Source organism: Chiloscyllium punctatum, chromosome 46 (assembly GCF_047496795.1).
Source record: "Chiloscyllium punctatum isolate Juve2018m chromosome 46, sChiPun1.3, whole genome shotgun sequence".
NCBI lineage: Eukaryota > Metazoa > Chordata > Chondrichthyes > Orectolobiformes > Hemiscylliidae > Chiloscyllium > Chiloscyllium punctatum.
The window spans coordinates 48,740,409-49,004,334 of record NC_092784.1 but is presented as its reverse complement, the minus strand read 5'-3'; the positions used below and the strand labels follow the sequence as shown (position 1 = coordinate 49,004,334).

At 43.4% G+C, this 263,926-nt stretch overlaps 3 protein-coding genes across 7 annotated transcripts; all 3 read left to right on the top strand.

The window, feature by feature from the left end:
* The first annotated feature begins 30,957 nt into the window (after positions 1-30,957).
* On the top strand, positions 30,958-118,390 carry LOC140468017 (adhesion G protein-coupled receptor E3-like). 2 transcript variants are annotated; one of them, XM_072564166.1, is made up of 17 exons: positions 30,958-31,094; positions 38,670-38,711; positions 46,909-46,983; positions 48,902-48,961; positions 50,913-51,050; positions 55,856-55,947; positions 59,013-59,184; positions 61,344-61,460; positions 67,908-68,107; positions 72,032-72,202; positions 76,135-76,344; positions 91,785-92,020; positions 104,083-104,149; positions 105,513-105,604; positions 112,889-113,057; positions 113,973-114,065; positions 118,206-118,390. In XM_072564166.1, exons 1-17 carry the CDS (start codon positions 31,073-31,075, stop codon positions 118,236-118,238), a joined length of 1,989 nt encoding a protein of 662 aa, XP_072420267.1. In that variant the 5' UTR covers positions 30,958-31,072; the 3' UTR covers positions 118,239-118,390. The 2 variants fall into 2 exon arrangements, with proteins under 2 accessions (XP_072420267.1, XP_072420266.1); XM_072564165.1 differs by lacking the exon at positions 118,206-118,390 and having other exon boundaries at positions 113,973-115,130.
* Positions 118,391-141,380: 22,990 nt separating this feature from the next.
* LOC140468016 (adhesion G protein-coupled receptor E3-like) lies at positions 141,381-189,443 on the top strand. Of its 3 annotated transcripts, XM_072564162.1 has the most exons (19): positions 141,381-142,383; positions 142,887-142,973; positions 148,020-148,076; positions 150,452-150,595; positions 151,660-151,809; positions 153,378-153,500; positions 156,275-156,363; positions 160,648-160,758; positions 162,611-162,788; positions 166,129-166,251; positions 166,975-167,156; positions 170,190-170,348; positions 172,044-172,250; positions 175,484-175,719; positions 177,504-177,570; positions 178,866-178,957; positions 182,343-182,511; positions 184,088-184,189; positions 187,788-189,443. In XM_072564162.1, the coding sequence occupies exons 2-19, from the start codon at positions 142,907-142,909 to the stop codon at positions 187,809-187,811; spliced, it is 2,280 nt and encodes a 759-aa protein (XP_072420263.1). In that variant the 5' UTR covers positions 141,381-142,383; positions 142,887-142,906; the 3' UTR covers positions 187,812-189,443. The 3 variants fall into 3 exon arrangements, with proteins under 3 accessions (XP_072420263.1, XP_072420264.1, XP_072420265.1); XM_072564163.1 differs by lacking the exon at positions 184,088-184,189; XM_072564164.1 differs by lacking the exons at positions 142,887-142,973; positions 148,020-148,076.
* A 100-nt stretch (positions 189,444-189,543) lies between these two features.
* On the top strand, positions 189,544-261,199 carry LOC140468014 (adhesion G protein-coupled receptor E3-like). Of its 2 annotated transcripts, XM_072564160.1 has the most exons (19): positions 189,544-189,669; positions 203,153-203,245; positions 204,908-205,063; positions 206,323-206,490; positions 210,673-210,828; positions 213,347-214,504; positions 217,880-217,983; positions 218,611-218,709; positions 220,511-220,688; positions 222,226-222,339; positions 224,097-224,290; positions 226,421-226,588; positions 229,886-230,092; positions 241,036-241,268; positions 244,011-244,077; positions 244,917-245,008; positions 246,545-246,713; positions 247,964-248,062; positions 260,527-261,199. In XM_072564160.1, exons 1-19 carry the CDS (start codon positions 189,639-189,641, stop codon positions 260,536-260,538), a joined length of 3,498 nt encoding a protein of 1,165 aa, XP_072420261.1. In that variant the 5' UTR covers positions 189,544-189,638; the 3' UTR covers positions 260,539-261,199. The 2 variants fall into 2 exon arrangements, with proteins under 2 accessions (XP_072420261.1, XP_072420262.1); XM_072564161.1 differs by lacking the exon at positions 213,347-214,504.
* Positions 261,200-263,926: the final 2,727 nt, after the last annotated feature.

The window sequence follows — 263,926 nt, the reverse complement described above, 5'->3', positions numbered from 1 at the left end:
CAGACAGGATGTGTCAAAGCGTGGTTAGGCCAGTTAGCTTCTCAGCCTGTGAATAGTTCTGATCTGCTCCACACAGCAAGACTGGGAGAGTTTCCTGGTTAGACAGGACTGTCTGCAAGTTCTGGGGAGCCCGCAAATCCCCAGAACACATTAAATGACAGGATGATTGGAGAGATCAGCACACACTCTAAATGGTGCACTTAACCATCTGTGAAACCCTTTAGAATGCTCTGGAGTCATGAAAGGTGCTATATAAATGCAATATCCACCACTTACAATTAATATATAAAGATTTGTTATTCACATCACCATGTGAGCCATCACACACTTTCACACACTGTAAGCCAACATGTCATTTACTCCTGTATCACGGTAAATCAGCTTGAATCTTGTAGCCATACTTTTATTTAAAATCTCTACAGTGCGGAAGCAGGCCATTCAGCCTATACCAACCCTCCGAACAGGACCCACCAAGACCCACCTCCCTTACCCTCTAACCCTGCACATACCATGGCTAATCCACCTAGCCTGCATATCCTGGACACTACAGGTAATTCAATCACAGCCAGTCCACCTAATCTATGCTCCTCGGATACTGCCTGAACTGCTTGTGCTCTTCCAGCACCACTAATCCAGAATCTGGTTTCCAGCATCTGCAGTCATTGTTTTTACCCTGTGAGAGGAAACCACAGCGCATGCACGCTGACACGGGAGAATGTGCAAACTCCACACAGACAGTCCCTGAGGCTGGAACTGAATCCAGTTCGCTGGTGCTGAAAGGCAGCGGTGCTAACCGCTGAGCCACACAACTCCATTTCTTTCCTGTACATGCATCAATGAACATATTCGTTTCCAGACTGAGAAACTGTATCAGGGAAGGCAAGCCAAACATATCTGCAAAGTAATTTCAGAAACACTGCATTGGAGGGACTGCTCCCCACCCCCCCACCCCAAATATTCTATGAGTTGAATAATCAGTGGGGGTCAGAGAGAACATCCCCAGATATCTGCTTGTGTTTCTTTCAGCAGAAACTTGAAGAGATCTCAAGAGGTTGATGGCATTGAGTAGTACACTGGTGAAATTTAAAATAAAACTGTTTAAAGGGACTATACAGCTCATTGTTGAGGGGTTTAACGGGGTCAGCGCTGGGAGAATATTCCTCTCATGAGAAAGTCAAAGACCAAAGGATGCAGTCTCAGAATTAAGGGGCTCCGCACTGTAGAGATTTTAAATAAAAGTATGGCTACAAATGACATGTTGGCTTACAGTGTGTTAAGATTGGGATGAGGAGGAATTTCTTCTCTCAGTGGGTTCTAAGTCTTTGGAATTCCTGGGTGGGCAGAGTCCTTGTGTATATTTAAGGCTGAGATAGAGAGATTCTGGATCAGTCAGGGAATCACGAGCCACAGGGCCGTGGACATGAGGTTAGGATCAGCCAGTTGAATGGTGGAGCAGGCTCAAGGGGTTGAACAACCTCCTCCTGCTCCTATTTCTAAAAATATTGTCTTAAAAATATCTGGCACCCAAAACAACAGTCAGCAGCACAGAAGATTTATAAAGAAGAGGCATTGTAAATGACCTGATGTTGGAGCAGTCCTGTGAGCCGAAATCATGACAAGAGATGGATTGAGAGCAACCCTGATTTGTGGGACTTCTAAGCAACCAGCATCATTGTAAATGTGTTGCTTACTTCAGTCAGAATGGACGGCCATGTTAAGTTCAACTGTGTGCAACTCATTGTGTGCCATTGATATTTGGTCAACACCTTCAGATGCAAAAAGGGTTATCTTTTACATTCCACAGAGTACAAACCTGTCCGCTCCATGTGGGCAATTTTAATATTCAGTGAAGTTAGCAGTTCACTTATTTTAGCGCAGTTAATCTATAAAAAGTGTTCTTCCTCAATTTGCGTGACAAACTGAATATGCATCATGATCCCAGTTCTCTGATCAGTTGGAGGGAGGAATCAAATGATCAGCAGGAGGGAGGAATCAAATGATCAGCAACTGAACTTACAGTTTAGTAGAAAATGTGAGTTTTCGGGGAGCAGGTAATGTAATCAGTCGACCTCGCAGTTCCCAAAATCTTTTGGGAAGAGATCCCCTCCTCGGTGCAACTTGTGACAGTGGAGATATGAGGGTAGCTGCAAATTCATTCCGTGTATTGCATACTGTGCAATAAGAATATCAGTCTGAGAGTCACATGATAGGTGCCTGTGATGTGATCATAATCTGTCCAACATAAGACTGGAAGTCAGCTGTGATGCAAAATTGCTTGTGAGTTGATACCGTGCTTGTTATGTAAAGGCAAATGAAAATTTTTTTTTGTCCAGTTTTAAGGTTTAATGAAGATAATTGTCGACAGATATTTTGGATATGAGATGCAGAGTTCCCATCATCAAAAGCAACTGCATCCAGCTTCTGTTGCACAGTCATACAGCGGTCTAGGGCACATAAAAATGTCTTTCAGCCCATCAAGTCTGCTCCAGTCAAAAGCAACAACCTATCTGTTCTCATCCCATTTCCCAGCACTTGGCCCATAGCTGGTGGGCGGCACGGTGGCTAGCACTGCTGCCTCACAGTGCCAGAGATCCGGTTTCATTTCCCGCCTCAGGGACTGTCTGTGTGGAGTTTGCACATTCTCCTCGTGTCTGTGTGGGTTTCCTCTGGGTGCTCCGGTTTCCTCCCACAGTCCAAAAATGTGCAGGTTAGGGTTGATTGGCCATGCTAAATTGCCCGTAGTGTTAGGTGAAGGGGTAAATGTAGAGGAATGGGTCTGGGTGGGTTGCGTTTCGGCGGGTCGGTGTGGACTTGTTAGGCCGAAGGGCCTGTTTCCACAATGTAAGTAATCTAAATTTAAAAAAAACTCTTTCAATGTGATGGGGATCTCTGCCTCTCCTACCCTGACAGGCAGTGAGTTCCAGATTCCCACCACCCTCTGGGTGAAAAACATTCCTCACATCTCCTCTGTGTCTCCTGCCCAATCCCTTAAACATATGCCCACTGCTCATTGATCCATTCCACAATAGGATAAATTTCTTCCTGTCTGCCCTACCTATGCCCCTCATAATCTCATACATCTCAGTCATGTCCCCTCTCAATTTCCTCTGCACCATAGAAAACAGCACCAGTCCGTCCAATCTCTCTTCATCACTGAAATGCTCCAGCTCAGGCAACATCCTGTTCTAACATCATACTGAGCTTTCCATTCTGTGATACTCCAATCAAAGTGCTTCTTACAACGTTTTAAAACTGCATTTTGTTTAAATGGATGCTGATGAACGATTTCAGATATGGCTACCAAGTAGGGGCAATTGACATTTACAAATTCAACGCGGACTGTCATTGATTGCTTCAGACTAACTTAGACCAGACTGGTGGATCACTTTTAAACAACATCAAGAGAAGAACTCTTGACAGCATGGTGGCTCAGTGGTTAGCACTGCTGCCTCATAGCACAAGGGAGCTGGGTTTGATTCCATTCTCGAGCCACTATCCGTGTGGAGTTTGCACATTCTCCCCGTGTCTGCGTGGGTTTCCTCTGGGAACTCTGGTTCTTCCCACAGTCAAAGATATGCAGGTTGGGTGAATTGGCAATGCTAAATTGCCCACTGTGTTCATGAATATGGAGGTTAGATGCATTAGTCGGGGTAAATGTGGAGTAATAGGGCAGGGGAATGGGTCTGGGTGGGATGTTTTTCAGATAGTCGGTGTGGACTTGTTGGGCCAAATGATCTGTTTCCATACTGCAGGGATTTTATGAATCATGAAATGGCGTGGGCTGGATATTTGAAATAAAAATGGAAGGATGGGGAGAAACTCAGATCTTCTAGCTCCGGATAACAATCTGAACTTCTTCAGTCTAGTCTCATTACTGAAGTTCCTCATCCCTGAAACCAATCACGTCTGCCCTCTCCCACATGTTCATATCACTCCTATAAAGTGGCTCTCGGTACTGTGCAGAGATGTGGGCTGACAAATGTCTAATACAAGATCAACATTACCTCCTTGCTCTTGTATCTATGACCCTATTAATAAAACGGAGAACAATGTATGTGACACAACATTCCAATATAAATATACTTACTTGCCTCATCTTCAGTCTCTCTCTCACTTTGTATAGTAGAGTCAGTACAGTTGGTCAGCTATGTTTGTGTAATATGCAGGAACATTAGTAAGGAAAGAAACCAGATGAATTTTGTGTGTGTGAATGCACAACCATGCAAATAATTCATCTTGTAAAAATACTTCAATTATCCAAATGATAAGAACCTATTTCTGGTATATGTTACTTGGGCGACCATGTAGTAAACCTGAATACCATCAGCTGGGAATCCTTCCCCAGAAATTACAAGAAGCTGACTTAGTTGTCACTATGTCACAATGTGAGCTGGCTAAGGCTTAGGTAATTTACATGTGACAATGAGGTGGCTCATCTCCAACCCAGACTTGCAAAGGTACAAGCACTCGTACAGTTTCTCAGCCTCAACGCAAAATGTGAAATGATGAGATTTTTAGGTGTGTGGGGAGGTTTTGAGTTGATCATGATCTTCAATGTTGTTGGTCCCTTGCTTACTGCAGAAAAAAGCAAAAGCAAAAGAAAATACCATGGAGTTTTTGAGAAACTAAAAGTTTTTTAGAACATAAAGACTAGGAACAGGAGTAGGCCATTCGGCCCCTCAAGCCTACTCTGCCATTTAATTCTGATCGTAGCTCATCTCACCTTGCCTCAATTCCTGCTTTCCTGCTCAGTCTTCATCACCCTTCAATAAGACCATAAGACACAGAATCAGAATTAGGCAATTTAGCCCATTGAGTCTGCTCCACCATTCAATCATGGCCGATATGTTTCTCTTCTCCATTCTCCTGCCTTCTCCCTGTAACCTTTGATCCCCTTTCCCATGAAGAAGCTATCCGAATTAAAGACACTTAGTGGCCTGGCCTCCGCAGCCCTCTGCAGCGATGAGTTTCACAGAGTCACCACCCCCTCGGCTGAAGAAATTCCTCCTGATCTCAGTTCTAAAGGGTTGTCCCTTCACCCTCAGCCTGTGCCCTTGGATCCTAGTCTCTCCAATTAGTGAAAACATCTTCTCCACATCCACTGTCTCAATTTCTCAGTGTTTTCTTAAGTTTCAAACAGAGCCACCTCCTCCTTTAAACTCCAGTGAGTATAGATTCAGAGTCCTTAACTGTTTGTCACATGACAAGCCCTCCAGCCTCAGAATCATTCTTAAAAAACTCCTCTGGACCTCCCCAGTGCCTCAGACAGAACCCAAAACTGCTCACAATATTTAAATACAGTCTGTCCAGAGCCTTATACAGCCTCAGCAATACATCCCCGCTCTTGGTTTCTAACCCTCTTAAATGAATACTCACATTGTATTTGGAACTAACCTCCAACTGAACCTGCAAGTTAACCTGAAGAGAATCTAGAACCAGGACTCCAAATCCTGATTTACTTCAGATTTCCACAGCCTTCCCCATTTAGAAAATAGTCTATGCCTCTGTTCCTACTTCCAAAATGTACAACCCCACACTTTGCCAAACTGTATTCCATGTATCTGCCCACCCTCCTAGCCTGTCCAGTTTCTTCAGCAACCACCAACCAACACCACCCCCCACCCCCTTCTTCAACACTTACTGTCCCTCCCACTTTGTGTCATCTGCAAACTCCGCACCAATGGCCTCAGTTACTTTGTCCAGGTTGGTAATGTATAATATGAAGAGTTGTGGTCCCAATACTCAAACCCTGCAGAAATCCACAAGTCACTGGCTGAAAACCCATTTCTCTCTACTCTCTGCCTTCTACCAGTCAGCCAATCCTCTACTGATGTCAGTATTTTGCTCTTATGTTATTTAGCAGCTCCGTGTGTGTCACCTTGTCAAAGGCCTCTGGAAGTCCAAATCAGGTCCATTGTCTCTCATTTGTCTAACTTGCTTGGTACTTTCTCAAAAACTTCTAACAGATTTGTCAGGCATGACCTCCCCTTGATGAAGCCATGCTGACTCAGCCCTATTTTACAATGCACTTCCAAGTACTCCACAATCTCGTCCTTAATAATGGACTCTAAAAATCTTGCCAACTTCCAAGTTCAGACTAACTGACCTATAGTTTCTTCTGCCTTCCTCCCTCCCTTATTAAACAAGGGTGTTAACATTAGCCATATTGCAGTCCTGTGGCATCCTTCCTGACTCCCCTCCCGATTCCTGAAAGATCACCACCAACGCTCTACAATCTCCTCAGCTATCTCCTTCAGAACTCTTGGTGTTGACCATTGAAATGAATGATTTATCCATCTTCAGATCTTACAGCTTCTCCAACACCTTCTCTATCGTGGTGGCCACGACAGTCATTTCTGCCCCCTGACTCTCTCAAAGTTCTGGTTTGCGACTGGTGTCTTCCAAGACTGATGCAAAGTATCTATTTAGTTCCACCATCATTTCTTTGTTCCCCATTACTACTTCTCCAACCTCATTTTCCAGCGGTTCAATGTCCACTCTTGCCTCTGTCTTATCTTTTAGATATCGAAAAGAAACCTGTGATCTTCTTTCATATCACTAGCTAGCTTACTCTTATATGATGAAAACAGGCCCTTTGGTCCAACAAATCCACACCAACCCTCCAAAGAGTAACCCACCTAGACCCATTCCCCTACCTGATATTTACCCCTGACTAATGCACCGAGCACTATGGGCAATTTAGCACGGCCAATTCACCTAACCTGCACATCTCTGGATTGTGGGAAGAAACCCACACAGACCCAGGGAGAATGTGCAAACTCCACACACCCAAGGCAGAAATTGAACCTGGGTCCCTGGTACTGTGAGTCAGCAGTGCTAACTACTGAGCCACCATGCCACCCAGTGGCATATTTCATCTTCTCCCCTCTTATTGTTTTTTTAGTTACTCTGCTGGTTTTTAAAGGCTTCCCAATAAACTTCACTAGATTATAGACTTTTTTATGCACACCCCAACCTCCTTTGTCAACTGCAATTACCACTTCTTCCCCTTACTATGTTCCTTCTTCCTTGGGTGCAATTTCTGCTGTGTCTCCAAAATCACCTATAGAAACTCCTACTGTTGCTACTCCACTGTCTTCCCTGCTAAGCTCCCTTCCATTCAATTCTGGCCAGTTCCTCCCTCATGTCTTTGTAATTATGTTTGCTCAGTTGTAATACTGTTACATCTGATTCCAGCTCCTCCCTTTCAAACTGCAGGGTAGAATTCTATCATTTTATCAACAAGGTAAAAACAATGACTGCAGATGCTGAAAACCAAATACTGGATTAGTGGTGCTGGAAGAGCACAGCAGTTCAGGCAGCATCCAACGAGCAGCGAAATCGACGTTTCGGGCAAAAGCCCTTCATCAGGAAAGAAGGGCTTCTGCCCGAAACGTCGATTTCGCTGCTCGTTGGATGCTGCCTGAACTGCTGTGCTCTTCCAGCACCACTAATCCAGTATTCTATCATTTTATGGTCACTGTTCCTTCGTGGTTCCTTCATCTTCTGCTCCCAATCCAGAATTGTCTGTTCCCTCGAAAGGTGTACCACAAGCTTCTCCGAATTAAACATTTGTAGACATTCCAGAAATTCCTTTTCTTGAGATCAGCTCCCAACCTGATTTTCCCAGTCCACTTGCATAATGAAGACCCACACGATGATTATAATGGCATTTTCTTACATGCCTTTTCTATCTCCTGATTTATTTTCCTTCTCACACCCTTCCTACTGCTCGGAGATTTGAATCACATTCCCATTTTGTCTCTTTTGCAGTTCCTTAACCTCTTTTGCTGTTCCATGCAGATTCTATGTCTTCTGACTTTATATCACTTCTTGCTATTGATTTAATTTCATTTCTTACTAACAAGGTAACCCTAGCCTGTTATGGACCAGACCAAACCTCCTCCAAATATATTAAGAACATAGCCTTGATCCTAACTTTTTCTTATTTTGATGGCAAGTGCATGGTGTTGTATTCTGGATACAATTCAATTAGTTAGATTTCCTGATCTGAAGCAAGACACACTTTATTCATACACTATCAGCTGCTTCTATTGTTCCAACTTTTTAATAAAAGCCAAGGCCTCATAAACTGTTTACATTATTGGCTCGGAGTAGACCGCTCAATACCTCTGTCTCAATCTTTCTTCATTCAAAAAGAACAGGACAAAATGCACCTCTTCAAGCCATTAGTATTGTCACAAGCCATACCTCCATCTGCCAATGCTTTTGATAGGACGCGATTCCTTGGATATTTAGATCCTGGTCCTGATTCCCTTGAAGCCACGTCTCGGTGATACCCACAATATCATACCTGCCATTTCTATCTGCGCTCTAATCTCATTTACCTTGGTTTGTATACTATGTGGATTTAAGTGAAACACCCTCAGTCCTGTATTGCTCACTCCCGTCTTATAGCTATTCCCCAACTGCTTGCCTGAAGTAAGATCCCTGACACTTCCCATACTCCATGTCCTATGACTTTTTCTACTAAGCCCTTTCCCCCTATAACCTGAGAAAGTCTATAGTCTTAAAACATTTCCTTAAACATTTAGACTCAATGTAATACTAAATTATACAACACATTTGCTGCACACTAGAAAATAAACAGGACAGGCAGGGAGGCGCAGGCCATAAAAGGGGGAACCTAGGATGTGGAGAAGATAAAAACATCTGTTCTCACCAAATGATAACAGGATGCTTTAAAGCAATTAAGAACATGGGTGGCATGGTGGTTAGCACTGCTGCCTCACAGCGCCAGAAACCCGGGTTCAATTCCCGCCTCAGGCGACTGACTGTGTGGAGTTTGCACATTCTCCCAGTGTGTGCGTGGTTTTCCTCCGGGTGCTCCAGTTTCCTCCCACAGTCCAAAAATGTGCAGGTCAGGTGAATTGGCCACGCTAAATTGCCAGTAGTGTTAGGTGTAGGGGAATGGGTCTGGGTGGGTTGCGCTTCGGCGGGTCGGTGTGGACTTGTTGGGCAGAAGGGCCTGTTTCCACACTGTAAGTAATCTAAAAACATTTGCCTTAACATCAATGAATCTGTGTAAACAGGACACAGAGTGATAACATTCATGGCTGTTCACTTGTGAAATTAATGACAGTGTTTGATTCTAACCTCGAAACTGGGTATCATCTTGTAAGTATGTCAAAAGCCTTTTAATTAAGTTAGGTCCTTTCAACTATAACGGATTCTTCTTATCCTTGCAAGCTAGGCAGATGCAGAAGGACAAACATTTTTCTGTTACAATCCCTGACCAGAGAGTTCAAAGGGACACTAGAGACAGAGTGAGAGAGAGAGAGAACGAGAGAGACAGAGAGAGAGTGAGAGACCATTTTAGCTGTGAGATTGCCAAAGCCAGTAGAAAATTAACTCTTTGCGCTTACTTGCTACAGATTGAATGTTTTGAATTAAACTGCATTTTGGGCGCTTATCATGATTTTGAGTAGACCTCGCTGATTATGGAATGCAAACTGTGTAAAAGGTAATATTGATGAAGCTTTAACTCACTTGCTGTACTTACAGATCATGACTGTCAATTCTAACTACTCAGATCTTATGTCTTATTGAATTACAACTTTGAAAAGAAAACATGGTTAATTCGAGACAAATGAATCATTTAAAATTCAATCTTACAGTAACATTTCAGCCTCAGGTACAGAATGATTCTATGCTTAAGATAAAAAAAGGAGTCTGCTCAGAGCTAAACAATTATTCTGAACCTAACATTGAAGAGATTCTGACACTCTGTCAAGAAGCCATTTTATGGTTAAAGTTTGCCCTCCTTGCTAAGAAACCATTTTGTAAAACAATGGTGTCTCACATGCAAGCTGTGCAAGGTTACCTCTCCCACTTAATTTAGACTGGTACTTCTTTATGTTAGGAACTTATCTTGCCTAACTTAGCCAGATAAATAAAAATCTGTCCTGCTGGATGACTAAGGGCCTGTATGAGTGATCAGTTAAGCACACACAGACCTGCCAATTAACTTCTCTCCCTTACAAATTATTGCCTTTCCACTGCTGTCTGTCTAATTAAGAACATGCAGTGCTTTTGTAAACTTTTGTAGAAAGGAAGCCTGTTTGTGACAGAAGAGTGGAGTAGACTGCGAGGGCTCTTTAAGGAAGAGCTTGTACCCTACTCTCCTAAGGTTTTAGGACCTTCGCTAGTCTGGCTCATAGGTATCAGTGTTATATTGTAACAGTGATGCTATTGGTAAATAAAGGGGAAGACTAAAATTAAACAAAACTGTCTGCAAGAGATTTTTATTCCAGACTACCAAAGAGTATGAACTCCAGGATGAACCAAGAGAGGCTTACAGGTCTGAGGCCACAAGGAATTCCCTGGACAATCTCAAATCTGTACTTTAACAACTCTTTCCATAATTTTCCATGCAGTTAAAAGCGGGCCTGCACCCAATATTTAGTTTAAAGGCTTTTAAACTTCTATTTAAATTCATTTAGAGTCCCAGCAACCACCGCTTGCTGGGGCAATGAATTCCACAGATTCATGACTCTTTGGGAAAAGTAATTTCTTCTCATCTCTGTTTTGAATCTGTTGCTCCTTACCTTAAAACAGTGACATCTTGTTCTACATTCCTCGACGAGAGGAAACATCTTCTCCATGGTTACACTGTCAATCCCTTTTCGCACCGGAACACAGGAATCAGAAGAGGGAGTAGGCAATTCAGCCCTTCGAGCTCAATCTGCGATTTCAAGGCTGACCTTATCCTAGTCTCCTCTCCACTCTCCTGCTTGTTCCCTGTAGCCTTTTATTTTGCTTAACGTCAGAAACATATTGATTTTTTTTCCTGAATCTGTTGATCGATTCTGCCTCCACTGTACTCTGGGGCATTGAGTTTCACAGTTTCACAACCCTCTGAGAGCAGTAATTTCTCCTCGGCTCGGTTTTGAACCAACCTCATGTCACTCAATATCTATGACCTCTTGTTTGAGACTGATCCACAAGGGGGGACATAGCATCCCAGAGTCATACAGCACGGAATCAGACCCTTGAGACTAACTTGTCCACATTGATTAGACATCCCAATCTGACTCAGTCTCATTTTGCCAGCATTTGGCCCATATCCCTCTAAACCCATTCATACACCCATCCAGATGCCTTTTAAAACTTGGCTGTTTGTGCTACGTTCCCCTGAGAATCCATCACATCCTACATTTTCCAAAACAGCATACCTGTTTGAAATGGGTATATCCACAAAAGACTCCTGCTCCAGTTGCCTACCTCTCTTACCCTTCCTGGAGTTAACCCATCTATGTGACTGTATCTGAGACTTTCTCCCCTTTCTATAACTGCCATCCATCACATACTGTTGCTGTTGCAAATTCCTCATCGCTTCTATTTGTCTCTCCAACCGATCCACTTGGTCTGATAAGATTCACATCCAACAGCATTTATAGCAGATATAATCCGCAGTAACCCTTAAACTCTGTTTAAACTCCCACATCTGACAAGAAGTACATATCACTGTAAAGGCCATTTTTGCTCCTTCATAATCTACAGACCCAGAAAATAACACTGTCTTATTCCTCCACAAACACTGCCCCAGGTTAAATTAATAGCTATGGCTATGGCTTATATTTTAAGTTTAATCAAGAGACTTATCTCCAAAAACATATAGTCAAGAAAGAATCCACTGTACCACTACTGCAGCCTTTCTCTTGGACAGACTTAAAACAACAATTAACTTATCTGATTTTGTGCTGTGAACTTCGCCCAACAGTTCTGTCCACATTGGAACCAACGACATTGGAAGGGAAAAGGTTGAGACTCTGAAGGGAGATTACAGAGAGTTAGGTAGAAATTTAAAAAGTTCCTCAAGGGTCGTACGACTAGTGAGGGCAGAAATAGGAGGATGGAGCAGATGAATGCATGGCTGAGGAGCTGGTATATGGGAGAAGGATTTTTGGACCATTGGAATCTCTTTTGGGGTAGAAGTGATCGGTACAAGAAGGACGGATTGCACCTAAATTGGAAGGGGACTAATATACTGGCAGGGAAATTTGCTAGAACTGTTTGGGAGGATTTAAACTAGTAAGGTGGGGGTGGGACCCAGGGAGATAGAGATGAAAGAGATCGATCTGAGATGGGTACAGCTGAGAATAGAAGTGAGTCAAACAGTCAAGGCAGGCAGGAGCAAGGTAGGACTAATAAATTAAACTGCATTTATTTCAATGCAAGGGGCCTAACAGGGAAGGCAGATGAACTCAGGGCATGGTTAGGAACATGGGACTGGGATATCATAGCAATATGGAAACATGGCTCAGGGATGGGCAGGACTGGCAGCGGAATGTTCCAGGATACAAATGCTACAGGAAGGATAGAAAGGGAGGCAAAAGAGGAGGGGGAGTGACATTTTTGATAAGGGATAGCATTACAGCTGTGCGAAGGGAGGATATTCCTGGAAATACATCGAAGGAAGTTATTTGGGTGGAACTGAGAAATAAGAAAGGGATGATCACCTGATTGGGATTGTATTATAGACCCCCCAATAGTCAGAGGGAAATTGAGAAACAAACTTGTAAGGAGATCTCAGCTATCTGTAAGAATAATAGAGTAGTTATGGTAGGGGATTTTAACTTTCAAAATATTGACTGGGACTGCCATAGTGTTAAAGGTTTAGATGAAGAGGAATTTCTCAAGTGTGTACAAGACAATTTTCTGATTCAGTATGTGGATATACTTACTAGAGAAGGTGCAAAACTTGACCTACTCTTGGGAAATAAGGCAGGGCAGGTGACTGAGGTGTCAGTGGGGGAGCACTTTGAGGCCAGTGACCATAATTCCATTCGTTTTAAAATAGTGATGGAAAAGGATAGACCAGATCTAAAAGTTGAAGGTCTAAATTGGAGAAAGGCCAATTTTGACGGTATTAGGCAAGAACTTTCAAAAGCTGATTGGAGGCAGATGTTTGCAGGTAAAGGGACGGCTGGAAAATGGGAAGCCTTCAGAAATGAGATAGCAAGAATCCAGAGAAAGTATATTCCTGTCAGGCTAAAAGGGAAGGCTGGTAGCTACAGGGAATGCTGGATGACTGAAGAAATTGAGAGTTTGGTTAAGAAAAAGAAGGAAGCATATATCAGGTACAGACAGGATAAATCGAGTGAATTCTTAGAAGAGTATAAAGAAAGTAGGAGTATACTTAAGAAGGAAATCAGGAGGGCAAAATGAGGACATGAGATAGCTTTGGCAAATAGAATAAGGAGAATCCAGAGGGGTTTTACAAATATATTAAGGACAAAAGGGTAACTAGGGAGAGAATAGGGCCCCTCAAAGATCAGCAAAGCAGCCTTTGTGTGGAGCCACAGAAAATGGGGGAGATACTAAATGAATATTTTGCATCAGTATTTACTGTGGAAAAGGATATGGAAGATATAGACTGTAAGGAAATAGATGGTGACATCTTGCAAAATGTCCAGATTACAGAGGAGGTAGTGCTGGATGTCTTGAAATGGTTAAAGATGGATAAATCCCCAGGACCTGATCAGGTGTACCCGAGAACTCTGTGGGAAGCTAGAGAAGTGATTGCTGGGCCTCTTGCTGAGATATTTGATAGTCACAGGTGAGGTGCCGGAAGACTGGAGGTTGGCAAACGTGGTGCCACTGTTTAAGAATGGTGGTAAGGACAAGCCACGGAACTATAGACCAGTGAGCCTGACCTCGGTGATGGGCAAGTTGTTGGAGGGAATCCTGAGGGACAGGATGTACATGTATTTGGAAAGGCAAGGACTGATTCTGGATAGCCAACATGGCTTTGTGCGTGGGAAATCATAGCTGAAAATGTGTTGCTGGAAAAGCGCAGCAGGTCAGGCAGCATCCAAGGAACAGGAGAATCGACGTTCCGGGCATCAGCCCTTCTTCAAGAATGAGGAAAGTATGTCCAGCAGGCTAGGGAGGAGGGACTTGGGGGAGGGGCGTTGGGAATGCGATAGGTGGAGGGAGGTCAAGGTGAGGGTGATAGGCCAGAGTGGGGTGGGGGCGGAGAGGTCAGGAAGAAGATTGCAGGTTAGGAAGGCAGTGCTGAGTTAGAAGGATTTGACTGAGACAAGGTGGGGGGAGGGGAAATGAGGAAACTGGAGAAATCTGAGTTCATCCCTTGTGGTTGGAGGGTTCCCAGGTGGTCCTCACTTTCTCCGCGTGGGAAATCATGTCTCACAAACTTGACTGAGTTTTTTGATGAAATAACAAAGAAGCTTGAATGAGGGCAGAGCAGTAGATGTGATCTATACGGACTTCAGTAAGGTGTTCGACAAGGTTCCCCATGGGAGACTGATTAGCAAGGTTAGATCTCATGGAATACAGGGAGAGCTAGCAACTTGGATACAGAACTGGCTCAATAGTAGAAGACAGAGGGTGGTAGCGGAGGGTTGTTTTTTAGACTGGAGGCCTGTGACCAGTAGAGTGCCACAAGGATCGGTGCTGGGCCCTCTACTTTTTGTCATTTACATAAATGATTTGGATGCGAGCATAAGAGTTACAGTTAGTAAGTTTGCAGATGACACCAAAATTGGAGGTGTAGTGGACAGCGAAGAGGGTTACCTTAGATTCCAACAGGATCTGGACCAGATGGGCCAGTGGGCTGACGAGTGACAGATGGAGTTTAATTCAGATAAATGCGAGGTGCTGCATTTTGCAAAAGCAAATCTTAGCATGACTTATACACTTAATGGTAAGGTCCTAGGGAGTGTTGCTGAACAAAGGGACCTTGGAGTGCAGGTTCATAGCTCCTTGAAAGTAGAGTCGCAGGTAGATAGGATAGTGAAGAAGGCGTTTGGTATGCTTTCCTTTCTTGGTCAGAGTATTGAGTACAGGAGTTGGGAGGTTATTTTTCGGCTGTACAGGACATTGGTTAGGCCACTGTCGGAATATTGTGTGCAATTCTGGTTTCCTTCCTATCGGAAAGATGTCGCGAAACTTGAAAGGGTCCAGAAAAGATTTACAAGGATGTTGCCAGGGTTGGCGGATCTGAGCTACAGGGAGAGGCTGAACAGGCTGGGGCAGTTTTCCCTGGAACGTCGGAGGCTGAGGTTTACAAAATAGACCTTATAGAGGTTTACAAAATTTTGAGGGGCATGGATAGGATAAATAGGCAAAGTCTTTTCCCTGGGATCAGGGAGTCCAGAACTAGAGGGCATAGGTTGAGGGTGAGGGGGGAAAGATATCAAAGAGACCTAAGGGGCAACTTTTTCACGCAGAGGGTGGTACATGTATGGAATGAGCTGCTAGAGGAAGTGGTGGAGGCTGGTACAATTGCAACATTTAAAAGGCATTTGGATGGGTATATGAATCGGAAGGGTTTGGAGGGATATGGGCTGGGTGCTGGCAGGTGGGACTAGATTGGGTTGGGATATCTGGTCAGCATGGACGGGTTGGACCGAAAGGTCTGTTTCCATGCTGTACATCTCTATGACTCTAAATGTTGTAATTGTACCAGCCTCCACCACTTCCTCTGGCAGCTCGTTCCTTATACACAGCACCCTCTGCATGAATATGTTGCCTCACAGATCCTTTTTAAATCTTTTCCTTTTCACCTTAAACCTATGCCCTCTAGTTTTGGACCCCCCTACCCTAGGGATAAAAAACTTTGGTTATTCGCCCTATCCATGCTCCTTATGATTTTATAAACCTCTATAAGGTCACCCTTCAGCCTCCGATGTCCCAGGGAAAACAGCCCCACCCGAGTCAGCTTCTCACTATCGCTCAAAACCTTCAAACCTGTCAAATTCCTTGCAAATCTTTTCTGAACCTTCTCAGGTTAAACAACATTGGTTCCATCAAAGGGCGACCATAACTGTACACATTATTTTCGAAGTGACCTCACTAATGTCCTGTACAGCCGCAACATGATGCCCCAACTCCTGTACTGAATGCTGTGACCAATGAAGGCAAGTGTACCGAACACCTGCTTCAACACTCTGTCTTTCCACCTGTGATTCAACTTTCAAAGAAGTATGCACCAAATTCCAAGTCTCTATGTTCAGCAACATTCCCTCGGGCTCTACCATTAACTGTATAAGTCCTGCCCTGATTTGCCTGACCAAAATACAACACCTTACATTTATCTAAATTAAACTCCATCTGTCACTCCATTTGGCCAATCTGATGAAGGTCCCATTGTACTCTGAGATATGAGCTTCACTGTGCACTACATCAGCTCTTTTGGTGTCATCTGCAATCCTACTAACCATACCTCCTATATGACAAAAAGTAGTGGACCCAGTACCAATCCTTATGGTATTAGGCTTCCAGTCTAAAAAACAATCCACTACCAGCACCTTCTGTTTTCTACTTTCAAGGCAATTTTGTATCCAAATGGCTAACTCCCCTTGGATCCCATGGGATCGAACCTTACTAACCAGTCTACCCATGCAGAACCTTGTCCGATGGTCCACTGGGATTGTAACAATATTTAAATGAATTTTGTTTCCCATCGAAACTGTTGCATATACAAACACCATAAAGGACTCCTTCTCACACACTTAAATGGTAACCAAATTGCCAGCTTGGGATTATTTAATAACAGGCATCATTTAACACCTGAAAACCCACAAAATCTATTTTATCATTATTTCATAAACTATGTAGCATATTAATAAAATCATTGCAATCATGAAGAGATTACAGTTTTATTAATTTGACCGCTTGATCCAGTTTACTTTGAGATCATGTGAAAGAACAGGCAGTGGATAGTTCAAATTATGGTTATGTGAACAACATATAGATATAACAAACCTCTAAATTTGTATTTATAGAGTCATAGAGTTGTATAGCACAGAAATAGACTCTTCAGTCCAATTCGTCCATGCCATCCAGATATCCTAAATTAATCTAGTCCCGTTTGCCGACACTTGGCCTATAACCCTTTAAACCCTTCCGATTCATATACCCATCCAGATGCATTTTAAATGTTGTAGTTGAATCAGCCTCCACCACTTCCCTGGCAGTTCATTCAATACATGCACCATCCTCGATGTGAAAACGTTGTCTCTTAAATCCCTTTTCAATCTTTCCCCTCCCACCTTAAACGTACGTCATCTAGTTTTGGACTCCCCTACCCTGAGAATTTCCCTGCAACTCAAACCCTCCAATCCTGGCAACATCCTTGGAATCTTTACTTATGTTCATTACAATAATTCCAATGAAAGGTTACAGCCAAAACATTTACCCTTGTTTCTTTATCCATAGAAACCTGCTGAGTACTTGCAGCATTAAGTTTCATTTATTACTTTTACCTGTCAAGGTGGGCAGAAATAATATATTTACAGATTCCTGATGAAGGGCTCCTGCCCGAAACGTCGATTTTCCTGTTCCTCGGATGCTGCCTGACGTGCTGTGCATTTCCAGCACTACTCTAATCTTGACCCTAATCTCCAGCATCTGCAGTACTCACTTTCACCATATTTACCCATCTGTTTGTTTGTTAACAAACTACCTCAAAATCTATTTGACAGATTTCAATAAAACCTGGTACACAATTACTACAAAGCCCAAGGAAAATCTGATCAGCACTTCCAGATCCTAAACTTTTCTAAAGGATCCTTTGGAAAATATGACAAATTGACTGGGGAATGTTGCGAAACACAGAGACCTTGGAGTGCAGGTTCATAGTTCCTTCATAGTGGAGTCACAGGTAGATAGGATAGTGAAGAAGGTATGCTTTCCTTTATTGGTCAGAGCATTGTGTATAGGAGTTGCGAGGTCATGTTGCGCTGTACAGGACATTGGTTAGGCCACTTTTGGAATACTGCATTCAGTTCTGGTGTCCCTATTAGAGCAAAGATGTTATTAAACTTGAAAGGATTCAGAAAAGATTTACAAGGATGTTGCCAGGGTTGGAGGATTTGAACTACAGGGAGAGGTTCAAGAGGCTGGGGCTGTTTTCCCTGGAGCGTTAGAGATTGAGGGATGACCTTATAGAGGTTTACAAAATCCCAGCGTAAGGGAGCCCAAACTTAGAGAATATAAGTTTAGGGTGAGAGGGGAAAGACTTAAAAGGGATCTAAGGGACAACATTTTCACACAGAGGGTGGTATATGTATGGAATGAGCTGCCAGAGGTGGTGGTGGAGGCTGGTATGATTACATCATTTAAAAGACAAGGCTACATGAATAGGAAGCGTTTAGAGGGCTATGGGCCAAATGCTGGCAACTGGGACAAGATTAATTTAGGATATCTGGTCGGCATGGGTGAGTTGGATCGAAGAGTTTCTTTCTGTGCTGTACATTTCTATGATTCTGTGACTGTATCACATTTTACTTTTAGAATATTATGGGCTGTCTCAGCTGCTGTGGTGCAATTTGCCAAAACATAATCAGAGTTTTCCAGATGAGAGTTGGGCTGAACCCATCACAATGAGATTGAAGCTCTTAAAAAAGTTTTCTTTTAATTTCCGTGTTGTAGTTACGGGTTAGCTCAGCCAGCTTGACAGCTGGTTTGTGATGCAAACATAAAAGAGTTCATTTCCCACACCGGCTGAGATCAACAAGAAAATCCACCATCTCAACCTCACACCTTGCCTGAGGCATTGTGACCCTCAGGTTAAACTCACCACCAGTTGTCTGTCTTCAATGAAAGCTCAGCCCTCTGGGACTATGGAAACTTTACCTAATACTAGAGTCTCAATCAGGTACAGGAAAGGCTTAGAGGAACAGTAATATGAGAGTATTGTGTTAACAGTATAGTGGAGCTATGCCCAGAGTGACTTCAATTTATTATACCAAATAGTCACACATTGTATTACCATTTCAATTTGTTGACTTTGTGCATTTCCACAGCACTGTGCAGAATAATGCTGCTTATTCATAACTTTATCAATTTGGAGAAAGCAAGCCTACTGCTGATATGCAAAAAAGAACAAGGTGCAGGAGAAACTTTCCATGTACATCATATCAATTCCCTTTAGCATTTTATGTACCTCAATTAGACTCCCCCCTCATTCCTCTGAACTCTAGAGAGTACAAGCCCAAAATATTCAACAGCTCCTCGTACAACAGCCTTTTCATTCCTGGAATCAAATTGGTAAACCTCCTCTGAACTGCTTCCAGTGCCACCACATCCTTCCTCAAGTAAGGAGACAGGATCTAAACACAATATTCCAGATGCTGTCTCACCAACGCCTTATACAATTGTAACTGTACGTTTTCACTTTTACAATCCAGTCCGTTTGCAATAAATGCCAGGATTCCATTTGCCTTTCTTATTACATGCTGTATCTGCATGCACACTTTCTGCAATTCATGCACAAAGTTGAGTGTCATGTTTGTTCAGTGGTTAGCACTGCGGCCTCACAGCACAAGGGACCCAACCTTGGGCAAATGTCTGTGTGGAGTTTGCACATTCTCCCCGTGTCTGTGTGACTCCAGTTGCCACCCACAGTCCAAAGAAGTGCAAGTTAGGTGGATTGGCAATGCTAAATTGCCCATAGTGTCCAGGAATGTGTAGGCTAGGTGGGTTAGCCATGGAAATGCAGGGATATAGGATAGAGGAGTGGGTCTAGGTGGGATGGTCTTCAGAGGGTCAGTGTGGACTTGATGCCTGAATGGTCTGCTTCCATACTGTCGGGATTCTACAATTCTAACTGGAGATGCCCAGGTCCCTTTGCACTGACGCAGTTTGAATTTGCTTCCCATTTAACTAATAATTTGCCCTCTTGTTCAATCTTCTAAACTCCAGTGAGAATAGACCCAAACTGTTCAAACTCTCTTCACAAGATAGACCAATAATCTCTGGAATGAACTGAGTAAACCACGACTGTACTGCCTTCAATGCAACTACATCCCTCCTTATGTGATGGGACCAAAACTGTTTGCAATACTCTCTGTGCTCCCTTATGTCTTGGACAATACTTCCCTACTTATATCTTAATAAATGATCCCGTACCAGCAGCTCCAGACTTTAGCCAAGCATTTAAAACTATAATTGACTCCTTGAAGTGGGACCACTACTATTACAGAAGGATGAATGAAAATCAATTGGCATTTCCCCAAAAAAGCTGAACGGACATCATCACTGATATTCCAAAAGAGATAAAGAAACATTAGATTTCTTACTGGCTTTGAAATGATTAGATTAGATTACTTACGGTGTGGAAACAGGCCCTTCGGCCCAACAAGTCCACACTGACCTGCCAAAGCACAATCCATTCAGACCCATTCCCCTATACCTAACACTATGGGCAATTTAGCATGGCCAATTCACCTAACCTGCACATTTTTAGACTTGTGGGTGGAAACCAGAGCAAACCCACGCAGACACGGGGAGAATGTGAAACTCCACACAGTCAGTCGCCTGAGGCAGGAATTGAACCCAGGTTTTTGGCACTGTGAGGCAGCAGTGCTAACCAATGTGACACCGTGCCACCCACTGACTGTCTGAACTTACATACAGAGGGACCACTTTTTATTCCAATCACAATGTTCTGACTTTTGTTTTTGGTTTGATTTATTATTGTCACATGCACCTAGTTACAGTGAAAAGTTTTGTTTTGCGTGCAGTACAGGCATATCATACCAGAAGCAGAAGAGTCGATGTTTTAAGCATAAGCCCTTCATCATCCCTGTTGAAGAGCTTATGCTTGAAACGTTGACTCTCCTGCTCCTCAGATGCTGCCTGACCAGCTGTGCTTTTCCAGCACCACAATCTTTGACTCTGATCTCCAGCATCTGCAGTCCTCACTTTATCCAAGCAGATCATACCATACAAGGTACATTAGGATAATAGAAGAGAAGGAGGAATATCAAACTATGGCTGCAGAGAAGGTGCACAAAGAGCGAGCTCAACATTTAAGTTGAAAATTTGAGGGCTCCATTCAGAATTTTAATAACAGCAGGGCAGAAGCTGTTCTTGAATCTGTTGATATGTGTTTTTCAGCTTTTGTATCTTCTGCCTGACAAAATAAGGTACCAAGAGATTATAACCAGGGTGGGAGATGTCTTTGATGATGTTGGTTGCCTTCCTGAGTCAGGGAGAAGTGTAGATGGAGTCAATGGTTGGAAGGTTGGGTTGTGTGATGGACTGGGCTGTATTCACAACTCTCTGTAGTTTTGCACAGTCATTGGCAGGGCAGGTGCCATACCAAGCTGTGATGTATCTGGATTAGAATGCTTTCTGTGGTGCATCTATTAAAACTGGTAAGAGACGTTAGGAGCATGCCAAGTTTCCTTAGCCTGCTGAGGTAGTAAAGGCATTGTTGTGCTTTCTTGACTGTCAATCTGGGTGGTCCAGGACAGATTGTTGGTGATCGTCATTTCTACAAACTTGTTACATTCGACCCTCTCCACCTCAGCTTCATTGATGTAGAGAGGGGCATGTCCTCCACCTTGTTTTGTGAAGTCAAGGTCTTTTGTTTTGCTAACGTTGAGGGAGAGATTGATATATTTACACGATGCCAACAAGCACTTTATTTCTTTCCTGTATTCCATCTTGTCATTGTTTGAAACCCAGCCTACAGTGGTGTCGTCAGTGAACATGTAGATGGAGTTAGGATGAAATTTGGGCGCACAGTCTTGAGTGTACAGGGAGTACAGTAAGGAGCTGAATACACAGCCTTATGTGGTATCAGCATTGACCTCTGTGGAGAAACTCAAAACTGAGAGTGCACATTTATGCAATTGGAATTTGTTTCTCCAGGCATCTAATCTAAAAATAATCTCCTTTCAAATTATGTCACCTGTTTTTAAATCATGTACAGTTGGGGGAAGATTGACATTTTAGTGCCAGTTTTGCTCAGTGAGTATCACTCTCACCTTGGGATCCACAAAGTCGGGGGTTCAAGTTTCACTGCAGGGCTTGAGTGAATCACTGTTGCGAAGGGAGAGGTGCTGTCTCTCAGATGCAATGTTACTCTGAGTTCCTGACTCTCAGACATATCTGATGTTATTTTGGCTGAAGAGCTTACATGGCCAAAGAGCTGTCTTCTATCCCTAGAATCAAACTAGTGAACTTCCTCTGAACTGTTTCTAGTGCCACCACTGCCTTCCTCAAGTAAGGAAACTGGAACTGAACACAATATTCCAGATGCTGTCTCACTAATGCCTTATATAATTGCAACACACAGCTTTAGTTTTACAATCCAGTCCTTTAGCAATAAACTTTATTTATTTTTCTTATTGTATGCTATACTTGCATACCCACATTGAACTTTCAACTAACATCAGACAAAAATGAATCAGGCTATCCGATCGTGATCACAAATTTAGCCACATACTCAAACTTGTTTAGTTTGTGAAGCAGGCACAAGTAAAGTTGAAGCACTTCTCAGCCTAAGTGTGGATTTGTAGATGTTTTCTGCACACTCCTTGACTTGCTGAGGGGCCAGCTCTTGCTACACCTCAAACAGCAACACGTCCTGCAACAGAAACAGCTCAGGCAAGTACTAAATGCCAGATATAGATCATCCGTGAGACACTAAACACGAGCACTCCCCGACACAGTTGTCTCACAACCCTTACAGCCACCATCCCAACATCTATCTTCCTTTCACCAGCCTTCTTCCAGCCCAACCTTCAGGATCTTGACTACACTAGAAGTGAGGATTGCAGATGCTGGAGATCAGAGTCAAGAGTGTGGTGCTGGAAAATCACAGCAGGTCAGGCAGCATCCTCTCAATCCATGTCAATAAACAATTTCATGGCCAAGATGGTCAGATTCTTAGGAGTGATGATAACCAACAATATGTCCTGGTCCACCCACATTAATGCAACAGTCAAGAAAGCACAACAACACCTCAGGAGGCCAAGGAAATTCAGCAAGTCCAAAAGAACTCACTACTTTTTACAGATGCGCCATAGAAAGCATTCTATCTGGAGGCGTCATGGCTTGGGATGGTAACTGCTCTGCCCAGGACCATAAGAAAGTATATGGAGTTGTGAACATAGCCCAGTCCATCATGGCAGCCACCCTCCCATCCACCGACTCCATCTATATTTCCCACTGCCTTGGGAAGGCAGCCAGCATTATCAAAGACCCCTCCCACCCCACTTATAATCACTTCCAACGTCTTCTGACAGTTGGAATATACAAAAGCTTAAAGACACACCAACAGGTTTGAGACTATTGGTTCTTCCCTGTTTTTATTAGACTTCTGAATGGACCTCTCAAATTTCAAATCTAATGCTGATGTCATTTTTGTGCACTTTCTTTTCAGCATAACTGTGTAGTCCTTGCTCTGTTCTATCACGCTCTGATGTTGTATAGTATAATCTGCCTGTACTTCACACAAAACAAAACCTTTCACTGTACCGAGGTACATGTGACAATAATAAATGAAGTCAAATCAACTTGTCCACTCATGCAGTTCCAAACATTGTGAAGACATAACAGGCATGACTTGTGAAGCATCTTCATATAATTGCTTCATACCTGCCTATTTCTCTCCAGCAACCACCCAATATAGCGCAGATATTCTCAGTGAAACAAGGATCCAGGCCAGGACACAACAAACAAATTTGTGAATATTAAACCCTATTCTTGACTGTTAAAAAAAAATCACAATCAAATTCCTGGAGCTCTTTTCCAATTGAACTTTTGAGAAATATGGGGCAGGAGAGGGTAAAAAAGTCCCTTGATCTATTAAAATAAGCCATGTTTGCATCTGTTTCATAAACTTTAATATCCTGCCCAATAAAAGTCTACAAATCTCAGTTTTTAAATTTTCCATCGGCTCTGAACCTTAATAGCTTTCGTTATAGACTTATCCAGCCATACAACACATGAACAGACCCTTCAGTCCAATTTGTCCATGCTGATCAGGTTTCCCAAACTAAACCAAGTCCCATTTGCCTGCGTTTGGCCCACATCCCTCTAAACCTTTCCTATTCATGTACCTGTGCAAAGGTCTTTTAAATGTTGTAACTGTACCTGCATCTACCACTTCCTTTGGCAATTCATTCCATTTACGTATCACCCTCTGCGTGAAAATGTTATCCCTCGGGTCACTTTTAAATCTTTTCCCTCTCACCTTAAACCAAAGCCCTCCAGTTTGGAACTTGGATTCCAGATTTCGTGTCTTGAAGAGATGTCAGACTTACGGACTCTAGATGTGTTGCATATCTTCAGATCAATTTGTTTGCTGCTGGAAGATTTGTTTTATAACCTAACATGTGTTTTGCTGTTGTTAAGTAAATCAGCCACAGAGTTCATCAACAGACGAAGTCACTGAACCTAAAATGTTAACTCTGTTTCTCTCTCCACAAATGCTGCTAGATTGTTGCGTTTCTCTAGCAATTTTTGTTTTTATTTCAAATCTCCAGTGCTCACAGTATGTTGCTGTTATTTGAGTCTTAGCTCAGTCACCCATTGAAATTTCTATAGTGAAGGGATTACGAGTCAAGTCTAGGCAAGGCGGTCCTTAGAAGTGGGTCTTAGAATCCTCAACATTGTTGCTATTATCTTCCCCAGAATGGAACATAGTATTCCAAATCATATCTAACCAGAAATTACTTTATCATAACTCCCACAATTCTGCTGTGGACATAGATGCTTCAGGCAGGATAGAGAGGGAAGTTAAAGGGGTGGAGGAGTTGCGTTATGGGTCAGAGAGGATATCACAACTGTGATGAATGAGCACACTATGGAGGACTTGAACGTTGAGGCAATATGGGCAGAGTTCAAAAATAGGAATGTCGGGCTGTACTACAGGCCTCCCAACAGCGAGGGTGAGATACAGGTACAAATATGTAAACAGGTTATGGAAAGATATAGGAGCAACACGGTGGTGGTTTAAGGAGATGTTAATCTTCCCAACATTGACTGGGATTCACGTAGTATTAGAGGTCCAAATGGAGCAGAACTTTGTAAGGGTATCCAGAAACGTTTTCTAGAGCAGCATATAAATAGTCTAACTTGGGAAGGGGCCACACTGGACCTGGTGTTGGGAAAGGAGCCAGGTCAGGTGGTTGAAGTTTCAGTAGAGGATTACTTTGGGAATAGTGATCACAATTCCTTAAGTTTTAAAATATTCATAGTCAAAGAGGGTGGTCCTAAAGGAAGAGTGCTAAATTAGGGTAAGATCAACTATAGCAAACTTCAGCAGGAGCTGGGAAATGTGGATTGGGAGCAGCTGTTTGAATCCACATTAGGTATGTGGGAGGCTTTTAAAGAGAGGTTCATTAGAGTGCAGGACAGACAGATAGAAATGGCAAGATTAGGGAACCATAGATGACAGGTGAAATTGAGAGACTAGCTAAGGGGAAAAAGGAAGCATACATAAGGTCTAGGCAACTGACAAAGCTTTGGAAATATATTGGAAAAGTAGGTTCAATCTGAAATGAGAAATTAAGAGAGTTAAAAGGGGTCATGCAACATCTTGCACAAATAGGGTTAAGGAAAATCACAAAGACTTTTATTTGTATATAAGGAGCAAGAGGGTAACTGGAGAAAGGGTTCGCCCACTCAAAGACAAAGGAGGAAATTTATGCATGGAGTCAGATAAAATGGGTGAGATTCTTAATGAGTACTTTATATCAGCATTCACCAAGGAGATGGACATGACGGATGTTAAGGTTAGGGATACATGTTTGATTACTCTAGGTCCAATCGACATAAGGAGGGATGAAGTGGTGGGTATGTTAAAAAGCATTAAGGTGGACAGGTCTCTGGCTCTGGGTGGGATCTACCCCAGATTACTGAGGGAAGTGAGACGAAATAGCTGGGGCCTTAATAGATATGTTTGTTGCATCCTTGAACATGGGTGAGGTCCTATAGAACTGTAGAATTGCTAATGTTGTAGGTAGCAGAAAGGTAGCAGGGATAATCCAGGTAATTATATACCGGTAAGTCTGGTGTCAGTGGCAGGGATGCTGCTGGAGAAGATACTGAGGAATAGGATCGATTCCCATTGGGAAGAAAATAGGTTTATCAGCAATAGGTAATGTGGTTTTGTGAAAGGAAGGCCATGTCTTACCAACTTAATAAAATTCTTTGAGGAAGTGACAAAGTTGATTGATGAGGGAAGGGCTGTAGATGTCATATACATGGAGTTCAGTAAGGCGTTTGATAAAGGTTCCCCATGATAGGCTGATGGAGAAAGTGAAGTTGCATGGGGTCCATGGTGTACTACCTAGATGGATAGAGAACTGGGTGGGCAACAAGAGACAGCAAGTAGTAGTGGGAGTTTCTCAAAATGAAGAATTGTGATCAGTGGTGTTCCATTGGGATCCAAGTTGGGACCACTGTAGTCTGTGACATACATAAATAATTTGGAGGAAGGTATAGGATGTCTGATTAGCAAGTTTGCAGATGACACTAAGATTGGTGGAGTATCATTGTGAAAGGGACTGTCAGAGAATGCAACAGAATATAAATAGATTGGAGAGTTGGGCAGAGAAATGGCAGATGGAGTTCAATCCAGGCAAATGTAAGGTGATGCATTTTCAAAGATAGAATTTAAGAGCGAACTATATGGTAGCCGGAAAAGCCCTGGGGAAAATTGATGCACAGAAAGATCTGGGTGTTCAGGTCCATTGTACCCTGAAGGTGGCAACGCGGATCAATAAAGTGGCCAAGAAGGCATACAACATGCTTTCTTTCATCGGACAGGGTATTGAGTACAAGAGTTGACAGGTCATGTTACAGTTGTATAGGACTTTTGTTCAGCCACATTTTGCAATACTGCGTGCAGTTGTGATCGGCCACATTACCAAAAGGATGTGGATGCTTTGGTGAGGGTGGACAGGAGGATCACCAGGATGTTGCCTGGTATGGAGGACACTAGCTATGAAGAGAAGTTGAGTAGATGAGGATTATTTTCAATAGAAAGATGGAGGTTGAGGGGGGACCTGATTGAGGTCTACAACATTATGACAGGTATAGACAGGGTGGATAGCAAGCAGCGTTTTTGCAGAGTGGGGGACTCAATTACTAGGGGTCATGAGGTCAAGGTGAGTGTGGAAAAGTTTAAGGGAGATATGTGTGGAAAGTTCTTTACACAGAGGATAGTGAGTGCTTGGAACTCGTTGCCAGCAGAGGTGGTAGAGGCAGGCACAATAGCATCATTTACGATGCATCTAGACAGATATGTGAACGGGCAGGGAGCAGAGTGATACAGATTCTTGGAAAATAGGTGACAGGTTTAGACAGAGGATATAGATCAGCACAGACTTGGATGGCTGAAGGGCCTGTTCCTGTGCTGTAACTTTCTTTGTTATTCAGCCCTACAGAGACAAACATTCCATTTGCCTTTAAAATAAGTTTTTGTTCTTCCTGTTCACTTCCTTTAGATGATTTCTTTGCCTAAACCTCACTGGTCATCCTTAGTTTCTAGCGTCTCACCACCTATAAAATGCCCTCAAGTATGTCTTTAATTCAAAGTGGGTGACAACTTTTACTATCCACAATGAATTCCACATCTTCTCTAGACTTAAGACTGAAGAAAGGAAGCAGATGTAAATAAAAGTTTTTTTTAACCATCGTTGCTAGTGCTGATTCACTGGAAAAGCTGTTTGATTGCAGCATTTAAAAGGCATCTGGATGGATACATGAATGGGAAGGATTGAGGGGGATATGGGCCAAATGCTGGCAAATGGATCTGGATTAATTCAGGATATCTGGTCGGCATGGACGAGTTGGACTGAAGGGTCTGTTTCCATACTGTACATCTCTATGACATGCTCGGATTTCCTCCACCTTGTAAAAGATAAAATTGAATGCATTCCCAGCATCTTCCTACCAGTGCCCAACACATCATTAAAGAGAAAGAAATTCATCCCCTACTTGGATCTTTTAGTAATCATCTTAAATCTACGTCCTCGAACTACAACTCTTACCAGGGGTTCCTGCATCAAAATCCTTCAGAACTCTGATTATAACTCCCTGTAATCTTGTTTACCTTAAAGAGAACAATTCCCACTTTACTAATCTCACCATGTCATTGTGTTCTGCCAGCCCTGCCCTAATTCTGAAAGGCTCCTCTGCACACTAAGGTCTTTACATCATCCTAGTCTGTAGTGCTCAGTGTTAGACCACGATACTGCAGCTAATGCCTAATGTGACAATACTGTGGCTTTAAGGGGTGCATTTAGTCCTGTATTTTTCATGAAGAAAGGTTTTAAGACAGTGGTAGACATCTGTCTATTTGCATCCAATAAAGTAAATGGCTAGTGAGGCCTTGGAGCTGTTTTAAAATGTTGGAACAATAGAAGCAGTTTAAACGAGTGGGATCAATTCAGAACCAGGAGTTTTAGTTTTAATTTTTCAGTAGGAGTTGTTGGAGTCTTGAAGCTGGGTTTGGAAGCTACAGTACATCTCTTCCTGCTTTCTCAGCGATTTTTTCTTGTTGATTTTCCTCCTGGACTGGAGAATTACCCATGAGACAATCTATTTTACTGAATTTGCCTTTGCCAAGGATGTGTTTGTTTTTTTTCTGTATTGCTACAGTTACTGTTCAGTAATTAAATAACATATTCTGTTCACTTTTCCAGAAGAGTTGTTATTCCAATTTCTTCATTCTTTTGTTAAAATTTTAATTATTGTGTATGAATAAAGTATGTTTTGCTTCAAATCTGATACTTTGACAATCAAATTGCATCCAGAATCAATGTTTTGCAATTGCCTTTAAAATAAGAAAAAGTTAGGATCCAGGCTGTCTTCTTAATATATTTTGAGATGGTTTATGAAGAGGGTTTTGAGTAATTTATGAAGAGCTAGTCAATTTCCTGGCTGAATCACAAAATTGTTACCATGCAGAAGGTGGTTGTTTGGTCCATCTAATCTGTACCATGTGTCCAGATGGCTCACGATAATCCATTTTGTCCCACCAACATGCCTCTTTTCCTTCTAGGCCTCCTCTCCATATCTGCGTCCGTTCTTCTTCTTCCAATAATCTCCAATTTCCTTTTTCAATGTCTCATTTTAACCTGCCTCCACTACAGTCTCAGGCAGAGCATTCCATACCCCAGCCACTCGCTGCTCATAGGATCACTACAGTGTGGAAAGAGGCCATTCAGCCCATCAGGTCTGCACCGATGCTCTGAACAGCATCACTCAGACCCACTCCTACCTCATCCCTGCAACTCTGCAGGGTTTTTACTATAGCTAACGCACCTCAACTACACATCCCTGGACACAATGGGAAATATTTAGCATAGCCGACCCATCTAATTTACACATCCCTACACATGAAGGCGCAATATGTAACATGGACAACCCACCAAAACTGTACATTTTTGGACTGTGGATTGAAAACCTTTCTTGCCACTTCCCTTTTGCTAACTACTTCTCATTCTCAATCCTTTCCTGAGTGGGAACAGTTAGCTTGGATGATTGGTTTCTGATGCAAAATAATGTAAATTCAATTCCTGCCCTGACTGAGGTTCCCATGAAGGGGCTCTCTTTCTCAATCTCTCCCTTTGCCGGAGCTATACTGACCCTCAGGTTAAACCACCATGTCAGCTGTCTCTCTCTAATGGGAGAATGGTAACTTTATTCTTAAGTTGCACTTCTCCATATTGAATTCAATTTGTCTGTACCTGGCCATGTCACTCCTAACCTGTTTGCTCAATTGCCAAGTTTTATATCAAGCGCAAGCTTTGAAATAATGGCACTTGCAATAAAAGCCAAGTGGCAAATATCAAAAAGAGCAGTGTTCCTAATGTCAACCCTGTGGGGCCACTTTTGTATAAGACTGCAAGGGCTTGAAATGGTTAATGCGAAGCAGTGCACTGCCCACTATGATAATGACACCTGTATTCAGGAAACCGTGGTACAGTAAGAGCGGTGAGAGAGTTGCGATTTACTATAAAAGGAGTAGATACCTGAAACTGAAAAACAGTTTACACAACCATCATTGATTGTTGTAAAGACTCATCTGATTCACGAAAGCTATTTAATGAAGAAAGCATGCTGTTCTTATCCAGTCTATGAGACTCCAGACCCACAATAAAGCCTCTGAGTTGCTCTCTGAAACAGCCTGACCAAGCCATTCAAAGGTAATGAGTCCCACATTTCATGAAGGAATAGATTTTTAAAAGTCTGACCTGGGGAACAACTTGAAGGAGCATCAGATTGACCTAACTTGTACCTAACAAGCAGCTGCCTGAACTGCTGTGCTCTTCCAGCACCACTAATCCAGTATTTGGTTTTCAGCATCTGCAGTCATTGTTTTTACCTAACTTGTACCTAGTTGCTAATATCAAATTAAAGACATGTTGTTTAAGGTAACAGCCTTTCTTGTTATAGTACCAGGTGGTTTTCCTTTCCCACACTGGACCAAAGAAGCTTGAGTCGGAGTGAAGATGGTGGCTGCAAACATACATTGCACACCCCAATGAGGACCCACTTTACAACAAACACCACTGTGTATTTCCCTTCAGTCTATAAAACAATGGTTCACCACTACTCTCTATCTCTTCCTGTGTCTTGGCCAGGCCCATACTCAAGGTGCCATTACCTCAGCAATCCCATGGACGTGCACTTTGCTCACAAATTGTACACGTGTCACTTTATCAAATGGCTTTTGCACAATTGGGTCAGGGGATGCAAGCATCACAGAGCTTTCAATCTCTATCTCTAGCTGCCTTTGGGATGATGGTAAACTGTCTTCTTGCACCACCATAGTCCATTTCTAAATGCTGCATTGGATACACAATTCTCATAGTTGTACATTTGGGCTACATCATAAGTGGGACTTGGATTTCCAAATTGAAAATCTCAATGTTAGACTCCTTCCAGAATGCTGGTCTCCATTTTTATCTATCATGCCACACCCACTCTTTTTCCATTGAGCATCGATATCTAAGTTCAATGAGCCTCTTAAACTACACGTTCTAACTCTAACCCTGACCATCCACTGCCCACTGAGTCAACACTTCACGAAAAACACCACGGATTCCCTGGTTCTTAAACATCTGCCGCTTTCCTAGCTGAGTTCTCCATTTCTGCAGCAAAATGCAAATGAGTGCAGAAATAAAATCCAAGCAAAGAAGTTTCATTTTGACCAGGACTCTCAGTAAGTCATGAGTGAATAAATATACAGCATTGCAGTCTCTCGGCGAAGGCAGAACACATGCGAACAAATCACAGGCTGAGACATTGAAAAGGACAAAAGTACTTCAGTAGAATGTGTTGGGTTAACTTTCTGGGTAAGTCATTAATATGAATGGGTAAGTCGTGTAAACCACTGACGAATATACCTGATGTAATTGCTTGATATACAGTTCTGATGTAAAATATTCCCAAAACACAATCTTTTCTAAGTTCCTGCTATAGATCTGCAACATTATTTTCTCTTCCAAAACTATTGATAGCCTTTTTTTAAAGTGTGGAAACAGGCCAACAAGTCCACACCAACCCTCCGAAAAGTAACCCAATCAGACCCATCCACCTACCCTATTGCTCTACATTTACCCCTAACTAATGCACCTAACCTACACATCCATGAACACTGTGGACATTTTAGCAAGCCAATTCACCTAACCTGCACATCTTTGGATTGTGGGAGGAAACCAGAGCACCTGGAGGAAACCCACACAGACACAGGGAGAATGTACAAACTCCACACAGACAGTCACCCGATGCAGGTATCAAACCTGGTGCTGTTAGGCAGCAATGCTAACCACTGAGCCACCATGATGCCTATTTTGGGACAGAATATTCTCAAGAAAAAAGTTGTGTGTCTATTCTAGTCTCTGTCATTAGGTCTCCTACAGCTTTTATTCCAGTGTGAATTTGGTTTCTGTTAACTGAGCTTTGTATTTGGCAGAATCAGAGAAACAATACAGTGCAGAAATAGACCATTTGACCCACTGTAGCATCCTAGCATTTTTAAAAATTGCATCTGTATGAATCCTTCTGATATTATCTGGCTTCACTGCACTCCACTGTGATCCTGTCCAATGCGTCTTGATGGGTGCACTAATTCCATTGCTGCTGAATCAAACTGAAAGTGCCATTCAGTAGTGTTTGCAGTAAACCTTCTTTGCTATTTTCATTGCTTTCCTTGGTTTATCTGTGTAATGGATCACCTCTACATCTGCATCAAAACAATGCATACCAATCACACATAACCTTCCCCAGAGGCATCATTCTGGCACAGATACAGTGTCATATGTCATATGCTTTCAATAATTCTATTTCTCTTTAAATGATAGCCAAGTTCTATACCCAGGAGGATGGCCTCAACCATGATTTTGGGTTCATGTCGTGTTACTTGTAACCACACCATACCGTTCTGTATTTGCAAAAACCTCCTTATTGTTCTGTTTTGACCCCATCACCTTGATAACTTGTTATTATCTCTCTACCTTAGCTTGGACAGGTTTGGATTATTTGTCACTTTGCTTAGACCCTTGTCATGCGACTCTTACACCTTACATGTTATTCCATCCATTTGGTTTGTCTCTAGTATTACTCTATTTTTGATTTTTTTTATATAGGTATCTCTCTACCTTAATTAATCTGATCACAGGTCATCCCTTGACTTGTTGTTCAGCTGATGATACTTTGCTCATACCGTCTGACACTCTTGATCGCCTATAAAGACTTCGTATTCAGTCTGTTGATGCTCTATTTGTACCATCTGTTGACACACTTAATTACTTGGATTATCTTGCAATTATCTCTCTGCCTATATATTCTGTGCCTGTTGGCTTCCCTGCACTTCACCTGATGAAGGAGCAGCGGTCCAAAAGCTTGTGATTTCAAATAAACCTGTTAGACAATAACCTGGTCTCGTGTGACTTCTGAGTTTGCCCACCCCCAGTCCAACACCTCCACATCATGGGTATAAGAACGTTGTTTACATTCGCCCTTTCAAAAGACTTTGATAGAGTAGAGGGGGACTGACTGGGGGGAGGAGGATGGGGTGGGCGGACTTGGTCCAGTAACCTGAAGACATAGGCCTAAAATCTTTGAAAAAAAGTAGCTATGCTGGGAATTAGGAGGGTTTTGTTTAACACAGTGAAATACGCTATGTGTGAAATGAGGCAGAATTAATGATAACTTCCAAAGGGGAATGGAATAGCCACTTGGAAAGGGGACAAAGCACAAGGTTTTGGGGGATGAGTGGGGCTAATTGGAGAACCCAAGGACACAATGGACTGAATGGCCTGCTTCTGTGCTGCTGGATGCATGAACAATGCCCATTTGAAAGGGAAGGTGAGACTTCAGCGTTCTATCAAAAAAATGTGCCGTGCAAGCCTATGCCCCTGAGAATCTTCAACTCTTTACGATTGCACTGCTGGCAGATGAGCCCTGTCTGGGTAGTGGACCAAGTCACAGATTCACAGTGGAGGTCACTCGGCCTATCAAATCGATGCTTGACGGAGCCTGAAATTGCTGTTGAAAGCTCCATGGGAGAGTGAGGTTTGAACCAACTACTCTTTCAATCAGGTATGACAGTGCTAGAGATAGATAAGAGAGGCTGCAGAAATAAAGGTGAATTCATTGAATAGACTAAGAGCTGTTGACCAGGGCATTGGACACTGTTCCAAAGATCTTCATTAACGAGAGGGTGTGAAGAATCTGAAGTGTAAATTTTCCAGTTCTGAGTTTGAGTACAGGACAGTGTAACCAATAGCAATGTATCCTTGAAATTCAGACTGATAGAGTCATAGAGATGTACAGTATAGAAACAGATGCTTCAGTGCAATTTGTCCATGCCGACCAAATATCCTGAATTAATCCAGATCCATTTGCCAGCATTTGGCCCATATCCCCCTCAACCCTTCCCATTCATATATCCATCCAGATGCCTTTTAAATGTTGCAATTAAAGAGGCTGGGAGAGTCCATCCATTGTTTAGCAGAAACAATATTCATGTTCATGGGGAAAGGGGCTGTCACAGGAACCCAACAGCTAAAACACTGGCCAGCAAAGATACAGAGGCACAGCTCTTCCAGATCCCTGATGGTTGCACTTCAGAATACCCCGAACAAAATGCTCAAATTTCTGACAAGCCATTCCCACAATCCTAGGATCCTCCAAATAGTTCTATAATTCTAAATTAGAGTTGAAAATTTAAACAGCTTTGGCCTACTCACTTGATGGGTCTAACTCTGCATAACGTCACTCACAGCTCACCCCCAACTCTCTGATTCCCTCCTGACTCTCACAATTCTTCCACCCCCCCACCACTCCCCCTGTAATTGCAACTCCCAAACCCCTTGTTAGCCCTGACTCCCTGCGCCACCCCAACCCCTCCAGTATGGGTTTCCTCCAGATGCTCCAGTTTCCTCCGACAGTCCATGTGCAGGTTGATTAGCTATGCTAAATTGCCCATAGTGTCCAGAACATGCAGGTTAGGCAGATTAGCCACAGGAAATGCTAGGTTACAGCTAGGAAATAAGCGGGGAGAGGGTGGCGGAAGCAGATGGACCTAGGGAACATGTTCTTCGGAGGGTTGGTGCAAACTCGATGGGCCAAATGGCCTCTTTCTGCTCTGGATTCAGAAAGGAAAAAAAATCAAAACTTGCAAATGGCACATAACAGCCCAGCCTGTAGGAATTCTATGATTCTAACCACCCTGACCTCCCAACCTAGCAAATCTCCCCCTGCCCCATAATTACTTTCTGACTACCTGACTCCTCACTAACCAGCTAACTGCTGCCCTCAACTAACCGCATTAGTCCACTCGCCATCCAGAAAGCTTTTAATGAGAAAATGACACCTGGAAATGAAAGCACTGGCTGTATTTGAGTTCCAATTTTTAAGTACTCAAAAGACAGACTGGGTGAGGTTGACTGTGTGCCATTTGTAAGTTTTAATGTTGTTTTGCTTCTGGGTTCCTTGCCACCCTCCCACCGCCCCTTTCCTGCTTAGTTTTACCCTTCGCACTTTTCCCCATTCATGGTGGCACAGGGCCTCACAGCACTAGGAACTGGGTTTGATTCCACCATCGGGTGACTGTCTGTGTTGAATTTGCACATTCTCCCTATATCTGCATGGGTTACCTCTCACAATCCAAAGATGTACAGGTTAGGTAGATTGGCAATGCTAAATTATCCATAGTGCCCAGTTATATGCAGGCTAGGCGAGTGAGCCAAGGGAAATGCAGGGTTACAGGGAGAGGATAGCGGATGGATCTGGGGAGGGCATACTCTTTGGACTTGATGGGCCAAATGTTCTGCTTCCACACTGTACAGATTCAATGATTCTATGACTCACCTCGCCCAGACCCATCCTTCAACACCCTCTAAAGCTGTTTGAATTTTCCAATGGTTTTCGGTGTTGGTCACGAATTAGAGCTCCCAGAAAGCACCAAGTCCTGCTGTGAAAGGAGGGGCTTAGCTTGTCTTCGACTGACAATCTAGCAGCAAGTGGAAACAATTCCATTCAATTACTCTCTGCATTTCCCAAGACACAGTCATCAGGAGTCCCAGCCAGAAATATCCAACTTGGCACAAAGCTGTCGGAGAGGAAAAGGAGCAAGCCGAAGGCCATCATGAATTCCCTGAAGATCTGGGCCATAATTCACACATGGCTGAGGCAATGATGATGAACAAAATCTTGCCAGACAGGAAGAGGCCATTCAGCCAATTGTGCTAGTGCCGGTTCCACACAAGAACTGCCTACTCAAATCTGCTCCATGTGCTTTATCCCTGTCAGACTGTAATGTTAATTTTTTGCAATTTCAAGTTTACGTCCAATTCTGCTGTTCTTCAAACTGCTTTCTCCTCGGACCATTCCAATGGACTTTGAAATTCTACCTCGAGGATCCTTAAGTACGACATTTATCATTCCTTACACGTTAGCAGACAATTAAAGAAAAAACCTGTTCTTGGCCAGGCGCTGCGATACACTGTTCCATTAAACAACTTTTGATGATTTCAACAAATTTGTCTTCCATGTTGCCCTAACCCATCTAAGGATACAGGTTAGGCCATTTAGGATTGAGATCAGGAGAAATGTCTTCACCCAGACGCTGTGGAATTCTCTGCCACAGAATACAACTGAAGCCAAAACATTCTTGAATGTTTTCAAGAAGGAGATCAATATAATTCTTTGGGCGAAAGGGATCAAAGGATATGGGGAGAAAGCGGGATCAAAGTACAGAGTTAAAGTAAGTGGGGGTGCCTGTTTTCCGCTGAGGTCAGAAGTCACACAACACTGGGTTATAGCCTAATAGGATTATTTAAAATCACATGATTTTGCAGCAACGTTCCCTCATCAGGTGAAATTAAATGACTGTATAAAATGGTGGAGCAGGATCAAACAGGCCTACTCCTGTGTTTCAATGATTTGTGCAGCGGCCCAGATCATCCACGTATGAGGTAAATCTTTATTTAGTGCTTCCTTCTTCTTGTTAAAAAAATAGGAGAAGTTAGGAGGTTACTTTGTGACATTGACCTGCTACAGTAAGGTCTCACATCTGGGGTTTGAAGGAATTCTCCAGTATTTGTGTCAAAGTTGCTGATTGTGCATATCTACTGTTTAAGTTCTTTTTTTCCCTGCTTCCACCATTCTTAATTTAGATCCACTTGCTATGTAAGCCAATAGGTTGACTTTTGAGAAGTGAAACAAGCAAAACTTTATGACATCCAGACTTGGCAGTGGGTTTTGAGGTCATGGTATCTTTGCCAAGTTATCAGCAGGAAACATCTGTCCAAGGGTTGAATGACAATGTATTTCTTTAAGACTGAGCTACAACCTCTCTTGGCATCTCAGACAGCCACAGTTTCCGTTTCCCTGACTGTCAGGATGGCAGATTAGTTACACCACTGACAGCCTCTCCAATATCAAGACAAATCTATTCCAATTATCCAAACTGATCCCATTGGCAATCCATTGGTCAATATCAGCCATGATGTGGAGGTACCTGTGTCGGACTGGGTAGACAAGGTCAGAAATGAGACAACACCAGGTTGTCCAATAGGTTTATATGAAATTGCAAGTTTTCAGAGCACTGCTCCTTCATCAGGTGACTTCCAACTTGGTCAATGTCGATCTTTCAGATTCAGAGACTCAGAGTGTTCATCCACAGTGCAAAATAAAAACAAAATGAAAGGTTTTTTCATTCAGGGACATCACTGGAAAGGCTATCGTTTATTGCTCATTCCCTAATTATTCTTGAACTGAGTGGTTTGCTCGGTCATTTCAGAGGATGTGGGTCTGGACTCACTTTTAGCTCAGACCAGGTTAGGAAGGCAGATTCCTTTCCTAAACGATAATCATAACCTAGATGGGTTTTTAAACAACAATTGATAATAAATTTATGGTTACCGTCACTAGGACTAGTTGTAAGTACCATATCTATCAACTGAATTTAAATTTTACTAATTGCTATAGTAGCTGTAGCGATTGTAATGAGTTTAGCCAGGCGAATTTAGAATATGAGTTTCCTGATTGGGGCTGTGAATCTGGTCCAGTCAAGGAGCCCTGGCTGAGAGATGTAAACAGGAGTTAAAAATAAGCACTACCGCAGTTAGGTGGTAGTGTGGGGGTCAAAAAAAAGAAAATGAAAAAAAAACAAGAGTGTCAGGGGGTCTAAAAACTAGGGGTGACTCTGTTCACACTAGAGCTGGATCAGTGTCAAGGACTCTCCATGTGCAAATAAAGGGCGACCAGGTGACGGGATACCACCCTCTTAGAATTATTTCAGTTGGAATCCAACCCTTGGACTCCAACCCATGACCAAGGAGCATTAGCTGAAAATGTGTAGCTGGAAAAGCGCAGCAAGTCAGGCAGCATCCAAGGAGCAGGAGAATCGACGTTTCGGGCATGAGCCCTTCTTCAGGAATCCTGAAGGGCTCATGCCCGAAATGTTGATTCTCCTGCTCCTTCTGCTACCCTTTCGAATAGTATCCAGTGATGGAACCAGTCACAATCACTGTTGTCTGAAGAACAATCTATCTACAGAGCCATACAGTTATAAAGATGTACAGCACGGAAAAAGACCCTTCGGTCCAACTCATCCATGCCTACCAGATTTCCTAAATTAATCTAGTCCAGTTTGCCAGCATTTGGCCCATATCGCTCCAAACCCATCCAGGTACCTATTAAATGTTGTAACTGTACCAGCCTCCACCACTTCCTCTGGCAGTTTATTCCATACATGCACCATCCTCTGTGTGAAAAAGTTGCCCCTTAGGTCCCTCTCACCCTAAACCTATGCCCTCCAGTTTTGAACTCCCCCACCCCAGGGAAAAGACCTTGTCTATTTACTCTACCCATGCTCCTCATGATTTTACAAACCTCAATACGTCACCCCTCAGCCTCCAATGCTTCACGGAAAATAGCCCCAGCCCACTCAGCCTCTCCCTATATCTCAAACCCTCCAGCCCTGGCAACATCCTTCTAAGTCTTTTCTGCTCCCTTTCAAGTTTCACAACATCTTTTCTATTGCTGGAAGTATTCCTAAAGTAGCCAATCCAATGCTCAGTACAGCCACAACATGATTTCCCAACTCTTATACTCAATGCACTGACCAATAATGGCAAGTGTGCCAAATGCTTTCTTCAATATCTTATCTGCCTGTAATTCCACTTTTACTGAACCTGCAGCCTAAGGTCTCTTAGTTCAACAATGCTCCCCAGGACGCTGGGTGCTTAGCCACAGCACTGAATTATGATTAGTACTTCTACACTAGTGTCGCAGAGTCTCAATGCAATTTTGTTGCTATGTGTTGCATCATTGCTGTTCTCTCAACTGAGTATTGTCTGGATGCTTTCTCCTATGAGTTACGCCTTAGAGGTTTAATAGATGTCTGTGATCTTTTGCAGTGTTTGTTTGGATCCAGTATGCTGTACGCCCTGCAAGCAGTGGTGAGTTAAAGTACTGAGACTGGGAGCTTTGAGCCTAGTGAGCGGTGGGAAATAACCAAGTGGAAAGTAACATGCCAAGAGGCTCCAATTCTGGTCACTTGTAATGTTTGACTTCAATACTCTGCTGAAAGCGATTACCTGTCTGTAACTCTCCTAAACCGGTGGGCTTCCAAATCACCTCAGGGTATTGTTTGGCATTAACTTTAACACATTCTGTGAAAGCATGCAGCCATTTCAAACGGTTGCAGGAATCTATAAAAAAAAGCCAATGTGACAGTCAGAGTCACATTGCGAATTGTTTAAAGGCCTACTGTCAGTTCAGTGTGCAAGAATCTTGCCTGGGTTTTAGAAGGTTGGAGACTTCAGATAGCAAAGCATAAATGTGGCTGACTCTGCTATGCAGTGCTGCCTTTTCAGAATACTGTGAAAATCCTTTTTTGGCTCAGTTTTGAAACTTGCCTTCATCGATTAGTCCTTTGAGTATAGTAGTTCGGACATTATGTTGACATCGTACAGGACGGCGGTGAGGCCACTGCTGGAGTACTGTGTACAGTTCTGGTCACTCTCCCAAAAAAAGGATAGATTAGATTAGATTAGATTCCCTAGTGTGGAAACAGGCCCTTCAGCCCAACCAGTCCATACCGACCCTCCGAAGAGTAACCCACTCAGACCCATTTCCCTCTGACTAATGCACCTAACACTATGGGCAATTTAGCATGGCCAATTTACCTGACTTGCACATCTTTGGACTGTGGAGGGAAACCAGGGCACCTGGAGGAAAGCCACACAGACATGGGGAGAATGTGTAAACTCCACACAGACAGTCACCCGAGGCTTGAATCGAACCTGGGATCCTGGTGCTCTGAGGTAGCAGTGCCAACCACTGAGCTACCATGCCACCCAATATTAAACTGGTGAGGGTTCAGAAGAGATTTACCAGGATGTTGCTGGCTACGGAAGATTTGAGTTATAAAGAATGGCTGGACAGGCCGGGACTTGTTTCACTGGAGCATGGTTGAGAGGTGATTTTACAGAACTTTGCAAAATAATGAGAAGTATGGATAGTTAATGGTAATTGTCGTCTCCGTAGGATGGAGGAGTTCAATACTTAGGGGAAAATTTTTAAGGTGAGAGGAGAAAGATTTACAAAAGACATGACAGGCGATTTTTTTATACAGAGAGTGGTTCGTGTCTAGAACGAACTTTCAGAGGAAGTGGTGAATGAGGGTATGATTGCATTGTTTAAAAGACATTTGGATAAGTACATGAAGAGAGTGGTATGGGCCAGGAGCATGCAGGTGGGACTAGTTTAGTTCGGAATTATGTTCAGCTTTGATTCACTGAGTCATACAGCATGGAAACAGACCATTCGGTCCAATGACTGTAAGAGCAAGGCTGTGTTTATATGGTAGCTATGGCCAGCATTTAGCCCTCGTGCTGGAACAGTCACTGTAATGTTTCCTTCAGTTCTGATGTATCTCTCTGTGCAGCAGTCAGCTGTCATGTTATTTAGATTAGATTAGATTACTTAGTGTGGAAACAGGCCCTTTGGCCCAACAAGTCCACACTGACCCTCCGAAGGGCAACCCATTCAGATCCATTCCCCTACATTTACCCCTTCGCCTAACATTACAGGAAATTTAGCATGGCCAATTCATCTAACCTGCACATTTTTGGACTGTGGGAGGAAACCGGAGCACCCGGAGGAAACCCACACAGATACAGGAAGAGTGTGCAACTTCCACACAGACAGTTATCTGAGGCAGGAATTGAACCCGGGTCTCTGGCGTGGTGAGGCAGCAGTGCTAATCACTGTGCCACCCTCTGAGCTAGGAGATTCAGGTTCAAATCCTACCTGCTTCAGCGGGGTTGTAATGTGTCTGAATGGGTTGATTAAAAATATACAGAGACATTGAGTACGATGCATAACAGGGGAAAGGTTATATGGTGAGGTAGTGGTAAAAACACTAGTTGTACATGAAAGCACTTGCGGATATGAAGAAAAACATAGAAACATTGAACATTCTGAATGAGAAGGTTGTATTGTCATCCCGTTTCCCCCCTCTCAGTCAAAGCAAAACGCCAAGAGACCTCGCATAATTTTACCTCCTTCATCTTTATTCCAGGCCCTGGAAGGAGAAAGAATGATTGCCCAAGCACACATGGGCACGAGTTCTCGATCTTCTCTGGAATAGCAGTTTCTCTAAGAATTACATAGTCATTTTATAGGGAGGAACATCCAAACATCCAAAAAATACATAAAATGTCTCTTACATTGGAAGAGGGACCGTACCTTAAATGCCAGAAACATCGACTCTCCTGCTCCTCAGATGCTGCTTAACCTGCTGTGTTTTTCCAGCACCACACTCTCGATTCTAATCTCCAGCATCTGCAGTCCTCACTTTCACCTGCCTTAAATGCACTTGCTAAGCTGGAAGAGAACCTTGATCTTGAGAAAGTATGAAACCATAGCTCCCGTGATCTGTAAGGGAATGACCAACAGTGTTGATTGAGTGCACTTCCCATTCTATACTGGTTCCGCAGGGAATGCTTTTTTATGCAGATAAATGACTTGGGTACTCAGTTCCATGTTAATTTATTCCCCAATTCAGCAAATTTGAAAACTAAACCAAAGAAGTGCTGATGCTGGAAATCAGAAACAAAATCAGAAATTGCTGGAGAAATTCAGAAAGCAGAGTTAAAATTTTGGATCCAGTGACCCTTCCTCAGAACAAGGTGTGACAGCGAGGAAGGTACCAGTCAATTGGTACCTTCAATGGGTGGCACGGTGGCACAGTGCTGCCTCACAGTGCCAGAGACCCGGGTTCAATTCCCGCCTCAGGCGACTGACTGTGTGGAGTTTGCACGTTCTCCCCGTGTCTGCGTGGGTTTCCTCCGGGTGCTCCGGTTTCCTCCCACAGTCCAAAGATGTGCAGGTCAGGTGAATTGGCCATGCTAAATTGCCCCTAGTGTTAGGTAAGGGATAGATGTAGGGGTATGGGTGGGTTGCGCTTCGGCGGGGCGGTGTGGACTTGTTGGACCGAAGGGCCTGTTTCCACACTGTAAGTAATCTAATCTAATCTAATCAATTGTGTCAGGCGATAGGTAACTGAGCACTGTGAGCAGACAAGTGATGGAATTCATTGTGCATAATTCCAACGTGATGCAGTGATAGAAGGGAGAGGAAGAGGCAGTATTCATATTAGAATTAGCTTTATTGTCACATGTACCCACATGACTGCAGTGAAAGGTTTACAAATCACCACTTACAACTCCATCTTAGACACCTACTTAGCTTGGCACAGCCTTTTCAGTACAAATTCTTCAGGAAAACAATTAGAAAAGTAAAGAAACAAAAGTCCAGCAATAAATTAGAAGAATAGAAAATTAAGAGTTCACAATAACAATCCTTTCAGCCCAGACCCCACTGGGTTTCACCTCGAGGCTGGGAGTCGGAGTCAGCTTTCAACCCAGACATCGCCGTTGCCACCCGAGTACGGGATGTAAAGAGAAGTAGAAAAGAACGAAAAGAGGGAGGTAGGAAGGAAGCAAAGAAATGGACAGAGCAGTTAACGTCCAGCTCAGAAACCCTACCTTGCCGCCATCTTGGATACACAGCTCCACGCAATGCAAAGGGAGAAAGGAATTTGAGAGATCGCTTGCATTGATCTTGGAAGGTGGCAACAAATCAGAAAATTGTTACAGTGCAGAATGAAGCCATTTAGCCCACTACGTTTGCACTGGTTTTTCAAACGAGGATCATTACCGAAAGCGAACCCAGCCTTATCCCCTGGTAACCCTTGCGCACGACTCCATCCATCTAACCATCCCATCCACTCAAGTAGCTCGGTTGAACCTGCCCCTGCCCCATCTGACCCAACATACTCTCAGAATGGAAATGACATTTCTCCCATAACCCTTGCATTTTCTGTACATCACTTTAAATCGATGCTCCCTCACTTCTGTTCTTATTGCAAATGGCAAGAGTTCTTTTTCCCAAACTACTGCATCCAACCCACTTAAAATTTTGAAAACATTTCTTGGCCTCCTTCTCTTCACGGAGAACAATCCCAATTTCTTCAATCTAACCTCACCCCTGGAACCATTCAGATTTAGACCTGTAGATTTGGATTTACCGCCACGTTACGGGCGCCATCTTGGAAGACGCAAACACACAAAAATTTACCGCAATCTTTTCTCTTCTCATCCTCCCCTCTGCCTCCGTTTGCCGCTTGACATCGACCAGAGTCTCTGTGAGGGGCTCCGGGTTCGGGGGGGGCGGGAGGTGGAACCTCCACTTCCCCACCACTTCCTACAGCCACAATGTCTGCGCTGGAGCCACGGGCCTGGTCACGTGCCTCCTGCTTCCCCCCCCCTTCCTCGGGTTCTGCCGTTGTGTCCGAGTTCCAGATTCTTCCACCGCCAACGGCGAAGCTCACGCGGCCTCACGTCCCCACGCGCGCAAAGCAAAAATGGCGGCGAGAGCACACCGCTCGTGCGGCTGGAGCCGCGGGCCTGGTCACGTGCCTCCTGCTCCCCTCTCCCCCCCCCCCCCACCCTGTGTTGCGCCGGTGAAGCTCACACCACCTCAGTCCCACAGCTGGAGCTGCTCGTGGCCTGGTCCCAAGCGCGCAAACCGGCAACGCCCGTTGCTGCACGTGCTCGGGACGTTGGGCCATTCTCGCTGAAGACGCCGAGAAAGACTATGAAAGTTTGGGGGGGGGTGGGGGAAGAAGAGCAGAAGTGAAAAAAAATAAGCAGGGACTATGGTCGTTCGCCATGCCGCTACTCCACCGCCATCTTTTTGAAGATTTTCTTGTCAAGGAGCGAAGTTTGAGGAATGCCGAGAGGACAGTTAGCGAAGCATACAGAACCCAGCGCTTTACGAAGAGAGATATCGAGTCACCAAGCTTTAACTGAAATCTCTGAGGTAAAAACAATGACTGCAGATGCTGGAAAGCAAATACTGGATTAGTGGTGCTGGAAGAGCACAGCAGTTCAGGCAGCATCCAACGACGCTTCGGGCAAAAGCCCTTCATCATGGTACCCATCATTTTACAGCAATGGGCTGCGATCTGTGGGTTAATCTGATGCTAAAGTCCAGGGTGTGACAATGGTGCAATGACAGTGTTGCTGGGCTAGTAATTCTGAAAAACATCACTTCGAAACCCACCCTACCAGTGGAGTTTAGTTTCATTTAAATAAATGATGAGACTGGAACATAGTCTCAGGAGTAACAACCACGAAACCATCACCGTTCTTATTTATTTATTCATTGATGGGGCGAGGGCATTGTTAGCCAGGCCAGCATTTATTGCCCAGAGAGTAGTTAAGTATCAACCTCCTCGCTGTGGGTCTGGAGTCACATGTAGGCCAGACCAGGTAAGGATGGCAGATTCCTTCCTGAAGGGTATTACTGAACCAGCTGGACTTTTCCCTGACAATCAGCATATGGTGATCAGCAATTTCAGATTTGTATTGGATTCAAATTCTACCACCTGTTGCGGAAGGATTCAAACCCAGATCCCCAGAATATTACCAGGGTCTCTGGGTTAATGATCAAGGGTGTGTTGCTGGAAAAGCACAGCAGGTCAGGCAGCATCCGAGCGTGCTCGGGACGCTGGGCCATTCTCGCTGAAGACGCCGAGAAAGACTATGAAACGAAGAGAGATATCGAGTCACAAAGCTTTAACTGAAATCTCGCCCAGCCATGATTTGAGCATTGTGACTCGCCTGGCTGCCATATCTTTTTTTAGCAACAGTGAGAAAATCTTTGGCAAAGTGGCTTGAGGGGCGAAGAGATGTAACCGCGAGGTGAGACTGCAGAAAGCAGGGCCTCGTTCTCCACGGTGCGAGGGAGTCTGAAAGGAGCTTTGGTACAGGCTTGCAGTCATCTGAAAGGTTGAGACAAGATCAACAAAAGCAAGCTATTCCAATGTGACAATCGTACGACTGATCCTTCAACTCGCATTTAGAGATTTGGGAAGGCGAGAGAGAATGTGCGGAATGGTTTTACAATGTGTGACAATGACCTGGTAATCATTGCCCAAGGATGTGGTGGAGAGAAAGGCAACCAATGATTTCCACAAAACAAGGCACTTGAAACTTAGAAGGACTAAGGGAAAAGCCACCTGCTTGAGTCCTGGAAAGGTTTGGACCTTGATGCTCCTGGCAACTCTTAGCCAAGCTTATAGTGCAGCTAGAGGCCATTCAGCCCACCAAGTATGCACTAACCCTCTGAAGAGCATCCCACCCTGACGTAGCTCCCCCACTCTATTCTGCATTTCCCGTGGCTAATCCACCTAGCCTGCACATCCCTGGGCACAATGGGTAATTTAACCTGGCCGATCCACTGAACTTTTGGACTGTGAGAGGAAACTGGAGCACCCAGAGGAAACCCACACAGGCACGTGAAGAATGTGCAAACTCCACACCAACCTGAGGTTGGAATTGAACCCGGGCCCCTGGTGCTGTGAGGCAGCAGGGCTGCCATAACATGGGAAGTATTTTGGGTCATGGCTGATTTATTAACTGCAGTTAACCAAATCATAAAAATTAGTAATAACTGGCTTTCGGCAGTGCGATCATGATGCAACATGTTTGACACCAGTTTTTAAGCTGAATTCCGAAGCTGAATTTACTCTGCACCCAAAGTGAGTATTAGACCATAAATAGGACAATTTCACAAATAATTGGAAAGAGACTCGAGGGCTTAGGTGTCTAGATATTTAAAATGACAGAAAATAATCAAGAAAGCTAATGGAATGCTGATCCTACTTGAAGTACAGTGAGCAGATCTGGACACCACACTTTTGTGAGAATAGACTGACCTTGGAGGGAGTACATTGTATGTTTACAAGAATGATACTTGGACTTAGTTATCAGGAGAAATTATTCAAGTAGGGCCTGTATTCAAGATTTTAGATGTTTTAGGGGTAATTTCCTAAACGTCTTCAAGATATAAACAAGAAAAGACAGGATACATAAAATTATTTCCACTAGTTAGAGACTTTAGAACTTGGGACAAAGTTTGAGAGCTGGAACATAGAACGTTAACATAGCTTAGTAGAGGCTCTTTGGCCCTTGATGTTGTTTCTACTTCTGAAAATAATCTGCCCATCTAACTTACACCGTCCCATTATTATCCATATGTATGTCCAATGCCCCTTTTAAATGCTCTTAATGTCTACTGTTGCAGGAATGGTCTAACTCTGCTACTCTGAGTAAAGAAATGACCCTAATATCTATCCTAAATCTATCACCCCTCAATTTAAAGCTATATCCCCTTGTGTTGGCGTTGACCATCCGAGGAAAAAGGCTCTCGCTGTCTACCCTATCTAACCCACTGATTATCTTATACAGCTCGATTAAGTCACCTCTTAATTTTCTTCTCTCCAACAAAGCAGCCTTAGTTCCCTTAGCCTTTCCTTGTAAGATATCCCTTCCATACCAACCTAGTGAATCTCCTCTGAAACCTTTCCAAAGCTTCCACATCCTTCCGATAAAGCGATGACCAGAACTGCATGTAATACTCCAGATGCGGCCTTACTAGTGTCTTGTACAGCTGAAGCATGACCTCGTGGCTCCAAAACTCAATATCCCTAGCAATAAACGCCAACACACCATATGCCTTCTTTACAACCCTATCAACCTGGGTGGCAACTTCAGGGATTTATGCACCTGGACACAGACAATCTGTCCATCTACACTGCCAAGAATTTTACCATTAGCCCAGTACTAACCCCTTGTTATAGAGAAACAACTAGTGATGATGCTTTAAGCTGAGGGTCACCACACCTCAAGCAAGATGTTTGGAAGCACTTTGAGACACAAAGGGTGGGAAAGGTATGGACCTCTCTTCTACAAACAGCAGTGGATGCTGGATCAGTTGTTAGTTTTATATCTGAGATTGATACATTTTATGTTAAGCAAAGGTATTAAGGGAAATGGGCCAAATCCCAGACATGGAGTTATATGCAGATATGTGGAGTTGCCATAGATCAGCCTTGATCTAATTGAATAGCAGAACAGATTTGAGGGGCTGAATGACCTGATCATAAAACAGCATGACAAGATACAAGATCTCTCTTTACAAATTAATATTGTCCATCATCACTTTTCATTTCCCCTCATTTTTCCATATTAATCCTTATTTTTAATCCATATTCACTTTACCTTTCCCATGGCATTTATCCAGAGCATGTTCTTTTAGATCTGGATGAAAATATAATGAATTATCAAGCCTCATCTGGTTCTGCTGACAGTTTCTCCGGTAAGACATCTATTCTTCTATTTATTGAATAACTCCTTCAATGTTTGCTCGACAATTGTCATTATTTATAAAGAACATGAAGTCTTTTAACTCTATTGCTTAGAAACCCAAATACACTTATTTGTCTGAAGAAAGAGATCTGATTATTCCTGTTATGTCTTCCAAAATGAATAACCTCACTTTTCTGCATTAAATATCCACAACTCTGCCTACCTTAATGTCATCTGCAAATTTAATAACCCATCCTTCTATGCCCAAATTCAGATCATTTATAAAAATGATGAACTGCAGTGGCATCAATCACCACCCTCTTCTTTCAGCTAGTCAATTTCTGATCCTAACCCTAAATCATCTTCAATCCCGAAACTCCGTATTTTGTGAAATAGCCTACTGTGGAACCTTGTCAAGTGCCTTACTGAAGTCCATATAGACCACATCAATCACTTTACGTTCATCCATCTGTTTTGTCATCTTCTCAAATAACTCAATAAGGTTAGTGAGACATGACCTACCCTTCACAAAACAGTGCTGACTGTTTCAAATCAAGTTCTTCCTTTCTAGATGATTATAAATCCTATCTCTTATAACCTTTTCAAACACCTTACCCATAACAAAAGTAAGGCTCGCTGGCCTATAATTACCAGGGTTGTCCCTACCTAAACAAGGGAACAACATTTTCTAACCTCCACTCCTCTGGCACTACTCTTGTCAACAAATGACATAAAGATGGAAGCCAAAGGCTCTGCAGTCCCCCATCTGGCTTCCCAGAGAATCAGAGGATAAATCCTATCTGGCCCAGGGGTCTTATCTATTTTCAGATCTTCCAAAATTGCTAAAACCTCCTCTTTGTCAACCTCAATCTTATTGTAGCCTGGATCTCCGTATTCTCGTAAAAAGCTGAAATATTGAAACATTAGAATACTGAAGAAAAGTATTCATTAAGCGCTTCCACTATGTCCTTACATTCCACGTACAACTTTCCACTAGTATCTTTGTGCCTTGCTGCCCATGCCTCTTAATCTTACACATCTCAGTGAGGTCCTCATATACCTTTGCTGCCCCTAATGAAAAGAGCCCCAATTGATTTTTCAATCTTCCCTCTACTCGAATAGCCCTGACCCCTTGTTATAGAGAAACAACCAGTGATGATGCTTTAAGCTGAGGGACACCACACCTCAAGCAAGATGTTTGGAAGCACTTTGAGACACAAAGGGTGGGAAAGGTATGGACCTCTCTTCCACAAACAGCTGTGGATGCTGGATTAGTTGTTAATTTTATATCTGAGATTAATACATTTTTTGTTAAGCAAAGGTATTAAGGGAAATGGGCCAAATCCCATACATGGAGTTATATGCGGATATGTGGAGTTGCCATAGATCAGCCTTTATCTCATTTGAATAGCAGAACAGATTTGAGGGGCTGAATGGCCTGATCATAACGAGCATGACGAGATACAAGATTAGATTAGATTACTTACAGTGTGGAAACAGGCCCTTCAGCCCAACAAGTCCACACCGCCCCGTAGAAGCACAACCCACCCATACCACTGCATTTACCCCTTACCTAACACTACAGGCAATTTTGCATGGCCAATTTACCTGACCTGCACATCTTTGGATTGTGGAAGGAAACCAGAGCACCCAGAGGAAACCCACACAGACACGGGGAGAACATGCAAACTCCACGCAGTCAGTCGCCTGAGGCGGGAATTGAACCCGGGTCTCTGGCGCTGTGAGACAGCAGTGCTAACCACTGTGCCACCGTGCCGCCCACCAATCTCTTTACAAATCTCTCTTTACAAATAAATATTGTCCATCAACACTTTTCATTTCCCCTCCTTTTTCCATATTAATCCTTATTTTTAATCCATATTCACTTTACCTTTCCCATGGCATTTATCCTGAGTATGTTCTTTTAGACCTGGATGAAAATATAATGGATTATCAAGCTTCATCTGGTTCTGGTGACAGTTTCTCCGGTAAGACATCTATTCTTCTATTTATTTAATAACTCCTTCAATGTTTGCTCGACAATTGTCATTATTTATAAAGAACATGAAGTCTTTTAACTCTATTGCTTAGAAACCCAAATACACTTATTTGTCTGAAGAAAGAGACCTGATTATTTCCTCAGTTCAGGGTTAATGGATCAGCCTGAGAGTAGGAGGTAGAAATTCACTTAGACTTATAGACATTTATAGCACAGAAGGAGGTTATTCAGCTCACTGTGGCCACAACAGCGAACAAAGATCTGATGACACTAATCTCATTTTCCATCGCTTAGTCCTGGAGGCTTCAGCAATACTAGTAAATAGCTAAATACTCGTTAAATATTACAGTGGTTACTAACTCCACCGCCCAGTTCCAGACTCACTTGCTTAAAAAAAAATTCTCAACTCTTTGGCTTCCATTTCTTATGCCTCCTGGATACTGACCCCACAATTAATGGATAAAGTGCCTTGCTGCGTGTACTTGTCATAATCTTACACATCTCAATAAGGTCCTCACTCTACCTTTGCTGCTCCTAATGAAAAGAGCCCCAACTGATTTCCCTCTACCCGAATATGCCCACTCCCTTGTTAGAGAGAGACAACCAGTGATGCTTTAAGCTGAGTGTTGCCACACCTCAAGCAAGATCGAGAAGGAGCATCTTTCATGGTCACCCCAGCTTGTAGTGGGAATGGAACCCACGCTTTTGGTGTCACTCCATATTACAACCCACCTACCTAGCTAAGTGACTGCCAGATAAAGTAACCCCATCGTTTCTATAATTTATGTTCTACCCTTCCTCAGCCAAGTTTCCTCTTGGCTTTGAGGTGTTTGAGAGCCCCTGATTATCTTTCAGCTCAATAGTTTGAAAGAGGAGAGATGGCCTTTACGCTGAATGAGTCAACCAGAAGTCCAACCTGACCAAAATGTCCATCCACACTTACCCCATTTCCCTGCGCTTGGCCCATATCCTTCTAAACCTTTCCTATTCATGTATTTGTCTAAATGCTTTTTAAATATTATTAACGTATCTACCTCAACCACCTTCACTCAGGGCTGATCTGCTGCTCAGGGCCATTTGTATCTATCATTGTTAAATGTCCCTTGAGACCTTTAACAAACAACAATCAATGAACCGCAGCCTTTCAATCTCCCATTGCCCTAATCTGCAGCCAGATAGGGTTGAAAATTCCAGATTCCTCACTGGAAAGAAATGCTCCCTTGATTTTCCTACTAAATGGTCTTTATTAGGTCAACCCATTTGGTAAAGGATGAAACCACTCTTTCATACGCTTTGTGCTCTTTAGTCCATTCACAAAACACATCACTTCATACATGTGGTTCCTTCCCAGTGACCCAGCAGTCACTCTTTCAGTGCTCTGGGTACCTAAGTAGGCCATTTGACTCTCTGTATGTTAATCATATAATTCAAGGCTAGCTTTTATTTTCTCTTTTTATTCTTTGTTTCCACATGATTAAGGGCCAGGCTTTCTCTGAACACAAAGACCAGTCAGTCCAAGAGCAGGACCTTTTTCACTCATCACTGTGCAGGAATGAAAGAATTATCTCTGGGTTGGTTTGTGGCTTCTCTCAGCCAGTGTCTGAAATTTTGAGTTCACATTCACATCCCACTACAGAGATCCGAAGCAGAAAATCTCAGATGACACTGGGCTGCTGAAAGTATAGCGTGCTGCCAGGGGTGTCATCTTAACCACCCTCAGGGATGTGCTTATGTTATTGTGGAATTTTAAGGAAGAGCAAACGGGTTGCCTGTGATCTTGTGACCAACACGGATCATTTGACCAATAACACAAGACACAGTTTCACACCGATAGTGTAAAAAGGAAACCTTTAACTTTGCAGAATGCGCAAAGCAGTTAATTTCAAACAAACAATAGACTTTGGACTTGCTTTTTTTTGATCATTTCACCTTTATTACAGACGATGCAGATTTGGCTTCCACGTGCGGTCTTCATGCACAATATTTCCGAGGAAACAGAGGTTATTACTGTATGTGTGAGGAAGGGTATGTCTCGACTTCAGGAGAGCTCATCTTTCAAAGTTCGACAGAGTGCAGAAGTAAGGGCATTTTTATAGTTGAGAATTCTTGGTGATGGGCCATGGCCTTTTATAAAAAATTCTTGTAAGTATAAGGATAGGAAAAGAACACAGTAATATTTTGCTTTCCTAGCTCGCAATATTGGAGGGAGTGCAGCATTACTTCATCATTTATGGAGTCCTACAGCACAGAGACACGCCCTTTGGTCCAGACTGGTCCAAGCCGGCCACTAACCCCATTTCCCTGTACTTGGCCCATATCCTTCTAAACCTTTCCTATTCATGTAAATGCCTTTAAAATGTTGTTAACATACTCATCTCAGCCCCTTCCACTTCCGCTCAGGGCTGATCTGCTGCTCAGGTCCTTCTTTGTCTATCATTGTTATCTGCCCCTTGAGACCTCTAACAAACAACAATCTATGAACCGCAGCCTTTGAATCTCCCATTGCCCTTTTCTGCAGCCAGGTAGGGTGGAAAATCCCAGCTTCCTCATTTGAAAGAAATGCTCCCTTGATTTTCTGACTAAATGGTCTTTATTAGGTCAATCCATTTGGTTTCTGTGCTCTTTCGCTCATTCACAAAGCACATCTGGTTCCTTCCCAGAAACCTAGTGACCCAGTAGTCACTCTTTATAAGTCCTCTGGGTACTTAAGGAGGCCACCTTACTCTCTATATTTCAATCGTGGAAATCAAGTACCACTAAAAGGCTAGCTTTTATTTTATCTTTTTAATCATTGTTTCCCCTTCGGTAGGAGTAGGTTTCTTCACCACTACCCATCAAAAGGTGGGAGGTGGTGGTGTAGATTACTGGTTTAACAGTCCACAATTCCAGACTAATGTCCTTGGAGGTAAGAGTTTGATCCAACCAAATTTCATTCAGTATTTAAAAAAACTGAACTCATGATAACCACTTCTAATTGTGGTAAAACCTATCTGGTTCATAATGACTTTGACTAATTCTTATAGATACACCACGGAAAGCATCCTAAGTGGATGCATCACGGAATGGTATGGCAACTGCTTTGCTCAAAACTGCAAGAATTACACAGCGCAGACCATCACACAAACCAGTCTTCCTTCTATTGACTTTGTCTACACTTCCCACTGCCTGAGGAAAGCAACCAGCATAATCAACAACCCTTCCCACCCCAGTTGTATTCTCAGAGAGAGTGAGGACTGCAGATGCTGGAGATCAGAGCTGAAAATGTGTTGCTGTAAAAGCGCAGCAGGTCAGGCAGCATCCAAGGAACAGGAGAATCGATGTTTCGGCATAATCCTGAAGAAGGGCTCATGCCCAAAATGTCGATTCTTCTGCTCCTTGGATGCTGCCTGACCTGCTGCGCTTTTCCAGCAACACATTTTCAGCCCAGTTATATTCTCATCTACCCTCTTCCATCTGGCAGAAGATACAAAAGTTTGAAAATACATACAAATAAATTTAAGAACAGCTTCTTCCCCATTGTTATCAGACTTATGAATGGACCTCTCATATAATAGTTGATCTTCCTCTCCACCTTCTCTGTAGCTGTAACACTATATTCTGCATTGTTATATTGCCCTGATGTGCTCATGCCAGATAGAATTTGTCTGGTTAGCACGCGAAACAATACTTGTCACTATCTTGGTACAGGTGACAATAATCATTCAATGTGTTTTAGGAAAGGAAATCTTTACCCACTCTGGCCTACATGTGACTCTCGACCCACAACGATGTCAGAGTCATACAGCACAGAAACAAGCCCTTTGGCGCAACTCAATGCAAACCGAGTTTCCTAAACTGAACTACTCCCATTTGGCCCATATCCCTCTAAACGTTTCTTAGTCATATATCCACTCAAGTGTCTTTAAATTTAATTCTACCCGCTCTGACCATTTCTTCTGGCAGCTCTTTTCATATACTTGTCACCCTCTGTGTCAAAGCATTGCCCCATAGGTCCCTTTCAAATCTTTCCCCCCTCATCTTAAACCTAAGCCCTCTAGTTTTGAACTCCCCTAACCTGGAGAAAAACAGCCTTGGCTGTTCACTTTATCTGTGACCTTCATGATTTTATAAACCTCCATAAAGTCACCCCTCAGCCTCTTATGCTCCGTGGAGAAAAAAATCACAGCCTATCCATCCTTTCCTTGTAAAGAAGCCTTCAAATCTCAGTAACACCTCTTGTAAATCTTTTTGGCACCCATTCCAGTTCAATAACATCCTTTCTACGGCAAGGTGACCAGAAATGTATGCTACTCCAAATCCAGTCTTACTAATGTCTTGTACAGCCATAACATGATGTCCCAATTCCTGTACTCCATGTAATGTAGCACAGAAACAGATTCTTTGGTCCCACCAGTCCACGCCAAACATAATTCCAAACTAAACTAGTCCCACCTGCTTACTCAGTGCTCTGACCGATGAAGGCAAATACGCCAAAGACCTTCTTCAGCACTCTACCTAACTAACTTATGTGGTTGAATCTTAACTGACCTCTGGGCAATAAATGTTGACCTAATCCAGTGATGCCCAGATCTGTGAATAAATGAAAAAAATCTGTACATCATTTTTAATTCCTTTAACAGTTTGACATTCAACTTTGAAAACTCAAAGAAATGTATGTCCACTTACTTCAAACTGTTCCCATAACTAAACAATCTGGAAGGACAATGTTATTCCAGATCTGACTGACAGGAAGATTTTGGTCCACCGGAGAAACAAAATGGCAGAATTTGATGTAGAGATGGTCATCCCACTCCCAATTGGGCACATTCACCCCACAGCCATCCCGGAGCCATTGAGCTGACTTGAGGTGGGACTTGCATCTCAGTCTCCAGGTCAGAGACTAGGAATTCTGAAACGAGTAACTCACCTCCTGACTCCCCAAAGCCTGTCCACCATCTACAAGGAACAAGTCAGGAGTGGGATGGAATACTCTCCACTTGCCTGGATGGGTGCAGCCCTAATAAAACTCAAGAAGCTTGACACTCTCCAAGAAAAAGCAACCTGCTTGATTGGCATCACATCCACTCCCTCCTCCACTGATGCTCAGGAACAGCAATGTGTACTATCTACAAGATCCACTGCAGAAATTCACAGAGGCTCCTTAGACATCACCTTCCAAATGTATGACCACTTCCATCAAAAAGGACAAAGGCAGCAGATACATTGGAACACCACTGCCTTCAATTTGTTCTCAAAGCCACTCATTATCCTGACTTGGAAATTATATCACTGTTCCTTTAGTGGTCACAATCCTGAAATTCCCTCCATAATGGTGTTGTGGGTCTACCTGCAGAAAGCGGAGTACATCGGTTCAATAGGGGAGATCACCCTCACCTTCTCAAAGGGCACTTATGGATTGCAACGAAAACTGGCCCAATTTACTTAAATCCCATGAGTGAATTAAAGAGAAAATCTACGAGGAGATGCCAGCCAGTTGAATGGGGTTGGTGGCCAGCCCCGAAGATCTTAGGATCCAGTGAATTCAGGATTTTCCGAGACTTTGGCTGCCCTGGTGGATTGAAGGTGATGGGTGTAAGGGTGTGGAATGTACGTCAGTGTAGGGGGATAACATGAGAATGGTAGGACTAGCATGGGAGTGGCCTCCATTGGGCGCACAATGGTCCAGACTGCAGGCAACCCCAAAAGCCGCCACACTGGATCACTCCCACAATGCATCACTTCCCTTGGAGGCCAGGGTGCCACCAATTGGCTGTTTGAGAACCCTGATTGTGCACCATGGTGATGTTACTAATTTTATACACCTAGGTGAAAGTGGGGACTGCAGATGCTGGAGATCAGAGTCAAGAGTGTGTTGCTGGAAAAGCACAGGAGGTCAGCCAGCATCTGAGGATCAGGAGAATTGACATTTTGGACATAAGCCTTTCATCAGGAACACACAACACTAAATTCATGCACCGCCCATCTAACAAAGCCTTCTTCCTGTTTAGAAAAAATGTCCTCCATAGAGTGGGAATATGTTGCTGGAAAAGCACAGCAGGTCAGGCAGCATCCAAGGAATAGGAGAATCGACTTTTCGGGCTTATGCCCGAAACGTCGATTCTCCTGTTCCTTGGATGCTGCCTGACCTGCGCTTTTCCAGCAACACATTTTCAGCTCTGATCTCCAGCATCTGCAGTCCTCACTTTCTCTTCCATAGAGTGGGCAAAGGGTAAAATGTAGCTCATTGTTTGGCATTGAACGCTGTCATCAAATTGATGGTTTGCAGCCCTAGAATTAGTGGGCATAACCTTTAAGGAAATATCTTTCAGATGAGATGTTAAACTGAGCCTCTGTCAGCCTTCAGAGTAAGGTGTAAAAGGCTGCATGGTCCCATTTCAAGGAAACTCTTCCTGGCATTTTGGTCAAAGCTAACCCTCTCAGCTAAACCTCATTTAAACCAGATTACCTACCTAGCATCCTGTCTGAAGGACCATGGGAATCTCCACATTGACCAAGTTTTAAATGTTGTACATCACAATTTGAATATTGATAAATCAAACAATCCAGTTGATCCTCAATGAAAATAGAAAATGCTGGAAGCACTACCACATGTAGTGTGAGGGTAATTAAGAAGAACAAAAGAAACAAAAAGAACAAAAAAAAGGAAGTGCTGGAAAACCTCAGCACATCTGGCAGCATCTGTGGAGAGAGAAATATATTTAACATTTGGAATTGAAATGAATCTTCTTTCAAGCTTCAAACGTTTCAGTTGAAGAGCTGTACTGGATTACCTCTTCACAGATGCTGTCAAACCTGTTGAGCTTCTCCAGCACTCTGTTTTGATTTCAGATTTCTGTCATCCACAGTATTTTCTTTTAATCAATTGCTCCTTGTTTATCTTCAGGTAATGTTTCAAAAGTCTTAGAGGAAACTAGAAACCTGAGTATGTTTATTCTTCAACTGCACCAACAAGATTTGCAGAAATTCTCTGTAATGGTGAGTTATTGAAATCTTCCCAAGTTCACATACTCCAGACTACTCAACATTGATAGGTGACTGGCAAGTCCGGGAGGCCTTAGAGATGGCAAGTAAAGCAGAATGAATTCTTCTGTGGCTCAGTAGGTGAGCTGGGTGTTGCTGGTTAGAGGATTGTGGGCTCATATTCAGGGACTTAAGCATGTGATGCTCACTGATGTTCCCCATGCTGTACTGAGGGAACACTGCTCTGACATTTTGATGACCTGTTAAGCCAATGTTGTATTGATGAGATGGGTTGAATAGCCTCCTTCAGTCTTGGGCTGGGATCCTATGGGTGCAGGAGTATTGGTGCTGGAGTTGTGCTTGGGTAGACTTTTACACCTGAAAAGGCCATCCAGTAAAATTTGGAAAAACCCTTGAGATCTGGTGACCTTCGTGATCACCCCTTTCCTTCCTTCGGAAGCGAACACTTCCCCCAAACTTCAACCCCCAAATCTCTATATAGGCCCTGTCTAAGTGGCCTCAGTGGCCGCCATACTTACTTGGATTCTTACTCCATTGCAGTCCGAGCACAGGCCATGGCTCCTGGTGCCGCTGTTGACACTGAAGAGCTGCAGGATCGTCCAATCAGCAAGTCACTCGAAGGGGAACAACTTCATCCCTTAAAAGGGACAGGAGTGCTGACTGTGAGCAGTTAATTGCCAGTAAAATTTTTAAGATCAGAAATCTCACAATCGGTCAAGTCAGGCCTTGCCCTAGCCTATGGAACACGTCCTGTTAAATCCCAGCCTTTCTTTCAAGCCATCCCCTCAAGCTAATGTGAAAAACTGGAAGGACTGAGTACTCCAGTCAATGTTTTAGACCTTTACTAGAAGCAGATTAATTGATAGCTATTTGTGGCATTGTACTGTGGACATATTCCCCAATTTTGCAATATCGATTGAACTTGAAATATGTTTAGTTGGCTGCAATTTGAGATGCCCTGGAGATATGCAGAACAGTGTAGAATTTTTTTTCCCCATCTCAAAACTCAGTTTTTTTTTAAAAGTTTGGCGTGTGGTTTAGTTCATGCAGAAGATCCAAGTTGCCACAGTGAGGTACAAGTTTCCCTGGAGCTGTGGATGGTGAAGTGGTAGGCTTGATATCTTTCCTATCACACGGCTGATGAAGAGTACCTCCCACTCTTGGCACCTGCTGTTGATCTGTGTCTAAAGCAAGTTGATGGTCCACTTGTTTGGCCACATTATAAAAGCACTTTCCTTGATCATCAAGCCCTGAAGTGGGATTCCAACCCAGAGCTGGAAATGGTGACATGCTGCTGAAGTTCTCTGTCCTATGCTCATCAGGACACATGCAAGAATGACAAATTTAGGAAGGGAGCAACAATTTATTTTACATGAGAAACAAATACTGATTGACTACTGTGAGCCATCTTGCCAACCAAAGAATTGCATGGAGAACATACTGAGGGTGTTTCTCCCATTCAGTTGAGACCATCATTAAACTTACCTGACACACGATAAAGTGATGGTTCTGCACATCTCTTGGAAGATGTACAGTTCACCTTGAGAAAACTGTGGCCTTTCTTTCAGTCATTGCTGCTAACTTCATCATCACTGAGTTGTCAATGTTTGATTGTCCAAGACAAATGGAATGGTGGAAGTCAGAAATTGCTGGGAAACTCAGCAGGTCTGGCAGCATCTCTGGAGAGAAAGTGGAGTCAATATTTCAGGTCTGTTGACTCCTCATTAAGAACTGGAGTCAATGACAATGGAGATCCAACCTAGAAAAAGCGAAAAACAGTTGGGCAGACAAAGGACTGGGTAAAGATCAACCTGGGAGACAGAATATCTGCTTGTGGGGTCCATTAATGGCTGACAATAGGTTGTGTGTGGTAGCAGCTCATATGATGACAGGGCCTGGTTTGTAAGGGTTGGGATAAGGACATGAGAGAAGATGCTCAGTCCCTAAAGTTATTGAACTCTATATAGAGTCCAGAGGGCTGCACAGTCCTCAAGTGGAAATTGAGGTGCTATTCTTCCAGTTTGTGCTAAGCTTCACTGAAGCAAGCCTGAGAGAGATGTCAGTCAGGGAACACTGCGATGAAAATCACCTTAGACAATCATTTGAACCCTAAGCACCTTCCCTCTGAACATAGTGCAAATGGGTGATTGGAAATGCAGTGTAGCTAGAATCTGTTTCATGGATTGGCATCCAGAAGATATGGGCATTGTGCTTTTGCTCTTCAAACTAACACTGACTCCACCCAACCGAGGCATTGTCCCAGCCACTAATGAGGTAAGTTGATGCACTAATAAGGCATTTTAACAAGCTATAATGCTCTTTAACTGGCAACTGCATAGTGAGAAATTCACTCCCAAAGTCAGGATGGGCTTCCCTAGATTTCTTATTTGATTCCACCATGCATTTCAGCATATGCCACATTACTCAGATCCCGAAAGGATTCTATGACCTAGTGGATTAACAGTGGTGATAATAACAGAGACCTGGGCAATGTACTGGGGTCATGGGTTTGAATCCCACCACAGCAGATGATGGATTTGAATTCCATAAAAAGGTATGTGGAATTAAGCTTCTAATGTTGACCACGATTCCATCATCAATTGCTGGAAAAACCCATCTGGTTCACTCATGCCATCTCGAGAAGGACACTGCCATCCTTACCTGGTCTGGTTCACATGTGACTCCACACCCACAGCAATGTGGTTAATTCTTAACTGTCCTATGGGTAACTAGGGATGGGCAATAAATGCTGGCCTAGCCAGCAATGCCCTCACCCTGTGAATAAAGCTTTAAAAAGCTGCAGGTATTGATAAATAGTTTTAATCCAATTGCTGGGATCCAACAATTTGTTTGACTGCTTGAACAGAGGCTATTTGTTCATAGTTTTTACTTGCTGATAAATGTAGCCTTCTTGGAGGATTGACCACTTTCTTCCAGAAATAATTTGCACAAACATAGTGTTACTGTTCAGAGGGGCGGGGGAGCTCCACTGTCAATGTTGTTTCTTTAATCAATGGATTTTCAGCTCTCTTGTTAAACAAGTGCATTCTCATCCACAGGAAATTACTAATCTCACAGAGAGAATCATCAGCAAGCTGCAGTGGGAGAGCTTGGAGGCTGACACCAAACACAATCTAGCCTCGAAGCTGCTGCAGACTGTGTCCAGTTCAATGATGGCTGCTGCCTTGAGCACACCTAATGGGACATTGACAGTATCAGCCGAATCTTTGGGTAAATTGCAAATGAATTTTTAATCAGGTCTGATTGCAACAGTGCAGTACACTGCCGCTTCTCTCACAAGAAGGAAGCTTAGACCCAGGATAGGATACCTGAGCTGTCTCCAACACTCAGTGAGATCGTGGTTGTTTTGAGTCTCATGGAACGAGGGTGTCGAGTGGACAGTTAGGAGTCAACCACATGGCTATGGCTCTGCAGTCACATGTAGGCCAGACCAGATGAGGATTAGAGACAAAACTGAAGATGGTGGATTGTAAGGTAGACAGGAGGCGATGGCCTATGGTATTTTTGCTGTTAATCCAGAGACACAGGTAATGTTCTGCGGACCTAGGTTTGAATCCTGCCACAGCTGATTGTGGAATTTGAATTCAACAAAATCTGGAATTAAGAGTTTAATAATGAATATGAATTAATTGATTGTTGCAAAAACGCATCTGGATCACTGTCCTTAAGGGAAGGAAACTGCCATCCTTATCTGATCTGGCATACATGTGACTCCAGACTCAGGAGTGTAGTTGACTCAGTTGCCCTCTGGACAATTAGGGATGCGTAATAAATGCTGGCCTAGACAGCAATATGTTCATTCCATGAATGAATAAAACAAAAAAAAAACAAGCAGGAGGCTAGAAGAACACAGCAAGCCAGCTAAGGATGGCAGCTTCCCCAACCCCCCCCCCCCCCCCCCCCCCCCCCCCACCCACCCACCTTAATGAACATTAGTGAACCAGATAGGTTTTTCCAACAATTGACCTTGCATTCAAGGTCATCATTGGATTCTTAATTACAGATTTTTTAAAAATTGAATTTAAATATACTATCTTCCACGGTGGGATTCAAACCAGGTCCCCAGAACATGACCTGGGTCTCGACATTAACAGTCCAGTGATAATGCTGCTAGGCCGTCACCTCCTGAGCTCCAGCCACTGGCTCAATGTTCTTAATCTAACCCTAGCCCAAGCCCTCTAGTGTTTGAAATAATTAATGAAGGATTTGTTAGCTTTTTCATTCTCCCACCCTTAGCAATGGATAGTTATAGCAACAAATTGAGGTGTTTTCCTCTGGCTCAGTCATCACTCTTGCTCTTGTTTTATGCATCATCATGCTCTGAGATCAACTGTGGCTCAGGATGTAGCAGTCTACCTCTTTGTCCAAAGATTCAGTCCCTGCCCCTGAGCACTGAATGTAGTATATCACTTCTAGTGCAGTACTAAGAAGGTCTCAGACCATCCAGGGTACTGTCTTCCAGGTGGGTGACTAATCTAAAACCACCTCTTCCCTCTAAAGATGCTAGTTCTCATTGTGATTTATACATGTATAGTCATACAGCATGGAAACAGAACCTTCAGTCCAAGCCACCCATAATTACAAATTAAACTAGACCCATTTGAGTGTACTTAGCCCCTACCCTGCCAAACATATATTCATGGAGTTTTCATAATATCTTCAAAACACTAACTGTACCCACATCCACCACTTCATCTGGAAGTTCATGCCACACACAAACCACTAAAATATTGCCCTGTGTCTTTTTAAAATCTTTCTCCTCCCACCTTACAAACGTATCCACGTCTTGAAAGCCTGCAGTCGAGAGAAAACATCTGCCATTCATCTTATCTATATCCCTTATGATTTTATAAACCTCTAAGGTCATCCCTCAGCCTCGTTAAACCGCAATCACCATTCTCACTACCAGGTGAAAAAAGGTATTCGTCACTTGACTTGTTGGGGGCCAGTGGAAGTCAGATGTAGTTACATCACATTCTCATGACCCTTATCTTCAGTTTCAGTGTCTGTGTCCAGCTATTGAGTTATGACAGGGGTGCAAGATGGTGGGCAAATTCATGTTTCCCTCCCTCTGCTTAAAATAAAATCCAGCCTCTTGTTTGCAGGAACCTGCACATTTCCAGCGCCATTTCCTTTCCTACAGCATAACTCCATTTCATAGGCTTGCAAAGGACACCTTAGTAAGAGTGTAATGCTGATATGAGGTTGGTTGAGAAGGCTCAATTAGCCTACACTCTGGGGGAAAAAAAAGGTTGAAGATAAGTCGGATTCAAACACCTTCACTCTTTTCCCTGAGATAAATTTGGATTTGCTGTTTAATCCAAGTTAACTTTTAAACAGATAAATCACTTTATAGTTTATATTTTCAGGTCTCAAGATACATATTCACCGTGGAGACATTTCAGCAAATGAAAAGCTGAGGTTAAATGTGAGGGGCAACAACATGGAACTTGACTGGAGAACAGCAATTGGACAAAATAATTCAGGTAAAACAGGCGAGCTTTACAACTTTCATTTATGCAGAAATGTACTAACCATATAAAAGTATAGTGGCTACAGTAGCAGGGTCAGAGACTAGGAATCCTGCAGTGATTAATTCACTTAAATCCCCAAAACCTTTCCCCAAGGCATAAGTCAGGAGTGTGATGAAATATTTCCCACTTGCCTAAATGAATACAGCTCTAACAACATCCAGACCAAACTTGATTGGGAGTTTGTGCAATTTTCAACATTCATTCCCTTTCCTATCAAATTAGAGGTAGCAGTGTGTACCATCTACAAGACATGTTGCTGCAACTCACCAAGACTCCTGATAGCACATTCAAAACCATCAACTTCATGTCTTGACAGACAGGAACAGAAGTTACAGGGGAACACCACTTCCTGCAATTTCCCTTTTCAAACCACTCACCATCCTGACTGGGAAATATTACTATGCCTTCAGTCTCATTGGGTCAAAATCCTAGAACTCCCTCCCTCATAGCACTGCGGTAGTTCAAGGTGGCAGCTCACCACCACCTTTACAGGGCACCTAGGGACTGAATAAATGTTAGCCAGGCAGCAGTACCAACATCCCATAAAAGAATGGGGAAAAGTACAGTCTATTTAATAAAGGCTTATAGAATAGTCAGCCAAGACTCCATGGCAGAACAGGTATAGGACAGCTGAAAAGTGCTAAGTAATATTTCTTTCCATATTCTCTTTATTTTTTCATTTCTCACAGAGTTCAAGCAAGGAATGGGGTTAAAGAAAATGTAGGAGGGGAAGTAGGACTAATTTGTATCAGATTAATCCATTCTCCTGCCTTGCCTTTGCTGAAGCAGATTGTTAACTGTAGTTTGAGCCAATAAAATTCTCAATCTCCAATTTGTGCGCCATATGCTTAAAGCAGGTTGGTATACTGCTTGTGAGGCTCACTCAAGTTTAGACAGTGGGGTCTAGGCCATACATTGAACCATAGTAGCACATGTAATTAAGATATTTTTCTTTATCAATCTGTTTTTAAAAAAAAACTTTCCTGTTCATGGAAACAGGACCTCTGGAGCAGCTCAATTTGAATTAAGGTCTCATGGCTCCAAGGTGGGTCATTACCACTGTCCCACATGAGCCCCCACAGTAATGCAATTAACCCTATTCCATTTGGTAACATTTATTACTGACCAATGCTTCCACGATCACAGACTTTCCCTTCTGTTCTTCCCCACCTTTCCACCCTGACTCAGGGCTCACTATAATTATGTCACTGTATTGGTAAGTGGGTCCTTTCAAGATTGTGTGGGATATGAGACAAGCTGTCAGTCCCCACATATGTGCTGCTCTTGACTAGCTGGAGTGTTGAATTGAAACATTTCAGGCCTGGCCCCAAACTGAATCATTGTGTTTTTGTCAATGAGCAGAAGAGGTGTTTGGCCCTTTGAACCTGCTCTGCCTTTCATTGTGATCATGGCTGATTGTCCAACTTTGCCTAATCCTGCTTTTTCCTATAACCTTTGAAAAGGTCACGAGGCTGTGTGCCTCCACTATAATTCATTTGTTTCTTTTAATAAGCTTTCAGCTTGGTTTTCTGAAATAATTGCAGAGGCTAGTGCCCCATCACCACGTTAGCTTTTATAAACTTGTGCACAGTTTGCTTGAAGGCAGTCCTCAACCAAGATTCTAATCTCTTAATTAGATATTCTTTTCCCTCCAATGCAATATGCTAGCTGTGGCCAGCCAGCTTGAAGACAGTCCTCAACTGAAGTGATTCTAATCTCTTCCTGTTTAGACAGTACAATATTAAAAGTAACTGAACAGCTGTATACAACAACTTAGGGGAAGGGGCAGCAAACCTGACCCCCAAACCCCACTGATAACCAGTTCAGGGAAAGACAAACCTCAAATTCCACTTAGTATCAAAAGGTAGCAGTTACAAATACATACAAGTCAGTCCAATCAAATAACCGGATATAATCCAGACCCCCACCCAATCCCTCCCACTTCCACTCAAAAGGCAGCTTGCCCCTACATCCTTTCTGCTCTTTGTCTGCCCCATGCCCTTTCTGGCCGTCTGCCCTGACATTCAGGCCACCTCCAGGACAGCCTTCTGGCTTCCTTAACAGCCCTTCCAGTCACCTTGAAGGCCTGGCACCTGCCTGGGGTGATAGCACTGAGGACAGCCTACCTGCTTTCAGTCTGCCCCTGCATACCCTGTCTCACCTACCCTGGCATAGCATCTAGGGCATGAACTGTCTTAACACCTTCAGGCCACCTCTAGGCCAACCTATCCAGATTACCCCTTTGAAAAGCTGTTCAGAGAACCCTACCCACCTTCTGGCTCAGGGTGACAGCCTTCAGGCTGTGAGCCTCAGCTCACAGTAAGACCTAGAGATACAAGACAGTGCAGGTGATAACCCAATGACCACAACAGAATCAAACAAATCCCTTCTGGTACATTGAAACATATCCACATGCAGTTCTCCAAAATGCAGAGACCATTCCTAGGAATGCAGAATCCATTCCAGTATGCAGAGTGCATTGTTAGAGTCCACTCCTGAAGGCAGGAAATGCACATTTCTTAGCACAAATGCAGTCTCCATAGAGGTGTGGTCTATCCACATAACCAAGCTTACAATGAACTACACTCCTGTGAGTAGAGGTTAACTCACAGGAGAAGGTCTACTCCCATAGGCAGGGTCCATTCCTGGATGCAGTAAATGCTTACCCCCCCAGCACACAGTCTTTACAGAGGCCTACTCACAGGAACAGTTCATCTGGAAAGGTACATAGCTTCTCTGGAAGAAGTCCAAAACACCAAAAAGGATCAGCCAGTTCAGGAATCAGGTCCTTAAACAAATGAACAGCTGTAGCACACAACTGGCTGTAGCAGCCAGGTCAGAGTCAATCCTAAAATTGAGATTTTAATCTCTTGCTTATATTTTCCCCAAATGGAGAAAATCTTGTTTTATTTGTTTAAACATACAGTTTAAACAATTAACAATAACCAACTGTTTAGAAAGAAACAGCAATTTTACAAGGGAGCAGAATGGCAAAGCCAAGCCTCAAACTGTACCAACTAGTTCAGGGAAAGAGGACAAACCTCAAATCCCAATTTCAATCATTTCAAAACAATAACATTGGACTGTCTTGTATGTACAAATGTCAGTTACATGAAAGTGTATATAATACAGATCCCCAGCAACCCACCCATCCTTCCCACCTTTCAGCCACTAAGGCAGCCTGCTCCTCTACCCCTCCGTCTGCCCTGACACCTTTTGACCATCTCTGGGTTGGCCTGTCCTGCTTCCCCAACCCCCCAGGATGACTGATCAGGGAAGCCTACCCACCTTCCAGCTTCTCTAGCCACCCTTAGAATAGCCTGCTCCAGTACCTCCCTGGGGTGCCAGGGCTGAGGACAACCTGCCTTCAGCGCTGTCTGCCTTTTATGTACCGTTTGGACTCTTGCCCACCCTGATGGGCGCTTTGGCATGTGGACTGCCCTGATGCCTTCCAGCCACCTCTAGGTCAGCCAGCATGCAAGGCAGCCTACAAGCCTTCCAGATCTCTGCATGCCCCACACACCTGACCACGTCTAAGACAGCCTGTCCTGATCACCCATTCTCAGAAAGGCAACACTCAATGTCTCCCCACCTTCTAGCTCTTAGGATGACTGGCAGAGTGGCCTATCCACCCTCTGGCTCTCAGGACAACCTATGAACCTCCTAGCTCACAGTAAGGCCTGCTAGACCCAGGGACACAAGACTGTGCAAGTGATAACCCAACAAACAACAAGACAGTCAATTACCAAATAGCCCTTTCAGATGGAATGTCCTTACAACAAGGAGTTCTTTCAAGATGTAGAGTCCATTTCAGGACTCTAGAGTCAATTCCAGTATACAAAGTACATTGTCAGAAATGGAGTCCACTCCAAAACTGCAGAGTCCATTGCTAAACACATCCACAACTGAGGCATAGTCCACTCCTGAAGGCAGCAAATGCACACCACATAGGTGTTCAGTCTCCATGAAGCCCTGGTCCATTCACAAGAATATAGTACATTGTCAAGGTGCCATTAACTTGGGGTTTGGGTCACTCCTTAAGGTAGTGTCAATTCTAAACCCCAGGATTCAGCAAGTATCACCTCCCAGCACATGTTCAGTCTTTGCAGAGGCCTAGTCCTAGGGTCAGGCTACCCACAAGAACAACTCATTGGCAAGATGTGTTTTTCCTCACAAGGGCTCAGTCTAAACACCAAGAATAATGAAGACAAAACACACAAGAAGTCCAAGAGCTAAGCCCACCACAATCAACATTGTCCTTTCCTCGTAGAGAAAAAAGAGAGTAACACAAGCTGTAACCAGCCAGTGAAACAGCAGTTCCCTAACATAAACTAAGATACATCTGAAACTATGTAGATCATGATTTGGAGGGTTACATTGTACTTTGCTCAAAAACTGCACGCATTCATGTAAAACTCCATTATCTCACTTATTAGATTAGAATCAATCTAAACAGCATGGCATAGGCAGAGAACACAGGGCTAACACCTTCAACATCATCTTTAAAAATCACAACACTAGGTTACAGCCCAACAGGTTTAATTGGAAGCACACTAGCTTTCAGAGCGACGCTCCTTCATCAGGTGATTGCCGAATCAGAATATATCTAGCTATCACCCATTGTTAACAGCTAACCTAAGAATGCAACTTTTAAAAAAGGTTTTGTGATTTACATATGAAAGAAGTGAAACTATCATGGCATTCAAACAGAAGAAAGACTTAATTTTTCAATGTATCATTTCAGTTACATCACACTAAATTTTTGCTATAAATTCTGTGTTAGGATTGAGCCCTCCACTATCACCTAGTGTGCTTCCAATTAAACCTGTTGGACTATAACCTGGTGTTGTGATTTTTAACGATGGAGATCAGACAGTTTAAAAATCAGTCCTCAATAAAAAGGAATACCAGCTTGATTTAACAAACTACCTTTTTTTTTCAACCAGTTTAGGAATCAGGTTTTCTTTTCTTTCCCTCTCCCCAAAAAAAGCAGTAACACACTGACCATAGCACAGAGTCAGTGCCTTAAACTGAGGAGACTCTTCTGGTTATTTTTTATTTTCTTTTTTAACCCCCACACTACCGTCTAACTACGGTAGTGCTTATATTTTATCCAGCACCCATGGTGTGTGTGTGCAGGTGAGACACAGTGAAAGACACAAAGTGCATGAATCTTTATTCGATTTCCACCACCAGGAAGATAGGAAAACACCCGAGTGGCCAGTGACAAGCACTGCCCTTCACATCAAAGGGCAATGCTGTGTGATCAAAACAGTGAAGGGGAGGGTAGGGACTAAATCAAAATAGAGTTGGAGGGGGAAATAATGCACTCCACTCCCTGTGGCACCCACCTCTCCCTGAACAACTCGAGGGTGTTGGTGGACACCGCGTGCTCCTTCTCCAAGGACATCCGGGCTCTCATGTAACCGCGGAAGAGGGGCAGGCAGTCGGCCCTAACGACCCTCTCCACGGCCCGCTGCCTGGACCTGTTGATGGCCAGTTTGGCCAGGCCCAGGAGCAGACCCACGAGGAGGTCTTCGGACCTGCCCTCCCTCCTCCGTACCGGGTGCCCGAAGATCAGGAGCGTGGGACTGAAGTGCAACCAAAAGCAGAGGAGAAGGTTTCAGGCACTCTTTTAGATATTTCCTTAGCAATTTTAACTTCCTCAGTCTTCACAATCTCCCCTTCTGAAATCTTCTTACCAACTCCCTCTCTTCACCCATGCACTCACTGACTCCTTTTTGATCCCAATTTAGAACTTTTGAGATTGAGCAGTTTAGGTTTATACTCTTGGAAAATTAGAAGAATGATAGCAGACTTAATTGAGGTACATAAGATGCTAAAAGTGATTGACAAAGTGAACGCAGATATTATGCTTTCTCTTGTGGGGCAATCTAGAACAAAAAGTCATAGATTTTGACTAAGAGCTGGAGCATTTAAATTAGGTGCGGAGAAATTGCTTTTCATAAAGGGTCGTCACCCTGTGGAACTCAGTGCTCTAGAGTACAGTGGATGCCAGGACATTGAATAAATTGAAGGAAGAGATAAATTTTTAGTCAGCAATGGGTTGAAAGGTTATGGAGAGCAGGCAGGAAAGTGTTGAGTTGAGATCAGCCATAATGATATTAAATTGCAGAGAAGGCTTGAGGGGCTGAGTGGCCCATTCCTGCTAATGTCCTTTTCCAAACAATGGGCAGGAAAGCCAGTGATTTCTTAGCTGGAACTGCTTTCTCCTGAACTTTTGCCCTTTATAACTCAGTTCTTCTCTCCACACCCACTGCCCAGCTGGCTGAGTGTTCTCGTCTTATTTTGGCATCCGTCTTATTTTGGCATCCATCTTATTTTGCTTTCCATTCAGTGTGGTTCCCCACCCGCTCACTACTCTTTGTCCCCTTCCAGGCGTCACTGCTGTTGGTTTCATCGCCTACAGTAACCTGGACTCCATTCTGGATGGGGATTTTGTGGATGAAGAAGATAGGAAAAGGGAAAAGCTAGGTGGGAGCTTCCAACTGAACTCTGATGTGGTGACAGTGACCATGGCAAATAGGCAGGAAACCGAATTGAGCAAGCCCATCAACTTCACCTTGAGACACAACCAGGTCTGTTTCTTTTGAATTGTCCTTTGAAATTTTGAGAGATTATTTGTTGTCGATCACATTGTGCAATCGCATCAATCTCCGATCCATTGATTTTCTCTCCCTTATCCAGTGTGTGGTACAGAGCTATAGCAAGCCAGGAGGCTTCTGTGTTCACTCCCCCAAACTAACTTTTCATTAATCTCCCCCTTCTTTTAAGTTTAAGTTGGAAAGCTTTAAGCTTCACTTCTGGTGAAACAAAGTACAAAAACCCAGAGATAAAGTCATAATTCATATAAACTCATCGTTTGGTCAGTTTTGTTAGTTCTGAAGGATGTGGTGAAACTTGAAAGGGTTCAGAAAAGATGTACAAGGATTGGAGGGTTTGAGCTATAGGAAGAGGCTGAATAGGCTGGGGCTGGTCTCTCTGGAGCATCGGAGGCTGAGGGGTAACCTTATGGAGGTTTATAAAATCATGAGGGGCATGGATAGGCTATAGAGACAAGGTCTTTTCCCTGAGGTGGGAGAGTCCAGAACTTGAGGGCATAGTTTTAAGGTGAGAGGGGAAAGATATATAAGGGGCAAGTTTTTCATGTACTGTGTTGTGCGTGTATGGAATGAGCTGCCAGAGGAAGTGGTGGAGGCTGGTACAATTATCGCATTTAAAAGGCATCTGGATGGGTATATGAATAAGAAGGGTATAGAGGGATATCAGCCAGGTGCTGGCAAATGGGGCTAGATAGGGTTAGGATATCTGGTCAGCATGGACGAGGTGGACCAAAAGGTCTGTTTCCATGCTTACTTCTCTATAACTCAATGATTCTGCTCCAAAACAGCATCAACTTGTCCCACTGCTTGTTCAGACACTTACCCAAATCCCTGTTGAAAGTTTTGATGGAACGTAACCCATCACACTGTCAAGTAATGTACTATAGAATATTCATGCACTCTAGATCCTAACCATTCATTGTGGGATAAAAGGAGTATCCTCATGTTTTTGTTGGTCATTTTGCCTACCAGTTTGCGCGCTCTGATTCTCCTGCTACACGAAACAGTTCCTCCTTGCCTACTATGATGATACCGTGGCTTTAAGAGGTAATTTTGTCTTTTTTTTTAAAAAGAGAGAATTTAAGATGAAAGTGCCAATTTGATTGTTCAGAAAGCCAATATCGTAAACAGTTTGTGAGGGCTTGAGGTTTTATTTAAAGTTGGAACAATAGAAGCAGGCTGATTGAATGTGGTCATGCTCTCACAGAACCAGGATTTTTAGTTTTTCAGTTGCTGCTGAGATCTTGAAATGGAAGATATTTCTTTTCCCCCTCTCTCAGTTACAGATAAAAGCTGGGGGTTTGCTTCCTGCTGCTGGAGTTGCATGTGAGACAGTCTGTTTTCTGAATTTGTCTTTTGCCAAATGTGTGTTCATGAGTTGTCAATATATTGGAACAGTTAGTAGCGAGCTACTCTATTGTTCTGTTACACTTAAGCCAATTTTTTTCTTTTGTTGTATTGTAACTAGAGTGGGTGGATAAAGTGTTTTGCTTCATATCTGGTAGTGTGACCAATCGAATTGCCTCTGGAACACAGCATTGTACACTTGCCTTCAAAATAAGGAAATGTTAAGGTCTAGACTATCTTCTGAATATATTTTGAGGGGGGTCTGGTCTGATCAATAATATTGACTCAATCAAAACAGAAGTGAATACAATATTCCAGTTGAGGTATCATAAATGGTTAACATAACAGTCTTGCTTTTGTTTTCTATACTTGTAAGAATAAGGTAAAGAGCATCTCCTGTATAGAATTTTCAATTATTTTGTCAGCTTCAAAGATTCGTGAAAATCACACACAATTCAGAGTAGATGAGAAACTGTTCCTGCTCATAAAGGACAAGAGGGCATAGATTTATAGAGATGTGCAGAAGAAGAAAGAGTAATGCAAGGAAATTCTTTCTCACTGACTGCATGGCTAAGGTGTGCCATAAAGTGTTTTGCTTCATCCACTCTAGTTACAATACAACAAAAGAAAAAAATTGGCTCAGGTGTAACTCTGTTTAAAAACTTAACAGCTAAGCCTGAAAATGTGATTAAGGCAGGGTAAATTGGATAAAAATAATTTGAGGATTTGAGGAACACAATTATCATTTGGTAATGATGTCGTTTGAAGAGCCCATGCAGACATGATGAGCCAAATGGCTTTCACCTGCGATGTAACAATTCTGTAACTGTATAATATACTCTATGATTCTATGTATTATACATCCCCACTGATCCTGTACCCCATATAATATTTTTAATTCATATTTCCCTACCTATATTATATGTATCAATGTGTATCGTTTTACACACTTTCCTGTTCAGTTTGGCAATGTTCAGGTGTCCTTGTAACTCAACGAAGGTTGGCACTGAGTATCCAAACTGCCAAATGATACTTACTCTTGAACCCTATGGATTCTGAACCCATCCACCACCAAATATCACCAATGGTGCTGCCATTCAATTTGCTGGCAGATCCCAGAGGCAGGATATCCTCTGGGTGAGGGGAGGACAGCCCCTGGCCAATTAATGGCCAGATGTTCAGTCTGTGGGGTCAGTACACACATGACTGTTGCATTCATGCTAGCTTTCTTTACAGCAATCCCATCAGCCTCCAGTCAGTCCCCTGTCCCATGAGTTAATTTCCCTCCGGTACCTCGTCAATTTCCTTTGGAAATCATTCATCATCTCCACTTCGACCCCCTCTCACCCATTAGCAGCAAGTCCCTGGCCACAACGAAAGTATTCTCGGTCACATGGTCCTGATAAAGAATATTTACATAATTTACCAAGGTAAGGAAAACTTTAATTATATTGAACAAACAGCTTCATCTTAACAACAAAGCTGCAAGAAAGAGCATGTTCTTGAGACGATTTATCCTCCATCTTATTGAGTAATACAGCACGGAAACCTGTCTAACCAGTCCACACTGAACATAGTCCCAAGCTAAACCAGTCCCACCTGCCTGCTCCTGGCCCATATACCTCCAAGCCTTTCCTATGTACTTATCCAAATGTCTTTGAAAAATTGTAATTGTACCCATATCCACCACTTCCTCAGGAAATTCATTCCTCACGCAAACCACCCTCTGAGTAAAATGTTTGCACATCATGTCTTTTTAAAATCTCTCTTCTCTCCCCTTAAAAATGTGCCCCATAATCTTAAATACAATCCCTATAGCATGGATGCAGGCCATTCAGCCCATCAAATCCACACCTCCTGCGCAGCCATCAAGTCTACATTTCCTGCGCAGCCATAACCTTGTATGCCTTGCTCTGTCTAAGCACCCTTTGATCTGTATGTCCTTGTTTGCGACGATCTGCCTGACCTGCCCACAAAACAAAACTTTTCACTGTACTTTGTCACAGGTAACAACAATAAATAAAATCACCAACCCTCCAAAGAGCATCCTACACAGACCTACCTCCATACCTCTGCATATCCTTAGGCTAACCCAACTAGCCTTCACGTCCCTGGATGCTATGGGCCATTTAACGCAGCAAATTCACCTAAACTGCACATCTTTGGGACTATGGGAGGAAACCCATGCAGACACGGAGAATGCGCAAACACCACACAGACAGTTACCCAGGGCTGTGAATTGAACCAAGGTTCCTAGCACAGTAAGGCAGCAGTGCTAACCACTGAGCCAACTGTACGAACAGTCTGAGTCCAACTCCCACACAAGCTGAAGTTACTGTGAAGGACTCTCCTTTTCAACCCCTCCCCTGTGGTGTGATGATCCTCAGGCAAAACCACCACCAGTCGTATCTCTGTAATGAGAGAGCAGCCCTCCAGTTCAGTAGGACAATGGTGACTTGGACATGCAGGAGTTCAAGGTTCCATTTTGCAAATGTGATAGGTTACACAGAACGGAACAGTCATGGTGACTAGTGTGCGTGTGTTTGGCCACAGGAAATAACATCAGAACGAATTCCAGTTTGTGTCCATTGGGGAAATTCGGAGGCAATAAGCTTCTGGTCTACAAGAGGCTGTAGGTTGCTCAGCTACTCTGCAAACCACACAACCTGTGGATGTTTGCGCCTGGCCAGCTTTGCAATTCTGATGGCCCCTGCTAAAATGGAGGTAAGGGTCGTCATGTAAACACTGCACAAGAAACAACACTCCTGCTAAATTTCATCAACATCTCTCTTTGATCTCCCTCCTCACCATCTCTCCCTTCAGCCACACCTGAGATCTCTGCATTCCTCTAATTCTGGCGTCCTGTGCATTTCCCATTAGTGGCAGCTATACCCTTAGCTGTTTGGGTCATGAGCACCGGAATTCCATCCCTAAAAGTTTCTCTGTTGTAAAAGACCAATTGTATCTGAAAGGATCACATGGCACCACAAGATAATGTTTCAGGAGGATCTAACCATTGGAACATAAGACATAGGAGCAGAATTAAGCCATTCGGCCCATTGAGTCTGCTCCACCATTCAATCATGGCTGATATGTTTCTCAACTCCATTTTCCTACCTTCTTCTAATCCTTGATCCCCTTACCAATTAAGAACCTCTGTGTTAAATACACTCAATGATTTGGCCTCCATAACACTCTGTGGCAATGAGTTCCACAGATATTCCACCCTCTGGCTGAAGAAATTCCTCATCTCGGTTCTAAAGTGTCATCCCTTCATTCTGTGCCCTCGGACTCTAGTCTCTCCTATTATTGGAAACATCTTCACTCCCCACATTCACTCTCTCCAGATCTCTCAGTATTCTGTAAGTTTCAATGAGATTCCCATTCATCCTTCTAAACTCCAAGTACAGACCCAGAGACCTCATATAACAAGTCCTTCATCCCTGGGATCATTCTTGTAAACTAGCTGTGTTTCTGTGTTGATAAGTCAATGTAACAAATAATAATTTGAACTTACTATTAAGTTGAGCCTGATAGTCTTTTGCAAGACTATTATGTAATGCAAATAGCTATCAAGTACTATGCAATAATCCTATTCTGTTTATCAGGATTCAGCATCCATTCTGCTGAAGACTTCATGTGGTCACCCTTCCCTCCCTATGCTATTAGTGAAATGGGTTCATAGCCACAAGAATGATTGGTGCCAGTCTAGTCAAGGTATCTCATATGGTTCTGATGAACATATCCATCAAAGTTGACCCATGGAATCTGCTCCCCTTTTGATCTTAGCTGATATTTATCTCAACCCCATTCTTCTGCTTGTAACCCTTGAACCCCTTAACAATTCAGAACTGCCTATCTCAGTCTTAAATACACCACACGGTGGATTTTACCATCTATGCTATTTCACCATATATTTCACCTTGCTATCTTCATATAAAATACTGCTGAAAACCTATCTCTTTGACCAAGCTTTGGTCATCTCCCTCAAAACCACCTTCTGTTTATCGTTGTCATCATGATATACCTTTGGTTATTTTATTGCATTAAAATTGCCACATTAATATAAGTTGTTGTTGTTGAGTATCCACATTTCTTTCCTTCAGTTCTACCAAGTGATGTCTCCATCTAAGTATACTCTTTAAAAAGCAATATCATGTCATCATCTCAAAGACTGCTTCAGTTAATCCAATTCAGAAAATGAGGGTGGGAGAAAAACCTTACCAAAATCAGAAATATACTCTAAAGTTGAGTTGTACAAATGTGAGCTTCAGGGTAGTTTGCAAGTTCTCAGGCAACTTCGGTCTACTTTCTGCTTCACTCACTGATTCTGGGGTCAGCTTGAAAACAACGGGCCTGGGATTTGCTGGTTTGAAGATGTGGTAAAAAAGTAATCTGTGGTTAGCATCTCTCCTTATCCCATCATGCTTTCTGGTAATGTAAGTGATTCCTTCTTCTCAAGTATTGCCTCCTTTCAAAACAGCACACCTCACACTTCCAGAAACCCCAATCAGACCATTCTAAGTTCTCTGTGACTGCAACTCACTGTTATATCTCTAATCTGCCGACTGTTCTTTGTTTATTTGTTCATGTGAGTCTTGCTGACTGGACCAACATTTATTGCTTGTCCCTAATTATGCTTGATCTGAGTCACTTGCTAGGCCATCTCAGAGGCAATTATGAATACATTGCTCTGGAGTCACATGTAGGCCACACCAGGCAAGGGTGGCAGATTTCTTTCCGAAAAGGACAGTGGTGAATCAAATGGGTATTTTCGACAATCGACTGCATTGTCATGGTCACCACTAGGTAAGCTTTTAACTCCAGATATTTTACTGAATTCACATTTCACCATCTGCGATGATGAGATTCAAAACCACATTCCCAGAATATTAAATAAAAACCAAATGAGCTACGGATGCTGGAAATCAGAAACAAAAACAGGAATTGCTGGAAAAGCTCAGGAGATCTGGCAGCATCTGTGGAGAGAAATCAGAGTTAACATTTCAGGTCCAGTGACTCTTCCTCAGAACCAGTTCTGAAGAAGGGTCGCTGGACCCGAAACGTTAACATTAACTCTGATTTCTCTCCACAGATGCTGCCACATCAACTGAGCTTTTCCAGCAATTCCTGTTTTCGTTCCTAGAGTATTAATCTGGTATCTAGTTAACGATCACCATTACACCATAGAGTCATGGAGTCAGCGAGATGTACTGCACCGAAACAGACCCTTCAGTCCAATTCGTCCATACCAACCAGATATCCTAAATTAATCTAGTCTTATTTGCCAGCACTTGGCCCATATCCCTCTAAACCTTTCCTATTCACTTACCCATCCTAAATATCTTTTAAATGTTGTAATTGTACCAGTCTCCACCACTTCCTCTGGCAGCTCATTCCATACACGCACCACCCTCTGCGTGAAAATGTTGCCCTTTAGGTCTCTTTTAAATCTTTCCCCTCTCTCCCTAAACCTATGCCCTCAGCAATTTTCATGAAAAGTGTTTGCCTGATTTCAAACTAAAAAGATCCTAAACAAAGACTTTTTTTGACCTTAAATCTTTCATACGTCTTTGATCCTGTTGGCTATACCATGCTTTTCCAATGTGTCACCTCCATTGCTCAGCTCAGAGATCTGGATTAGTCTCATTCACATCCCTCCAATGAAATCCAGAACATCTCCAGCAATGGGTTCACCTCCCGTTCCTGCCACCATTGCCTCTGGAGTCTCCTACAAATCTACACTTGTCCCCTTTGACTTCTTGATCTGCATGCTGCATCCTGGTGGCATCACCTGAAACACCAAGATCAGAATGCTGTCAGCTACTCAGCCCCTCAACCCCATTTCACCATTCAGTAAGGTCATGGCTGCTTTGACTGTGGCCTCAACTCCTCTAGCCTGCTGACTTCCCGGTATTTAAAAGGGACCTGAGGGGCAACTCTTTTGCATAGAGGGTGGTACGTGTATGGAATGAGCTGCCAGAGGAAGTGGAGGAGGCTGGTCCAATTAAAAGGCATCTGGATGGGTAGAGAATAGGAACGGTTTAGAGGGAGATGGGCCAAGTGCTGGCAACTGGGACTACATTAATTATAATATCTGTTTGGAATTGACCACAGGATCTGTTTCCATGCTGTACTACATGGCTCAAGGGGCAGCACAGTGACTCGGTGTTTAGCACTTCTGCCTCACAGCGCTAGGGACCTGGGTTCAATTCCAGCCTTAGGTGACTGAGCGGAGTTTGCACATTCTCCCCGTGTGTGCGTGGAATTCCTCTGGATGCTCCAGTTTCCTCCCACAATCCAAAAACGTGCAGGTTAGGTGAATTGGCCATGCTAAATTGCCAGTAGTTTTCAGGGATGTGTAGGTTAGGTGCATTAGGAGTAAATGTGCGACAGTGAGGGGAATGGGTCTGGGCGGGTTATGCTTCAGAGAGTCAGTATGGACTTGTTGGGCCGAAGGGTCTGTTTCCACACTGTAGAGGTTCTATGCTTCTATGATCTCTATGACTCCATAACTGCTTCATCAATCAAAAATCTATCTGAATCTGCCTTGTCTATGACCAACCTGCTGCATCAGAGAAAAAGTATCTAATGTCTAGTTGGCTGTATGCAGTGTATGTCCAGCTAGGGTGAGTCAGTGCTTATTATTTTTGCAGGAAGAATTCGTACAGGATGAATTTGTCCTTCACCTGATCACACTTGTTGGAGTCAGCCTGTCGCTCGTCTGTCTCGCAGTTTCCATTGTCACGTTTGCTTTGGGCCGTTCGATTCAGAGCGAGACCCGGGTCATTCATCTGAACCTGTCCATAAGTCTCTTCCTGGCACAGTTACTGTTCGTGACGGGGATTTCCAGAACAGGTCACAAGGTGAGGAATTCCTAAGAGAGGTCACTCCTCTTCTGAGCCATTGTTGACAATAGAACACCTGGCACTAACATCACTGCACGGGGACAGGGAAAGTGCCTGGACATTAAATGTTCCGGGGACCAAGGGACCCATGGCAGGTTTGATGAAAAATTAGTTCAACAGCGGGAAATGGTGGTTTGCTAATTGGGAGGCTGTTCCTAGTGAAGCCCCGCAGGTTGAGCTGGGCCCCTCTTGATGTTCGAGGATCTATTCTGAAATGAGGGGTCCATCATTGGAAAGTTTGCAGATAATGCAAAGTTTGCCCAGGTACTTGATGGCAAGCGGAATATCTGTAGGCTGCAAATAGCTGGGTCAGGTGAACAAAAAGGAAAATTGGTGAATCAAATTTCATTCGAAAGTTGCAAGAGTTCGTGTGTTGGGAAAGACAAACAAAGCATGAGCTCACTTAACATAGAAATATAGAAACATTACTGACTGAGTAAGATAAGGGCCCTTGGCGTTAGAGACAAGGTGCTGGCATGGAGAGAAGCTTGGCTGTCTGGCAAAAAGCAGAGAATGGGGATAAAAGGGTCTTTTTCAGGATGGCAGCCAGTGATGTTCCCCAAGGCTCAATGTTGGCACCACAGCGTTTTACTTTATACATTACCAATCTAGATGAAGGAACTGTGGGCATTCTGGCTAAGTTTGTAGATGATATAGAGATGGGTAGAGGGACACATAGCATTGAGGAGGTGGAGAGCTGCAGAAGTATTTGGACAGTTTAGGAGAGTGGCAAAGAGGTTGCAGACGAGGCACTGTGTGGGAAAGTGGGTGATCATGCACTTCGGTAGAAAGAATAGACACATGGGCTATTTTCTAAATAGGGAGAAAATTCAAAAGTCTGAAGTGCAATGAGATTTGAGAGTTCCCGTCCAGGATTCTCTCAAGGTAAACTTGCAGGTTGAGTCAGTACTTAGGAAGGTAAATGCAATATGGCATTTATTTTGAGAGGACTTGAATATAAAAGCAGGGATGCACTTCTGAGGCCATATAAGACTGTGGTCAGACTATATTTGGAGTTTTGTGTGCAGTATTTGGGTCCCATATCTCAGGAAGGGTGTACTGGCCCTGGAGCGTGTTCAGAGGATGTTCACGAGAATGGTCCCAGGAATGAAAAGCTTAACATGAGGAATGTTTGAGGAGTCTGGGTCTATACTCAATGAAGTTTAGAAGAATGAGGGGGGATCTAATTGAAACCTACTGAATGGCCTGGACAGAGTAGATGTTGGGAAAATGTTTCTATTGCTAGGAGAGATTAGAACCTGAGGGCATAGCATTAGAGTGAAGGGAAGACCTTTCAGGACAGAGATAAGGAGAAACTTCTTCAGCCAGAGACAGTTGAATCTGTGGAACTCACTACCACAGAAAGCTGTGGAGGCCAGGTCATCCATATATTTAAGACAGAGATATATAGGTTCTTGAGTGTGAGTGGGATTGAGGGTTATGGGGAGCAAGTGGGACAATGGGGTTGAGAAACTCTACAGCCATGATTGAATGGCAGAGCAAACTCAACGGGCTGAATGGCCTAATTTCTGGTCTTATTGTCTAAACATAGAAAAAAAGAGCAGGAATAAGCCATTCAGCCCTTTGAGCCTGTACCACCATTCCATATGACCATGGCTGATCATGCAATCTCAGTGTCCCATTCATACTTTCTCTCCATATTCCTTGATCCCTTTAACCACTAGGGCCACATCCAGACTCCTCTTGAATATATCTAATGAACTGGCCCCAACAACTTCCTGTGGGAGAGATTTCCACAGGTTCACAACTCTGAGTAAAGAAATTCTTTCCCATCTCAGTTCTGAATGGCTCATGCCTTATTCTTGGACTGTGAACTCCAGTTCTGGACTTCCCCAACATCCTCACACCTAGTCTGTCCAATCACATCAGGATTTTATAGGTTTCTGTGAGATTCGTCATTCTTCTAAATTCCAATGTTTACAAGTCCATTCAATCCAGTCTTTCTCCATATGTCAGTGAATTGTCCCTTAATACATGGCAGGATGGTGAAACATAAAAAGGAGCAGGGGCATCTTGTAGCATCTGTGGAGAGAGAAACAGAGTTAATATTTCCCATGATGATTCAGGAGAAGAGTGAAAGTAATAAGGTGGTTGTTATGGAGGACTTTAACTTTCCAGATATTGACTGGGAAAGCTATAGCTCGAGTTCGTTAGATGGGTCGGTGTTTGTCCAATGTATGGGACAAATGTAAGAGGGTTTCCTGACACAATATGTAGACAGGCCAACAAGAGGTGAGGCCATACTGTATTTGGTTCTGGGTAACGAACCAGGCCAGGTGTTAGAATTAGAGGTAGGTGAGCACTTTGGGGACAGTGACCACAATTCGGTGACTTTTACTCTAGTGATGGAGAGGGAGAAGTGTGCACTGCAGGGCAAGAGTTATAGCTGGGGTCAGGGAAATTATGATGCGATGAGGCATGACTTAGGATGCGTGGTTTGGAAAAATAGGCTTCAAGGCAAGGCCGTAATTGATATGTGGGGCTTGTTCAAGGAGCAACTATTGAGTGTCCTTGATAAGTATGTACCTGTCAGGCAGGGAGGAAAGGGTCGTGTGAGGCAGCCGTGGTTTAATAAGGAATTGGAATCTCTTGTTAAAGGGAAGAGGCGGTCTATGTAAAGTTGAGGTGTGAAGATTCAATTGGGGCGATTGAGTGTTATAAGGTAGCCAGGAAGGATCTGAAGAGAGAGCTAAGAGCAGCAAGGAGGGGACATGAAAAGTCCTTAGTTGGTAGTATTAGGGAAAACCCAAAGGCTTTCTATAGGTATGTCAGGAATAAAAGAATGACTAGGGTAGGAATAGGTCCAGTCAAGGATAGTAGTGGGAAGTTGCGTGTAGAGGCTGAAGAGATTGGGGAGATAATGAATACTTTTCGTCAGTATTCACTCAGGAACAGGACATTGTTGCCGATGTGAATACTGAGTCACAAGTAATTAGAATGGACGGCTTTGAGGTATGTAGGGAAGAGGTGTTGGAAATTCTGGAAAGGGTGAAATTAGATAAGTCCCCTGGGCCTGCTGGCATTTATCCTAGGATTCTCTGGGAAGCAAGGGAGAAGATTGCAGAGCCATTGGCCTTGATTTTTATGTCCTCGTTGTCTACAGGAATAGTGCCAGAAGACTGGATGATAGCAAATGTGGTTCCCTTGTTCAAGAAGGGCAGTAGGGATAACCCTAGTAACTATAGGCCGGTGAGTCTCACTTCTGTTGTGGGCAAGGTCTTAGAGAGAATTGTAAGGGATAGGATTTATGAAGATCTGGATAGCAATAATGTGATCAAGGATAGTCAGCATGGTTTTGTGAAGGACAGGTCGTGCCTCACAAACCTTATTGAATTCTTTGAGAAAGTGACTAAGGAGGTGGACGAGGGGAAAGCGGTGGATGTGGTGTATATGGATTTTAGTACAGTGTTTGATAAGGCTCCCCATGGTAGGCTACTGCAAAAAATACAGAGGTATAGCATTGAGGGTGAGTTGGAGGTTTGGATTAGGAATTGGCTGGCTGGAAGAAGACAGAGGGTAGTAGTTGATGGTAAAGCTTCATCTTGGAGTGCAGTTACTAGCGGAGTTCCGCAAGGATCTGTTTTGGGACCATTGCTGTTTGTCATTTTTATAAATGACCTGGAGGAGGGGCTAGAAGGTTGGGTGAGCAAGTTTGCGGATGATACGAAAGTCAGTGGAGTTGTTGACAGTGAGGAAGGAGGTGTCAGGTTACAGCGGGATATAGATAAGCTGCAGAGCTGGGCAGAAAGGTGGCAAATGGAGTTCAATGTAGCTAAGTGTGAGGTGATTCACTTTGGTAAGAGTAACAAAAAGATGGGGTACTGGACTAATGGTCGGATACTTGGTAGTGTGGATGAGCAGAGAGATCTTGGTGTCCATGTACACAGATCTTTGAAAGTTGCCACCCAGGTAAATAGTGCGGTGAAGAAGGCATATGGCGTACTGGCTTTTATTGGTAGAGGAATTGAGTTCCGGAGTCCTGAGGTTATGTTGCAGTTGTATAAGACTCTGGTGCGGCTGCATCTGGAGTATTGTGTGCAGTTTTGGTCACCGTACTATAGGAAGGATGTGGAGGCACTGGAACGGGTGCAGAGGAGGTTTACCAGGATGTTGCCTGGTATGGTAGGAAGATCGTATGAGGAAAGGCTGAGGCACTTGGGGCTGTTTTCACTGGAGAAAAGAAGGTTTAGGGGTGACTTGATAGAGGTGTACAAGATGATTAGGGGATTAGATAGGGTTGACCATGAGAACCTTTTTCCACGTATGGAGTCAGCTATTACAAGGGGGCATAGCTTTAAATTAACAGGTGGTAGGTATAGGACAGATGTTAGGGGTAGATTCTTTACTCAGCGAGTCGTGAGTTTATGGAATGCCCTGCCAGTTGCAGTGGTGGACTCTCCCTGTATGGGCATTTAAACGGGCATTGGATAGGCTTTTGGAGGATAGTAGGCTAGTGTAGGTTAGGTGGGCTTGGATCGGCGCAACATCGAGGGTCAAAGGGCCTGTACTGCGCTGTATTCTTCTATGTTCTATGTTCTATGTTCTATATGAATCTCAGATTCACTGCTCTCCGATGAAGAAATTTATCCTCCTCTCAGTCCAAAAATGGTAACCACTTATCCTTAGACTGTGACCCCCAGTTATGACTCCCTGCTCATCGGGTACATCCTTCCTGTGTTTACCCTCTCTTTAGAATTGTCCAAGTTTCTTCAGAATGGGTGAAGAAGGGTCACTGGGCTCGAAAAGTTAACTCTGTTTCTTTCTCCACAGATGCTGCCAGACTTGCTGAGTTTCTCTAATAATTTGTGTTTGTTTCCGATTTCCAGCATCCGCAGTATTTTGCTTTCATCAGAGGTACAGAGGGAACTTGTAGTGTCTGTCTGGAGATCTCTGAAGGTAGCAGAGACATGTACTTAAGAACCCAAGTTATATTTGGAATATTTTCCAATGTTGTCCAAAGTCTAGAGTATTAGAGTTAGGGTTATTTTGCTAGAGCTGTATAATTTACAAGTTAGATTACAGCTAGAATACCATGTACAGTTCCAATCAGACCATTACGACAATGACTGATCATACCAGATGGGTTACCAAAGTGATTTATAAGGATAGCTCTGAAAAAAAGTGTGGATAGACTTGGTTTGTCATCTTTGAGTGAGGGTGGGGAGGACTTTAAAACTGTGCAAGTACGAGATGGACTGCATGGTTGCTTCTAAGAGCTCCATCTAGGCACCCAAATAGCTGAGTCCAGAGTTAAGGATAGTGATGGTTGGGACTCCTTGCTATTATGTAGCTGACGAGGAATCTCTCCCACTTTTACTGTCAACCATTGATGTGTGTTGGAAGTATTTTCAAATTGATACCCACCCATGTTTGGTTGTGTTTTAAAAACATCTTAGTTGTGGATCGAGTCCTAGAGTGGGATTTGTGCCTAGTGGCAGGTCTTGCCTCGTGTGACAAGATATCCCAGATAGAATGTATAGAAAGGCCATATTTCCATTCACAAAGAAGTCAATCGTATTTAGGTATAAGTTAGTTACCAAAGTCTTACCAGACCAAGGGACTGCTCGCTCAATTTTAAAAGTAATCTTTTACTTTTATTTCAAAAATATACTTTATTGATAAAAATATCTTCATATACATTGTCACTAAAACAGTTCAGTTCTGTACAGTAGAATATGCAGAAACAAACAAACATTGGGGTTTAAGTCTATCTAACAAACAGACCAAAGGCATCTCTTAACTTGAACTATTTACACACATTTCAGACACTGCGAGGGTCCAATAACTGAACAGACACCCAATTACTTTAAACAGGAAGACCTCAGACAGTGGTCTTTCCCCACTGCACCTTGGCAGCAGCTGCCCCAAACTTGAGTGTGTCCCTTAGCCCATAGTCCTCTGAATGTGGCAGTCTGCAACACTCGATTGAGATCAGCTTCTTGCTCTAGAAGACCAGCAAGTCTCAGGCAGACCAAAGAGCATCGGGGTGCATCAATGTTTGTCTCAGTGTGCGTCCCGGGTAACAGACCGTAGAGCACAGAGTCCAGTGTAACAGAGCTGCTCGGGACGAACCTCAATTAAAAACCACTGCATCTCTCTCCAGACTTCCTTTGCAGTAGCACATTCAGGCAGGAGATATGAGAAAGTCTCTAACCTCTGCTTCAAGGGCAGTGTTCAGTGGCGCAGAGGCCATATATACATGAAGGATCTCACAGGTAGTGCACTTTTCACCACCAGCCAAGTGATGCCTTGGTGTTTGTTGGATGAGGCACTCTGCCAAAGAATCAATCACAGGCTATGGATATCTCTGGCTAGGCCAATATGGATTGCCTATCTCAAATTGCCCAGATCGCAACTGAAAATCAACTCCATTTGAGAGAGAAACAACTGATGGTAGTTTAACCCAAGGGTCAACACACCTCAGATGAGAGGAGAGGTTAAGAAGGAGATTCCTTCATGGTAATCTTAACCGGTGTGGAGATTGAACCCATGCTATTGGTGCCATTGCAAACTTAACTGTCCAGCCAACCAGGGAAAGATTAAAGCGGATTGTTGAATAAATCGTTCACTGAGACAATGTGGGAATCTGAAACTCACTGCCTGAAAGGTGGTAGAGATAGAGGTTCCCACCACCTTTGAAAATTAATTAAATATACACTTGAGGTGTGAGAGCATTATCGACCAAGAATTAGAAACCAGAATTAAGCTAGATAATGCCTTTATTGATCAGAATTAGTGGAATGGCCTCTTTTCTTTCTTCAAATTGCATTTGAAAGCTGTATTTCCAAGGAATCGGGCATGGCTGTAGAATTGAATAGTTTGCTGTCCTACATCTGTTGCCTCGAGACAATGAAGGCCCACTTGCTGGGAGAATCATTGACTTTCTTTCCTGAAATGACTATGGCCACCAGATGTTGCAAAAAGTTCAAGACAAAAAAAGTGAAACAGATCAGCACGACTCCTAAATGACCTCAAAAGGTTAACTCCCACATGAAAACTGGGCACAAACAGATTAAAACCTGGCCAGGAACTTATCCAGTTTCAGACATTGGGCCTGATAATGTCAGTTGGAGCCTCACTTAATTCTAACCTGTGAAATTCTCAAGTTGGTGTCTGGTGTAAAGGAAAGCAAATAGCATGAGCAGAAAAGTAAAGGAATAGGTTCTGCTGGAGTCAATAGGTATGAAGCTGCAAAAGCAGAGTGGGTCAGACAGCATCTGAGGAGGAGGAAAATCAATCTGATGAAGAGTTTCTGCCTGAAACATTGACTTTAGAACCTAGAACAATACAGCACAGTACAGGACCTTCAGCTCTTGATGTTGTGCCGACCTTTCATCCTACTCTAAGATCAAACTAACCTACATACACTTCATTGTACTATTATCCATGTGCGTATCCAAGAGTCACTTAAATGTCTACTATCACTGCCGGCAGTGCATTCCATGCAGCCGCCACTCTCTGAGTAAAGAACCTATCTCTGACATCTCCCCCAAACTTTCTTCCAATCACCTTAAAATTATTCCCCCTCATGATCGACATTTCCGCTCTGGGAAAAAGTCTCTGACTATCCACTCTACCTATGCTGCTCATTATCTTGTACACCTCTATCAAGCATCTGTCATCCTTCTTCGCTCCAATGAGAAAAGTCTTAGCTCCCTCAATCTTACTTCACAAGATATTCCCTCCAGTCCAGGCAGAATCCTGGTAAATCTCCTCTGCACCCTCTTTAAAGTTTCTACATCCTTCCTGTAATGAGGCGACCAGAACTGAACACAATATTCCGAGTATGGTCTAACCAAGGCTTTAGAGCTGCAGCATAATATTGTGGCTCTTAAACTCAATTCCCCAAATAATGAAAGCCAACACACCATGCGCCTTCTTACCAACTCTACCAATTTGCGTGGCAACTTTGAGAGATCTATGGACATGGACCCCAAGGCCCCCTCTGTCCCTCCACACTACCAAGAATCCTGCCGTTAAACCCTGTAATCTGCATTCAAATTTGACCTTCCAAAGTGAATCACGTCACACTTTTTCAGGTTCAGTTCCATCTGCCACTTCTCAACCCAGCTCTGCATCCTGTCGATGTCCTGTTGCAACCTACAACAGCCCTTCACACTATCTACTACTCCACAATGCTCCATGTCATCAGCAAACTTACTAACTCACCCATCCATTTCCACATCCAAATAATTTATAAAAATCACGAAGACTAGTAGTCCCAGAATAGATCCCTGTGGAACACCACTTTGTCACCGAGCTCCAGGCAGAAGACAGAGAACCCTTGATTATCCGAAGAATATGGTTGAGCAGCATTTTGTTCAGTTAATTGAATTCTGCATAATCGAATGCCGGATAACATTGTTTGGCCAAGCATCGGGACCATGCGATTTTGCCAGATAATCTGATATTCGGATAATCGAATGCCGGAAAATAGAAGTTCTCTGTACTTTCCATCTACTACCATTTGTCTTCAATGGGCCAGCCAATTCTGTATCCAGACAGCTAGATTTCCCTGTATCCCATTCCTCACTTTCTGAATGAGCCTACCATGGGGAACCTTATCAAACACCAAATACAGAGGAACCTCAATTATCCAAACGAGATGCGTGGGCACTATTTCGTTCCGGTAATTGATAATTCAGTTAATTGGTTCAATGCTTTTTCTCTGGGGATTGGAGTTTTCTGTAATGTCTGCTCCCATTCAGGCGACAAAGCAGCAGCAGCATACCGTGCGTGAGCCCCTGCCCCCCCCCCCCCAATCCGTCCAGCGTCATCCCCCGTCCGCCCCGCAATGCTGCCACCCCGTCCACCCCCCCACCAACACTTCCATCCCCCGCCCAACCCCTCCCAACACAACCCCCACCCTCAACACAGTCCAACACTACCCACCCTGCCCACCCCAACCCCATCCAACACCGCCTCCTGTGCATCCCCATCCTCACAGTCACCACTGGCCTCCCCCAAACCTGTCCAACTCTGCTCTTCCACCTGCCCCCCAACCATGTCCAACACCGCCCACGCCCCCCCCCATCCACTTGTGCCCCCTCTCACCCCTCTCAGGAGCAGCGAATTGCACATCAACAACAAGACTGCTGCTGCTGCCTTTTGGTTGGGGGGGAAATGCATGATTCTCCAAATTTTACTTACACACACACACACAACCTTTTACTGCAACCTTTTGACAGATTTCACCTTTGCCCTGTACAGGGCAATGTTGGAGAGATTATCTGGGTAAGGGGCTTAGAGTACATACCTGTGTGGAACTTCAGGGAAAGTGACGGAAGAGAGAGAGAGAGGGTGGGATGTCAGTCATTTGGAGACAGTGCCTGGGCTCCCATCAGTCCAGGACTGTTCTCGGTAGAATTTCAGGAAGCCGAGTTCACTTTTAATCACTGTAAACAAAAGACAGGATCTGTGTTGGAAACACGTCTTTGAAATGTTTCTATTGGGACTTCAAGATCTCCTTCAGGTAATCCAATATCCGAATATCAATAATCCGAATAGCGAAATTCGCTGTGCTACCTTCGTCAATGTGTTTTGTCACATTCTCAAAGAATTCAATCAGGATAGTGAGGCATGACCTACCTCTCTCAAAGTCATGCTGACTATCTCTAATCAAACTCTGGTTTTCCAAGTAATCATAAATCCTGTCTCTCAGAATCTTCTCCAGTACATTGCCCACATGAGACATAAGACTGATTGGTCTGTAGTTCCCAGGGTTATCCCTATTCCCTTTCTTTGCCACCCTCCAATCATCTGGCACTACTCTAGTGGACAGTGAGGACACAAAGCTCATTGTCAAACACGCAGCAATTTCTTCATTTGCTTCCTGTAGTAACCTTGGGTATATCTCATCTGGCCCAGGGGACTTAACTATCCTCAAGTTTTCCAAACTTTTCAGCACATCTTCCTTCTTAACATCAACCTGTGAGCGTATCAGCCTGTTTCACGCTGTCTTTGCAAATGACAAGGTCCCTCTCACTGGTGAAAACTGAAGCAGATTATTCATTAAGGACCTCCAACTCCAGGCACAAGTTCCCTCCATATCCCTGATTGGCCCTACCCACACTCTGGCTATCCTCTTGTTCCTCATATAAATGTAGAATGCATTAGGGTTTTCCTTAATCCTACCAGCTAAAGCTTTCTCATGCACCCTTCTAGCTTTTCTAAGTCCATTTTTCAGTTCCTTCCTGACTACCTTACAATCCTCAAGAGCCCTGTCTGATCCTTGCCTCCTCAATCTTAAGTAAGCTTCCTTCTTCCTCTCAACTAGATGTTCCACCTCCCTTGTCACCCACAGTTCTTTCAACCTACAATCCCTTCCTTGCCTTAGTGGGACAACCCTTTCCAACACTATCAGCAAGTTCTCCTTAAAGAACCTCCACATTTCTATCATACATTTCACTGAAAACATCTGTTCCAATTAAAGTGCCCCAGTTCCTGCTTAATATCATTGTAATTCTCCTCCCCCAATTAATAACTTTCTTATACTTTCTGCTATGATTCCTCTCCATTAGTATAGTCAGACAGTTGTAATCACTATCACTGAAATGTGAGAGATCGGACACCTGACCTGGTTTGTTGCCAACACCAAATCCAATACAGCCTCCCCTCTAGTCGATCTATACATTGAGTCAGGAATCCTTCCTGGACACACCTGACAAAAACTGCTCCATCCAAACTATTTGAACTAAGGAGTTTCCAATCAATATTAGGGAAGTTAAAGTCACCCATGACAACAACCCTGTTAGTTCTGCATCTTTCCAAAATCTGCCTCCCAATCTGCTGCTCCTCTGTGTCTCTGTTGTGATTGACGGGGCTGTAGAAAATTCCCAGTACATTGACTGCTCCTTTCCTGTTTCTGACCTGCCTATCTGCAACTATGATACTATTCCTGATTATCAATGTCACTCCTTCACCTCTTTTACTTCCCCCCCTCCCTCCCGCACCCCCCCCCCCCCCCCCTTTGAGCCTAAACCCTGGAACATCCAAAAACCATTCCTACCCCCATGATATCCAAGTTTTCATAATAGCCACAACATCGTAGCTCCAAGTACTGATCCATTCTCTAAGTTCGTCACCCTTCATCCTGACAGTTCTTATGTTAAAATAGGCACACTTCAACCCATCACACTGGCTGCACCTTTGCCCGATCAACTATCTGTCCCTCCTCACAGACTCTCTGCATGCTATATCTGGATGTTCTCTAGCTACCCCATCCTCTAATCCGTAGCTTCAGTTCCCTGCCAAACTAGTTTAAACCTTCTCGAAGAGCTTAGCAAACCTCCTACCCAGGATATAGTGCCCCTCCAGTTCAGGTGCAACCTGTCCTCCTTGTACAGGTCCCACCTTGCCCAGAAGCTATCCCAGTGATCCACGTATCTAGTCCTCCATCCTACACCAGCTCTGCAGCCGTGTGTCCATCTGCACTTGTTCTCTGTTCCTTGTCTCATGAGGCCATAGCACCAGTAGCAATCCTGAGATTACTACTCTGTTCATCCTGCCTTCTAGCTTCTAACCTAACTCCCCATATTCACTTTTCAGGCCCTCATCCCTTTGCTTATCTATGTCATTGGTACCAATGTGTACCATGACTTCTGGCTGCTCACCCTCCCCTTTAAGGATCCTATCGACTCGATCCGAGACAAAATACCATCCAGAAGTCTTGTTCACCACCATAGAATCTCCTGTCTGTTCCTCTCGCCATTTCCTGCTCCTCAGATGCTTTCTGACCTGTTGTGCTTTTTCAGTGCCACATCTATTGACTCTGACTTCCAGCATCTGCAGTCCTTACTGTCTCCAGGTTGTGCCAGACATCACATCTAAACCTTGGCCTAATGGCCTTCTGATGAACCTTTGCAGTGGGCTCAGTCAAAGTAACCTCACTCCCATCTTGGTACCTCAGTGGTTAGCACTACAGCCTCACAGCACCAGGGACCCAGGTTTGATTCCAGCCTCGGGTGACTGTCTGTGTGGAGTTTGCACATTCTCCCCATGTCTGCATGGGTTTCCTTTGTGTGCTCTGGTTTCCTCCCACAGTCCAAAGATGTGCAGGGTTAGGTAGATTGTCCGTGCTAAATTGTCCATAGCATTCAGGGATGTCACAGTTAGTGCATTAGTCAGAGGAAATGTAGAGTAATAGGGTAGGAAAATGGATCTGGGTGGGATGCTGCTCAGAGGGTAGGTGTGGACTTATTGAGCCAAATGGCCTGTTTACACACTGTAGGGATTCTATGATACCCAACACTGTCTGACTATTAACTCTGGTTTGGGGGTGGGGGGAGCCACACACAGTGTATTTAAAATGAGGCCCATTTGAAGAGATTTATTTCCTCAGAATGCAGTGAATCTGTGGAATTCTTTAATTCCTCACTGCAGAGGGCTGGGTCATCAAATATATTTCATGCAGGGATATTAATAAGGGGTGATGAAGAAAGGGACAGAAAGGCAGAGTTCAGGTTATCAACCATGGATTGCAGAGTAGATTCAATGGGCTGAATGGCCTACTTTGTTCATGGCTCCTATGTCTTATGGCCTTAAAATAACCGGATGGTACACATTGGATGAAAAGAATGAAACAAAAAAAATCACTCTCAACTCAGCACTCACTATGCACATTAATGTTGGAATTTTTGTGTCAGGTATCAGCAATGGTGGGAGACAAAGCCTTGAAAAATTGCAAACAGAAACACATGTCAGGTCCCTGCACTGCATCTGGAAACAAGATGCAAGCAAGCTGCACTTAAACCACAACAGAATCTAACCGCAGTAATCGGGGTGGCCACTAACCAACAAAAACAACTCTCCAGCTATAATGAGAATGGTCAAAGCTGTCAATAGCACAGCTTACCTGAGGTGTCGTGCAAACCCCACACAGCAGTTTAAATGCAGTAACTTCCGCCTGAATTCCTCATAACTGCAAGGATTTTAAGTCAGAGGACCTTTCCATTTGGTGAGGTGTACTTTCACAAAGACTTAATTTGCAATCTCAAGGGAATGTCTTATCATTAGGGAATTAAACTTAAAACAAACCAAAGACTTGCATTTATGTAGTGCTTTCCACATTCACTGAACAGCCAATATACTTTACAGCTGTTGAAACTCCGTATGTGATGTTGGGTTAGCTCAGTTGACTGGCTGGTTAGCGATGCCAGCAGCATGAGTTCAATTTCCACAGCAAACTGAGGTTAACAATGAAGGGTTCTGCTTCTCCACCTCTCCCCTTGCCTAAGACACAATGACCTGCAGATTGAACAACCACCAGTCATTTCTCCCTACTAAGAGAACACACTTTTATTGTGGGTATGCCACACCCAATATGCATACAACAAACTCTAACAGTCAGCAGTGTGTTTAACAGCCAGATTATCTATTTTTTGTGATGTTAATTGAGGGATTAATTTTGGTTAAGTCACTGGGGGAGTTCCAAAATAGTTGCCATGGGTTGTTTTGCATCTATCCAAGCAAGGCAAACAGGGCCTCTGTGATGATGCTGTAGCTTTAAGAGATTATTCTGTCCTGGTTTCTTTTATGAGAGAGATTGAACAAGAGGTGAGGAGTTGCCTACTGAAGACCACTTGAGCAAATGGCTTGGAAGGCCTTGGGGTTTTGTTGAACAGCCTGATTGGATGTGGTCAGCTCTCACAGACTAGGATTTCTGGGTAACATCAGAAACTATTTGGGTCTCAACAGAGTTGGAAGCTTCAGTGAATGTCTCCTGGCTGCTGTTCTCTCTGAATTTTCATTGTTGTTCCTTCTGGATTGGAGAGTTGCATGTGAGGATATGTGTCTGAATTTTCATTTTTGTCAAAAGTTGTGTTTTTAGGAAGTTACTGTATTGGAACAGTTAATTAGTAATAGGTACAAGATGATCAGAGGGTTAGATAGGGTGAATAGTGACAGCCTTTTTCCTCAGATGGTGATGGTGAGCATGAGGGGACATAGCTTTAAATTGAGGGGTGATAAATTTAAGACAGATATCAGAGGTAGGTTCTTTACTCAGAGTAGTAAGGGCATGGAACGTCCTGCCAGCAACAGTAGTAAACTCGCCAACTTTAATGTCATTTAAATGGTCATTAGATAAACATATGGATCACAATGGAATAGTGTAGGTGAGATGACCTTCAGATTTGTTTCACAGGTTGGCGCAACATCGAGGGCCGAAGGGCTTATACTGCTCTTTCATGTTCAGTATCTAATATGCTGTTTAGTTATTCTAAATTCCTCTTTCTTTGTTTTTTAACAATAGTCTTTAAATAAATTGTGTTTGCTTAACGTCAAGTAGTTTGACTAGTCTCACTGCATCTCGGACCGACACCTTTTACTTATTTTTCAAGGGAAATGTAAGGGTCTCAGAACTGTGTCCGTGTGTTAATGGCTTTTTCAGATTGACAGTAATTGGTAAAGGAGGCAAAATGACATGTGGAAGCTTCCCCACATGGTGACTACTCAGTGTACTGCCAGCCTGCTGAGTGGGAGTGGTGAATTAGGCCATGGTATGGAAAGGAACAGTGTGCAGGGTTACAGGGAGATAGTCGAGAGAATGGCCCTGAGTAAATTGCTGAGCACGGAGAGTCGGTGCAGGCACGAGGGGCCGAATAGCCTCCTTCCATGCTGTAACGATTTGGTGACTCCGTGATCAGAGGGGTTGTTATTCCAATGAGGCACTTACATATGGCTCAATTTCCCCTTGCCTGCTGGGCACCTAATTGGTCCTAATGCAAATAAAACCAGGAGAGTGGGGGTCTCCCAGCTAATATTTATCTCTGTCAAGATTACCAAGAGCCAGCTCTCTGGTCATGTAGCTTATCACTGTTTCGGAGCTTGCTGTATACAAATTGGGTTCTGTACATCCGCAATTTCAACAGTGACACACATGACTGGCTGTACAGCACAATGGGGCAACACTGAGATATCAGAACTAAGGAAGATATACCCGGACTGTTGCATACCCTGTCCTGATGGATCAAAACCATCAGCTCCAATGTCAACTCATATATTTTTGCCTACAGTTAAAATTATCATCAGTAAGTCTACAGTCCTTTCTCAGCTGTTATCAATCACTTAGACATGAGAAAGATGGAATTATTCAAGGCAACTGGCACAGTGGCTCAGTGGTTAGCACTGCTACCTCACAGTAGCAGAGCCCAGGTTCAATTCCACCCTTGAGTGTGGAGTTTGCATGTTCTCCCTCTGTCTGCGTGGGTTTCCTCCCACAGTCCAGAGATGTGCAGGTCGGGTGGATTGGCCATGGGAAATGCAGCGTTACAGGAATAGGGTAGGGTGCTCTTTGGAGGATTGGTGTGGACTTGCACATTGTAGGGATCCTATGAACAAGAATCAATTGAATCTTGGAATCATCTTCCTTTTTTCAGATGGTGTGCGCTATAATAGCAGGGAGCTTGCATTACCTCTTCCTGGCGGCATTTGCCTGGATGTTTTTGGAAGGACTGCACCTTATTCTCATGATGAGAGATCTGCGGAAGGTGAAAGTCTCTCGAAAAACAGTAATCAGGAGCGTACATCTGTACACGATCGGTTACGTGCTACCTGCTGTTGTTCTTGGGATTTCTGTAGCCATCAATCGCAACGGTTTTGGAACGTCACAATAGTGAGTAATACAGGAATACAGCTTCAGGTCCTACACTGGATCCAATTAACAATAATTTCATGTGTAGCATCACCCTTTTTCATTGTAAACTGAAGCCTATATAGAAGGGCTAGCCTTTGTCAAGAGGAGGTCAGAGGGTAGGAACCCTGCAGTGAGTAACTCACTTCCACACTCCTTGATGCCCATCCACTATCTACAAGGCACAAGTCAGGAGTGTGTTGAGCTACTCCCCACTTGTCTGGATGAGACCAGCTCCAACAACTCTCAAGAAGCTCACTGCCATTTTAGCCTCAACTCTACATCCCTGATAATCCTTCATCTCCTTGACATGAATCACATTGTGGTAACTGAAGAATGCAAATTCAATTAACAGAATAACAACAGTCATTATGGAGAGGCAATGGCCTGCTCATATTATTGCTGGACTATTAATGCAGAGGCCCCAGGTAATGTTCTGGGCACTTGGGTTCGAATCCAACAGTAGATAATGGAATTTGAATTCAATAAAAATCTGGAATTGAGAGTCTAAGTGACCATGAATCCATTGTCAGGGGAAAGACCCCATCTGGTACACTAATGTCCTTTCCCGTTCTGGCCTACATGTGACTCCAGACCCACAGCAATATGGTTGACTCTTAACTGCACTCTGAGCAATTAGGGATGGGCAATAAATGCTGGCCTAGACAGTGACACCCTCATCCTGTGAATGAATTTTTTAAAAAATTACCATTCACGGTTCTGCCACAGGGTTTTGGGGCCTTATTACAGGTCCTGAGCCTGAACCTGGTCCTCCCATTGCTGACTTTGTGTGTGGTGGCCTCCTAGTTGCCGGTCTTGGAGAGATAATAGGGTTAAAAATCGGAATCTTCTCTTGGCAATGTACTGGTTGAAGAATCAAGGAGAGATCCTTGCTGCAAATTCTGAGGAAATCCAATAGATCTTTTACCAAATAACAAATTCCAAGGATGGGGCAGGCTCTGGAATTTGGTCACTTGGCGAGGTGGGGTGGCCTAATCACAGTGGAGTTCTAGTCCCCTCCTCAATTACCCACATATGTGACCCAGTTGAAGGCAGGGTGAGAAGTTTGAGTTTGGATCTTGCTGCCCCGAGGTTCAGCCTGACTGAGGGTTGTAGGTGGAGGAGATAGAATACACAATGTCCTGGCCTCAATTAATTCCTGACCGCCTTCTATTTCAGGAGAAAGTGAGGACTGCAGACGCTGGAGATCAGAGTTGAAAATGTGTTGCTGGAAAAGCGCAGCAGGTGAGGCAGCATCCAAGGAGCAGGAGAATCGACATTTCAGAATTCAGGAATCCTGAAGAAGGGCTCATGCCCGAAACATCGATTCTCCTGCTCCTTGGATGCTGCCTGACCTGCTGCACTTTTCCAGCAACACATTTTCAGCGCCTTCTATTTCACCACTATTGAGGTTGGAAGAATCTGCCTGACGTTTCGGGCCATGAATTTCTGTCAGAAGCATTTCTACAGTATCAGTGAAACAGCCTGACTCGTACTCCTCACATCTCCAACACGATCACTGTGGCTTAGTGGTTAGAACTGCTGCCTCACAGTGCTGCTGGCCCAAGTTCAACTCCAGCCTCGGGCAACTGTTGGTGTGGAGTTTGCACATTCTCCCAGTGTCCTGGTGGATTTCCTCCGGGTGCTCCAGTTCCCTTCCACGGTCCAAAAATGTGCAGGTTAGGTGGATTGCCATGGGGAATGCAGGTTCTGGATTAGTGGTGCTGGAAGAGCACAGCAGTTCAGGCAGCATCCAAGGAGCAGCGAAATCGACGTTTCGGGCAAAAGCCCTTCATCAGGAATAAAGGCCTGCAGTCATTGTTTTTAATATGGGGAATGCAGGGTTATAGGGAGGCAGGTGGGTCAGGATGGGACACTCTTCAGAGGGTCAGTCTTGACTTGATTGGCCAAATGGCCAGCTTCCATGCTGGAGGGATTCTATTCCAAGACATCTCTGAGCAAGATGGACAAGAAAGATCAGACTTCTCAACTGAGCATGGCCAGCTTTCAATGACACATGCCCCCATCAAGACAGAGATCTGGCAGGGGAGCTACAAAACCTGACAATAGATGCATGTTTACTCCAGTCGCAATACAACCTCCCCCTCAAAAGATAACGGGCTTCATCTATACAACATTTTTAGCTAATTCATGGCGTAATTTCAGGGTAATTTGTATACAGCTTGGACTGTGGTTTTCACACGACCAAACCACAGCTTGTAGTGAGAGGCGTGTATTTCTTGTTTAGGTTGTTTGGTGTTCCATTCTGGGTTTTAGTTATGGGCTGACCCATTCTTTTGCTGCCTAGCGGTCTGTACTTATAGTTAGCTGCCTCTGGACACATCAAGGTCTTCGATGATGCAACCAATGCCCTTAGGTTCTCCAGACATGAACTCCATCCACTGCTACCTTTTCCTTTAACTGAACTCTGAGTGAAAACAAAACCTAGGTCTCTTGACATCTTCATCAATTTTATGTGGAATTGGATCTGTTTTTAGCCATGCTGGCAACAACAATTTCCATTTATATAGCAGCTTTTAACATTGTACAACTTCATGAGACATTTCATTAGGACCGTAGTCAAACAATGACTTCATGCAGGGGTGAAGGCGAGCACTGATCTCCAAAGGCTTATGTGTAGGCCTAAGTCTTAAGGAGCATTCGATAGGAGGAGAGAGGTGCAGAAGGGTTTAGAGCTGACACACACAGCCAGTGATAGAAATTGGAGATACAAGGTGATAAGAAATAGGAACAGCAGGGATCCATACAGTCCATCGAGCCTTCTTCTCAACTCAGTTTAATCACTGACCTTAACTCCCCTTTTTCCACTCTGCATATCCACTGATTCTCTGAGAAAACAAAGACCAGTCGTTTCCAATCTTTTATCCATTCGATGATTCAACACCCATAACCTGGTGGCTCAGAGGTGAGCACTGCTGCTTCCCAGTGTCAGGGACCCGGTTTCAATTCCAGCCTTGGGTGACTGTCAATGTGGAGTTTGTACGTTCAACTCCCATCTGCATGGGTTTCCTCCGGCTGTTCTGTTTTCCCTCCACAGTCCAAAGCTGTGCAGGTTAGGTGAACTCGCCATGCTAGGTTGCCCATGGTGTCCATGGAGATGCAAGTTAGCCATAGGTAATACAGGGTTATGGTGAACGGGGAGGGGTATGGGAAGGATGCTCTTCCGAGGTCAGTGGACTTGATGGGCTGAATAAGGTAAAAACAATGACTGCAGATGCTGAAAACCAAATACTGGATTAGTGGTGCTGGAAGAGCACAGCAGTTCAGGTAGCATCCAACGAGCAGCGAAATCGACATTTCGGACAAAAGCCCTTCATCAGGAAAATGGCCAGCTTCAACATTGTAGGGATTCTTTGTCCATGGATTCACAGCATTCTGAGGCAAGAGAGCCTCCTGATCTCAGTCCTAAATGGTCACGCTGTCCATTCTGAGACTATGCCCTCTCTGTATTATCGATTCTCCAGTTTCTCAGTGCCTATCCTGCCAGGTCTTATGTATGAGGCAAAACACAGAGCTCTCTGAGAATGTATTTCCTATAATAGCTGTCCTGTCTCTGCAAACAGGAAACGTAGCGAGAGGGTATGCTGTGATAGATCATGTGTTTGAGACTGCTAGGAGGTTGGAACTAGAGTAGATCTCGGCAGAGCTACCCACTGCTATGTCATCAGATTACAGAATTCTAATGGCGCAGAAAGATGCCATTCAGCCCATCGTGTTTGGACCAGCCTGTTTTCTCTCCAGCTTCAAAGAGTAAGAGGTCAACTCATTTCAACTCTCAAATTACTTGAAGGGATAGACACGGAGATAAGTCTAGAACTGGGGTCACAATTCAAAACCAGAATGCCTGAGGACTGAGCTGAGGAGAAATCTTCACAATGATTTACTGAAGTTGAAACACAGTCACTAATGGTAGCTGCTCAACAATCAATCTCTTCTCTCTGATGTCATCTTAGTCTTTTTTCCTCTTTTCTTTGCATTGTTATATCTAGTGTCCACTTCCTCCCTCCCTCCCTCTTGTCAGTTCTGGTGACTGTCTATGGGTCCTCCTCTCTTAATGCCATTTAATAAAACACCTTAGAACTCCCACTCATGTTCATAACCAGAGGAATAAGAGCTGGGTCACTTCATTCTCGAAGCATTGACACGGAAGAGAAAATAGAAAACTCAACTAACTTCTCCGTAGCTAGTTGACATGTCAAGGTATGACCATGCATACCAGTTCATTTTATTCTAATGAAAATAAAAATATTTAATGAGCCTAGGAGGTTGAGGGATGATCTTGTAGAGGTTTATGAAGCCACGAGGGGTGCATATAAGGTGAATGGTAGGTGTCTTTTCCCGAGGTAGGAGTTTCAAGACTAGGGGGTACATTTATAAAGTGAAAGGAAAGGTTAAAACGCACAAGGGGCAACTTTTTACATGGACAATAATTTGTGAGTGAAATGAATTTCTAGAGGAAGTCATGGGTGCAGGGACAGTTAGCATGTTTAGAACATTTGAACAAGGACATGAATTCAAACTGTTTGGAGGGCTATATGCCAGGAACAGGCAGGTGGGACTAGATTAGTTTAGGATTATGGTCAGCATGAAGTGGTTGGACTGAATGGTCTGTTTCCGTGCTGTATGACTCTACGACTGTATTTGAGGAAATTAAGTTAAATGTTAATGCCTGTAATATAAAGTCCAGGTACACAAATTCCTGAAGGAAATCAAAAAGTCAAAAAAGTGTTGCCCTTAATCTCAAGGAGTGAGCTAACTCAGGTATTTTGAATGATGCAAGGAATCTGTACAATGAAGTAAGAAAATGATTTTCTCCAATAGGGACATCAAGAACAAGGTGATTAGCAGGGATGATGTATCCCCTGGCAGGGAAGGATGTAGGATAGGGAGTCACAATCTAAGGACACAGTTAGGACTGAGATGTGCAGTAAATTCCATCATCAGGTCAGAAGTGGTGACATTTGCCAATGATTACACAATGTTCAACACCATTTGTGACTCCTTAGGCACGAAAGCATTCCATGTTCAAATGTAACAAGATCTGGACAATATCCAGGCATGGGTTGACTAGTAGCAAGTAATATTCATGCCAGGCAATGAGCATCTCCAATAAGAGACAACCTAACCACTGCCCCTTGACATTCAAAGGCATTACCATCGCTAATTCCGCACTATCAGTACCTTTGGGGTTACCATTAACCAGAAACTGAACTGAACTCCTCACATGTCAGAATGTATGCCTGCAGCAAGTAATTCACTTCCTGGTTCCCCAAAGCCTGTCCACTATCTACAAGGCACAAGCTAGGAGTGTTCTGTATCACAGGAGGTGCTGGAGGCAAAATCACTGAATATTTTAAAGAAGGTAATAGATTTCTAGACACTAGAGGCATCAAGATATACGAGGAAAGAGTGGGAGTATGGCATTGCGATTGAGGATCAGCCATGATTACATAGAATAACGGAGCTAGCTTTACAGACTAATTGGTAAAGCTGCTCCTGTTTACTACGTTTCCATAGAAGTTATCTTGAAATCAAGAAGTAATTTATCAGGTGAAGTTTAATCTTTTTCCTGAAGGACGACAGATGCTGAGAAATAATTAGAGCTTTGAGTGTCTTTAAGACAGAGATAGGTTCGTGATTAGTAAGGGGACCAAGGGTATTGGAAGAAGGCAGGAGAACATGGTTGAGAAATATATGGAATGGCAGAGTAGACTTGATGGGCCTAATGGCTGAACTTTGTTGCTAGTTCTTACTGTCTAATAATTTATGACAAGATGTGGAGCTACGACAAGGCATTGGAGTTAGGAATGCATGAGCAAGAATATAAATTGAAAGGTTTAAGAGGCCCGAGGGGATCAGCTGACCTAAAAAGGATTGTGTGAAGCATAAATTACTCTTACACAGATCTTTTAACATGGGCTATATGCTTTCACTGCTGACATTGTGTTGAAAACCCTTTTCTTTCTCATCTGCCTTCATGTTGATTATGTGGAGTGAAACTGAGGTTATTGTCCTTACAGCAGAGGAAGTTGAGGGGATATGATATAGAGTATTCATGATCCTGAAGGGCTTTGTTAGAGTATCATGATGGGCCGAATGCCTTTTTACACACTGTAAACCTTGAAATAGGGCAAAGCAATTTCTAGTGGCTGAAGACATAGATTGAAGGTGAATGGAAGATGAACCGGAAACAATATACAAAGAAAATCAATCAGAAGTGAGCTATTGCGATCAGAAATCCACTGCCTGGAAGGTGTTGGAAGCAAAGCTGATTCCAACTTTCAAAAAGGGATTGAAAAATTATTTGAAATGGGCAAAAGAATTGCAGGGTCGCAGGGAAGGTACATGGGGCAAGAGCCTTTTCATTGAGGCAACACTGGCACAGTGGGTCAAATGGCAATCTCATTCCTCAGGGGAGACCTGAAAGCAGCAGAGACCTGCCTCTGATCTTCCGCACACTGTGCAGAAGAAGCATTCACAAGCTCAGAGGGAGGGGCCCCTGAAACAGAGAGATATCTGAGGGCTGCAGGTTGACAAACATCTGATTTGTTTTCTCACTCTAAAAGCACCCCACGATAGCTTATGTAAATCACACACTGATTAGGAAACGGTTGTAACCTCTCTTAACGGTTGTAACACGTCCTCCAGATGTGTTTGAGGGAGAACACACACAAGCTGCACCAGCTATCCCTTACCAATACCAGCTCGGATATAAACACCCAGTGTTATCAAACTCAGGCAAACCCCTCAGATAACATAGGCATCATATGTTAATAGGAGTGGATACTGGTGGCTAATGAAGGAAGACACTAGCTGCTGGAGCACCATCTAAGGTTGGCATTTGACAAAAAATCTTGGCATTTGATGAGAATGGGCTATTAATTCAGAAACTCAGCGAATGTTCTGGGAAACTGGGTTCAGATCTCTCCACAGCAGATGGTGGGATTTGAATTCAATTTTTTTAAAAATCTGGCACTAAGAACATAATGATGACCATGAGTCAATTGTCAGGAGAAAACCCAACGAGTTCACTAATGTCCGTTAGGGAAGGAAATCAGCCGTCCTTACCTTGTCTGGCCTACATGTAACTCCAGACATACAGCAATGTGGTTTGATTCTCAGTTGCCCTCTGAAATAGCCAGAAAGCCATTCAGCTGTACCAATTGCTACAAAGTCTCAAAGAAATGAAACCAGACGGATCATCTGACATCAACCTAGGCACCAGAAAAGACAACGGCAGGAATAGCCCTGTCGACCTGCAGAGTCCTCCTCACTAACACCTGCGGACTAGTGCTAAGATTGGGAGAGCTATCTCACAGCATAGTCAAGCACCAGCCTGACAGTCATACTCATGGAATTATACCTTACAGATAATGTCTCAGACACTGTCATCGCCATCCCTAGATACATCCTGTCTCACTGACAGCACATACCCAGCAGGGATGGTGGCACAGTGGGATACAGTGGAGAGGGAGTTGCCCTGGAATCATCAACATTGACTCCAAACCCCATGAAGTGTCATGGTTTCAGGATAAAAATGGGAAAGGAAATCTCCTGTTTATTACCACATACCGTCCTCCTTCAGCTGATGAATCAATACATCTCCACGTTGAACTGAGAGTAGAATGGGCACCAAATATACTCTGGGTGGGCAGTTTCAATATCCACCACCAAGAGTGCTACAGCAGCAGTATTACTGATCCAGCTGGTGGGGTACTAAAGGATATAGCTGCTAGATTGGGTCTACAGCAGGTGATGAGGGAACCAACAAGAGGGAAGGACATACCTGACTTCATCCTGACCAATCTGCCAGCTGCAGATACATCTGTCCATGACACTGATCACTGCACAGTCCTTGTGGAGACAAAGTCTCACCTTCGCAGTGAGAATGTCCCCATTATGTTGTGTGGCACTATCACCTTACTAATGGGTCAGGCTACAAGTAGATATAGAAACTCATGGGCATCCATGAAGTGCTGTGGGCCGTCAACAACAGCAGAATTGTACCCAGCACAAGATGTAACCTCATGGACCAGCATATCCCCGACTCAACCATTACCAGCAAGCCAGAGGATCAACCCTGGCATAATGGAGAGTGCATGAGCAACACCAAGCATACCTGAAGATGAGGTGTCAAAGATAGAAGACAGGGTGGTGGTAGAGGGTTGTTTTTCAGACTGGAGGCCTGTGACCAGTGGAGTGCCACAAGGATCGGCGTTAGGTCCACTACTTGTCGTCATTTATATAAGTGTTTTGGATGTGAGCATAAGAGGAATAGTTAGTAAGTTTGCAGCAAAATTGGAGGTGTAGTGGACAGCGAAGAAGGTTACTTCAGATTGATCCTGATCAGATGGGCCAGTGGGCTGACGAGTGACAGATGGAGTTTAATTTAGATAAATGTGAGGTGCTGCATTTTGGGAAACCAAATCTTAGCAGGACTTACACACTTAATGGTAAGGTCCTAAGGAGTGTTGCTGAACAAAGAGACCTTGGAGTGCAGGTTCATAGTTCCTTGAAAGTAGAGTCGCAGGTAGATAGCGTAGTAAAGAAGGCGTTTGGTATGCTTTCCTTTATTGGTCAGAGTGTTGAGTACAGGAATTGGGAAGTCATGTTGATGGTTAGGTCACTTTTGGAATATTGCATGCAATTCTGGTCTCCCTATCGGAAAGATGTTGTGAAACTTGAAAGGGTTCAGAAAAGATTTACAAGGATGTTGCCAGGGTTGGAGGATTTGAGCTATAGGGAGAGGTTGGGGCTATTTTCCCTGGACCATCAGAGGCTGAGAGATAGAGGTGTATAAAATCATGAGGGGCATGGATCGGATAAATTGACAAGGTCTTTTCCCTGGGGTCAAGGAGTCCAGAACTAGAGGACACAGGTTGAGGGTGAGAGGGGAAAGATATAAAAGAGAGCTATGCAGCAACTTTTTCATGCAGGATGCTGGCAGGTGGGACTAGATTGGGTTGGGATATCTGGTCGGCATGGTCGGGTTGGACCACAGGGTCTGTTTCCATGCTGTGCACCTCTATGACTCTATAACCTGGTGAAGCTACCGAACTGGACTACTTGCATGCCAAACAGCATAAGCAGCAAGTGATATACAGAGCTAAGTGATCCCACAACCAACGAATCAGATCTAAGCTCCACAGTCCTGCCACATCTAGTCGTGAATGGTGGTGACAATTAAACAACTCACTGGTCAAGGAGGCTCCACAAATATCCCCAATCTCAACTGCAGCAATTTTCAGACAGGCGTGCTAAGTGGATGATTTATTTCGGCCTCCTCCAGTGGTACCCAGCATCACAAATATCAGTCTTCAGTCAGTTCGATGCACTGCATGTCATATCAAGAAATGGTTGGAGACATTGGATACTGCAAAGGCTATGGGCCGTGACAGCATTCTGGCAATAGTACTGAAGACTTGTGCTCCAGAACTTGCCACTCCCCTCGCCAAACTGTTGCAGCACAGTTACAACACTGGGATCTACCCGACAATGAGGAAAATTGATCAGGTATGTCCTGTACCTAAAAAGCAGGACTAATCCAACCCGGCCAATTGTCACCTATCAGTCTGTTCTCGATCATCAGTGAGGTGATGGAAGATGTCATCAATAGTGCGATCAAGCAGCACCTATTCAGCACTAACCTGCTCAGTGATGCCCTGTTTGGGTTCCGTTAAGACCACTCAGCTCCTGACCTCATTACAACCTTGGTTCAAACATGTACAAGAGAGCTGAATTCCAGAGGTGAGGTGAGAGTGGCAGCCCTTGACATCAATGTTGCATTTGACGGAGTGGGGCATCAAGGAGCCCTAGCAAAACTGGAATCACTGGGTATCGGGGACAAACTCTCCAGTGGTTGGAGTCATACCTGGCACAAAGGAAGATGGTCGTGGTTGTTCGAGGTCCGTCATCTCAGCTCCAGGACCTCTCTGCAGGTGTTCGCCAGGTTTGTGTCCTCGACCCAACCACATTCAGCTGCTTCATCAATGACCCTCCCTTCATTATAAAGTCAGAAGTGTAGTTGTTAGCCGATGATTGCACAATGTTCAGCACCATTCATGACTCCTCAGATACTGAAGCAGTCCGTGTCCAAATGCAACAAGATCTGGACAATATCGAGACCTGAGCTGACAAGTGGCAAGCAATATTGGAGTTACATAAATGCAAAGAAATGACCATCTCCAGTAAGACAATCTAACCACCATCCCTTGACATTCAATGGTGTCACCCATTATCAACATCCTGTGAAATATCATTGACTAGGAACTCAGCTGGACTTGTCACATAAACACAGTGGCTACAAGAGTAGGTCAGAGGTTAGGAATGCTCAAAGAGTAACTCACCTCCTGACTCCCCAAATATTGTCCATCATCTACCAGACACAATTCTATGTGATGAGATGTAATGGAATATACCCCACTTGCCAGGATAGGTGCAACTCCAACAACATTTTGAGGAGTTTGACACCATTCAGAACAAAGCAGCCCACTTATTGGCACCACATCCACAAACACACACTCTCTCCACCACTGACACACAGTATCACCAGTGTGTACTCTGTACAAGGTGCACTGCAGTCATTCATCAAACTTGACACCTGCTAAATCTATGATTGTTTCCATCTAGAAGGGCAAGGGCAATACATACATGGGAGTACCAACCACTGCAAGTTATCCTCCAAGTCACTCACCATCCCTGCTTGGAAATATATTGCTGTTCCTTCAATGTCGCTGGGTTAAAATCCTGGAATTCCCTCTCTAAGAGCATTATGGGTCTACCTGGAGCAAATGGACTGTAATGGTTCAAGAAGGCAGCTCACTCCCACTTTCTCAAGGGGCAAAAAGGGATGGGCAATAAATGTTGGCCAGCTAGTGATGCCAAAATCAAACAAATAATTTTTAAAAAGAGTACAGGGACATAGTGCTGATTCAGTTGAACATTGCTACCTGCACATTTGAGATACCAATCCTTGTTTCTCTGCTCAATGGGTGTCGACACGACATTCTCCCTGAACCTCTTGGTTTCTTATCTCTAAGTAAAATTGTTCCCCATCTAATGTGCTGTAACATCACGGGTTACCAATACAACTCTCCAGTGTAGTCTAAGATCTCACTCTTTCTATACTTTGTCTAGCCTGATGGTTTCTCTCAGTCTCTGCTACTGAATTCAGATTGAAAAGACTCATGCAGTACAGAAGCGACCTTTGGCCCATCTATTCCAAACCATAGTCACATCATCTGTAACATTATCATTTGCACATCTCGTGATCTTAAACTGTGTCTACTTGAGATTTACCAAATTGAATCCTGGGATGGCAGGACCAAAGTATGAATGGAGATTGAGTCAGTTCGGATTATAATTCACTGAATGAGTTGGGGGGCATCTCATAGAAACCTCTAAAATTCTAACAGGACTGGCTAGGTGAGATGCAGGATGTTCCTGATGGTGGGGGAGTCCAGAACCAGGGGTCATAGTTTAAGGATACGGGGTAAACCTTTTAGGACTGAGATGAAGAGAAATTTCTTCACCCAGAGAGTGGGGAGCCTGTCGAATTCACTGCGATAGAAAGTGATTGAGGATACAAGATGATGTGTTTTCAAGAAGGAGGTAGATATTAGCTCTTATGGCTAAAGGGATGACGGGAAATAGACGGGAGGACAGGATTAGGGCATTGAGCTTGATGATCAGTCATGATCGTACAGGATGGTGGATCAAACACAAGGAGCAGAATGGCCTACGCTTGTTCCTAACTTATATGTTTATACATTAAGCCTGTTCCATGATCTGTGACCTAACTATTCAAATCTCTTAACATCCTTGGCAAGCAACAAGCTTTTAAGTTTCATATTCAAATTTAACAACTGATCTGGCATCAACTGCCTTTGACTGAAGAGAGTTCCAAACATTACCACCCTTCATTTGTGGGTCAATATTTTATCAACGAATCAAGAGAGTAGCAGGTAAGTTAATGGATAGATGTGTGGCCCGCTTTCTGAGTGTAACCTTTCTTTCATTTACAGCTGTTGGCTACAGTTAGAGAAGGGATTTATCTGGAGTTTCCTGGGACCTGTTTGTTTCATCGTTATAGTAGGTACTTCATTTTTGTTCACACCATTAATGTTAATGTATTGTTAAGATGCACACATGAATTGATTAAGTACTTGGAACACATATAAAGAGAGACTGCTTGGACACAAGATTGGTGTGTATGAGGCAGATATACATAATGCTGCATTCTGTGAATAACCCCTTCACCAAAAATTGTAATAGAATAGTTACATAGATAGAGTCTCTACAATGTGGAAATAGGTCCTTCAGCCCAACAAGTCCACACTGATGAGTATCCCACTCAAACCCATTTCCCCATACCATATTACTCTACGTTGACCCTGACAAATGCACCTCACCTACACATCTCTGAACCCTATGGGCAATTTAGCATGGCCAATTCACCTAACCTGCACATCTGGATTATGGAAAGAAGCCCACATAGACACAGGGCGAATGTGCAAACTCCACATAGATAGTACTTCAGGCTGGAATCAAACCCAGGTCCCTGGCACTATGAAGCAGCAGAGCCACCATGCCATGGTTGGTTTAGGAAGCAATGTGATGCTAACAGTGTGGATTCAATTCCCATCACTGGCTGAGGTTACTAAGAAGGACTTTGCTTCTCAACCTCTCCCCTTATCTGAGGTATGGTGGCCCTCAGGTTAAATCACCACCAGGCCTCCGTCTCTCTCTCTCTCTCTCTCTCTCTCTCTCTCTCTGTCCCTCTGTAATGGTAACACAACTGTAAAGCGTCTAATTTCATGTTTCACGGACCGGTTTGAGATTGCATCTTTAGGGTGGCACGGTGGCTCAGTCGTTAGCACTGCTACCTCATAGCGCCAGGGACCCAGGTTCGATTCTAACCTCAGGCAACTGTCTGTGTGGAGTTTGCACACTTTCCCTGTGTCTGCATGAGTTTTCTCTGGGTGCTCCAGTTTCCTCCCACGATCCAAAGATGTGCAGGTTAGGTGGATTAGCCATACTAAATTGCCCATAGTGTCCAGGGATGTGTACATTAAGTGCATTGCTCCAGGGTAAATGTAGAGTAGTAGGGGAATGAGTCTGGATGGGTTATTCTTTCAAAGGTTATTGTGACTTGTTAGGCCGAATGGCCTGTTTCTACACTAGGGATATGATTCTCTGAACTCTACTTGGAAATAGTTAGTATTTGTCTAATATGGAACTCACACCTTGCATAAAATCTGATCATGGAAAGTAAAAGCTGAAGACCCTGAGGTGTTTAACCACACGCCTGATGTGAATTCTGTATCTACTTAAATTCCCAGATCTCACTCCTTGCCAATTCCAGATCCTAAAGCAATGCACAGCTTGGTCCTTCCACGAAATGCAGTCCTTACTTTAATACAAATTTCTAAAATTGTTCTATCCAAATTAACAGGTTAATACCATCCTTCTCATTTCTATACTGCTGATACTGCAGAAACAACTCTCCGGTCTTAACACTGAAGTGTCGAAGATTAAAAACAAACGGTGAGTTCAGTAAATTGATTTCTGCTTCTCATGTTGTGGCGATGGAGGAGATGGTGATGTTGTGGTATCAAGATCAGTAATGCAGAGACCCAGGGCATTAGTAAGGCCACTTTTGGAATACTGCATTGAATTCTGGTATCCAGAGGGCATAAAATCCCTACAATGTGAAAGCAGGCCATTCAGCCCACCAAGTTCACATCAACCCTCCAAAATGAAATCCCACCCAATAATCCTGTATTCCCCATTGCCAATCCACCTAACTTATACATCTTTGTGTTGTGGGAGGAAATCCACGCAGAAACAGGGAGAACATGTGGAGTCCACGCAGATAGTCACTTGAGGGTGGAATCAAACCAGGGTTCCTAGCACTGTGAGGTGGCAGTGCTAACCACTTGGCCACCATGTTACCCTAAGGTTTAAGGTGACAAGGGAAAGATTTGAAAGGGACCTGATGGGCAAATGTTTCACACAGAGGGTGGTATGTGTATGGAATGAGCTGCCAGAGGTGGAGGCTGGTACGATTTCAACATTTAAAAGGCATCTGGATGGGTGTATGAATAGGAATAGTTTGGAGGGATATGGGCCAAATGCTGGCAAATGGGACTAGATTAATTTAAGCTATCTGTTTGGTGTGGACAAGTTGGACAGAAAGGTCTGTCTCCTTGCTGTACATCTCTATGTCTGTATGACTGTATTTCTGTGGGTCATGAGTCCAGCAGAAGGAGGTGAGTTTTAATTCCAATTTAATTCAATTCATAAAATCTGGAAGTGAAATCTCATTGTAGTAGTCGATACAATGATAATGATTATCAGTTGCCATAACTGATCTGGTTCACTACTGTGCCTGTAGGGAAGGAATTCTGCCATCCTTACCCAGTCTAGCCTACATGTGACTCCAGACTCCATGTGATTGACTCATTGACTGATTTTGGAAATGGCTTGGAAACCACTCACTTCAGTTAGGGATGAGTAACAAATGATGGCCATCATGTTAGTGGACCACATGAGTTTATTTACAACAATCAATGGTCGTTTTATGAGACTTGGGCACCTTGTGGTGCAGTGGTAGTGTCACTGCTTCTGAGCCAGATGGCCTGGGTTCAGGTCCTACCTACTCCAGAGCTGTGTAATAACATCTCTGAATGGATTGGTTTTTTAAAATAGCTCCTTTTACGAGACTAGCTCTCAGTTCCAAATTTTATAAACTGCATTTGAGCTCCACCAGCATGAGATATAGTAATAGAATAGAAGCAGAAGTAGGCCATTTGGCCCATCGAGCCTGCTCCACTATTTATTAAGGTCATGGCTGATCTATCCATCTTCTCAGCTCCTCCTACCTGCATTATCCCTATAACCCTTAATTCCCTTACCATGAAAAAACCTATCCAACTGTGTCTTGAATTTTATTTAATGAAGCTGCCTCTACTGCTTCCTTGGGCAGAGAATTCCATAAATTCAGTACTATCTGTGAAACAGCATTTCCTCCTCATCTCTGTCCCAAATCTACTCCCCCAATCCTGAGGCCATTTCCCCTCATCCTCGTCTCATTCACCAGCAGAAATGACTTGTCTGACTCTATTTTATTTATCCCTTCCATAATTTTATATGTTTCTATAAGATCCCTTCTCATTCTTCTAAATTCTAGCGAGCACAGTCCCAGGTGGCTCAACGTCTCCTCATAGGATAACCTTCTCATCTCCAGAATCAATCTGGTGAACCTCCTCTGTAACACTTCCAAAGCCAGTATATCCTTCCTCAAGTAAGGAGACCAGAACTGAGCGCAATACTCCAGAGGCAGCAGCCTCACTAATACCTTGTACATTTGCAGCAGAACCTCACTTCTCGTATGTTCAATACTTCTAGCAACAAAAGCCAGTATTCCGTTTGCCTTCCTGATTACCTGTTGCACCTGCAAATCAACTTTTAACGATTCATGTACAAGAACTCTTAAGGCCCTCTGCACAACAGCATGCTGCAATCTTTCGTCATTTAAATAATACTCTGACCTACTATCTTTACTTTTGGATTGGTTTGGGATGGTACGTTTCATATCGATATAAAGATCCCACGGTTCTGTTTCAAAGCTGAGCAAGGGGAACTTCTCTGGTGACGTACTAATCATTCATGTCTGATCACAAATGATCCGACCTCCATAACATCCTTCATGTGGGAGCATGCCCTGCACAAATTGGCTGACAATCTTATTGGCTAGCTAATAATAAGAGCGAGAGGTACAGACAGGTATTTCTGCAATCAGTTTAACTTTGAGATAAAGATGGTTTTCTTCTCTCAGAGGGTTGTGAGTCTTTGGAACTTCTTACGACAGAGAGTCGTGGAGCATAGTCCTTGTGTATGTTTAAGGCAGGGACAGATTCTTGATCTGGAGAGGAATCAAGGGTTACAGGGAAAACACAGAAAAGTGTATATTGGGAGTGTCAGGTCAGCCACGATGAATGGTGGAGCAGACTCAAAGGGGCCGTACAGCTTCCTCCTGTTCCTATTTCTTTACGATCTTCTGATCTTAGATGTTACTCCAGGATGGGATCAGGGCCAAGGATGTCCTCGGAGTGACCATGGTATCTGAAGGGGAAAGGGAAGCACTGAGAGATCATGGTTCATACTGGGATGAGTGACATAGGTAGAAAGAGGGCTAAGATCCTGCAACAAGAAATTAGGGAGTTAGGTAGCACATTGAAAAGCAGGAGCTCAGAGGTTTGACATCTCTGGATTTCTCCCAGTGCCATGTGCCAGGAATACATGGATAAAGCTGATGAATAAAGCAGGGGCAGCACAATGGCTCAATGGTTAGCACTGCTGCCTCACAGCGTCAGGGACCTGGGTTCGATCCCAGCCTCAGGCAACTGTTGTTGTGGAGTTTGCACATTATCCCCGTGTCAGCGTGGGTTTCTGTGGGTGCTCCGGTTTCCTCCCACAGTCCAAAGATGTGCAGGTTAGCTGGATTGGCCATGCTAAGTTGCCCATAGTGTGCAGGGATGTGTAGGTTAGGTGCATTAGCCAGAAGTAAATATATGGTAGGGGAATGGTTGGGTTACCCTTCGGAGGGATTCTATTTGGAATTGTTGAGCCGAAGGGCCAGTTTCTGCACGCTAGGGGATTCTAATTCTAATGTATGGCCTAAGAATTGAGGTCTATACATTCCTAATCAATGGGTTCATTTCTCGGAATACTTGAACCTGCTTGTGTTTTACCCATAACCCTTGATTCCTCTCCACATCAAGAATCCAGTCTGACAGATTAAACCTGATCTGAAATGGGACCAGTAGGGGGATTTACTCTGCTGTTGGTGGGAGCTAAGTTAATTTGGCAGTGAGATGAAATATGGAAAGGAGGAACAATAGAGAGTGATGCACAACTAAAGTAGTCTGGAGCAATGCCACAGGGGTGGGTAGCTAATAAGGCGGGTTTGCTCAGATATGGTAAGGCATCCCATGAGGCCTGACAGTGAAAAACTCTCCAAAAGATTCAACACAACTCACACTTGGGCCCATGAAACTGAATCTGTAAAGTCACTGTAACACAAACTATTTTTACGCTTACTGTGACATGCTTTTCCAACATTCCCAAGACTTTAGGGACTATTTTACTGAACTACATCCCTCTGTTAGCCTCCATTCAATGTTCTGCAGTCACTACATTCAGCAAACTCCAGTTTCCTTGCTTCGTTTCTGGAATGCAGGTTCAATAGTTGAAGGCCACTAGATGGAGTTCGTAGGGCACATAGTCTCAACCCACTTCTTACAAACTCACCATTGGGGTGGATCATCAGAACCTAGTGTCCAGTGCATGGCCTATCTCAAACATGGCAGTTATTCTCAATTCTTTATCTCTAAACAATCTGCCATGAACTGCATTCTATACCTTCTTTGTTGCATAGAGCTCTGAACGGGTTGCTACAGAATTGCACGCAGTAATTGCCACCCAGTGCAATTTTGTTCGGAGTAAAGATGGACCTTGTGGGAGACAGACTTGTGGTTAATGTACTCCAAACAGGCTGTGTAACAATGTAGCTCAGCTTCATGTAATCTGCAAATGCTTAGAGTATTACAACGAGGCTTCATTTTGTTTAGACACCTCTACTCTTCTAGATGGACCAGTAACTTCAATTCCTAATCCATATTTTAGTCTTAAAGGAACTCACGCACAACATGGTGACAATAGGGGAATAACAGTAGTGGCCAGCATTGTTTTCAAATGTGCCGACTAAGATAAACAGGGCCTTCAGGAAAAACAAGAGATAAACTGTGGTGGTAACGCAAATAAACTTAAAAATAAATATATAAATGCTTGCTTCACAAACTTTGTGAAAACATTCAACTCTGAAGAATATTTCAGAGAATGATACATAAAACATTTCAGAAGATCCATAGGAGCAGGCGTGCAGCTCCCAGGCAGTGGCATAGCTCCATAGCAACACAACGGGCTATGGAAACAGTCCTGAGTCCAAGCTGATTCAGTCTGAACTGACTGGACATTGACAGCTGCGTATGTGCCCAAGCCAACTTCCCTTGGGAAAACTCAAACAAAGCAAGAATTCACGCTGAAGGGGAAGTAACTTTGTTTGAAAGTTACATATCCTATTGGGCATTGCTGCTAGAGAATATAGAGGCAGGTCTGGGAAACATTAAACATAAATGGCCATCAGAAAACAAAACACATATTGCAAGAATGAAGAGCCACAGTAAATGGCTAACCGCCAAAGCAGATAAGCAGAGCGTAATTTTAAGAATTATATGATTCTGATCTGACAAAAATATTTTAAGAGACAAGAAAAATGCAATGGAAGTCTTAGCAAAGTCACAAGTCAAACGATAGTCCAACAGACCAGACCTGCAAATAGTTTCTACAAGTCTTTCAAGTCATAAATGCCAAACCATACATTATCTCCTGGTTTACAGAACGCACATAACAAAAAAAAACTATTGTTGAGGGATTTGTGAGAGCCAATGCTCATTGTGCAGGGTATGAGTGGGACTGGACAGAACATCAGATAAGCCAACCCAAGTTGTGGTTAGCTTATGCATATCATATTTATAGCACAGAGGAAAACCAATCAACCCATTATCCTGTGCCAGCCAAAAAGAGTAGACCAGCCTAATCCCACTTTGCAATGTTTGGACCCTAGCTTTGGACATTTGGAAACTTAAGAGCATATCCAAGTACTTTGAAATGCAATGATGGTCTCTACTTTTTAACCATGCTTTCAACAGTGGGTTTTACACTCCCACTTCCCTCTGGGTGAAAACAGTTCCACCCAATCTCCCTCTAATCCTCATTAAATGCTTTTAATCCATGTTTTTTAGATATTAGCCTCTCTCTCTAAAGGAAACCGGTCTATATCAGTAAAGGGAAGGCCTGAGTACCAACCTCTTATTGTTGGGAATCAATGCTACCACCAATCCCCCTCCTTATGTGAGGCTTCCGAAGAGTTAAGGCTAAACCATGAATAAAAGGCACTGATCTTAGATAGCAGAAAGTGAGGACTGCAGATGTTGGAGATAAGAGCTGAAAAATGTGTTGCTGGAAAAGCGCAGCAGGTCAGGCAGCATCAAAGGAGCAGGAGAATCGACATTTCAGGCATAAGCCCTCCTGAAGAAGGGCTTATGCCTGAAACGTCGATTCTCCTGCTCCTTTGATGCTGCCTGACCTGCTGCGCTTTTCCAGCAACACATTTTTCAGCACTGATCTTAGATATACAGGTTACATTAATTGTTAGTTATATTAACTGTAGCTAGCAAGAGGAAATTAAGATACGTGTATCTAGAAACCAGGTGAGACTCCTATCTGCCTATATTGCTCGAACTCCCCAATCCTGCATCTCGTGGTTGCATTATATATTGAAGTGATCAGAGTTCCATCTTATTTCATAGGTTAATCCTTACATAGCTGCTATCTTATCCAACAAATTGTTCCCAACCGTTTTAGGCTGATCTTATATATGTGCCCAATCAGCCCTTGGCTGAAATGCTTGTCTTATGAGCGGTGGTTGACCAATATTCACTGGAGTTTCGAAGAATGAGAGATGATCTTATGGAAACATATCCAATAAGATATAAGGGATTTGGGGTGGAAACTGAGAGGATGTTTAAGCACTTAATGCAGTAAGGATGATTTTTTTGAGTTGGTAGAATGCAGAGAGTCCAGAACTATGAGCAGCAACCAGGAGAGTGGGCTTTAGATCACAATCAGATCAGCCATGTTTTTGTTGAATGACAGAGTGGGCTGCAGGGGTGGAATAGCCTCTCCCACAAGTTGTGTGTTTCTATCTTCTTTTTTCTGCTTTAACACATAAAGGGAATTTCAAATTATGTTGCTATCACTTTGAGGTAAAATCACATGCTTAACCCAGAATCTTCAGACAGATGTTAAGAGCCTGTCAACAGTTGTTAAGAGATGCTCACAGATGTTCAGAGGAAGCGTGGGGCCTGTAGCAGAAGGAAGAGTTTTGTTGTTTTCATTAAATCACTTCCTTGTGAAATCTGAGTCCAGTGGGGAACCAATCTATCCTGTAAAAATGTGGTCACTTGGGTAACTTACAATAGAAAGTATGACTCCCATGGAACTGTGACCTCAGCAATTGATGGATGGCTCCAGGAGAACAGAGATTCTGTAGAAAACATGATGCAGGTGAGTCATAGGAGGATCATAGGAGAAATAGGCCATTCAGCCCCTTGAGTCTGCTCTGCCCTTCCAGATCATGAATCATCATCCAGCTCCATGCCAGTTTTACTAGGCCCTCCCATATCTCTTTATGCCTCTAGTTTCTAGATATCTATCAAGCCCTGCCTTGAATATACTCAAGACTGAGCCTTCTGGTGGAGAAATTCAAAAGATTCACCAGCCTGTGATTCCAAAAATACCTGCTATCTCAGTCCCATATTCTGAAACTGTCCCCCTTGGTTGGAGGCCATACCTCTCCTCTCCCACAATCAGCCAGAGTGAATATCCTTTCTGTAGTGACATTTAAGAATTTTATAAGTGTGACTGAGACAGTCAAGAGTGAAGGGTGATTGTTGCGTATTCTGTAATACAAGTATATTAACAAGTGTGTTAAGATTTCTGCAATCACAAAATGTCTTCACTCATGCTTGTAGTTGCTTTCTAGTAGTGTCTTTGCTCTGAATTAACCCAGGATTAATTAATTAAGCACGATGAGCATAGGTCAGTTAGCAGACTGTCCTATTCAAATAAAAAAAGATTGAGCACTACAGTAATAAATTTGTTCCTTAACCATAGAGTTACACCATGTTTTTGTTTTCCTCATAGGACAATGACATTTAAAGTCTTTGCACAGGTGTTTGTCCTGGGATGTGCCTGGATCCTTGGCTTGTTTCATTTTGGGAAAGGAACTCTTGTGATGGCCTATTTATTCACCATCGTCAACAGTTTCCAGGGCACCTTCATCTTCATCATTCTCTGTGTTTTGAATAAACAGGTATTGAATTTCATCACAGAATTAAAAATCACACAACCCCAGGTTATTGTCCAACAGGTTTATTTGGAAGCACTAGCCTTTGGAGCACTGCTCCTTCATCAGGTGGTAGTGGAACCAAAAGCTAGTGCTTCCAAATAAACCTGCTGCACTATAACCTGGTATTGTGTGATTTTTAACTTTGTATATGCTAGTCCAACACCGGCATCTCCAAATTATCGTCACAAAATGATTACAATATAACGGGGCCATTCGGCCTAACTGGCCTGCACTGGTTCCATGCCCTGGACCCAATCTATTGCCTTTTCCCCATATCCCTGCACACCATTTCTATCCAAATAACCATCCAATGCCCCTGTTGAATATCTAAATTGAACCTCCCTCCTTCTCATTTCCAAGCAGAGCATTTCATACCCTCACTACTCGCTGAGGGGACAGATTTATTTTTCTCACACCATCCCTGCTTTATTTGCACATCACTTTAAATCAATTACCTCTCCTTCTTGTTCTTCTTATGAGTGGGAGCAGCTTGTCCCTATTAACTCTGTGCAGCCCACTCATGATTTTGAAAACCTGTATAAGATCTCCTCTCAGCCTCCAAGGAAAGCATTCCCAACGTTTTCCATCCATCCTTATCACTGAAGTTCCTCTTCACTGGAACTTGTTCTAAATCGTATCTGCAAACTTTCTCCACCGTGTTCACACTTCCCTGTAACGTTGCACCCAGAACTGTAAACAGTACTCCAGCTGAGGTCAAACAAGAGTCTCATACACTTAACATAGCAAGGCATTACAGAACATAAGGTCGTTGTTTGATGTTTTACTTCCTCATCGCGAGAGACAGGAATGATTTTGTGGTTAAGTTGCCAAGGATCTCTAATTTTATACAATTTCTCTGCTGTGTCTGCTGGACAAAAGGTGAGGAAAGAATACCTTCAGTGCTTCAGTGGAGTGAGGAAAACAAGTTTATGGTCGGAATCAGAGAGTGCAAGTGTGGTGACAGCAACACAGGTGAGTCAAGGTGAATTGGAACCACCCTGTGCTGCAGCTGAGGAGTCATTGTTCGATTTAGCTTTGTTGATAGCACTGTTGCTTTTGAGTCAAAATAGTTAAGGTTAGTCCCACTCCAAAATCTCAAGTGTTTACAGTCATTGGGATGTACGGCACAGAAACAGACCCTTCAGTCCAACTCATCCATGCTGACCAGACAAGCTAGACTGGTCTAGTTCCAGAACACATCAGATGGCCTCCTTCTTTAAAGACTGCAATTTCCCTTCCCACGTGGTTGAAGAGACCCTCCAACAAATCTCATCCTTGTCCCGCACCTGTGCCCTCAGACCCCACCTCTCCAACCGTAACAAGGACAGAACCCTCCTGGTGCTCACTTTCCACCCTACCAACCTTCGCGTAAACCACATCATCCGCCGACATTTCCGCCACCTCCAAACGGACTCCACCACCAGGGATATATTTCCCTTCCCACCCATTTCTGCTTTCCACAAAGACCGTTCCCTCCGTGACTACCTGGTCAGGTCCACGCCCCCCCTACAACCCACCCTCCCATCCTGGCACCTTCCCCGCCACCGCAAGAATTACAAAACCTACGCCCACACCTCCCCCCTCATGTCTATCCAAAGACCCAAAGGAGCCTTCCACATTCGTCAAATTTTCACCTGCACCTCCACCAATGTCATTTATTGTATCCGTTGCGCCTGATGTAGGCTCCTTCACATTGGGGAGACTGGATGCCTTCTTGCAGAGTGCTTTAGGAAACTTCTCCGGGACACCCACACGAATCAATCCTAACAATCTGTGGCCCAACATTTCAACACCCCCTCCCACTCTGCCGCTGATATATAAGTCCTGGGCCTCCTTCACCGCTGCTCCCTCACCACCCGCGCCTGGAGGAAGTACACCTCATCTTGAGCCTCAGAACACTTCAACCCCAGGACATCAATGTGGAGTTCACCAGTTTCCTCATTTCCCCTTCCCCCACCTCATCCCAGTTCCAACCTTCCAGCTCAGCACTGCCCTCATGACCTGTCCTACCTGCCTATCTTCCTTCCCACCTATCCACTCCACCCTCCTCTCTGACCTATCACCTCCATCCCCACCCCCATCCACCTATTGTACTCTTGGCTCCCTTCTCCCCAGCCCCACCCCCCTCCCATTTATCTTTCCACCCCGGAGGCTCCCTGCCTTCATTCCTGATTAAGGGCTTTTACCTGAAATGTCGATTTTCCTGCTCCTCGGATGCTGCCTGACAGGCTGTGCTTTTCCAGCACCACTCTAATCTAAACTCTGATCTCCAGCGTCTCACTTTTGCCTAGACCCTGTAAACCCTTTCTATTCTTCTACCCATTCAGATGCTTTTTAAATGTTGTAATACTACCAGCCTCCAACATTTCCTCTCCCAGCTTATATATGCACAACCCTCTGTGTGAAAAGGTTGCCCCTTGGGTCCCTTTCATACCTTTTCCCCTCTCACCCTAAACCTTATGCCCTCTAGTTTTGGACTCCTCCACCCTGGGAATAAGACCTTGACTATCCACACCCTTCATGATTTTATGAACCCAGTTTTTTGTTCCCAGTGAGATACTGAGGCAGTGTCACATTCTCACAGGTTTAGATGGGACTTAACATCTCATGTGGATATGAAAGATCCGAGAAGTGTTTTTTTTCCAAAAAGCTCCACCTTGTAACGTGGCTGACTCAATTAATTTTCTGAAAAGCATTTAAAAAAGGGTCAGGTCATCCTGTTATATCTAGAACAACTCTTTGTGTGTAGAATGGCCGCTGTGATTCGTACAGGACAGTGGTGACTACACCTCGAAGGCACTTTATTGACAGTGACAATAGATGTGAGGCTGGAAGAACCCAGCAGGTCAGACAGCATCCGAGGAGCAGGAAAGTCACATATTGAGCTCCTTGGATGCTGTCTGACCTGCTGGGCTTTTCCAGCTTCACATTTCTTGAGTCGGACTTCAAGCATCTGCAGTCCTTCCTGTCTCCTCATTGACAGTGAGCTGCTTTGGGATGCCCTGAGATGGTGAGGAATGTGATATGAACCCAAACCTTTCTTACCTGTTTGCTGTCCAAGAGCTGGAGCAAGCTCCTCAACAAATTGTCATAAAATCAGATTTCAGCTCAAAAGACTTTTAGATAAGTATGTGAATAAGAAAGGTTCGGAGGGATATGAGCCAAGCACAGGCAGGTGAGACAAGTTTAATTGGAATGATGATCGGTATGGACTGATTGGACCGAAGGGTCTGTTTCCATGCTGTATGATTCAATGATTCTAACTGACTAAGTCATCTCATTTTCACTTGGTCAATGAATGTTGAATGTGATGCAAATAAAGGTTTTGCTCCTTTTCGAGTTGTACCACATGATCTCTGTGTCAAGCCAGATCATCCCTTGGTTCACCTTGTCTGTCGGCCCTGAGCCCCTTCTAAGTAGGAGCTGGCCATAAATTAGTAACCATTATTTACTGAGTTAATAAATAACTTGGGATTAACTAGATAGTGCTACCAAGCCAAGCAGACTCAGTTTGAAAGAGCAAACTCAGAAGGCCATAAGAAATAGGAACAGGAGTTGGCCATTTGGTCCCTCGAGCCTGTTGCGTCATTCTGTGAGATCATAACTGATCCAACATTCCTAGTACACTTTCTTGCCCTTTCCCTATAATTCTTAATTCTCCAACTGATCAAGAATTTATCTCAACCTTAAATATATAGAAGGAGTTCACCTCCGTAGCTCTCTGAGAGACTTGTAACCCTCTGAGAGAAGAAATTACTCCACAACTCAGTCTTAAATTGGCACTCTTTTATTCTGAGACGTTGCCCTCTGGTCCTAGACTCTCCCATGACGGGAGGTATTCTCTCAGCATTGACCCTGTCAAGCCCCTTAAGAATCCGACATGTTTCGATGTGGTCACCTCTCATTCTTCTAAATTTCAGTGAGTAGACCCCCAGCCTATTTCGCCTTTGTTCATAAGCCAATCTTTCCACACCGGATATCATCCTTCTCAGGACTGTCTCTGAATCAATAATATCTGTCCTTAAATAAGAGGACCAAAACAGCTCACAGGTATGAGAAAGTGAGGACTGCAAATGCTGGAGATCAGGATCAAGGCTGGTGCTGGAAAAGCACAGCAGGTCAGGCAGCATCCAAGGAGCAGCAGAAGAGCCCTTCATCAGGAATGAGGCTTATGAGCCAAGGAGGGTGGAAAAATAAATGAGAGGGGGTGGCACTCCACTCCTCTCGGCTCACAGCCTTATTCCTGATGTAGGGCTCTTGCCCGAAACGTCGATTCTCCTGCTCCTCAGATGCTGCCTGACCTGCTATGCTCACAGGTATGGTCTCACCAGGGTATAGATTTTTTACAGCATGGAGAAAGACCCTTCTGCCCATTGTGTTCACACGTGTCAACAACTATCTATCTGTTCTAATGCCATTTTCCAGCATTTAGCCTGTAAGCTGTGGTATTTCAAGTGTTTTATCCAGGTACTTCTTAAATGTCTTGATGGTTTCTGCTTCTACCACTCTTCAGTACACAAGCAGGAGGCTGGAAGAACATGATTACCCACCACCCTCTGGTTGAAAAAAGCACTTACTGAAAGTTGCAGGCCCCTGCCTGAAAACTAAATAGGCTTTGGACCTATTTACTGAAGGGATATGCTTCTCCTTCCCTAAGGAAAAGACCCAAGTTTACCCAGCATTTCTTCAAAGCCGAATAGCTTGTTTCAAGCCAATTTTTGATTTGGAAGTCTGAGTCCCATTTCCTGATCCTGTAATGTGGTGGTGGCTACAATCATAGCATTGATTATCCAGAGGATCTTTTCAGGACTGAAGGAGGTCATCAGGTCCCTTTGGCCTGTGCTGTTCCCATGAAAGAGCTGTCCAGTTATCCTCATACTCCCATGGCCCTTTCTTTCCCTTTTCAAATATTTACGTGACACCATTTTTGTTTGTTACAACTGAATCTGCTTCCACTGTCCTATTAAGTGAAGCATTCGAGATCCCAGTATCTTGCTGGCTGCCATCAATTCTCCTCCGCTCTCCCCAGATCTTGAGCAATTTATCTGCAACTTTTGTTCACTTTGTTCATTCAGTCATTAATGAGTGTAACAAATTTCTTTTGCCTTTCAGAGAGAGATGAGTGCTGTGGAATCGAAAGTGTAATGGAGTGTCACAATACACGATTGTGCAGATAACACAGCTCTCATTTCCTGTGATTGTACCGATAGGGGGGAACTTGTCAATTATTTCAGCGGATATCTACGTGAACAGACATCGCTTTCACAGGGTTTCTGGCAAGGCCCAATGCAACATGGCTGTAGGAGTGGGGTGGGGGTGGGGGGGTTGGGGAGCCATTGCAGACGGCAGAAACATTAACCGCACTGTCAGTCTTTTTCAGGGAAGCAGAGAAAGGCTTTCATTCAGCACACTGAGCCTCTTCTATCGCTCATGAACTGATCTGTATCTTAACTCCTTCCATTGAACGTGTAACCTTTTGCACTGTTGGCCAGTAAAAAAAACAATTTGCTGTCACATTTGGAATGCTGAATTGAACTGACATGTGTTACTTTCTGTGGGGGAGGGTTTCACATTTTCCATTGCCTCTTTTTGAGTTTCTAATATTTCTAATACTCTTCTAAATGAGCTTCCTCTGTTTTTAAACCCCTGACCCCTTGTCTGAGGCTCCCCTCCACCAGCTATCTCTCCACTAGCTCATGATATCATCTCAGAAGTCTAAAATCTCAGTTAAATCACACCTATCGGGTATCGGGGAGGCGATGGCCTAATGATATTCATAGAATCATCGAATCCCTACAGTATGGAAACAGACCATTTTGGTCCAGCAAGTCGACACCAACCCTCCGAAGAGTAACCCACCCAGACCCATTCCCCGACCCTGTTACTCCACATTTACCCCTGACTAATGCACCTGACCTACACATCCCTGAACACTATTGGCAATTTAGCACAGCCCATTCACCTAACCTGCACGTCTTTCACTGTTAATCCAGGAAACTCAATTAGTGTTCCAGGGACCCGGGTTCAAATCCCATCATGGCAGCCAGTGGAATTTAAATTTTATAACAAGAAGAACTAAGAATCTACTGATGACAATGAAACCATTGTCAATTCTCAGAAAAACCCACCTGATCCATTAATGCCCCTTCAGGGAGGGAAATCAGCCATCCTTACCCAGTTTGAGACAAAAAGGCTGCAAATGCCGGATTTGAGGATAGACAAGCAAGAGGCTGGAAGCATCAGGAGGTGGAGAAGTCAGTGTTTCGGGTATAAACCCTTCTTCAGGACTCCACCTCCTGATGTTGCCTGGCTTGCTGTGTCCTTCTAGCGTCCTGCCTACCTGGACTGGTCTTCATGTGACTCCAGACCCACAGCAATGTGGTTGACTCTCAATTGCCCTCTGAAATGGCCTAGCAAGCCATTCGGTTGTACCAACACTACAGAGTCTCAGAGAAATGAAACTAGATGGATCACTTGGCATCAATCTAGGCACCAGAAAAGGCAACGTCAGAAACAGCCCTGTCAACGCTGCCAAGTCCTCCTTACTAACATCTGGAGGCGAGTGCCACAATTGGGAAACGTGTCTCACAGACTAACCAAGCGACTGTCTTACTCACAGAATCATACCTCACAGTCAATGTCCCAGACACCACCATCACCATACCTGGATATTTCCTATTCCATTGGCAGTAGAGACCAGCAGGGGTGGCTGCACAATGGGATACAGTGGGGAGGGAGTTGCCCTGGAGTCATCAACATTGACTCCAGACCCCAAAAAGTCTCATGGCTTCAGATTAAACATGGGCCATCAACAGCAGCAGAATTGTTCTCCAGCAATCCAAGATGGAGGACGGGAATTCCAGGAGCAGCAATTACTGTTTTATATGCTGTTGAATTTCTTTAGAACTTTGGAGAAAAAAGGTCAAAACAACAGCACTTTTAAAAGGGAGAACAACAGACAAATGAAGCACATCCCCCTTTCAAACAAGTATGCTGTTTTGGAAAATGTAGGGGGTGATGGATTCTCGGGAACATAGCACGAACAGCCGGGTTTCTGGTCAGTGCAGGAGAGAGAGAGAGAGAGAGAAAAGAAACCCATACTGCTAACTGACAGAGTTAGCAGTTACTGCCTTTGCTGTTTGAATTCATGTATCGCTGGATATCAGAGTGCATCTGGGAAAATTAAAAAACATTGAAATTTACAACTGATCTTGGAGGACCCTGTTGGGAGAGGTCACAGCACAGAAAAAGATAAGTGGATGCTTTAAACAAGGCCTTAAAATAAGTCTGCAGTAGTGAGTAGAGTGGGTTCTTGATTATATGTTTCACTGAGCTATGTCTCTTGATTAAATTTAAAATATAAGCCATAAGTATTAATTTAACCTGGAGCAGTGTTTTGTAGAGGAATGAGACAGTGTTATTTTCTGGGTCTGTAGATTGAAAGAAGCAGAGTGATATGCTCTTTTTGTCAGATGTGGGAGTTTAGGCAGAGTTTACGGGTTATTGAGGATTATATCTGCAATTAGTGCCATTGATTGTGAATCCTATCAGATTGAATGGATCAGTTGGAGAGGCAGTTAGAGGCAATGAGGAATTTACAAGAGCAAGGGAGTGTGATGGATGGCAGTTATAAGAAGGGAGAAAAGCTGCAGATACAGTCACATAGATGGGTTAACTCCAGGAAAGGTAAGAGAAGTAGGCAGGTAGGGCACGAGTTTTCTATGGCTATCCCCCTTTCAAACAAGTATGCTGTTTTGGAAAATGTAGGGGGTGATGGATTCTCGGGAACATAGCACGAACAGCCGAGTTTCTGGTATTGAGACTGGCTCTAATGTAATGAGAAGTATATTGGGTTCTAAGTAATCAATTGTCTTAAGGGACTCTCCAGTCCGAGGTACAGACAGATGTGTCTGTGGCCAGCAGCGCAAAATCAGAATGGTGTGTTGCTTCCTTGGTGCCAGGATTAAGGATGTCTCAGAGAGGGTGCAGAATGTTCTCACGGGGGAGAGAGGCCAGCAGGAGATCATTGTACACATTGGAACTTTTGACAAAGAAAGGGAAAGGTTGAGATTCTGAAAGGAGATTACAGAAAGTTAGGCAGAAATTTTAAAAGGAGGTCCTCGAGAGTAGCAATATCTGGATTACTCCCAGTGTTACAAGCTAGTGAGGGCAGGAATAGGAGGATAGAGCAGATGAATGCATGGCTGAGGAGCTGGTGTATGGGAGAAGGATTCACATTTTGGATCATTTGAAGCTGTTTTTGGGTAGAAGTGACCTGCACAAGAAGGACAGATTACACCTAAATTGGAAGGGGACTAATATACTGGCAGGGAGATTTGCTGGAGCTGCTCGGGAGGATTTCAACTAGTATATTCCTGTTAGGGTGAAAGGAAAGGTTGGTAGGTTTTGGGAATGCTGGATGACTAAAGAAATTGAGGTTTTGGTCAAGAAAAAGAAGGAAGCATATGTCAGGTATAGACAGGATAGATCGAGTGAATCCTTAGAGGAGTACAAAGACTGCAGGAGTATACTTAAGAGCGAAGTCAGGAGGGCAAAACGGGGACATGAGATACTGTTGACAAATATAGTTTAGGAGAATCCAAATGGTTTTTACAAATACATTAAGGACAAAAGGGTAACTAGGGAGAGAACAGGACCCCTCAAAGATCAGCAAAGCAGCCTTTGTGTGGATCCACAGGAGATGGGGGGAGATACTAAACGAGTATTTTGCATCAGTATTTACTGTGGAAAATGACGTGAAAGATATAGAATGTAGGGAAATAGAGGGTGACATCTTGAAAAATGTCTATATTACAGAGGAGGAAGTGCTGGCTGTCTTGAAATGCATAAAATGCATAAATCCCCAGGACCTGATCAGGTGTACCCTAGAACTCTGTGGGAAGCTAGGGAAGTGATTGCTGGACCTCTTACTGAGGTATTTGTATCATCGATAGACACAGGTGACGTTCCTTTAGACTGGAGGTTGGCTAACGTGGTGCTATTGATTAAGAAAGGTCGTAAGGAAATTATAGACCAGTGAACCTGACATCGGTTGTTGGAGGGAATCCTGAGGGACAGGATGTTCACGTATTTGGAAGGGCATGGACTGATTAGGGATAGTCAACATGGCTTTGTGTGTAGGAAATCATATCTCATAATCTTGATTGGGTTTTTTGAAGAAGTAACAAAGACGATTGATGAGGGCAGAACAGTAGACGTGATCTATCTGGACTTCAGTAACGCATTCAACAAGGTTCCCCATGGGAGATTGATTAGCAAGGTTAGATCTCATGGAATACAGGGAGAAGTAGCCCTTTGAATACAGAACTGGCTCAAAGGTAGAAGAGAGGTTGGTGGAGGATTGTTTTTCAGACTGAAGGCCTGTGACCAGTGGAGTCCCACTAGGATTGGTGTTGGGTCCACTACTTTTCATCATTTATATAAATGATTTGGATGTAAGCATAAGAGGTATGGTTAGTAATTTTGCAGATGCCACCAAAATTGACGACTTAGTTGACAGCGAAGAAGGCTATCTCAGATTACAAAAGGATCTTGATCAGATGGACCAGTGGACTGAGAAGTAGCAGATGGAGTTTAATTTAGATAAATATGAGGTGTTGCATTTTGGGAAAGCAAATCTTAGCAGGACTTATGCACTTAATGGTAAGGTCCTCGGGAGTGTTGCTGAACAAAGAGACCTTTGACTGCAGGTTCATAGTTCCTTGAAAGTGGAGTCACAGGTAGATAGGATAGTGAAGAAGGCGTTTGGTCTGCTTTCCTTCATTGGTCAGAGTATTGAGTACAAGCGTTGGGAGGTCATGTTGTGGCTGTACAGGGCATTGGTTAGGCCACTGTTGGAATATTGCATGCACTTCTGGTTTCTTTCCTATCAGAAAGATGTTGTGAAACTTGAAAGGGTTCTGAAAAAATTTACAAGGATGTTGCAAAGGTTGGAGGATTTGATCTATAGACAGAGATTGATCAGGCTGGGACTCCTGGAGCTTCGGAGGCTGAGTGGTGACCTTGTAGAGGTTTACAAAATCATGAGAGGCATGGATAGGATAAATAGACAAAGTCTTTTCCCTGGGGTGGGGGAGTCCAGAACTGGAGGGGTAGGTTTAGGTGAGAGGGGAAGAATATTAAAGAGACCAAAGGGGCAAATGTTTTCACGAAAAGGATGGTACGTGTATGTAATGAGCTGCCAGATGAAGTGGTGGAGGCTAGTACAATTTCAACATTTAAGAATAGGTATATGAATAGGAAGGGCTTGGAGGGACATGGGCCAGGTGCTGGCAGGTGGGACTAGATTGGGTTGGGACATCTGGTCAGCGTGGATGAGTTGGACTGAAGGGTCTGTTTCCATGCTGTGCATCTCTGACTCTATGACAATCTATAACCTCATGGCCCAGCATATCCCCCACTCAACCATTGCCATCAAGCCAGGGGATCAACCCTGGTTCAATGCAGAGTGCAGGAGGGCATGCCAAGAGCAGCATCAGGCATACTTGAAGATGTACTGGTGAAGCTACCAAACAGGACTACTTGCACACCAAACAGTATAAGCAGCAAGTGATAGAGCTAAACGATTCCACAACCATCCAGTCAGAGCTAAGCTCTGCAATCTTGCCACATCCAATGGTGGTGACAGTTACATAACTCACTGGAAGAGAAGGCTCCACAAGTAACCTCATCCTAAATGATAGACGAACCCAGTCCATCAATGCAAAAGATAAGGCTGAAACATTTTCAGGAATCTTCAGCCAGAAATGCTGAGTGGATGATCCAACACAGCCTCCTGCAGTAATCCCCAGCATTACAGATACCAGTCTTCAACCAATTTGATTCACTCCATATGATACCAAGAAACGATTGAAGGCACTGGATACTGCAAATGATTGCACAATGTTCAACACCCCAATCGCAACTCCTCAGACTGAGGCGGTTCATGTTCAAATGCAACAAACTCTGAACCTTGATTAGCTGGGGAAGTGGGTGAAGTAAATGGCAAATGGGGTTTAATAAAGATAAGTGTGAGGTCTTGCATTTTGGAAAGTCAAATCAAGGTAGGAGTTTCATGGTGAATGGTAGGCCTTAAGGAGCGTAATGGAATAGAAGGACTTTGGAGTTCAGGTGCACAGTCTCTGAAAGTGGAGTCGCAGGTAGACAGGACAGTAAAGAAGGTTTTTGGCACACTGGCCTTCAGTCAGGGCATTGAGTACAGAAGTTGGGAAGTTAAGTTGCAGTTGTATAGTTAATTGGTGAGGCTGCATTTGGACTATTGTGTTCAGTTTTGATCACCTTGCTATAGGAAAGATGTTATTAAGCTGGAAAGAGTGCAGAAGAAATTTACAAGGGTGTTGCCAGGACTCAATGGATTTTTTTCTCCTTAGAGCATAGGAGACTGAGGGGGGATCTTATAGAAGTTTATAACATCATGAGAAGCATGCATAGGTTGAATGCACTCATTCTTTTCCCCATGGTTTAAGATTAGAGGGAAAAGGGTAAAAGGGAACCTGAGGAGCAACATTTTTACACATTGGGTGGTACACATATTGAATGAGCTGCCAGTTTCCACACTGTAAGTAATCTAATCTAATTTGAAAAAAAAAATTTGAATTTGGAAGTGGTTAAGGCAGGGACATTAGGGGCGGCACGGTGGCACAGTGGTTAGCACTGCTGCCTCACAGCGCCAGAGACCCGGGTTCAATTCCTGCCTCAGGCGACTGTCTGTGTGGAGTTTGCACGTTCTCCCCGTGTCTGCGTGGGTTTCCTCCGGGTGCTCCGGTTTCCTCCCACAGTCCAAAAATGTGCAGGTCAGGTGAATTGGCCATGCTAAATTGCCCGTAGTGTTAGGTAAGGAGTAAATGTAGGGGTATGGGTAGGTTGCGCTTCGGCGGGGCGGTGTGGACTTGTTGGGCCGAAGGGCCTGTTTCCACACTGTAAGTAATCTAATCTAATTTGAAAAAAAAAATTTGAATTTGGAAGTGGTTAAGGCAGGGACATTAGCATTCAGGAGAAAGTGAGGACTGCAGATGCTGGAGATCAGAGCTGAAAATGTGTTGCTGAAAAAGCGCAGCAGGTCAGGCAGCATCCAAGGAACAGGAGAATCGACGTTTCGGGCATGAGCCTTTCTTCAGGAAGTATTCAGACAAATGCATTCAGACAAATACATGGATAGGAAGGGTTTAGGAGGATATTGGCCAAGTGCAGAGAAATGGCTTACTGGTGATAGACATTTTGGTCAGTGTGCACCAGTTTGGGCCAAAGGGCCTTTCTCCATGCTGGAGGACTCTACGACTCTATTCTCAGTATCCAGGCTTGTACTGACAAGTAGCAAGTAACATGCGTGCCATACAAACGTCAAGCTATGATCATCACCAGTAAGAAACGATCTAACCACCAAACCTTGACATTCAATGGTGTTGCCATTACTGAATTCCCCACTATCAACATCCTGGGGTTATCATTAACCAGAAACTCAAGTGAACCCACCACATAAACAGTGGCTACAAAAGCAAATCAGAGGCTAGGAACACTGCGGCAAGTAACTCACCTCCTAACTCCTCGAAGCCTGTCCACCATCTACAAGGCACAAGTCAGGAGTGTGATGGAATACTGTCGACTTGCCGAGATGGGTGCAACTCCAATGACACTCAAGAAGCTCGACACCATCCAGGACAAAGCCACACACTTGTTTGGTACCACATCCACAAGCATCCACTCCCTCCACCACCAGTGCTTAGGAGAAGGAATGCGTACCATCTCCAAGATATAGCACAGTGACTCAGTGGTTGGCACAGCTGCCTTACAGTGCCAAGGACCAGGGTTCCGTGTGGAGTTCGCACATTGTCCCTGTGTATGCCTGGGTTTTTTCTGGATGCTCCAGTTTCCTCCTATAGTCCAAAGGTTAAGTGAATTGGCCATAAGAAATTGCCCTGTAGGTGGGTTAGCCATGGGAAATGTAGGGTTATAGGATGGGTCTGGATGGGATGCTGTTCAGAGGGTCACTGTGAACCTGATGGGCCAAATGACCTGTTTCCATACTGTTGGGATTCTGTGATTCCAGGAAGATGCACTGCTGAATTCACTAAAGATTCTCAGTTGGCACCTTCTAAATCCATGACCACTTGCATCTTGAAAGACAAGTGCAGCAGATAAATGAGAACACCACCTCCTGCAAGTTCCTCTCTCAGCCACTCACCATCCTGACTTGAAAATATATCCCGTTCCTTCACTGTTACTGTGTTAAAATCCTGGAATTCCCTCCCTAATGGCATTATGGGTTTACCTACAGCAGAAGGACTGTAGTGGTTCAAGAAGGCAGCTCACCCCCACCTTCTCAAGGGGAACCAGGGACGTGCAATAAATACTGGCCAACCAGCAACAGCCACATCCACAAAAATTCATTAAAGAAAATCTCTATATTCATTACTCCAGGAAATTCAAGCCTACCTTATGTAATCTCTACTATAATTTATCTATTGGAATATTAGCAGCATTCAAGTGAAACTTTTTCTCTCCTTCTAAGGTTGATGTATCCTTTTCTAAGGTAGAATGCACATTAGTGTCCAGAAGTTCTCAAATTAGACCTTGGAATAGCAGGAGATACATTAGTGTCACAACCCAGTGAGAGTCTGGTAACTTTAAAATAAAGAACTTTGATCTTCTACTTGATAGCTGAAAGTATAGCACAACAACATGTCTTGATTTAAGAATTTTGCTGTAACAGATAACTTCAAAGCACTCTTGACCAAACGCTATTTGTGTAGCCAACTTGTCCCTTAAAATTCAGAAGAGAACATTTTACTCCTAATTTTTAACAGAACGAAAATCGAACCCATAGTTTATTTTACACTGTCCCTTAAGTAGATTTTACTGGACCTAGTGCAAATGATACGCAGCTCTCTAGTGTTCACATTAGTTCCTTTCCTTTTCCAGCTCGGTAACTTTTAACCACAGAATTATCCCCAACAGTGTGGGGTTTTCCACAGCTCTCCTCTTTCTGGTGTGAACTAGGCAAATCTTTCAGCCTTGTTTCACAACCTCTCATGAGTCAGAGTATCAGCTCCCACCTGTATTCCCACACAGTGAAGCATAGAGATGTTAAATCTGTCCCAAATCTTTGTGAACTGTCTTGGCTGTAGGTTTGTGGTTTCAGGGATATCTTAGAAATCCCTCTCCTTTCAAAATCCAACACAATGGCAATGTGAATCAGCTGGGTTGACCCAGCTTTATTTTTGAGAAATTAAACAAACCATTGAAACATTATTGTTTGTAATCTGCCATTCTGAACATTTTCCTGGAACATTGGAGACGAACAGGCGAACCACTGTGAACACAGATACTGCTGCCATTTCTGGAGGTGTGACATCATCTTTCCAATGAACCAGTCAGGGCTTCCTTTAATGTTTAACAGCCTGACATCTCAGTCTGTAACCAGGCAAACTTCAGCAAAGGTCACCTGATCCTCCCAAAGCCTAACAATTTTATAAACCTCATAACTGTAATATTTGCTTCCATTGTATTGTAGCCCTCTAGATATTGTTAAAATGCTTGTTGATTTTTCATGATTTTAATTTTATTATTTTAATAAATTGTGAAGTATGAGCTGGAAATGACTTATGGACTTTGGGTTAAAAAAAGAACTAACCAAGCCGATTTGATTGTGGGGCTCCGTCTGGAGGCTGATTGCAAACCGAGCCTCGAGTAAAATGTTGTAACAGAAACAGTGACTTGCAGGAGGAGTGTTTTATTTAACCAGCTAACAGAAGTTGGCTATAACTAAGGGGATCTGCCTGGGAATTGGTTCTGGCAAGTCTGAAAGAGACCCTATGTTCAAGCAGATGGCAGCTATGGAATGAGGGGAGAGTTGATCAGTCTATCAGGATGGAACCATAACTGAAATGTTATTTTAGCTATGTTTTCTGAAATGGCTCAGGGCTGCTGTTGAGACAGCATGAAGATTTGAAAGCTCCCTACCTAATCTAATACACCAGGTTATGGAAGCCCAAAGAGAGGCAAGCTGCATTAGAAGTATTGCTTTTTCTGCCTTGGTGAACTGACACGGTAACCCTGATCAATATTTCAAGGAAAACAGCTAAGGAGTCCATATTTATGCCTGTGAACAATACATTGTGAAGGACAGAAAAGTTAGCTGGCCAGTCTTTTATTTCTTTGGATTTATCCTTTATCTTTGTTCGTCTGATTTTTTTGTGTGAATATGACTGTAAACAAATGTTCTGAATTTAAAGTGCAGACATTAATCAGCTTACAGTGTTGTTTAATTTTCTCTCTGTTAATGTCAGTTTACATTTAATATATAGTTAAGTCTTTTATTTACAATACATAGCTGGTGTCTACGAATTAATTATTCACAAAGTTTGGAATTGGTTTTTCAAAATTCTGGTAAGGAATCATTGGAGTGACTATTTGAGGGTCTTTGGTTCAACTTTATACAAAGGTAGAACAGCTGCTTTGGTTCAGCTGTCTGTCTCTGTGTCATAACAGCATGTGCTAATATATAGTTAGCCCTTCTGATTACTTCTATACCTATTATATTTTAGTAATCCGAGTGAGTTCACAGATGAAGTATATTGCCAGTTACAACTAGCATTGTTTTTTCAGTTCCTGTGTGGGCACCTATTTCCACAAGACTACAGGCAGGAAGTGTGTACTTATACATTTCAAATCTTACAGACAGAAGTACAATTCAAGAACAAGAGAAGGCCATTCAGCCTCTTGAAGCTTCACTGCCACTCAATAACATTGTGCCTGATCTGAATGTAACCTCACATCCACACACCCATGATAACCTTTCAAACCCTTGCTTAACAAGAACCCATTTCCTCAGTAATATTCCTACTTGCACCGTTTTTGCAGGAAGAGTTCCAAAGGGGTGAGATCTTCTGAGTGAGAAGAATTCGCTGAATTTTAAATGGGTTTTGGTTTGATTTATTATTGTCAGATGTGCCTAAGTACAGTGACAAATTTTGTTTTGCATGCAGTACAGGCAAATCATACCATACAAAATGCATTAGGATTATAGAATGGAGCAAGGAATATGGGTGTTATGGCTGCAGAGAAAGCGCATGAAGAACGAGATCAACATTAAATTTAAAATTTGAGATCTAATTCAGAAAAAGGTGTTGTATCTATTATGTATGTATGAACTTTTGTATCTTCTGCCTCATGGAAGACAGTGCAAGAGAGTATAACCGGGGTGGGAGGGGTCTTGATTATGTTGACTGCTTTCCCAAAGCAGTGGGAAATATAGATGGAGTCAATGGATGGAAGGCTGGTTAGTCTGATGGACTGGGCTGTGTTCATAACTCTCTTAGTTTCTTGCAATCTTGGAAACAGCAGTTGCCATACAATGCTGTGAAACACCAGGTCAAATGCTTTCTGTGGTGTATCTATAAAAATTAGTAAGCGTCCTTGTGGACATGCCAAATTTCCTTAGCCTCCTGAGGAAGTAGAGATGTTGTTCTGCTGTCTTGACCATAAATGGGTGACACCATGATATTTAAGGTGAGACCCTAATATGAGATTCTCTCACAAGAAGAAATATTCTTTCCACATCTACCGTGTTATAGATCTCAGGATTTTATATGTTTCAATCAAGTCACCTCGTACTCTTGTAAACTCTAACAGATATGTGCCAAGGCTATCCAAGCTTTCCCTGTGAGGCAACTCACCCATTCGAGGTGAAAGTCTGCTAAATCTTCTCGGGACTGCTTCCAAAATATTTACGTCCTTCCTGAACAAGAAGACAAATACTGTACCCAATACTCCAGATGTGGTCTCACCAGTGCCCTGGTATAACTGAAACATAACCTCCATACCTTTGCATTCAGTTCTCCTTGTTATTAACACTAAGGTTCTATTAGCTTTCCTGATTACTCACTGTTCCTGTGCACTAATTTTCTGTGATTGATGCACAAGGCTCCCCAGTTTCCTCTGCCTCCCAGAGTTCTGTAACATCTCACCATGTAGGTACTACACTCCTTTTGTATTCTTCCTGTCAAAATGAACAAGTTCACACTTTCCCACTTTATATTCCGTTTGTCTAATCTATATCTTCTTGTAACCTTCTTGCACCCTCACCAAGTATCTTAAATAACATGTCTGGAGTGTCATAACTGCTGAACATCAGAACTAGTTATGATCTTCACATCCCCAATTTATCATCACAAAACAATTAGTCATTCTTGCTGGAGCCACCGCAACTTCCCCTTTTGTGGCATGCCACATCTTTGTAAGGGGATACCCATGGTTTGGTTTTGTCCTGTCACCACACGCCATGGAGGCAAAGCCCCTGAGAGAAGCTTTACTTTGGGAGATAAATTAAGCAAAATCAGGAACTTGCTTCGAAACAGCTTCTTTCATGACCTCAAGATGCAATGCAGTATGGTCACTGTTGGGTCCACAACCAATTGATACACACAAGATCCCACAAAGCTGATGGTCTATTTGAGATGTAGTGAAGAAGATGTTTGGTATGCTTGCCTTTATTGGTCATTGCATTGAGTATAGGAGTTGGTAGTGCTAAGCACTACAGGACATTGGTTAGGCCACTTTTGGAATGCTACATTCAATTCTGGCCTCCCTGCTTCAAAAGGGTTCAGGGAAAGATTAGAAGGATGTTGCCAGGGCTGAAGGGTTTCAGCTATATGCTGGATAGGTTGGGGCTATTTTCCCTGGACCATCAGAGGCTGAGAAGTGACATTATAGAGGTTTATAAAATCATGAGTGACATGGATAGGGTAAATAACCAAGGTATTTTCACGAGGGTAGTGGAGTACAAAACTAGAGGGCATAGGTTTAAAGTGAGAGGGGAAATATTTGAAAGGGACCTAAGGGGCAACTTGTTTCATGCAGAGGGCAGTGTGTGTATGGAATGAGCTGCCAGAGGAATTGGTGGTACAATTACAACATTTAAAAGGCATCTGGATGGGTATATGAATTGGAACGGTTTAGAGGGACCAAATGCTGGCAATTGGGACTAGATTAATTTAGTCAGCATGGACAAGTTAAACCGAAGGGTCTGTTTCCATGCTGTACATCTCTATGACAGTATGTCACTCATGCAGGTTGCTCAGGATGAACATACCCCGGGCTTCAGTTTGAGAGACACCACCTCCAACATTGCAGCCTCTACCCACCCTCGGATTGCAGTAGTGTGTTAGCTGAGATTTAATGCTCAAAATCTCTGGAGACTGCAAGACTTGATCCCACAACCTTCAGTCTCACAGGCAGACAGTGCTGCTCACTGAATCACCGCTGATCCATGCCATGGACTCTCTTGCAAGTGTTAGGGGTGGAGCAACTGCATTTTTACCAGGATCAGGAAAGCAAGGCAGAATGTATCTCCACATTAGAACAATCATTGGATAGCTCCTTGGGTGAAGCAACACAATCCAAAGACAATTCCCTGGATCGTTTATCAAGCAGCTTTAGGGGGATGTCTTAAAGCAACGTCTCAAGGGAGAGAGGGGGCAGGAAGGGATAAGCAGAGCTGGGCAGTTGAATTGACATGACCATCCTCAATGGAGTGATTGAAACAAGGGATACTCGAGGTGCCTGAAATGGGGAAGCTCAGTGACCTCACAGATTTCCAGAAAGAGGCAAGAGCACCAGAATACAATGTATACTTTGCAGCCTAATCTTTGCTGTTGGTCATTTTATTCAGTGCTGCCCAAGGCTTCCAGGAACTAGAAACTGGTGATGTGTTTCTTTATGGTAAGGTGTAAAGTGTGGTTTAAATATTGCCATGGTTACCCCTTGTCAGAGTCAACCTGTGCGGTCTAAGAACTAAGATTACTGTTAACTGTTTCTCCTGCAGTCAATCACAGCCTAACTGACTAGTGTCATCTTCTCAGTCGATATCAACTGGTGTCCCTTTATTCAAGCCTGATTTTTTGCACCCTTACCCTGACGAAACTCAGAAGGAAAATTGTCTGAGGGACAGAAATCATGGACCCCAGAGCCAGTCCTGGTCCAGGATTCCATTCCTAGCCTGCCCCCTCCTCCTGCCAGTGCCCAACCCCAGTTATTGAGCACTGAACCAACCCCCTGACTAAGCTTACCATTTCTTAGGTGGCTTAATAGGGTAGATGTCAAGAGGTCTTTCAGGGAAAGGTCATCTCAGAGTAAGGAGTTGCCCATTTAAGACAGATGAGAAAGAATTTGTTCTCTTGGAGGGTAGTGCATCAACGGAATTCTTTCCCACAGGGGGCCATCAAAGCTGGTTTTAAGTATATTCAAATTTTTGATCAGCAAGTGAATCATGGGGAAAAGGCAGGAAAGTGAAGTTGAGGGATGGTGTGGTGGTTCAGTGGTTAGCACTGCTGCCTCACAGCGCCAGGGACCTGGGTTCGATTCCAGCCTCAGGCGACTATCTGAATGGAGTTTGCATTTTATCCCCATATCTGCCTGGGTTTCCTCTTAGTGCTCCAGTTTCCTCCCACAGTCCAAGGATGTTCAGTTTCGGTGAATTGGCCATACTAAATTGCCCGCAGTGTTCAGAATGTATGGGTTAGTTGCATTAGGCAGGGGTAACCATGGAGTAATCGGGTACGGGAATGGGTTTGGGTGGGTTACTCTTCGGAGCGTCTGTGTGGACTTGTTGGGCCAAATGGCCTGTTTCCACACTAGGGATTCTAGGATTATCAGATCGCACATGATCTCATTATTGGATGAAATGAATTTGATGGGATGAATGGCCTACCTCTTCTGGTATGTCTTGTGGTCTTACAGTCTTGTGTTAACCTTTGCTCCTCCATTTCTTTTAAAGATTTCAGTTTTGGGATGTGGGAATTGCTGGCTGGGACAGCATTTATTGTTCATCCTTAGCTATCCTTGGTGAAGTGGTGGTGAATCATCTTCTTGAACCACTGCAGAGTTATCAAGGAGGAAGTTCCACACTTATGAGCCGGTGACAGTGAAAGTCAAGGAATGGAGAAGACTGAACAGAGCTTAACTTGAGGGGAATTTTGGAGGTGATGGCCTTCATGTTGCCCGTGATTTTTAAGCTCCTTCAGCATGGTCATGGTCATTCAGTTAGGACTATCTGAGACACCCCAGATTGATTTACTATCACCAAGCCTTCTTATTGGTCGTAGCCTAGGTTACCTAGTAAGGAGGGAAGAAACTCAGATGAAGTCTTTGACAGAAGTCTTGATAAACAGGTTTATTATGCAGTAATTTAAATAAAAAATATTCATTCACAGGACAAGGGCATCACTGGCTAAACCAACATTCATTGTCCCATCCCAGAGTGCCTAGTTAAGAGTCAGCCATGTTGCTGGGTCTGGAGCCACTTACAGGCCAGATGGGGAAGGATGACAGTTTCATTCCCTAAAGGACATTAGTGAACCAGATGGGCTTTTCCGACATCAACAATAGATTCATAGTCCTCATTAGATTCTTAATTCCAGATTTGAAGTAAAATTCCACCATCGGCCATGACGGGATTCAAACTCTGCTCCTGCGAACATTGCTGGGGTGTCTGGAATAACAGTCCAGCACTAATACCACTAAGTCATTGCCTCCTTTCTGTAATGCATGGCACTGCATTGTAATAGGTAGTGGCTTGTTGCGTTAAGTCTATGTGAGAGTCTATGTTAAGACTTAAGGCTATATTTAAGAATAAATAGACATAATTGCTCGCTTTCAGATAGAACACAGCAGAACAATTCATTATCTCCTTCCAGCAGCAGTTCCTCATGTCCTGATGGTCAAAGCTTATCATGTGACGTCAGTTAACCCTTTCAGGTACTGACTGCAACAGAATTGAAGGAGCTCCAGTGCATTGCTGCAGTGCACACTATAGAGAGTGCATGCTACAGTCAGAGGGAGGGAGGGAGCAGTTATTTCAGATGGGGGGGTGGGTGCCCAAAGCTACCTCTACAATCCAGAATTTTTAAAATATTCCACAGTAAAAGACCAATCACATTACAAAAAGTTAGAATGAGACATATGCAAGGTTTTAGAGCTTGTAGAAACCCCTGAATCAAGTAAAGTTTTACTGCGGACCAAAATTTGTATCAGGACTTCAGAACAGAAGTGTAAAAATGCAAACAATACTTTATTTAATGACTTTTTGTGTTTCTACATTAATGTTTCTGACAATACTCCAAAATAAGGTGACAGAACGTAAAATAGGTTGGAGAAAATGAGTAACTATTACTGGTATACAACAGCCACGGTGAAAATTGACCCCATAACTCGAAATGGCAATGCTCTGTAATAACCTTTAGAACTTATGAAATACCCACAGAAAATGTGAAAATGATCAGAAATGTTTGAACTTGCTAAAGCTCCTTCAGCAGCACCTTCCAAACCCACAGCCTCTGCCACTTAAAAGGGCAAAGTCAGATGACACCAGGATATAGTCCAACGGGTTTATTTGGAATCACAAGATTTCAGAGCGCTGCCCCTTCGTCAGGTGAAGTATCTGCAACTCAAAAGGACAAGGACACAAGATACATCAGAATCTCATCATCTGTATGTTCCCCCGTAACTGCTCACCATCCTGACTTGGAAATATATCACCGTTCCTTCACTGTTGCTTGGTCAAATCCTGGATCACCCTCCCTAAGGGCATTGTGGGACAATCCACAGCACATGGACTGCTGCGATTCAAGAAGGCAGCTCACCATCACCTTCTCAAGGGGCAACAAGGGATGGGCAATAAATCATGGCCCAGCCAGAAATGCCTACATTCCCATGAAAAATTAAAGAAAGCATGAATATCTGCTCTAGTGGTTCTGGTTGTCTGATAGTTCCATAAACACACATTTTAGGAGCAGGAGTAGGCCCCTCAGCTCCTTCAGTCTGCTCGTCCATTTAATAAGATCATGGCTGATCTGACTGTAACCTCAAATTCACATTCCTGCTCAACCTTAATAACCTTTCAGCTCCTTGCTAAGCACCAACCCTTTTCAGACTTAAAAATAATCAGACTCTGCTTCCATCACCTTTTCAGGAAGAGAGTGCCATACAGTCATCAACATCTGTAACACAGAAAAAAGCCTTTTGGCCTATCAAGTCAAACACAACCCCCTAATTATTCTAACACCATTGTCCAGCACTTGGCCCATAGCCTTGTATGCTTTGACATCCTAAAGTGCACATCTAAATACTTCTTCAATGTGATGAGGATTTCCACCTTTTCCACTCTTGCAGGCAGCAGGTTCCAGATTCCTACCACCCTCTGGGTAAAATTGATTTTTCTTCATGTCACTTCAAAACCTACTGCCCCTTTACCTTAAATCCGCGCCCCTGGTCATTCCTGTTTACCCAGCCCATTCCCTTCATTATGTTATACATCTCAATCTTGTCCCCTCTCAATCTCTTCTGCTCCAAGGAAAATAACTCTAGTCTGTACAATCTCTTTTCATGACTGAAACACTCCTGTGAAACCTGGTAAACTGCCAAAGATCCCTGAGAGAAAAGGTAGGTGTTTCTTGGTAGGGACTTAAGGAATGTAGTGGAACAGAGGAACAAGAACAAAGAAAATTACAGCACAGGAACAGGTCCTTTGGCCCTCCAAGCTTGTACCAATCCTGATCCTCTATGTAAACCTGTCACTTATTTTCCAAGGGTCTGTATTCCTCTGCTCCATTCATGTATCTGTCCAGATACATCTTAAATGATGCTTTCGTGCCCGCCTCTACCACCTCGGCTGGCAATGCATTCCAGGACCCACCACCCTCTGCCTAAAGAACTTTCCACTCATCTCCCTTAACCTTTTCCCCTCTCACTTTGAACTCGTAAGCCCTATTAATTGAGTCCCCCACTCTGGGAAAAAAGCTTCTTGCTATCCATCCCGTCAATACCTCTCATGATTTTGTAGACCTCAATCAGGTCGCCCCTCAACCTCTGTCTTTCTAATTAAAGTAATCCTAATCTACTCAACCTCTCTTCATAGCTAGCGTCCCCCATACCAGGCAACATTCTGGTGAACTGCCTCTGCATCCTCTCCACAGCATCCACCTCCTTTTGGTAGTGTGGTGACCAGAACTGTACCCAGTATTCCAAATATGGCCGAACCAAAGACCTATACAACTAAAACATGACCTGCCAACTCTTGTATTCACTACCCCAGCTGATGAAGGAAAGCATGCTGTATGCCTTCTAGATCACTATATTGATCTGTGTTGCCACCTTCAGGCTACAATGGACCTGAACACTCAGATCTCCCTCTGCATCAGGGCACACTGGCTTTCATTAGTCAGGATATTGAGTATGGAAGTTGGGAAGTTAAGTTGGAATTGTACAGGACATTGGTGAGGCTGCACTTGCAGTATTGTGTTCAATTTTGCCCACCTTTCTATAGGAAGGATGTCATTAAACCGGAAAGAGTGCAGAAGAAATTTACAAGGTTATTACCAGGACTCAATGGTCTCTAGGGAGAGGTTGGACAAAGAACCAAGAAAATTTACAGTCCAGGAACAGGCCCTTTGGACCTCCAAGCCTGAGCTGATCCAAATTCACTGTCTAAACCTATCGCCCAAGTCCTAAGCATCTGTATCCCTCTGCTTCCCATCCACTCATGCATCTGTCCAGATGCACCTTAAATGAATCTACCGTGCCTACCTCTGCTGGTAACGCATTCCAAGCACCTACCACCCTCTGTGTAAAGTACTTTCTGTGTGTATACCCCTTAAACATTTCACCTCTCACCTTGAATGTGTGACCTATTTTATTGAATCTCACTCTGGGAAAACGCTTACCTCTATCTACCAGTCTATACCCTTTGTGACTTTGTAGATCTCAATCTCCTTTTCTTCTAATGAAAACAATACTAACCTACTCAACCTCTGTTCATAGCTACCACCTTCCATGCCATCCTCATAAACCTTCTCTGCACCCTCTCTAAAGCATCCACATCCTTTTGGTCATGTGGCGACCAGAACTGTGCACAGTATTCTAAATATAGCCGAACCAATGTCTTGTACAATTTTAACATGACCTGCCAGCTCTTATACCCAATACTCTGTCGAATGAAGGCAAGCATACCATATGCCTTCTTGACCACTCTATCCACCTGTACGGCCACCTTCAGGTACAATGGACCTGAACTTCCAGATATCTGTGCTCATCAACCTTTCTCAAGGCTTTTCCGTTTACAGTATAGTTGGTTCTAGAATTAGACTTCCCAAAATGCATCACCTCACATTTGCCTAGGTTGAATTCCACTTCTCCGTCCAACTTTCCAGTCTATCTATATTCTCCTGTATTCTTTGATAGTCCCCTATGCTTTCTTCTATTCCACTAATCTTCGTGTCACCTGCAAACTTACTGATCAGAACAACAATGCTCTCTTCCAGATCATTTATGTATATTATAAACAACAGTGGCCCCAGCACTGATCCCTGTGGAATACCACTGGTCACCTTTCTCCATTTCAAGGAAACTACCTTCAACTACTACTCTCTGTTTCCTGTTGCTCAACCAGTTCTTTATCGCCCTAGCTAGAACACCCTGCACATCATGTGACTTCACTTTCTCCATTAGTTCACCATGGGGAAACTTATCAAATGTCTTACTAAAGTCTATGTAAATGACATCAGCAGCCTTCCTTCATCTATCCACTTGGTCACTTCCTCAAAGAACTCTATTAAGTTGGTAAGGCATGATCTACCCTGCACAAAACAATGTTGCCTATCACTGATAAGCCCATTCTTTTCCAAATATAAATAGATTTTATCCCGCAGTACCTTCTCCAGCAACTTTTCCACCATTGACATCAGGCTCACTGGTCTGTAGTTACCTGGAGTATCCCACTACCATTCTTGAACAGGAGGACAACATTAGCAACTCTCCAGTCCTCTGTCACATCACCTGTCCTTAAGGATGCTACAAAACTATCTGTCAGGGCCCCAACTATTTCTTCTCTCGCGTCCCTCAGCAACTTGGGATAGATCCCATATGGTCCTGGGGATTTGTCCACCTTAATATCCTTTAGCCTACCCAACACATCTTCCCTCCTTATGTCAACATGATCTGGAAATGGGAGTCTAATGATGAGTCGATTAAGTGTGGTGCTGGAAAAAGCAAAACACATCAGGCCAACATCTGAGGATCAAGACAGTCAACATTTAAGGCATAAGCTGAGAGTCTAATGATGACCAACAACCAATTGTCAGAAAAACCTATCTCGTTCACTCATGTCTTTTAGGGAAGGAAACCGCCATCCTTACCTGGTTTGGCCTACATGTGAATAACTCCTCTGGCAAATTTAGGATGGGCAATAAATACTGGCCTAGCCAACAACACCCTGATCCTATGAGTGAATTAAAAAATTCCCCTTTTTAAATGGGCGACTCCTGATTTTTAAACAGTGGACTCTAGTTCTAAATTGTCCCTTAAGAGTAAGCATCTGCTTCACGTGTTCCCTGACAGGACCCTTCAAGAATTTATAGATTCAATCAAATGAACTGGTCTTCAGAGCAGACATTGTTAGACAGGGACTGTTCTGAAGCAGAACAAGAATTTACTCAGGAGGCCAGGCAAGTGGCATCCAAAAGATGGCATTGCCAACAGTGCAGCCACCCCCCACCCACCCCATGTCCGCACTGGACTGGAACACCAGCCAGGACTCTATGCTCGAGTGTCTGGAGTGGGACTTGAACTTGTGACCCAGTGATTCAAACAGAAGAAGAACTCCACAAACTAGTGCTTCTGCATCGATTTTCTGCTGATGTTTTCTTTCGATTGGCTCGTCACGTCGATGGGGTTTTGTGGGGCAGCTCTCGAGGCGTCGAGAGGAAATGGATTGACAGCTTCAGGCTGTTCGAGGTATTGGGGTTAAGTCTAACTCAAACCACCTGCAGGAAACCCAAATCAGGGGCACTTTAAAAGGAGGACTGTAATTTTCTGTTCAGATCCTATTTCCAATTCTAACCATTGGGTTTTGTGGAGGAACAAACTCCCAGGGTCAGGCAGGACAGGGCTCTCATAAAGGGATTACAAATCATTATGTCAATTGGACTCCAGTGTAGGGAGACATTCTTCCCCCATCTCTCATCCCTTTAAAATCACATGATCACAAGAAATAGGAGTAGATGCAGGCCTTTCAGCCCATCGAATCTCCTCTGCCATTCATTGAAATCGTGGCTGATCTTACGGTAGCTTTAAATTCACTTTCTTGCCCCTCCCAACAACCCTGGACTCTCTTGTCTATCAAAAACCTGTTGAACTTGGATAAGTACATGAATAGGAAAGGTTTGTAGGGATATGGACCAGGAGCAGGCAGGTGGGACAAGTTTAGTTTGGGATTATGGTTGGCATGGACTGGTTGGACTGAAGGGTCTGTTTCCATGCTGTATAACATTAGTTAGGCCACTTTTGGAGTATTGTGTGCCGTTCCGGTCTCCCTCCTATCGGAAGGATGTTGTGAAACTTGAAAGGGTTCCGAAAAGATTAACAAGGATGTTACCAAGGTTGGAGGATTTGAGCTATAGGGAGAGGTTGAATAGGCTGGAGCTGTTTTCCCTGGAGCATCAGAGGCTGAGAGGTGACCTTATAGAGGTTTGTAACATCACGAGGGACATGGATACAGTAAAGAGACAAGGTCTTTCCCCTGGGTAAGGGAGCCCAGAACTAGATGGCATAGGTTTAGGTTGAAAGGGGTAAAATTTAAAAGGAGCCTAAGGGGCAACTTTTTCATGCAGAGGGTAGTGAGTACATGGAATGAGCCGCCAGAGGAAGTGATGGAGGCTGTTACAATTACAACATTTAAAAGGCATCTGGGTGGGTATATGAATGGGAAGGGTTTAGAGGGATATGGGCTAAATGCTGGTAAATGGATCTGGATTAATTCAGGACATCTGGTCAGCATGGACAAGTTGGACTGAAGGGTCTGTTTCCATGCTGTACATCTCTATGACTCTATGGCACTATAACTCAGCCTTGAATATATTCCCGCTGTGGAAAAAACCCCCCAGAAACCTATGACACTCAGAGGGAAATTTCTCCTTGTAATCTTATAATGGGGACCCCTTACCTGTACCACTCCCCCCAGCCCACCGTTCCATATACCCAATCTCAGCAGCTACTCTATCAAGGTCAATTATAATCTTACTTGTTTTAATAAGATCATTCTTCCAAACTCGAAAGAGTATAAGCCAAATCTTTCCTCTACAACCCAGTAATTAACCAAGTGAACTTTCTTTGAGACATTTCCACTTACAGATAGATCCTTCCTTGCAAAAGACCAAACTCCCAGTTCACTCTCACTAATGGCTTGTACAGTTGTGGCGAGACCTCAATAAATATCCCCTTCACCGACACCTCACCACCCTCACCATCCAGGCCAACATTTCCTCCTCCATACCACAGGCCTCAGTGTTGGCAGTCTGCCACCTGATTATTGTTTGCAGGCAACTTCATACTTATTGTGAGAGGGAATTGGAAAGGTATAGTTTAATTGAAACCCAAAGGTTACCTTACACACACACACCTTAGAACATATCAGCAAACGCTTTGGAGTCTTCGATAAAATTCAACCCTACCACTTCACAATTAAAAGTCCTGAACATTCCCAGGTAACAAGTACAGAATCACAGACTGTGGTGTTTCTTTGACGACATCCTCCTGATGAGCAGGAACACGGTGAGGGGAATTTAGTCAGACCTTCGAGCCTACTCCACCATTCATTTAGATCTTGTTTCATCCAGGTCCCTAGGGTTTGGGGGAAGGGGGAGCTGTATCAGACTGGGGCCCACAGCCCTGGAGAGTTTGCTACGCTCAAGGTGGAGGTTGGGGTAGAGGGTGGGGTGGGGACATCATTGTGTTCAAAATAGGAGCATGTAGCCAGGTCAAAGGGCAGGACCACAGTTGGGGGTCAGGGCAAAGCTGCAGTGACTGGGATCGAGAAGGTGTGGGGGAGGGGGGAAGTCAAATCCAGGAGCAGGGCTGAAACCCTCAACCTGAGTGCATTGGAAAGATCTGCCTTCCATTAGGGAGGGAGGACCTCCCAACTCCTGCACTTCCCAAGCCTGGATTAGGGCATGTTGCATTACAATGGTGAAGGAATTGGGGAGCCAACAATGTCAGCTACTTTTACTCTTGAGGATCAACAAATATTTGCCGGTCCACTGTGTAAAAGGGATTTGATTATCAGCCAGTTGGATTTGAATCAGTAAACTTGCAACCTTACTCTGTGCGGAAAACCAAAAAGAGGAAGGAAAAAGTGTGCAATCCAAAGATGAAATGAATTCCTTCCTGTGTGTCAGGCAGTATTGGTGCTGTTAGTCAAACTGCACTAGCAGATGTGAGACCACCATCAACAGTTTGTGTGTATAGCATGCCTTGCCAAGAGTGAAACATCCGAAGGAATTCCACAGAAAACAGTATCAAATGCAGCTGAATGTCGAACCACATACTGAGCTAATGAGGAAGATGGCCATAATCTTGGTCAGGTAGGGCCAATGTGAACAAGGGTGGCAGATACAGTGGGAACACCACCCCCTGCAAGATCCCTTCCAAACCACTTGCCATCCTGACTTGGAAATATATCGCCGTTCCTTCACTGCCGCTGGATCAAAATCCTGGAATTCCCTCCCTAAGGGCATTGCGGGTGTACGTACACCAACATTTTAAGAAGACAGCTCAACACCACCTTCTCAAGGGGCAACTAGGGGCAGACAATAAATGCTGGGGAAGCCAGCGACAAATGAATTTTGAAAATGTTTTGCTGGGAGCAAAGGAACTGGAATCCCCGGAGTCATTAGCCGTGTCCACTGCTCTGTGATCCCAAAAGGGTGTGCATTGAACATGGCAGTTGTGTCACACTTCAACTGGTGACCAGTGAAATCAAGTCTTGGCACCTCAGGCAAAGCGGTGTCTCCTTCAAGGGCCTTTTCAGCACTGTTGTCAGGCAGCGAATTGTGATGCACAATCCATAGCGTCACTGACTAGCTCCCTTATGGAAGGGGCTCACTTCAAGCTCCTACTAACTTGGGTGTGTCTGAATGTAGTGCTGATGCCTCAAATTGTCTGTTTGACTAGGCAGGCAGTTGGAGAGATGAATGGGTGAGGTTAAACAACTTACCACAAAGAACATAACAACAGGACGTTCGCAATACCTATTTATGCTGTCACATCTCACATTGAAGCTACTCGTTGGATTTTGGGGGAGACGTAGTCAGGGCCCACTCCATTGTTTTTGCAGAAGTGGAACAACAGTGGGATATATTCCCAACATCTGCTGGCCTGGTTATAATTGTTTGCAAGTTTCATCTTAGAACCAACGGTTACACATTAACCACAGGACCCTGCAGAGGTGAGTACTGTAACCTTAATAGAAGCTGTGTTGTGTATGCAGTTGGAGAATTGCTTACTTAAAGTGATATGTTTGCACTGAGACTGCTTGCCAAATGTTAGAATCCTCTTGGAGTTGCTAAAGAACTGTTTGAAATGACTTAATAATCATTTATGCTTGATGGGGAGGTGCAAGTATTAGACTGGGGTGGACAAAGTCAGAAATCACAAACACCAGGTTATAGTCCAACAGGTTTATTTGAAATCACAAACCTTTGGAGCATGTGACTTCTGAATTTATCCTTTAACATGTAATTTTCAAAAGTTTTATAACATATTCTGGATGATTCTTGCGTTCCATAAAATGATTTACATTCCCTTTTTCTCCTTTTGCAAAGGAATAATTAGGTGGGTAACGAAAGGCCCCTTGATATAGAAAGGTTAGACTGGGAATGGTTTACTTTCGACATAACTCAGTACTTGCAACTGTGTTGTAAGAAAACTAATGCAATTCTTTGCTAATAGCTACACGTCTCAGTTACCCAATGAGCTTCCCTGGTGAGGGAAAGGGAAACAGAAAGATGAAAACCTGTCGGTGTTTGACATTTCTCAGTAAGTTAACAACTAAAGTTTTATGGTTAGAATGTTTTCTGGATTTGATAAGCATGCTGTTTCTCTTTGAGTGCCTTGACCACCCTGACCGGGGACATCTGGTGTGACTAAGACAGAAATTCTTCATGCTTTCTCTGTTATACAATGGGTTCAAATGATGTTATTTTCTGAGTGATAAATTTAAGTGAGGAACCGAAGCTGATGACACTCTCTTTTTCCATCGTTTCATCACTGACTCACACATAGCGCAGATTCAAGAGTGCAGGATTAACTACACCAAAGTGTTCAGTCCCAAAGGTGCTGAAGCAAATTAGGAAGTGCTGAATAGATGACATTCTATCACATTGTCTTGTCCCATACCCCTCATAATTTGAAAAGATGTACAGGCGGTACAGTGGGTCAGTGGTTAGCATTGCTGCCTCACAAGGTCAGAGATCCAAGTTCGATTCAGACGTAGGCGATTGACTGTCTGTATTTGCTCCTTTGTCTGTGTGGGTTTCCTCTGGGTGCTCCGGTTTCCTCTCACAGTCCAAAGATGTGCAGGTTACAGTGGATTGGCCGGTAGTTTCGAGGGATTTGCAGGTTACCTGGATAGGATGCTCTTCAGAGGGTCGACGCAGACTCAAATGGCCTCTATCTATGCTGTTGCTACTCAGTGATAAACTGAGGTGTTAAAAGATTGCCAAAGATGGGGATGCTCACTGCTTAAGAGACTGGGAAACAGTAAGTTGTAGTTGGTGATGATTTAATAAGTGTGGATGCAGGGACAGAGACTTTATACTTTCAACTTAGGAGTAACAACCTGCAGAGTTCAGACTCAGTAGATGAATTATAAAGACGCTGACACCAGGGACAAAACAATTGGGTTAAGATTTGGGTGTGTTCACAGGAAATAAACATTTAGAAAGTAAAGTACTGATTGTAGCTTGGTGTAATCTCTTCAAGGTTTTGCATTAAGTGAAGCAGTGCCAACATTGTCCTCATGGTATCCTATTGGATGTAGACGCATAACATCTCACCCACCTAGTCGGAGCTGGCATCTGTTTGTTTTCACATTTGAAGACCGTCCCCAAGTCAGTCATGGGCAAACTTAAGCATATAGCATTCCTCGCTTAATGATACATCTTACATCTTAATTATCTATTGTTGGGGGGGAAGATGGTGATGTAGTGGGAATATAACTTGAGTGGTAATCCTGAGGTAAAACTGAAACTTGGCAGGTCTGGGAGCATCTGTGGAGAGAGAAACAGAGTTGATGTTCCGAGTCCAAAGACCCTTCTTCGGATCTCAAGGTGCTAACTCTGTTTCTCTCTCTGTGCAGATGCTGCCAGATCTGCTGAGTTTCTCCAGCATTCTTTGTGTTTGAGTCTGAATCAGCAGTATTGTTGCTGTTATTGTAGTAATCTGGAGGCCCCAGGTTAACATTCTGGAAACCTGGGTTCAAGGCCTGCTGTGGCTGTTCAATTCAGTTTATAAATCTGAAATTGAACGTTAGTATCATTGTAAAAAGACCCATCTGGTTCGCTAATGCCCTTTAGGGAAGGAAATCTGCCATCCTTACCTGGTCTGGCCTACACGTGACTCCAGACTCACAGCAATATGGCTGACACTTGACTAACCTCTAAAATGGTAGAGCACATCCCTAAGTTCAAGAACAGGCAACAAGTATTGGCCTTGCCAGTGAAGCCTGCATCCCATAATGGAAAATTAATGACACAACCCCCTGCGGATGTTCCCTTTGGGATTTTGTGCTTGGTGTCTCTGTGTGAAGGGTTACCTTGCCAGTGTAGCTGGAGGTGAGTTGGGAAGTCTGGGGGTTGTGGTCTTAACAGTGGGGTCTTGTGTTGGTTAATCTTTCCACTGGGCAGTGGGTGGGCGAGCGGGGGAGTTAAATGGTAGGAGGTTGCATCCATTAAAACAGTTCCCAATGAGGAATGCTGGAGGTGATCAATGGATAGGAAGCCCAATGTTTTACATGAAGAAAGCATTTTGGTGATGCCCTGCTTGCACATGATTGATAACAATGCGCATTAACCTTTTAAACTCATAAGATATCCCAAGGCACCTCAAGGCCCCAAGACATATGAAGAGATCTTTGGATAAATAACCAAGCTGTTGGCCAAAGGGGTAGAGAAAGAAAGTGAGATGGAAGAGTGGAGAGGAGAGAGTTCCAGAGTTTAGGGCCCAGTCTGCTCTATATGGGGCAGCCAGTAGGGAGTTGAGAGAGTGGTGCTGGAAAAGCACAGCAGGTTAGGCAACATTGAAGGAGCAGGAGAATTGACCTTTCGGGCATAAGCCCTGGGAGTCCAGTATAATGGGGATGAATAAATATCTGGAAGTAGACGGGTGCAAAGGCGAGGGAACAGTGAGAAAGCTCAAATCAGCTTCCCACTGATAAACTAGAGTTAATATCAGGGTCTGCTGTGTGGGTGTGAGATGTTGCTGTGTGTGCAAGCATCTATTTCTGTCTCTGTATAGATCTTCATTTGTACGTTTGTGTAGGTGCCTGTCTAAATGTATGTTTGACTGAGTGAATGTTTAGATGTGTGTTGGAGTAGGGATGTGGCTGTGTAGTTGTCTGTTTGTGTGTGGGTGTCTGTTTAGGTGAATGTTTGTGGTGTCACATGCCTGTACGGGTGTATTTTTGTGTGTCTATAGGGTGAGGGGAGTAACCTGTGTGGATTTGCGACTGAGTTCGTGTATCTGTTTGTGTGTGTGCATGTGTGCATCTGTGTGTCTGTATGTGTGTGTGCGCTGTGTCTGCATGTGTGTGTGTGTGTGTGTGTGCGCGCTCGCGCAAGTATGATATATGTGTGTAAATGTGGGGAAACCCAACATAATTCTGCCGACTGTTCCTCAGGTCATAGGGTCATAGCATCAATAAGAAGTCATGAGGCTTGCAGATAAAATGCAGTTATTCTCAATTTCCTTTATAAACATCCGCAAGTTCACATTTTAATTCTTTTGGGGATTTCTGCAACGTCTGAAGCCAGTCTCTGGCCTGCAGATCACAGAGACCAGTGACGAGCATGTGTTGATTGGGGTGGGATGGGGGAGGAAGCATGTGAAGTAAAGAAGGACTCCTGCATTTATATAGCACTTTTCACAACCAACTTCACAGCCAACGAAATGTGGTTTTTTGAAGTGACGTCAATGTAGGAAGCGCGGCAGCTAAATGGTGCACAATAATATCCCAGAAACCAATCACTGTAATGACCTGATGATCTGCTGAGTTTTTGTGATATTGATTGAGGGATCAGCATTGACCAGTGCTCTGGGCAGAACTTCCCCACCCATCTCTCCTTTACCCCCCCCTCCCCAACACCCCACATGGCCCCACCCACTCCTCTTTGATGGAGGTGACATGGGATTGAGGTAGGAGATAGGTCCTCACCGTTAATAGTTCATTCAAAAGACTGCACTGTGAATGATGTATACACACCAGCATGGAATTGTCAGGCTGAATGGCCTGATTTTGTGTTGTAAGTATTTCCTAATGCCTTCTGCCATGACTGCTGATCCATAGACTGGAGTGATTAGTTCCACAAGCTGAATCCCTAATATAGTTTGTAGGGACATGTACTGTCTTGTATGGTGCTTTGCCTACAGAGGCTGAATATGCCAGTCTCAGAGGCCCTGCTCTGCATAAGCTGCAGCAATTACCCTTGGAAACACAGCCTATTTCTGTCCCTTCTGAATCCCACAGACTGCCAGAGCCACTGGAATGTGGTATGCATACTGGGGCAGCAAAGAGTCTGGGCTGAACAGGCATTAATGTCTTATTCAAGCGATAGCGGCTCTTACAGCAAGGCACTCTCTCAGTAGCTCACTGGGAATCAGCCTAGTATTTAAGTCTCTGGAATGAGATTCAAACCCGCAGACCTCTAACTCAGAGGCTGCCCACAGGTGCTGACTGAGCCACACCCCAACAATGCGTTTGCATTTATCAGGCAAGAGGCTAGAAGAGAGAGTTTTAGTCAAGGGAGATGGTGTTCTTTGCTTGGATCATAGGACCATAGAGGTCCACAGCACAGAAAAAGGCCCTTCGGCCCATTGAGCCTGCACTAACGATTCTAATTCCATTTGCCAGCACTTGGCCCATGGCTTGGCATCTCAAGGGCGCATAGAGTCATAGAGTCATAGCATCATATAGCATGGAAACAGATCGTTGGGTCCAACCATTCCATGCCGACCATGTTCTCAAACTAAGCACGCTCCACCTTCCTGCTCCTGATCCATATCTCTCCAAACTTTCCCATCTAAATACTTCTCAAATGTTATGAGGATTTCTGCCTCTACCACCCTTACATGCAGTGAGTTTCAGATTCCCACCACATTCTGGATAAAAAATATTTCTTCACACCTCCTTTGAATTTTCTTCCCTGACCTTAAATCCCTTTGGTCACTGATTCTTCCTGCCAAAGGGAACAGTTCCTCCCAGTCTACCCTATCTATGTCCCTTATAATGTTATACATCTCAATCATGTCTCCTCTCAAACTCCTCTGCTCTAAGGTAAGCAACTCCGTTCTGTCCAATCTCTCTTCATAACTGAAAATCTCCAGTCCAGGCAACATTCTGGTAAATCTCCTCTACACCTTCTCCAGTGCTGTCGCATCCCTCCTGTAAAGTGGATTCCAGAACTGTAGCAATACTCTAGCTGTGGCCTAATCAGAGTTTATATAGTTCCAGTATAAACTCTATGCCTTAGCCAATAAAGGCAAGTATTCCATATGCTTCTTTAACCAATTTATCCACCTGTTCCAATACCGTAAAGGACCAGTGGTCATGCTCACTAAGGTCCCTCTGATTCTCGGTGCTTTCCAGGGTCCTAACATTCATTATTTATTCCCTTGCCTTGTTTGTCCTGCCCAAGTGCATCACTTCACATAGATTCAAAAATTCTGCAAATGTGTTGTTTGTCAAGGGGGGTGGGGGGTGGGGGGGGGGAATGGGGCAGGGTGCTGATATACCATACTTGTTCTCACAAACATCTTAATAAAGTAACACTTCATGAGACTGTATTCTCCCACTCTCCCTACCCCCAGTGATTTTTCTCTGCAGAGTCAGCAGTGAGAAATGTTCCAATGGTACAACATGCGCTGGTAAGTTTAAATATTCTTAATTTTAAAACAATCTGTTCAGATTGTACTCTTACTTGGTTAAAACTTACATTTTTTTGTTAGGTTTTAAAGGCATCAATAACTCTGGGGAGAAATTGGGAAAATGACACTGAGAGAATAATGAATATGCAGCAGTGCAGAGTATGCTTAAAGGGCTGAATGGTCTATTTCCACAGCTCATTTCTGAACTTTAACTTTAAAAGAGAAAAATCCACCACAACACATACTGAAGTTACAAAAAAAAACTTTGAAAAAGACGAGCAAGAGTTTTGAACTTCTGAACACCTTCACAAAGTCATATCAAGATGGTGGCTCAGTGGTTCGCACTGTTGCTTCATAGCACCAGAGACCCAGGTTCGATTCCACCCTTGGCTGACTGGTTGTGTGGAGTTTTCACATTCTCCCCACCTATTCTTAAATGTTGACATGTTCCCTGTTTCAATCACTCAGGAACTTTGATCTGCCTCTGCCAATTTTTGTTTTGTGGTCTGAGGGGGGTTTAATGACAAATAGTTGACATGTAAAACAGGTGTTTACCATTTCGGAGCATCCCCTATGCCCATTGGGTGGGGGGAGGGGTACCTCTGCAAGGCACTTTGTCCCTCTTTCCCCACCACCGCTACTGCCGCCCTCCCAACTTCTCAAACTGTCCTGCTCCTTCCCATCCAAAACCCACAGACTGACCTCAAATCTTCCGTCTGCCTTCACTCCTCCCCTTGTGACCACTTGTCAGCCACTAATCACTTTTGGCACTGCTGGGATTGCCAATCAGCTAGACCAGATGCATCTCCAGGGTGGAGCTTCCTGTCCTGAGGAGCAGAATGTCCACACTGATCCAAATCAGGTATCATGGCAATGGCCGGAGTGTGTGGTCTCTTGTGGTGTGGTGGTAGTGTCCCTGCCTCTCTTGCAGGAGGCCCAGGTTGACAGCCCACTTCCTCCTTCTAAATCATACAATCATAAAATCCTTACAGTGTAGAAACAGGCCATTTGGCCTAACAAGCCCACACTAACCCTCTGAAGAGTAACCCACCCAGACCCATTCTCCTATCCTATTACTTTACATTTTACCCCTGACTAACACATCCCTGAACACTGTGGACAATTTAGCATGGACAATTCACCTAACGAGCTCATCTATCCCTGCAGATCTGTAAGATTTCACATTGATAAGACACTGAGCCAATTTTAACCACGGCTGGGGATACAATTTGTCCCCTCTGTTAGAATCCACACCATTGACTCTGATAGCGCAGTCCACAACATCACATGCTTCATGTAAAAGAGAAAAATTGCTTCTAAACTTTACCCAGAATTTAATGCCAACTCATTCTATATGAATCAATCGAATGGAACCATCAGTTTCGGTTTATTCTATCACACCCCTTCCTCCACCCTCCAAAACAGCTGAAAGACAGGGTTAGAACCTGTCACTTTCTCAGCCTTTTTAATTATCCACCTCAGTGTTGACTGTCCCGAGTGGACCTTTGGAAAGACCCTATTCTTGAATGTTTGCAGGTCCGTGTGGTGTCAGAGCTGCCCACACCATCTGGAAGAAAATGAGCTGCCAGCATTCTACCTCAAGCTGCACTTTCTCAGCTTCTTTCTAAATCTTCCTGATAGCCCCAACGTACAAAAACAGTCTATCAATCTCAGCCTTGGATATATTCAAATGGGACATTTCCACTAGTTGGGAAGTGTCGGACCAGCGAACTTGGTTTTAAATGTTCCTTATTTTAAGATAAGGAGAAATTCTTTCACCCAGAATCTTTGGAATTCTCTACCCAAGAAGGTCATGGAAGATCAATCAGGTTCAAGAACGAATTTGATTTATCAGCTGAAGACTTAATGACATTAAAAGATTGGTGCTTTTGTTGTCGGATGGCATTTAGGTAGAAGAAAAGCCACAATCTAGTGGAGTAGCAGAGTTGGCTCAATGGGCTGAATGGCCTACTCCTATTCCTATGTCTCTATGATCCTACATTCAACAACTGAGCACTCATGGCTTTCTGGGGTAGAGATTTCCAAATATTCACAACCAGCTGAGATAACTAGCTTCTCTACTTCTCGGTCTGAAAGGATGGGACTTTTTATCCTGAGATACCGGTGGGATATAATCATGTCGGGATGGCCTGCGACTTGGAGAGGAGCTCGGACCTGGCAGTATTCGTCTGCATGTGCCCTTCCAGATGGTGGAGGATGGGAGTAGTAGGTTGCTGAAGAAGCTTTATACTGTAGATAAGACACATTTGTATCTTTGAGCCCACCCAGATTGATGCATTTGCCCCCACTGCACAGGGAATGCTCAACTATCGACAGAGATGGCACATGGTGAAGTATGTTCCTGTCTGTTGCAGATATGGATAAGTGTCAGACAAATCCATGCGGCTCCAATGCAATCTGTCACAGCACTTCTGGCAGCTTCGACTGTACCTGTGAGAAAGGATATTACTCAACAGGAGATAAACACTTTGTGAGTGCAGCAGTGGCGTCTTGCATAGGTAAATTCATGATCACACTTTGAGTAACTCCAGTGCGATCTATTGTTCTCCCCTGCCTTATCCATGTCCTTCACCATTGTCATTATCAGAGAACTGTCTAGTCATTTGGTCATACAATATACAGAAACAGACCCTTTGATCCAACCATAACACCAAACCAGACTAGTCCCACTTGCCTGCATTTGACCCATATCCTTTCAATATTTCTGTATCATGTACTTACCAAATCTTTTTTTGACATTGTAACTGTACCCAAACTCACCACTTCCTCTGGAAGTTTATTCTACACACGAACCACTCTCTGTGTAAAACAAAATTGTCCCTCGTGTCTTTTTGTTACTCTTTCTCTTCTCACCCTAGTTTTGAAATCCCCCACTCTAAGGAAAAGACATTGGCTATTCAGCTTATCCATTCCTCTCTTGACTTTATAAACCTCTATAAGGTCACTCCTCAACCTCTTACGCTCCGGTGATAATAGTCCCAGCCTATCTAGCCTCTCCTCATAATTCAACCCTTCCATTCCTGGCAATAACCTGGTAAATCTCTTCTGAGTCATCTCCAGCTGAGTAATATCCTTCCTGTAACTGGGCAACCAGAACTGGACATAGTACTCCAGAAAAGGCCTGCCCAATGTCCTGTACAACCTGAACATGACATCTTAACTCCTCTACTCAAAGGTCAAAGCAATGAAAGCGAGTGTTCTAAACACTCCCTTAACCACCCTGCTATATGTGATGCTAACCTCAAAGAACTATGTACTCGAGACCCCTTTGTTTGTTTTTACCGAAATGTAATACTTCACATTGATCCAAATTAAACTCCATCTGCCACTCCTCAGCTCATTGTCTCAGTAGTCCATTGTGTTGGGCACACAGCACCCTTACAATATCCAATGGCTTCCTAAAGCACATGACAATGTAAAACCCTGGTTGACTTGCTCTCACTTACCTCACGATGCACACCCCACTGGTCGATATGACTGGCTAACTCAGCAACATTAATCTTTGGGCAAGGGACATATTATGAAGGATATTATCCCAATGTGTGCCAATATTCTGTTACAGATTATGATGAGTGTGGCAACATTCAAGCATTATGTGGTAGCAATGCAACATGCCACAACACCGCAGGTGGATTCTACTGTCTGTGCAACAAAGGATTTGCCCGGGTTTCCGGCCAGACCAACTTTACCGGTTACGGAGCTGGATGTAAAGGTCAGTCAGATCCCGGTTCAGATTCCTTCAGGCCCCAGGGGGTGTGGAGTGGGGGGAGCAGGGGGAACTAAGAAAGTTTCAGCTGCCCTCCCTCAAGTGTTAAGTTTTACTGAGTCACTGAAGTGCCTTCAGGAACTTCAGGTTGACCCAGATGCCAATTCTAATCAAACACGGAGGTGAATCGGCCCAGCAGCAAAAGATGGCACCTGAGGATCAGCTAGTTGGGTCTGGTGAGGTGAACATGTTTCTGAGCTGTACATAAATTAACCTCTCTTTAACTTATACCTTTCTAAATTTTCTCTGCGTCTTAAACTATCAAAATGGTGCCCTATTGTGATGATGAATGAAAGCTTTTCACTGTATTTTATTGTATTTCTCTCTGTAAAGTGCATGTGACAATAAAAGTCTTCCATTCGTAAAATAAAATCATTCATTCTTAATATGCTTGCCTTGTAAAGATGGACCAATCAGAAATGTACCATGAAGACCGCCCTGTGGTCTACTTTAACACTCTTTGGGGAGGCCGGGGCAGTCCCAAGCTGCCCTTGAAGAAATGTTTCCTCTTCTCACCCCTGAGCAGGTGGTTAGGAGGCTAAACTTCTATAATTTGTATCACTTCAATTAGCATATCAGTTTATCTTCTATATCAAGTTAATACAAGTCACATCTTTACAGTATATCTTTATATTTCACAGGGTGGCATGGTGGCTCAGTGGTTAGCACTGCTGCCTCACAGCACCAGGGGTTCAATACCATCCTCAAGTGACTGTGTGAAGGTTGCATATTTTCCCTGCGTCTGCGTGGATTTCCTCCCACAGTCCAAAGATGTGTGGGTTAGGTGGACTAGCCATGGGACATGTAAGGTTACAAGGATAGAATTGGGGGGTGGGGGTAGGTGTGGATGGGATGCCCTTCGAAGGGCCAGTGTGGGCTCAATGGGCTGAATGGCGTGCTCCCACACTCTGGGGAGTTTATTAATTCGATAATTTCAGTCCAGATATTATTCTCGTGGTGGAGATCTTGTGACACAGTACCCTGCCTCTGATCCAAAGGCTCTCAGTTCAAGTCCCCTTCCAGAACTTGATTGCCAAGGAACATGCACTCAGAACACAGCCAAACAGGTTAATTACAATCTGCAAATCTTACCAATACATATTGGGCACATGGTTAAAGTGGGAGAGTCTCCTTGGCAATGCAGAGTGATGGGCCAAATGGCCTGTTTCTGTGCTGCTGGTTCTACGTCCATGAAGGGACTATCGAACGTGATGAGTGCAAGATAACTAAGTCAATATTACCCAATATTACCTGTTCTACATAATTGACGACTATTCAAATGATCCTCAGACAGGATTGAAGCCATATAATCTTTCTGTGCATTAATGCTGAATTCAAGCTCAGTAGAGATCTTGTTCTGGTTGTGTGTTTGTGGTGTAAAAGCCCAATCAATTCCTTGAAACAAGTAAACTCAACACCAATGGGGGTAGTCTGACTAGCTCTGCCTCCTCTGTGCCTACAGATGTGACAGGCCTCAGCTAAGAGTAATGAATAATCTCTTTTCTCCATCGCAGACATCGATGAGTGTCTCCAAGATCCCTGCCATGCTGACGCTGTCTGCCAGAACATAAAAGGAAGCTACATTTGTATTCCTCAGTTAGGATTTGACTCGTCATTTGTTAACAAAGTCCCTCAGAGTAAGAAAATCGAATATTAGTTGACGGAAATTGTGAATATTATTAACATGCATGTGGTAAGAATGGAGGAACTTGTGTGAGACTGTAAGTGGTCACCCATTTGAATAGATCAGTTGGCTTCTCAATCTGCCCACAACTCCTTCACATTCCAAACAAAAATCTTGTTGAATATCTCCTCTTTCGCTTCATCGTCTTCAATGCCACATCCCTGATCATTAATAATGCAACACCCGAAGGTAAGACAAAATTCTGCTTTCAGCTCTTAGCAGGGAGGTTCGTCTGAGCAACGATAATTTCTCAGGTGTCAGGGTCATGTTCTGGGAACACCAGTTCAAATCCCATCCACGGCAGATGGTGAAATTTGAATTCAATAAAAAAAATCTGGAATAAAAAGGCCCACCATGTCAATTGTCATAAAGATTCATCTTTTGTTTTCATTCACTTATGGGATCAGGGCATCGTTGCCCAGGCCAACACTTATTGTCCATCTCTAATTGCCCAGACAGTAGATAACAGTCAACCACATTTCTGTGGGCCTAGAGTCACATGTAGGCCAGACCAGGTAAGGATGGCAGTTTCCATCCCTAAAGGACCAGATGGATTTTTTTCAACAATTGACAATGGATTTACGGTCATCATTAGACTCTTAATTTCATACTTTTTAAAATTGAATTCAAATTTCACCTTCTGCTGTGGCGGAGATTCGAACCCTGGTCCCTGGAACTCTGATGATAATAGCACTCACCTCCCCTGGTTTGCTAATGTCCCTTTGGGAAGGAAATCTTTAGCGAGTCTGGCCTGCACAGGGTTCCTGAACCATAGTAATTGACTGAGTCTCAACTGTCCTCTGGGCAATTCGGGATGGGCAATAAATGCTGGCCTAGCCAATGATGCCCACATCCTGTAAAGAAATGGAAAAGAATGCCCCACAGAAAGCCCTCAATATGCTAGACAGAGAAATGTTGCTCATTTTAAGCCAATACATGTCTTACCAGCCATATTGATGAGGTCAGAGATTTGCATTTTCATGTAAAACAGGCCTCTGGGTCCTTTGCATCCATAAATAAGAATTTGACATCTGGTTTTGAGACCCCCATTGCCAGTCTGGTATACTCTAAGACAATTTCAGTTGTCTGTACGTAAGAAACCCAGGCCCACATCAGGCCTAACAGGCTTCCCTTAAAGGATTTCTGCAGGTTGGAGCCAACACAGGCTGGACAGAGTAAACAGGGAGATGCTAAAAGAGAAATAGAATGAGAGGACATGGATTTAAAATGATGCACAGATTCAGCTAGAGGGATGTGAGAAAAGAAACATTTTCACTCAGCGGGCAGTTCCGGAATGTACTGCCTGGAAATGTGGTAGTGGCAAGTTCAACTGAGGCATTCAAGAAGGCATTGGATAATTATTTGGATAGAAATGGTCTACAGAGATATGGGGAAAAGGCAGGAGATTGGCCCTAGGTAATGGAACAAGTGCAGGGGCAAGGGATGAATGGCCTCATTATGTGCTGTGACAATTAGGGTGTCACAGTGACTCAGTGGTCAGCACTGCTGTCTCACAGCACCACGAATCTGGATTCGATTCCAGCTTCAGGTGACTGTCTGTGTGGAGTTTGCACGTTCTCCATGATTTCCTCCCACAGTCCACAGACGTGCAGGTTAGGTGGATTAGTCATGTTGAAATTGTCCATAATGTGCAGTTTAGGTGAGTTAGTTATGGGAAATGTAGGGGGTAGGGTCCTGGGTCTGGGTGAGGTGCTCTCTGGAGGATTGGTGTGGACTCGATTGACTGAATAGTCATTCTCCCCTTGTTTGTGTAGGTTTCCTCCGGGTGCTTCAGTTTCCTCTCAGTCCGAGTGTGGAAACAGGCCCTTCAGCACAATCAGTCCGCACCGACCCTCCCAAGAGTAACCCACCCAGACCCATTTCCTTCTGACTAACGCACCCAATACTATGGGCAATTTAGCATGGCCAATTCACCTGACCTGCACATTTTGGACTGTGGGAGGAAACCGGAGCACCCAGAGGAAACCCACACAGACACGGGGAGAATGTGCAAACTCCATACAGACAGTCACCCGAGGCTGGAATTGAACCTGGGACCCTGGTGCTGTGAGGCAGCAATCATAACCACTGAGCCGCCCAATTAATCAGGGGAAAATAAGGAAAGGGGAATGGGTCTGGGTGGAATACTCTTTGGAGGGTTGGTGTGGACTTGTTGGGCTAAATGGCCTGGTTCCACATTGTAGGGATTCAATGATTCTATGAATGGCCTCCTTCACCTTAGAGATTTTGTAAAGACAGCAAATCTCCTTATCTGCACTGGGAGCCAGCAGTCAGGCATCTCATCCTGACACAACAGTCATAGCACACAGAGCTCTTTCATTTACTCTTCCCACTGACGATGGATACACACACACACACACACAAATATGTTGGCTCTTAATCCTCAGTTTTAGCTTCTCGTGTGATGTACCTGTGCCACTGTCATTTAAGAAAGATGCACTGAAGCTGAGAAGAAGCAAGGATCTCCAATAGTCACAGTTAGCTTACTCAGAGACAAAAAGGGACCAGGAGACTCCCAGATCTCAGGTGGGGTGGAAGGTGACGGGGCAGGGCCTGCACTGAGATCAAGAAATGTCAAGTCATAAATTTTTAACATCTGCAAGACCAAATTGATCTACCGTTGCAGAATCTGCAAGTGTTCTAAATACTGAGAAGACCCGGGTTGTGAGACACAACCTTGTTAATTCATGATTGTCCTCCTCACAGGTCCGTTTTTGCAATGTCTAGCTGTCCTCCTGAAGGACCAGTCCATTATCGATAAATGTTATTCTCAACATCAAGCAGGATCGCTGCAGGTACTGTCAATTCCTTTCATGCACATTTGTCACAGGCTTTGAATTCACACCCAAGGCAAAAGCACCACAAAATCAGTTGACAGAAAATGCAACTGTGAATATTATTAACATGCATGTGGTTAGGGTGAAGGAATTTTCAAGTGACAATAATTGAGCGTCCATTTTTATAGATTAGTCAATTTTCCCAAACAAAAGTAAAATACTTCAGATGCTGTAAATTTGAAATAATAACGCAAAGTACAGGAGAAATGTAACAGCTCCATCAGCATCTGAGGATATAGAAACTGAGTTAATGTTTTGTGTCTGATATGAAGAAGCGTCAAGTTGGAGCCATAGTCGTAGAGTCATACAGATTTTTCGATCCAAATCATCCACACTGACCTGATATTCCAATCTGACCTAGTCCCATTTGCCAGCATTTGACCCATAGCCCTCTAAACTCTTCCTATTCGTACACCCAGTCAGATGCCTTTTAAATGCTGTAATTGTACCAGCCTCCACCACTTCCTCTGGCAGCTCATTCCATACACGCACCACCATCTGCGTGAAAAGGTTACCCCTCAGTTCCTTCTTAAATCTTTTCTTGTCACTTTATACCTATGCCCTCTAGTTTGGATTCCCCCTCCATGGAAAAGATCTTGTCTATTTATCCTATCCATGCCCCTCATGATTTTATAAACCTCTATAAAGTCACCCCTCCAATAGTCTAGGGAAAAAAAGACCCAGACTATTCAGCCTCTCCCTATAGCTCAAACCCTCTTGTCCTGGCAACATCCTTGCAAATCTTTTCTATACCCTCTCAAGTTTCACAACATCCTTCCTATAGAAGGGCAATCAGAATTGTATGTAGATTTCCAAAAGTGGTCTCATCAATGTCTTGTACAGCTGCAACGTAATATCTCAATTCATATATTCAATTTTATAAATGATGAAGGTAAGTATGTCAAAAATCTTCTTCACCGCCCTGTCTACCTGTGATTCACTTTCAAGGAATTATGTACCTGCACCCTTAGGTCTCTTTGTTCTGCAACACTCCCCAGGCCTCACCAAACTGCAATACCTCGCATTTATCTAAATTAAATTCTGTCTGCCATTCCTCGACACATTGGCCCATCTGATCAATGTCTTATTGTGCTCTGAGATAATCCTCTTTGCCATGTACTGCACCTCCAATTTTGGTGTCATCTGCAAACTTACTAACTATGCCTTCTAAATTCACATTCAAATCATTTATATAAATGATGACGAGCAACAGAGCCAGCACTGATCCTTGTGGCACACCGCAGGTCACAGGCCTTCAGTCCGAAAGGCAACCCTCTACCACTTCCCTCTTTCCCATCTTCAAGCCAATTTTGTGTCCAATTGGCTAGCCTCCTCTGGATCCCATGTGATCTAACCTTGCTAACCAATCTACCATGCAGAACCTAGATGAATGCTTTACTGTCTACTGTCTGCCTTCATCAATCTTCTCTGTCACCTCTTGAAAAACTCAAATTTGAGTGAAACGCTAGTCCTCCAGACAAAGCCATACTGGCTATCTCTAATTAGTTCTTGGCTTTCCAATTGCATGTAAATCCTATCCCTCTGAATAACCTCTAACAATGTACCCACTACTGATATAAGTCTCACCAGTCTATAGATTAGATTAGATTAGATTAGATTACTTACAGTGTGGAAACAGGCCCTTCAGCCCAACAAGTCCACACCGCCCCGCCGAAGCGTAACCCACCCATACCCCTACATCTACCCCTTACCTAACACTACGGGCAATTTAGCATGGCCAATTCACCTGGCCTGCACATCTTTGGATTGTGGTAGGAAACGGAGCACCCGGAGGAAACCCACGCAGACACGGGGAGAACGTGCAAACTCCACACAGTCAGTCTCCTGAGGCGGGAATTGAACCCGGGTCTCTGGCGACTATAGTTCCCTCACTTTCCTTTACAGCCTTTCTGAAGTAATGGAACCAAGTTAGCCAACATCCAGTCCTTCGGCACCTCACCTGTGACTGTTAATGAGACAGGTATCTCAGCAAGAGGCCCAGCAGTCTCTTCAGTATCTTCCCACAAAGTTCTGAGAAACACCTGGGATCAGATTCTGGGGATTTATTTACCCTTATGTGGTTTAAGACCTCCAGCACCTCCTCTTCTGTAATATGAATGCTTTTTAAGATATCACTATTTATTTCCCCAAGTCCCCTGACTTCCATGTCCTTCACTGCAGTAAATACTGACGCAAAATATTTGTTTAGTATGTCACTCATCTAACAATGGTTCCGCATATAGACAGCCTCATTGATATTTAAGAGACCTTATTCTCTCCCTAGTTACTTCTTTTCCCTTAATGTACTTAATGGAGCCTCTTTGGATTCTCCTTAAATCTATTTGCCAAAGCTTTCTGATTTCCCCTTTTTGCCCTCTTGATTTCTTGTTCAAGTAACTCTGCTTCTGTTCAGGTTTGAGACTGTTTTGGTACATCTTCTTATTTTGCCTTGAATTCCCTAACTCTCCAAAATGAATCTAGGTGTTTTTTGAGTAGTGATCTACATCCATTTCAATCCTTGGCAAAGCCACAGGGAGTAATGGCAGAGTAAGGACTTAAACATTGAAGACATAGGGGAGAAAGAATTTCTTCTGTCAGAGGGGAGGCAATCTGTGGAATACTCTACCAGAGAGGGCTGTCGCTGTTGCGTTATTAAGTATATTTGAGGCTGCGATCGATTTTAAATTGGGAAGCAATCAAGGGGCATGGGGAAAACGTCGGAAAGTGGAGTTGAGGATGATCAGATCAGTGATGAGGAATCAGGAATTGAAGGTAAAATGAGAAAATGTACCAAAACAGTTTTAGACCTAACCAGAAGCAGAGTTACTTAAGCGGGAAATCAAAAGGGCAAAAAGACCAGCATCCCATCACCAAGTCACCCTTTATTTTCAACACGCCTAGGACATGACACTGACCCAGCTAGCTAGAGTGAACAGAACCCCTGACACTCCTGTTTATCTCTGTCAGCCAGGGCTCCCTGATTGAACCAGATTCACAATCCCAATCAGGGAACTCATATTCTATGAGATACACATGGAGGACATTGTTACAATCACTACAGTCTCATTGAATGTCGGAGCAGACTCAATGGGCTGAATGACCTGCTCCTGCACCAATGTCTTTTGATTTTGATCAGGAAGGATAATGGAAGCAAATTCAAAAGTAATTTTCACCAGGATAAAGAGCAGGAAGAAGTGGAACTAACTGACACAGGCACTATGGACTGAATGTCCCTTTCTCTGATGGATGATTCTATAATTAATTATTTCTAGAATATGCAATGAGCAACACAAGACTTTGCAATGAGCCAGCATTTCAATTTCAATACCCTTCTCCCCACTTCCATTGCTCACCATGACCTTACCTCTCTCTAACTCTTTAAAGGTCCCCAGACCCTATATCCACTCGCACTCGTTTCAGACTCAAAAGGTTAACACTGTTTCTCTCTCCACAGATGCAACCCAGCCTGCTGAGTTTCTCCAGAATTTTCTGTGTTTGTTTGGGACGGATCTTATCCCACTGATCTGGCTGATTGGCACTGTACATGGAAGATGAAGATCTACCCTGATAAAGAGAAAGTGTCTTTTTAACAAACTTCTTCTGCTCGTATTAAGTACGATGGCCTTCTGGATTAAATGTATTTGGTCTGGAATAAGCAATAATTGATTTCCAGACAGGAAGAGGATTTGACAGAGCTTGTACCTCAAGGCAGAAAGTCCTGGTCTGAGTCCCACACTGGGGTTCCCTTGCCATGGAAGGAGAGCCCATAATGTGACCAGTGAAGTATATTGTCAGCTTGGAAATCCATCTTAATCTGCTTGACAGCAGATATGAAGAGCAGGGGGTGTCTCACAGTCAGCCAGCCAGCAGAGGCAATGGCAAACCACTTTGTCCATAAGCATGGTAGCAATCTAATGGACATCCATAGTCCAACCCTTGGAAACAAAAACAGGAGACAAGATAGACAGTTTCCTTAAAGAGCTAGGAGATGAAAAATGGCCTGATCATTTGTTTTTCGGGATTTCTGTTAGGAAATTGGGGATTAGGTGTAGGCTTGGACCCTTGCTGTTCCTCGAATAGGATCAGCACTATGGGCAGAAATCTCTAGAGCGAGATTTGAACCCCTCCATCTGACTGTAAGGGTGCTTCCCACTGTCTGCCAAAGGTGCTCCATTTGCTGTGATCAGAACCAAGCCCAATGAAACCTTTACTGAGATTCCTTTCTTTTACTATGTCATGAAGCCTACGACCGATCAACTTTGCTCTCTCATCAAGCCAACCCTCACATTTGCGGAAGGCATGTGTCAAGATAAGGAGATTGTCAGATCAGCACACAGCCATGTCACGTTAAAAGTAAGTTTATAAAGCATCGTAATCTTAGCATTGACCAAGATCAGGCCAACTGAGCATCTTGTCTTGCATTTGGTGACTGTCAAATGAAATATCAGATATTTCTTAAATGGTGGGAGGCTGGGAAATGTTGAATTTCTGATTGAGTGTCCTTCTTCATAAGTCACTAAAGTCAACATTCAAGTTCAATAAGCATTTAAAAGAAACTGACTGGTGAGTTAGTCTTTATTAAGAGATGATTTGAATATGGGAGTAAATATGTCTATATGGGGCTTTGTTAAGTCCACATGTGGATTGTACACAGCTTAGGTCTCCTTTCCCAAGGACAGATATAATTGCCAAAGATACAGTGCAGGTTCACCAAAACAGCTCCTGGAACAGAGCGATTGTCCCACGATGAAAGATTCAATAAATCTGGTTTATATCAACTGGAGTTCAGAAGAGTGGTTAGGGCACTTTTGGAATACTGGTCCGATTCTGGTCTCTCTGCTGTAGCAAAGATGTTATTAAATTTGAGAGGGTGCAGAAAGGATTTACAAGGATGTTGCCAGAGCTGGAGGGTTTGAGCTATAGGGAGGAGCTGAATAGGCTGGGGCTGTTTTCCCTGGAGCATCGGAGGCTGAGAGATGACTTTACAGGGGTTTATAAAATCATGATGGGCATGGTTAGGATGGTATTCCTGATGAAGGGCTTTTGCCCAAAACGCCGATTTTACTGCTCCTCGGATGCTGCCTGAACTGCTGTGCTCTTCCAGCACCACTAATCCAGAGCATGGATAGGATGGAACAGTCAAGGTCTTCTCCCTGGGGTGGGGGAGTCTAAAACTAGGTTTAAAGTAAGAGGGGCAAGATTTAAAAGGGACCTAAGGGCAACTTTTCCATGCAGAGGGTGGTGCACGAATAGAATGAGTTGCCAGAGGAAGTGGGGATGCTTATATAATTTCAATATTTAAAAGGCATCTGTATGGATAAATGAATAAGGATTTAGAGGGATATGGGCCAAATTCTGGCAAATGGAACTAGATTAATTTAGGGTATCTGGTCGGCATGGACAAGTTGGACCGAAGGATCTGTTTCTATACTGTACAACTCTATGACTCTATGAGTCAGGCAACAGATTCCAGGTCACCACCCCCTGCCTGAAAACAATTCCCACCGAATCTCCCTTAAACCTTTTACGTCTTGCCTCCTAATTCCTCCTAATAATGTACCCCGGAGCAAGCGGAACAGGCCTTTCCTAGTCACTTTATCCAGACCATCTCATAAGTTTAAAAGCTATAGTTAGGTCCTCCCTTCAGCCCTTTCTTGTCAAAGCAGTAACCATAGCCCTTCGGAAGAAGGTTTGATCATTTAGTTGTAGTTCAGGATCCTCTCCAAAGTATCCATTGGATATATCTCAGTTCTTTCAAGTATTGCCCCATTGGTCATTAAAACTGAGGGGCATCACTGAAGAGGCAATGGCCCAAAATGGCTTCCTCAACTTGTTTGGTGATGGAATTGTTAAGTTGGCCTAGATAGCCAAATTGGTGCTGATTCCCCAGAGTCTGCCAGTGTGCAGGCCAAGAATCAACGTTACATTGTGAATGGGTGTTGATTAACTGAAGGTGTATAAAGAATTTACAAAAGCTAAGAGGCTATGCGCGGACATGAAGGGCTAAATAGCCTCCTTCTGTCCCACAACGTAGCTCAGAAAAGTATAACAGTCCTCACCAAGAACAAACTCAAATGGAATGGCTCTCAGGAGAAACTTGAACTACTTACCTAGCAGGGCAGTGTATACTTATACTGAGGTTTTCATGAAAGGCACACAGAGAGAAAACTGGTGTTATAAAATGATAATTACATCTCATTCACAGAATGTCATGAGCTTTGGAAACAAATTCTTCAATGATAGTTCCAAGCTGGAGAAAGTGGATGATGAAAATCAACTACAGTCAACCTCATTGTTCTTGAATGCCATGGAAAGTTTCACCCTAGGTGCTGCTTTGGCCTCACCTGGCCAAAAAACCAAGAACGTAACAACGCCATATTTAGGTACAGGTCATTCTGTTATAACGCACGTTTCATCATTGCAAATTGGCTGTATTGTGATTGACAAATTGGGGACACTATTTAAAACTTTTAAAACGTGTGTTGATTGTATCACAGTTTTAAGTGCTGTTTCTAAAGAGTGATTTTCTGTAATGCAGGGTTGCACAAGAATGCAACCCTTGCGTTATAGAAGTACTGACTGCACAATGGAAACATTGCAATATCTTCACAGCTACGTTTTAGTGTAATAAAGGTGGTTCTGGTCATAACTCACTGTACAAGACCCAGGATCACAAAACCACGGATAAGGAGAGTGGTTGGGAAGTTGGAATTGAAGCAGTAAACCAGCTATGGTTGTGTTGAATGGTGGAGAAGGCTCAATGGACCGAGTGGTTTATTCCTGCTTCTATTTCTTATCTCTTATTGAGGCAGAGCTGACAGATTCTCTCCAGTACCTTATAAAAGAACACAGGAGATATCAGCTTGAATCTTCGAGCCTGTTCCACCATTCAACAGGAGTATGGTTCTTGTTCCACCTTAGTGCCATCTTCCCACACTGTACCCACGTTCCTTGATTCCCTCAGTACCTAATGTCATCTGTCTTGAACATGCTCAATGACTGAGCACCCAAGATCTTCTATGGTAGAGAACTGTGAAGATCCAAGTTTTCCAAACTAAACTAGTCCCACTTGCCTGTCTTTGGCCCATATCCATCCAAACCTTTCCTGTCCATATACCTATCCAAAGGTCTTTTAAATATTGTAACTGTACCTGCATCTATCACTTCTTCTAGCAGTTCATCCCACATATGAACCACCATCTGTGAGAAAAAGTTACCCCTCAGGTCCCTTTTAAATCTTTCTCCTCTTGCCTTACAAATATGCCCCCTATTATTAAACACCCCCTCCTAAGGGAAAAGACCTTTGCTATCCACTTCATATATCTCCCTCATGATTTTATAAACCTCTGTAAGGTCACCCCTCAACCTCCTAGACTCCAGTGAAAAAGGTATCAGCCTATTCAGCATATCCTTACAACTCTCCAGTCTGGGAAACTTGGTCAGCATGGATGAGTTGGACCAAAGGGTCTGCTTCAATGCTGTGTGACTCTTTGACTTTGTGGCTGTAGTTTGTGTGAAAAGGTTCGACCTCATCTTCATCGCAAATTGACAACACCTTACTTTGAGACTGCATCCCTGTGTTCTAGCTTGGTCAGCCTGTAGAAACAACCTGTCAGTGTCTACCCTGTCAAACTCCGAACCATAAGATGTAGGAGCAGCTTTAGGCCATTCAGCGCATCAGGTCTGCTCCACTATTCAATCATGCCTGATATGTTTCTCAACCTCACTCTCCTGTGTTCTCCCTGTGACCCTTGATCCCCTTACTAATCAAGAGCCTATCCATCTCTCTCTGTCTTAATTACACTCAATGATTTGGCCTCCACAGCCTTCTGTGGCAGTGAGTTCCAGAGATTCGCCACCCTCTGGCTGAAGAAATTCCTCCTTATCTCACTTTTAAAGGATCATCCCTTCACTGAGGCTGTGCCCTTGGATCCTAGTCTCTCCTACTATTGGAAACATCTTCATCACATCCACTGTATCTAGGCTTCTCAGTATTCTGTAAGTTTCAATCAGATCCCACTCACTCTTCTAACTCCATTGAATTAAGATCCAGAGTCACCAACCACACCTCATATGACAAGCCCATTGTCCCTGCGATCATTCTTATATATCTCATCTGGGCCCTCCCCAATTCCACTACATCCTTCCTTAGATATGGGGTACAAAGCTGCTTACAATATTCCATATGCAGTCTGACCAGAGCCTTACACACCCATAGCTGTACATTCCCGCTCTTGTTTTCCAGCCCTCTTGAAATGCAAGCTAACGTTGCATTTGCCTTCCTAATCAGCAACTGAACCTGTATATCAACCAGAAGAGAATTCTGAACTAGAACTCCCAAGTCCCTTTGCACTTCAGATTTCCAAAGCCTTTTTCCATTTAGAAAATAGTCTATGCCTCTATTCTTCCTGCCAAAATGTATAATTTCAGAACTTCCCACATTAAATTCCATCTCCCACTTCATGCCCATTTGACTAACCTGTATAAGGCCTTCTACACCCTCCTTGCTTTCACAACACTACCTGTCCCTCCACCTAAAGAATGGTATATTTGTCAATACAACCATTTCTCACTCTTCTAACCTCAAGCGAGTGTAGGTCCAACCCAATCAATCTCTTTCCACCGTACAGGCCCTTGAAGCAAGTCCAGTGAATGTATGTTTCCCTCAGCCAATATCTCTAAAACAATAGCCAAAAAAAGTGAAAGAACTGCAGATGCTGGAAGTCCAAAACAAAAACAGAAGTTGCTGGAAAAGCTCAGCCTATCTGGCAGAATCTGTGGAGACAAAAGCAGAGTTAATGTTTCGGGTCCAATGATCCTTCTTTAGAACTGCCTATAAGTGGGAAATGGTCAGAATGATCCAATAATAGGCTGGGACGGTAAGGGGGAAGAGTAAACAATCAGTGAAAATGGAGCCCAGAGAGAGAGAGAGAAAAACAGACAAAGTTCTGGGTAAAAGTCAGCCTGGGAGAATGAATAGCTGCTAATGGGGACCATTAATGGCTGACAATGGATAGTGTGTGGTAGCAGCCCATGTTATGAAAAGGCGAAAGTGAGGATTGCAGATGTTGGAGATTAGCGTCGAGAATGTGGTGCTGGAAAAGCACAGCAGGTCAGCCAGCATCCGAGGAGCAGGAGAATCAACATTTCGGTGAAAGCCTTTCATCAGGAATTTCTGCTCCTCAGATGCTGCCTGACCTGCTGTGCTTTTCCAGCACGACCCTCTCGACGTGTTATGACAAGGCCTGACGTATGTGGAGGTTTGGATAAGAACATGGGAGAAGGTGCTCAAGTCCTAAAATAGTTGAACAGCACCTTATTTTCTGCTTGGGAACACTCCAACCTTCCAGACTCAACACTGAGTTCAACAATTTTACTCCCATGTCCTTCCCTCAAACCCCACACACCGGCTTGGCCAAACCACCATAACCTGCACGGCAGAAAATGTGCAAGCTCCACACATACAGTCACCCGAGGCTGGTGTCAAACCCAGGTCCCTGGCGCTGTGAGGCAACAGTGCTAACCACCATGCTGCTGTGAATTAATTACCAGGTTGTAAAAGCTAGGCCAGCAGGAGTACACAACATGGCCTCTCTTCTTATAAAACTGTCAGGGCAGCCAGGAGATGACCCAATTGTGGAACACATCACCCACAGACACAAACAGAGGAGTTTATCACATTTATTACTGACCAGATCAATGTGCTTTGTGTTTAACTTGTAGGTTTTGATGTTCGCATCATCCAAATGCAGGACCATTCAAAAATACCTGACAAAATAACTCTCCACGCGAAGGGAAACACAATGGATGCTTATTCACGGACGGTCACAGAGGGAGAAACAGGTGGTGAGGTTTCATTTATTCGGGCAATGTTTTCTATTTGCCTGTTTTGATCGACCTAGGGCTGGTGGAGCTATCAGCTTTGTCAATATTTCAATGAGAATGATGTTAGCCCCTTGCATTCAAGGTTAAAAATCTTGCATTGATTTAGCACCATTTGTGACCTGACAATGTCACAGACTTCATAATGCAGTCATGGGTTATTGTAATGTAGGAAACACGACAGTCAGACTCTATGCGACTAACAGGAATCAGACAGCAATCAGATAGTCTACTTTAGCGATACTGAGTGATAAACATTGGTCAGGATGCCAGGGGAAACAGACTGCCCTGCTGTTCTTCAAATCTGTGCTGTGGGATCTTACATCTCCAGAGGACTGAAGATCCAGTTAACACCTTTTTGCACATCTGACAGTGCAGCACCTCCTCAGTGGGTCTTACACTCAAGTCTCTGGAGTAGGACTTGAAATCACTGCCTTCTAATGTAACAGAATTCAGAGCACCAGTAGATCATTCAGCCCATCGGCCCTATCAAGGCTAACTTTCCCCCTCAATGCCATTTTTTTGTACTATTCCCATATCCCTTGATACCTTTAATATCCTCAAAAGACACAAATACTACCCGCTGGAGTGTAAATCATATCCTGTAGTCAGTAGGTTGCTCGTTATTCTTGCAGGTATTCGAGGTGAGCTAATTTGCATTGTATTTTCTGACAAATACCTGGACAGGGTCCATTGCCATTGCTTTCATCTCGTATGACCGACTGAATTTCCTCCAGAGTGGGCATTTCATTGAGAATGAAAGGACAAGGCCTTACCAGTTGATCTCGGGAGTGGTGTCGGCCACAATTGGAAACCACAGGCGTTACGAACTCCGTGAAAGAGTCAACATCACACTGAAACATAAAAAGGTCTGAGGGGTTGCAACTACTCATTGGCCCAGAGTGCAGAATAAATGGTGCCTTATGTCAAAGGGATTAAAGATAACTAGTGACGTAATAGTTTACTGGTGCGATGGGAGCTCATTCACACTTCTGCTGCCGATATCCTAACTCACTCCATTATCCGTGTGCTCGCTGTACCCCAACCAATCCAGCAACACCTCCATTTTAAAATTCTCAACCTTGTTTTCCAATCTGTCTACATCTTTGTCCTCCCTCTATGTCTGTAATCCACCAAATTCTGTTCTTTCTTTCAAATGTTTCTTTATCATTCGTTCACGGGATGTAGCATGTCACTGACCGAACCCTCAAGTTCCCAGAAGGCAGACAACCACTTGGCTGTAGGTTTAGAGACAGATGTAGGCCAGATCGGTTAAGCATGGAAGATTTCCTTCCCTAACAGGCATCAGTGAACCAGATGGATTCCAACAACAAGTGACAGTGGTTGCATATTTTCCATCAAGATGGCTTTTAATTCCAAATTCATTTTTTATTTAATTCAAATTTCAGTACTGCCATGCAGGACCCCAGGTCCCCAGGCCAATCAGTTAGTCCAATGACATTACCAGCTGTCTCCTCCAATTCTAAAAATCTCATGACACCAGCTTATAGTCCAACAGGTTTATGTGGAAGTATAAGCTTTCAGAGCAATGCTCCTTCATCAGGTAGTTAGTGGAGTAGGATCATAAGATGCAATATTTACAGCAAAAGATCGCAGTGTCATACAACTGATGCAATATATTGAACAAACCCTAGATTGCTGTTTTGTCTTTCATCTTTTAGAATGGGTTGCAGGTTTCAATTCATTAATATGTAAATCCCAGAACTTCTTTCAAGTCACCTTCCCAAGGTAACTTAAGGTTTTATATAAAAAAGTGACATCTCAGCTCAAACAATGCATTAAAGGTATGAGATTAGAGTCTGTTTGTATTCCAATCTTGACTGAGACTGGTTCTACTTCCAAAGTAGTAATTTATAGAATGTCACATGGATTTTAAAAAAAATTAACTGCCTACAGATTGTGTGCTTTTTGAACAAAATAGAATGTACCTGCAAATACAATTCTGTAAATACAAAGTTCCAATCCTGACTCCTGAAGTAATTTCCCCTCCCTCAATCCATTTTCTACGTGCCACCACTTACATGTCATAAGATCATACAGTGATAGACTCATACAGCACAGAAAAGGCCCTTTGGCCGACCAGGTCTGCACCAATATCGACACTAATCCCATTTCCCACATGAGATCTATAGCCTTGAATGCTATGACTCTTCAAGTGCTCACCCATTTCTTTTAAAAGGTTGTGACGTTTATAGAGTCATAGAGTTGTACAGCATGGAAACAGACCCTTCGGTCCAACCTGTCCATGCCAACCAGATATCCCAACCCAATCTAGTCCCACCTGCCAGCACCCAGCCGATATCCCTCCAAACCCTTCCTATTCATATACCCATCCAAATGCCTCTTAAATGCTGCAATTGTACCAGCCTCCACCACTTCCTCTGGCAGCTCATTCCATACACGTACCACTCTCTGTGTGAAAATGTTGCCCCATAGGTCTGTTTTATATCTTTCCCCTCTCACCCTAAACCTATGCCCTCTAATTCTGAACTCCCACACCCCAAGGAAAAGACTTTGCCTATTTACCCTACCCATGCCCCTCATAATTTTGTCAACCTCTATAAGGTCACCCCTCAGCCTCCGACGCTCCAGGGAAAACAGCCCCAGCCTGTTCAGCCTCTCCCTATAGTTCAAATCTTCCAACCCTGGCAACATCCTTGTAAATCTTTTCTGAACCCTTTCAAGTTTCACAACATCTTTCCAATAGGAAGGAGACCAGAATTGCACACAATATTCCAACAGTGGCCTAACCGATGTCCTGTACAGCCACAGCATGACCTCCCAACTCCTGTACTTAATACTCTGACCAATAAAGGAAAGCATACCAAACGCCTTCTTCACTACCCTATCTACCTGCAACTCTACTTCCAAGGAACTATGAACCTGCACTCCAAGGTCTCTTTGTTCAGCAACATTCTTTAGGACCTTACCATTAAGTGTATAAGTCCTGCTAAGATTTGCTTTCCCAAAATTCAGCACCTCACATTTATCTGAATTAGACTCCATCTGCCACTTCTCAGCCCATTGGCCCATCTGGTCAAGATCCTGTTGTAATCTGAGGTAACCACTGTCCACTACACCTCCAATTTTGGTGTCATCTGCAAACTTACTAACTGTACCTCTTATGCTCACATCTAAATCATTTATGTAAATGACAAAAGGTAGAGGACCCAGCACCAATCCGTGTGGCACTCCACTGGTCACTGGCCTCCTGTCTGAAAAACAACCCTCCACCACCACCCTCTGTCTTCTACCTTTGAGCCAGTTCTGTATCCAAATGGCTAGTTCTTCCCTGTATTTCGTGAGATCTAACCTTGCTAATCAGTCTCCCATGGGGACATCCAGTACTTCCTCCTCTGTAATATGGACATTTTGCAAGATGTCACCATTTATTTCCCTACAGTCTATATCTTCCATATCCTTTTCCACAGCAAATACTGATGCAAAATACTCATTTGCGGCTCCACACAAAGGCCACCATGCTGATCTTTTAGGGGCTCTATTCTCTCCCTAGTTACCCTTTTGTCCTTCATGTATTTGTGAAAACTTTTTGGATTCTCCTTAATTCTATTTGCCAAAGCTATCAGAAGTGCATTCCAAACCTCCACCACCCTCTGTGTAAACGCAAGTTTACCACAAAATTCCTCTTCACGTCCTGCCATTCTGTCTAGACTTTAAGCTCCAAGATACCCTTTCTCAACCTCTCTACCCCTCCAGAGCATTCTCCTTTATAAACTTGCTTTAGCCAGACTTTCCCAATCTCTCACTATATAGCTCAGAGTCAGATCTTGATCGATGGTGTTCTTGGGAAGTGTTTGACTACACTAAAGGCGCCATTCAAATTCATGCAAGTTCCTGTTGTAAACTCCTGTCTCACACAGAGAACTGATGGGTGGCTGGCATGCGTTTACTGGAACCACATGGAGGGCAGAAGTCACTGGTCGCCTGAGGGATGTGTCATGATTGCTTCAAACAAGACCCACACAGTGTGTGGCTGCCAACATCTGTCCAGCTTTGCCGTTCTCATGACAGCTGTGGAGGTACAAAGTGACTGGAGATCAAGCTCTCGAGAAATGACATTATTCGGGCCGCCTTTGGAAGATTATGTTCAGTTCTGGTCTCCCTGCTGTCGGAGAAATGTTGCTAAACTCAAAAGAGTTCTGAAAAGATTTGCAGGAAGGTTGCCAGGGTTGGAGGATTTGAGCTACAGGGAGAGGTTGAACAGGCTGGGGCTGTTTTCCCTGGAGCGTCGGAGGCTGAGGGGTGACCTTATAGAGGTTTATAAAAGCATAACGGGCATGGTTTGGGTGAATAGTCAAGGTTTTTCCCGGGGTAGAGGAATCCAAAACTAGAGAGCATAGGTTTAAGGTGAGGGAGAAAGATTTGAAAGGGACCGAAGGCGCAATTTTATCATGAAGGAGATGGTGCATGTAAGGGATGAGCTGCCAGAGGAAGTGGTGGATGCTGGTGCAATCACAACTTTTAGAAGGCATCTGGATGGACGTATGAATAGGAAGAGGGATATGGGACAAATGCTAACAAATGGGACTAGATTAATTTATGATATCTGGTCGGCATGGAGTTAGACTGAAGAGAAAGTGAGGACTGCAGATGCTGGAGATCAGAGCTGAAAAATGTGTTGCTGGAAAAGTGCAGCAGGTCAGGCAGCATCCAAGGAGCAGGAGAATCAAGGTTTCGGGCATAAGCCTTCCTGAAGAAGGGCTTATGCCCGAAATGTTGATTCTTCTGCTCCTTTGATGCTGCCTGACCTGCTGCGCTTTTCCAGAAACACATTTTTCAGTTAGACTGAAGAGTCTGTTTCTGTGTTTTACAACTCTAGAAATCTATGACAAAGTGTTGGGGGGGGGGAGTGTTACCTTTATGTCTAGTCCAAGGACACTGAGACTATTCTGAACTGCCTACCTCCAGTATTGGTCAAAGCTAGGTCTCTCAACATGGATCTGAAATTAGACCTAGCTCTTCCCTGGTCAGTCTCTGAGCTACAATTCAAGCTGTAAGTGCAGGGTTCTTGGATCCAATTATACGACCCAATCCCCACATTACAGTTCACAGAGCTAAGACTTGTTCCATAGCTTCACCATGTACCTCTTCATTCCCAATTTTACCTCTTCCCAAAGCAAGAGCTGTTTTACCTCTCTCCTTCCAGAATGAGGGCTATTGCACTTGATGGTAGATGTAGAGAAAGCTCACATGGAACATAGACACCAAACTCTTCACAATCTCTAAGGCCATGGGAACACCATCATGTCCAAGTTCCCAGCTAGCACACATATTGGCTATTCCTTCACAAATGTGCAACTCCCTCCCTGACAGCACTCTGGGGGTACCTGGACTGTAAGGACTGCAGTGGCTCAAGAACAGGACCACCTTCTCAAGGGCAAGTAGGGATAGCCCATAACTAGTGGCCTGACCCACTGGAGCAAGACTCATGCCTCAGCAAAGATTTTCCTTGGGAAGTCGATATCCTTCAATGCTGTCAATTCGATTTCTCAGTGACCTAGAAGGTAAGGACCTGAGGATAGAGTCAAAACTGACAGCAAGAGAAATGCCATTATCACATGTCCTGCTAATCACATAGCCATTAAAAGAAGGTACAAAATGTGTCTGTATTGCAACAGGGAAGTAGTGCTACCAGCAGAGGAGGGAAGAGAGCAAAGTCTTAGTTTCAGTTGCATTTCTGGAAGGTGGTTATGATTTGTGTTCTACTCATTTAGGAGGATGGTCACTTGGATTGGAACCTCAGTATCATCACGCTGGTTGGGATCAGCTTGTCACTGATATGCCTGGGCTTCACTATCATCACGTTTCGGTTCTGCACCCAAGTTACCAGCCACAACCACACCATCCACATCAACCTGTGCATCACCCTGTTTCTGGCTGAGCTACTTTTCCTGGTGGGCATTCACAAAACCAGCAACAAGGTGAGCAAATTTCAAGGTTCACAACCACACCCTTCTATCCCCACCTCAACCACCACTACCCTCCTAAACCATTCTAAACATTTCCAGTTCATTCAGTGCTGACTGGATGTAGGATGGTAGCCTTCCTTTACAAAGACAGCTGGAAGGGGATTGAGCCAAGATCAGTGGGGGTGCCCTCTATTGGAACTGAGGCACCTTAAGTGAAAAGGAAGTGGTGAGTAAAAACTGGCAACAAAGGTTCAAATACCACAATGGCAGCTGATGTAACTTGAATTCAAATTAATAAACCTCTGGAATTTAAAGAAAAAAATAATTTCAGTAATGACCATCATGAAGCACTCAGCAATAGTCATATAACCCCACCTGGTTCACTGAGGTCCTCTCAGGTAGGATATCTGTAGTCCTTACCTGGACTGGCCTACTTGTTGACTGTGAACCATCATCTGAGGTAGTATAGCAAGCCATTCAATGCTGGTGCAATTCAGGATGGACAACCAATTCTGACCTTGCCATTGATGTCCACATTCCATAAAGGAGAAAGGAATTCAGCATAGTTCCACCTTTACAAGTTTACTTCCAACTTATTCTACATATACTGTGAATGCATTCTTGTTAGGTTCAGTCAGTAGTGGTCTTGTCTTTGATTGAGGGATTTCTTCACACCAGAACTTGAGTACATGAGCTAGGCTGGCTCATATTATTGGAGAAAGTGAGGACTGCAGATGCTGGAGATCAGAGCTGAAGATGTGTTGCTGGAAAAGCGCAGCAGGTCAGGCAGCATCTAAGGAGCAGGGGAATCGACGTTTCGAGCATGAGCCCTTCCTGAAGAAGGGCTCATGCCCGAAACGTAGATTCTCCTGCTCCTTGGATGCTGCCTGATCTGCTGCGCTTTTCCAGCAACGCATTTTTAGCTCTGGCTCATATTATTGAAGGATTGCAGCCCAGTTGCAGGGCCCTCATTTACATCTGCTATTCCCTAGTGATTGACATGTCTCCTAACTTCGCAAAGACTGTCTTGCACCTCCATTCAGATGGATGCACTTCCAACAACACTCAAGAAGCTTGGCATCACCAGGACAAGATAATCTATTCAGTTGGTATCCTATACCCCATGTCAAATATACACTGGCTGCACTGTATACCGTCTATGTAATGCCTTACAGCAACTTTGTAACAGTATCTGCTAAACTTACCACCTGGAAGGAGAATGGCATTGAGCATGGGAACACTGCTCACACACTCCCCAGGTTTGGCCCCAAGTCACATGGCATGTATAATGTTACACCTCACCGAGGTGGCATGCCGGAAATCAAGCCCTGTTATTCCCTAAGTTGTGATAAAGATTTTAAATAGGATACAGAATTCCTCAATTACCCTGTCTGTTAGACCCAGCTTGATAGAAAACACAGAATAAATTTCTGAACTGAACAAGAATCACTAGTTATTACAAATAGAACATAGAACATTACAGCACAGTACAGGCCCTTCAGCCCCCGATGTTGCACTGATCTGTGGAACCAATCTGAAGCCCATCTAGCTTACACTATTACATTTTCATCCATGTGTTTATCCAATGACCATTTAAATGCCCTTAAAGTTGGCGAGTCTACTCCTGTTGCAGGCAGGGCATTCCCTACCCCTACTACTCTCTGAGTAAAGAAACTACCTCTGACATCTATCCTGTATTTATCACCCCTCAATTTAAAGCTACATCCCCTCGTGTTAGCCATCACTATCCGAGGAAAAAGGCTCTCACTGTCCACCCTATCTAACCCTCTGATTATCTTATATGTCTCAATTAAGTCACCCCTCAACATTCTTCTTCTCTAACAAAAAAACAGACTCAACACCCTCAGCCTTTTCTCATCAGACCTTCCCTCCATTGCCAGTCAACATTCTAGTAAATCTCAATAACTACAGGTAACAGCTACAAACCATCAGCATAATAAGAAAAGAGTGTAACTCTTCTAGTTACACATCACACGCACACACACACACACAGATGATTTAAGAAACAGTGTTATGGGTAGACTAGGAAAATAGTTCAGTGGTCCCTGTTCACAGGATTTGCTGAGATGTTCCTTGTGCTGGTTAGAACATACCTTCTCAGTCTTCCTTCCCCCGATGCTTCCACTGGTTTGCAAGAGGCACAGGATGGCTCTGACTTACTAATTCAAAGATCACAATTTATAGCAACTGCTGGAGGAAAATAACCGGTTATTTTCAGGCTTAAAGTGGCTTTTACTGCAGAGAATTGAGAGCTCCTGAGCTGGTGGAGTCTGAGGCCTTCTCTGTATCTTATTGACAGCTCCAAGTAGTTCAGCTACTTGGGAACCAATTACACCGTGTTGGCAGGTAGAAGCTGTTTGTAATCGATAGCTGGCCACTAGTCCATAAACCTGCTTGTGGCTAACCAAATCTCCATTTGGACACAACGCTTTGGCTCCAGCTCATCTGCAAATGGGATTTCAACGGGTGGCATGGTGGCTCAGTGGTTAGCACCGCTGCTTCACAGCACCAGGGACCTGAGTTCAATCCCAGCCTCAGGCAACTGTGTGGAGTTTGCACATTCTCTCAGTGTCTGCGTGAGGTTTCCTCTGGGTGCTCTGGTTTCCTCTCACTGTCCAAAGATGTGCAGGTTAAGGTGAATTGCTGTGCTAAATTGCCCATAGTTTTCAGGGTTGTGTAGATTAGGTGCATTAGTCAGGGGTTAAATGAAGGGTAAGGGGAATGAGTTTGGTTGGGTTACACTTTGGAGAGTCAGTGTGGACTTGTTGGGCCAAAGGGCCTGTTTCCACACTGTACGGATTCTATGAACTACTGCTGGAGCCAATAGCTGTGTAAACAGTGCTTGCAATGAGGGTCAGGTTACCTGCTTTCAAAGCATGCAGCAATCCTTGGGTTTTTAAAACAGTTCTTTCCCCAGTTCAGTCCATAATTAAGAATACAGAAATGACAAAGAAAAATGTTTTTTTTTACAATTAGCCCATTCTGTCATTCTCAAAATTTGGGACCCTCTATCTAAGAGCACCGTGGGTTTACTTTTACTGTACATGCTGCAGATGTTGAAGGTGGCAGCTCACCTTCTGAAGGGCAACCAGGGATGGACAATACATGTCAATGCTGCCCACGTCCTCAGGATTGTTTTACAAGCAGAAAAGACAGACATGTCGAGGCAGGTTAAGGATAGACGTCATGTGCGGCTGAGACTCAACCCATGTCCTTTGTTCCAGGTTGTATGTGCAGTCATCACGGGATGTTTGCACTACCTTTTCCTGGCAGCCTTCGCTTGGATGTGTGTGGAAGGAATTCACCTTCACCTCATGGTCAGGAACCTCCAGAAAATCAACAACTCTTGCGCCCATAAAGTGCTGCCATGGTTTATGTATCCCTTTGGATATGGAGTGCCAGCTGTAATCGTCACTGTTTCTGCAGCAACGTATCCAACTGGTTACGGGACACAACGCTAGTAAGTAATGTCTGAATGTGCAGAAAAGAGCAGCAGATCCTTGCTATTCCCAGAATGTTACATGCAAACAAGACTCTCCCTATTTACCCAAGTTCCAACCCAGGTTGACAAGGGAGCACTGTACTTAACACAAATTACTTTTTATTACAAATAGATAGACTCAAGCTACAGAAACAGATTATTATCTGACGATGATAGATTGGGAAAGGGGGCAGTGCAGTGAGAGCTGGGTCTCCTTGTACACCAGTCACTGAAAGGGAGCATTGCAGGGGCAGCAGGAGGTGGAGAAGGGAAATGGTATGTTGGTCTTCACAGTGAGAGGATTCCGGTACAGGGACAGGGATATCTTGCTACAATTGTACAGGGTCTTGGTGGTACCTGGAATATTGTGTGCAGTTTTCGACTCCTTCTCTGAGGAATGATGTACTGGCTACGGAAGGAGGTCAGCGAAGACTTACCAGGCTAGTTTCTGGAATGGCAAGACAAAAGAAGAGAGTCTGGATCAGTTAGGATGAAATTTAGAGGGGGGAGTTTCCCTCTAATCCTACAACATTTTAATGGGAATAGACAGGGTAAACACAGGAAGGGTGTTCCTGATGATTGGAAAGACCAGAACTAGGGGTCAGAGTCTAAGGGTTGCCCATTTAGGATTGAGATGAGGAAAAATGTCTTTATCCAGAGAGTGATGAACCTCTGGAATTCTTTGCCACAGAAAGTGATTGAGGCCAAAATATTGAATGGTTTCAAGAAGAAGTTTGGTATAAAGAGTAGAGGGATCAAAGGGCATGAGGAGAAAACAGGAACAGGGGACTGAGTTGGATGATCAACCATGATTGTACTGAATGGTCGGACTAGACTCAAATGACCAAATGGCCTACTCTTGTTCCTATGTTCTATGTTTCTATGTTACATTTTATAGTTATGAACCCATGGCATAAAGCTTTACTGTATAAAGTAGCCAGGCACTTTAGTGTTCAGCACTGCTGCCTCACACTGCCAGGGACCCAAATTCAATTCTACTCTCGGTCGACTGTCTGTGTGGAGTTTACACATTCTCCCCGAGTCTCAATAAGTTTCCTCCGGGTGCTCTGGTTTCCTCCCACAGTCCAAAGATGTGCAAGTTAGGTGAATTGGCCATGATAAATTGTCCCATAGTGCTCAGGGATGTGAGGGTTAGTTGCATGAGTCGGGGGTAAATCTAAAGTAATAGGAATAGGGGAATAGGTCTGGGTGGATTACTGTTCGGAGGGTCGGTGTGGACTTGTTGGGCCGTACAGCCTGTTTCCACACTGTAGGGTTTCTACGATAAAGCTGTGTGTCCTTTATCAGCTTTCCCTCAGATACATAAATATACAAAGGCAGATAAAAACGATGGATACTGTGGACAGGGCTTCATCATTAAACCATCTTTCTGTGCAATTCTAGATGGACTATACTTGTTCAGATCTGATGAACAAATGTAAAAGTGCTGCTCACTTTGCTTGGGAACTTATCACAGACATTCACAGTGCGCCTCTGTATGGTCACTCAGGAATACAGTAGACATCCATTTTATAGGTGGTATCCATAACATAATAGAAAGTTTAGATAATTGAGTTTTATTTCTGGGGTTTTTTTTCACATAGCCCTAAGCAGTAATGCATCATAACACAGAAAGACTTTATAAGATATTTAAAGGATAAAGCTAATGGGCGACCATATGAGGAATGAGTGAGGTAGGAAGATGAAGAGGGTCCCAGTGATGTCCCTAACTATTTCGTTTTTCTGTCTCTCTTACATTCTAGTTGCTGGCTGACGACTGAGAATGGATTAATCTGGAGTTTTCTTGGCCCAGTCTGCTTGATAATTCTGGTAACTATGTTATTATCTCAATATTGGAGAATATTTAAGTGCTCCCCCTCTCTCGAATGCCCATTTCATATTCAGTGGGTAATGTCCCTGCCTTTGAGCCTGCTCTCAGTTTGGGTCCCACTCAGAATTTGCGGCCCAAGGAAGGTATGTATATTCAATCGCCAAACAAGTTGGCAGATCCTTCCAACACTTGCAAATGATAAGTGGTAGGAGATTCCCTGTGAATCTGAGGACTTGAATAGCCTGCCTCTCTCCTTGTGTTCCCAAGTTAAAGAAGAGCCATAGGGAGTATGAGCAAATCAGCCATTATTTCATTGAGTAGCAAAGTAGACGGCATGGGGTTAATTGCCTACTTCTGTTCTACATCTTCCATTCTTATGGACCTTTAAGGAAAGGAAGCATGGCTTTATCAACAAAGCCATCATTCAAAACTGCACTCCTATCTTAGAGTGAAGGGAGGGAGAAGATTAGTGTGGTAACATTTCTCAGCATTTGTACTGGCGCATTGTTTGACTGAAGCCAAGGGTGTTCTAGAGTCAGGGTTGGAGATGGCATTTGCAAGTGAAACAGTGGCACAGGCCTCCAAATTGTCCACTTGGCCTGCCTCAGGGTACAGCATCATATTCTACTGAAGTTTAATCTTATTCTTTCACACAACTTGGACCATCCACACTGGAAGGCATCCTAAAATACTTGATATAATGGCCTGCACAGTGGCTCAGCGGTGCCTCACAGCACCAAGGGTCTGAGTTCGATTCCACTCTCGGATGACTATGCGAAGTTTGCACAAACTCCCTGTGTCCATGTGGGTTTCCTGTGGGTGCTCCGGTTTCCTCCCACAGTCCAAAGATGCGCAGGTTAGGCAAATTGGCCATGCTAAATTGTCTATAGTGTTCAGGGATTAACCATGAGAAAAATGTGGGGGTACGGGTATGGAGTGGGGGAACTGGGTCTGCATGGGATGCTCTTCAGAGGGTTGGCACAGATCCAATGGACAAATAGCCTCTTTTTGCACTTTAGGGATTCTAATTTCAGGAATGCTGTGTCCCATTTTGATGACACCTTTCTAACCCCACCCAACACCCCCGACCAGGTCTCTACGGCTCTCAGCAGAGCTGACCTGCTTTCTACTATTCACATCTATTTTGCATCTCCATCATTTCTTTCGTCAGCACTCCCAAGGTCTTTGGCTGTGGGCACAGGAAGACAAACTGGACTTGATATATGCAGGCCATAGATGGCTTAAGATGTTTCAATGCTTAAAATGATTTTTATCAGCTCTGTTTACCCTGCAGTTTAATATGACGCTGTTTGCTGTGACACTCTGGATACTGAAGGTACAACTCACCCGCCTCAACGCAGAAGTCACAAAAATTAAGGACATGAGGCAAGTGAAAATCCCAGATTCCAAACTCAAGCATTACTTTGGACTGGCATGAAATAATGCTCTTTTCAATGTACAGCATCCAGAATTTGCTTTCATGTCTTCTCTTCTCCAGCACAGACATCCCTAAGTGGGCAGTAACAAGCTATTGGACTGTCACAGGCATCATCCCCAAACCTGTCTCCATGTTGAACCAAGGTTCAGATAAACAAATTTCCCAGAGTCATCAAATTGGTACATGACAGAAGGAAGCCCCAATCCTGCCTGAAAAGGCTCTTCAAATGAGCTTCGTTACTGAGTGCCAATCTCTCAATGAGTGCCAATGAGACCTCACACTCCATTTTTATCCAAATAACCATCCAATGCCCCTCTTGAATGCTTCCATTGAACCAGCCTCCACCACATTTCCAGGCAGTGCATTCCACACCCTAACAATTTGCTGAGTGAAAAATGTTTCTCTGAAATGAACCTTGCTTCTTTTGCACACCTCTATGCTCCTCTCATTCTTACTCCTTTAACAATTAGGAACAGCTTTCCTGATCTACTCTGTGCAGCCCCTGCTCCTGATTTTGAAAACTTCTCTCAGATCTCCTCTCAGCCCTTTTCTCTCCAATGAGAACAGTCCCAACTTCCTCAATCCATCCTCTTCATTGAAGTTTCCCAGGCCTAGACCCATTCTTTGAACTCATTCCTGTAGTCTCCCCAGTGCATTTACATCTTTCCTCTAACATGCTGCCCACAACTATACCTAAGACTCCAGCTGAGGTCGAAGTTGCTGCAAGGTATGCTCCAGTCATTCAGAACCTTGATTAGACTCTCTCTAGCATGCCACATTCATTGCTGTGGAACACAGTCAGGAAGACCAGATTAACCTTCAAGGAGATGCAGATTCACAAGGATGACAGTAGAACTGATAAAGATTAAGTCATAAGGGTAGGATGTCTCAGCTTTTTGTTCAATGCAGTGTACAACACATCGAGGCTCCTTAAACAGTGCCTTCCAAATCCACATCCCCTCTCAACTAGAAGGACAAAGGTAGTAGATAGATGTGAACATCACACCTGCACATTTGCCTCCAAGCCGCTCACTATCCAGGCATGAATGTATATCACTATAACTTCAGTGTTGCTGGGTCAACATCCTGAAACTCCATCCCTATCAGTATTTTGGATCTATCTGCAGCAAATGGACTCCAGTGGTTCAAGAAGGCAGTGCACCACTGTAGTGATTATAAAGAGGTCAGTCAGGTGGATGTCATAAAATATGAGTTCTCTGACTAGGGCTGTTAACCTGGTCCAATTAGGGAGCCGTGGCTGACGTCTATAAATAGGACTTTCAGAGATTCTATTCACTCTGAAAGCTGGCTCTGAAGGAGCTGGATCAGTGTCAAGGACTCTTCAGGTGTAAATAAAGGGTGACTGGGGCTGGCTTTGTGGAGTTATTTCAAGCACCACCTTCTCAAGGGCAACTAGGGAAGGGCAATAAATGGCCCAGTCAGTGACAGCTAAGTCTGATGAATGAATAAATAAAATGTTCTGCACTTACATATGTCAGTCTTCTGACATGCTTGTTTGGTTAACGGGTAAGGACTCAGAGACAAGTAAACCCAGGTCACAGATCCTGAACTGGAAAGATAGGCCAGATGGGCGGAATGGTGTACTCCTATGATGTATAGAAACTTTAAAGTATTGTGTAAAAATCTTGCACACTTAAAAGTACACCACTACATTGCCTGAATGAAAATCCAAATATATTAAGTACACACTGTTCTGCAGATCAGAAAGTGATCAGATCAAGGAGTTTGAAATGTTAAATGTTAAAGCTCCAGGATTTTGACCCAGCAACACTGAGAGGACAGTGATACATTTCCACGTCAGGGCATTGAGTGGCTTGGAGGGGATATTGCAGCTGTCTTTTCCATGTGTCTGCTGTTCTTATCCCACTCGATGGTAGTAACCATGAGTTTGGAAGATGCTGTCTCAGGAGCCTTGGTGAGTTTTTTTTATTCATTCATGGGGTGTGGGCATCTCTGCTGGGTAAGCATTTATTGCCCATCCCTCATTGCCCATTTAGTTAGGAGTCACATTGCTTTGTGACTGGAGTCACGTGTAGGCCAGACCAGGAAAGGATGACAGATTTCCTTCCATGAAGGACATAAGTGAACCAGATGAGTTTTTCCAACAATTGGAAATGATTTCATGGTCATCATTAGATTCTCAATTCCAGAATCTTTATTGAATTCAAGATCTACCATCCACTGTGGCGGGATTTGAACCGATGTCCCCAGAACATTACCTAGGTCTCTGGATGCAAGTCCTGGGCCTCCTCCACCGCCAAACCCTAACCACTCGACATCTGGAGGAAGAACTCCTCATCTTCCACCTTGGGACCCTCCAACCACGTGGGTTCTATTTGGGTTTCACCAGTTTCCTCATTTCCCCTCCCCCCACCTTATCCCAGATCCAACCCTCCAACTCAGCATCACCCTCCTGACATGTCCATCCTCCTTCCCACCTATCTGCTCCACCCTCCTCCTAACTATCACCGTTACACCTATTTTCATCTACCTATCGCATTCTCAGCTACCTTCCCCCCAGCCCCAACTCCTTCCCATTTATCTTTAAGCCTCATTGGGCCATGGACCTCATTCCTAATGAAGGGCTTATGCCCAAATTGTCGATTTTCCTGCTGCTCGGTTGCTGTCTTTGGATTAATACTCCAGCAATAATACCACTAGGCCATCGCCTCTCCAGTTTTTGGAGTGCATTTTCTAACTGGCAAGGCTGGTTGACTTTTAACTGCCCTTTGAAATGCTCAAGCATTGCAAGTAAGCCATTGAGTTCCAGGGTAATTAGGGATGGGCAGTAAATGTTAGCCTAGTCAGCATGTTCCAGGAACAAATCGAAGTAACTACTCCACAGCCACAGCTGAAACCTCATGACCTACTCTGAGCTGGTCATGTTAAGAGGCCTGGATGATCTTACAAATGGCCAGCGTCATCACCCTTTTCCCTGCAATGACAGAGTGTTAATCATAGGAGAGATTAAAATTGAGAGGCATATCACAAGGATAACAGCCAGGCTAAAATAGTTAAAGCATGAGACTACATTACATAGATGAGGCTTTTAGGTTCTTGAGTTCAATGCAGTATTCGGTTGGTCTGTGTTTACTTCCTTGAGTCTGGTCAGTGACCTACACTCATTGTGCATGTTTGCTTAAACCTGGGTATGGATTCTGAGAAACATGAAGAAAAGCCAAACTGGGATGTCGACAATTAAAAGCATATTTAGAAATCTGTAAATAAATTTCTATCGTTGCAATGAACAATATTAAGATAATCAGTTAAAGCCGTGTGTTCTGAGTTCTTTGCACCTTCTGCTCTTTCCAGGACTCTAACATTTAAAGCCACTGCACAAGTGTTCGTCCTGGGTTGCACCTGGCTTCTTGGCCTGTTTCACTTTCAGGCTTCCAAGTTGGTGACAGCCTACCTATTCACCATTGTCAACAGTCTACAAGGAGTTTTTATCTTCATCATCCTCTGTTTATTAAACCGACAGGTAAGGGACATGCTCCAAAAGAAGATAGTGGGGGGCGTTGGGGAGGGCAATCAATTGTAAATAAGGACCCACTGAAAAGCCATGGGGTGGGGGGGAGGGTTTCACCATGATTGACAGGATAGGAAACCAATGGCAAGTGTTGGCGGGTGGGGGAGGAACAGTTGGAGGTAGGTCGTCATGTGGTGATGTCTCCTGGAATATGAAACAAAACCAGAAAGTGCTGGAGAAACTCAGCAGGTCTAGCAGCATCTGTGGAGAGAAGCAGAGTTAACATTTCAAGCCCATCATTTGCCTGTTAACTGGAGAACCTTAGTGAAAAACTGTGAAGGTTGGCCCAGCCAAAGTAGGGCATTTGGTTGTCTTATCACTTGCCCAGCAATGAGGGGCTTGATTGGTTGAGCCTGGAGTGATGAGCTTGCTGTGCTTTTCCAGTGCCACACTTTCTGACTCTGATCTCTAGCACCTGCAGTCCTCACTTTCTCCTGGTGTGATTTCTCCGTTAAAACTCAAGTAACTGTCAAAGTTGCTATAAGCTGCTGCATGGCATTTGTGAGAACAGAGGTTTTTGTAAACTACCAGCCTTGAGTGTATTACCACTGCAACACTTTAGATGTAAAATACAAAACAAATTGGCAAATGCATTAGTCATACCCCATTCCATTTTAACCTGCATTGAAACCAGTATATGGGCTGAATTTCCAGACCACCCTCCATCTTCCACCCCTCCATCTCTTCTCACCTCTTCCTTCTCTCCCCTCGTCCCAGCTGCCATCCTCTACTTCAATCTCTCCCCTCTTCTTCTACCCCCTCCCATTTCCTTTCTCCTGCTCCTCCTCTCCACCCCATCCCCTACGCTCTCATCTTCAATCCCTCTTTCTCCACTCCTCTCTCCTTCTCCTGTCACTTTACTTGTCGTCCTTTCTTCTTTCCACTTCTCAACTGTCCTCTCTTACTCCTCCTAGCCTTCACCAAGCTCTACTCCACAGTTATCCCCTCCCTTTCGCTCTCTTCCCAGCCCCCTTCCTTTCCTTTCTTGTCCTTCTCCAAGTAATCCTTTTCTCTTCTCTCACATCTCCGCCTCTCCTCTCCCCTCCTCTTCTCTCATTTCTTCCCACTCCTTTCTTCCATCTTTTCCCATGTATTCCTTTCTTTCCCTCTACAGTGTCCGTTTACCTCACTACAGCAACACCCTGTACCCTCACTCAATGGTCAACCCGCCTTGTTAATTTTCTGGAAGTGCTACAAATTTCAGTTAAAGATACTTTATTTAAAGTAAGAGATGGTGTTGCAAGCTTGCTGGATGGAAATTGAATGGGCTGCTAAAACTCTCCTATTGCTGTGGAGACAAACAAGGAAAAGGAATAATGAATCCCAAACCCATCAACATACCATTGGGCAGGGCAGGCTCTGAGTGAAGAGGCAGGAAGCAGTAAGTGTGCCAAAGGTCACAAAACGGAAAGTCTGACGTGGATTATTAAAGAGACAGGGGTATGGCTTCCCTCAAACAGGTTCCTTGAGCATAAAACAAATACACCTTAACTGAAGCACATCCTTTGTCTGTGACTTGTGGCTAAAGGTGAGAGATGGATACTGGGCTTGGTTCAACAAGCTGTGCATGATCAAGAAGAAACCTGGCTTCACGGATTCTGGATCTAACAGTGTGCCGTTGACCACCTTGGTAAGTAGGCCATTGGTCAAGTGTCTTTGATCATGTGGTTTGATGCCTATCTATGAGTTTAGGTTCGAAATAGTTTGGTTCAGGGGAAGGCAAAATTAAAAATGCTTAGTGCTGTGGAGCCTCCTGTGAAGCGCTGCTGTACTGTTCTGGTTGGAATTGATTTGGTTTTGTTCCTGCTGCTTCTGATTGCAGGTTCTGGTTGTTCGTTGTAGTGGCTGGTGTATTAGGTCTAGCTCTATGTGTTTGTTGATGGAGTCCGTGGATGAGTGCCATGCTTCTAGAAATTCTCTGGCTGTCCTGTGTTTGGCTTGTCCTATTATTGTGTATTGTCTCAGTTAAATTTGTGGTCCTTATGTGTATAGATACTAGGGACAGCTGTTCATGGCATTTAATGGCTAGTTGATGTTCATGAATGTGGATCACTAGTTGTCTGCTAGTTTGTCCTAGAAAGTGTTTTTGAGCAGTCCCTGCATGGATTCTTGTACACCATGTTAGTCCTGCACATGATGGGTATTGGGTCTTTTGTTCTAGTGAGCTGTTGTCTGATTGTGGCTGTCATGAATCTGAGAAGTCTGGCTGTCAATCTCTGTGCTCTCAAGACTCTCTCATTCTGGAGCATTCTATGTCTGCCCACACTGTGCCATTTATACGCAGCTCCACAAAGTAATCGCAAGGTTGTTGCAGTGTCCTAGCACTCTTACACAACAGAGTGTAAGCCATGTCTTGTGTTACTAGGCTTGCTCAGCCATCCGGCTCATTCCAGAGGCCTTTGACCTTGAACTTAACGCTCAGCAATAGACACTGGTTGGGTATTTACCCAGTAAGAAAAGGGAGGAGCTTTTCATCCATCAGTCAGACAATGGCTTGCCACCTTCGATGTAAAACATGTGACTTGTATGGAGGTTTTACTGAGGTGGAGCCCCAATACCTCAGTCGGTAGAGCATCTGACTTTTAAAGTGGGCAGCCCGGTGGCACAGTGGTTAGCACTGTTGCCTCACAGAGCCAGAGACCCGGGTTCAATTCCTGCCTCAGATGACTGACTGTGTGGGGTTTGCACATTCTCCCCGTGTCTGGGTGGGTTTCCTCCAGGCGCTCTGGTTTCCTCCCACAGTCCAAAAATATGCCGGTGAGGTGAATTGGCCATGCTAAGTTGCCTGTAGTGTTAGGTGAAGGGGTAAATGTAGGGGAATGGGTCTGGGTGGGTTGCCCTTCAGTGGGTCACTGTGGACTTGTTGGGCCAAAGGGCCTGTTTCCACATTGTAAGTAATCTAATCTAAATTTACATAATATTGTCATCCACCCTTTGCCTTTAATACACTTTTGAGGATGAGGCAACAGTGAAATTGTTGAGCGATCATATCTGGGAGCACGTCATTGAAATGCACAGAGGAAGCAATGGCATCATGGTAAAGATACTATCATGGCCCTTTTGGAAAAAAATCAGTCTTCCTCAGCTTACCTGGCCTACATGTGACTCCAGACCCACTGCAACGTGGGTGACCTTCTGAGATGACCTGAGAAGTCTCTTAATGCAGGGACAATTAGGAATGAATAAATGCAGGCCTAGCCAGTGACACCACACATGCCCATGAGTGAACTCTTGCTTACTCCTTCCTCTAGGATCAACCTAAGAATGGTCTCTTCACTCCTGAGCTTACTCTGCCAGGAGTAGCACCCAGATCTCCTAAGTGCAAACTGTACAGTTTTTGTGTGGCTAGAGTTTGGATAATGCAACTGCAGCAAGACACAATCCATTCTAAGAAAATGCTATTGAGACATGTGTCCAAGTGTACAGTCATGTATCAGAAATGCCTCAGTAAGTCACAGCCATGACATCATTGCTGCTTACATTGGCTTCAGCGAAGGTCCTGAAAATGTGCCAGTTCCTGTTCCATGACTAAATATATAATGTCACTACACCAGTGTGTATTAACTCTTCAATGACATTTGTTTACTGCAATGAGAAAGTGTGGATGTCAGTTTTGGCCTTTCTGGAAGTCAAAGGGGAAGGAAAGGCCATTCAGCCCATCGAGACTGCTCCACCATTCAACAAAATCATGGCTGATCTGATAATCCTCAACTCCCATTTTCCTGCCTTTTCCACATAATCCTTCATTCCCTTGCTGACTAAAAATCTGTCCATTAATATACTTAATGACGTGGCCTCAACAGCCATCTGTGAGAAAGAATTCCCTAGATTCACAAACCTCTGAGAGAAGAAATTCCCCTCACCCCTGTCTTAATGACCATTATTCTGAGATGGTGCCCTCTGGTCCTAGATTCTGCCACAAGGGGAAAACAGCTCTCAGTATCTACCTTGTCAAGACCTCTAAAATGTTTCAACAAGACATCGTTTCATTCGTCTGAATTCCAATCAATACAGACCCAATCTCAACCTATCCTCATAAGAAAATCCTTCTTTACCTGGGATCAACATGTTGAACTTTCTCTGGAGTGTCTCCAATGCCACTCTCCCTTCTACTTACACAAAATAATCCTATTCTTCAAAGACTGCAGACCCCTAACTGATTTATTACATCTTGCCATTACTTCTCAGGACATGGCTTCTGGTGGGCCTGACTTGCAAAAATGTTACTGGATGAGGTTTCTTTAAATTCTTTTTAAAAGAGGTGGGTGTCACTGGCAAAGCCCTGTGTTTATTGCCCATCCTCCTAAATGCCCTTGAATTAAGTGGCTTCCTGGGGCCATTTCAAAAGGCGATTAAGAGTCAACCACATTGCTGGAGTCGAATGTAGGCCAGACCAGGTGCAGACGGCAGATTCCCTTCCCTAAAGGACATTAGTGAACCAGATGTTTCTTTTTAATATAAAATTGCTAAATGTTGTCATTACTGAGGCTAGCTTTAATTGCAGATGTTGTCATTAAGTTTAAATTGCAGCTAATGTGGCAGACTTTGAACCCACATGGCAGGAGGGTGAATTTGGGTTTCTGGATTCTAATAACATTGTCACCATTCCATGGCCTCCTATATCAGTGGACATAAATATCAAAAGAAGTTGCTGGAGATACTCTGCACGTCTGGCAGTGTCTGCGGAGAGAAGACGAGAGTTAATGTTTCGAGTCCGGTGAACCTTCCTCTGAAACAAGAGCAGTACAGTGGCTCAATGTTTAGAATCGCTGACTCATAGCATCAGGGACCCAGGTTCAATTCCAGCCTTGGGTGACTGTCTGTGTGGAGTTTGCACCTTCTCCCCATGTCTGCGTGGGTTTCCTCTGGGTGCTCCCATTTCCTCCCATAGTCCAAGGATGTGCAGGTCAGGTGAACTGGCTGTGCTAAATTGCCCATAGTGTTCAGGGATGTGTAGGGTAGATGCATTAGTCAGGGGTAAATCTATACCAATAGGATAGGGGGAATGGGTCTGGGTGGGTTACTCTTCGGAGGGTCAGTGTGGACTTGTTGGGCCAAATGGTCTGTTTCCACACTGTAGAGATTCTATGATGAACATTGGATTTTCAGCATCCACAATATTTTGTTTTAGCTTTATCTTATTCAAAAGTAGAAATGTGGCTATATTTTAAAAGCTCACCCTACCTATTCTCCTTGGTATTTTTATCTCATACATCACTGTTTTTCAGGTATCTCAACAAGAGAGGATTTAAGGCATCTGGCATCAAGAATACATTCCTCAGAGTGGCATTATCACAGCTGCAAAGTGGATGAAGAAAGAAAAGCATTTGTATAGCCACCATGGATAGATGATGATGAAGCACTAAACAGGCGGGCTTGAAATGGTCCTGGCCATTTCACCAGCAGTCTGGGAAGATAAGAGGCTGATATCTGGCTTCATTGTTTGTACAGTAGACACCTCTAGGAAAAAAAAGGTCTTGCCTTGCGCCCACTGATACAGAGAGTCATTGGAGACCAGGGCACTGCCACCTGGCTGACCACGTTTCAGATTGGCTTGGCTGGCACTAAGTCGATGCCTTCTTTTGGGACCTGTCTTCCATGTATATCAACCTGTAGAAAGGCCGATGATGGAGCCAACTCTTGACAACAACAACTCATCTATCTCCATTCCTTCACCCTCACCCTCTGCAAATATTTTCAGTTCAAACAATGGTCCAGTTTTGTTTCCTCTAAAGCAACCCTCCACCCCCCCCCCCCCCACCCTTCCTGCCCACCTCCACCACTACCATCCCCCATTTAGCATGCCTCCACCACAATCTCAGGCAATGCACTCTAGACCCTAATCCTCATTCTCTGGTTCTCAAACCTCCAGAAAGCAGAAATGTTTTCCCCCTTACAGGCGAGACTGAGGCCTCATAGGGCCCTTTCCCATGGATGTGGAAGACTCCCTGCTCATATTTTGCAAAGAATCGTGGAGTTCTCCTCTGGCCAATATTTCTTTCCTACCCAGTTAGTAAAAAGAAAGTGGTTGATTTGGATATTATCTCATTGCTGTTTGCGGGAGCTTGCTGCTTTACAATACTGAATTCACTGCAGAGGTGGTTCATTGGCTGTAAAGCAGTTGCGTGATCACGACAGGTGCTATGTAAGTGCAAGGTCTTAAAGTCTTTCTTCCATCTTGATTGATAAAGGTTAGCAAGCCCATCCCCAACTCAGATTAAAGAAGATGCTTCCCTGTTTTAGAATCATGGAATCACACGGCACGGAAACAGACCCTTGAGTCCAACCAGTCCACTCCAACCATGTTCCCATAATAAGCAAGCCAGCATTTGGTCCATATCCCTCCAAACCTTTCCTAGTTGTGTACTTATCCAAGTATATTTTAAATGTTGTAACTGTACCTGCATCCGCCACTTGCTCTGGCAGTCATTCCACACACGAACCACTCTCTGTATAAAAACGTTGCCCCTCATGTGCTTTTTAAATCTTTCTTCTCTCATCTTAAAAATATTCCCCTAGTTTCGAACTCCCCCACCCAAAGGAAAAGACTGTTGTCATTCACCTTATCTATACCCCTCACGATTTTATACACCTCAACCTCCTTCGCTCCAGTGAAAATAGTCCCAGCCTTTCCAATCCATTTCTATACCTAAAACTTTCCATTCCCTTCCATTGTTATTTTAAATAAAAGACCTTACCATAAGATAGTCTTTCAAGACTAATCTGTAGTGCTCAGTATGTCTTATTTGCTTAGAGTATAAAGCAAGCTCCAAGTTTAACCTTTTGACCAAAGTTTTGCACATTATAGTCACCAGGTTTATCTTTTCTGCAAGCCATTGTTTTGAACTGTGCATAAAGGCTGTAAATATAAAAACATAACAGTTCCTGAAAAGTCTGGTCTCTATTAATGTTGCGCAGTTTTAAGAATTGTCCCACCCTGATTATTATTCATGCTTCCTGATATAGGGCCAAGCTGTCTATAAGTGAAGAGGTTGTTAGCAGACGCTGGTTTTAAATCAGGGCTATATTGTATTAAGTAATTGGATCGATTCTGCAAGAGCCTTATACTTGAGAAAAGTATGGAGCGGGGATGGTACGGTCAGGGATTAAGTAAGTATTCCTTTTTTGAACCAAAATGTGATTATTTTAAAAATGTGATAAAGAGAAAGCTGCTTTCTGCAGTTACATACCATCTCCTCACTCTCCTCTATTCTAATAAGTTTTCTGTCTGTTAATTAACCACAACAATAATATTCCAGTGTGCTTTGTGCAAATTGGCTGCTATATTTCTTGCACTACAGTAATGAATACAAGGTTACAAACTACTCTGGGAAGTCCTGAGGTTGCAAAAAGCACTCTGTAAATGAGAAACTTCATTTATCTATTATTGAACTATTTGTTACATGTGACCATCTCTCTGCCTGTTGTGTCAGCTGTGGCTAAGTTGATAGCATTTCTGCCAGTAAATCAAAAAGTTTGGGGTTTGAATTTCACTGCAGGGGTCTGAGCGTACAGTCTGAGCTGTCACTCCAAGGGCAGTACTGTGGGAGTGCAGCACTATTGCAGAGCTATTAAATCCAAGTTTCCATCTGCCTGGTAAATGTCATGGTACTCTTTTGAAGAAGAGCAGAGAAGACATTCCATACACTCTGTCCCATTTTAGCCTCAGCATCATTAAAACAGGTTTCCTGGTTATTAACTAATTGCTGGTGTAGGGGCAGGCTGTGGGGAAATTTGTTGGCTCATTTCCCAAATTACAATCAGTGACTTCACTTCACTGGATGTCAGAACATAAGAACTAAGAGTTGGCAATTCGGTCCTTCGAGCCTGCTCTACTATTCAATGAAATCATAGTGATCTTCTCCTTTCCCATACTATCTGCACAGGCCTCATGGACTAAAGAAAATCGAGCGATCTTAATAAATCATTAACTAACCATTCACATCTTCCTGGGTAGAGAATTCCAAATTCTGAGGTGGCCCGATGTTGTCAAAGGTGCTATATAAATGCAAATCATTGTTTATCTGTTAGCTAATAGGAGTCATGGACTCTTCTCAAAGTCACTCATTCCTTTGGCAACCTATTGTCATGTTTAAGATACAGGTTGGAGACACCTCCTCTGGTGTCAGTGCATTTGCAACTCCTCACTGTTGCACCTAAACAAACATCACTCTTAATGTGGTGTAGATGTTTTTAATCAACTTCTTCATACCGGTTATGACATACCTCAGACTAGAACCTGAACCTTCTGGTCCAGGGGGTGGAACATTACCACAACACCGTGAGACCTTTCCGTGTAAAGAAGTGGACGAACTCAAATATCACCGCACATTTTGTGCAGGGAATGTTGTGACTCACAAACTTGACTCAGTGTTTTGAGGAAGTAGATGTTCTTGATATGGATTTTAGCAAGGCCTTTTGCAAGGTCTCTAACAACAGACCAATACAAAAGGTGAAGTCAAGTGGGATTGGCGGTGAGCTGGTAAAATGGCTTAGTCATAGAAGACAGAGAGTAACAGTGGAAGGGAGTTTTTCAGATTAGAGATCTGTAACTAATAGAATTCCACAGGGATTGGTGCTGGCTTTGCTGTTGCTTGTAATATATATAAATGATTTGGAGAGGAATGTAGGTGACCTGATTAGTAAGTTTGTGAACAACACAAAGATCGGGGGAGCTATAGAGAGTGAGGAAGATTTCCAGAGGATACAGCAGGATATAGATAAGCTGGAGAATTGGGTGGAGAAATAGCAGATGGAGTTTAATCCATACAACCTGAGGTGATGCATATTCAGAGACCTACTACAGGAGGGAAGTAAACAGCGGAATCCTTAGTAGCATCAACGTACAGAGGGATCTAGTGTACAGGTCCACAGTTCTCTGAAAGTGACAACACAAGTGGATAAGGTAGTCACGAAGGTGTTGAATAACCTGTTGATGGTGATGCCACCTGATGGTCAGTGGGCAACACCATCTCATGGTGTGTTGTCAGTCATCATGAGTTAGACATATTCAAGCATAAGGAGATCTTCCTGTCTTAATCTATTTACCTGTCTTGGGTCCATTTCACTTAATAACTACCTAACAAAAATCATTCAGTTGGCCTTCTCTTTTTGGGGAAGAGAATTCTGGATATCCATTACTTGAGTCACCTCAGAACAGCTTAGCTCAAATGTCTGATTGTGAAAATATTTTAAGTGCTACTCACTTGTTCTAGATTGTTCTCATGAGAGGAAATACATGCTTAACCCCTTGCGTCAGATCTCCTCAATAGATCACCCCTTTATCAGTTTTATTTATTTGTTTGCAGGATCTGGATTTTGCTGGTTAGGTCAACATTTATTTCCAGTCCCTAGTTGCCCTTGAGAAGGTGGTGGTGAGCTGCTATCTTGAACTGTTGCAGTCCACATGCTGTAGGGATACCCACAGTGCTGTTTTGGCAGTGGGTTCCAGGATTTTAACCCAGCAACACTGAAGGAACAATAACATTTCCGAACCAGGATGGTTTGTGACTTGGAGATGAACTTGCATCTGTTGCCCTTGCCTTTCTAAATGGTAATGGTTGTGGAAGGTACTTGATAAGAAGTCTTGGTGAATTTCTGTAGTGCATGCTGTAGATGGCACACACTGCCTAAGCATTGGTGGTGGAGGAAATGAGGGAATAAGTGGATGTAGTGCCTATCAGGTGGCCTGTTTTGTTTTGGATGGTGTCAAGCTTCTTGAATGTTGTTAAAGCTACACTGATCTAGACAAGTGGGGAGTATTCTATCACACTTCTGACTTGTGCCTTGTAGATGTTGGGCAGGCTTTGGGTGTCAGGAGGTGAGTTAGCTGACACATAACACCTAGCCTCTGACCTGCTCTTGTATTTAAAGTACTACAGTCTGGAGTATACAACCCCAGACTTTGGATCCCGGCTTCAAAATGTAACATTTATAGCTCTGATCAGTTCATATGCCACTGCCCCTCTGCCTTGCCCCCACTCCCCCTGCCCTGCACGGACCTCTTTGAGATGCAGAGTTCTGAATTGAACCCAGTACTTTCATACTTGCATATGCACTAGCAGTGTGTGAAAGGTTGCTGAGCAGTGACCAGGAAGGAAAGCATGACTGATATTCCCCTTCCTCAGAAAATTGAAGAACTATTCTGTTTGTCAAATACATAAGGGTCATTAAGATGCCTTTTGCATTCCCTGGCTATCTTATGTGGAAATGGCCTTCCCACATAAATAAGTCCTTGGTTGTTTTTGCTTTGCCAAATCTTTAACCTTCATTCTTTTTCCACTTGGAATCGAACCGCCCAATGTATTTTTCTCTCAGGAAAGCTCCTTAATAGTCTTTCAATACGTGGAGGCAAATCTATTTTTAAACTGCATTGAGTAACACAGGAGCATCTGACTGTAGAGAAACAACAAGGAACATTCTCCCACGTAATCGTCAGCTGTAATGGTTTGGGAGGGGCAGGTATTACTTTATGCAGGTTCAGAGTTTGTTTAGTAAAACATATTTCAAACAACAATGAACGGAAACAGGAACTTCCCACCTTCTCTGTAACTTTCTGGAATGGTTTGTTTATGGTCTGCTTATAGTTCGACAGTGAAACCTACACATAGACCGAATACCTAGCTAGCCAGCTCTGAGAAATTGCACTTGCTCCCAACACTTAAAGGCAAACAATTTCAGGAATAGAACAAAAAAAAATTGGGACCGTTCCTCCCTTAAGCTTGCTTCATCATTCAATAAGATCATGACTGAACTCCATACCTCAACTACTTCCTTCCACACAGTCCATTCCTGTTCAAATATTGATCCATCACAGCCTTGAATTTACTAATTGATATGACCATCCGCAGCTCTCTAGGGTAGAGAATTCCAACAATCTGACAAAGCTTTGAATGAAAGGATTTCTCCTCAGATCCTGAACCAGGGATATTTTGTGATGCAGTACAAACCTTCCCTACCTTCAGGCCAGGTTCAAGTCCCACCCCAGGGCTTGATGAGCATGTAAACTATGCCATTACATGACCAAACAGGGTTGATTATCTGTCTGTGAATTGCTCCGATATGGCAGGCAGGAGAGTTTTCTGGTCAGCCTGAATCCTGAGGTAGCTGCAGTGGTGCAGCCTCTCCATGTTAAAAGATTCCAAGTGCAGGCCTTAGCCCTGAGCAACCCCTTATCTCATTACGAGGGACTACCAGAAAGAGAGACAGAGAGAGAGCAAATTCACCAACCCTTTATTCTGAGAGTGTGTCTTTCTGCACCTCAGGGAGCTACCCCAGGAGTGGATCCAACCATCAGTCTCTGGGTTGGATTCCCAGTTGATGCTGAGTTTGCTGATCTCAACCAAGAGAGACTTGGCCCGAGAAAGGATGGTGAGAGTTAACAGCATTACTACCATCGAGAAGAAAGTCAGCAGGGGTCCTTCTCCTGATTGCAATCATTTAACTTTGTGCTGGATGAGGAGAGGGTAGGATTGGGTTTGCAATTGCCACATAATTTGTGGACCCCATCAGCACCTACTGGCTCAGCTCAACCCATTAGGGACATCTCCTTCTGCAAGATGATGGAAGGACATTAGAGAAGAATATTCCTCATGAGGCTCAATGCCATTGTGGATTGATAGGTTTTCCTGACCTCTGTACTGTCTGACACAAAGGGTCAGAATCTGTTCTTGGATCAGAATCAGTTCTCTATTTAACATGAGATATTAAGTCCAATAAACATGGATTCTTTATCATTCCCTACATTTTCTTTATTATTCAGACTCCCTCTGCTGGTACATTTGTATATAGCAGATTCAAGTGAAAAAAATGCAGCCTGCAATTTTCAATATACTGCTGAATGCAGTCTGTCCTTTCCCAACTCCAGGGGAAACTAAGCCTTGATAGATATAGATTGCAATGATCCACTGTCTCCTGCAGCCATGTGAAAAGTTAATCTGGCTGGAAGAACAGGCTTCTGATTCAGTGTCCTGGCTGCAGAGTTATAGAGTTCCCTTAGCTGTCAGTAAAGTGGTGTTAAGGGGTTTGGGCACACTGTCTCTAAAAGAGACAACTAAGAACATACATATATGTAGTAAAAGAGTGGGAGCAAGGGCCATCAACCCAATTCATTAGACCTCTCCTTCTCATTCACCAATGACATAATTTGAACCTTCAAAAATCATAGAAACATACTATTTAGAGGAGGTCATTTGGCCCTCAGAATCTGTGCAAGTTCTTGAAAATGCTATCCAATTTTTCTCTCTTCATTTATCCCATGGTGTGGTCTCTGATGGGGTTGGCATTTATTGCCTTTCCAGAATTGTCCTGGAGAAGGTTATGGTGAGTCACTTTCATCATCTGTTGCAGTACATAGGGTGCAGATGGATCCACAGTACCGGGATTTAGATCCAGCAACACTGAAGGAACAGTGATATATTTCCAAGTTGGGATGGTGAGTGGCTTGGAGGGGTACTTACAGCTGCTGGTGTTCTCATGTATCTGCTGCCCGTATCCTTGTAGATGGTAGAAATCCCGGGTTTGGAAGGTGCTGTCAGAAGAGGCTTAGTGAGTGGCTCCCATTCACTTGCTCTTTCTCGAATGTCGAGAAAGTTTTTACCTTTCAAATACTTGTCTAATTTGAAAATTACCCTTGTCCTTGTTTCTTTTATCTAGACCCAGACCTACTGCTGCACAAAGAAATCATTTTCCTCATCTCTCCAATCTGAATTCTGTTTTTAATATCTCTACATTCCATAATTAGATTAGATTTGATTAGATTACTTAGATTAGGTTATTTACAGTGTGGAAACAGGCCCTTCGGCCCAACAAGTCCACACTGACCCGCCGAAGTGCAACCCACCCAGACCCATTCCCCTACATAATGTTGTTCCTTATTCCATTTCATTGTGTTGAATAGGTAATTTTAAGACACTGAATTTCTGCTTCATTAAAGTACGAATAAGCTTCTAATTTATGATTTCTGTGCGAAGAGCCTACCTCACATATTGGGCATTCTACTCTATGTTTTTCAGAGGGGAAAGCCAGCACAAAAACCTACTAATATTTGGGAATGAACATATGGGTCATACTGAAGTGACATTTTGAAGCACACGTTTTGTTTCATCCTAGTTTAGTTGTAGGGGTGCAGCCTGTTCATTTTCCTGTGGGTTGTTTATAAATTGGGCTCAATTTTAAGTGACACCATCCCCCATTTTGGCACATGGGAGGAAATGGAGTTAAAATTAGACTGGGGTTGTTTCATTCCAGCCTAGGTCACTCAGTTTATCATTTCTGAATCTGAAGTAGGCCCAGCTCTCCCCCCCCCCCCGCACAGTGCAGGCAAGTGAGGGAGGGTGAGGCCAACTCTGAATGAAAACGCCTTGTGGCCTGGTAGCATTCACCTACAAAGTGACTCCTGCCTGAGGCTGAGATCTCTGTGAGTGAACTCTCTTCTCAGTTGTCCACACATCCCTGACCCAAATCCAGGCCCAAAAGCCTACATTTTAAAACTGAATTGTTTTTTTCCCCTCAATGATTGACAGTAACATTGATCTTCCAACAAGGCAGAGCTACGAAAACACAAGCCAATGATCTTGGCCCTAATGAGCTTTGGTTTGCATGGAATTAACTGAGAGCAACCCTGCTCCACATTTTCACTGAGGTCACTCCTACATCTCAGGTGCTCTTCTGGAATGCAGCCCATTCTAACCGTCCCAGAGAGATAGGTGGAATGAACTACTGCTCTCCATTCAATAATTTCATGACCATCTCAAATTACTTTACAATGAAGCGTTCTGTGAAATGCAGTCACTGTTGCAATGTTGGAAACACGGCAGCCGATTTGCGGACTGCAAGCTCCCATGAGCAGATAGGCTGTTTTCATGATGTGAATTGAGAAATAAAAGCTGACCAGGATGTGGGGTGTTGAAACTCCTTTGCTCTTGCTTGAAATAGTGCATGGGATTGTTTACAACCATGTATGTAGGGCAAGTGGGTCCTCAGTGACTGAGGCACAGCACCTCCTCAGTACTGCACTGACGTGTTCAGGCCTTGGGATAGGTCTTGATTCCACATGACTCAGAAGTGAGAGTGCCATCGACTGACTCAGATGACAATTGGAAATCAGATTTTGATCAGTCATGAGCTGCTTAAAAGACTGAACATGCTGAAGTTGCTGTACACCCTTCTTCCTGTTCCTTTATTCCTGGAACAACATGAAATTCCGTGTGGGTCAGTTTACAAATGGAAACAATGGAATGTCGACACTGCATAATCATTTCTGTCTATGAAGGGTAAGGGAACTGCGAGGCCTTTCTAGGGAGCAATAACAAACAGCTAAAGACATGATGCTATAAGTGAACTTTACACGCAGTGGGAACACCAAATCCTAGCCCCAAACACTCTTGGGCATTCAAGCTGCAATGCACAATTAATGCATCCTATACTGGAAAGATTCACCCTAGGTGCCAAAGTAGCAATCACATTCTGAAGTCTCATAGCCCTGTGGGCAGAACCTGCTCACTTCACATCTTGTATGATGAAACATTGATGTACTAGGCGTGGCTTGGCTCTGTAACCTCGATATTGTAGTTCTGGGTAGGCATTCACATATTTACAGATGTGAAGACACATTTACAACAAGTTTATCCTGTGCAAACTATATGCCCTCCAAAGGACTTCTTCCTTTCCCATCCACCTTTCTGCTCATAGATCACTGCATGAAACATTGATAGAAAATCTCTTTTCAGCACAATATCGACAACGGCAACTTGAAGATACGTTTGTCCCCCAGATATGATTGTGAACAATGAGTTAAAACTGGGCTTTTCTCCAAATACTGGATTAGTGGTGCTGGAAGAGCACAGCAGTTCAGACAGCTCTTCCAGCACCACTAATCCAGTATTTGCTTTCCAGCATCTGCAGTCATTGTTTTTCCCTCATTGATTTTTCTCCATATAGCAGGGATTAAGGGGATATTTACTAGTGGTGTTCAAAACGGTGACACAGCCTGAGGTTCCCACTTCTGGGCCTGACGCTCTACGTCTGAGCCTCACTTCAAAACTTGGTGGCCATGAAGCATATGTTATACTGCAGCCAATCGATTGTTCATTGGTGCATTATGGTCAAAGAGGCCTGTACCTTTAAGAATGTTTCACAACATGTGACGTTCTGGTCTAAATGGACTTGCCTCACCATCAGTCACTATGTACTTCAGTGTAGTGTCTTCAGTTTGGTATGTAATTGGTTGGGGAACCTGATTGAGGTGTATACGATTGTGAGGGGATGGAGAGGATGGATCAGAGGCAGCTTAATTCAGGTGTCAATAGCAAGGGGACATAAACTTCAGAGTCAAGAGTGTGATGCTGGAAAAGCACAGCATCTGAGGAGCAGGAGAATCAACATTTCATTACTTACAGTGTGGAAACAGGCCCTTCGGCCCAACAAGTCCACACCGACCCGCAACCCACCCAGACCCATTCCCCTACATTTACCCCTTAACCTAACACTACGGGCAATTTAGCATGGCCAATTCACCTGACCTGCACATCTTTGGACTGTGGGAGGAAACTGGAGCACCCGGAGGAAACCCACGCAGACACGGGGAGAATGTGCAAACTCCACACAGTCAGTCGCCTGAGTCGGGAATTGAACCCAGGTCTCTGGCGCTGTGAGGCAGCAGTGCTAACCACTGTGCCACCGTGCCATGCCGGGCATAAACCTTTCACCAGGAATGAGTCACTTTCTCCTAGGACATAAACTTCAGAAGGATAGGAAGTTTACTGTGCATTATGTAAAATGTTTTTCTTCCAGATGATGGTGGGAGTGAGGAATGCCCTGTCTGGGAGGATAGTTGAGGCTGGAAACCTCACAACCTTTAAAAAGTACTTGTATGAACAGTTGAAATGTCAGAACATTCAAGGCTATGAGTCAAGTGCTGGAAAGTGAGATTAGTGTCAATAGGTTGGTGCAGACCCAATGGGTCAAAGGCCCTCAATGGGTTTATAACTCCCTCCTGACCAGCACTGTGGTTGTCACTATGCCACACAGCCTGCAGCGATTCAAGAAGGTAGCTCACCACCATCTTTCAAGGGCAACTGGGCTTTGGAAATAAATACTAGCCCAGCCAGCGATTCCCTCATCCCCTGAGGTGAGTAAAAGGAAATCTATGGCAGGCAGTAAGAAGCAAGAGATTCCTGGTCAGCAGAAACTGGGTGGGTGCTGAAGCACAGCAGACACCGAAAACAAGTGACTCCGTCAAAGGTTCCTGCCATGAGCTAGCGCCGCCCTCATTCAGAGTGACTGCCAACCATACCAAGGCAGGAGCTTTGGAAAACAAAGGACACACACAGATTTAAGAATGTGCAAAGAACCCGAGGAAGTTGTTGGGATCTGGAAATCGCTGCCTGAAAGGCTAGTGGCAACAGTGACGTTCAAAAAACATTGGATAAAAAGTAGTAAAAGCGGAAAATAAAATTGCAAGGTTATGGAGAAACAGAGTGGGGCCTAGTTGGGTCATTCTTGCAATGGGCCAGAACTAGCATGATGGGATGAGTGGCCTCCTTCCATGTTGTGTGATTCCACGGTGGTGAAAGGAAACTGATTTCAAGCAACCAAGTACCCAGCCCCTGGCACCACAAGCTTGTGGAGATGCTGGCTTAACTGGTAATGTTACTGGAGTAGTACTCCAGAGGCACAGGCTTAACTTTGGAGACATGGACTCAAATCTGACAACAGAAGCTGGTAGAATTTGGATTTAAAATCAATCATTCCAGCGTTGTAAAGCTTGTCTCAGTCAAGATGACCATAAAGCTACCATCAATTGTTGCAAAAGTCTTGTTCACAGATGTCCTTTTGGGAAGGAACTCAGCTGACGTGTACCTGGCCCACATGTGACTCCAGACCCGCAGCAATGAGGTTGTCTCTTAAGTGCCCACTGAAATGACCCCAACAAGTCACTCAGTTTGAGGGTAATTAGGGGTAGGTAACAAATGGCATCCTTGCCAGTGATGCCCACATCTTATGAAAATATTTATTAAAAATGGATTTTTACGCATTTGTCAATGAATGCCTGATATTGAGTCCAGCAGTGATTGTTCAAATGTATCCGGTACAATAAGCATTGGTCTGGTCACACAGGAAGTTGGTTATTTCCATTGTTGAATGAGATTAGAGGGAAGCAGTGCACTTAGAGGTAAATGTTAAGGAAATTAGCTATGTTTTCTTAGGAGGTTTGGTATCCATGATGTGATCTAACTGGAGCTTCCAAGAATCTAAAGGAAATTAAATCAAAAAAAAATCTCAGCTAGTTATTCACCACATGGACGCTTTGAATATCAGAATATTGTAGAAGAAAGGATGTCAATAGTAAGAAGGGAAGACACGGAATGTTCAGTTTGAGTTACTCAAAATCGTACTCAGAAAGGTCATTAACATATTCCTGTTACTTTCTTTGGTATTTTCACCGGTCATGAAAGTGATTTTATGTGACAAAAGTAATGTCACAAAAGCATTTTAATTTTATTACTGTGAAACTATCCTGCCTTTGATTGTGTTGCTTGCTTTTGGAGCTGCGATATTGACCTTTATCCTGATGATCATGTTCTACCTGCAATTTCAGCAAAGCTCTGTGGTCCTATCCTCTGTAGAAATTTGACTTTAACCTTCAACATAAGGGCAGAAGTCAGGATGTTTGCTGGATACTGAAGCTCTCCATGCCTACACTCAGCAAGATCTGAGCAACATTCGGACTTCTACAAGGCACAAGTCAGGAGTGTGATTGGAATACACCCCACTTGCTTGGATCAGTGCAGCTCCAACAACACTCAAAAAACTTAATGACATCCAGGAAAAAGTAGCCCATTTGTTTCCCCACATACCATCTTCGACAGTTATTCCTTCACCGATGCACAGTAGTAGCAGTCTGCACTGCGACAACACATCCAAAGCTTCCAACAGATAGAACCACAGGGGCAACAGATGTATGAGAACATCACCAGCTGCATGCTGCAATATAAGCCACACCCCAGTCTGAGCTGGAACGTTAATTTATTTCTTATAAGTACAATGTGAGGCATTTTGCATCTAGTAATAAGGGAAGGACATAGACAATGAATGGTAGATCCCCAGTGAGTACTCAGGAACAAAGGGATCTTGGTGTACAAGTGCACAGATCCCTGAAAGCGTCAGCACAAGTAGACAGGGCAGGGAAGAGGCATAGAGGAATACTTACTTTCATTAGCCAGGTGATAGAATTTTTTTTAAATTTCAAAATTATACTTTATTCATAAAAATATTTTTGTATATACAGTCACAAATGCAGTTCGGTTCTATACAATAGCACATCAAGGAAACAAACACTGGAGTTTGACTCTATCCAACAAACAAACCAGAAGCATCTCTTACTTAAATAAGACTATAATTCCTTGCCTTTGAGGCATGGGAAGGGTCCAGTAACTGAATGGACCTTCATTTACCTTCAGCAGGAAGACCTCAGATGGTGGTCTTTCCCCACTGCGTCTTGGCAGCAGCTGCCCCAAGCTTTAGTCCATCCCACAGCATGCAGTCCTGGACCTTGGAATGTACCAGTCTGCAACATTCATTTGAGTCAACTCTTTGTTTTGGAAGAGTAACAAGTTTCATGCAGACCAAAGGACATCTCTCACCAAGTTGATGGGTACTCAGGCGCAGTCAACGTTTGTCTTGGTGTCCTGCATCACCGAGCTGCTCGGGATAAACTTCGACATAAGCCACTGCATCTTCCTCTAGACTTAGAGTGAGGAGATCTTATTACAAATTCATAAAATATTGGTTAGGCCACAGATGGCATATTGTGTGCAGTTCTCGTTGCCATACTTTTGGAAGGATGGAATTGCACTGGTGGGGACGCAGAGGAAGTTCACTAGGATGTTGCCTGGAATGGAAAATCTGTTATGAGGAGAGACTGGATAGGCTGGGTTTTCCTTTCAGCCAGGTTTGGGGAGTGGAGGGGTGTGGGAGGCACAGTATGAGGTATATAAACATTATGAGAGGTATAGAGAGAATACATCATAACAATCTCTTCCCATGGCAGACTTGTCTTAGACCAGATGGCACACATTTACATTAGATTAGATTAGATTCCCTAGAGTATGAAAAAAGGCCTTTTGGCCCAACAAGTCCACACTGACCCTCTGAAGAGCAATTCACCTAGACCCATTCCCCTACCGTATATTTACCCCTGACTAATGCACCTAAGACTATGGGCAATTTAGCATGGCCAAGTCACCTGACCTGCACATCTTTGGACTGTGGGAGGAAGCCAGAGCACCCAGTGGAACCCCACACAGACATGGGGAAAATGTGTAAACGCCATTCAGACAGTCACCCGAGGCAGGAAGTAAACCCAGGTCCTTGGGGTTGTGAGGCAGCAGTGCTAACTACTGAACCACTGTGCCGCCCCATGGTGAGGAGCAAGTAGTGAAAAGGGTTCTGAGAAAGATTTTTTTCACCCAGAAGGTGGTAGAAGTATGGAACGTGTCGCCTGAGAGGATAGTGGAAACACTACTTCTGCAAGGTTTAAGAAGCATCTAGATGACCATTTAAAATGCCAGGACATTATAGGCTATGGATCAAATGCAGGTAAACAGGATTCGGGTCATTTGGTGTTTGTTAGCGGGCACAGACAGGTGGGCTGAAGGGCCTGTTTTTATGCTGTAGGATTCTCTGTCTATGATTCTCTATAAATCATATACAGTCTATCCATTCTGTGCTATTTAACCACCCTCCATAGATTTAACCACCCACCACCAAGACAGCTCGGTGATGCAGGACACCAAGACACCCTCCATAAATGCAATCAATCGTGGAGCCCGCTCCACCCTGTTGATCCCCAAACATTTTCTCATGTTGTGAATCCTTACAATTGCTTCGATAGGTAATGTTCAGCCTACTCGATGAGTGATTCTACTAGCCCTATTGAATCCCTTACTTCCGAATATATAGACTTAATCCAGTAACAAAAGGGAAACTTCACTGGATTAGTAATCCAGAACCCTAGGCTAATGTTTTGGTTCAGGTTCCACGATTACGATGGTGACATTGGAATTCAACAGCAAATCTGGAATTTTTTTCAAAAGAAGTTTGCCTAATGACACCCATTATCACAATACAACTGATTCATGAATGCTTATATTGGAAGAAGTCAGGGTAAACATGATTTCAGTCTTACAGCAGTATAATTGATTTTTGAGTGTTGTTGGAACTGATATCTTACAGGAAAGTGGGGAGAATCCTGGTACACCCCTGATTTAAGCGCAGTAAATGACTGTCTCGTGTATCAGGAAGTGAGTTACTCACCGCAGCATTCCTAGCCACTGATCTGCTCTTCTAACCACAGAATTTATATGGTACATCCAATTCAGTTTTTGGCTAATGGTAACCTGAAGTTTGTTCAAAGTGGGTGATTCAATGATGGTAATACAACTGAAGGCAAGTCCAGGTTGGAGTTCAGAAATATAGGCGAGAACTTTGAAATTTTGGCATTAACTGAACAACAACACACGTCCTCAACCACAAGTCAAAGAATAAAATATTTCTTCGAAATCTTCAATCGATCATTTTCTGTTTTTGACAGCACTTTATCTTGGTTCCCTTGCCATCTTGTCGCTAGTTACAACTCAACCCTATCCACAGGAAGACAACTTAAATAGGAACCCAGATTGCGTTGGTGAGTTCCACTCCAGAACGTCTTTTTCTTACTAAGTTTGTTTCATATTTTACTAACCAATCTGTTCAGAGATGTTATTACACGCCCCGGGAGCAAGTGGAACATGAACAAGGCCTCCAGGTCTAGAAGTAGGGACAGCACTACCGTGCCTCAAGAGCCCATTACTGAGTTTTGTTTTCTGTTTTTATTATTATTTAACCTATTTTTCTAACCGACTTGTTCAGAGGGAACTTCTGGAGCAGGTGAGACTTGAACCTGGGCAACTTGAGCTAGGAGTAGGAATATTATGCCTGCACCATAAGAGTCTAGGTTAGAGTGGTGCTGGAAAAGCATCAGGTCTGGCAGCATTCGAGGAGGAGGAAAATCGACGTTTCAGGCAAAAGCCCTTCATCAGGAATAGAGGCAGGGTGCCTGCAGAGTGGAGAGATAATTGAGAGGGGGGTGGGGAGAAAGTAGCATAGAGTACAATAGGAGAATGGGGGTGGGGATGGAGGTGATAGGTCAGAGAGGAGGGTGGAGTGGATAGGTGGGAAGGAAGATAGGTAGGTAGGACAGGTCATGAGGGCGGTGCACCCTACCTGCACCATAAGAGGGCTATTTAGCAATAAGTGTTATTTTTCTAATCAACCTGTTGCACATCTCTGGAATAGTTGGGACTTGCACCCAGGGTTTCTGGTCCAAAGGTAAGGATATTATCACTGTCCCATAAGAACCCATTACAGTAGACTCCCCCATACCCAGGGTGGATACAGTCTAAGACCTACTGCGGAAGCCCTAAAGCCCAGGTTGGAGCAAACCCATTCATTTAAATGGGAAATTTACTTTCCTGGCAGCCCCCTGGTCCCTGGTTCTGGAATGTCCCCTGTAATATGTTTGAGCTGCAGTAAACCACAGGTAACTGAAACCATGGTAACAGGACCCTCAGATACTGGAGTCGCCCTGTACTAAGTTTGTTCATTACCAAAGGAAATTGCAATTAGCAACCTCTTATTAACACGAAACACCTTCAGAGTTGTCTGGGGACAATGTTTGCATACATTGAACAAATCCACACTTGCTTAGACGTAGGTACAGATGCAGTAACAATTGCATTCACTGTCTGTGCATGTTCTTGCCTTGCGCTTAGAAAATAGCTCCCACTTTTGAATAATTAAAATCCTGGATGAAGGGTCAAAAAGTGACACAGTTAAATTACAAGGACATGTTGCTTGGATGAGCCTATCATTCTGTTGAGTGTAGCAGAATGATTTAATTGAGGCTATTGAATAGTTTATGTGTTTCAGTACAATCCAGAGTGTGATTTAGTTTCTTAATGGACAACAATTTCTCAATTTGCAAGTATTTTAAAATATTCTGCAATCATTAAATGCTTTCACTCATGCCTATTCCAACTCGAGCTTCTATGGTGTCTGTTTACTTTACTCTGAACCCACACCCAAGCTTAATCAATTGAGCACAGTCAGCATAGATTGGTTAGCAGACTTCAATGCTCACACAACAATTGAACACAACGGAGGTATCTAACATCCAGAAATTGGCTGTGGTTATACAACAAGGGTCATGGAAGGCTTTGCACCCATCCTATTGTGAATGCCAACTGATGGCACTCAGAGTGTGTCTACAATGGGTTGACGAGAAAGGGAACATTCTATTTTTTTGCAGACGGCGATTGCAATACAGATGTGTCGCCCCTTTACAGAGATTGCGGTGAGAACACGGAGTGTTACGTTGCGCAGTTCATGCTGTTTGTCAGAAATCACTGCATATGTGAAGATGGATTTGAATTCGCCCCCTCTGATCAGAAGACAGACTGTTTTGGTAAGAATCTTATCATTTGAATGATTGCAAACTCAGTGACTTGATCTAGTTTTCTAGAGCTGGAAATTTTCAAGTTGGTGCCTTGCCACGGGACCAGGCACTCCCAATTCTGGTGTGACACTGTCAGAAATAAAGTACAGTCCCATCAATACCTGCATCAGTGCTCAAACCCATAAAGGTAGCTTCGACTATTGACACTCGAATACATCCTGTTATATTTGGGAGTGAGATGACCAGGTTACTGCCAAATTCGGGAAAAGCCCTAAATCCAAAAGGTACTTGCAGTCTTGATCCCACTCTAAGGTTCAAAGCCAACACAGGGTTGGTTTGGAACATTAAACAGAGAGTCCTTTCAGCCGCTATACAGAGATTTCTGTCCCATCATGGATAAAACCTCATGCAATTTGTGTCATGGGTTCAAATCCTAGTCCAGGAACTTGAGTTTGTAATCCAGACTGACATTCCAGTGCAGTACCAAAGAAGTGCTGAACTGTCAGAGGTGCTGGCGTTTGGATGGGATCCTAAACAGAGACTCAGTCTGCCCTCCTGGTGAACGTAAAAGATTACACAGCACATTTGGAAAGAGAGAAGAGGAAATTATCCAATGTTTTGCATCAACTCACATCACTAAACAGAAGATGATCTGTTTATATAAAGAAACAATTCTGCAGTAAATTACAGAAAGAAAGCAACATTATAGAGTGGTTATAATTGGAGTCTTTAACTGCAGTCAGATCTGATATAATGCGATAGTTCCATTCCCATGCAATCCTGTGTTATCAGAAAAATGCTTAAAAGCAGTACCATTTAAACCAATGGGACTAAAGTCACATTACAGCCTATACAGATAAGGAACGTTTGTGCTCCACAATTAGCGGTCTAAATTCTTCAATCGCTTTAGAGCCAATTTGCACTGAAGAAACACATGTTATAGCAGAACAGACTGTACCTAAACATAGATTGCGATAGTGTAGAATTAAGGGTGGAGAGGGGCGAGTAATCTGAGATTATGTTTTAGAAAAATGTCCAGCTGAAAAGAATGCACTACTGGACATGGGGTTCTTGGAAATTAGGCAAATTGTAAAGTCTCTGACTTTTTGGTTAAAAGCAACAGCTTATAGAAACTGACTATGGAGATAGCGAGGGACATGGAAGGCTCTGTGCTCAGCCTGTTGTGACATGCCAACCGATGGCATTCAGAGTGTGTTTACAATGGGTTGATGAGAAAAGGGCCACATTGTTGATATGCTTTGTTGCAGATGGTGATTGCCATATGGATGAGTCGTCCTTTTATGGAGATTGTGGTGAGGACGTACAGTGTTACATTGCACAGTTCAAGCTATTTTCCAGAAATCACTGTGTGTGTAAAACAGGATTTATGTCCACTGCCGATGAAACAACTTCTGATCAGAAGACAGACTGTTTCGGTAAGAATCACTTAATTTGAATGATTTATCTCACGTGTAAACTCACCAGGTTGATACAGTGTTCTAGAGCTGGAAATTTTCATGTCCCAATTCTGATGTGACCCTGTCAGAAGTAAAGTACAGTCCCATCAATACCTGCATTAATGCTCAAACCCATAAAGGTAGCTTCTAATATTCACACTTGCATTTCACTCACCAATACATCCTGCCGTATTTGGAAGTGAGATGACCAGGTTACTGCCAAATTAAGGAAAAGCCCAAAAGGCACATAAAGGCAGAAGACAGGAGTCAGGTAGAAAATACAATTAAGAACCAGAGGAATATAAAGGATTCAGAGGGGAAGTGATAGCATATATTAGATGGGCAAAGAGGAATCATGAAAAAAGATTAGTAGTCAACTTAAAGGAGCATTTCAAAGTCTGCTGCAGGAACATCTTCAGTGAAAAGGTGGTGAAAGGAGGAGTAGGACTAATTAGGGACCAAAAGAGTGATTTATGCTTAAAGACAAGAGGAATGTCTGAAGTATTAAATTAATACTCCACAGTTGTCTTCACCAAGAAGACAAATGTTACCCAAGCCATGGTGATACCAGAGGAGGTTTCATCACTAGAAGGGTCCAAGTTTGATGAGGAGGAAGAGTTGGACAGACTATCCATACTTAAAGTTGACAAGGTACCAAGACTAGATGAGCTGCATCTAAGGATAATGAAGGAAGCGAGATTAGAAATTGCAGGTTGTACTGGCCATACTGTTCAGTACCAGAGGTTCAGGTACCAGAGCACCAGAGACTTGGAGACAATGCACCTGTATTCTAAAGGACTGCAGAATAAGCCTAAACCAGTTGGTTTAATTTCAGAAGCTATGAAACTTCTAGAAACAAATTATTCCTAATAGAATTGTTAGTCACTTGGAAACAGGTGGGTTGTCTAGGAAGGAAATCATGTTTCACAAACTCTCAAAGAGGTAACAAAAGTTTTGGTGAGGTTAATGCTGCTGATGCTCTGTACAATGACTTTCAAAAGGCACTCATTACAGTATCACACAACAAACAGCTAAGCTTTAGATCCTGGAATAAAGGAACAATAACAATGTGGAGACAAAATTAACTGACCCAAGGGTGCAGGTACATAGTTCGTAGTGAAGGGTACTGAAGAAGGCATTTGGCATGCTTGTCTTCATTCATCAGAGCATTGAGTACAGGAGTCAGGCTGTACAAGACATTAACGAGGCCACATTTGGAGTAGTGTGTACACTTTTGGTTGCCCTGCTATAGGAGAGATGTTACTAAACTGGAAGGGGTGCAAAAGAGATTTATAAGGATGTCACCAAGACTGGAGGGTTTGAGTTATAAAGAGAGGCTGGATAAGCTGGGTTTTTTTTCCCTGGAGCATAGGAGACTGTGGGGCGACCGTATGGAGGTTTATAAAATCATGAGGGGCATAAATAAGGTCTTTTCCCCAGGGTAGAGAAGACCAAAACTAGAGGGTATAGGTTTAAGGTGAGAGAGGAAAGTTTTAAAAGGGTCCAGACAGATAACTTCATCACACAGAGCGTGGTGTGTGTATGGAACAAGCTGCTTAAAAAAATGGTATAGGTGAATACAATTACAACATTTGAAAGACATTTGGACAGTTTCCATGGATAGGAAAGATTTAGTGGGATATGGCCAAGTGCAGGCAAGTGGAACTAGGTCAGTTCGGGAAACCGGGTTGACATGGACAAGTTGTGCTGAAGGGCCTGTTTCTGTGCTATATGACTCTATAGGTAGACATAGTGGTCAATCAATATATTTCAAGTTGCAGGAACGCCTGTAATGAAGTTTCCCCAGGGCCCAGTAAAGGGACCCTTGTTTTTCCTGATTTAGATTAAATTTCAGGTGGCTTACAGAGGGCAATTTCAACTTAGAAGGAACTTAAATGAATTTTAAACTGAAAAGGAGAGTGTAAAACTCCAAAAGTTGGTGGAGTGAGCAGATAGATGGGAGATGAAGATGTATGGTGATACATTTTGGTAGGAAAGATGTGGATAGACAATAGAAAGCAGGGCCTGCAATAACATTAATGAAGTGCAGAGCAAAGGGACCTAGCTGTCTGTGTCCACAGATGTTTGAAGGTTGCAGAACAGTGGAGAGAGCAGTCAGTGAAGCATACATAATCCTGAGCTTTATTAGTGGGGTCATAAAGAGCAAGGAGGTTATGTTGAACTTATGCAAGACACTTGTTAGACCTCGGTTTCAGTATTGTGACCAGTTCTGGGCACAAACATTACAGGAAGGTTGAGAACACGTTGGAGAAAGAGCACGGGAGGTTTACAGAATTGATTCCAGAGATAAGAAATTTCATTATGAGGATGAATTGGAGGGATTGAGACTGTTCTCCTTGGACAGTAGAAGGGTCAGGGAATATCTGATGGTAGTTTTCAAAATCATGGGAGGTCCGTTTGGAGTAGACAGGGGAAAAGGCATAAAAGGATGAAGGATGAAATGGCACAGATCTAACGTGATTTGCAAACATAACAAATATGGTGTGAGAAGAAAAAGAACCTTTCTCACCCAGCAAGTAGTTAGGGTCTGGAACACACTGCCTAGAAATGGAGGCGGTTCAATTCAGGCATTCAAGAAAGCTTGGTGATTGTTTGGATAGACACAATGAACGGAGGTACAGGGAAAAGACAGAAGAATTCTATTAATTCATAAGGCTTATTCAAGAACAATTCTGTGATATTCTATTCACTTGCTAAGTGCCTCGTGAATATTGCAGCATGAACTGCAGTGGTTTAAGAAAATGGTCACCACCACCTTCTCAAGAGGCACCAGAGATGGACAATTGTCTCAACAATCCCAGGACACTCACATTCTGAGAATGAATTATTTATTTCAATTCAATCTTCATTTTCTGACTTTAAGGTGAGGCACCACTGTTTTGCCTGGAGAGGGGTACACCTTGGTAATAAATAATGTTGTTGCTGTCTCTCTACAAGTGCATAAGGGGTTGGTACTACCATCGAGCTCTGTTGGCAGTGGATTTGGCCTGAACTTGTTTAGCAAGCTCTTTCAGTATGTTTGATGCCTGTTGTTCAACAAGTAGTGGTAGAGGGTGCACATCACAAGGCACTTGCTGCTGACTTAAAGTATTCCCAAGTCCTTAATCCCAAGAATCTTGCTCAGAAAAGTGGCTCCATGGTGGGTGACACAGTGACTCAGTGGTTAGCACTGCTGCCTCACAGCACCAGGGACCTGGGTTCAATTTCAGCCTCAGGCGACTATCTATGTGCAGTTTGCACATTCTCCCAGTGTCAGTGTGGGTTTCCTCCAATGCTCCACTTCCCTCCTACAATCCAAAGATGTGCAGGTTAGGTGGATTGGCCATGCCAAATTGTCCCATAATGTTCAGGGATGTGTAAGTCAGGGGAAAGGTAGAGTAATAGAGTAGGGGAATAGGTCTGGATGGGTTACTCTTCAGAGGTTTGGTGTGGACTTGTTGGGCCAAATGGCCTGTTTCCACACTGTAGGGATTCTATGATCCCATGAAATGGGGTGTCAAGGTAGCAAGGATGGGCAATGGGTGGATTGATATTGTAAAAAAGCTTGTGAAAATATCATCCATTTATAAAAAGTGGATATCAACTTTGAAAAATGAGCAAAGAAATCTTAGTATTCTGAAAGCAAAACTGAGAGGTTGGACCCATCAAGACAGATGGAACAGACTTGGGTTCTTTTTCACTGGAAAAATGAAGACTGTAACCTGACAGAAGGTTTTAAGATTATGAAAGGGTTGGATAGGGTAGATATAGAGGGGATGCTTCTCTTTGTGGGAGAGACCACACTAAGAGGCATAAGCATGTGATAAATAATATAAATATGCAATCCCTTTCTCCAGACATGGCAGGCTCATTAAATGATCTGTTTGGATGTATCAGCCCCAATAAATCCAATTGGCAATTCAGGAGGCCTTCCAGATAGTGGCCAGAATGTGGAACGCACTCCCATAGGTAAAGCAATGAATGTAGAAACACTTAAGGGGAAGCTGGATAGGTCTATGAAGGAGAAAGAGATATTTGTGTGGTTAAAATTTCATTGGATTCAACTAAATTAGATGTTGGGCCAAATCATCTGTTTCTGCACTGTAAGTATTTTGTATTTTGTAACAGCAAAATTCCATTTTAATTTCTTATTTATTTCAGACATTAATGACTGTGTTGACAAGAATAGTGATGAATTATGTGGACCGAATGGAACTTGTCTTAACACAGTAGGAAGTTACAACTGCTCCAGGAACCAAGCATTCGAAACTGCAGGAGTGACTGATTCCTTTAATTTAACTGAAGATCAGCATCAAGGTGAGACTCGCGATTCTACACATTTTTCTTGCTCATCGCATCCCCTTGAGCTCACTGAATTGTCTCACACTAACTTTCTTGCCTCAAGATCTCCTACATCATGGAACCCTTCAATCATCTCGATCTTACGGGGGGTGAGAGACTTCAATTAGAGAGAGAGAGAGACAAGAGAAACTGATGTTTAAAAATAAAATACTGCATATGCTGGAAATCTGAAATAAAATTGGAAATATAAACAGTAAATGCTGGAGAAACTCAGCAGGTCTGGCAGCATCTATAGAGAGAGAAATAGAGTTAACATTTTGGGCCCAATACGACTCTTTTTCAGCATAAATGCTGACCCTAACCCTTTCTTAATTCTGAAGGAGAGTCATACCAGATGAGAAACATTAACTGTTTTTCTCTTCAAGGAGGAGCTACATTATTCCATTTTGAGCAGGAATCAGGTTGGTCAGATTGAGGGAGATTTAATAGTGGTCCTCGAAATACTGAAGGGTTTTGATGGCGTGGTTAGAGAAAACTGTTCCAAGTGGCAGGAGGGTACAAGGTCAGAGGTCATTGATGACTGAACCAAAGAAGAGGAGCAACATTTTAACACTGTGACATATTATACCTGGAAGGTTTAAGAGAATGAAAAGCACATCCAATAAGAACTTCCAAAAAAATGGAATTAAGAATCTAATGATGACCATTGTTGATTATTGGAAACATGCATTTGGTTCACTAATGTCCTTTAGGGAGGGAAACTATCATTCTTACCTGATCTGGTCTGTGACTCCAGATCCACAGCACTGTGATTGACTCTTAACTGTCATCTGGGCAATTAGTGATGGGTAATAAATGACCTAGTCAGCGAAGCCTTCATGCTGTGCTTGAATGAATAAAAAGAGCACCGGATAAGTATTTGAAAAAGAAATTGTACCTTTAGATCTTCAGCTAAATTTTTATACTGCTCCAATGATTATTATTTACAGAATGTTTACAGCACAAAGGAAAGCCTTTCGGTCCATCATATCTGCTGGCACTGCAGAGGAACGAATTAGCTTGTGCATTCTTCCCTTACTCTCCATGTTCTACCGTTTTCACATAAGAAGTTAATTCCCTCTTAAATGTCTCCACCACACTCTCAGGTCATGAATTCTAGATCCCAACCACTCGCTGGATGAGAACATTCTCCTTCATGTCACAATGGCTTCTTTTCCCAATTACCTTAAATGTGTTGCCCTCTGGTTTCTAATCCCTCAACCAGTCAGTACAGTTTCTACCCATTTTCTCTGTCTAGACCTCTCATGAATTGGAAAACCCTCAATCAATTTCCTCTCAACCTTAGCTTCTTCAAGAACAGTCCAAACTTCATTGTGGGATGACATGGTGGCTCAGTGGTTAGCACTGTTGCCTCACAGCACCAGGGACTCAGGTTCAATTCCAGCCTCAGGCAACTGCCTGTGTGGAGTTTGCACATTCTCTGTGTCTGTGTGCCTTTCCTCCTATTGCGCTGGTTTCCTCCACAGTTCAAAGATGTGCAGGTTAGGTGATTTGGCCATGCCAAATTGCCCATAGTGTTAGGTGCATTAGTCAGGAGTAAATATAGGATGGGGGAATGGGTCTGAGTGAGTTACTCTTCAGAGGGTCAGTGTTGACTTATTGGGCCTAATGGCCTGTTTCCACATGGCAGAGAATCTAATCCACCAATGTAGCTAAGTTCTTTATGGTTTATGGTGTAGGTTTGCTCGCTGAGCTGTAGGTTTGATATCCAGATGTTTCTTTACCTGGCTAGGTAACATCATCAGTGGCGACCTCCAAGTGAAGTGAAGCTGTTGTCTTCTGCTTTCTATTTATATGTTTGTCCTGGACGGGTTTCCTGGGGTTTGTGGTGATGTCATTTCCTGCTCAAACCACAAACCCCAGGAACCCCATCCAGGACAAACATATAAATAGAAAGCAGAAGACAACAGCTTTGCTTCACTTGGAGGTTGCCACTGATGATGTTACCTAGCCAGGTAATGAAACGTCTGGATATCAAACCTACAGCTCAGCGAGCAAACCTACACCCTGAACCTCAACCTGAGCTACAAACCTTCACAAACCTTGCATGAAGTTCCTTATTTCTGAAGCCATTCTAATGACCATTTTCTGCACTCACTGCAAAAACTTCAGATCTTTGTGAACAGTGTGGTCCCACAACTGGACGCAATACACCAGTTCATAAAGCAACAGAGTTCTTCATACAAGTTTAGTATTATTTCCATACTCTTCGACTTTATGCTCCTGTTAATAAAGTCTCGGATGTTCTATGTAAATTGTATTACTGTATTTGGCAGAGGTTGGATCAATTTTGACCAATTCATGTAAATGTCAATTGGATGCTTCATCTATTTATAACCTTTTAGCTCGTCTCAAGGATGTAACCTTATTTAAAGCATCACACTTTCCAATAACACTGAATTAACCATGATGATAAAACTGGGTGTGTAAATCCTGAACTTGGATTTCACTTTTTCATTTTCAAATTCGACAGAACTCTCACTTGGTGAACATTCAAGTCTCAGACAGCGGGAGGTACGTCATAGTGGTATCACCCCAATGCCTGATAATGGAAATAGATCAGCACCTGTTCAAGGAATTATATCTCTTCTTGTTAATAGAGACACTCCTAAACCTGTTCCGAGAAGAATGCCTACTCCTGTTAATGGAATCACACCTGCCTCTGGTAATAGAAGAATGCCTACTCCTGTTAATGGAATGATGTCTGCTCCTGTTAATGGGATCACACCTGCTCCAGTTCATGGAATCACACCTGCTCCTGTTCATGGAATCACACCCGCTCCTGTTCATGGAATCACACCTGTTCCTGTTCATGGAATCACACCCGCTCCTGTTCATGGAATCACACCCGCTCCTGTTCATGGAATCACACCTGTTCCTGTTCATGGAATCACACCTGTTCCTGTTCATGGAATCACACCCGCTCCTGTTCATGGGATCACACCCGCTCCTGTTCATGGGATCACACCCGCTCCTGTTCATGGAATCACACCCGCTCCTGTTCATGGAATCACACCCGCTCCTGTTCATGGAATCACACCTGTTCCTGTTCATGGAATCACACCTGCTCCTGTTCATGGAATCACACCTGTTCCTGTTCACGGAATCACACCTGTTCCTGTTCATGGAATCACACCCGCTCCTGTTCACGGAATCACACCCGCTCCTGTTCATGGAATCACACCTGCTCCTGTTCATGGGATCACACCCGCTCCTGTTCATGGAATCACACCCGCTCCTGTTCATGGAATCACACCCGCTCCTGTTCACGGAATCACACCCGCTCCTGTTCATGGAATCACACCTGCTCCTGTTCACGGAATCACACCCGCTCCTGTTCATGGAATCACACCTGTTCCTGTTCATGGAATCACACCTGTTCCTGTTCATGGAATCACACCCGCTCCTGTTCATGGAATCACACCCGCTCCTGTTCACGGAATCACACCTGTTCCTGTTCATGGAATCACACCCGCTCCACTTCATGGAATCGTACCTGCTCCTGTTCATGGAATTACGTCTGCTCCTGTTCATGGAATTGTGTCTACTCCTGTTAGTGGTGATATATCGCCTTCTGTTAATGGAGACGAAGCTGATCCTGGCATTAGAGACACTCTTGCCCGTGTCCATGGTAATAGGAACATACTGAACTGTTTAAACGTTACCACATCAGTTACCACAGTCAATCTATTCAGTTTAACTGGGGTTTAATTAATGTATAGTAAGGAGAAATAGAAAATCTTCATTTATATAACCCCTCATCAAGTCTGAAGATTGCACTATCTTTTGTTTCTGATCTGAGGCTTTAGCTTTGCATAATACCAAAATCAGAATTGACTTAGATGAGGAAAAACCAGCATCCCTCCCTTCTCATAGCCCAATCCTTAGCAAAACAGACCTTCTGTCAGAGGTAAGAGGCTCTGCACAGTCACCAACAGTGCAGCTAGCTTTAGATTCTTGTAATCAACCTGTTCAGAGATGTTATGATACACCACATGAGCAGGTGGGATTTGAACCAAGACTTCCTGGCCCCTAGGTAGAGGTGAAAATGTGTTGCTGGAAAAGCGCAGCAGGTCAGGCAACATCCAAGGAACAGGAGAATTGACGTTTCAGGCATCAGCCCTTCTCAGGTTGTGGATTGGCCATGCTAAGTTGCCCATAGTGTTGAGGGATGTGCAGGTTAGGTGCATTAGCCATGGGACATGAAGGATTACAGGAAGGGAGTTGGGTCTAGGTGAGATCCTATTTGGGGAGTCAGTGTGGACCTTTTTGGGCTGAATGGCCTGTTTCCACACTAAAGGGATTCTATTACTCTAAATGTCGTTTATATCTCAGTGGGTGGAAACATATAAATGTTCTTTCAATTAACCCTAACAGGTCAAATTCGAAGTGCAACATGGCCCTCAGTGAGTGTGTCTGCAGAAGGTATTAGGCTGTTTGCCTCCCTCAGGAATCCCACAGTATTTTCAGCAGCCTTTCAACTGCCAACTGAAGGACAAGGCCAGCAGGCACATAGGGCATGTGACCCCTCCAGGCCTCACACCATCCTGACTTGGAGTTAGAATGCTCTTTCCTTCCCTATGCTACAGAAGCTTGACCAGAACAGTACAATGGGGGCACCACACAGACTGTTAATGATTCAAGAAGGTGTGTGTCAAGTGGAACTTGGGAGGGAGGGCACAACCAGAGGCAGTTCTGCTCTTCACAACTGCATCCTGAGAAAAAGAAGGTGCTTAAGCAGGAGTGAGAGGCTTCTGACACACAAGGGAAGGGAGTGGTTGAGGCACTTTGCCCACAGAATGAAGACAGTTTACCTTTACTTTATCTGGCGGCACTACCGTGACGCCAACTAACGTTCCTAATTTACACAAATCATTCCATTTCTTACAAACACCTCCCCCATTTTAACAGCCACTTAGTTCCCAATTGTTGGTGGAGATCTTTCCAAATCAGCCTGTTTTGAGATGACGTGGAGGTGCCGGTGTTGCACTAGGGTGGACAATATCAATAGTCACATAACACCAGATTATAGTCCAACAGGTTTATTTACAATCACAAGCTTTCTGAGCACTACCCCTTTGTCAGATGAATTGGAGAGAGGCGCACAGGCACAGAATATGTCAGCGGAGAGACAATGGCAAGATCATTCCAGGAAATTAAGACTGTCAACAGATAAGCATAAAAATGTGAGTAGAGTATCAACAGGCTGAATAACAAGTCTTTGCAAGGGATCGGGAGTGTCAAACGGTGTGAGTAAAGTGTCAAAACTGAGTGACAAGTCAAGGTATGACTTACCATCTGTTTAATGAAGGCAGAGTGATAGTTATACATATTCAAAAGTGAGCTAGTGCTAGAGATAAACCAAATGGCTGGAATTACATGAGGAGACACGAGAGTCACATGAGAGGGTGTAACCAAAGTAGTCTACTTTGATACCTACTCATGTAATTCTAGCCATTTGATTTGTCTCTAGCACCATCTTCCTTTTGATTACTTGTAATTATCTCACTGCCTTTATTAATCAGATCATAAGTCATCCCTTCACTTGCTGTTGACGCTTTAGTCACTCCTGATCCCTTTGTTATTCAGCCTGTCAACACTCTACTCACACTGTTTGTACTTATCTGTGGACATTCTTAATTACCTGGAATGATCTTGCCATTGTCTCTCCGCCCACATATTCTGGGCCTTTTCAGCCGGCTCCACTTCACCTGACAAAGAGGCAGTGCTCCGGAAGCTAGTGATTGTAAGTTAACCTGTTGAACTTTAAACTCGTGTTATGTAACTTCTGACTTTGTTTTGAGATGTTATGACACAACTTGGGGACAGGTGGGATCTGAACCCAGGCCTCTTGCCTCAGAAGCAAGAAAACTACCAACGTGTCATGAGGGTCCTCAATCACTTCCTGGTTTATGTTGTGGTCAAATGCGCCGGTTACAATCTGAGAGAGTTTAGATAGATTCATGCTCCCAATTCTTCTTATTGGCACTAGTCACTATTGCTGATACCAAGTGGTGAAGGATGCCCACATGAAGTCTTTGGAAGAAGAGAGGCTTAAACTTGTTGGATCAACTATACTTATTAGATAGTAACTTAAGAACTAGTTACACTACATCTGAGAGTCTGGATGTAAGTTTGCTCACTGAGTTGGAAGGTTAGTTTTTAGATGTTTCATCACCATGCTAGATAACATCATCAGTGAGCCTCCGGTGAAGCACTGGTGTTAGTGACCCACTTTCTATTTATGTGTTTAGGTTTCATTGGGTTCCTTGGTAAACACATAAATAGAGAACGGGTCACTGACACCAGTGCTTCACCGGAGGCTCACTGGTGATGTTACCTAGTATGCTACCTAGTATGGCATGGTGGCACAGTGGTTAGCCCTGCTGCCTCACAGCGCCAGAGACCCGGGTTCAATTCCCGCCTCAGGCGACTCTCTGTGTGGAGTTTGCACATTCTCCCCGTGTCTGCGTGGGTTTCCTCCAGGTGCTCCGGTTTCCTCCCACAGTTCAAAAATGTGCAGGTTAGGTGAATTGGCCATGTTAAATTGCCCGTAGTGTTTGATGTAGGGAAATGGGTCTGGGTGGGTTACGCATCGGCAGGTCGGTGTGGACTTGTTGGGCTGAAGGGCCTGTTTCCACACTGTAAGTAATCTAATCTAAGAAACAGTTGCTAACGAACCTTCCAGCTCAGTGAGCAAACTTACATCCAGAACCTCAACCTGAGCTACAAATCTTCTCAAAACTCGCTATTCGAGAGTTTCTTGTGAGAAATCAGGCTTGACTTTAGAGTCAGTACACATTCCTGCTTAGGTGCATGGGATTAGCACTTGTAACTTGGACTCACTGGACAGCTCTAGAACTGTCTTTTCTATCCTAATAGGGAAAGCTTATCTGGTGATAGAACCTTTTCACGTACTACTGACTTATACAAGTTACAAGAAAGGCCAGCACCATATGATTATGATAAATTACTCAACTGTATTTCAAATGTGTTGTTGTTTCAGCTCCTGTAGCGTCTCCTAAGCTTCCCACTGACCCTAATGGCGACAATGTCTCTGCTGTTGGAGCCGCTGGAATTGACCCCAGCTTGTCAACATCATCAGAGCAGGTGAGGTATCATTTACCTGCAGGATCTCAGAAATGGTGTGTCCTTCTAAAATCTCTGGGGCAGCCTCCCAAACCCACCCTTCTCCCCAAGAGATTAATTCTCAACCGTGATCTTAGGCAGTGAGGGCCAGAGCTGACAATGTAGATAAAGGGGTAATTGAACTATCCTATCCTCATCAGTGCATGAGAAAGTTCGTCAGCTGGGGACAATGGTCAGTGATCAGGAATTTGGGCTGACTGTTTTAACCCCATTTCTTGGGGTGGGGTGGGGGTGCCTTTGGTCACCATCATGGGTGGGACCAGGGATCAAAGACCATCAGTTCTCTTCGATTCACTCCCCTCACTGGTTACTAACTTAATTCTACTTACCCAGTTGCAAATCAGAATTTGCTGGGATTATTTATCCACCAATGCTTCAAGTATCTCAGAGATCATGTCCTTAGCTAACCTGAGCAGGAAATGCTCTTGCAATAATGATAGACATTAGCTGCACAGAGTATGAGCACCAGAGTAACTGAACATCTTTTGCAATGTACAGCTGCTGACTGACCACAGAGTGGATAGTGCGAAGCAATAATTCAAGCTTGGCATGATTAAACTAAGACTTTTCTCTCTTCTCTTTCCATAGCCAGCCTCGCCTGTGGAGTTATTTTGTTCTAGGATGACTAACACCAGCAGGTTGTTTGGTGAACTGTGCCAGAACCCTGCCAATGGATCATTAATTGAGGTGAGGAGAAAGGTAATGCTCTGTAACTCTGTGTGTAGAATTCAGAACAACATGCTTGTGCCTGTGACTCGTCTTGAGAAGCTGGTGATCATGAATTGACAGGACAATACAACAGGAGACCATTTGGCCCATTGTGCTTGTGGTGGCCCTTTGACAGAGCTATCCAATTAGACATTCCATCCTCTGTCGTGTCCTTTCTCTTTTGCTGCACAATGTTTTTCTCCTTTATGTACTTGTCCTGCTGAAAGTTATGATTGAACCTACACTTGACATCCTTTTAGGTGACTTCACCTGATGAAGGGGCAGTGCTCTGACAGCTTGTGATTTCAAATAAACCTGTTGGACTATAACCTGGTGTTGCATGATTTCTGACAGCATCCTTTCAGGCAGTGCTTTCCAGATCACAGCTCATTTTGTAGAAAAATGGTCTCCTCATTGCCACCTCTTTTAACACTCACCTTCAATGTGTGTCCTCTGGTTACCAAACTGTTCTGCCAATGGAGACAGTACCTTCTTAATGTTTCTGTCAAACCTTTCATGATTTTGGATGCCTCAGTTAAATCTCTCCTCTGCTCAAGGAAGACTCACTATCCAGTCTGTCCACACATAACCGATGTCCCTCATTTCCAGTACTCTGTTAATAAGTTTCCTCTCATCACTGAGGCCGTGAGATTTTCCCAAAGTGTTTCAGGAAACTTATCTCAAGTTTGTCCTTCTGATCTTCCGCTACCTGGGTATACTCTGACCTTTCTTGGTGAGATATCGTTTACATCCTTCAATATATATTGGCTCCTTTCCCAATAGGAAAATACGTGTGTCTGAACCAGGGTAGCGAAGTTCAAAAGAATATTCCAGAAGGTTAGGTGACTATGGTCAAACCTGATTCCAGTGTCTGCAGATGGGTCTCCCTTTCTATCCTAGAGCTGAGTAGATCTGGGAGCCCTACCATCTGCAAGTTTCCCTTGGAGCTACATACCATCCTCACTTGGAACTATTATCACCATTCCTTCACTGTCACTAGGTCAAATTCCTCGAACTTCCTCCCTGACAACATTGTGGATGTCCCAATACCAAGTGGACTGTAGCAATTCTGTAGAAGGCAGCTCGCCAACACCTGATGAAGGGTCATCTAGAATCAAAATGTTAATTTGCTTTCTCTCCAGGGACACTGCCTGACCCATTGTAATCTCTAGCATTTTTGTTTTCAGATCAGATTCCAGCATCTGCAGTAATTTGCTCTTTCGTCTTCACCTTCTCCAGGGCAAGGAGGAATTGGCAACAACTAGCAGTTTTGCCAATGTTTCCCATACTCTGAGGTTGAAGATGTACTAATTGTAGATTGGAGACCTTCAGGATTACAAAAAACCATATTAGAATAATTGACTAAAAAGGATTGACTGTTTCCAGTTGTAGCTGTGCAGTAACAAGGTGCCACAAAATTAACATAATCACACAGAAGTTGATTTATATCCCATTATCTAAAGGATGTTTTTATTTTGTTTTCATCAAGAAATACTTGAATTTTATAGCGACTTTCCCATCCTCAGGGTCTTTGCAGTCAATGAATTACTTTTGAAGTACATTCATGTTTGCAATGCAGGAATACAGCATCCAATTTGCGCACAGTCCTGACCAGATAATCTGAGTGATAGTGGGATGAGGAATAAATGTTCACCAAGAAATACAGGAGAGAACCATCTCTCTTCTTTGATCTAAAGTCACCGAATCTTAAACGTCCAGCTGAAAAGGCTGAAGGTTCACCGTTTTGCCTGAAATAGTAACGTGAGTTTTTCTCACACAGGATATCACTTCTCTCACAACATTGCTGTTTGCAGAGGATTCCCTATTGAAGGCTAAAGCACAGGAGGAGCGGCTAAACTCAGCATCTCAGGTTCTGCAGGACGTGGAGAGAGCTGCTATCATACTCGCCCTGAACTCAAAGGGTCAAGAACTGAAAGACGTCACCAACGAGGCAATGGGTAAACATGCAGCAGCCTGACAATGCAGAGGAGACAGTACAGAACTAATTGAATCATAGAATCTGAGCATTGTTATTATGCAAAAGGAGGCCTTTCAGCCCATTGTGTCTCCACTGGTTCTATTACCTAATTGGCATTACAGTTTTATTAAGTTAAATTAATAGACTGTCTGAAAGAAAAACAGAAACCAATTCATAGTAATTTTTATATGTGAATTAGATTTGTAGATAGATAGTCTGCAATAGTTAATATTGCTTAAGAGGAGACTCTCAATCTTTGGCTCCAAAATCCTTTATTTTTCTGATAGGCTGTACTAACTTTGGGTGTGGGATTAGTGCAACAGTTTTTTTTCCAAATTGTTCGAATGAAGATATAACCAGCACATGCAGTAAATGTGCCCAACATCCAACAGCACATAGAGGAGAGAAACTGTCAAACACAGAGCAAATAGGCTGATACCTGTTGCACATGACTGATATTTACTGTTCTTACTGTAATGGGAAGGCAAATGTTAGCGATATGTTGATGTATGAGATGATATAACTCTGACATCAGTAGTCACATGCTATCATGATTCTGAGAGAAATGGAAGAGTTCCAAGAGGGAGCAGCTACACACAGCTCCGTACTCTGTTCATTGACACATAATTGAAACGAGGTGATTGGAACACCTGGATATCAGATGGTAGTCACTCAGAGGGAGAAAGTGAGGACTGCAGATGCTGGAGATCAGAGTCAAGGGTGTGGTGCTGGAAAAACACAGCCGGTCAGGCGGCAGGAGAACTGAGGTTTCAGGGTAAAGCCCATCCATTCCCGATGAAGGGCTTTAGCCTGAAACGTTAATTCTCCTGCTTCTCGGATGCTGCCTGACCAGCTGTGCTTTTCCAACACCACACTCTTGACAGTAGTCACTCATAGATAAGGCAGAGGTGAAGATGCAGCAGACTCAGAATTACGTTCAAATATATAAACAAGAAGTAGGCCACTCGGTCCTTCCATTTTGTTCACCTTTGATAATCAGATAAATACCATTCTCTTCATCTTTTTGAATGACACTTCCTTCACTGATCATTATACTGTACATGATGTAGAACTGGCAAACTGATTGACATACATGTGAGTGCACAAATTAGGTGCAGAATAGGCATTTAGTCCTTCAATTCTGCTCTGCCATTCAATAAGATCATGGCTGATCTGTTTTTAACCTCGACTCTACATCCTCCCCATTAATCTTTCATTCCCTTTGTCATCAATAATCAATGTACCTCTGCCTTCAAAATATTTAAATATTCTGTATCCAGTTGAGACAGTCTTGTCTCAGAGAGCAGCTGCTACAGTGCAAGCCAGAACCGAGGTCTCATGGTGACAGAATCCACAAGGACTCAACAACATAGAGCTGTATGTACAGCGTTAGTGTGAACCTTGAAGGCAGCTCAGTGGACTCATAGGAAAGTAGGAAAGGCTGATGTTCATTATAGGTGAGAGCAGCAGAACCAAAGGACCATCATTTTATCCACTTTGTGTTCTTCTGCTTTCAGACCTTCAGCTGCGAGTTATTGACATGAACAGCATGGATGATAAAGTGAGCCTGGAAGCCAAGGGCAATACGATAGACATTTCCTGGAAACCAGCCACCAGCTCCGAAATTACCGGTACACTCAGCTATACACCTTGGTATTCTGTCCTAGCACTGGGCTCCAGGTTTGGGTTGGGCTGCATGGGGGCCGGCAATCACCAGTGGACCAGGTTACAAGTAGCCCTTTGCCTTTGTGAGCCTGGGTCATGAATGTCACTGTGCTATTCAACTGGGGGTGGCTTTACCATGCTGTCACCATGTTTTCACTAAAGCACGTGCCCTTACCACAGCAGGGGGTCACTGGATAAGTCAAGAATGGCCCTTTTGGTTATGTCCTCCTTATCCCAGACACATTCATGTTGGGATCCTGAATGACAACAATTTTATTCATTTTGTTCACCTTTGATAACCAGATAAATACCACCTTCTTCACCTTTTCGAATGTTCTGAATATTCTGATTGACGTGCATGTGAGTGGACAAATTAGGTGCAGAATAGACCATTCAGTCCTTCAATTCTGCTTTGCCATTCAGTAAGATCATGGCTGATCTGTTTGTGTTCCAAATTCCACATTCCCATCCATTTTGGTAACCGTTCATTCCCCTACTTAACAAGAATGTATCAACCATGAAATAAAAATAATCTAGCCTCCACTACCTTCTGAGGCAGAGAGTTCCAAAGCCACACAACTCCCTGAAAGAGAAATAAAATTCTCCTCATCTTTGTCCTAAAAGAATGATACCTCATCTTTAAACAGTGCCCCCTTAGCTCTGGACTCATTTGCAACAGAAAACATCCTTTCTACCTCCACATTACCAAGACCATTCAGGATCTTATACACTTCAATCAAATCACCCCTCACTCTTCTAACCTCCAGTGGAAACAAGTTCAATCTGTCCAATCTATCCTCAATACATAACAAGGTCATTCCAGGGGTCAATCTTGAACACCTCCTCTGAACTGTCTCCAATGCATATACACCTTTCCATAAATAAGGAAACCAAAACTGCGCACAGTATTCAAGATGTGGTCTTACCAATACCCTATATAATTGAGGCATATCCTCCTTAAGTTTATGTTCAATTCCTCTCATAATAAAGACTAAAATTCCACTAATCTTGTTAATCACTGCATGCTAATTTTATTTGGGACTAATACACCACACATCAGGATCCTGCAGTCATTCTCCATTTAAATCACACTTTGCTTTATTTTCTTCCAGCCAACTTAATAATTTCCAATATTATACTTTATCTGCTAGATCTTTTTCCCTTTATTTGATCTCCCATTCCAGGGAATAATTCTGACTTGACCCACTTCTAAATGTAACCCAATCAATGTGAAATGTGAAGGTTACAGCATAATAGAGTGCCATTGTGACTATGCTGACACTTTTCAAGAGCAATATGAAACTAATCCCATTGTCTTACTCTCTCTCAATTGTTTTTATACATTCACCAGTTATGGGTATCACTGGCAAGGCTGCCATTAATTGTGTCTAGTTGCCATTGAAAAGGCGATGGCTGATCTACTTCTTGAACCACTGGTGTCCCGAGGGTGTAGGTACATTCAGAATGTTGCTAGGTGAGGAAATCCAGAACTTTGAACCAGTGTCAATTAAGCAATAGTGATGTAAGTCCAAGTCAGGATGGCTTGCTGCGTGGAGGGGAATGTGGTGTTCCCATTCCTCAGCTTCAAGGAAATGAAGGGCATGGTTTTGGGAGGTGCTACTATGGAGCCTGGGCAAGTTACTGCCATGGATAGTACCCATCCATCCCTGTACTCCATTTGTAGGTTTAATGTCGTTAACCCATGTGACTCCTTTGATGCCAGGCTCTGTTGCGGTTGCTTTCATCGTGTATCACAACATGGGTTCCATCCTTTGCGGAGCACCTTACAAAAACAAGGAAACCAGCCAGAAATATGAAGATGTCCAACTACAGTCCAGAGTCATTTCAGCAGCTGTGGGATCCTCAGGCAACTACAAACTATCTGTCGCTGTCAGCTTCAGTCTCAAACATGAAGAGGTTTGTGGAGTTAAAGTGACCAGTTCAAGATTGCAGGAGCAAGGTCATACCTTGGGCATAATTAGCTATGCCAAGGCACTTTCTAGGAGTGTTATTGTTTGTAGAAATGCATTTGTAAGAGCTTGATACAGTTTCAAAGAATCCCTACCTTGTCGAATCAGGCCATTTGGCCCATCAAGTCCTTACCAACCTTCCAAAGAGCATCCCACCCAGACCTACCCCTACCCCTGTATTCCCCATGGCTAACCCATTTAGCCTGCACACTATGGGCAATTTAGCATGGCCAATCAACCTAACACGCACATCTTTGGACTGGAAGAAGAAACTGGAGCACCCAGAGGAAACCCACACAGACACAGGGAGAATGTGCAGCGTCCACACAGACAGTTAGCTGGAATCGAACCCAGGTCCCTGGTGCTGTGAGGCAGCAGTGGCTAACTGCTGAGCCACCATGCTGCCCTAGTTATGTTCCCTTTACTGTAAGACTTTATTTCAGAGAGAGAAAGCCCCACAGGAAACAGTTATCACACACAACGTGCACCAAGCCATGTAAAAGATTAGTGGCAGTGGTGCCCAAAGTTCCTGGTCAGGAGTTGGTTTGAACTGAGATACAGGAATTTTGGAAGTTTACTGGGGGGGGGGGGCTTCAGGATATGAGGCTACTCAGTACTGTACTAGGATAATCACATCTAGAGTAATAAAAGTACGGATGAGGATTTCAGTGCCAGACAAACTGAGGCAGGAGTTTCTTACAAGAGGAGTGGGGTGAAGAGAGAGATAGAAATAGGAAGGATATTCAAGAGTTTAGGGCCCATGGTAGATACTTGAAAGCATGGTCCTCAATGCTGGGATTACACAAAGCAGGAATACGTTAAAGATTACGGTCAAATGATTCTTTCCTAAAATATTTATCTGCCTTTGTCCTATTTGATTACTGTCTTGCTTAAAAGTCAGATATTGTGAATAAAAATGCATTCCATGAATTAAATGCCACAATCCTATTCTAGCAGGGCATCCAAATGTGAAACTGTATATTGTAGGGAGATACCTTCATTTCGATGAAATCAAGGACAAGGGAGACCCTGCCTTTATCTTCCTTTATCTTACACTTTTCTCATTGGAGTGAAGAAGGATGAGAGGTGACTTGATAGAGGTGTACAAGATGATGAGGGACATAGATAGAGTGAATCGCCAGAGAATTTTTCCCAGGACAGAAATGCCTATCACAAGGGGTCATAATTTTAAGGTGAGTGGAGGAAGGTTTAAGGAAGATTTCAGAGGTAGGTTTCTTCATACAGAGAGTGGTGGATGTGTGGAATGCACTGCTAGCTGTGGTAGTAAACTATAGACATTAGAGACATTTAAGTGACTCTTGGATAGGTGGATGATAGTAAAATGTAGGGTATGTAGGTTAGTTTGATCTGAGAGTAGGACAAAAGGTCGGCACAATATTGTGGGCCGAAGGACCTGTACTGTGCTGCCCTGTTCTATGTTCTATATTCTATGTCTATGTTTGTACACTGGGTCAAGAGAATACTCCAGGCCTTGTGACATTAAGCACCACATTGAAGGTAGACATGTCAGTGCAGTTCCGAGTGAGTGCAACAGTATTGCAAATGTCGTCTTCAGATCAGACATTAAACTGAGGCTCCTTGTAGCCTCAGACATAACCTAAAAGATCGAGGGCATAATTTTGATATAGACCAAGGTACTCCTTCCCGTCCAAAAACCAATTATTATCCCTCAATCAGCACAATACATACTTTCTAATTATTCATCTCATTGCTGCTGGTAGGAGCTTATTACGTTTCTTACATGCTAACAGTGATTAGAATGTTGACATTTAATGTTTAATGGAGAAAGGGGGGACCTCTGACAGTTCATCAGCTTAATTTAAAGCTCATGTGGAGCTTAGAATCAAGCTCCTTGCTCAGAAGTGAAGTATTGTTTGTCCTTTTTTCTATCTGTAATGAAGCCCAGTGGTATAAACGGTCTAGGGAGTTTGAATGACCAGTAACTGTTGAGGTGATCCTCATCCCAGCTATTTGCTGTAGCAAAGCATTGTTCCAGTGAAAAGGTCCCTCTCAAAGCTGTACAGACAAATAATGGGCTGGTTTTCATCTTCCACAGGATACCTCAGTTGGTCGGAGGAGGCTATGTGCTTACTGGATGCACACAACAAATGGAGGCCACTGGTCCCCAAGTGGCTGTGAATTGGTGGGCTCCAATGACACACATACCACATGTCAATGTGATCACTTGTCCAGTTTTGCCATTTTGATGGCCTTTAGTGAGGAGGTAAGCAATCTTTGTCCCCTTTCTCTGCTCTCTATCCCGTTGTTGTGGTTCTGTTCGCTGAGCTGGGAATTTGTGTTGCAGACGTTTCGTCCCCTGTCTAGGTGACATCCTCAGTGTTTGGGAGCCTCCTGTGAAGTGCTTCTGTGATGTTCTCTCTGGCATTTATAGTGATGTCACCTAGACAGGGGATGAAACGCCTGCAACACAAATTCCCAGCTGGGCGAACAGAACCACAACAACGAGCACCCGAGCTACAAATCTTCTCCCAAACTTTGAGCTCTCTATCCCCTTATTGTCTAGTTGAGAAATAACCAAGGACAGATAAAGGAAGCAGGGAAACATGCAAGCACACAAATAGAATAATAGCTGGTACTATCTGAGGATTTAGCTTACGTACAATTGTTAATGGGATCTCTACATTCAGCAGATAATGTCCAAGATTTCTGAGGAGGAACTTCTGATAGTGCAACAAAAATACATCAGAGTTCTAGCTTTCCACTTATTCATCCAGTCCTGGAGCATACAAGTTGGAAGGGATCCTTACACAGTAAGAGAAATAAAGAAGTTAGAAGCAACACAAAGACATACTGAATGACTGGTCACAAACCAGTCTGAGAGATACACCAGTGTGCACATCCTTGTTCCAAGGTTTGGAATGGGAATCAGTACAGCAAAGGAGGGAGAAAAAAAATGCCCTGACAGGGTTCTATCCAATTTGGAATAGACGGAAACAAGTCCCTGGTGCACTCCTCTAATTACAAAACACAAGTCAACTATCCACACAGACCACAAATACCAATGTATAAAGAAAATGTTTCAACTCAACAAAATAGGTGACAACCATTCGATGATTCATTCATCCAAGGCATTTCCCACCAATCAAAGTCAACCTGCCTTTGTAGAATTTAAACAAACTGGCTGTTAACTGCCAATCATCATTAGTTGTTGGTTTATCCATGGCAATGCCTCTACTAATCTGAATTGTATGCCAACCAATCAGTACTTTCGTAGAATATACGTTGTGAATAGTCCTGATGAGTACAAAATGAAAACCTTAAATAAAGTGTATCTTTTTTCAACAATATTCAAACACGATTTGTTTCCTAGACAGTTTTATCAACAACTTTCCTTCCCAGGGAAGGCCCCTTAGTTGAACAAGCTGTCAAAGGAAACGAATATAGCACCACCCCTCAAAATCTTCAAGACACATTTTCGGATTCTTTCCATTTAAAGACTTTCATTATCAGAATGGCCAACTCAGGGAGTCATGCCTCATTTTGCTAGTGCAGTCCATAAAAATGTTGGTATAGTTCAGACACCTGTCAATGGTGGTGGCACAACTAGAGCAGAGACAGAATACATAGGAACTCCCAGTGGACAAACACACTGACAGAGTCCAGGAGCCACAACTGGAATAGAGTTGCTTAGTCCCTTGGACAAGTGATCAAAGAATGTCAACAGAAATTTGCAAAAGGTGGGCCATATGTGACTAATTTAGCTGCTGGAATGTCTCTGCCCCTTTCAGGAGTAAATGTTTGATTTCTGATGTAAGGAAAACCACAGGGAGAGCAAAAGGGGCTGATACATGACAATACAGGTCATTGCCTCCTTATCCTCTGGGTTGACTGCATACACTGAGCCTATGTGGTCTCAATCATTGATGTCAGCATTGTTGAGGAAACAATAGACCATAGAAAACAGGAGTAGGTGGAGGCCATTCAACTGTCTGATCCTGTTCCACTATTCTACATGATCATGGTTGATCATAAACTCAGTACCTGTTCCTGCTTTCTCTCCATTCCCTTTGATCCTTTTAGCCCTAAGAACTATATCTAACTCCTTCTTGAAAGCATTCAGAGTTTTGGCCTCAACCACTTTATGAGACAAAGAAGTCCATAGGCTTGCGACTCCCTCGGTGAAGAAATTTCTCTTCATCTCAGTCCTCAATGACGCATCCGTATCCTTAGACTCCCCGGTTCTGGACTCCCAGCTCATTGGGAACATCCTTCCTGTGTTTACCCTGTCTAGTCCTGCTGGAATTTTACAGGTTTCTGTGAGATCTTCATTCATTCTTCGAATCTCATGAGAATATAGTCCTATTCAATCTAGTCTGTCTTCATAAGTCATTAAATGAGACAAGCAGAACCTTCTTGGATCCATGGAAGTAGCTCAGTCCTCAGCAGTACCAACGCAAAGCAGGCCTCTTGACCAATTGGCATTGATGGCGTTTGAGCAGGGAAGATGCACAGCAAGGATATTGGTAGGCCTGTAGACTTTCACTCGGCTTAGGAGACAGTGAAGGAGGTCATCTAAGATTATAATGGGATCTTGATCAATTAGGCTAATGGACTGAGGTGTGGCGGATGGAATTTAATTGAGATAAATGCGTGGTTACATTTTGGTAAGATGAACAAGGGCAGGATAGTTCATGGTGGTGCCCTGGGGAATGTTGATGAACAGAGAGGTATGGTGGTTCAGGTCCAAAGTTCCTAGAAAATTGCATCATTGGTAGACAGGGTGGTGAAGAAGGCATTTGGCATGCTTTCCTTTATTGGTCAGACCACTGAGTGAAGGAGTTGGGATGTTATGTTGAGGTTGTACAGAATGTTGGTGAGGCCACTTTTAGAATGCTGTGTGCAGTTCTGGTCCCCCTGCTATAGATATTATTAAATTAGAGAAGGAGCAGAAGAGATTTGCAAAGGTGTTACCAGGACCAGAGGGTTTGAGTTATGAAAAGAGGGTGGATATGCTTTTCCATGAAGCATAGGAAGTTGAAAGGTGACCTTCTAGAGATTTAGAAAATCATGTGGGGCGTAGATACGGTGAAAAGCAAAGGTCTTTTCCCCAGGATAAGGGAGTTCAAGACGAAAGGACATAATTTTAGAGTGGGAGGTGTAAGATTTAGAAGAGTTCTGAGGGGCAACCTTTTCACACGTGGTGGAATGAACTGTCAGAAGAAGTTGTAGATGCAGGTACCTTTACAACATTTCAAAGACATTTGGACAGGAACATTGAGGGATATTGGCTAAACCCAGGCAATTGGTGTCAGTTTAGAACACAGAATATAGAACAGTACAGGCCATTTGGCCTGTGATGTTGTGCTGGCTTTTTATTGTACTCTAAGATCATGCTAACCTACATACCCTTCATTGTACTACCTTCCTTGTGCCATGTTTAGTTTGGGGAAACTGGATCAGCATGGGTGGCTTGGACCAAAGGGTCTGTTTCAGTGCTGTATGACTGTATGACATCTCCCCATTGAGCCGTTCTGGCATTGAATGCTTCTTATCTATTCAGTTACAGGAATACTCCATTAAGCCACTGACTGTAATCACATTCATTGGAATCCTGATATCTCTGGCGTGCCTTGCACTGGCTATCGGCACCTTTGTCTTCTGCTCGCAGGCTCAGAATGCTGTAACGGCCACTCACACACAACTCTGCATAAGTCTTTTCCTGGCAGAGCTGCTCTTCATAATGGGCATTGACAAAACCGGAAACCAGGTAAGAGACCCTGCCACTGGGCGAGATGCAAATCAATTAATTTGGAAACTCTCCAACAAGTAGTTGGCCTTTTAGAGTTGTGTCTAGATTAGAGTGGTGCTGGAAAAGCACAGCAGGTCAGGCAGCATCCAAGGAGCAGGAAAATCGATGAACGGCTTTTGCCCGAAATGTCGATTTTCCTGCTCCTCGGGTGCTGCCTGACCTGCTGTGCTTTTCCAGCACCACTCTAATCTCGAATCTGACTTACAGCACCTGCAGTCCTCACTTTTGCCTTTTAGATTTGTGTGTCTAATGAGTAAACACCTCAATGTGATTGCTCTGATTGTGTGGACAGAGTGGAGTTGCTTTCCTTCAGGCAGAGAGACTAAGAGGGTGAGACTAACTAAAGTGAGATGTAAAAAATTATGAGGGGCATAGACAGGGTAGAAAGAAGGGTCTTTTCCCTGTGGTGGAGGGATCAATGACCAGGGGACACAGATTAAGGTAAGGGGCAGAAAGTTTAGAGGAGATGTGAGGAACTATTATCATCCAGAGGTTGGAAGCAATCTGGAACTCACTGCCCATAATAAGTCATGATGTGGAGATGCTGGTGTTGGACTGGGGTGTACAATGTTAAAAATCACACAACACCAGGTTATAGTCCAACAGGTTTATTTGGAAACACTAGCTTTCGGAACACTGCTCCAACCACCTGATGAAGGAGCAGCACTCCAAAAGCTAGTGCTTCCAAATAAACCTGTTGGACTATAATCTGGTGTTGTGTGATTTTTTAAACTTTGTACTGCTCGTAAGGGTGTTAGAGGTAGAAACCTTCAGAACATTTAAGAAGTATTTAGATATGCACTTGTAGTGCCAAGGCAAACCAGGTTATGGTCAAAATGCTGGAAAACAGGTGTGGAATTGCTTGTTTTTTGACTGGTGCATACTTGATGTGCTGAAAGATCTTTTTATCTATTCTGTAGACCTGTATGAACATATGATTCACAAGAGTACTGTTATTCAAACACATCGCCAAGTCATGAAGGTTAGATTTGATCAAGAAAAGAACAGAAAAGAAATATGACGGATCTGACAGCCTTCACAGTGATGTGACTGCATGAAGACATAGTTTGGGACCTGAATATTGAAGTGCACATTACCCTTAGGGAGGACAGAGGACATGATCTGTTTGGATTTACAAAGGCCTTTGACAAGGTGCTGCACAGGAGGCTGCTAAATAAGATAGGAGCCCATGGTATTTGGGCAAGGTCTTGGCATGGATAGAGGACTAGCTAACTGGCAGAAGGTAGAGAGTGGGGATAAATGGCAGACAATGACTAATGGAGTTCTGCAGGGGATAGTGTTGGCACGACAATATTATATATTAATGAGCTAGTCAAAGGAAGTGAGGGCAGTATTGCTAACTTTGCAAATGACACAAAGATGGATGGAGAGCCAGGTAGTGTTGAAAAAAGAGGTAGGCGGCAAAAGGACTTGGACAACTGGAGAGTAGGCAAATAAGTGGCAATTGGAATACAATGTGGGAACGTGTAAGATATACATTTCGTAGGCAGAAGAGAGGCACAGAATTTTTTCTAAATGGGGAAAGGCTTCAGAAATCTAAAGCATAAAGGGACTTGGGAACCCTAGTTCAGGATTTTCTTCAGGTCAGCATGTAGGTTTAAATGGCAACTAGGAAGGCAAATGCAATGTTAGCATTCATTTTGAGAGGGCGAGAATTATAGAGCAGAGATTTACTGCTGAGGCTGTATAAGACTCTGGTCAAACTGGATTTGAAACATTGTGAGCACATTTGGGCCCTCTACCTAAGGAAAGATGGGCTGGCATTGTAGACATCCAAAGGAGGTTTTCAAGAATGATCCTGGGGATAAAGGGCTTGTCACATGACAAGTGGTTCAGGACTCTGGATCTGTACTTGACAGAGTTTAGAGGGATGACAGGGAATCTCTGAAACTTATAACATATTGTGAGGCTTTATTAGAGTGGACTGGAGAAGGTGATTCCACTACTAGGAGAGACTAGGACCTGAGGCACAGTCCGAGGGTGAAGGTCTTCAGAACTGAGATAAGGGGGGAACCCACTGTATACAGTAAATGAAAAGCCCTAGGGAAAATTGATGTACAGAGAGATCTGGGTGTTCAAGTCCATTGAAGCCGGAAGGTGGCAACGCAGATCAATAAAATGATCAAGAAGGCATACGGCATGCTTTCCTTCATCAGATGAGGTATTGAATACAAGAGTTGGCAGGTCATGTTACAGTTGTATAGGATTTTGGTTTGGCTATATTTGGAATACTGGGTACAGTTCTGGTTGCCACATTACCAAAAGAATATGAGTGCTTTGGCAAGGGTGCAGAGGAGGTTCACCAGGATGTTGCCTAGCATGGAGGGCACTAGCTATGAAGAGAGGTTGAGTAGGTTAGGATTATTTTCATTAGAAAGACAGAGGTTGAGGGGGGACCTTTCTGAGGTCTACAAAATCATGAGAGGTATAGACAGGGTGGGTAGCAAGAAGCTTTTTCCCAGAGTGCGGAACTCACTTACTAGAGGTCATGGCGTCAAATCAGCTCCTCGGATGCTGCCTGACCTGCTATGCTATTCCAGTGCCACTCTAATCTTGTCACGAGTACAAGGTGAGAGGGGAAAAGTTTAAGGGAGATATGCGTGGAACGTTCTTTCCATAGAGGGTGGTGGGTGCCTGGAATGCGTTGCCAGTAGAGGTAGTAGAGGCGGGCACGATAGCATCATTTAAGATGTATCTAGACAGATACATGAATGGGCAGGGAGTAGAGGGATACAGATCCTTAGAAAATAGATGATAACAGGTTTAGATACAGGATCTGGAAGGCCGAAGGGCCTGGAACTGTGCTGTAATTTTCTTTGTTCTTTGTTCTTTGAATTTCTCCAGCCAGAGGAACTCATTGCCATAGAAGGCTGTGGAGGCCAAGTCATTGAGTGTATTTAAGAGAGAGATTGATAAGATTTAGATTAGTAAGGGATCAGGGATAATGGGGAGAAGACAGGAGAATGAGGTTGAAAAACACATATGCCATGATTGAATGGTGGAATTCCACTGCTACATCTTGTGGTCTTATAGACAGGAAGGTCAGAAAAATTGAAAAGCTGGCTCTTAATTAATGATCACGTTAACACAAGAGAGGAACAACCTAAGGAAACTGGACTACAGAAGTGGTTTTGAGATGAGTTAAGTTGAAATATATTAAAGGTAAGAAGTTACTTGTGGAAGTGATGTCCAGACCCTTAATCTGAACCACACAGGAAGGCAGACCATTTTGAAATAAACATCGGGAGCTTGACAGAACTACAAGGCAATAATTATGGACTAGAAATGTCTGCTGGACAATGATAACATAGATGAGGTGTTCATCGAATGATTTTAGGATAGTTTCTGAGAACGACAGTGGATACAGACAAACAACAGGCTGATATAATGAAATGGGATTAATTAATAATCCCAGTGGAGGCAGTCCCAGGTAGCAGCAATCATATTATGATAGAATTTTACCATTTTAGGAATAGAAGTTTGGGAACAGGAAACTTAAGGAAGGGCATGAAAGGCAAATTGGAATGGTCACTACAAATGCAGTGGCAGAGTCAGACATGTAAGGGAACACTTCAGAGTAAACAGCATGGATATATTCCAATGTGAAGGAAAATTCCAAGAAAAGGACTAACCTGACATGGATACTTAAAAGCATCAATAATAGTATAAAACTTAAAGAAAATGAATATATTTATGCAGAGCTGGGCGACAGTTCAGTCAATATAAGAACGACAAAGAATCACTAAAATATTGAGAAACAGCAAAAATATTGAGAAACAGTACCAGAGAAAAACATTTGGAAATATGAGATAACTCAGAAAGTGTCGGTCCTTTGGAGGATGAGTCTGGGAATGATAACAGGAGTCGGCAGATGAATTGGTTTGTATTCACTATAGAAGATACAAGTATCATCCCAGAAACAGGGAAAAGAAGAGAAGGAGGGACTCAGGAAAAATGGAATCTCCACAGAAACGGAACTGAAGAGATTGTTGAAACTGTGGGCTGACCAGTTCACAGTTCCTGATGGGCTTCTTGCTCAGTCTTAAACAAAGTGCTTTGTGAGATTTTGATGCATGGTTATAATTTTCCAACATTCCCTAGATTAGAACATCACATTAGATTGGAAAATAGCAAATGTAACTCCTTTGTTCAAAAAGGGATGAAGACAAAAAGCAGGAAACTACAGGGGATTTGGATGAAGGGACAGAGGGTACAATTGCTAAATTTGCTGGTGACATTAAATTAGACAGCAGAGTAAGTTATGAAGAGCATGGATGTGTAATATAGGAAAATGTGAAATAGTCCATTCTGACAGTAGGATTAAATGGAGCGAGATTGTAGATCTTTCAAATGCAGAAAGATCATTGTGTCCTAATGATTTAATCACAAAGTTTAATATGCAGGGACAACAAGTAACTGGGAATGTTAATGGATTATTATTGTGACAGGAATTGATTATGGAAGTAGGGAAGTTATAGTTCAGTTATGCAGACCAGTGGTGACAGCAAATCTGGAGGTTTGTACACAAAATGGTCTTCTAATGTCAGGAAGGCTGTAATTGCATTGGAAGCAGTTTGGGGAAAGTCTATTAGACTATTACCTGAAGTGGGCGGGTTGTCCTATGAAGCAAGGTTGGACCCATCAGGCTTTTATTTACTGGGGTCTGGAAAACAAAAAGATGACTGGATTGTACAATGTAAGATCCTGAGGTGACTTAACATGGTGGACATGGAGAGGATATTTCCTCTGATAGAAGAATCTAGAACTAGGGATAAGTATTTAAAAATAAAGCATCGCCCTTTTAAGACTGAGATAGAGCAAAAGATTTCCTGTGATGCTCATAAGTCTTTGGAATCAACTTCTTGTCTAGCAACAGCTGCTGCTTGCTGGGCCTAGGTTGAGATTTATTGAAAATGTATCAGAGGTCAAGGATACAAATGCCAGAGTGGAAATGAAACAGAGAATTAAACTGACAGGAAAACAGCAGATATGATTCATATTTCTGGACTGAATGGAGGTATTCCACAAAAGCAGTTACTGACTGTATTTGACCCTCCAAGATATACAGGAAACAATGTAATGTGCATTTATAAAAGTAAATTTAAAGAAGTATGAGTAAACACTGTTTCACTGGAAGATTACAAAACACCAGGTTATAATCCAACAGGTTTATGTGGAAGCACTAGCTTTCAGAGGGCTGCTCCTTCATCAGGTGGTTGTGGAGTATAAGATCGTAAGACACAGAATTTATAGCAAAAGCTTACAGTGTGATGTAACTGAAATTATATATTGAAATGGACCTGGACCGTTTGTTAAAGTGTGTCATCTTTTAGAATGACCATTTTGGTTTCAGTTCTTTCATATGTAAATGCCAGAATTTTTTTTTAAAGTTCCATTCCCAAGTGAACTTTAACATTAGGTGCCGTGTCGGCCCAATTAATGCGTTGAAAGAGTGAGGTGCCCTGTGTGAGGCTGTCTGTGCCGCAACACTCAGACTGATTCTAATCTAAAAAAGGGATTTACAGAATCTTACATGGATTCATGCAGCTTTTGTGCAAAATCAAATGTAATTCTGCAAATACAAATTCACTCCACAAATTTGTGTGTGTGTGTGTGTGTGTGTGTGTATCTGTGCCTGTGCATGTGTGTGTGTGTGTGTGTGTGCAGGAAGGGTATGAGTGTCTGTGAGAGAATGTGTGTATGTGTGTGTGTGTGAGTGTGAGTACAAAGGGGTATAAGATTGTGAGAGGGTGCATGTGTGCATGTGAGGGTGGAAGTGTATATGTGAGTGTGTGAAAGAGAGCTTGTGTATGAGAGAGAGTCTGTGTGAGTGTATGTGTTTGTAGGAGTGAGTGTGTCTGTAGGAACTTCTTCCCAATCAGAGAACGCTTCAGCAGTCTGGAACATTCAACCTCGAACCTTCAGATGACCATCCTCCAAGGTGGACTTCAGGACAGGCAGCAACGCAGGGGCTGATAGCCAAGTTTGGTATCCATGGGGATGGCCTTAACGGGGACCTTGGGTTCAGGTCACACTACAGGTAACCCCACTGCACTTCACACACACACATGCAGACACCGACAGAAACACACATACACTCACAGACAGACACACACAGACATTCCTAAACACACACACACACACACACACACACGTGCATCCTCTCACAATCTTGTAACCCTTTGCACTCACACACATACACATACATACACTGTCTCACAGGCTCCCTCACACACACACCCACATGCACTACGCACATATAAGTTTGTGGGATGAATTTGTACTTGCAGAATTACAATTTATTTTGCTGAAAAACAGCTTGAATCCATGTAAGATTATGTGAATCCCTTTTTTAGATTAGAATCAGTCTGAATATTGGGACATAGACAGCCTCACACAGGGCACCTCACACCTTCAATGCATTATCTGGGCTGACACAGCACCTATTGTCAAAGTTCACTTGAAAATGTAACTTTAAAAATGTTCTAGGATTTACATATGAAAGAACTAAAAACAACATGGTCATCCTAATAGATGAGAGACTTAACAAACAATCCAGGTCTTCTTCAATATATAATTTCAGTTACATCACACTGTAAACCTTTGCTATAAATTCTGTGTCTTACGATCTTATACTCCACAGCTACCTGATGAAGGAACAGCACTCCGAAAGCTAGTGCTTCCAAATAAACCTGTTAGACTATAGCCTGGTGTTGTGTGATTTTTAACTTTGTACACTCCCATCCAACACTGGCACAGAGATAACAGAAAATACTTTGTGCAAATTAATGCAATGCACTGACAGCATTTTCATTTGTGGTTATGCACATACAGGAAGAGATTTTGAATGCTGTATTTAGTTTCATATTTTGATGATAAATTAGCTAAAATGTTTTGCATTCCAAATTTAGTGACTGCCATTCAGTCAGGACCCAAGGAGAAGCAAAAAGCTGTGCTGGCATACTATGTACAGCCAGGATATTGACTGGTTATGCTGAAATTGGGCTGACCAATGCTGATGAAGGGCTTATGCCTGAAACATCGATTCTCCCACTTCTCAAATGCTGCCTGATCTGCTGTGCTTTTCCAGCACCACAATCTCGACCCTGCAGTTTCTTTGATCCAGTACATGTTAAAATTACGGCGACATTAATGTCTGTCAATCTTATCAATGGCATCTTACACTAATAAGATTACCAAGAGATTTTGAGTTGTGTCCAAATGTAAAAATCATGATGAAGGGCTTATGCCTGAAATGTCAATTCTCCTGCTCCTTGAACACTGCCTTGACTTGCTGTGCTTTTCCAGCCCTAAACTCTTGACTCTGAGTTCCAGCATCTGCAGTCCTCACTTTCTCCTCATGATACTTAGCACACATAATTTAAAAAATGTACAACTATGCAACTTTTGATGAATGTATGGGTTCGATTGCACCCTGTCTGTGTGGAGTCTGCACATTCTCTTCATATCTGCTTAGGTTTCCTCTAGGTGTTCCGGTTTCCTCTCACGGTCCAAAAGATGTGCAGATTAGGTGAACTGGTCATGCTAAATTGGCCATAATGTTCAGGGATGTGTAGGTTAGATGTATTAGTCAGGGAAATATAGAGTAATAGGGTAAGGGAATGGGTCTGGGTGGGACACTATTCGGAGGGGTGGTTGGACTTGTTGGGCCAAATGGCCTGTTTCCACACTGTAGATATTCTGTGATTCTATAATCAAGCAAAATTTCATTGTCTAAAGATAAACAATCCAACTTGGGCTCCAGCTATTAACAGCTGGAAAAGCCTCACTATTGACTCTGCTCTCCAGCATCTGCAGTCCTCACTTTCTCCCAGCTATTAACAAACTATATTAATTACTTGGATGCAGGGCTAGAAATTACCAAAGTCACATTTGCAGATGACACTAAAATAGGTGGGAAATAAGTTGCAATGAAGAAATAAAAAATTAACAAATGGATGTGGATAGATTAGGGGAATGGGTCAAAATTTGGTAGAAGAATGTAATCATAGATAAGTATGACTTCTTCGATTTTGGTGAGGAATGGAGAGAAACTTCAGTGTGCTTTGCTGCAGAGGGAACTGGGTATCCTTGTGCATGAATCACAGAAAACTAATATGCAGATAGTAAGGAAGGCGAATTGAATTTCAGTGTTTATTGCTAAAGAAATAGACAATAAAAGCAGGAAAGTGTTTCAGCAGCTGTACAGTACAGTGAAACCATACTGGAGTGTTGCCAAATAATTTTGGCCTCCTTACTTGAGCAGAGATGTAGTTGTATTGGAGGCAGTTCAGAGAAGGTTGACTAGATTGATTCTAGAGATGAGGATTTCTTATGAACACAGATTGAGCAGATTCAGCCTGTAGTCACTTGAATTTAGAAGATGGAGAAGAAGTCTAATTGTGACACATAAGATGCTAAAGGGGATTGACAAAGTAGATGTAGAGAGGATGTTTCCGCATGTACAGCAATCTGGAATGAGAGATCATAATTTTACGATAAGGAGTAGCAGATTTAAAACAGAGATGAGGAAAAATGACTTCTTTTAAAGGGTCATGACTCTATGGAACTCACTACCCCAAAATATGGTTAATGCTGGAGCATTGAGTTCACTTAAGGAAGAGATAGAGAGATTTTTTAACTAGTAATGGGTTAAAGGTTATGAACAGTGGGCAGAAAAGAGGAGTTGAGGCCGAAACGGGATCAGCCATGATTGTACTGAATGGCAGAGCAGGCTGAAGGGCTGAATTGCATACTTCTGCTCCTAATTCTTATATTTTATGTTGCTCAATTCATGCTAGTTTATAAGTAAATGTGTTGTAATGGACGGTTTATGTGGGACTCTTCTTGTTCCTAGGGTGGAGGAATCTTGCGTTCCGAAAAGACCACTCCCTCCGTGACTCCCTCGTCAGGTCCACACCACCCCCACCAACCCAACCTCCACTCCCGGCACCTTCCCCTGCAACCACAAGAAATGCAAAACTTGCGCCCACACCTCCCCCCTTACTTTCCTCCAAGGCCCCAAGGGATCCTTCCATATCCGCCACAAATTCACCTGCACCTCCACACACATCATTTACTGCATCCACTGCACCCGATGTGGTGAAGACAGGCCGCCTACTTGCTGAACGTTTCAGAGAACACCTCTGGGACACCTGGACCAACCAACCCAACCACACCAAGGCTTAACACTTCAACTCCCCCTCCCACTCCACCAAGTACATGCAGGTCCTTGGACTCCTCCATCGCCAGACCATAGCAACACAATGGCTGGAGGAAGAGCGCCTCATCTCCCGCCTAGGAACCCTCCAACCACAAGGGATGAAATCAGATTTCTCCAGTTTCCTCATTTCCCCTCCCTCCACCTTGTCTCAGTCCCAACCCGCGAACTCAGCACCACTTTCCTAACCTGCAATCTTCTTCCTGACCTCTCCGCCCCCACCTCCACTCGGCCTATCACCCTCACCTTAACCTCCTTCCACCTATCGCATTTCCAACGCCCCTCCCCCAAGTCCCTCCTCCCTACCTTTTATCTTAGCCTGCTTGGCACACCCTCCTCATTCCTGAAGAAGGGCTTATGCCTGAAACGTCGATTCTCCTGCTTCTTGGATGCTGCCTGACATGCTGCACTTTTCCAGCAACACATTTTCAGCAAGAAATTAAGGGGTGACCTTATCGAGTTTTATAAAATCATGAGGGACATAGCTAAGATGAATAGCAAGGTTATTTTGAACTCCCTGTGAGGAAGTTCAAATCTAGGGAGCATCTTTTTAAGGTAAGAGGAGAAAGTTTTGAAGAAGACTTGATGGGCAACATTGTTTATACAGAAAGTGGTAAATATTTCAACTCAGTGTCACAAGTAGTGTCTACAATCCTTGTAGATAGTGGACAAACTTTGAGGAATCAGAAGGTGAGCTGTTTACCTCAGAATACTTTAGTTTTGGCCGGGTCTTGCAGCCACAGTAACTATATAGCAGGTCGAGTTGAGATTCTGGTAAATCCCTGAATGCTGATATTACGGAATCCAGTGATGATGATGCCACTTAATTCAAAGGAGAGATAGATTCTTGTTGGTGAATTGGTAAGGTAAAGCTATTACTGCCTTGAGCACAGTAGACTCCGGGGTGAGAGTGAACAAAGACTGCAGATGCTGGAGATCAGAATCAAAACGTGTGGTGCTGGCAAAGCACAGCTGGTCAGGCAGCATCAGAGGAGCAGGTCATTCCTGATAAAGAGCTTATGCTTGAAACGTCGACTCTCTTGCTCTTCGGATGCTTTTCCAGCACCATACTTGTTGACTCTAGACTCAGGAGTGATCTGGTCAATGTTTAAGGAAGCTTAGAAATACATGGATGTTCTTGCAGGTAGCCATTCAGCCCACTATGTCCATGCCGACTGAAAGAGAACAATCCAGTGTAATCGCACCTTCCAGCTCTTGGCCTGTAGCCTTCTGGGTTATGCCACCTCAAAAGCATTTCCAACCATTTTCCTTTTAATCAAAACACAGAAAGATTGCTGAAAGAGGTGTTTAAATATTCAATGAGGTAGATATGGTCCTCCAGTAGGGGACAGAATCATGAGATTAGAGTCAGAATGTTTACAAGGAAAATCAGGAAGAAGTTTATTTCATGAATGCTCAGAGCATTCAGGAATTCTCTCCCTAAAAAGTAAGTGGATGTTGGTGGACAAGTGACACTTTCAGGTCTGAAGTCAACAGTTCTACTGTGGGTAACAAGGAATATGGGACGAAGGTAGGTAGTTGGCATTGAAAGACAGAACAGTCACGGTCGATCTATTTGACTGGCAGGGCAGGCTTGTTTGGTTGAATAGCTTCTGTGTGTTCCTGCTTTGAAGTTTTACCTGTTGGCTTTTGTTTCCAGAAGCTGTGTGGTATCGTAGCGGGATGTCTGCATTATTTGTTCCTTACAGCATTTGCTTGGATGAGCTTGGAGACATTGCAGCTTCACCTCATGGTCAGGAACTTGAAGAACATGAGGGTATTCCATTCCAGTAACATTGGGAGGTATATCTACCCACTGGGGTATGGGCCTCCTGCACTGATCGTGGCAATCTCTGCAGCCACCTGTCCCAATGGATATGGTTCACACAGAAAGTAAGCTGCTTCTGATTTCTCCTCTATCCTGCTGTTTTGATTTAGCCAATTATTTTTAGTTTCCACAGTTACTGTTTTGCCAGAAGACCCTGCAAACAGTGACACAGACAACCTCAGAACATGATTGCCTCACTCAGATAAAGTGATAGATGTGCCGACCCCAGCTTCAATAGGCTACACACTAGTGTGGTACTTTCTGTCTCCCGAAGGAGCGATCCTAACTGCGCCAAGGGGCGAAGGGGGTAGCTGTGTTGTGACCTCAACTCATGTCTACATGACAATCATTGAGGACTCAACCAGTTGCCTTTCAGCAGGCAACATAGGATCATAAGACATAGGAGCTGAAATTAGGCCATTCAGCCCATCGGGTGTGCTCCACCATTCAATCATGGCTGATAAGTTTCTCAAGCTGAAAATGTGTTGCTGGAAAAGCACAGCAAGTCAGGCAGCATCCAAGGAACAGGAGAATCGACGTTTTGGGCATAAGCCCTTCTTCAGGCTTATGCCCGAAACGTCGATTCTCCTGTTCCTTGGATGCTGCCTGACCTGCTGCGCTTTTCCAGCAACATATTTTCAGCTCTGATCTCCAGCATCTGCAGTCCTCACTTTCTCCTCCCTGATAAGTTTCTCAACACCATTCTCCTGCTTTCTCCCTGTAACCCTTGATCCCCTTTACAATCAAGAACCTATTCATCTCCATCTTAAATATGCTCAATGACCTGGTCTCCACAGCCTTCTCTGGCAGTGAATTCCATAGATTCACCACTCTCTGGTTGAAGAAGTTTCCCCTTATATCTGTTCTAAAAGGTCTTCCCTTTAATCTAAAGCTGTGCCCTCAGTTCCTAGTCTCTCCTACCAATGGAAGCATCTTCCCAATATCCAGTCTGTCCAGAAAATTCTGTACTGTGTAAGTTTCAATTAGATTCCCTTTCATCCTTCTAAACTCCATCGAGTATAGATCCAGAGTCCTCAAATATTCCTCATATGTCAAGCTGTTCATCCTGGGGCCATTGTCATGAACATCCTCTGAACATGCTCCAGGGCCAATACATTCTTCCTGAGATATGGGGCCCAAAATTGCACATAATACTCCAAATGTGGTATGACCAGAACCTTATAGAACCTCAGAGTTATATCCCTGCTTTTATATTCAAGTCCTCTCAAAATCAATACCATCATAGAATTTGCCTACCTAACTACTGACTCAACCTTCAAGCTTATTTTGAGAGAATCCTGGAATAGAACTCCCAAGTCTCTTTGCACTTCAGACTTCCGAAATAGTCCAGGTCTCTATTGTTCCCACCAAAGTGCATGACCTCACACTTTCCCATGTTGTACTCCATCTACCACTTCTTTGTCCACTCTCCTAACCTATCCAAATCCTCCTGCAGCCTCCCTGCCTCCTCAATGCTACCTGTCCCTCTGTCTGTCTTTGTATAAACTGCAAACTTAGCCAGAATTCCCTCAGTTCCTTCCTCTAGATTGTTAATGTAGAAAGTGAAAAGTTGTGTTTCCAACACTGAGCCTTGCGGAACACCACTTGTCACCGGCTGCTATCCTGAGAAGGACCCTTTTATCCCCACTCTCTGCTTTCTGCCAGACAGTCAAGCTTCAATCCATGCCAATCCCTTGCCTCTAACTCCATGGCTCTTACCTTACTTAGTCACCTCCTGTGTGGCACTTGTCCAGGTAGTTAACATCCATTGTCTCTCCTTGGTCTAACCTGCTTGTTACTTCCTCAAAGAATTCTAGCAGATTTGACAGGCATGTCCTCCCCTTGATGAAACCATGTATACTCTGCCTTTTCTTACCATACAGTTCTAAATATTCAGAAATCTCATCCTTCAGAATGGATTCCAGGAACTTACCCATGACCATGGTAAGCTAATTGGTCTATAATTTTCTGTCTTTTGCCGTACTCGCTTTATAAACAGGGGTATCACATTAGCGATTTTCCAGTCCTCTCAGACCTTCCCTAATTTGAGTGATTCCTGAAAGATTACCACTAACGCCTCCACTATCTCTTTATTTATCTCCCTTAGAACTCTGGGGTATAGTCCACCTAGTACAGGTGATTTATCCACCTTCAGGCCATTCAGTTTTTCTAGACCTACTCCTTGGTGATGACCACCATACTCGGCTCTGCCCCCTCACTCTCTTGGACTTTTGGGAAATTACTCGTGTCTTCCACTGCGAAGAACGACACGAAGTAATTATTCAGTTCCTCAGTCATTTCCTTGATTCCTACTACTATCTCTCCTGTGTCATTTTCCAACAACCCAATGTCCACTTTTACCTCTCTTTTGCCCTGTGTATGTCTAAAGAAACTCTTACAGTCTTCCTTTATATTACTGGCTAGCTTACCCTTATATTTAATCTCTTCCTTCCTTTTTTTTTGTTGTTGCTCTCTGTGGTCTTTGCAAGCTTCCCAATCATCTAGGTTCCCACTGTTCTTTGTTACTTTATATGCTTTTGCTTTTGCTTTTGCTTTTATACAATCCCTGACTTCCTTACTCAGCCATGGTTGCCTCATCCTCTATCTACCATGTTTCTTATTCCTCAGGATGAATCTCTACTGTGTCTCCTGAATTACTCCTAGAATGCTGTTCTGAGGTGAATCAAAATAGAAGTCCATGAGGTCAATGATGCATCAGCCCAGAAACCTCATCCTCACAGCTTTGATGAGTATCAATCTTTGAATTCAAACCAACTTACCTCAGCATGTTTCCTTTTGATTTCCAGCTGCTGGTTATTGGTGGAGAATGGGTTTATCTGGAGCTTCTTGGGACCAGTCTATTTGATCATTTTGGTAATTCTATTTTAATATAATCTATCCAGTGTATAAGGCATTGTTTACCGCTAAACCTGATGACACTTTACAATTAAGTTCACAAATCAGCAGCAATACTCAGACTCTGGCCTTATTGATGTGAGCTTATCATTCCAGCAGTTTTTTGTAATATGAATTGATCTACAGAGGTGTGGTGTCTTGTGTTTAAGTCTGAAGGTGTAAGTTCAATTCTCAACATGAACACAAAATGTAAGTTTACACTCTAGTGCAGTACTGAGGAAGAGACGTACTGACAGTGGAACTTGGTGTCATTAAAACTGTGGCAATCAAAGCTTTCCAAATCTGGCCAGAGTGTGGGTTTGATTGAGTGGTGGACAGTTCAAGCACTTTGTGTTTCTGCCTCATTTAGATGCTGCCACTGAATCCACTGTATTACATCCAAACTGCATTTAATTTGAATCATGAATGCTGATTTTGAGGCGGGATTTATATTCTGCTCTTAATTCAAATCTGCTTCAATAACAAGTACAAAAACTTGCATTTATCTGGCATTTTTAATATTACTCCGATTCTTGAACAATTCAAGTTTATTATTTTTGCTCGGAAAGAACTAGTGGGCTTATTAGAAACAGAGTCGATTATTGAAATAGTGCCTTCTCATTGCTACAGTGTTTTGCCAAATTTCCAAGTTTTCAAAACCAGTAAGTAAGAAATAAACATGCACAGAATAAAGTTGGCTCAGTAACATCAACTAAGTTAGGTGAGATGGAAGACTGCAGTTCAGATTCCTCAGAGATGCCTGCACTATGTTACTGTATTCTGGATCAATTAGTCTAATATCTCAAATAATCCAACAGATGAATACGTTCCTGTTCACCATAACTGTCTGCATATTGAACGAAGAACTTTCAAATCGTGATGTGAATGTTTCAAAAATTAAGGACACCAGGTGAGGTTGCAAGGGAAGATGTCCAGAACAAGGGGGAATAACCTTCAAATTAGAGTTGGGCACCTCAGGGCTGTATCAGGCAGCACTGCTTCACACAAAGAGTAATGGAGATCTGAAACTCTCTCCAACCCCCTCCCCCCTCCAAAAAACATTTCTGAGTCTTGGAGGAGAGCCATGATGAGGATCAGCAAAAATATCAAGGATGAGATTAATATTTTTTCTTTAAGTAAGGGATGTAGAAGCAAGGTGGTTAGATGGAGTTAAGGTACAAATCAGTCCCGATCTAAATGACTGGGAGCTCATTATGTGGAGTTGGATGGGCAGTTCCTGTTACCCAGTTCCCTCATTCCATTGTTTACAGGCTGGGAATTCTGTTCCTGCTCGGTCTCCCAAAACCATCTACAAGGCACAAGTCAGTAGTGTGATGGAATACTTGCCTGAATAGGTGTAGTTCTGAAAATACTCAAGAAGCTGAACACCATCGAGGTCCAAGCAGCTCACTTGTCTGGCACCACATACACCATCTTCAACAAACATTCCCATCACCAGTATACTGTGGCAACAGTGTATACCGTCTACAATATACACTGCAGCAACTTACGAAGGTTCCTTCAATAGCACCTTTCAAATCCATGATCTCTACCATATAGTAGCAGGTACATAAGGACACTACCCTTTGCAAGTTTGCCCCCAAGCCACACACCATTCTGGCCTGCAAGTACATCACCATTCCTTCAATATCACTGGGTCAAAATCTTGGAACCCCCTTCCTAACAACACTGTAACTGTATCTACGCTGCATGGCCTACAGCAGGTCAAGAAAGCAACTAACCAGTATTTTCTCAAGGGCAATAAGGGACGATAATGCTGGCCTAGTTAGCATTGTCCACATCTCACAAGAATAATTCGAAGTACCTGAACTGAAGTTTAGAGACACATATATTAAACGCAAGTGAAAAGATTGTACATTCACATCATTGCAGGTGGCCTTGTTCTGAAGATATGAAATTATGATTTCATTGCAATCAATAATGGCTTTCTGGAGGAGGGTTAGTGGTGTCTGTGTGGTGCTAGGTTAATTAATGAATGCTCAAATTGAATGAAGGACTGGGGTAGTATGAAAGAAAGGAACAGTAGAATATATTATGATTATCAAAAGAACACTCAAAGCTGTTCAGGCTGTATTCAGCCAGTAATGATTGGGGTTAATTATCATTATGGGACCTCAAAAAGCAAACCCTGTTGAGTGCCTCATTCACAGGTGTACAGTGTCTTATTGCAGGATCTGGCATTGGGAAAATGTGTCCCAAACTCCCTCCCTTGCTGACAGCAAGCCTCCATACCTCCCCCTACATCATTTGGCTGTGGCCCGGGAGCATGGGTGGGTGCATTACCACCTTCTTCCCAGTTGCGCTGCTGAGCAAGATCGGTATATTGTTTAGATATATTTAAAAACTAATAGTTCATCTCAGAGTCTGGTAGAGCTCATAAGTGTTTCCGTCACTACCATGTCTAATAGTTTTCCCCTCATTGCAGGATGCTGACGTTTAAAGCCATTGGCCAGATCTTTATCCTGGGCTGTACTTGGATTCTCGGCTTGTTTCATTTTCAGGAGGAAACAATCGTGATGGCCTATTTATTTACAATTGTCAACAGTTTTCAAGGCACCTTCATCTTCATCATCCTTTGTGTGTTAAATCCCAAGGCATGTGGTATTGTACTTGAGGTTTGCATTGGAATGGAATAAGTCACAACATAGGAACTGGAGTCAGACATTCAGTCTTCAAAAATGTTCCACCATTTAGTTAGCTCATCTACCCACATTGACCCTCATGACCTCTCACAGAACACAAAAAAAATCAATTTTATTCTTGATGTTTTCAATTGACCTTTGACCTCAACTGCCCTGTTTTTGGGAGACATGGTTCCCATTTAACCTCAGCAAAATGCTGAAAGCTGGGAACCAAGGAAGTAAATTACCCGTGGACGCTGGTCTCTCAGTTCTGGCTCACCCCCACTTGTGCATCTGATGGGGTTAGGGTTTGAATCCCATTGCAGGCATGTTGGACATACAGTCCAGTCTAATGCTCCAGCATGGTACTGACGGAGGCTAGTGCCATCAGAGGTGGCTGCTTTTCGTTTTAGGCATCAAACGAAAGGTCTGCTTCCTCTTTCATACAATTATTGTCTGTAAATCTTTGAGCATGTTCAAGGCAGAAATAGTCTTATGGATGCTAATGACACCAAGAGATATGGATAATGCATGGGGAAATTGAGGTACATAACCAGCTATGATCTATTTGAATGATGGAGCAGACTTGATGGGCTGAATGGCCTCCTCCTGTTTTTCAGTAAAAGATGCAATAACATTATTTCAAACCACAGCATAAGTTTCCTGGTATCCCTGCCAATAGGCATCCCTCATCCACATCTATCACAGACTTTTGGTTCGTGATCTCAGTGCCATTTGTGGGATGTGCCTGTGTAAAAATTGGCCATTATATTTCACTTTATTGTGCCAAAAATATCTACTTTGGGTCATGTGGAGGTTGGAGCATAAGTAGGAGTTCTCACTTTCCTTTTCCTTCATGTTCGCCTGCATTATAGGCTGAGTATGACTTCACCACAAACCTGAGGTTGCATCAGCTCCAAATCAAACCATCTTGATACTGAACTACAAAGTATCTGTGGCCCCGGTATAGGAGAATAGACTAATTCATAATGATTTTCCTCTAAGGTAGAGCTGGGTGTACTGTTAGCTGAACTTTAGTTTATGCTCTGTGTTTTACCTGTGAATACTGGGAGCAATATTGGCCACCAAAGAATGTGGAACCAGTCAATTATTCTAAACTGTGCATCATGCTTTTCTGTAAAAAATAGATTAGAAGATTATGTGCAGAATCTTAATTTATCAACTGCAAAATTTAATAAAGTCCTTTGCTTCAACCTCTTAAGATAAGGGCTGAATACAGCAAGTGGATTACCTGCATCTGCAAGACCAGAAAGAGCTTATTTGAATCGGAATCCGTGAAAGTGCCATTGTCAGTTACATCGGTAAGTGTGCCTGCATATACTGCAGCATCTGACGACCTAGCACTGAGACAGAGAAAAGGTAGCAGCATGGGAAAACCATCTCACCCATGTTCCCCTTAACACACCATTCCAACTTTGATATTTATAAAATATCACCATGCCATCTTGGTTGCTGGGTCACTCTCTCTCATGGTCAATTGCAAATGGCCAGTAAATACCAACTTTGTCAGTGATGCTTTCGCAAGATAAATTTTAAAAATAAAAGGATCTGGTTAATAGTCACTTGAAAGAATGGAACTTGAGCATTGCTGATAGAAGAGTTGAATTGTTGAAGCTTGTGTCTTGCAATGATCAGGATAAAATTGCAAAAGTCTCAAATCTCAATGGGAACAACAATTTATACAACTTAAGAAGAGGATATTGATTAGTTAATGAGTGGGTGCTGATTAGTCTCCATGGTAACAACTCTACTAACCAACATTTGACAATAAGTTAGCATACTCTTCTCATGTGATATAAATTGTTGTTCCCTTTGAGATGTGATATTCTCATAATTCTGTTCTGATCAGTGCAAGGTAAAAGGCTTCAGCGGCAATTCTTTCTTTTCAGGAACACTCAGGATCCAAGATAAATGTTTCCTTTATGTCACACATCTCTGATTGGGATCAATTGTCAAATTGATACACCGGTTTCTGCCAGTAACAAACTGAAAGTAAAATAAATTTATTTGGAGGGTTAAACAGAACACTCTTATAGTACATCTTCAAATTTATCCCAATTGCTGTATGACTGTACCTACCTTCAACCTTGGGCCATCTACAAAACTATTACACAATTTAATGACCCAAAGTAATGAATGAGATGGTAAACTGCAATTCCTTTGAAAGTTTCCCTCATGGTGATACGCATTGATAAACTTGTACAGCTCTGAATATATATTTAGTAAAGAAACAGGAGAAGTTCATTTTATAACTAGAACCTGTTCTAGCATTCAGTGTAACCACGGCTGGTCTGTGACCTAATGTAATTGTTTCCTGCGGGAGAGAGTTCCAAACTAGTATCACCCTCTGTTTTCAGAACTGTTTCCTCATTTTTTTCCTGGAAGGTCTGGTTCAAGATTTTAGACTGTGTCCCTTCACCCTAGACACCCCAGCAGGCAGAAGTGGTTTCTCTGTAACTACCCTTATCTTTGCACTGATTACAACCCTACTTGTTCAAATCTCTCATCGTAATTTGATCATTGGAGTTCAGTTATCATTATAGTACATGCTGCTTTCCCTCCAAAACCAATATTTATTAATCCTTAGATGTTACATAGAACTGCTCCAGATTCTTTCATGTGTGTCTGACTAGAGCTTTGTATAGTTGAAGCATAATTTCAGCTCCCTTTTATCATCACATTCCATTTGCCTTTGTGATTATTTCCTGCACCTGCTTTAGTGATCCATGTAGCTGGACACGACACCCAAGCATACATCACAGAGCTCGTGCAGCCAGGCAATAGGAATAGAACTCAGAAATAGAAAAGAGAAATCACAGTACTTGGAGTATACTACAGGCCTCCCAAAAATCAGTGGGAGATAGAGGAGAGAATATGTAACAGCAGAGGTGTTGTGCTAGGTGATTTTAACTTCCCTTATATCGACAGGGATTCACTTTGTGCTAGTGGCTTGGATGGGGCATAATTTGTAAGGACCATTCAGGAGGGTTTCTTGACACAGTTTGTAAACAATCCAACCAGGGAAGTGGTTATACTGGGTCAAGAGTGTGGTGCTGGAAAAGCACAGCAGATCAGGCAACATCTGAGGAGCAGGAGAGTCAACACTTCTGGCATAAGCCCTTCATCAGGCCCGAAATATCAATTCCCCTGCTCCTCAGATGCTGCCTGACCTGCTGTGCTTTTCCAGCACCACACTCTCGACTCTGATCTCCAGCATCTGCAGTCCTCACTTTCTCCAAGGGTTATACTGGACCTGATTTTGAGAAATAAGCCTGGCTAGGTGAGCAAAGTTTCGGGGGGGGATCATTTCGGACCGAATGAACATAATACTGTGAGTTTTAACTTATTCATGGATAGGGATAACAGCAGTCCTCAGGTGAAGGTACTAAACTGGGGGAAGACGAACTGTGACATTATTAGGCAGGAACTGGAGAATTTTGATTAGAAGAGGCTGTTTGAGGGTAAATGCAAGTTGGACATGTGCGAGTATTTCAAACTGCAGTTGATAAGAGTTTAGGAGCAGCACATTCTTGTGAGAATGAAGGATAGATATGGCAAGTTACATGAACCTTGGATGACCAGAAAGGTTATGACCTTTGTCAAAAAGAAAAAGCACACATGTGTAAAGTCTAGGAGGATAGGAACTGATGAAACCCTAGGCGTATATAAGGAAAGAAGGGCTACATTCCAGAGACTTGTGAATCAAGTCACAGCTGAAGTAGTCTATTTTACGCGATGGTGCAAACAGTGCAATCATATATACTAACTCATGGAAAAAGCACGTGAGCAGGAGGTGTTACTAGTCAAAGACCTGTTTATAGTTGGCTGGCTTAGTAATAAATTTAGCCAAAAGTGAATACACAAAAGCAAGAGTAAGTCACCATGGTCGGCCTCACAGCGCCAGAGACCTGTGTTCAATTCCTGCCTCAGGCAACTGACTGTGTGGAGTTTGCACGTTCTCCCCGTGTCTGCATGGGTTTCCTCCAGGTGCTCCGGTTTCCTCCCACAGTCCAGAAATGTGCAGATTAGGTGAATTGGCCATGCTAAATTGCCCGTAGTGTTAGGTGAAGGGGTAAATGTGGGGGAATGGGTCTGGGTGGGTTGCTCTTTGGAGGGTCGGTGTGGACTTGCTGGGCCGAAGGGCCTGTTTCCACACTGTAAGTAATCTAATCAGCCATACCATAGGTCAAAGACAAGTGTTGCCAAGGACAGTAAAAGTAGTTTCTAATCGAATTCGCTGTTCCTAAAGGAAATCATGAGATTTTCAGGATTTCATAAATTTTAATGGAAATTTGTGCATAATTTCAGCACAATATTTATATCTGAAAAGGTTTTGTTCAGGAGGGGGAGTGGAGTTTTTGGTAAGGGACAACATTACAGCTTTACCGAGGGAGGATAGTCCTGGAAGTACATCCAGGGAAGTTATTTGGGTGGAGCTGAGAAATAAGAAAGAGATGATCACCTTATTGGGATTGTATTATACACCCCCTAAAAGTCAGCGGGAAATTGAGAAACAAATTTGTAAGGAGATCTCAGTCCTCTGTAAGAATAATAGGGTGATTATGGTAGAGAATTTTAACTATCCAAACATAAACTAGATTATGAATAGTGTTCAGGGTTTAGATGTAGAGGAATTTGTTAAGTGTGTATATGAAAATTTTCTGATTCAGTATGTGGATGTACCTACTAGAGAAGGTGCAAAACTTAATCTGTTCTTGGGAAATAAGGCAGGGCAGGTGACTGAGGTTTCAGTGGGGTCGGGGGGTATGGGGTATTGGTGGGCACTTTGGGGCCAGCGACCATAATTCTATTAGTTTTAAAATAGTGATGGAAAGGGATAGACCAGATCTAACAATTGAACTTCTAAATTGGAGGAAGGCTAATTTTGATGGTATTAGGCAAGAATTTTAAAAAACTGATTGGGGGCTGACGTTCGCAGGTAAAGGGACAGCTGGAAAATGGAAAGCCTTCAGAAATGAGATAATGAGAGTCCAGAGGCAGTATGTTCCCATTAGGGTGAAAGGAAAGGCTGGTATGTGCAGGGAATCCTGGATGACGAGAGAGATTGAGGGTTTGGTTAGGAAAAAGAAGGAAGCATATGTCAGGTATAGACAGGATAGTTCGAGCGAGAAGAGTATAAAGGCAATATGAGTTTACTTAAGAGGGAAATCAGGAGGGCAAAAAGGGGACATGAGATAGCTTTGGCAAATATGGTTAAGGAGAATCCAGAGGGGTTTTACAAATTCATTAAGGATAAAAGGGAGAGAATAGGGCCCCTCAGAGATCGGTAAGGCAGCCTTTGTGTGGAGCCACAGGAGATGGGGGAGGTACTAAACATAGAACATAGCTGAAAATGTGTTGCTGGAAAAGCGCAGCAGGTCAGGCAGCATCCAAGGAGCGGGAGAATCAACGTTTCGGGCACACTTTCCTCATTCCTGAAGAAGAGCTCATGCCCGAAACATCGATTCTCCTGCTCCTTGGACGCTGCCTGACCTGCTGCACTTTTCCAGCAACACATTTTCAGCTCTGATCCCCAGCATCTGCAGTCCTCACTTTCTCCATACATAGAACATAGAAAAGTACAGCATAGAACAGGCCCTTAGGTCCACGATGTTGTGCCGAGGTTAAATCTTAATGTAAAATACAATAACTTAACCTACACACCCCTCAATTCACTGCTCTCCATGTGCATGTCCAGCAGTCACTTAAATGTCCCCAATGACTCTGCTTCCACCACCACCGCTGGCAACGCATTCCATGCATTCACAACTCTCTGTGTAAAAAACCTACCTCTGATGTCTCCTCTATACCTTTCCCTATACCTTTCTATATCTTAAAACTGTGACCCCTTGTACCTGTGAAACCTGCCCTGGGGAAACGTCTCGCTATTGACTCTATCTATTTCTCTCATTATCTTGTATACCTCAATCGAACTCCTCTCTTCCTCCTTCTCTCCAGAGAGAAAAGTCAGAGCTTTTTCAATCTTTCTTCATAAGGCAAGCCCTCCAGTCCAGTAAACCTTCTTTGCACCTTCTCCAAAGCCTCTGTATCTTTCCTATAGTAGGGCAACCAGACTGGACAAAATATTCCAAGTGTGGTCTCACCAGGGACTTGTAAAGCTGTAGTAAACTTCGCGGCTCTTAAACTCGATTTCCCCTGTTAATGAAAGCCAAAACACCATATGCTTTCTTAATAACCCTATCCACTTGGGTGGCATCTTTGAGGGATCTACGTACTTTCACACCCAGATCCCTCTGTTCCTCCACACTACCAAGAATCCTGTCTTTAATCCTATATTCAGCATTCGAGTTCAACCTTCCAAAATGCATCACTTCACATTTATCCAGGTTGAACTCCATCTGCCATTTCTCAGCCCAACTCTGCAACTTGTCTATGACGCGGTGCAGCCTTCGATAGCCCTTGATACTATCAACGATACCTCCAACCTTTGTGTCATCTGCAAATTTACTAACCCACCCCTCAACCTCCTCATCCAAGTCATTTGTAAAAGCTACAAAGAGCAGATGCCCAAGAACAGAGCCCTGTGGAACCCCACTCAACACTGACCTCCAGGCAGAATAATTTCCATCTACAACCACTCTCTGCCTTCTGTCAGCCAACCAGTTCTGAATCCAGGTAGCCAAATCTCCTTGTATCCCATACTTCCTGACTTTATGAATGAGCCTACCATGGGGAACCTTATGAAATGCCTTGCTGAAGTACATATTCACCACATCCACTGCTCGACCTTCATCGACCTGTCTTGTCACCTCCTTGAAAAACTCAATAAGATTTGTGAGGCATGACCTGCCCCTCACAAAGCCATACTGACTGTCTTTAATCACGCTATGCTTTGCCAAATAGTCATAGATCCTATCCTTCAGAATTCTTTCCAAAACTTTGCTGACCACAGACGTAAGACTAACTGGTCTGTAATTGCCAGGGATTTCCCTATTACCCTTCTTGAAAAGAGGAACAACATTCACCTCCTTCCAATCCTCCGGTACAAATCCCGTGGAGAGTGAGGAGGCAAAGATCGTTGCCAGCAGATTAGCAACCTCCTTTCTCACTCTCCAGAGCAGCCATGGATAAATCTGGTCTGGCCCTGGGGACTTATCAATCTTAATGTTTTCCAAAATTTCCGGAACATCAACTTCATCAATCTTGATCTGGTCAAGCCTGTATCCCAGCTCCTCAAAGTTCTCATTCACAATAAGGTCCCTTCCTTGGAGAAAACTGAAGCAAAATACTCATTTAGGGCTTCCCTATCTGCTCATACTCCATGCACAAGTTCCCTCTGCTATCCCTGATTGGCCCTACCTTCTCCCTCATCGTTCTCTTATTCCTCACATATGAGTAAAATGCCTTTGGGTTCTCCCTAATCCTATTTGCCAAGCCTTTTTCGTGCCCCCTTCTGGCTCTCCTCAGTCCCTTTCTGAGCTCCTTTCTGTAATCCTCTAAAAATGTGCTAGATCCTTGCTTCCTCCACCTTACATATGCTGCCTTCTTCCTTTTGACGAGAAGCTCCTTTGTTCTCATCATCCAAGGCTCCTTAATCTTACCCCTTCTTATCTGTCTCAGAGGAATTAATGCGTGCATCACTCGCAACAACTGCTCCTTAAACAGTCTCAACATGTTTGCTGTGCCCTTCTGTGGAACAATTGTTCCCAATCTGTACTTCCCAAATCCTGTCTGATAGCGTCATACTTTCCTTTTCCCCAATTAAATATCTTCCCTCGGTAACTGCTCCGTCCAAACCATCTGCACTTAGGAGGTTCCAGTCGACACTGGGAAAGTTGAAATCACCCATAACTACAACCCTGCTACCTCTGCATTTTTCCAGAATCTGCCTGCCTATGCGTTCTTCAATCTCTCTACTGCTATTAGGTGGTCTGTAGAAAACCCCCAATGAGGTGGCTGCTCCCTTGCTGTCCCTAACTTCCACCCATACTGACTCAGCAGACAAACCTTCCTCAACAACCTTCATTTCTGTAGCTGTGATGCACTCTCTGATTAGCAAGGCTTACACCTCCTCCTCGTTTTCCACCCTCCCTGTTCTTTTTAAATGTTTTAAACCCTGGGACATCAAGCAACCATTCCTGCCCTTGTGAAACCCATGTCTTCATTATGGCCACAACATCGTATCCCCAGGTACTGATCCATGCTCTGAGTTCATCACTCTTATTTCTGACACTCATTGATTTGTAGCAGACACACTTTAACCAATCCCTTTGTTTCACTACATCCTGTCACTGCCCAATCTGCAATTGTCCCACTCTCAGATATGTGGCTCTGATTCTCACCCCCCTGCCAATCTAGTTTAAACTCTCCCGAATCAGACGAGCAAATCTCCCAACCAGGACATTTGTGCCCCTCCAGTTCAGGTGCACCCATCCTTCATGTAGATCCCACCTTCCCCAGAAGGTATTCCAATGGTCTAGGTATCTGAAACCCTCCCTCCTGCATCAGCCTCGCAGCCACATGTTAAACAAGTATTTTGCATCCATGCTTACTGTGGAGAAAGATATGGAAGATATAGAATGTAGGGAAATAGATGGTGACATTTTCAAAAATGTTCATATTACATAGAAAGAGGTACTGGATGTCTTGAAATGCATAAAAGTAGATAAATCCCCAGGACCTGATCAGGTGTGCCCTAGAACTCTGTGGGACGCTAGGGAAGTGATTGCTGGGCCTCTTGCTGAGATATTTGTATCATTAATAGTCAAAGGTAAGGTGCTGGAAGAGGGGAGGTTGGCTAATGTGGTGCCACTATTTAAGAAGGATGGTAAGGACAAGCCAGGGAACTATAGACCAGTGAACCTGATGTCACGGATGGACAAGTTGTTGGAGGGAATCCTGAGGAAGAGGATTTACATGTATTTGGAAAGGCATGGACTGATTAGGGATAGTCAACATGGCTTTGAGCATGGGAAATCATGTCTCACAAACTTGATTGAGTTTTTTGAAGAAGTAACAAAGAGGATTGAGGAGGGCAGAGCAGTAGAATGCTCTATGTAGACTTCAGTAAGGCATTCGACAAGGTTCCCCATGGGACATTGGATAGCAAGGTCAGATTTCATGGAATACAGGGAGAACTAGCCATTTGGATATAGAATTGGCTCAAAGGTAGAAGAAAGAGGGTGGTGGTGGAGGGTTGGAGAGAGTTGGAGACTGGAGGCCTGTGACCAGTGGAGTGCCACAAAGATTGGTGCTGGGTCCACTACTTTTCATCATTTATATAACTGATTTGGATGTGAGCATCAGATATACAGTTAGTAAGTTTTCAGATGACACCAAAATTGGAGGTGTCGTGAACAGCGAAGAGGGTTATCTCAGATTACAACAGGATCTGGACCAGATGGGCCAATGGGCTGAGGAGTAGCAGATGGAGTTTAATTTAGATAAATGCGAGGTGCTGCATTTTAGGAAAGCACATCTTAGCAGAACTTGTACACGTAATGGTAAGGTCCTAGGGAGTGTTGCTGAACAAAGAGACCTTGAGTGCAGGTTCATGGCTCCTTGAAAGTGGAGTTGCATGTAGATAGGATAGTGAAGAAGGTGTTTGGTATGGTTTCCTTTATTAGTCAGGATATTGAGTACAGCAGTTGACAGGTCATGTTGCAGCTGTATAGGACATTGGGTAGGCCACTTTTGGAATATTGCATGAAATTCTGGTCTCCTTCCTATCGGAAAGATGTTGTGAAACTTGAAAGGGTTCAGAAAAGATTTATAAGGATGTTATCAGGGTTGGAGGATTTGAGCAATAGGGCGAGTTGAATAGGCTGGGGCTGTTTTCCCTGAAGAGTCGGAGGCTGAGGGGTGACCTTATAGAGGTTGATAAAATCATGAGGGACATAGATAAGAAAAATAGACAAAATCTTTTCCCTGGGCTGAGAGAGTCCAGAACTAGAAGGCATAGGTTTAGGGTGAGAGGGGAAAGATATAAAAGAGACCTCAGGGGCAACATTTTCACACAGAGGGTAGTACATGTATGGAAGGGTTTAAAGTGATATGGGCCAGATGCTGGCAAATGGGACTAGATTGAGTTGGGATGTCATGTCGGCATGGACGAGTTGGACCAGAAGGTCTGTTTCTATGCTATACATCTCTATGACTCAATGACAAATTTAAATAAGGAATTAGAAGGGCTAAAAGAGGTCATGAAAAGTTGTTAGCAAACATGTGTGGAGCCAGAAGAGGTAGCAGAGGCCCTAAACGAATACTCCGTGTCAGTATTCAACAAAGAGAAGGAATTGGTAGAGGATGATCTCAGAGAAGGGAGTTTCAAGTTTCTAAGCCAAGTTGCCATTAAAAAGGAAGAGGAGTTTTGTATTTTAAAAAGTATTAAAGTAGATATGTCCCCAGATCCTGCTGGGAATGATCCCAGAAAATTGAAGAAGGCAAGAGAACAAATTGCAGGAGCATTGACAAACATCTTTGTGTCCTCTTCGGCTGCAGGTGTGGTCCCAGCAGACGGGAGAATAGCCAGTGTTATCCCATTGTTTAAGAAGGGTAGCAGGGATAATCCAGGAAATTACAGGCCTATTAGCCTCACATTGATGAGAGGGAAATTATCGGGAAAACCTTTCAGGGACAAGATCTATACACATGTAGAAGCATATGGACTTACTAGCGATAAACGGTATGATTTTCTGCGGTGGAGATTGTGCTTCAGTAAAACCTTTGACAAGGTCCCTCATGGCAGACTGGTACAAAAGGTGAAGTCATTTGGTATCAGGTTTGCAAGATGGATACAGGACTGGATTAGTCACAGGAGACTGAGGGTAGCAATGGAATGATACTTTTTGGAATGGAGGATTGTGACCAGAGGTGTACCACAGGGATCAGTGCTGGGACTGCTGTTTGTGGTTGACATAATGATTTGGAGGAAAACATGGCTGGTCTAATTAGTAAATTTACAGATGATACAAAGATTGGTGGAGTTGCTGATAGTGAGGAGGATTGTCAGAGGATACAGCAGGATATAGATCAGTTGGAGGCATGGGCAGGAAAATGACAAATGGAGTTTCATCCAGACAAATGTGAGGTATACATTTTGGATGGTCAAGTATAGATGGAAATTATACAGTGAGCAGCAGAATCCTTAGGAGTTTAGATATGCAGAGAGATCTGGATATGCAGGTCCACAGGTCACTGAAGGTGGCAGCGCAGGGAGATAAGGTAGTAAAAAAGGCCAATAACATATCTCCCTTCATTGGAACAGAAATTGAGTATTAAGGTAGGCAAGTTATGCTGCAGCTTTATAGGACTTTAGTTAGGCCACACTTGGAATATTGTGGGCAATTCTGGTCACCACATCACCAGAAGAATGTGGACACTTTGGAGAAGGTGCAGGAAAGGATTATCAGGATGTTGCCTGATACAGGGGGTTTTAGCTGTGCAAAAAGGTTGGATAGGCTGGGTTTGTTTTCACTGGAATGCAGGGGATTGAGGGGTGACCTGATCAAAGTCTGTAAGATTGTGAATGGATGGATAAAGTGAATAGTGTGAGGCTTTTTTGCAGGGCAGAGAGGTCAATTACCAGGGGACACAGGTTCAAGGTTCAGAGGTATGGGGAGAAGTTTAAAAGAGATGTGCGAGGCAGGTTTATCACACCAAAGGATAGTGAGTGCCTGGAATGTGCTGCCAGAGGTAGCGGTGGAAGAAAACACAACAGCAGCATTCAAGATGCACCTGGATGAATACATGAAAAGGAAGGGAATAGAGGGACACCGATCCTGTAAGTGAAGACAGTTTTAGTCTGGAAGAGCAGAATGTGTCAGCACAGGCTCAGAGAACCAGAGGGCTGTTCCTGTACTGTATTGTTCTTTCTTTCTTTGTTTCTATCTATTCCTTCATTGTTCCATCACTTAGATGATGTGATTATGGCAGCTATATTTAAGTCAGGTAGAAAGCTTTGAGAGTTTGAATATGGACAATATGGCATTTGTCTTTCAATGTGATTTTGATGTGATCTATAATGAAATCAGCATGTCTTCACACACAGGCATTCAGATTGAGTAATGGCTATCAGCTTAATGCTGTAGGCATACAGGCTGTGGAAAAGTAACATCATGTCAAAGCCGAGTTAGCTAGTTACAGGTGATGACAGCCAGAGAATGTTGTGTCATTGCCACTGTCTGAGGAAGATAAACAATCAGGCTGAATTCCAACCTCTGATCTACTGACTGATCCACAAAAGTGTGCACAGTATGTTCGCATTGTATTAGAACCAGAATGGACTTGACTGAGATGGAATGGATTGCCAGAGAGAGTGATCAGTAAAGAAGTAGTTGGAAATGAATGTACTGGAGCTCCATTTTGACGAGTTGGACCGGCATGTGTCATTCACAGGACTTATTGGCTTTTCCTTCTGGATTGCCAACACCCACTTCCGTACAAGGCAGGAAGTATCCCTTTAATAATCTTGGAGTCCAGGCAACTTTCTCATGAACCCACACTTCCAAGTCAGGATATCCCTCCTCGGCAGTAGTGTCCAGAAATACGCACCTTGCTTTTGGGGTGGTCTATCCAGGGCTTTGATGGCTGAAACAGAATCGCCACACCATTGTTTTCCAGTCCTCAGGATACAAAGGCTCCATTAACCTTTCTAATTTGATTCCTTCAAATTCATCAGATTATAGTAAGGCAGTTACCTATATAGAATGGAAAAGTGTGGCACTGGAAAAGTACAGCAGATCAAGCAGCATCTAAGGGTTAAGAGAGTTGTCGTTTCAGACATAAGGCCTTCATCAGGAAGGGTTACCTATATACCCATGTCTGGGTGCTTGTCCACAACAGCTGAATTGTTACAGCGCAAAAGGAGGCCATTCAGCCCATTGTGTCTGCAAGACTAGCTCTTCAATGGGTATCATTATCTTGTGCCAAACGTCTGCTTTTTCTCCATTTCCATACTTGCAATTTTTATTCAAATAACCAACCAACGTTCTCCTGAATGTCTCAACTGAACTGTCTCCACCATATTTCCAGGCAGTGCATTCCCTAACTACTTGCTGTGTGAGAAAGGTTATTTTCTTACACCACCCTTGCTTCTTTAACACGTCACTTTAAATCAAGGCGCTTTTGATTTTGTTCCTTTTATGGGTGGGAAGAGTTTCTCACTACCTACTCTATCGAGCTCACTCAATGTTTTGAAAAACTTCCTCTCAGCCTTCTTATCTCCAAGGAGAACTGTCCCAACTTCTTTAATATTTTCTCATCACTCAAGTTCCTCTTTGCTGGAACGATTCTTGTAACTTGCTTCTGCACTTTCTCCAATGTGTTTACATCGTTCCTATAATGTGGTGACCACAGCTATAGACAACCTGCCAGCTGCAGCCTAACAAGTGTCTTATGAATATACCAGGACTCATCAAAGCAAGTAGGCAAACAGGTTGACCTCAGTGTTGAGAGTGTGGTGCTGGAAAAGCACAGCAGGTCAGGCGACATCCAAACAGCAGGAGAATTGATGTTTCGGGCATAAGCCCTTCATTCCTGATGCTGCCTGACCTGCTGTGCTTTTCCAACACCACACTCTCAACTCTAATTTCCAGGACCCGCAGTCCTCACTTTCTTCTAGATCTATCTCAGTCACAGCCTTGGAAAGTGTACCTTAGGCAGAGCTCATGGCATGATACCTCAGGTAGAAGCTACGAAAGTGTAACTTATTCAGATTCAACAACTTCAGAGGTGGAGTGTTTGGAAGGGAAACTGAAACAAGAGTCATCATTTAAAATTGAGGCGTATATGCTTTTCTCCACAGGAAATAGTGTGACCGGACGTGTTTGTGAACTTTGCAAAGAGCGAACAGACTCTTTCTGGACAAATACCTGATCTGGACTGAATGTTAAATGAAGAATGTGTGGACATGTTACCTTCAAAAAATGCCATTATATCTCCGATATTCAATCAATTGGAATGGCAACCATGGATTAAGCATTGCCCTACTACAAACAGGTGGTTCTGGGAGATGTGACATGTCTTATATAGTAAAGTAAAATACTAATAATAACATTACAATTTGGTTGTGTAAGCAACCTTTTGTTGAAAGTTTATTTGATGGTTAGTTAATTGTTTAGTTCTGCTCATTAAAGAATAAAGGGGTCATGTGTAAATTGGAATGACACTGTGGCAACCCATTCAATCCAAGTGCCTTGTTTAAGAAAAGGAATTGAAGTATTTTGTGGGTACCAACATCGTTTTTCATCCACCAGATTGTTGCTGTTAGCCCCTTTTATGCTTTTCTCTGTGTTTAAAATTCCTTGGCCAGTTATAATCTATTGTTCTGTTCATTAGAGAGTATGGACATCCACTATTCTCTGATGTCTGAGCCCCATGAGTGCAAATTTAGATGTGAGAGTTTAACTGTTTGAAATGGTTTCATAAATACAAATTTCAACTTATTTCATATTAATAAAGACACAATACAATTCAAAGCCAAGGACTATTCTTTCTCTCGAACCTACTTTTAGATGTCTTCCAGTCAACTTGTAACAAACCTCACTCCTTGAGCTCAAAATCTTGGCTGACACTTCAGTGCAAGAAGGAATGAGTGCAGCACTGGCAGAGGTGCCACCCTTCAGATGAGAGCTTAAACAAATATCCCCCGGGTCACCTCTCTCTCAGGTGGGCATACGATATCCCATGGTGCTTTTCGAAGAAACGGTGGCAAGACGAACAAGTATTCTTGAACCAACAGTAGTAAAGCTGATAAGAAGATTATTATCAGATTGCTGCCTGGGGTACCTTGCAGTACACAAATAGGCTGCTGCATTCCTAAAAATTGTGGCTTCAATTCAAAAGTATTCCACTGGCTGAAAACACTTTGACAGCTCATGAGAGATTGTATTTCAGTGAGAGTTCATTTCCATCTTGCTTCCTCTGCACCAATTGTAATGCTCGCATGGATCTTGCTGTACACCCTGGAAATAATTTACTGAGGCTGCATTCCCACCGAATGAGTCTCTCCTGGGAAATGGCTGCTGATGATACTACCAGCATTCATTTTACAGGTTGGAGACTGAGGGCTCTGAAGTCCCAAGGCACACTGATTCACAGAATAACTTCTCCCTCAAATAAAGGAGAAAGAAGCTCAAACAATCAGAAAAGGCTGAACAGGCAGGGGTTTTCACCTGGACAAGGTAAACCGATGTTGTGAGATAAGGTCCTCTCGTCAAGCTATATAAGATTGTTCCTGGGAGGAGCTAACCAAAGTGTTCCAGCGATGCACTGCCAACTTCTTTCACTAAGTCCATGTAGCTAACAGTAATGTGTACTGGCTCAAAAGTCTCAAATAATTAGCTATTTAGTATCATGTAATATGTATAATCTGTTTACCAAGAGTGTACCAACTTCTGTTGAAGATTTAGTAAGAATTTCAATAATACTAATAATTGTCACAGAAAGCAGTTGAGTCAATGTTTTCAGGAACAAGTTAGATGCAGTTCTCAGAGCTAAAGTGATCAAAGGAAATTGTGAGAAATCAGAAACAAGTAATTGAGTTAAATGATTAACTATGATTATATTGAAATGGCAGAGCAAGCTCCAGAGACCAAAAGGGTTACTCCTGCTCCTATTTCCTATGTTTTTATAAGGAGGATTGGTGGTGGTGTAGCTATGCAAAGAATTACAGAGATTCTAAACAGGAGATCCACGTACTACACTGACTGAGAGGTGGATTTTTCCATGTAGAGGAGATGAGAAGTATTTCCACTCAGTGAGTGCAAAGCTCTCGGTTATAAATATGTAAAAATCATTAATATATGCAAAAAAAGAAATTCAGACAAATCCTTTTTTACTTCGAGAGTGTTGAGAAAGGGGAACTCATGACCACAGGATTAGTTAAGACAAGTCGCATAGATACTTTCATGAGGATGTTCAGTAAACACACAAGACAGAAAGGAACAGAATGATGTGTTGAATGGGTGAGATGAAATAGAGTGGAAGGAGACTCATGTTGAGCATAAACACCAGCATCAGCAGCTGGGCGAAATGGCCTGTTTCTGTGTCATAAAATTCTATGGAATCCCATGCAAATATTGTTAAAGAACAAAAAAAAAGAGAAAACTACTTTTGGGAAATGAGTGATTCGCATGAGGCAGCAGATGTTCTTCAAAAGCAGAACAAGTTTTTTTTTAGAAAAGGGGGCACAGAGGAACAAAGCTTGTACATGGTAGTTCAAAAAAATCTTAACTTGAAAAGCTAAACACAGTTTCAACTTGCTAACCTCATACTGTCCTTGAACTCAATTCTTGAGAAATTTCACTCCTATCTCAACATTTTAAGGAACAAAAACAGAAATTGCTAGAAAAGCTCAGCAGGTCTGGCAGCATCCGGTAGAGAGATATCTGAGTTAATATTTCAGGTCCAGGGTCCCTTCCTTTTTCAGATGTATATTCTCCTCCCTTCTCTTGTCAGCCTCCCGCAGGGACTGTTCCTTCCAGGACACTCCTCCTTCATTCCTAACGTCCCCCACAGCCCCATGTCACCTTCCCCTCCCACTGCAGAAGATGTAACAGCTGTCTGCTTACTTCCTCTGGCCTCAGTATCCACAGACCCAAACACATCTCCCAAGTGAAGCAGCGCTTTACCTGTACTTCACGCAATCTAGTCTACTGCATTCACTGCTCACAATGTGGTCTCTTCTACACTGGGGAAATGAAACATTGACTGGGTGACCACTTCACAGAACACGGACATTCTGTCTGTAAAAAAGACCCTCAGCTTTCAGTTGCCTGCACTTGACCTGCTGTGCTTTTCCAGCACCAATCTAATCTTACCACTTCAACATGCCACTGTGTTCCCTGGCCAATATCTCCATCTCAGGCTTGCTGCAGTGCTCCAGTGGAACTCAGTAGAAGCTGGAAGAACAACACCTCACCTTCCACTTGGAAACTCTACGGCCTTCTCCAGTTAAAATTAATTTCAGCAACTTTAGGCTTGAACTTCTTCCATGTCCTTACCCCAACCCACACACACCAGGCTTTGTTATCACATGGTCTGCTATTGCACACAAACCAATGTTAGCCACTAATAGTCCCCATTAATAGCTAATCACCCTCCTAGCCAGATCATTATCAAGTCCTTTGTCTAACTGTTCTCTCTCCATCTATCATTTACTCCTAATCCAGCCCCTGGCAATGCTTTCTTCTGCATAAAAACCA

Excerpts from the sequence above, each read along its gene's own strand:
- LOC140468016 (XM_072564162.1), top strand. The coding sequence starts at position 142,907 with ATGAGCTTCCCTGGTGAGGGAAAGGGAAACAGAAAGATGAAAACCTGT. Across the intron at positions 156,364-160,647 it reads ATCAAGCAGGATCGCTGCAG|CCTACGACCGATCAACTTTG; the intron begins GTACTGTCAATT and ends TATGTCATGAAG. Across the intron at positions 172,251-175,483 it reads TTCACAAAACCAGCAACAAG|GTTGTATGTGCAGTCATCAC; the intron begins GTGAGCAAATTT and ends CCTTTGTTCCAG.
- LOC140468017 (XM_072564165.1), top strand. The coding sequence starts at position 31,073 with ATGTGTTGGGTTAACTTTCTGG. Across the intron at positions 48,962-50,912 it reads TTCTGGTGACAGTTTCTCCG|ACGATGCAGATTTGGCTTCC; the intron begins GTAAGACATCTA and ends CCTTTATTACAG. Across the intron at positions 51,051-55,855 it reads AAGTTCGACAGAGTGCAGAA|GTAATGTTTCAAAAGTCTTA; the intron begins GTAAGGGCATTT and ends GTTTATCTTCAG.
- LOC140468014 (XM_072564160.1), top strand. The coding sequence starts at position 189,639 with ATGGAGCGGGGATGGTACGGTCAGGGATTAA. Across the intron at positions 217,984-218,610 it reads TGTCAACATCATCAGAGCAG|CCAGCCTCGCCTGTGGAGTT; the intron begins GTGAGGTATCAT and ends CTCTTTCCATAG. Across the intron at positions 230,093-241,035 it reads TTGACAAAACCGGAAACCAG|AAGCTGTGTGGTATCGTAGC; the intron begins GTAAGAGACCCT and ends TTTTGTTTCCAG.